The sequence below is a fragment of the Microcebus murinus genome, chromosome 4 (genome assembly GCF_040939455.1).
Source record: "Microcebus murinus isolate Inina chromosome 4, M.murinus_Inina_mat1.0, whole genome shotgun sequence".
NCBI lineage: Eukaryota > Metazoa > Chordata > Mammalia > Primates > Cheirogaleidae > Microcebus > Microcebus murinus.
The window spans coordinates 4941819-5216171 of NC_134107.1; the positions used below are offsets into that span (position 1 = coordinate 4941819).

A 274353-nucleotide genomic window follows, 5' to 3' on the forward strand; every position below is an offset into this window, starting at 1 on the left:
CGGCCCCTCCCTCCCCAGAGCCCCCAGCTCCCCGACGGGGGCACCCTCCTGGCCGTGTACGACAAGTCCGGGCACTCGCACTCGGAGACCTCGCTGGCCGCTGTCATCTACCTGTCCGGACAGGTGAGTCTCCCGCCAGCAGGGCCCCACCGCCTCCACCCCAGGCCTCTTGACTCAGCTAGCCTCCCTCTTCCAGGACAAAATTGTGATCTCTCAGGACGAGCTGATCACCAACCACGGAGACGCCAAGTGGCTGCCCTACAAGACCGGTACGTCCCCGGCCGGCCCTCGGGTGGGCAGCGGCGGGGTGCGGGGTGCAGGGGCAGGCGGCCTGCTGAGAGCTCTGTCCACGCAGGCAACATCACCGTCTTCAGGCAGACCTCCACCCACCTCCAGGTGGCCACCACCTTCGGGCTGGAGCTCGTGGTCCAGCTGCAGCCCATCTTCCAGGTGTACGTCACCGTTGGGCCTCAATTCCGAGGCCAGACCAGAGGTGAGCCCCGGCCCCGCCCCGCCCCACCCGTCAGCCCCAGGCTGGGCCGGGCCACGACCAGGGCAGGAAGAAGGGCCCAGGAGAGGCTCGCGTGGACCCTCCGTGTCCGGGGAGCCCCCGGGGATAAGATGTGGGGCGTGTGGGCCTGGCGAGGTGGTGGCTCAAGTCTGTAATCCCAGCACTCTGGGAGGCCAAGGCGGGAGGATGATTTGAGCTCAAAAGTTGGAGACCAGGCCGGGCGTGGTGGCTCACGCCTGTAATCCTAGCACTTTGGGAGGCCGAGGCGGGCGGATTGCTCAAGGTCAGGAGTTCGAAACCAGCCTGAGCGAGACCCCGTCTCTACCAAAAATAGAAACAAATTAATTGACCAACTAAAAATATATAGAGAAAAAATTAGCCGGGCATGGTGGCGCATGCCTGTAGTCCCAGCTACTCGGGAGGCTGAGGCAGTAGGATCGCTGAGCCCGGGAGATTGAGGTTGCTGTGAGCCAGGCTGACGCCACGGCACTCACTCTAGCCTGGGCAACAAAGTGAGACTCTGTCTCAAAAAAAAAAAAAAAAAAAAAAAAAAAAAAAAAAAAAAAGTTGGAGACCAGCCTGAGCAAGAGCGAGACCCCAGTCTCTACTAAAAATAGAAATTAATTGGCCAACTAAAAATACGTAAAAAAATTAGCCAGGCATGGTGGCTCATGCCTGTAGTCCCAGCTACTCGGGAAGCTAAGGCAGGAGAATCCCTTGAGCCCAGGAGTTGGAGGTTGCTGTGAGCTAGGCTGATGCCACACAGTACTGTAGCCCGGGCAACAGAATGAGACTCTGCCTAAAAAAAAAATATATATATATATATATATATATATATATGTGATGATTGAGGCCTGAGAGAGGATGGGAGCTGCGGGGCAGGTGGGCCCGGGCCGCCCTCACAGCCCTGCTGGCCCAGGGCTCTGCGGCAACTTCAACGGGGACACGACTGACGACTTCACGTCCAGCGTGGGCATCGCCGAGGGCACCGCCTCGCTCTTCGTGGACTCCTGGCGGGCGGGGAACTGCCCGGCCGCGCTGGAGCGCGAGACTGACCCCTGCTCCATGAGCCAGCTCAACAGTGAGTGCCAGGCCCCGGCAGGGGCGCGGGGAAGCCCGGGAGGGGTGCGGCCGATGTGGGAAGGGACGCCGACGGCCGGACTCTCATCCCCAGAGGTGTGTGCGGAGACCCACTGCTCAGTGCTGCTGAAGAAGGGCACGGTGTTCGAGAGGTGCCACGCCCTGGTGAACCCCACGCCCTTCTACAAGGTGGGGCCCGCGCGGGTCTGGGGAGGGCCGGGCTTGGCGCCGACACGTCTCGGGCACCCGAGGACGCCCGGGTCCGGGCGGAAGGTTCCGGGCTCCCGTGCCCCTGGGCGGGCCCACAGCCAGTGCTCTGCCGCAGAGGTGCGTGTACCAGGCCTGCAACTACGAGGACACCTTCCCCCACATCTGCGCCACTCTGGGCAGCTACGCCCACGCGTGTTCCTCGAGGGGCGTCCTTCTCCAGGGCTGGAGGAGCAGCGTGGACAACTGCAGTGAGTGCCGGCGGGGCGTAGGCAGGGTCACGGGGTCACAGGGGCCCGGGGCCCCGCGGCCACTGCCTGGTCCCCCCTCCCTCGCCGTGGCCTGACCCCCGGGTCCCCCACAGCTGTCCCTTGCTCGGGCAACCGCACGTTCAGCTACGACAGCCGGGCCTGCGGCCGCACCTGCCTGTCACTGTCGGACCACGCAGCCGAGTGCCACGCCAGCGCGGTGCCCGTGGACGGCTGCAACTGCCCCGAGGGCACCTACCTGGACCACAGGGGCGAGTGTGTGCGCAAGGCCCAGTGCCCCTGCCTGGAGAGCGGCAAGCTGGTCCTGGCCGAGCAGTCCACCGTGGTCAACGGCGCCGTCTGGTGAGGCCGGGCGAGGGGGCCGGGGAGGGGGCGGGCGAGGGGCCCTGCCAGGGGCCGGGGCTCACGCGGCCTCTCTCTTGCAGCCACTGCGTGAACGGGCGGCTGAGCTGCCCTGCGCGGGCCCAGCTGTTCTCGGGTAGGTACAGCAGCTGCACGGACAGGCGGACCCCGGACCCCGGAGTGCCCGTGGCCGCCTCTGGGCCGTCCTGACGCTCGGCCCCCCGCTTCCCGCAGTTGCCTGCCCGGCCCCCAAGACGTTCAAGTCCTGCAACCAGTCCTCGGAGAACGAGTTCGGGGCGGCGTGCGCCCCCACGTGCCAGATGCTGGCCACTGGCATCGCCTGCGTAAGGGGACACGCCCGGGCCCGCTCGCCGGGCCACACCACCCTCTGGGAGCCACGGCAGGGCGGTGCCCTGGGGCTGTGCCTGGTGGGCGCCGGGTCAGGAGCCGGGCAGCAGGCGGCTGCATGTCGTCCCTGAGGACGGGGCGGGGAGGGCTCTGGTGAGGGAGATGCCGGCTGCCAAGGAGACGCCGGCTGCCAAGGAGACGCGCAGGGCCGGGGGAGGGGGAGACGCCGGGGTCTCGGAAGGGCCCAGGGCTGGGGAAGCGGCAGCTGAGGCCGCCCTCCCTCCAGGTGCCCACCAAGTGTGAGCCCGGCTGCGTCTGCGCCAAGGGCCTCTACGAGGACGCGGACGGGCAGTGCGTGCCCCCCGAGGAGTGCCCCTGCGAGTTCGCGGGCGTCTCCTACCCCGGGGGCGCCGAGCTCCACGCGGACTGCAGGACCTGGTGAGGCTTTCTGGAGCCCCGGAGCCGCCTGTGGGCCATCTGGGCAGGCAGGGCACCTCAAAGTCTGGAAGTGGGGGTGCCCTAAAGTGGGGCACCCTAGAGATATGGTGCCCTGGAGGTGGGGGTGCCCTGAAGCTGGGGTGCCCTACAGATGGGGTTCCATAGAGGTGGGGTGCCCTGGAAGTGGGGTGCCCTGCAGGTGGGGTTCCATAGAGGTGGGGTGCCATGGAGGTGGGGTCCCCTGGAGGTGGAGTACCCTGGAGACGGGGGTGCCACGGAGGTGGGGTGCCCTGGAGGTGGGGTGCCCTGGAAGTGGGGTGCCCTGGAGGTCGAGGTGCCCTGGAGGTGGGGTCCCCTGGAGGTGGAGTACCCTGGAGACGGGGGTGCCATGGAGGTGGGGTGCCCTGGAGGTGGGGTGCCCTGGAAGTGGGGTGCCCTGGAGGTCGAGGTGCCCTGGAGGTGGGGTGTCCTGGAGGTGGGGTGCCCTGGAGGTGGGGTGCCCTGGAGACGGGAGTGCCCTGGAGGTGGGGTGCCCTGGAGGTAGGGTGCCCTGGAGACAGGAGTGCCCTGGAGGTGGGGTGCCCTGGAGACGGGGGTGCCCTGGAAGTGGAGGGTGCCCTGGAGGTGGGGTGCCCTGGAGCAAGAGCCTGGCCTCTGGGAAGCCCAGGGGCAACACCCAGGGTGGAGGAGGGCTGCAGGGCCCCCAACACACCCACTGTCCCCCAGCACCTGGAGGTGGGGGTGCCCTGGAGGTCGAGGTGCCCAGGAGGTGGGGTGCCCTGGAGGTGGGGTGCCCTGGAGACGGGGGTGCCCTGGAGGTAGGGTGCCCTGGAGACGGGGGTGCCCTGGAAGTGGAGGGTGCCCTGGAGGTGGGGTGCCCTGGAGACGGGGGTGCCCTGGAAGTGGAGGGTGCCCTGGAGGTGGGGGTGCCCTGGAGGTAGGGTGCCCTGGAGACGGGGGTGCCCTGGAGACGGGGGTGCCCTGGAGGTGGGGTGCCCTGGAGACGGGGGTGCCCTGGAGGTGGGGGTGCCCTGGAGGTGGGGTGCCCTGGAGACGGGGGTGCCCTGGAGACGGGGGTGCCCTGGAGACAGGGGTGCCCTGGAAGTGGAGGGTGCCCTGGAGGTGGGGTGCCCTGGAGACGGGGGTGCCCTGGAGGTGGGGGTGCCCTGGAGCAAGAGCCTGGTCTCTGGGAAGCCCAGGGACAACACCCAGGGTGGGGGAGGGCTGTGGGCCCCCAACACACCCACTGTCCCCCAGCACCTGGAGGTGGGGGTGCCCTGGAGGTGGGGGTGCCCTGGAGGTGGGGGTGCCCTGGAGGTGGGGGTGCCCTGGAGCAAGAGCCTGGCCTCTGGGAAGCCCAGGGGCAACACCCAGGGTGGGGGAGGGCTGTGGGCCCCCAACACACCCACCGTCCCCCAGCACCTGCTCGAGGGGAAAGTGGACGTGCCAGGACAGCCCGCACTGCCCGTCCACCTGTGCCCTCTACGGGGAGGGCCACGTGGTCACCTTCGACGGCCAGCGCTTCGTGTTCGACGGCAACTGCGAGTACATCCTGGCCACGGTAACCGTCGGGGGCTGGGGGCGGGAGGGGGGAGCCAAGGACAGGGGGAGGGCAGCCCAGGGCCCCTCCTCAGCACCCCCTCCCCGCAGGACGGCTGCGGCGCCAACGCCTCACAGCCCACCTTCAAGATCCTGACAGAGAACGTCGTCTGCGGCAGGTCGGGGGTCACGTGCTCCCGGGCCGTCAAGATCTTGCTGGGGGTGAGCGGGTGGGGCAGGGCCTTTCGGGCAGGCGGGGCGGTGGGGCCCCTGCCACACGCTGGACCCGCACTCTCGCCACCCCACCCCCCCGGCACACGACAGAGCACGGGGCAGGGACACCGCTGCTCGCTGGCTGGGCGCCCGGGACCCGTGGCTGCTGGACCTGCCCCAGGGCTCCGGGCCGAGCCCCAGGAACCCTCTGCCTAGAGCCGGCTCCCAGCAGGTGGCCTGCGCCTTCCTGCATGGGCCCTGAGAGCTCAGCCTGCGGCCCAGGGCACTGGGGGTGCCGGGCAGGCAGCCCCGTGACAGCCCCGCTCCACAGGGCCTGTCCGTCGTGCTGGCCGACGGCAACTACACGGTCACAGGGGACGACCCCCTCGTGCACCTCCGCGTGCAGCCCAGCGCCCTGCACCTCGTCCTGGACATCGGGGTCCCAGGGAGGTACAACCTGACGCTCGTGTGGAACAAGCACATGACCGTCTTCATCAAGATCCTCCGCGCCTCCCAGGTACCCACTGGGGACCCGCTGGCACCCCGCCCGCCACCCCAGGCTGCTCTCGGGTGGGGCAGCCGCCCGGACCCAGCCGGCTCCCTGCCTGAGCCGCCCCCGCCGCCCCCACAGGACGCCCTCTGCGGCTTGTGCGGCAACTACAACGGGAACATGAAGGACGACTTCGAGACGCGCAGCCAGTACGTGGCCTCCAGCGAGCTGGAGTTCGTGAACTCGTGGAAGGAGAGTCCGCTGTGCGGGGACGTGAGCTTCCAGGTGGAGCCCTGCAGCCTCAACGCCTTCCGCCGCTCCTGGGCCGAGCGCAAGTGCAGCCTCATCAACAGCCAGACCTTCGCGGCCTGCCACAGCAAGGTGGGCCCCGGCAGGCACGGGCTCCACACCCGTGGGCCCCCGCGCCGACGTCGGCAGGGCCAGGCCCCGTCCCAGCCCAAGTGGGGAGGCCGGACGAGGGTCTCCCGCTGCGGGGTCACCAGCGGGCCGGGGACCGGGTGGTGGAGAGGTCAGAGCCGCTGCTGGAAAGCGGGGTCCCGCGTAGTAGCGTGACGCGGGCCGCCATGCGCACCGTGGGGTGTGTAGCCGCACCCGGGCCTGCCGTGAGATGCGCCCCAGCGGGGCCGCATTGCCGGGCGGGGACCCTGCTCCGGAGTGAGTGGTGGGGGAGGAGGCGCTGCAGGGTGTGAGACCACCGCACGCGGTGCGGCCCCGGGCTCGGACTGCAAGGAGGGAGGGGGCGCCCCGAGCCGGAACAGCCAGTGCAAAGGCGACGCGTGGCCTGCGCCCACAGAGGCCGCCCACGTGAGCACATGGGCATGTGCGGGGCCAGTGAGCCTAGCAGGCCCTGGCCCCGGTGGGGTCTTGAGGCCGGAGCAGCAGCCCTGGGGGGCAGTCCACGTGCGCACACGCACACGGGGCCAGCCGGGCCCGACTCACGGCACACCGGCTCCATGCCGGCCTCGCCATGTGCCCAGGCCCCAGGGACACAAAGCCTGGCGCCTGGCCGTCACACGGCAGCCAGACACGGACGGGCGCCCGCTCCCACAGGTGTACCACATGCCCTACTACGAGGCGTGTGTGCGGGACACGTGTGCGTGCGACACGGGTGGGGACTGCGAGTGCCTGTGCGACGCTGTGGCTGCCTACGCCAAGGCCTGCCTGGACAAGGGCGTCTGCGTGGACTGGAGGACCCCCACGTTCTGCCGTGAGTGACTGTCCCCCCGCCCTCTCCCCGGAGGGCGCCAACCGCGTCCCTGCCGGGCTGCTCTGGGCCTGCCCTCAGCCCCGGGAGGGAGCCCCGCCACGAGAACATGTCCACGTCCAGGTCCCTGTGCACGGCCCAGTGGCCTCCACTGAGGCTTGGGTCATGGCCAGGGCCCCCCGCTGACGACAGGCACCCTTCCTCCCAGCTATCTACTGTGAGTACTACAACACGCACAGGCAGCTGGGCGGCAGCAGCGAGTACCAGTACACGCAGAAAGCCAAATGCACGTGGCACTACCAGCCCTGCCTCTGCCCCGGCCGGCTAGACGGCATCCCGGGCACCAACGTCGAAGGTACCAGGCGCGGGAGCAGGAGGGGGCTCGTTCAAACATGCACACGTGCATGCATGTGACAACCATCCACACGCGTCCACTTGCACGTTCGTTCATGTGATGCGCAGACACATGCATGCGCCATCACACACATTCGTTTAACACTCATGCACATGCATTCATCTGACATGCACATGCATCCATTCACACACATGTGCATTCATCTGACACACACGCATGCATTCATCTGACACTCATACATAAGCATTCATGCACACTCATACACATTTCTGCACACACGTGCATTCATCTGACACACATGCACACTCATACACACGCATTCGTGCACACACGCGTGCATTCATCTGACACTCATACACATGCATTCCTGCACACACATGTGCATTCATCTGACACACACGAATTCATGCACACACACGCACCGATCTGACACACACATGCATTCATGACACATGTGCATTCATATGACACTCATACACAAGCATTCATGCACACATTCATACACACACTCATCCACACACACGTGCATTCATATGACACACGCATGCATTCATCTGACACTCATACACATGCACACACTCATACACACACATTCATGCACACACACATGCATCATCTGACACACATGCATTCATGCACACCCACATGAACTGATCCGACACACGTGCATTCACATGACATGCATTCATGCACACATGTGCACCCATCCGACACACACACACACGCATTCACACACTCAGCAGATGCGTCCTGAGCACCTCTGTGCTCCGGGCCTGGTTCCATGTTGGGGACATGGCCTCACACACAATAAATGGGGACAGAGGCTTGACAAGCAAATGTGGGAGCAGGAGGCGGCGCCAGGCGGTGTGCACGCCTGCAGGAAACGAGGCTGCAGGGTGCGGAGAGCGAGGGGCTTTGGCGCACAGGGTGAGGCAGCAGGCGGGAGGTGTCCGGGCAGGAACAGCCAGGCCAGGGTCCTGAGGCAGGAGCGGGCCTTGGGCCCGGGGCTGTGGCTGCAGATGCGTGGGCCGTGGCAGGCGGGAGTGAAGGCATGGGGGGACGGTTGGGCAGCGAGACCCTAGTGAGGCCCACGGTGGACCCTGCTCTGAGGCAGGTGCCTTGGTTTGCAGGCGGGTGGTGGTGAGGTGGGGGGCCAGGACGGGTGCAGGGAGGCTGTGAGGTGGCCACACAGAGGCCTGGGGAGGCCCCGGGAGAGGCCAACAGGGCTGGCGTCACAGCCAGCAGGTATGGCAGAGGGTGGCGCGTGTGCCTGGGGTTGGGGTGTGTCTGAGCCGTCTGTAGGGGACAAGGAGGAGGGTCCAGCGTCAGGCCCCGGGCAGAGGAGTGGACAGTCAAGGATGGGGGCCGAGGTCACAGCGGGGCTGGGCTGGGAAGGGGGCCCGTGATGGCCGCAGTGGCCAAGGACCGGGCGCGGGGGCTCCCGCGTGCTGAGCCCGGCTGCTCCCACCCCAGGCTGCTACAACTGCTCCCACGACGAGTACTTCAACCACGAGGACGGGGCGTGTGTGCCCTGCGGTAAGTCCGTCAGCTGGCACCGCCAGGCCCCGAGGCAGCCCGCACGCAGGCAGAAGGCACGTCCACACCCGGGCGCTCCCAGCCCCTGCGCAAGCCTCCGGATGCCCTGGCCCCCTCTCCCCACCGGGCTCCCCCGTTGGGGTGCCGAGGCTCCCAGAGCCCATCACGGCAGAGACAGAAAACACAGCTCCGAGCCCAGGCGGGGCCTCCCCACTCCGGCCCCCAGACCTCCCAGGCCTGCCGGGCCGCACGGGGCACTCAGCGGGAACCTTCCAGAAGGGCAGGGGCCCGGCCCCTCTGCTGGTGGGCTCCACCCCAGGCCCTGCCCACGGCGAGCCTCACTGGCCCAGGCCCAGGGGTGGGAGGGCTGCGTGGTCAGCAGGCGGCTGACGGCCTGCCCCTCCCTTTGCAGCACTGCCCGCCACGCCGCAGCCGCCCTCCACAGGTGATTGCACGCACACTAGGTGCCAAGGTGACGCAGGCCCCTTTTCCCCAGCTCTTCCCTGCTCCACGGGACAGCCCAGAGCAGCCCAGCCCTAGTGTCTGCTGGGAGGCGGTGGGGAAGGGTCTAGAGCCCTGTGCTGTCCCCGGGTCTGACCCAGAAGTCAGAGGGCAAGGACAGGTGCGCCTTGGCCCCGGCCGATGCCCAGCCTGGCCCACCGTGGCCCACGGCCCTTGCTGGACCCGCCATTTTGAGCTCGAAGCGGGGTCTCAACGGAGAGGCCGGCCACGCAGACGGCCCAACCAGGGGCCCACAATGCCCTCTAACGGCCACAGGCCAGCCGCCCCCTCGGGCGCAGCCCCCAGCCCACCCAGCCCAGGGGGCTGCAAGGCTTCAGGGCAGGCGAAGGGGTCCTCCCAGAGGGTGTGCCGGGGCGCCACTGCCCACCCTAACGACACATCTGCCCCTCCCAGGCTCGCCAGCCACAAACGTCCAGCCCACGACGGTAACCCACGGCACCAGTGGGCTCCTCAGCACTCCTGGACCCTCGCCCGGCCCCACCCAGACACCCCACGTTCCGAGCACTCTCCCAACCAGGCCCTCGGGCCCTCCCTCCACGCCCACCACCTCCTCTGCCTCCCAGGAAGGTAACGCACCTCCGGCCCAGCCCCACGCAGGGCCGAGTGGGGAGGGGCGGCTGCTGCTGAGCACCTCAACTCCTCCTGCTCGGAGCCCAGGGGGGGACGTGCCACAAAAAGTTACTAAAAAAACACCTGGCCACTACCGTTGCTGCTCCTCGCCGTCTGAAACTGGCGTTGGAAGACACGTGGGGCTGGGGGGCTTCCTGCCTCCAGCTGCCATGCCCCATGCCTCCGTGGCCAGGGACCCAAGAGGGAACCCAGCAAAGCAAGGGTGGACACAGGGTGGCTGGCAGCCCACGTGAGCATGTGACCACTGCCCCAGGAAAGAAGCCACCACGGCAAGGCAGACGGGGAGGCCATGGGAGAGGCAACAGGCAGCTGTCCCCCAAGGACGGTGAGTCCTGGACAGCCACAAAGGGGTCCCCATATACTGCAGTGGCAGGAGCTCCAGACACAGGCCTGGGAAAGTGCAGACAGGGCCACAAAGTTCCGGGGTTGTCCTCTGCAGAGTCTCCCAGAACCACCATGGCGGTCACCACACGCAGCACGCCAGCGCCAGCCACCACAGCCACAAGACCGACGGTGACTCAGGCCACGAGCCGGGCCACAGCATCCTCCCCAAGTCCAGCCACGAAGTCCACAGATGAGCCCACAGCCCAGACTACAGTGGTACCGGGAACTTCAGCAGAGTCGGGGACCAGCTTGAGTCCGGGTGAGTCATGGCCACAGGGTGTCAGGGATCCCTGGGCACAGGGTCACCACCAGTTATGCCCAGGGAGCAGCCCAGGTGGAGAACCTGTACCTTGCAGACCACCCAGTACCAGCAGCACAAGTGGCAGGAGAGGGCTGGCACGTGTGCACGCATGCGCACACACACACACACACACAAACACATGTAAACACACAAAAACATGCAAACACACATGCACATGCAAACATACACACAAAAACGCACAAGCAGACACGCAATAATGCAAACACGCACACCCACCCGCAAACACACACACGCACGGCCCAGGTGAGCATGGGGCAGGGCAGCATTCCATGCCCCAGGTAGAAGGGATGGCCAAGCACAGCCACCAGCCCCAAGGACACACACCGAAGTGGGGGCAGGAGATTGAGGGAGACAGAGCGGCACTCGGGACCTACAATGGCCACAGCAGATCCCAAAAGGAAAAAGGACAAATGGGAAGAAGCTCGGGACAAAGAAAGACAGGAACACACTGGAGATCAGCTGGGAACACGAAGGGGGACTTGACAATGACAGTTGTCCATCCGAACACAGAATCCACCCATAACGCAGCCCGAGGCACAACCACGACCTGGACACCACAGAACACGGGAACAACACCAACCCCAACCATGACTACCCGCCAGACGACGGCACTTCCCAGCCGGGAGACCAGCCGCCCTGCAACACCGACGATGACTTCACGGACACAAACCTGGAAATCCTCCACGCAATGGACACCCACCGCCACAGTCTCCTCCACTCCACACTCCACGGGGCCTCCCACGGGAACCTCCTTCAAGACCACCAGCTCACACCCCACACCTCCAAACCCCCAGACCACACTCCCCTCTCACACTCCACCTCTGTCCACCTCCTCCGTCACCCCTACGACTCACCAAGGCAGCACCACAGCCCACTCACACACACCCACGTCCACCTCCACCCCAGACTCGACGGCCACCACGCCTCCAACAACATCTCTGGAGGCCCCGGGGCCCACCCACACGCCCACACCATTCACAGGGACCTCCCAGGCCCCGGCCTCCTTCAGCACAGCCAGAAGCTCTACTTCCCAACACTCACAACCTTTCTCCCCAACCCACCACCACGCCAACTCCTCTTCAGGCACCATCACACCAAGAATCACCACCATCACCCCCAGACTTACCACCATCACCCCAAGAATCACCACCATCATGCCCAGACTCACCACACTCCCAACCGGGGACCCCGGGGTCCACACCACCACAGGCACTAACAATGGTCCACAAACACCCCACACTACACTCCCCCTATCCACCACCACAGTCTCCTCCACTCCACACTCCACGGGGCCTCCCACGGGAACATCCTTCATGACCACCAGCTCCCACCCCACACCTCCAAACCCCCAGACCACACTCCCCACTCACACTCCACCTCTGTCCACCTCCTCCGTCACCCCTACGTCTCACCAAGGAAGCACCACAGCCCACTCACACACACCCACGTCCACCTCCACTCCAGGCTCAACGGCCACCACGCCTCCAACTACGTCTCTGGAGGCCACGGGGCCCACCCACACGCCCACACCATTCACAGGGACCTCCCAGGCCCCGGCCTCCTTCAGCACAGCCAGAACCTCCACCTCTCAGCACTCACAACCGTTCTCCCCAACCCACCACCAAGCCACCTCATCTTCGGCCACTACCATCACTCCTAGACTCACCACCATCACCCCGAAACTGACCACACTCCCAACCGGGGTCCCCGGTGTCCACACCACCACAGGCACCAACACCGGAACACAAACACCCCGAACCACACACTCCTCACCCATCGCCACAGTCTCCTCCACTCCACACTCCACGGGGCCTCCCTCGGGAACATCCTTCAAGACCACCAGCTCCCACCCCACACCTCCCAACCCCCAGACCACACTCCCCACTCACACTCCACCTCTGTCCACCTCCTCCGTCACCCCTACGTCTCACCAAGGCAGCCCCACAGCCCACTCACACACACCCACGTCCCCCTCCACCCCAGGCTCAACGGCCACCACGCCTCCAACAACATCTCTGAAGGCCACGGGGCCCATCCACACGCCCACACCATTCACAGGGACCTCCCAAGCCCCGGCCTCCTTCAGCACAGCCAGAACCTCTACTTCCCAACACTCACAACCGTTCTCCCCAACCCACCACCTAGCCAACTCCTCTTCAGGTACCATCACCCCAAGTATCACCACCATCACCCCCAGACTTACCACCATCACCCCAAGAATCACCACCATCACATCCAGACTTACCACCATGACACCAGGAATCACAACCATCACGCCCAGACTAACCACACTCCCAACCGGGGAAGCCGGGGTCCACACCACCACAGGCACAAACAATGGTCCACACACACCCCACACTACACTACCCCTATCCACTGCCACAGTTTCCTTCACTCCACACTCCACGGGGCCTCCAACGGGAACATCCTTCAGGACCACCAGCTCCCACCCTACACATCCAAACCCCGAGACCACACTCCCCACTCACACTCCACCTCTGTCCACCTCCAGTGTCACCACTACATCTCACCAAGGCAGCACCACAGCCCACTCACACACACCCACTTCCACCTCCACCCCAGGATCATCGGCCACCATGCCTCCAACAACATCTCTGAAGGCCACAGGGCCCACCCACACGCCCACACCATTCACAGGGACCTCCCAAGCCCCGGCCTCCTTCAGCACAGCCAGAACCTCTACTTCCCAACACTCACAACCGTTATCCCCAACCCACCACCAAGCCACCTCATCTTTGGCTACCACCATCACCCCCAGACTCACCACCATCACCCCAAAACTGACCACAATACCAACCGGGATCCCCGAGGTCCACACCACCACGGGAACCAACACCGGTCCCCAAACGCCCCGAACCACACACTCACCACCCACCGCCCCAGTCTCCTCCACTCCACACTCCACGGGGCCTCCCACGGGAACATCCTTCAAGACCACCAGCTCCCACCCCACACCTCCCAACCCCCAGACCACACTCCCCACTCACACTCTACCTCTGTCCACCTCATCAGTCACCCCTACATCTCACCAAGGCAGCACCACAGCCCACTCACACACACCCACGTCCACCTCCACCCCAGGCTCAACAGCCACCACGCCTCCAACAACATCTCTGAAGGCCACGGGGCCCACCCACACGCCCACACCATTCACAGGGACCTCCCAAGCCGCAGCCTCCTTCAGCACAGCCAGAACCTCTACTTCCCAACACTCACAACCTTTCTCGCCAACTCACCACCAAGCCACCTCATCTTCGGATACCACCATCACCCCCAGATTCACCACCATCACCCCAAAACTGACCACAATCCCAACAGGGGTCCCCGGTGTCCACACCACCACGAACACGAACACTGGTCCACAAACACCCCGAACCACACACTCACCACCCACCGCCCCAGTCTCCTCCACTTCACACTCCACTGGGCCTCCCTCGGGAACATCCTTCAGGACCACCAGCTCCCACCCCACACCTCCAAACCCCCAGACCACACTCCCCACTCACACTCCACCTCTTTCCACCTCCAGTGTCACCCCTATGTCTCACCAAGGCAGCACCACAGCCCACTCACACACACCCACGTCCACCTCCACCCCAGGCTCAACGGCCACCACACCACCAACTACGTCACTGGAGGCCACGGGGCCCACTCACACGCCCACACCATTTACAGGGACCTCCCAAGCCCCGGCCTCCTTCAGCACAGCCAGAACCACTACGTCCCAACACTCACAACCTTTCTCACCAACTCACCACCAGGACACCTCATCTTCGGCTACCACCATCACCCCCATATTCACCACGATCACCCCGAAACTGACCACACTCCCAACTGGGGAACCTGGGGTCCACACAACGACAGGAAGCAACACCGGTCCACAAACGCCCCGAACCACACACTCACCACCCACTGCCCCAGTCTCCTCCACTTCACACTCCACGGGGCCTCCCTCGGACACATCCTTCAAGACCACCAGCTCCCACCCCACACCTCCAAACCCGCAGACCACACTCCCCTCTCACACTCCACCTCTGTCCACCTCATCAGTCACCCCTACGTCTCACCAAGACAGCCCCACAGCCCACTCACACACACCCACTTCCACCTCCACCCCAGGATCATCGGCCACGACGCCTCCAACAACATCTCTGAAGGCCACGGGGCCGATCCACACGCCCACACCATTCACAGGGACCTCCCAAGCCCTGGCCTCCATCAGCACAGCCAGAACCTCTACTTCCCAACACTCACAACCTTTCTCGCCAACTCACCACCACGCCACCTCATCTTCGGCCACCACCATCACCCCCAGATTCACCACCATCACCCCAAAACTGACCACAGTCCCAACCGGGGTCCCCGGTGACCACACCACCACGGGCACCAACACCGGTCCACAAACGCCCCGAACCACACACTCCCCACTCACCGCCCCAGTCTCCTCCACTCCATACTCCATGGGGCCTCCCACGGGAACCTCCTTCAAGACCACCAGCTCCCACCCCACACCTCCAAACCCCCAGACCACACTCCCCACTCACACTCCACCTCTGTCCACCTCATCAGTCACCGCTACGACTCTCCAAGGCAGCACCACAGCCCACTCACACACACCCACTTCCACCTCTACCCCAGGATCATCGGCCACCACACCTCCAACAACATCTCTGAAGGCCACGGGGCCCACCCACACGCCCACACCATTCACAGGGACCTCCCAAGCCCCGGCCTCCTTCAGCACAGCCAGAACCTCAACCTCTCAGCACTCACAACCATTCTCCCCAACCCATCACCAAGTCACCTCATCTTCAGCCACTACCATCACCCCCAGACTAACAACCATCACCCCGAAACTGACCACACTCCCAACTAGGGAACCTGGGGACCACACCACAATGGGAACCAATACCGGTCCACAAACGCTCCGAACCACACATTCCTCACCCACCGCCACAGTCTCTTCCACTCCACACTCCACTGGGCCTCCCACGGGAAATTCCTTCAAGACCACCAGCTCCCACCCCACACCTCCCAACCCCCAGACCACACTCCCCACTCACACTCCACCTCTGTCCACCTCCTCCGTCACTCCTACGTCTCACCAAGGCAGCACCACAGCCCACTCACACACACCCACGTCCACCTCCACCCCAGGCTCAACGGCCACCACGCCTCCAACAACATCTCTGAAGGCCACGGGGCCCACCCACACGCCCACACCATTCACAGGGACCTCCCAAGCCCCGGCCTCCATCAGCACAGCCAGAACCTCAACTTCCCAACACTCACAACCATTCTCGCCAACTCACCACCAAGCCACCTCATCTTCGGATACCACCATCACCCCCAGATTCACCACCATCACCCCAAAACTGACCACACTCCCAACCGGGGTCCCCGGTGTCCACACCACCACGGGCACGAACACTGGTCCACAAACACCCCGAACAACACACTCACCACCCACCGCCCCAGTCTCCTCCACTTCACACTCCACGGGGCCTCCCTCAGGAACATCCTTCAGGACCACCAGCTCCCACCCCACACCTCCCAACCCCCAGACCACACTCCCCACTCACACTCCACCTCTGTCCACCTCCTCCGTCACTCCTACGTCTCACCAAAGCAGCACCACAGCCCACTCACACACACCCACGTCCACCTCCACCCCAGGCTCAACGGCCACCACGCCTCCAACAACATCTCTGAAGGCCACGGGGCCCACCCACACGCCCACACCATTCACGGGGACCTCCCAGGCCCCGGCCTCCTTCAGCACAGCCAGAACCTCTACTTCCCAACACTCACAACCTTTCTCGCCAACTCACCACCAAGCCACCTCATCTTCGGATACCACCATCACCCCCAGATTCACCACCATCACCCCAAAACTGACCACACTCCCAACCCGGGTCCCCGGGGTCCACACTACCATGGGTACCAACACAGGTCCACAAACGCCCCGAACAACACACTCCCCACCCACCGCCCCAGTCTCCTCCACTCCACACTCCACGGGGCCTCCCATAAACACCTCCTTTAAGACCACCAGCTCCATTCACACACCTCCAAACCCCCAGACCACACTCCCCACTCACACTCCACGCTTGTCCACTCCCTCCGTCACTCCTACGTCTCACCAAGGCAGCCCCACAGCCCACTCACACACACCCACTTCCACCACCACCCCAGGATCATCGGCTACCAGACCTCCAACAACATCTCTGGAGGCCCCGGGGCCCACCCACACGCCCACACCATTCACAGGGACCTCCCAAGCCCCGGCCTCCTTCAGCACAGTCAGAACCTCTACTTCCCAACACTCACAACCTTTCTCGCCAACTCACCACCAAGCCCCCTCATCTTCAGCCACCACCATCACCCCCAGACTCACCACACTCCCAACTGGGGAACACGGGGTCCACACCACCACGGACACCAACAATGGTCCACACACACCCCACACTACACTCCCCCTATCCACTGCCACAGTCTCCTCCACTCCACACTCCACGGGGCCTCCCACGGGAACCTCCTTCAAGACCACCAGCTCCCACCCCACACCTCCAAACCCCCAGACCACACTCCCCACTCACACTCCACCTCTGTCCACCTCCAGTGTCACCCCTATGTCTCACCAAGGCAGCACCACAGCCCACTCACACACACCCACGTCCACCTCCACCCCAGGCTCAACGGCCACCACGCCTCCAACAACATCTCTGAAGGCCACGGGGCCCACCCACACGCCCACACCATTCACAGGGACATCCGAAGTCCCGGCCTCCTTCAGCACAGCCAGAACCTCCACCTCTCAGGACTCACAACCATTCTCCCCAACTCACCACCAAGCCACCTCATCTTCGGCTACCACCATCACCCCCAGATTCACCACCATCACCCCAAAACTGACCACACTCCCAACCGGGGTCCCCGGGGTCCACACCACCACGGGAACCAACACCGGTCCACAAACACCCCGAACAACACACTCACCACCCACCGCCCCAATCTCCTCCACTCCACACTCCACGGGGCCTCCAACGGGAACATCCTTCAGGACCACCAGCTCCCACCCCACACCTCCCAACCCCCAGACCACACTCCCCTCTCACACTCCACCTCTGTCCACCTCCTCCGTCACTCCTACGTCTCACCAAGGCAGCACCACAGCCCACTCACACACACCCACGTCCACCTCCACCCCAGGATCATCGGCCACGACGCCTCCAACAACATCTCTGGAGGCCACGGGGCCCACCCACACGCCCACACCATTCACAGGGACCTCCCAGGCCCCGGCCTCCATCAGCACAGCCAGAACCTCTACCTCTCAGCACTCACAACCATTCTCCCCAACTCACCACCAAGCCACCTCATCTTCAGCCACCACCATCACCCCCAGACTCACCACCATCACCCCCAGACTCACCACACTCCCAACTGGGGAAAACGGGGTCCACACCACCACGGGCACCAACAATGGTCCACACACACCCCACACTACACTCCCCCTATCCACCGCCCCAGTCTCCTCCACTCCACACTCCACGGGGCCTCCAACGGGAACATCCTTCAAAACCACCAGCTCCCACCCCACACCTCCCAACCCCCAGACCACACTCCCCACTCACACTCCACCTCTGTCCACCTCCTCCATCACTCCTACGTCTCACCAAAGCAGCACCACAGCCCACTCACACACACCCACTTCCACCTCCACCCCAGGATCATCGGCTACCAGACCTCCAACAACATCTCTGGAGGCCCCGGGGCCCACCCACATGCCCACACCATTCACAGGGACCTCCCAAGCCCCGGCCTCCTTCAGCACAGCCAGAACCTCTACTTCTCAACACTCACAACCTTTCTCGCCAACTCACCACCAAGCCCCCTCATCTTCAGCCACCACCATCACCCCCAGACTCACCACACTCCCAACTGGGGAACACGGGGTCCACACCACCACGGGCACCAACAATGGTCCACACACACCCCACACTACACTCCCCCTATCCACTGCCACAGTCTCCTCCACTCCACACTCCACTGGGCCTCCCACGGGAACCTCCTTCAAGACCACCAGCTCCCACCCCACACCTCCAAACCCCCAGACCACACTCCCCACTCACACTCCACCTCTGTCCACCTCCAGTGTCACCCCTATGTCTCACCAAGGCAGCACCACAGCCCACTCACACACACCCACGTCCACCTCCACCCCAGGCTCAACGGCCACCACGCCTCCAACAACGTCTCTGAAGGCCACGGGGCCCACCCACACGCCCACACCATTCACAGGGACCTCCCAAGCCCCGGCCTCCTTCAGCACAGCCAGAACGTCCACCTCTCAGGACTCACAACCATTCTCCCCAACTCACCACCAAGCCACCTCATCTTCGGCTACCACCATCACCCCCAGATTCACCACCATCACCCCAAAACTGACCACACTCCCAACCGGGGTCCCCGGGGTCCACACCACCACGGGAACCAACACTGGTCCACAAACGGCCCGAACCACACACTCCCCACCCACCGCCCCAGTCTCCTCCACTCCACACTCCACGGGGCCTCCAATGGGAACATCCTTCAGGACCACCAGCTCCCACCCCACACCTCCCAATCCCCAGACCACACTCCCCTCTCACACTCCACCTCTGTCCACCTCCTCCGTCACCCCTACGTCTCACCAAGGCAGCACCACAGCCCACTCACACACACCCACGTCCACCTCCACCCCAGGCTCAACGGCCACCACGCCACCAACAACATCTCTGAAGTCCACGGGGCCCACCCACACGCCCACACCATTCACAGGGACCTCCCAGGCCCCGGCCTCCTTCAGCACAGCCAGAACCTCTACCTCTCAGCACTCACAACCATTCTCCCCAACTCACCACCAGGACACCTCATCTTCAGCCACCACCATCACCCCCAGACTCACCACACTCCCAACTGGGGAACACGGGGTCCACACCACCACGGGCACCAACAATGGTCCACACACACCCCACACTACACTCCCCCTATCCACCGCCCCAGTCTCCTCCACTCCACACTCCACGGGGCCTCCAACGGGAACATCCTTCAAAACCACCAGCTCCCACCCCACACCTCCCAACCCCCAGACCACACTCCCCACTCACACTCCACCTCTGTCCACCTCCTCCATCACTCCTACGTCTCACCAAAGCAGCACCACAGCCCACTCACACACGCCCACTTCCACCTCCACCCCAGGATCAACGGCCACCACGCCTCCAACAACGTCTCTGAAGGCCACGGGGCCCACCCACACGCCCACACCATTCACAGGGACCTCCCAAGCCCCGGCCTCCTTCAGCACAGCCAGAACCTCAACCTCTCAGCACTCACAACCATTCTCCCCAACTCACCACCAAGCCACCTCATCTTCGGCTACCACCATCACCCCCAGACTCACCACCATCAACCCAAAACTGACCACACTCCCAACCGGGGTCCCCGGGGTCCACACCACCACGGGAACCAACACTGGTCCACAAACGCCCCGAACCACACACTCCCCACCCACCGCCCCAGTCTCCTCCACTCCACACTCCACGGGGCCTCCCACGGGAAATTCCTTCAAGACCACCAGCTCCCACCCCACACCTCCCAACCCCCAGACCACACTCCCCACTCACACTCCACCTCTGTCCACCTCCTCCGTCACTCCTACGTCTCACCAAGGCAGCACCACAGCCCACTCACACACACCCACGTCCACCTCCACCCCAGGCTCAACGGCCACCACGCCTCCAACAACATCTCTGAAGGCCACGGGGCCTACCCACACGCCCACACCATTCACAGGGACCTCCCAAGCCCTGGCCTCCATCAGCACAGCCAGAACCTCTACTTCCCAACACTCACAACCATTCTCGCCAACTCACCACCAAGCCACCTCATCTTCGGCTACCACAATCACCCCCAGATTCACCACCATCACCCCAAAACTGACCACACTCCCAACCGGGGTCCCCGGGGTCCACACCACCACAGGCACCAACACCGGTCCACAAACACCCCGAACAACACACTCACCACCCACCGCCCCAGTCTCCTCCACTCCACACTCCACGGGGCCTCCCATAAACACCTCCTTTATGACCACCAGCTCCATTCACACACCTCCAAACCCCCAGACCACACTCCCCACTCACACTCCACGCTTGTCCACTCCCTCCGTCACTCCTACGTCTCACCAAGGCAGCCCCACAGCCCACTCACACACACCCACTTCCACCTCCACCCCAGGATCATCGGCTACCAGACCTCCAACAACATCTCTGGAGGCCCCGGGGCCCACCCACACGCCCACACCATTCACAGGGACCTCCCAAGCCCCGGCTTCCTTCAGCACAGACAGAACCTCTACTTCCCCGTCTCTCATCTCAATTCCTTCCCCTTCACAGCCACAGAACTCTAGCTGGCACCCTCCCTTTTCACCTTCTCCTTCCCCTGGTGCTCCGCTCCCCAGTGTTGCCACCACTGCTGTTTCCCCAGCAAATCCTTCCCACTCCTCTCCACTGTCTCCCAGGACCAGCGCCCCGACCCTTGTGCCCACCAGCGGCTCGACCCTGTCTTCTGTGTCTCCTCAGGCCTCCTCCCCCCACCTTGCCACCTGGACATCCTCCATGTCTGCTGGCACATCCTCCTCCGCCATGTCTGCTCCTGTGAACACGCTCACTCTGAGCTCCAGCTCCCACGCCCCACTCTCCACCGTGTCCCTTACTACATCTAAATCTACTTCTACTTCCCGCCTCCCTTCCTCCCATTCTGCCTCCACTGCTGCGAGGTCCTCCCCCTTGCCTGCTAGCACCCTCACTTTCACCCCCTCTGCTCCGTCCTTCATGCCCACCCTGCCCGTGTCTCCCACAGAGTCCCACCGCCCAGCTTCCAACATCACTGGTTTTCCTTCCACGCCCGGGACCACGGCCCACACCTTCACTTCCTCCACCCCCTCCTCTCAGGCCACGACCTTGCGTTTCACCTCTCTCTCCACCGAGGTCCCCACGACAGGCTCCCTGTCTTCCACCTTGGGCTTGACCGTAACCCCGAGTCCTCCAGCCACATCCTTCACCACCAGGCACCCCAGCCCCACCCAGCTGCCCACGTCCACGCTCACAACCGGCTCCTTCCCTCCGCAAGGCAGCACATCTGCCCCTGCCTCCTCCTCTCCTGGGGTCACTCCTCCACCCAGCACATCTGGTAAGTGTCATCTCTGCCGCCCATCCCGCGGGTTTGGTGCCTGGCCTCCCCTGGCCTCGGCTCTGCATGCCTCACCTGCAGGTAGGGCCGGCCTCGGCGTGGCCCCCATGATCCCATGCTGCCCACGTCTGCAGGCCCGTCTCGGGCCTCCTTGACGTAGCTGCAGGTCCTTTCTCCTCTGGTCTTCGGGGACCCCTGCAAACAGGCACTGGCCACCCAGCTGAGCTCCTCCCCTTTGGGCCTTGATCTTTTTCCTGCACTGGCTCACTTGTGCCCCCATCCCCACTGCAGTCCTGGCCCCCCCAGGGACCTTCCACAGTCCCCCTTTCAGCACTCAGAGGACGTAAAGGCTGGCGGGGCCCTGGGGCTCCAGCAGTGCAGCCCCCGGGTGCCGAGAGGGGGAGGAGCTTAGTGCACCTGGCGCCTCTCGCAGCTGACCTGCTGCACGCAGGGCTGGGCCTGGTGAGCAGGGCTCGCTCTCTGGGCAGGGGCTGTCTGTCCCCAGGTATCGTGGCCGCAGCTCCTCTCGGCTTCCTTGTGCCCTCCTGCCCGTGAGCAAGTCCACTGCACCCAGGTCATGGGCTCCCTGGAGACAGAGCACAACCTCAGGCCTTGCCTCAGTGGCAGCAGCTGCCCAAAGCCACCCTGTGTTCCTCCCACGGCATCCACTCAGGGACCGGCTCCCCTCGCATGCCTAGGCCTCACCCAGGCAGGACGTCCCTGCAACACCACTGCCAGCTGAGCAGTGTCCCCTGCGGGTGACAGCTCACCTGTGCAGGCTGACGGAGGCTTAGCTTGGGTTCCTCCAAGACAAGGACTTGGGTGTAGGCTGTTTCTGGGGAGGTGGCCCCAGGAAGCAGAGGTGAGGGCACGGGTGGCCAGGAGGAGAGGACCACTGAGGCAACAGGGCCCCACCTTCCAGAGAAACCCTCACAGAGAAGTGGGGTGGGCAACCTCCCTTCTCTGCCACCGAGCAGTGAACTTGGGTACAGCCAGGGAAGGGCAGACCGGCAGAATCTCTCTGTCCAGGCATCTTTCTTAACTTTCTAACACAACTTCTACATTGGCAGTGTTTTTTTTATTTTCTTTTTGTTTTTCTTGGGACAAGGTCTCACTCTGTTGCCCAGGCTGGAGTGCAGTGGTGTCATCACAGCTCACTGCAACCTCCACCTCCTGGCCTAAAGCGATCTTGCCTCAGCCTCCTGAGTAGCTGGGACTGCAGGCGTGTGCCACCACACCTGGCTAATTTTTCTATTTTATGTAGAGACAGGGTCTCACTTTGTTGCCCAGGCTGGTCTTGAACTACTGGGCTCAAGCGATCCTCCTGCTTCACCCTCCCAAAGTGCTGGGATTATAGGCGTGAGCCACCATGCCCAGCCCACACTGGCAGTTTCTAACGCCAGAATTGCCACTGTCTACCCAGCTGCGTACTGCCCACGTAGTACCAACACTGTCTATCGTGGCCATTCTGCACCGCACCCCCCCCCCCCCCGCCTCTTCCCGAGCCTAGACCAAAGGACATGGTCTGCTTCTGTCCTTCCCTGTCTGGGGTACAGGGAGCTCCTGGGGCACCGCCTGCCCCCTTTGGGGACACTGACACCCTGTCCTCACCTCCGTGGGTCCTGGGTCCAGCAGACTGAAGACACCCGTGCCCACGGGGCAGAGTCCAGGCCCAGGAAGGGGCTCAGGGGACCAGGACAGCTCAGCCGGCCCAGCACTCAGCACCTGGCGTCCTCTGAGAGATCCTCAGCCTCAAGGGACTCCAGTGCAGCGACTGTGAGGAAAAAAACACAAACTGAGCAACAGTCAGGCTTTGCTCCTGTGCAGAGCTGAGGACTGAGCTCGGTGGGAAGCCGAAAGGGTAGAAGTCGGGCAGGACAGTGTCCAGAGGCAGGCAGAGACCCCAGTCTCCAGCTCGCCTGTGTGCCCCGGGCACCTCTGACCGGCCTCTCTGCTCCCAGGGGCCTGCAGCGTGCGGGAACACCAGGAGGAGATCACGTACAAGGGGTGCACAGCGAACGTGACCATGACCCGCTGCGAGGGCGTCTGTGCTTCCTCTGCCAGGTGAGCCCACCGGCAGGAGGCCTGCCTGCGTGCGGGCCGGGCCCGAGATAGCGCCCACCGTGGGTCCCCAAGGTGCCCAGTAGTGGAGCCCCCTGCCTCGCTCCCAGCCCAGCATGTGCCGCCCCCCGTCAGGTTGGCCACTCTGCACCCTGTCTGCCACACGCCTGCCGGCTGCGGAGGTCCTCACCTGGGGACCTGGCATCCACCCCCCCCCAAGAGCTGGCCCAGGGAGGGGGCCCTTCCGGGAGCGGGCGCCCCCGAGGCAGCCCTGACCCCAACCCCTGCCCCGCCCTGGCTTCTTGGCAGCTTCAACGTCGACACCCAGCAGGTGGACGTCCAATGCAGCTGCTGTCACCCGCTCGGCTCCTATGAGCGGCAGCTCGAGCTGCCCTGCCCGGACCCCAGCGCACCCGGCCGGCAGCTTGTGCTCACCCTGCAGGTGTTCAGCAGCTGTGGGTGCGGCCCCCAGCGCTGCAGGGACTAGCAGGGACGCCGCTCGCTCTCCTGGGTGTGCAGGGCTGTGGGTTGAAAACAAGGACAAACACCGCCACCTCCCAGGCTTGTGCTGGCAGCCCCTCTCCTGGTCACAAAGTGCAGCCTTGGAAGAAGGGCCCTCGGACACGGCCTGCCTTGGCAGGAGGGTTTCTAGGCAGAGGCTGGAACCAGCCACACTCCTGCAGACTCTGACCCAGCAGGCCAGGACGAGGCACACAGGGCACTCCTGGCCACACCCACCCACCGTCCAATTACCTCCCAGCCTCTGCTGGCAGCCACCCAACCCCACCGGGACCAGCCCCCCTCAAGGAACCCCTGGAGCAGATGCTGGGGCAGATCAGGCGGGTGTGGAGGTGGCCCAGGCAGGGACAGGAGGGGCAAGAGGCTCAGGTACACCCCGCACAGAGAAGAGGGGCTCCTCAGAGCCAGGCAGGGGCTGCTGCAAGCACCCAGGAGGAGACCAGGGCCGCCCACAAAGATTACAAATAAACAGGTTCTCGTCAAGGCAGAGAGGCTGGTCTCTGAGTGCTGCTTTCGCCACCTCCCAAGCCCCTCAGGAGTGAACCCAATTCACATCTGCACCCATCGGCCACCAGGACCTGGGTGGCGGGGCTGGGAAGGGACACCAACCACCTCTGGCCCTGGGCCCCTCCCCTCCCTTGCCCAAGTCTGTCCCGAGAGTCTCCACTGAAGCCCACCGTCCTCTGGGGCCCCGGTGTGCTCCTTGGAGCCCTTCCTGCGCCGCGTGGGGGCAGGGCCAGTCGGAGGCTGCCCAGGCAGGGCCCCTGCACCGTGTGCGACTCCGCAGGTTCCTTCCAGGAGGGGGCCCCGGGTGTTGCTCCCCACACACACTGCGGAGCAGGGCCTGTGGCCCAGACGCCTCAACCACGTGCCCAGAACCAGACAGGTGGAGCAACACCAGGTCTTTCTGTGCCGCCGCCCGGGCAGCCCACATGCTGGCATGTCGCAGGCCGCCTGGGGCAGGCGACACTCTGGGGTCATCAGGACACAGCCCCTCACACGGCCCCTGGGGCCCGAGAGGTTTATGTAGGATGTTTTTTCCCCCAAAGACAACACACACAATCCAGGTCACCGTACTAGCATTTATTTTTCTTTGACAAGGAGCACACTGTACTGACGGGCACCTCCTCTGGAGCGGCGCACAGGGAAGGCCTCTCCTCTGCCTGAGGGAGGGGCTGCCGGCACAGGAGACCGTCCCATGAGCGGCTCGTGGCCTGTGAGCAAACGCCACGTGGGCCTGGCTGTGCCTCAGCCCACACGGTGGTGTGTGAGCACATGCTGGGGACAGAGCACTGTCTGGCAGTGGGGACATCACTCTGGCTGCACGGCCAGGCCCAGGGCTGTGGCAGGCATGGGACATGGACACAGCCACCGACCACAGCCTCCACGCAACACGGAAGGGCCGGCAGGGCCGGTGCTGGTTCCTCTGATACCGTCACCCTCCGACCCACACGCTGGAATATGAGTCACACAGATTACTCGGGGCCACTGGGACCTTAAGTGGGCTATAGCCCCGGCAGCTGACCCAGGACCCTCACCAAGGCAGGCTGACGGCCACGGCGAGGGGCCTCACGCGTGTGGCGATCGCCCTCCGTGTCCCCTGAAGCTGCGCAGCTGTGGGCTCCCCCACGGCAGGCCAGGCGCAGGGAAGCTGCTGTGACGACGCAGGGGCTGACTTCGGTGTCCCCCGCGCCTCCTCAACGTCCTCAGCTCCCGGCGACAGCCACGTGTGTTTTGGACAAACCAGCCCCCCGCGTCTGCGCCAACCCCAGGCACGGGCCTCACTCCTGAGGCCTCTTAACCCTGCTCCACTCTCCTGTCTCAGGCGCCAGACGGGCAGCCCGGGTGCCAGCGCCAGGACAACAGGCAAGAGCTGGGCCGCCGGCGGGCAGCGTGCTCCTCGCGGCTCGCGTCTGGGGCTACCGTCCCTGCACACGGCCTCTTGCTCCCCGACCAAACAGAGGTCCCCTCCTCCACCCTGTAGCCCTGGCAGACCTGCCTGGACAGGCAGGGGACAGCACACCTCCAGGTCCTCGGGCACACCGTGGGGACGGCACACCCATTTGAAGCCAGAAGGGGAACAGCGTGTGCACCCTCCAGAGGCACGCAGCAGGCTCCTGCCCCAAAGCTGCGAAGTTAAGGTCTCAAACGGTGAGAACATCACAAACACCCCAAGAACACTGGTGCTGGGAAAAGGGAACAGAATTAAACCTCGACAGGAAATGGGCTTTCACCAACAGCATCGTTAAAAACCAGTGTTTCCAGGTTCTAGGTTAAAATCCTGCCCCAGAAAAACCGTGCAGCAGGTGTAGCAGCAAACCCACAAGGACAGCTGTGCCCTCCTCCTAGGGCCCCGCCGTGCACGGACGCACCGCCCGGCCCGCGGGGGGCCCCCCAGAGAGGACGGCCAGGTCGCCGAGGGGCAGCCTCACGGCCAGCACGGTGGTGCTGCCGCGCTCAGAAAACCAGATCAGAGATGAGCAACAGAGCAGCGGCATTTCGGTAAAACCTCAACAAAATTTCCACTTCCGATCAAACTTCTAACCTCCCTTTAATTCGCAGATTTAACCACAGAACTGTCTTGATTTCTATAAAAACTGATCCCAGGGTCCACACTCCCTCCTCCGGACTCGGCCCTTGCAGGGCTGAGCCTCTCCTCTTGGGCGGCCCACGAGGGATGGGCCTGGAAGAGCGGCCGGGAGGCCGTGCGCGGCGGGACGCGGACAGGGTGCTTATGTGCAGGATGGTCACCGAGACAAGGGCAGAGACGAAGAAAGCGCACGAGCGCGCGGCCTGGTCTTCCCTCCTCGCCGATCAAAACTGCTGCGACAGCAGCTCGCACAGCCGCTGGGAGACGGTCTCTTTGCTGGTCCGCAGCGTGAGCCGGTACATCTGCAAGAGGGCACGCAGGTCAGCACGGCCGGGGCTCGCAGGCCGCGGCATGGCCTCCCTGGAGACGCCACTTCGCAGAGGCCTGAGCACCGTGCGCTCTCGACACAGGCAATGGGCAGGTCTGACAATGGCAATAATCTGGCAAGTGCAGTGGCTGGAATGTCACGCGGCCCAGAATGGCACAGAGACCCTGGGGGCGGCCTGGCAGCTCCTCACCCCGCTAACCACGCACCTGCCCGGAGCTGGCGGCTGCCCTCCTGGGCATGACCCAAGTGACGTGGAAACAGGTGTCCACCGGGAGAGCTAGACACACGCCAGCACCCCGGGAGAAGGAGCGGTGCTGGGGAAGGGGTGGCGGCTGGCACAGGCAGCAGCACAGGGGTGCGTCCACAGCCACCAGCCACTGCCATGAGCACGCAGGGCCCAGCCCGCTCTGTGCCGGTCGCCACTGGGGGAGGCTGGGACATGAGGGAGCTTTCTGGGGGATGGACACGTAACGTGGTTGACGGGGTGGTGGTGGGACTGATGGGACTATGTTTAGACCCACACACCTCACTGCGTGTGAGTCGCGCCGAGTAAAGAGACGGCGGCTAAGTGCAGCCGCGCCCCCAAGAGGTCTGACCTGGGCTTGCAGGTTTGGCTCCAAGCGCAGCAAGCATCCAATCTGGGTGGTTTTGGTGTGTATGATGCCAGCCCCCACGAAGTTGGCAGGATTAGGGTCGACTTCTTCAAGAAGCGCAGAACCAAATCCAATAATCTGTCCAAAAGAAGCAGGAGACTGAGACGTCGCACTGGGCCGGTCGCAGGCAGGGCCCGCCTGAGGACGCCCCTGCACAGGCCCTCACCTTCGCTTTGGTGATCTCCGTGTCCATCGGATGCTTTGCTTTGAAGATGTTCTGCACCTCCTGCTGTGGACTAGGAGCAGTGACGGCAAAGCTGAGTGTTCTGGGCCGGGCTGGAGATGAGACCACCGTGTGGAGTGGGCCCCTCCCCCCAGCCCCGCGGGACCCAGCCCTCTTACTTGCTTAACTGCTTCCAGCGCTGAAAGAAATCCTGAGAGGACATCTCCGTGGGCTGGAAAAACTTGTTGAGGGTGATGGGCAGCTGGACAGACACATTCTGGAAGGTGCCCCCATACCTGCGAGCAGCAGGGCGCATCGGGGAGGGCAGAGGGCACATCCTCAGGGGCCAGGCAAAGGCCAGGGGTAAAAGGTATCCCCATACACCAAAGGCCACTTGAGGGGGCCAAGCCTCGAGCCCCCACCCTGCCACGTGCAGCCCAGTATCTCCTCCTGGCAGACGGGCCATAGACGCCCTGCGGGACACATGCGTGGCTTCGCCTCTGCCAATAATCTGTTTCCTAGAACCCCAAGTCTGCGTCAATTGTGTGGGTTATTTTTTTCCCATGAAAAGAGTAAAAAAAAAAAGCATTTGTCTACAGAATGAAACAAAAAATTTGCATGTCTGTTTCCCCATATTCTGCAAAGTACAGTCTTAAATTCTGCCTATTTTTAATGTTTCAAAATGTGATTTTCCAAACATTTTTTACCCTGCAAGTACCCGACAGGGAGCTGGCTGACTATGAACACTGTGTTGTTGTCATCTGAGAATAACGAGTGGTCGCAACACAAAACACTTGTGCTTTTGACAAACAGGCAAACGAGCCTACATTTTGAGTACCACCACACAAAAACCCACACCGTGGACCAAGGTCTGGAGGAGACCAGCTGCCACTGTCTTTCCAGGCCGAGCCCAGCGGGTGGCGCAGGGCCTGCTGCCTGCCACGCCAGGGGGGACCCGTTTCTCAGCAGGAAGCACCTGGGCTCAGAAAGGTCCCCAGCTGCCCAGCCACAGGGTGGCACCCGGGCCCTGCCGTGACACCACTGAACTGCCACCCAGAGTCCTGGCTCTCTCCCTCCCCCACTTCCTACGCTCTAGAAAGCCGACACTGCGCCTACGCACAGCCCGTGTTCGGGAGGGATACCGAGGCTCCACGAGGACAGCAGCCCTGGCACAGCTCAGGCGCCCACGCGCTCCATGGCAGCGCTTACCTGAACTGAATGTTGAGGACCGGTGCCTCTGTGAAGTCGGACACGCACTCGATGTTGACCACCTGCTGCACCTGGGCGCCCCCATCCACGGTCGGGTCCACGGGCTTGGTCTGCAGGTTCAGATGTGTGCGCGTCAAGGAGTCCAGGCCACACTGGCACTCGGGGCCGGGCCGAGCAAGCCGCAGTGGCGGAGAGCACCGGGAGTGCTGGCAGTGCCCGCCACAGGTCTAAAGCCGCGCAAGGGAGGAGGCTACCTGCACGCGCCACCCAGCCCTGCCCTCCTCCCCGCTGCATCCCACCACCAGGCAATCTGCGAAGTACCCTTTGCATCTCATCACCACCAAAACGACCTTTCTAAAAAGTTGCTTAGGTTACGTACTGGCTATTTTACTTATTTGTTTCCATTTTACGAACCTCAGCTATGGAACTTACAGATAGATTTTTGTTGCTGTTAGCAGAAACTAGCACTCAGTATTACAGCAAGACAACCTCAAGGATTCCAGAACAGGCTTCCGAGCACCACGTAAATCGGAAGAGAATCTGCCCTACTTTGGCAAACAAAGGGCTTGTCTGCAACACGCCCACCCCTCGAAGAAACGACTGCCAACGCCAGGCTGGACCCAGGAGGCCAGCAAGGAGCGGCCACACAGCTGCTGGGCTTAGCGTCTCCCATGCTCCCGGGGAGCCCTGTGGACCCCGAGGAAGAGACGCTGATGGGGGCTCTGCAGAGTCAGTTCTCCCACTCCTGACCTTGGACAAAGCCTTTCATGAAGCTGACACCACACACATGTATTTTTAATAACGGTTTTGAAACACTCAGCTTTATCAGTCTGCGTTTAAACACGTTCACCGTAATGAACGTGGACTGGCCCATGGTGGGGAGGTCACTGCTCCACACTTGTCTCTGACCATAAACCCAACGGAAGCCGCTGCCTTCCCTGGCCACGCTGGGGTCTTCGTGCCAGTTTTACTAGGGGATCTATTCTCAACGGAAGAGATACCTGGACAGCACCACTGGTACCAGCTTTCTCGTCTTCCAGCTGGGATAGTTCTAACAACATTTCCGTATTTACCAAGAGACAAGTCTGCCGTGAGAATGCAGAGCGCCCGGAAGCAGACACGAGCCGGCCTGGGCGTAGGGGCTCCACCTGACGGCACCGCCACACGCTCTGCGCTCGCTGCCCACCTGCCAGACCTGGCAGAGAAGGAAGCCAAAGTGCCCAAGGGACCTGAGATAAAGTCACAGGAGAACTGAAACGAGCTGATGAAGAAAGTGCCTCCAACCAGCCAACTGGAAGAGGAACACAACACACAATCTTGTTTTCAGACGTGTCATCAAAAACTGACTCTCAAATATGACGATCGCTGCAGCATCTGGGATTGTTCTGCTATTTCGACCAAAGCAAAAACAAAAACAAGAACAAAAGCCTTCCTCAAGAGCCTCCTCTAAACCCCAAATCACTATGTGTCTGTGGGGGCTGGGACCAAGGATATGAGACTGAAGGTCGTCTGGACAGATCAGTGCTGGAGTAAAATTCAAGAACTGCGTGGAGGTCTTATTACCATAAAATATAAACATCCGACCTAGGAGGAAACAGAAACAATTTATTTCACGCACATCGTTTCATACTCACCCTGGAGGATTTATCCTGGACAATGTCATCCTGAGTAACGTTAATATGGAAAACAACGAGCCCCTGCAAGCCCAGCTGAATGTAATCACTGTGATCTACAGCTGCTGTCAGAATTAAGAGCAAGCGTTTTGTGGTCTCAAAAGCAGCATGCCAAACGTGGGAGCGGGGACTCCCCTCGGCACCCTTCTCCTGCGGCCTCCTCCCACGCGCCTGCGCAGGGCGGGGTCCGCGGGGAAGAACCAACGGACGCCCGGGTGGGCGGCTCAGCTACACCTGGCGGGGCCTGCGGGCGCCATCTCTGGGGAGGCCCTGGCCCGAGACCGCAGCGCAGGGACACCCGCATCTGCTCCGGCCGCCTCCTGCCAGGGAGGCCCCGGGGGGCCTGCGCCCACACAGCTCCGCACGGGGGTCTTGCGGCCGGGGACCACCCTTCAAAACCAACGCACGTCAGGCCTCACCGCGCCCGGGTCATCGGCTCTGCACAGGCCCACGCTGAGGATGCGCTGGCAGGTTCAGTGGTTTACGTCACAGTAGAAATCTTTACAAAAGTCTCTGTGAACATTTTCACACCCTTTGAATTCAGAAAGGAAAGTAAACCTCAAATATTCTGGAAAGGACAGTTTGTCATCACTCCTCCCACGATTTAAAAAACAAAAACAGAAACCCAGGTGAAGTCACCATGGCCGAGAGTTCAAAGCCTCAGCACACCAGGAACAGAATGGCATCCTCTGAGAATCACCGTGCTAGCCCTGGGAGGCCCTGGAGGCAGGTGTCTGCTCCTCCCCTTCTCTCACACTCTCGCTGGTTTCCACAGCAGAGAAAAAGGAGCCCTCGGGCCTGGGAGGAGGCAGGGGCCACGGCCCACAGGGGCCTCTGCGGCAGCAGCCCCCCGGGTTCAGTGGGCTGTTTTCCCTCCTCAAAAGTTTTTTTTGTTTCTTTTTTAAAATTGTGGCAAAATATACATAACCTAAAATTTACCATTTTAGCTGTTTTCCAGCATATAGTTCAGTGGCATTAAGCACATTCACTCTGTGAGATTATCACCACTACCCATTTCCAGAACTTTCTCATTTCCCCAAGCTGAAGCTCTGTCCTGATAAAACACTGACTCCCTGTCCCCCTCCCCAGCCCCGGCACACCCCCATCCACCCTGTCTCCACGGACCTGCCTGCTCTGGGGACCTCAGGAGCACACCTCACAGCACTTGTCCCTCTGCGTCTGGCCTGTCTCGCTCGGCAGTGTCCTCAAGGCTCGTCCCCGTGCAGCCTGTGCCAGAACCTCCTGCCCCCCTTCTTGTCCTTCTCTAAGAGGCTCGGGTCTGAACTCCTGGCCTCCAGCAACGTCCTTGCTCTGGCCTCCAGAGTGCTGGAGCTTATAGGCGTGAGCCACGGCCCAGCGAGGAGTTCCTTCTTTTTAAGGCTGAATACTATCCCACTGCATGGACAGCCCACGTTTCGTTCATCTCTCATCTGCACACGGACCGCTGGGCTACCGCCACCCATGGCCACTGTCAACAGGGGTGCGGTGAACAGGGGTGTGCAGACTCCTCTTTAAGACCGTACTTTTGATTCTTTTGAGGATATACCCAGAAGTAGGATTGCTGGACCACATGGTGACTCTATTTTAATTTTCTAAGGAACAGCCACACTGTTTGCACAGCGGCTCTCCATCATACCCACCCCCCGAGCACGGGGCTCCGATGCCCCCACGCCCCATCCGTCCTGCTCCTCTGTGGCCATCCTGACATACGAGGTGGCATCGCCCCTGGTTCTGATTTGCGTTTCCTGCTGACTGGTGACTCTGAGCACCTTGTCATGGGCTTATTGGTCATTTGTATGTCTTTGGAGAAATGTTTTTTCCAATCCTTTGCCAATTTTTAACTGGGTTGATTTCCTGTTGTTTAGCTGGAGGCATTCTTTATGTAATCTGGATACCTGTCTCCTATCAGTACAAGATCTGCAAATACTTTTCTCATAATTTCCTCTAATTTCAAAAACAAGTATTTATTAAGTAATTAAAATACATACCTAAATTCTGCCGAAATTCAGACTTAAGTCCAATTTGAAGCAGCTGGTTTTCAAACAACACACCATTATTTTTACAAACAAACCTGGGGAGAAGAATAGTATGTGTGTCACTCAAAGCTGTCTGCTGAAATTCAAGGGTTGTTTTGGGAAAGCACACTAAGGCTGGGAAAACCTCCATGGGACACAAGGGAATGAAAAAGTAGAAAATTATTCTGAAGACCAGCACCGCAAGCAGCCACCAGCCACAGAACGTGAGCACAGCTGGGGATAGAGGCGACCTGGGAGAGACCTGTGGGGTCCCTGGGTCCAGCTGCTTCTCCTAAAAGTGCTCGTCCACAGTCAGCGCGCCTCACAGACTCGGACAGGACAGGCAGGCCAGGCACCACGCTCCCCTCCAGGTGGGGCCCTCGGCGTCGGGCCCTGGCCACCCCCGCTGACAGGCCACGCGTGACGGGCAGCCTGCCCCGAGCTGGGCCCACTGGGCGCCTCCCCTGGCCTCCTCAGCGCACAGTCAGTCTTGATGCTGCACAGGCTCACTACAAGGATTCTGCTCACTGCAAGGGCATCTGTCTACACTACCCAGAATTAAGGAAAAATAAAATAACATTGGTTGGTTTTTGCTTGTGTTTACCTCAGAAGAACTTAAAGGTTTTCTGGCCTCTTCTAACACAAAGGACAACCACACAGTGAACTGGGTCCAGAGGAGCGGAGGGCTGGGGCGGGCGGTCTGCGTCTCCCACATGCCCTGGGCACTGGGGAACAAGCGCAGCGCGGAGACAGGAGCGCTGCCGGTCAGGGGTAAGGCGAGGGGACCAGCAGTATCCCCCTCCCCCCCCTCCCTCGAGGCAGAGGCCCCGAGGCGGCAGCCCACAGCTGGAAGCCTCCACATCCACTCGCACTCGCTCTGTCTCTGCCCAGCTTCCTGCCGCCGCGCACCCTCCCGACCTCAGCGCTGCTGGCTTGCGGACAGTCTGGAAGCCAGGGCAGGGCGGCCTTGAGCAGCTCAGGAAGACGGCAGGGGACGCAGCAACAGAGACAGCACACAGCGATGGCGGCAGACGCCAGGGGGCCTCGGCGCACCCACGGGGCTCGAGGGGGTGCTGCCCGCTCACCCTGCCCCGCCCCCGCAAGCCCCTTGGAAGGCCACCCTGCCCTGCACGGCTGGCCAGGCCTCCATCCAGCTGCAGCCACGCGTGAAGACTCATGACATGAAACGCAGTCTACCCAACACGCGGAACGACTCTCCATAGTGTGTCTAAGGACACGTGCCGCCACGTCTCCCCGGGACCTCATGGCAACCACTCCCACGCAACAGGAGGAGCAGCGGGCAACAGAGCCGGCGGGAGAGGTCCAAAGCGCTCGCTGCGCCCGGGGGCTCAGCTGCCCCGGAGTCGCTGCCCACCCATGTGACCTGGGCTCCACACAGGGGCCAGTTTACACACCTGGTGTGCACTAAGCCCCTTGAAACTGACATCTGTCCTGGACACGTAAAGGGCATTTGCCCATCACCCGCTACGGGACCGGGAAGCCCTTGCAGTCAATGTCTTTGGCGGCTTGGTCTTTAAAGGCTCTTCTCAACTACATGTGACCCAGAGGAAGTCGGGGTGAATAAGCCCACTGCAGGAGGCCTGTGGGGACGCAGCCTCCTCACACCCACCAGCGTCGGCTGAGCCTGTCCACAGCATCCACACCTCACCTACGCCAAGGGCACCAGCCCCACTGGTCCCGCTGGCCCCACAGCCAGACCAGAGGCAGGATGGCCACACTCCAGCACATGCCGGACGCTGGGGGACCGGGCCAGCCACGGGGGAGAAGCACCTCCAACGTGAGCAGACCACAGACGCCGAGTGTGGCTTCTCGAGCAGCCTCACAGGGACGGCAGGCGCCGGGGCGCGTGTGTCCTGCACGGGAGGACCTCTGGGCAACCCAGACAGCCCCTACTTGTCCCCGCAGGACAGCAGGCAGTGGCCACTGCCAGGGCCTTGGAACCTGGGCTCTGTGTGGCGCTTTTAAATCTCAAACGCAGCCATTCTAACACAAGTAAAAAGTCTGTTTCCAGCCAGAGAGGCAATCTGCACCAAACCTGTCCTTCCTACATCATTGTCAACGGTAGGAAATAATCAGCGGTCAAAATGAATACAAGGAAACTAGGAAAAAAATTAAAACCACAAGAATTCTACTGTGGCCCGCACAACTGGGGGCAGCGGCCGTTGCTCCCGAGCTCCCAGCAGGACGGGGACGGGGCGCGGGGACCCCTCCCACCTCCGGCCTGGCTTAGGGACAAGCAGACAGGTGAGGGCAGACGGCAGGGAGGAGAAACGCACAGGATCAGCCGACAGAGAGAGGGAAGAACAGTCTGGCATTCGTGTTTTGAAAACGGGGCACATAGGGACAAAGAGGCCAGGCAGACCAGAGGTGCCCAGACACCCGCGAGTCTGGCAGGAGGAGAGACGCCCCAGCAGGAAGGCCCAGGCCGTGAGCAGGGCGGGGGCTTTATGGGGGAGGTCCTCGATTGACCAACTAAACAATGTTTCTTTTAAAAAAAACCAAAAGGATGGGAACCCAGAAAGCAAAGACGGAACATTGAAGTCAGGTTGGAAAGGGTGAGGGGAGAAGAAACAGCCACGAACGCCCAAGAGCGGGCGAAGGGCAGGCTCCAACACCACCACACAGACAGGCACTGCCGCCGACCGGCCCATGTGGCTGCTGCTTTTGTGGGTTTTTTTGAGACACAGTCTCGCCCTGTCGCCCAGGCTAGAGTGCTGTGGCTTCGCCATAGCTCACTGCAGCCTCCAGTTTCTGGGCTCAAGCAATCCTCCTGCCTCGGCCTCCAAAAGGCTGAGAGTACAGACATGTGCCACCGTGACTAACTCCATGTGGCTTCTTTCACCTTGTTTTTCCTTCCTGAAATGGTCACTCCGCAATGAACAATGTCAGTCCACTAGCAAGGGCGGGGGTGGGGAGGTACAGAGCAAACCCGCCCACACAACGGCAGCCCCCGTGGTCTCTTCCCAAGCAGTCACCCGGGAGGGGGCAGCACTGCCCACCTCTATCCAGCGGCCGTGGGCCCCACGGAAGTCAGGGAGCTCAGGGCACCAGTCCCACCTCCAGGACCCAGGAAACCCAACTACCTGGCAAAGTTGTCTTCGGAGCCGGGAGCGAGAGGCGCAACCGCAGAGGCAGAGTCCGAGAACACGTCCACGAGCAGCCCACCGCCAGAGGAGGGTGGGGGGCCCGCGGGGGCAGCCCCCAGGCCCAGCAGGTCTGCCGACGGGGAGGGCGTAGACTGGAAAGGAAGGAAGGACAGCGTCAGCACGGAGCACCGGGGCCCGGCTGAGTCCAGGCTGCTCACACACACATGGCCTCCCCCGAGGTGGCCACGGGCCGAGCCACGCCGGGCCAGTCAGTGACGGGCGAGTTAGCACCAATGGCCCTCTCCCCAACCTAAGTGCACCCCAGAGTCGAGCCTAACGATGAATGCACTTAAAAGATTAGTCACGATTTCAAACAACTAGAAAAATAGCCTGCATTTTCCCCAAACGTTATTTGGATGGAAAAAAAGTTATGAAACAATTTTCGCCATGAAAGAGATCAAAAAGAAACGTACAGCTTCAGAAACAAGACCGTGTATGTCTCTGTCACCAGCATAGGTTTTAAAACCTGAAAAAGTAGGCAACTAACTTGTCAGGATGCATTCTTAGTTTAATCATTAAGTTTTATTTAGTTACTGAGAAAAAGTAGGTAAGTCTACAGAACAGACACTTTTTAGAAAACAACTGCGTTCCGGTTCTGGGCAGAGGCACAAGGCGAGAGCCGTGGTGACGTCAGGTTAAGCTCAGCCGACCACAGACCCACGCTCCACACCCAGCAGCCCAGCCGCCTCTGCCCCTGCAAACCTCACTCTGCTCTGCGCTCCACGCGCCCTGCCCGCCGGGCCTGCGCACCACAGGGACCCGTTGCACTCCATGAAACTGACGTAGCCCAATGCCACACATGGGACATTCCCCACCCAGCTACGAGCACTGGGGAGATGTGGGGGGGTCGATCGCCACCATGGTTATGGGGTGCCACTGGCACTTCACAGGCAACAACCAGAGACATGAGGCACCGGCCTCCAAGACTCACCTTGAACGACTATTCAGAGCCCACAGGACATCCACAAAAGCAAAAATTGGGTTTACAATTACCTGAGTCTAGATCCTAAGGCTACTTCACAGAAATGCAAAGTTAGGGTGTCACGCTGCATTTCAAAATGACGACTGTGTAGGGAGGTTAGGAGGAGCCTGAAGTCAGGGACCTGACTGAACTCACCTGGAAGAGGGCCCCGCGGACGCACCTTACTGCCAAGTGGACCCTCGATGCCTGCTCCGAGCACAGACCTCGCTCACACCCTGCTGAGAACTTCCGTGTGACTCCCCCTACGCGACGTGCAAGGGCCAGAGCCGAGCCCACACCCACCGCCACGTCCACCCTGGACCTCCCCAGACAAGAGCGTGCGGCCAAAGGCCTGGGGCCCACGCCCGCTTCACATAAGAAAGACAAGTCAAGAAACCACCCAAGGAAGGGAGACTGATGACAACTGTCAAAGCCCCTTGTGTTCTCGTAAAGTCAGAGCCTCCGAGAGGAGCGAGCGTGCCCGGCACCCTGCCTGGGTCGGCACAAGCAGTCGGGTTTCTGGAAGGCTCCGAGGTGACCTTGCTGAGAGCTGGCTGGCAGGCCGCCCTGCACACCAGCTCGCAGGGTTCGCGTCTTCCTCCACGCAGCCTCTCTGGCCTGGAGCCGGGCAGAGCTGCTGCCCTTTCTCCCCGGCCTGGCCCTCACAGAGGAGCTGCCGCCCTGCGTCCCTGGGAAGGTCCCTGCCCTGGCACAGCGTACGAAAACCTTCGGTGTGCTCTGCCTTCAGAGATCCACGCTGCTTTGCCGACCCAGTCCATCCACAAAACCTCTGAAGCCAGGAAGACCTTCGTGACCTCTTCAAAACCGGAGCGTCACGATGCCCAAAGAGAGGGAGACATGGACTGAGGATGGATGGAGGCTACACCGTGAGGCGCCGGGTCACTGATGTCCCACAGGTCGGGTTCGAGGGTGGGCCGCCGGCTCTACAGAGCACGTGAGGAAACACTAACAGCATCTGCAGAGCGCACCTCCCATGGAACCACTCAGGCACGAAGGGAAGACGACCAGGGAGAGAACGTGCATTCACGGATCACTCCAAAAGCGACTTATCACGGAATTCAAGCTGCCAGAGCCCGGAGCAGATACCAGAAGGCAGACGCACCAGCGCCTCAGGGAGGAGCAGAGCACCACGGGGAGACGGGACGGGCTGGGCACTGCGCCCAGGACCTGAGTGGGGGAGGGGGAAGGGAGAACACAGGCCCAGCACGGCCTGGCCGCTGTCGGCCGGGGGCAGCACTGCGGTCAGCAGGGGCACAAGTCGCCCCCGCCCTGGCAAGGAGCTCCAGGGCTCCGATGGAAACACCCTCCTGACGAGCAACCTGCCCGGCTGCGGTCTCTCTGTGCCTGGCACGCGTCGCCACCGGAGCCTGCCCTGGCGAAGTGCCACCTGCCACTGGTCAGCGGCACTTGCCACCCTCAGTGGGCCGGCATCCTGGGGAGGAAACAAGTCCTTCCAGGGCTCCCTGTAACTGGACGAGCAGAAAGCCCAAACGCAGCCTCCTGGGGAGGCGTCTTGCGCCGCAGCCGGTGCACAGAGTGAAGCTCTGACGGGACGGCTAGACGCCCACTCACCGGGTTCCCACCCCAGCTAGGGAGGAAAAGGAAACAAACTGCAACTCTCAAAACGACACTTCCCACCCAACAAATAACGCAGGGCATTTTCATTAACGTGGATATTTTCATCATGTCACCCACAGAGGGAAAATTAGCTGTAAATCAACTCGCTGCAGAAAACCTCTGGAACGGGGCAAGGCGAGCGCGCTCTGCACCAACAAACCGAGTGGACAGGCCTCCCACATCAGAGGGAGTGACCCCGTCCCCTAAACACGCTGAGAGGCAGAGCATGACGCCTGGAAGACACACCAGGCAGGCAGACACTGGCCTGGGCGCGGCAGCCGGGCTTGGACAGGGAGGGCAGAGCCGAGTGTGGGACAGGGCGCCTGGGCCTGGCGGCCGTGAGAGTGAACGGCTCCCGGAAAGGCTAACGCTCTGCTGCCCGACTTGGGTGGGCCCGAGGGGTCCGGGTGCACAGCGGGGCTAGGGACCCACCGCGGCGCTGGTGCTGGCCGGCACGGGCTCCGGGCCCCCGTTCACGTCCACGCTCCGCTCCCGCTTGGTGTCCTCCAGGTCCGTGACCGTGCTTGGGCCCTTCTTCTTCTTGAGCTTTGCCAGGATGGAGGACTCGCGCTCCGGGAACGGTGGCATCTCCTCCAGGACAGTGGCCTTGTTGGGAAGAACAAGGGGACGGGTGGGTCCAGAGCCCCTTCGCTTCCAACGCCCGGACACTGACGTGGCCCTGCTGCGAGGTAGGCCGGGCGCACACGCAGCGACTCCCAGACACACGCGGCGGGCGCACCCTGCCTACCAGGATGTCAGTGCTGGCCACGGTGCTGAGCCTCAGGTACTCCACGGCCCGCTGCTGCAGCTCCACGTCCGCGTTCTTCAGCTGGCTGTCGCTGCGCAGCACGTCCTGGATGGTGGTCTTCACCTCCGGGAAGAGGTTCACGAACTTGATGTAGGTGGACAGGAGCAGCGCCCGGGTGGGGACGCTGCACAGGTGGAACTTGGAGTGCAGCAGGTTGAACTGGACCAGAGGGCTGGGGGCGGAGGGCACGCGGGGGACAAGACTGTCACCTGGCTGCACTCGCCCACACGCCCTAGCCAGGGAGGGGCGTGGGTGAGGGACTCTCCCCGAACCAGCCCCGTGAGGCCCCACTGCAGGCCCCAGATCTGACAGCAAACGTCCCCCCTCACAACGGTGGCCCTTCAACCATGTCTCTCTACTGCCAACTACAACCCCTGCTCCTGTGTCACCCGCAGGAAAACAAGACGTCGACCCAGAACGGAAGGGGTCTTCCCGGACCCGCCCAGCAGGCCCAGCTGGGACCCCTCCCCAGTCTCTTACCTGGACCTTGGGTCCCCAGCGATCAGGTTTCCAAACTCCCCCAGGATGTAGCCGCCCACTTTGACCAGGTTCTCGTGGCACGCCGGAGCCTGTAGAGCCTGTGAGACCAGGAGCGTGGTGAGGAGGTGGGCACTTCCGTGTGGGGTGTACGGTGCGCCAACGAGCCCCCCAGAGCTTCCTGGAGACTCGGGTCTCAGCCCCGCCCTGCTTCACGCAGCACCGTGGCAGCAGGGACACCGGCCCACGCTGGAGGGGAGCGGAGGCTCAGGCCAGGCACCTGCCCCAGGAGGGGCTGTCGGCACCCAGCACACACGCTCCCTAGCGGGCCACTCCTGTGGCGGAGAAGGCAAGAGGCACCGCACAGACCCATGTGCGCGCACACGGAGCACAGCACGGCCCGAGAGAGCCGGAGTGCGGGGGGCGTGTGAGGAGACGCTGGGCCCCGAGAGGTGCCAGCAGCAGAGCCGGGACCTCCAAGCACAGCGTGAGGGCCCAGCACAGCCTGGAAACCGGTCGGGATTCCCCGCCCGCCCCCGCAGGGCCGCACCTCGAACACGGTCTTGGCGGCGTAGCCCTGCACGTCGTCCCGGTTGATGACGATCTGGATGACGCGGTACCACACCTCTTCGCTCACGTAGTCGCCGGCAATGCGGATCAGGTTCAGGATGGTGTCCACGTACCAGGCGTAGTCCACCGCGTACTTCTCCGCCAGGATGGCGACCTTCAGCACCTGCGGGGGCGGCCGGTCATGGGTGCCCGCGGGCCACCAGCCGCGCAAGCTCGCGCCGTCACCCAGAGTCAGAGCGAGGGCTTCGGAAGGACCAACCGTCGCTGTGGAAGCTCAGGACGCGGGAAGCTCTCCCCGAGCTTCCAACAGAGCCCGAGCCCGGAATGTTTCAGTCGCTGACTTTGCCACACGACTGCGAGAAGAGACGCAGAAAGGCCGAGCCGAGCGCACCGAAGCACACGAGAGCCTCTCACAGGCAGCTGCTCCTCAGACGCCCTCCCCTCCCAAGCCCCCGCCCTCGGGGCAGTGGCTGCTCTGATGCCCGGCGGGGACCCTGGCCACCCTTCTCTGGCCAGCCGTCCTGCTCTGGCCGGCTTTTCTCGAAGACCTCGCCCGCGGGCTGCTTTTTCCCCTCTCCCCTCAAACACTGGTCCCGCTGGGCGCCACACGTCTCCCTTCACTCTCCAGGGAGACCCTCCCCTCCTTTACCCCGCCGCCCCTCCCCCCCCCGTCCCACCCACACCCTCCAGCCGCCCCTCCCAGGCCCTCGACTGTGTCCCCAGGTCCCCTGCCTGGAGCCCAGAACTCCGGGCCCCCAAACCAACCCCGACACTGCCAGAGCATCATTCCGAAAGACACTGCCTTCAAGCCCTGCCCCAGCCCAGGGAGTGCACTCAGGAGTCCTCAGAGCCACACCGGCTGTGTTCCCAGTGGCCTCGGCACCACCATCCTCCCTTGGGCGGCCCTGCCGCCTCCTACAGGAAGTCCTCCAGTCCTGGAGGCCTCCAGGTATGGGGCGTTCCCTCCAGCCATCCCCAGGCTCCACACACGGAGACCCGCAGTCCTGCTCACAGTCTGCCCCTCCGTGGAGGGAGACATACCTGCCCTGTGGGCAGGGACCAAGCCTGGTCCAGGTCTAGAGGCCCAGCACCCAGCACCACACAGACAACACGTTCTAACACGCCTGGCTGGATGGCAGGTGGGCTCGGCATCCTGGGATGAGATAGCGTGTGTCTCGCTCTCCATGTGGGGGAGCGGATGGGGACAGGCCTCATCAGAGGGAACCTGAGCAGACACTGAGCTGACCACTGACTGCACCGGAAACACCCAGACAACGCCCAGGTTCTCGTGAATGCCACCCCCAGGGCCAGCCCACCCACCACAGGTGCCGAGACCAGGAGACGCTGCCCCAGCCAGGCCAGAATCAGGCCACCTGCCCAACCCCTGCCCTACACTGAACCCCGTGGCCTGCCCTTGAGGCTGCCCTCCAGGGTCAGCAGTCCCCTCCAGAGGCACCTCGAGAAGCCCCTGCTCTGCTGGGGCAGGCTGCAGGGCCTCACTGGAGTAGGTCGGTGATGGCCACACCCCTCAGCACAGGAGGGCTGAATAAAGTAAAAGACCACTGAAAACCCACGCACCTCGCCGGGCACGACCACACACACCTGCACAGGGCAAGCCTGTCACCCAGGGCCGGCTCCAACACCAGCACTCTGCAAAGCTCCCAAGGAGGCCCCAAGCTGCATTTGCTCCCCAGAAAGACAAATAAGAAAATGCTCTTCAGACCGGACACAGTAGCTTAGGCCTGTTACCCCAGCACCTTGGGAGGCAGAAGCGGGAGGATTGTTTGGGGCCTGGAGTTTGAGACCAGCCTGGGCAACACAGTGAGACCCCATCTCTACAAAAAAATTTAAAAAATTAGCTGGGCGTGGTGGCATGCTCCTGTAGTCCCAGCTACTCAGGAGACAGAGGGAGGAAGATCGTTTGAGGCCAGGAGTTTGAAGCTGCTGTGAACGGTGATCACCTTACTCTATTCCAGCCTGGGCAACAGAACAAGACCCTGTATCTCCAAAAAAGGAAAATGTGCTGTCTTCATCAAGGAAAAGGGAAAGGGAAGGGAAGGAAAGAAAATGGTTTTCCTAGACCATGTCTCTAAAAAAACAGAAAATGGGCTGTCTCTGCCTTGGAAAGGAAAAGGAAAAGGAAAGGCAATGGTTTTCCTACGATGGAGAGGCTGTGGCCCGGCTAGTGGCAGGACAGCCGGCAGCCACTGCAGACCCGTGGTGGGTGGCCTCCCCATTCACATCCCACAGTCACAGCGGTGATCGCTGAGAGGTCACCAGACCTGGGTGCGCAACAAAGACAGCTCTGGACTCTGCTCTGCGGGCCACGAGGCCACTGAGACGTCTTCCTGCAGACTGGGTTACGCTCCATCTCGCACACGAGAGCCTGCTGAGGCTCCATACCTGGCAGGTGTGTGCACTTACTTTGCAGACGACAAGACTAATACTAGAGCCAAGCTGCGGCTCAGAGGCATCGAGAAATACAGAGAAAACACGCCCTGGAAATAACTCAGCGCAGACCGCTGCAGGCCGGCTCAGGCCTGGCGCGCACAGGGTTATCACACTGAAAGGACAGCAGCTGGGACGGCCACTAACAGTGGGCACCTCTGTCACTATGAAGACGGAAAGCCGAGGCCAAGAGACCCGTGCCTGGCACCCAGGAGGCCCCGGCCCGGCCTGGGGAACACAACCACGACACACGGAGGAGCCCATGGCTGCAGTCACGCTGCAGCAGGAGGGGACTGAGACGAGGCCATCGGGACTCACAATCTCTTCTCGGATGGAGTAGTCGGCTGTCTCCAGGTAGCTCAGCATCTCAGCCACGATCTGCTGGGCGTTGCTGCGGTCACACATGGCGTAGAGGAGGTCCACAGCCCGCTGCCGCACACTCACATCCCGCTCCGTCTGGGGAAGGAGGCGCAGAGTCAAAGACCGCACCGCAGAGCAAGGCTTCGTGGATGTCACCACGTCCACTGCAGCACACGTGGCCTGCAGCACGGGCGTCCACTGCAGCACACGTGGCCTGCAGCACGGGCGTCCACTGCAGCACACGTGGCTTGCAGCACAGGCGTCCACACACTCGAACCCACACGGGCAGGGCAGCCTGTCCCAACGCCCACTCCAACCTCTCTCACTCATCGTGTGTGTCCAGGAAGCCAACGGGCCCCGGCACACTGAGCCCCTCACCCCACTCACTCTCCCCCCTCGATCTCTGCGCTTGGACCAAATGGATCTGGATGGCCCAGAACAGAACTCCATCTGCTCACTCCCCTCTCCTCGTGGCCAGGAGCTTCTCTGAGGCCCGGGCACAGAGCCAGGTGTGGTCGCCAAGGTCCCTCCATTGTGTGGTCACAGACCAGCTCCTCCCAAGTTGCCAGGGAGCTTGTCACATGGCAGGTCTCGCCCCTCGCCCAAGAGTGCACCGAGAGACTGCGGAGGCCGCGTGGCACTGCTGTGCCTGAGAAGCGCCAGTGCAGGTCTGGGAAGCTCCTGCCGGCTGCTACCGCCGTCACGGGGCACTCCCCAGCGAAGGACAGTGTGGGCGTCACTAGCATAGGTGACGCCCACATGCTGGCTAGTGTGGACCGAGCCTCGAGAGGTCAAAGCCCTTCAACAGCCTCCTGTTCGAAACAGGCAGCCAGGCTGGGCGCCGCGGCTCAGGCCTGCAACCCCTGCAACTTGGGAGGCTCTGAGTTGCACGCAGACACCAAGGGGCAGAGTGGGACCTGCGCTGCCACGCTGTGAGGCTGGGGCTAGAACCATGGGCAGGAAGCTCCTCCGCCTTCAGCTTCCACACCGCGCCAACAGCCAGGACCGGGGCAGACGCGCCGTGTGCTGGACCAGGTGCGGCAGGCCCTCAGGGCCGTCCTAGGGACTCCAAGGGCAGACGATGGGAACAGAGAACCTGGACTGGGCTCTTCTAACTCTGGGACCTTAATCCTTTCAAGGATTAAGCGAGTTTTCCTTTACAAGGGGGCGTTTTCTTCAAGATAAAAAGGACAAAATATTCCTTCTACCAGAAAGAATCGTTTCTATTACTGAACTATCTGTCAGGACCACTGTGTGCAAGACACCACCCATGGTGACCTGTCCACAGCAGGGATGGAGCCGCCGCAGAGACTCAGGGGTCAGCCTGACAGGGACAGCCGGGCCGCGCCATCCGTCGTGGGCAGAGTGGCCTTGAGCCGCAGCAGGCCCTCAGGGCAGAGTGGTGACTGACAGCGCCACGCCACACCGACTCAGTCAGGAGGGGGTCTGTGTCGACAGGAAGCACCGCGCCCCGACTGCCACAGGCGTGCCCGAGGCACCTGCTCGGGGAGCGGGCGCGCCCGATGACGAGCACTTACCTTGAGAGCGTTGATGACGGTGTCGATGTGCGTCTTGACGGCCTCGTGGGAGAACTCGGAGCTGGCCAGCGTGCACATGCTCTCTAGCGCCAGGTAGCGCAGGTTTGTCTCCCGGTGCTGCAGGAACTGGCCCAGCTGGTTGCAAGCGCGGACGAGCAGGTTGGGCTCGCTGCGTGGAGGGCAGAAGGGGCTGCAGGTTTCCTCCACGCCACACAGACTGGGTGGGGGCCGAGTGCCAGGCCAGGGTCAGGCCGCAGACGGCAAAGTCACACCTTGCTAAGCGCCACCACGCTACCCGAGATGAGGAAGCCCCAAACGCCGAAGGCAGCTTTACATCCACTCTGCCCATAAACCACCACGAAAACCAGCAGCTCAGGTACCGGCTGGGGCTTTTCTGCACATTTCTGCAGAATTCCACCAACTCCAAAGATCTAAGGATGGGAGGAACCTTCACAGACCAGCAGCCCCTGAGCTCCACCCTGCACCCAGTGCTCCACGCGGCTGGTCATGCTATGACCACAGCTGTGCTCTCAGCTGGGGTGGCCCTCTAGGACAGCCGTGCGAGAGCCCTGGGGAGGGCCTGAGGAAGGTCAGGGAGTGGGCCGTCCAGTCGCCAGAGAACTTGGGTAAGTCTCCGCCTGCTCTGTGCTGCCTCCTGGTGACTGGGTTTCTCCTCCCGTGCGTGTAACAAGGACAAGGTTTCCTCTAATACTGGAAGTTGCATTTTAACAGTTCCCAACCCTCTTGAAATGTGACTCACAGACTATCCTGGGAAACTGTCTTTGTAAAAAACACTATTGTAGAAGATGATTGGTTTTAGCTAGCCGTAGAGAACATCTGCCCACGGCCTGGCGTACTCCTTTGTCACCGGGGGCCTGGTGGGCGTCTCCCACCACCCTGCCCGTGAGCCGTGCCATCACTCTCACGGAACCCACCCTCCCACACGGCACCACATGCAAGAGCACCGGTGGGGAGCGTGGTGCGGGGGCCAAGCAGTGGAGGCAAGGAAGCAGACCCTCGGGCTGAGCCGAATGTCCGCCCACCCCAGCACCTCTCTGTGCTGCGTGGGGACACAGCCACCACCACCACGGCCCTGGATGACCCCGGCCGACTCCGAGTGCAGCTCACACCCCGGGATAGCCCACAGGATGTATGCGCACAGCCCTCTTTCCCTCCTGACGGCCACAGGAGAATCCAGGCAGGAGCTGGTGCTCATGGGAGCGGGAGGAGACCCCGGAAAGACCTTGGCCAGCAAAGCAGTGGGTGGGGACCCCGAGCCCAGAGAGGACAGGCCAGGCTGGAGAAGAGAAGGGGCTCACGGGACCGTGCACGCGGCGGGGAAGGAGGGGAAGGCCGTGGCGCGCTGCAATGTCGCGTCGCCCTTCCTCAGCGGCCACCTCACCTGTCGTGGTGGATGATCAAGCTGATGGCCTCGAAGAGCACGGCGTTCTTGGCGTTTGAGTGCTGGACTTTCTTTGACTTGGGCGGCTCCTGGGCCTTGTTCAGGATGGTCTCCAGGCACTCGGTCAGGCGGCCTCGCACTGCAGGGTCTTCTGGGCGAAACGGGAGATGCTAGCAGGCTCCAGCCCCGGCCGCCCCACCCCACGCCCCGTCCTGGCTGCACGCTCGGGGACGAGGCTCTCCCGACACGGTGCACGTCTTGTGTTTTTTTTTTATTTTATTTTATTTTTACATTCCCAAAAGCACCAGAACGTCTTGTGTTTTTGATAGTTTATTCACATTTGTGTGCACAGAGGAGAGTATTTACAAAACTGTGAGGAAACGGTTGGTGAGTATCCCTATTCAAATGGTATAAATGTTAAAAATAAGAGGATTTAACAGCCACAGTAACTGCACACACATGTCAATGCAAATAACACGGAATACTCTTGCTAAGACACGGATGCGTAAGTCTAGAGAAAATAAAACCTGAGAGACACAGACAAGGCACACGATCAAAGAGCTTGAGGGAAAGGGGACGAAAAGGTCTCTCTACCTGACACTCTAAGAGAAACAGAGAACACGTCAACAGCAATAAAAGAGAAAAAATTTGGGCCAGGCGTGGTGGTTCAGCCTGTATTCCCAGCTCAAGAGTTGGAGGTTGCAGTGAGCTACAATGATGCCACTGCACTCTGCCCAGGGTGACAGAGTGAGACTCTGTCTCAAGAAAAAAAAAAAAAAAAAAATTTAAGATTCTACAAGAACCAGAGAAAATAATGAATCAAAAAATAATGAGGGCCAGGCGCGGTGGCTCACGCCTGTAATCCTAGCACTCTGGGAGGCCGAGGCGGGCGGATTGCTCGAGGTTGGGAGTTCGAAACCATCCTGAGCGAGACCCCGTCTCTACTAAAAATAGAAAGAAATTAATTGACCAACTAAAAATATATATACAAAAAACTAGCCGGGCATGGTGGCACATGCCTGTAGTCCCAGCTACTTGGGAGGCTGAGGCAGGAGGATCGTTTGAGCCCAGGAGTTTGAGGTTGCTGTGAGCTAGGCTGACGCCACGGCACTCACTCTAGCCTGGGCAACAAAAGTGAGACTCTGTCTCAAAAAAAAAAAAAAAAAAGAGAGAAACCAACAAAAACAACAGAACATCAGAAATAACTCACACAACACGACTACTAAAAGAACAACACCCCATCCAGCCACACAGGACAGGGACGGTGTCCTGCTGAACCCCTGGGGACCACTCAGTAAGAGCGAGGAAGGGCTGTCTAAAGCCACGCCACCCTGACCGCACCGGATCCCGTCTGATCTCGGAGCTAAGCAGGGCTGGGCCTGGTCAGTGCTTGGACGGGAGAACTTAGGAGGGTGCGGATTCTGCCAACCACATCACATCAGAAAAGGCTGGAGAGAGTCAGACACTAGCCTGAGAGGGATGAAGGAAGACGAAACGCACACAGTGGGCAAGCGCGAGGGGCCCGAGTCTGCGTTGCCCCAGATCTCAGACCAAGGAAGGCCAGACGTTCTGGGGACACAGCTGCAGCCGGCAGATGGGTGAGCTGCAGGGCAGGGCCGCAGGCAGGCTGGCCGGGCGCTGCCTCGGTGCCGGGGAAGCCCCTACCACGGGGAAGCCCCTCCCACCCACCCCATGGAGGGAGCACCGGCAACGTGGCTGGTGTTTTTGCTTCAGGGTAACAAGATGTTTAACATAGAAAGTTACAAAGAAATATCCTACATGAAAATAAATTAGAGTAAAATATGAAGGTTAGAACAACAAAGCAATATTTGTAAAGGGCAATTTGGAATTTGTAACCAAAACTTTAATGCACATTCTTCCACCAAAAGATTCTATTTCTAGACAGAGAAAGATTGTCTCGGCTGGGCGTGGTGGCTCACGCCTGTAATCCTAGCACTCTGGGAGGCCGAGGCAGGCAGATCACTCAAGGTCAGGAGTTCGAAACCAGCCTGAGCAAGAGAGAGACCCCGTCTCTAGTAAAAATAGAAAGAAATTAATTGGCCAACTAAAAATACATAGAAAAAATTAGTCAGGCATGGTGGCACATGCCTGTAGTCCCAGCTACTAGGGAGGCTGAGGCAGAAGGACTGCTTGTGTTTGAGGTTGCTATGAGCTAGGCTGACACCATGGCACTCCAGCCTGGGCAACAGAGTGAAACTCTGCCTCAAAAAAAAAAAAGGAAAAAAATTGGCCGGGTGTGGTGGCTCATGCCTGTAATCCTAGCACTCTGGGAGGCCGAGGAGGGCGGATTGCTTGAGGTCAGAAGTTCGAAACCAGCCATAGCAAGACCCCGTCTCTACTAAAAATAGAAAGAAATTAATTAGACAACTAAAAATATATACACAAAAAATTAGCCAGGTATACTGGCACATGCCTGTAGTCCTAGCTACTTGGGAGGCTGAGGCAGTAGGATCGCTTGAGCCCAGGGGTTTGAGGTTGCTGTGAGCTAGGCTGACACCACAGCGCTCACTCTAGCCTGGGCAATGAAGTAAGACTCTGTCTCAAAAAAAAAAAAGAAAAAATTGTCTCAAAAAAACTGTACACGCACAACTCAGACACCTCATAAAAGCACAGACAAACCCATACCTTAACAAAACTGTGAGTCCCCCAGTAACTGCTCCATGAAAGCAGACACAGGTGGGGCAGCAGTGGGAGGAGCCACGGAACCAGAACCGGGCTAGTAAAAGACTTCATGTGACAGTAAACAAACGGCTGAGGTCCAAGACATGGAATTAGTGTCTTGGACACTAATTGGTGAGGTGGCTGCAGCCCCGGTGGCGCCGCGGCCGTTACCTGGAGGCGGGTAGCACTGCAGCAGCCTCAGCAGCTTGACTGACAGCCAGGGTGCCGGGACGAAGTAGTAGGTGTAATCCTGGAGGTCCGTCGAGGCCGACGTCACGATCTGCAAGGCAGCAGGGGCAACGAGACACGCTGGGGACGGTTCTGTCCAACATGCTGGGAGTATCTAATGCTGCCTTCCTATCCTTCGGGCCACTTGGAGGGACGGTGCCGGCACCTTCTGCAGGCAGCTCCAAGGGCTGCTGCTGGCCTCCGCAGCACACAATGCAGCCAAACAGCAGCCAGCACTCGGTACCAAGCACCACGGTGTCTGCACGTGGCACTGGTGTGGCAGACCCCGACCGAGCTTCTGAACAAATGACCACTGCCACAGCCCACGTTCCACCAACACCCAGGTAAGTCCCTTCCCCTCCTGCTTCAGGGATGGCAAAGTAGCACCTCCCTCCCTACAAAGCACACCTGTGTGACACCTATAGGCCAGAAGTGAACCCTGACCCCTGCCCTCAGCTGCAAGATACCAACACAGACTCAGGTCATGGTTACCTTCCTGCAGTGAGGTAAGTGCTAAGCTGTCTGTCAAGAAGTCTGAACACACACATACCAAGCAGAAGAGACAGGAACCACGCCTCATCCGAGCAACGCAGAGACACAGCCAATACAAGCTATCTTTGAAACATGCTATGCCGGCCACTAAAGCCATGCTCAGAAATGTATAGCTTTAAATATGCATATCTGAGGCTGGGCACAGTGGCTCAGGCCTGTAATCCCAGCACTCTAGGAGGCCAAGGCGGGCGGATCGTTTGAGCTCAGGAGTTTGAGACCAGCCTGAGTAAGAGCGAGACCCCGTCTCTACTATAAAAATAGAAAGAAATTAATTGGCCAATTAATATATATATAGAAAAAATTAGCCGGGCATGGTGGCGCATGCCTGTAGTCCCAGCTATTTGGGAGGCCGAGACAGGAGGATCGCTTGAGCCCAGGAGCTGGAGGTTGCTGTGAGCTAGGCTGATGCCATGGTACTCTAGCCGGGGCAACAAGAGTGAGATTCTGTCTCCAAAATAAATAAATAAATAAACTCTTAGAAGAAAACATGAGCAAAGGCTTCACAGGACTAGATTTGGGGTGACTTCTTAGATATGACACAAAAGGCACAGGCAACAAAAGAAAAAATAAACAAACAGGACTTCATGAACAATTCCGTACATCCAGACACTCCCAGCAGGGTGAAAGGGCAGCCACAGAACGGGAAGGTCACTTCCAAATTGCATACCTGGTGAGTAATACCCAGAATATACAGAAAACTCTTAAAATTCAGCAATGAAAACCACAAGAACCCAATTCAAAACTGGGAAAAGGATTTGAGCATTTCTCCAAAGAGGACACACAGACGGCCAATCAGCATGTGGAAGGATGTGCCATGTCACCAACCGCTAAGGAAACGCGAACCAAAACCAGCAGGAGACTGCGCCTCACAGCAGACGGAATGGCTGCTGCCGACAGTGGAAAATAACAGGTGCTCACAAGGACGTGGAGAAACCGAAACCCTTGTGCCCCAGTGGTGGGAACGTAAAATGGTGCAGCCACTCGGGAAACAGTGTGTTGGTTCCTCAAAAAACTACAAATGCAACAACCATTTGATCCACCAACCCCACTTCTGGACCCAGACTCCACACCACGGAAAGCAGCTGTACATGCGTGTGCAGAGAAGCACCATTCACGATGGCCACAACACGGGATCAACCCAGGTGGGCACCGAGAGACAGGTGGGCAAGCAAAACCGGCTGCGCACACAGTGAAAAGTTCCTCAGTCTCAGAAAGGAAGGAAATTCCGCCATACGCTACCAACATGGGTGAACCTGGAGGGCGTCACCTGAGTGAGCAAGCCGTCACCATGCCATCCCACGTGAGGCCCAGAGTGCTATCAAATTCACTGAGACAGAAGGTACGACGGTGGTTACCAGGGGCTGCGGATGGGGCTGCAGAGCTGGTGTTCAACGGGAACGGTTTTAGTTCCACAAACTGAAAGAGTTATGCAGACGGATGGTGGTGACAGCTGCACAACATTGCGAATACACTTAAAAATGGTTCAGGTGGGCTAGGCAAGGTGGTGCCTGTGGTCCCAGCTACTCAGGCGGCTGAGGCAGAAGGATGTCTGGAGCCCAGGAGTTGGAGGCTGCTGTGAGATGTGATGATGCCACGGCACTCAAGCCTGGCAGGCAGAGAAAGAGAGATCGATCCTAGCTCCAAAAAACTAAAACCCCCAACACCGTACAGCCGGAGGGGTTAAAACCCCAGAGGAAGCCAGGAAGTGACGGCCAGTGCAGAACAGGAGGAACAGGAGACCACGCGCACGCGGGCGGGGCGCCGACTGCGTGGCCACACGCAAGCTGGTCTGGCCCCGTCCATCTCCTCAGGCCGAAGAGCAGCCGCCCACGTCCCAGCCGGGCCGCACCTACGTGGACACCCACCAGCACCTCCCGTGCGTGGACACCAGGAGGCGCCCACGGCCGCACAAGAGACCATTCACAAGAGCTTCAAAGTGGAAAGGAGCTAAATGTTCAGCAGGACAGTGGATAAATTACATATCCAAACACTCGAAGTCTATGCAGCATCAAAAATGACTGAACAAAAGCTCCATAAAACAAATATGAGATATTCACAAACAATGTTGAGCAAAACAAGTCAAATACAAAAGAAGCTATGCTGTAGGATCCATTCACATGAATTCAAAACACAAAGTTAAAAGACGGGGTTTCAGACGAATGAAAATCATAAAAGAAAGCAAGGAGTGGGCACCACACGGAAGTCATAACCGGGGCTCCCCTCCGTGGGGAACATGGGGCTTCCAGGAGGCGGCAGTCCACGTGGAGGCTGAGCCCTCGCTCACCAGACGGCCCTGTGCGCTGTCCTGCAGTGCCCTCAACAACTAGAAAGCCCGGAGGAAAAGCCAGGCACTACCCAAGACGGTTTTCATTCTTAGATTTCGAACTGGGCCAAATACCTCGTATTCCAAAAGTTAACTGATACACAAATTAAATTACTAGGACAAAAACCCACCCTGACTTCCGCCCCCCATAAGCACTTACTCTGCTTAATCTAGAGACGGCCAGGGATACAGACGTTTTGAACTCTTCCGGGTTCTTCTGTGCCAGCGTGGTGATGAGGCTCGTGGCGGCAGTTACCACACCCTGGCGGAAGAACACACAGGTACCTCGGATTCCAGTCTGAATACTTGAAGCTGACCACTCATCTTAAATTCATTTTCCAAGTAAAACTTTAAGAGCAACAAACTGGCGGCCCACGGGCCACCTCGGCCCTCAGCGGTCAAACCCACTCCGACGGCTCCATGCTGTTGTCAAAACCAACACAGCTCATCTCTGAAAGCCTGGAAACCCAGCGGCGCTCAGCCCAGGCCCTGCCACGGTGAGGGCGGGGCAGCGGGCTAAACCCCCCACCTGCCCTGCTGCCCCTCAGGCCTGGGCACCTGCACCACTGACTTGAATCCTCCCAGCTAACTGTAAAGGGAGGCGGCGCGGTTAGGATACCCCCAGACCCAGCCGACCCTCCACAACCAGAGGCAGCCGCAGGAAATGGCTACTGAAAAGTCTCTTCTCCTTTGGGAAAGGTCCGAGCCGTGTCTCCACCACCCCGTCCCTGACCCACCACAGGCCAGACGAGGGCCACCGGCACCCGCCCTCCACCTGGCCTCGCGGGAACAGACTGAGATCCCAGGGCCCCAGTCACCTTCCACGAAGCACAGGAGAGCCTGCTGGCGTCCCAAGACAGACACGTCATCACAGTAACTTGGATCCCTTGAAAGACCTGGGTTATGTGACAAGCTTTTGGGCTCGCTTCCTCATTCAGGCAAAAATAAATTTTAAAAAGTTCTCTCACAAATATTAACAAAAACACAGGCCAGGCGCGGCAGCTCAAGCCTGTAATCCCAGCACTCTGGGAAGCTGAGGCAGGAGGATCACCTGAGGTCAGGAGTTCGAGACCAGCCTGAATAAGAGTGAGACCCTGTCTCTACTAAAAATAGAAAAAAATCAGTCAGGCAACTAAAACTGGAAACAAAAAACTAGCTGGATAAGGAGGTGTGCTCCTATAGTCCCAACTACCTGGGAGGCTGAGGCAGGAGGATCACTTGAGCTCAGGAGTTTGAGGTTGCTGTGAGCTAGGCTGACGCCACGGCACTCTAGCCCAGGCGACAGAGCAAGGCTCCATCTCAAAAAGAAAAAAAATAAAGACAAAATGAGCAACACTTATTGACTCTGAAGCTGTGAGCAGCTATCTCAGGAATCGTCTACTCGAATCATCTATTTAACTGTGCCTGCTGGGGAGCGGGCGCAGGGCTTCCAGGTGTGCACAGGCAAAGGCGGCCACGCCGGGCGCCACAGCGGTCTCCCAGAGGGCCGTGTGCCCTGCCTTCTCAGCTTCCTGAGGCCAACGTGAAAGCCACACTACAGAAAGGGATCTGGGCTGGTCTTCTTGAATGTTTCCCAGCCGGCACAGTGAGTGCTGACGGGTTTTCCCACATCCCACGGAGAACTCTGAAGAAACTACGTGTAGCAATATGTAGATTCCAGCAGGGCAGATGGAACCCGGCTCCGAAGGACATGGACAGAGGTGGTCTGGAACCAACCTAGCGGCCTGCTGACAGCGACCTGCAGGCGCTGGGGCTGGCCTTCCCGCCCCCGCAGGGAGCCACACTGCAGGGGTCGCACCTGAGCAGGGCCTCATCTCAGCGCCATGCCACCCTCAGGGCCCAGGACCACCTGGCCCAGCGCACGCAGTGCGAAGCTCATGTCACTCCCCACCCCCCCAGCGCAGCACACGGGACTTCCGAGCCTCCTCCACCTGGCCCTGCCTACGCCTCCCCACGCCACTCCCTAGGAGCACGAGTGGGCAGCTGACACCCTTCCTGGGGTTCCTGCCAAGTCTCAGGCCTTCCCCAGCGACAGAGCCAGAACGAGTTCTACAGAAGCCACGGCCACGTGGAACACAGCAGCCTGAGAGACGCAAGAGCAGGCGCTGAGAAGAGCTGAGATCTGGCAAGAGCCTGCAGCAGAGGGGCCTTCCTGGTCTGGCGTTGGCGCCCCTCAACCCCATTGCCTTTAGCCTGTGTTTCCATCACCTATGACTAAGAACATGCCAACCAAGGCACCTGGAAAAAGAAAGCTGCACACATGAAAATGCAAAACCAAATCAAATAGCTGGGGTCACAGGACCACAGTGTCCAAGGAGAGGCACCCTGTGGCCCTGAGGTACAGCCCTGTGGCCACGGGAGCACCCCTGCCTCTGCCAGAATCCCACAAGACGTTCACGGTCCCGTGTGCAGAAAGCACTGAGGGAAGCAGGAAGTTCTGACCCTCCAGCAGCCCAGCGTGCACTGCCCTGTCGGGCAGGAGCACGTGGCCGCCTCGCCCACCAGGCCCGCCTGTGGCCCTCGGGCTGCACGCCCTCCACTTCCCACAGCACTGCGTCTGCGACAGCCCTCTGTAAACTCCTGGCTCGAGCCTGCGTCTGTGAGAAGCTCTTTGATCTTTCTGAGCCTCAACACCCTCATCTGCAAAAACGGGAAAAGCCAACTGCCTTCCAGGGCCTCGTGGTGGCGTGATGCCTTCCGACCTCACTGGCGGGGCCTGAGGTTGGACAGCCCCTGGGGGAGGGCAACATCCTCAGCTCCTCCTCCTCCTCGGGCCCCTCTGCCTCACCCTCCACACGACCTGCGGGTCCCCCAGGACGGGCAAGGACGCAGGGGAAGCTCAGGCAGCCGTGGGGTCACGATGTAACCACCCACACCCTCCCCTGAAACCACATGTAATGATTATTTACTTTCCATTTCCTCTTTGAGGTGGCTTTCTCTTCCAGGAAAAAACGCAGTGGCCAGCTAACACACTCATGCCAGTCGACTCTGCAGCAAAGTATCTGTCTGTGTCACTTTGATTCTCTCCCTGACATGACGGAACCAGGCAGGACACGGCCACCCTGCCCCACATCTGCCCCTGCCAGGCGCGGGGAGCGACTGTGCTCCACACCCTCACGCGGCCCCTGGAGTGAGTCCCCCGAACCCTCCACCCCTGGTCTGTGAGGTGGGGTGGCCGTCGGGCCCGGCCCATGCAGCAGTCATGGAGGCCGGGGAGGCTGCAGGCTGGAGCCTGGTGGGGACCACGGGACTCCCCACCACTGCCCTGAACCTGGCAGAGACAGGGACACCGGGTGGGAGCCGCCGCCTGCTCAGGCTGTCTCCAGGAGACACGGGCCCCGGTTCTGCGCCTGTGCGGCGCCCCTGCCCCTAACCAGGCCGGCACACGGGGCTGGAGGAGACGCCTCGTCACAGGACGGGCCAGAGGGTGTCGCACTCCCCCAGCCCAGGAAGGGAGACGCCTCACGCTCTGCACAGCACCTGCAGGCCCCATGCACCCACGTCCCAGACGTGCAGCCACAGCCACAGCAGTGGCTATGCAGCTTCTCCTCGGCATCCTGAGATCACACCGGGTTGCTCCCACAGCGGCTGTTTCAAAAAGGCTGTTTGGTGGGTGAGGGTGGAATGGAATTCGAGAGCACTCACCAAATGCTGGTCGTTGAGGAGGTGAACCACCCGGGACGTCCAGTCGCCCATGGGAACGAGATCGGGGGACGTTCTGTACAAGCGCAGCAAGCACAGGGCGGCGCTCTGCTTCACGCTGTCCATGGTGTCTCTGAAAGACAGAATCGCCTCACTGAGGACAAGTGGCCCCGCGTGGCCCCGACAAGTCAAGTACAGGACGGCTGCACAGACCTCACGCAGTCACCAGGAGTCCAGGGCCTGGGCGGGTCTGGCATGGCGGCCAGGAAGGCGGGAACAACAGTCACGCCCCTCCTCCCGCCAAGGGTCTGCTCTGAAGGGCAGCACCAGAGCTTGCGGCAGGTGGCAGAGTCCTGCCGCAGAAGGTTGCGTCGTCAGCGGTCCCACCTCCAAGGACAGCAACCGTGACATTTCTCTGGCTGGGCAGGCTGGCCACATTCAACTAATGTTCATGGTTAATTGTTTCAACTACAGCACTTTCCTTACAATTTACGTGATAACTGACAACCGCAACAGAAAAGCATCAGAGGGCCTCGCTACCACGGAATTCCCTTGCCCCTTTGGTGATTTCCTCTCTTGCCTCCCAAGCGACTGGCAGGCCCCCTCCCTGCCCCACCCCAGCTTCCCTTCACCCTGAGCGAGCAGAGGTGGGAGGTCTGGGAGCAGCTCGGCGTGGAGGGCGCCAGCGCTAAGCCTGATGCATTCCCAAGAGTAACAAACTGGGAGTGGTGAGAAAAACCTGTTACACGTACTCTCAGCACCACAGACACCTCCCAAGCCTCACTCAGCCCCTCAGTCACACAGCATGACAGCCCTGGCCCGGTCGGTCTCAAAAGGGATGACTTCTGGGCCAGAGAGCCAGTGCCCAGACGCCGGAGGTTTCCTGCTCTCCCAGAGAGCACCTGGTCAGGGCAGAACCAAGGCCACAGGGAGGCTCCTCAGCATCCGGCCAGCCTGTGGGGGGCACATGTGGTGTCTCTCTCCTCCCTGCCCCAGCCAGGGCTGCTAAGCAGCTGGGACGGCAACAAGCCGGCCAGAAACTCCCAGCAGCAGTCGAAACACACCTGGAGAACCAGCCAGTGTCCTCAACGCAATTCACACAATCACAGGAACAGATGCTCCGCAGGAAGGAAGGAGGGTTTGGGGGGCATCTTTCCATTTACCCCTCGCCTTTCAGCGTCTTTATTCCTCAGTGAGACCAAACCAACCTGAGAAACCCCTCAACCTACCCTACACTACTGCAAAAAGAAATTACTTTCTGGGAGGTCGAGGCAGGCGGATCGCTTGAGGTCAGGAGTTCAAAACCAGCCTGAGCCAAGAGCGAGACCTCGTCTCTACTAAAAATAGAAAGAAATTAATTGACCAACTAAAAAAAAGTATATATATATAAAAATTAGCCGGGCATGGTGGCACATGCCTGTAGTCCCAGCTACTTGGGAGGCTGAGGCAGGAGGATCGCTTGAGCCCAGGAGTCTGAGGTTGCTGTGAGCTGGGCTGATGCCACACCACTCACTCTAGCCTGGGCAACAGAGTGAGACTCTGTCTCAAAAAAAAAGAAAAATTAGTTTGAGTGAAAACTTCTCTTGGATGCAAACACCCCTGGGGAAGAGAGGGTCCCTCTGCCAGTCCTCACCCCGTACTCAGATCAGCTCACGGTAGGAACCAGGCATCCACGCTGGTGGGTGGTCGAGGCCACGTCAGGGTCTGTGCAGGGCACAGCTGGGCCATCACCACCAGACGTCCTGGGCCTCCCCAGGACTGTGCAACACCTGATCCTCCTTCAACAGACGCTGTGGCTCAAAGTAGCCAGCTTGGTTCCACGCTCACAGCCACGAATGCCAGCTCATGAGGGAGGGTCACCGGCCTCCCACTCCCACACGGATGTCCACAGAGACGCCTCCAGGCAAGAACACAAGGGGAGGAGGACTGGGGCACCACCACCCGCCCTGCTTGGCCAGCGTCTCCTGCTGCTCCACCACACGCTTCCACGTGTCCAACATCGCCACTCGGGCTGTGGCCTGTTGTCCCACTTGGCCGAGTGTCCCGGAAGGGCAGACAGAGGGCCCGTTGGATGGCCCAAACTGCTCTAAACTCTTCCAGTACTGGCGGCTCAGCCCCACTGGGCCTCTCTCCAAATGAGGGGTCAGTCAGCCAAGAATTCTCTGGAGTCTGCTGCTTGGCCTCTTCCTCAGTTACGCTTTTGTGACAGAGCAAGACACAAAGCACCGTTCCCTCAGCACCCAGCGAGCCCAGAGCCCTTTCTCAGCGTGGTTGTGGTTGGCGTGGTTGTGGCTGGCAGGGTCTGGGCAGGGCTGGGCTTTCTCCCTTGACCTCTTTTTATTTATTTATTTTTATTTTAGCGTATTATGGGGTACAAGTGATAAGGTTACATATATTGCCCATGCTCCCCTGCCCCCTCAAGTAAGAGCTTTAAGCGTGTCCATCCCCCAAACACTGCACAACCACTCGTTGTGGTTGTATATACCCACCCCTCCTCCCCCCTCCCACCCCCCGATAAATGTTACTCCTATGTGTCCACTTAGGTGTTGATCCGTTAATACCAGTTTGCTGGTGAGTACATGTGGTGCTTGTTTTTCCATTCTTGAGATACTTCACTTAGTAGAATGGGTTCCAGCTCTATCCAGGAATATACAAGAGGTGCTATATCACCATTGTTTCTTAGAGCTGAGTAGTACTCCATGCCTTGACCTCTTTTTAAATCTCTGCAGTGCTGGGGAGGACGCGTCTGACTGGACTCACCTAAGATCTAAACCTGTAACTCCTGGTGCAGCCTTAGGCTGTAGCACATCACCACCACGTGAGAGGGGGAGCGAGCACAACACCGGGCAGACTGAGGACGTACATACTTGATTGTATTTAACACAAGAGGCCAGATACATACCCGGCTACGAGGATTTTAGGAACCTCCCCGGCAAAGGCCTCGGCCATCTCCCGGCTGCCCACGTTGGCGATGCAGTGCAGGGCCAGGCCCATGAAGGTGGGGTTCCGGCTGGCCAGGTCGTTCTTGATGGCGTTGTTGATCAGGCGGATCAGCTCGCTGTTGGAGTTCACCAGCACGGAGATGAAAAGGTAGCCCTGTGTTCCAAGAAGACAAGACAACAAACACAGTGCTCACGACTGTGGCCTAGAAACCTGGCACAAAACGATGCCCGGACGCTGAGCCTTCGGCAAGCCCCTGCCCACGCACGCGGAGATGGGCGAGGCACAGAGGGCTGTCTCCACCTCGAGCAGAGCACAGTGCTAGCGCAGAGCTGCGGGGTGTCTGGGCTCCCGATCCCACTGTGGGACCGCTTTCCAACTCGGCGAAGCTCCCCAGGATGCCGCTAGCCAGACGCCAACAGGAACCAGACCCTCGGGCCTCCCCCGAGTCCCCTCACTCGGCTGCAAGCCCTGCGGCTGAGTATGCTGGACATCACACTCCCTTCAACTCGGGGTGGGAAGGAGTAACCTCACTGAGAGGCTGGTTTCAACTGCACTGACCTCCAGAACCCCACTGACTGCTGCCTCCCCTCCTGAATCTGCCGTGTCCCATGTCACCCCCAACCAACAGGCTGAACCCCAGTCCTGGGTCAGCACCAGCTCCTACAGCCATGCGCGTGGGCCACGGCCTCGCTGGCTAGGAGGGCACAGTGACTGATCACTCACCACGCAGATCAGAGGTGAACCCAGCTTCCTTCCTGTGGCTCTGGGAGGACGGCCCCACGAGGGAGCCCCCTGCAGCTGCCACCACCCTTTCGGCTCTGCCGGGCGCTCCCGGCTCTGCTAACCCCGCTCCGCCCACCCTCAGACTCTCTCGGCACGTCTGACACCTCCCCAGGGTCCCTTCCGGGGCGCTGGCCACAGCTGCGACCCTTCTCGTGGGGCCAAGCAGGGAGGGCCTGACTCCCCACAGACCAGGGCCCGAGTCCCCAAGCCCCCTCCCCCCTACCACCTGGCACACAGCAGACACTCCGTACGTTTTGTTGAACAAAGTCCAACACTCGACAAAAATCCTGAGATACCTGGACTATCTTAATATCTGTAAGTTGAATTTTTTGACAAATGGAGGAAAACGTTACTTTATAACACTGGGGAAAACATGAAAATAATGTTCCCACAAGAGAATGCAGAGCTAAAACCGCAAAGTCTGAGGCGGCTTCAGAAGGGGGGGCCACCTGGGACCGTGCGCCGCTCTGCGAGAGGGCCGGGGAGGCAGAGGGCACGCCCTCCGCGTGCTGACTCCGCGCCTGCTTCAGAAACGAGCCTGCGCGGGGCCACGGACGAACCTGGCCGTGACAGCACAGCAAGGCGGCACGGCGGCCAGGGACGCCGGCCCGTCTCCCACGGCTGGGCGCAGGACACAGTGCAGCGCGATCACCGGGGCGCCGGGCCTCCCGCAGCCCCAATGGACACCGGCAGGGAGATCCCCGGGCTGGTCGGAAGCGGGCGGCACAAAGAGCAGCCCACCAGGCGCTCCCCAGGTGCTGCCTCGGGGCTGACACACGTCCCCAGCCGCACCAGACCACGTGGCTCGTGCCAGACGTGGCGGGAGAGGCGGCGGCGTCCAGGCCAGCGCATGTCTGACACAGCCGGGCTCACGCCGCCATCCCACGCGCCTCCGAGACACTCACGATCTGCTTCTCCGTGTATCTGTTGGAGCTCAGCAGGTTCACGGCCTCCATGTGTCCAAAGTCGATGTCGTGGCCAAGCAGGAAGATGAAGAGCAACTTGCAGACGTATTTTTTTTTGCTATAGCCATCAAGAGCCTTGTCACCTAAAGAAAAGGCGGGGAAAAGGTTTTATTCCAGGTGGCAGATGCGAGGGGAACTGGGAATTCAGCAGCAGGAAAAAGGAAGCGCGCGAACGAACCTTTGAGCGGCCGCACCCAGGTGCAGCGCGGACACTGCTGAGCGTGAATGATGTTGCTAACGGTGGTGCACATCAGGACACAGACTTTTGGCTTCCCTTTTAAAAACAGAAGCCAGAAGACCAGGTTGCAAGAGTTCTGCCTTCCAGGACAGCCCTGGGCAGGCTCGGCTCAGCCAGGCCCTCCTTAAGCCTTGCTCCAGCCACAACCCCCCAAAGGACCCCACCGCGATGGAATTTGCAAGCCTTGCCCGAAACCATCACCTTAATCTTTCAAGTAAGTTTATTAATTTAGGCAGATGAACATACTCTAAATTACCTTCCATTTCACAACGGTTTAGGACAAATCACCTGGTCGTAAAAACAAGGTCTCACACATGCCTGGAAAGGACTTCTTTCCTTTACCTGCATCACGGCATGTGTGGACGCCTCACCAGCGATAACGGCAAGGCAGATTTAAAACATGTAACTGGCAGAATAAGATTCCACTTGATAAAAGGACCACTCATAAAACAGCAACTCAAAGTACTGTTTAAAAAGAAAAGGACCATTCAGCATTGCCGCTTCAAATATCAAAAGTTCTTTTTTCACCTAAGAAGGACAGCCAGACTATGGGTGAAAACAGGAAAAGAGACTTTGGTGTGCTTTTTTTGTTTTTTTTTTGTTTAAAGAGACAGGGTCTCCGAGGCTGCAGTGCAGTGGCACAATCATAGCTCACCACACCCTCCACCTCCTGGGCTCAAGCGATCCTCCCACCTCGGCCTCCCAAAGCGCTGGGGTCACAGGTGTGAGCCGGCATGGCGGGACGAAAGGTGGCCTTGTGATGGGCCGGGTCTCACCGAGACACTGCTGCCACAGCATGAAGGGTGCGTGTGGCCTACAGGGACAGGGCCTGGGAAGAGAACATGAGCAGTGCTCAGCCGCTCTGGCCCCACTTGGGAAAGGATGATGCACTGACACCTCCAAGAACAGGCGACGGCCAACCTTGTGGGCTTGTTCAGAACAAAAGCACGTCTGTCCCCACACTTCCCAGAGTGATGGTGCATCACATGCTCTGACTCCAGAAATCACCGAGACTCGGACCTTTGTGCCAGGTGTAAGCGCTTGCCTTACAGCACCAAACACACCCTCCCTGCGCTCTGGCCCTGGGCGGAGCCCTAGCGCCACCCTCCTCCCCACCTGCCACGCAGAGGGCGCTGGAGGGACACGGCTGGAGGCGGGGAGAGTTGCACTGCCTTGGCTGGGCTGTGACCTTCCCATGACCCTCTCAACACCACCCCAGCGCCCAGAGGGCCTGCTGCCCACACCGGCACCCAGGTTCTCTCCGCAGCCACCACGTGACTTGCCAGGGCACAAGGTTCCCCACTTCCCGCCGCCGCCACTCCCACAAGGGCCTGCTTGGGCGTGGCCAAGCCCACCAACCACTCAGCTCTGGGGACTGAGCCCCCCTCTCTCCACACAGGTCAAGCTCCGGCCCTGGCGAGGGGCCCCTCCAAATCTGCCCTACCCCGGGCGCTGTATATAATCTCCTTCTATTTTAGAGTCGTTCTTTTATCAGAGCTTAATAATTACTGACGACAAAGGCCCCTCTTTGGCTCACCATGAGGGCTCACTCTCCTGAAAGGACCCAGACTGACAGTCTTCAAAATGCTGCTTTCACTACTGGGCTAGATTTGATTTTTGATTCCAGTAATTTCAAAACGTTAGGCTGAACTTTAATTTTCTGAGCTGTGAGATAAGAGGATAACAGCGACACCGACCTCCCTGGCTTCTGCAGATCAAAGGAGAGAGGGTGGACACCTCACCCCAAGCCACAAGTGCGTGGGGACTAGGGTGGGACTCGGTCTGAGGGCTCAGCCACTCTCTAGTCCTGTGATCTCAGGCACCCCTCTGAGCCCCAACTTCCTCGACAGGCCGTTACAAAACTGCAACAGGACTTTGCACACAGAGCTTAGCAGTGTCTGGGATGAGCACCATGCTTCACTGACTCGTGAACTGCTTACTGATGTTGCAGATGTTAAAATGTGAAAAAAAAGTCTATCTCGGAATGACTGAAACTAGTAAATTTTTTACCACAAAATATCAAGCAGGAGGAGACAGGGTGTCACACAGCACCCAGACACCCCTCGTCCCAAGGGGCCAGGAAAGGGGGCAGTGCCCTCAGCAGCGCCAGGCCCTGCCCCCAGGCCGTGGGGCCCAACCCTCAAGGGAGGGCGAGGCGGGGGCTCTGTCCCTGTCACCACCGCTGCACCCAGCCCTGCCCCAGTGCCTGGCACGGGCAGTTGCTCGATTGGTTTATGTTGGTTACATAAATGAATGAATAACCAAATAAACTATAAACTGAAAAACAGGGCTGCCCAAGGAAATGAAAAAATAAAATTAAGTTTTTACATTAATAATTCAATAATTTATTTATAAAAGTTAATTATAAATATATAATTTAATTATGTTAAATTAGGAATAAAATACTTTAAGTGTTCTCATCACAAAAAGAGTATGTGAAGTAATGCATATGTTAGCTTGACTTGGCCATTTCACACCATATCCATATATCAAAACATGTTATGCACATAAATATATACAATTTTTACTTGTCAATTAAAAAAAGATTTAAAGCATTTTTCTTAATCTAAGAATAATAGGCCAGGCACGGTGGCTCACAGGTGTAATCCTACCACTCTGGGAGTCCAAGGCTGGAGGATCACTTCAGGTCAGGAGTTTGAGACCAGCCTGAGCAAGAGCAAGACCCCATCTCTACTAAAAATAGAAAAATTAGCCAGGCATGGTGGCACATGCCTGTAATCCCAGCTACTCCAGCTACTTGGGAGGCTGAGGCAGGAGGATGGCTTACGCCCAGAAGTGTGAGGCTACAGAGAGCTGTGATGATGCCACGGCACTCTGCCCCAGACAACAGAGCAAGACTCCATCTTTAAAAAAAAAAAACCAAACACTTTGGTATTAAGTCAATGAGTCTTCAGTGATAGATAAATGATGAAATTTAAACAAAATCCAACTGAAATGCTTTGAGGTGTTTTCAAGCATTAGTATGTACTACCACTGCCTTTAAGCCATTATTATTTTAAAACCTGTGTCAGCCTCCACAGATTTTACTGATTTGCAGGTGGACCATCTTCTGCACTGGAATTTTAATGATTGCTTCTCTAAAACAAGTAGACAGATTTCTTAAATTTTCCCTATTAAGAAAATCTACCAGCCAGGCGTGGTGGCTCACACCTGTAATCCTAGCAATCTGGGAGGCTGAGGCAGGAGGATCACTCAAGGTCAGGATTTGAGACCATCCTGAGCAAGAGCGAGACCCCAGTCTCTATTGAAAATAGAAAGATTGACTTTTCCCTGGAATTTAAAAAAAAAATAAAAAAAAATAAAAAAGAAAATAGAAAGAAATCAGCCAGACAACTAAAAATATATAGAAAAAATCAGCCGGGCATGGTGGGACCTCCCTGTAGTCCCAGCTACTCGGGAGGCTGAGGCAGGAGGATTGCTTGAGCCCATAAGTCACAGGTTGCTGTGAGCTAGGCTGACGCCACGGCACTCTAGCCAGGGTGACAGAGTGAGACTCTGTCTCAAAAAAAAAAAAAAAAAAAGAAAAGAAAAAAGAAAATCTACCTTAAGTAAATTTATTAAATAGTTTTAAAGAAGTTTGATATCTGGCTACTTCTCACTGTAAATAAATGAGAAACAAACTTCTACGGGTAGGGATAACTAGTTAATCCCTTCAAAAGTAACACCATACACCCTAAAACATTCAAAAGCGAAACGTCGTGACGTCTGGAACGTGCTCTAGAACACTCTGGGTGGGCCGGGGCAGACAGAGCAGGCCGGGGCGCCATGCGGAAGGCGCCTTACGCTCCTGCGTAAGTCGAAATGTCCGTGCGATTTAACAAAAAATGAGGCTGGGGCTTCTACCCTGTTGGCCAACTTTCTTAAAAGAGAACGTGTCCCAGAGTGAGCGCGACGCCTGAATGCACGCGGACTGCGGTCAGCACAGAGGCCGCTGGGGCGGCTCAGCGTGTTCAGGACTCGGCCGCGGGGTGGTCACCGGCTCACTCAAAGGCTCAAGGACAAACACGGTCCCAGGTGGCCACCCTCGCAGGGCCAGAGTCTGACCGGCACCCGTGGTGTGACCGCAGCGGGTCCACTGCCTCGTGCGCACCTAAGCACAGCCTCCTCACAGCCGCAGCGCCCTGCCAGCGAAGCCACAGGCCCCGGGCAGAATGCTCTGGAGCGTGGCCGTCAGCCGCCACGACGCAGAGCATCCGACCTGCAGGCAACATCTTCTGAAGGCCTAAAACGCTTTTTAATCAACTTCTGTCTGGACCTTACATGTTAACACAATATAAGGCTCATGCTGGCTATTTTAACAAGACTGATTTCATATGTTCCTTGCCTGTATAAACTGCCCTTTTAAAGTTTTTTGTATATAGTGCGTGGGATAGAATTTTTTTTAAAAAAAGGCCAAAAAACACAAAGTTTTTTGTGTTCACTGCCTTCTCTACTTAGACTCCGAGGAACACGAAATTAACTAACCCACTGCTCATTCTCAAGCTAGGTCTCAGTCAACACACACAAAATAAGGTGCCTTCAGTGGTTTCTTAGACATCCCACCAAAAGCACAGGCAACAAAAGAAAAAGTAAACTGGACTTAAAATTTAAAATTGTTATGCAACAAAGGACACTATCAACAGTGAAAAGGGAACCCACAGGGCAGGGAAAAGTGTGCAAATCATATATCTGATAAGGGGTTAGTATCTAGAATATACAGAAAACTCCTAAAACTTAACAGCAAAAAAAACAAGCAACCCAATTCAAAAATGGGCAAAGGGTTTCAATAGACATTTCTCCAACAAAGACATACAAGTGGGCAGTGTCACATGGAAAGGCGCCCAGCATCACTCGTTGTCAGGGAAACGCACATTAAATCAGAGCTTGCACCATCAAGGGGCCTTGACCAGCAAACAGAGTGCCAGAGGCAGGCCCCTGGCTCACGCCTGCAGTCCCAGCACTTTGGGACTGAAGCAGGAGGACCACTGGAGCCCAGGAGTTGGAGGCTGCAGTGAGCTATGATTTTGCCACTGCGCTCTAGTCTGGGTGACAAAAGACCTTGTCTCTTAAAAACAAAAAAAAATTAAAGTATACTAATAAAATTATTCCTAAATATCTCATTATCATTTTTTGTTTTCATTTTCTGTAGAGACAGGGTCTTGCTGTGTTGCCCAGGCTGGTCTCAAACTACTGGGCTAAAGCGATCCTCCCACCTCAACCTCCCAAAGTGCTAGGATTACAGGTGTGAGCCACCACACCAGCCCCAGCATCTTTAAATAGAATGAAAACATCACCCCCCTAACCTAGCGGTGGCCCCATTCCTGGTACATGCAGCCCCAGTGATCAACAAGCCCCCAAGCCTGGAGAGCCAGTGAGCATGTTTATATGCTCATCTTGTTCCTAAATATCTCACATACAAGAAAAACACTCCAGCCTCATGGATTTTTCAAAAGGGCCAAAGTCTTGCTCATTTAAACACGTGGTTCTTCTGTTTGTATAAAGCTAAAGAAACATACAATATTCAAAAGTAAACTAAAGCCAATTAGTTTTCAAATCCCACCCTTCCCACAATTGTAAAAACACGTTTAAGCTTTAAGCTATGAAGACAAATTTAAATATTTTATATTCTCATCCTTAACAACTATGAAACAGAAGCCACTTTGGTCTTACGCTCCCCACCCTTTTTAACCTAAAACTCCCTTACGCATGCTCTGGGGCTGCCCTACCCCGGCCCTGTCAACAGTGGCCACGCCACATTAGCACAAAGTGGCTGCTTTGCAGGGTGGGGAAACGCAGCCCGTGCACCTACACGCTTTGCCCGTTGCCACCGCGGGCAGCAGGCTCCACACCCGGACCGTCTGCCAGGGCGCGGTCCCTGCTGGTGCCGTGGGCACGGGAAAGGTGTGCCTTCGGGCAGGAGCCGTCACACAGACACTGCTGTCCACGTGGCGGGGAGACGCGGGCCCCTCCCACGGGCGGGGTCCCCGAGAAGGTGGGGTGCGGGGTCCCGCCGTAGGAGACCTGAGCCTAAGCCCCTGGCAGAGCCTCCCTTACAAAGACAGCCTAAGCCCCTGGCAGAGCCTCCCTTACAAAGACGCCCGTGCCCAGCAACCGAGGTAGCAGGTGTCACTCCGGCCCGCGCAATGGCAGATGCCGCTCACTAGGGAAGGGGTCAGAGCGCGGCAGCCGCGTTCTCCTAGAGGACAGTTAGGTTGTGACCCCTTTGCCCTCTCCCCCCAGTGTTACAATGTCCCAAGGGAGGACGGGAAGCGTCCTGCTCCTCACGCCTACAGCATGCCTGGCCCAGCGACACCTCCCACCTGCACGCGCCCTGCTCTGAAGCGCGTGAGGGCGGCGGCACAGTGAGTGTGACCGTCCCTCCCTAGAACAGGCCATCTTCTATCTTGTCGGTCACCAGGGGGTGGGAGTTAGAGCCACGAGGAGGTGGCACCACACACCACACCCCCGCCGGAGTGGCTGCAGGTGAAAGGTGAGGTAATTCCAGACGGGGCAGCTGCGCCAGGCGGTATGTTTTCCGGGCAGCCACTGGGGCCTCCAGCACCCCACCGGGACTCCCAGGCCAGGCTCCGCTTCTGCAGGCAGCGCCAGGCGCTCCGAGACCTTCTAGCGGTGCTTTGTACGTGCTCTGCTTCTCTGGTGAGTCGGGACTACGTCAACGGCACCGATCAGGACGAAATTCGAACCGGTGTGGATCAGCGTATCCAGAAACTTCTAGATATTGCAAGACAGACAGAATGTTTTTCCTACAAAAACGACTGCAATTATCTGTGCAGAAACCAGAGCAAGTCGGCGAGGAGGCTGTCTGGGGCTAAGGAACAAGTTCCTGCGGAAGGACGCGCTGGCCCTGAAGCCCGTGACAGGGCTGAGGCCCTGGTGGCAGGCGCTGGGACGTCACCTGCAGCACCAATGGCAGCGACACCCGCAGGGCTCCTCAGCCGGCCAGGAACTGAGGCAGCCACCAGCCCGCATCTCAGACGCCGACCCGAGGGAGCGTGGGCTGCGCAGGAGGTGGCCCGGACAGACCGTTCGCCACACAGTTCTCGTGGACGTGGCATCTGGAGGAACTCTTTGCCAGAGAATAAGCTGATTTTAGTTTTATACTCACACCTAAAATTCTTCCACTATTTTTTATACGCTGTCTAATTTCTTGAATACTTTATAAAATGCCTGTAGCTTGGGTAAACCAGGTAAATTTTTGTGTCTTTCGCAAAGTTAGACAGTTAGTGTGACGACACTTATACATTTTTTTTTTATGTTCTTTTGATCTTTTAATTTCAGTACGACTTTCCATCCCTGAGTGTTTCCGGTCGCCGGGCTGGCTGTGAGATCTGCGGGAGAGACGCTGACGGTCTGAGAACAGGGCTGAGGACCTTGCTTGTGGGCCTTTGCGGTGACGCCCCACCACGGCAGCGCAGGACAGGCAAATCCGCCGTGTCCACGCTGGACTGCCTGGGAGCAGGAATCGAGCGACGATTTTATAACATCTCAGAGCTCTCGGAAGGAGGGTGCGCTTGAGAGTCAGTGGGAAGAGGATGAAAATACCCTGGGTCAGTGCAGTAATACCGCAGCAGGTCCCGAGGCTAACGCTGGCTTTTCCTTGGGCAAGTTTCTATTTTGTGTCGTGTTTATTTTCTTTTCTTGATGGGGAGGGATGTGGTGGGGGCAGTGACGTGCTGAGTTTCGTTGTTCTGCGGTGACGAGGCAGTGAGAGTGGCGGGGCAGAGGTCCCAGTGCCAGGCAGTGGCGCAGGTGAAGCACGGGGCGTGGACGCCGGCCTGCTTGCCTCTCAGTCTGGGCCTTTGCTCTTGTCGTCTTTGTTTACGTTTCAGGAGGGGAGATGTTTTCCACGAAGGATGACTGTTGCTAATGGAGTTGATGCCAGGGGACTGGGGTCTCGGGGTGCGGAGGGGCTGCAGGGTGACGCTTCACTACTTAACTTCCACAAAGAGCATTGGTGTCTCTGGCTCTCGTTGGGTGAGGTTCTCCCGAATACAGTCTCTTGTTAAATTATACTCCTTTACCCAAAACAAAGGCCTCACTGTCTTCTCAACAGGCAGCACTTCTGCGGCTCAGTGTCTGGGGTCCTCTCATTTGCCCCAGCCCTGAAGGTCCTGCTCGCACACTGCCGTCCCTCACGTTCCTGGTCTGGCCTGGAGGCCACCTGGTCCCTGAGGCCTCCCAGGGCCCTTTCTGCTGTGTCCACAGGCTCAGGACTACCCCTCTACTGAGCCTTGGCTTGCTTCTCCCTGGCGGGTCAGTGACCGTTCTCTCTCTCCGCCCCTCCAATTAGGCATCGCTGCCCTGACACATACAGGGACCATACATGATCTCTTCCACACACGCCACCTAGAACTCACTTCTGTCTGCGTGCACGTGTGCTGTCTGCGTCTGGCACATCTGGCACATGGAGCTGGGATTACCAGCCTGAGGCCAAGGAATCCTCCAATTAGAATGTACAGGTGAAACAAAACTTTTTTTTTTTTTTTTTTTTTTTGAGACGACTCACTCTCTTGACCAGGCTAGAGAGCCGTGGCGTCAGCCTAGCTCACAACAACCTCAAACTCCCGGGCTCAAGAAATCCTTCTGCCTCAGCCTCCCTCTTGAGTAGCTGGGACTACAGGCATGCACCACCATGCCCAGTTAATTTTTTCTATATATTTTTAGTTGTCCAGATAATTCCTTTCTATTTTTAGCAGAGACGGGGGTCTCACTCTTGCTCAGGCTGGTGTCGAACTCCTGAGCTCAAACGATCCACCCGCCTCGGCCTCCCAGAGTGCTGGGATCACAGGCGTGAGCCAGGGCGCCCGACAAAGACAAAGCATTTTTTCCTTCTTTTTCTGAGATAAGGGCTCGCTCTATTGCCGGCTGGAGTGCAGAGGTGTCGCGTCATCACAGCACTCTGCAGCCTCCAACTCCTGGGCTGGGCTTAAGCAATCCTCCTGCCTCAGCCTCCCCAGGAGCTGGGACCACAGGTACACACCACAACGCCCAGCCAAACAAAGCCTTTAAAAGCTCACATTATATGACCTCAAGGTTGTTAAACTGGTCAACTCATGGTAATTAGAAACTCTGATTGGCAGCTTTAGATTGCTTGATTAAAAACCTAAATAAACTGATTGGATTATAGGCATCTTTTCAAGGTAGTTCTTGGTGAAAAGACTGGGAACTATTCTAGTATTTGGTGCTCAGTGAAGATATTTTTTAATTAATGTGTGTACCAGTTAATACCATTTCTTTATTAAATTCAAAAATTTTTTGTCAAATAAATAGCAATTTTTCGATCTTGAAAAACATAAAGACAAGATGAACCGCGCCAAGTGCTGGCAGGAACGTGGGGAGTGGGCCTCTCGTGCATCGCTGGGGGGTGCAAAATGGTACAGCCACTTTGGAAAATAGTCTGGCAATTCCTCAAAAAGTAAATTGTACACTTTGCACATGCCCTAGGCGTCCCACTCCTAGCTAGCCAGCTACCCGAGGAGAAGGAAAGTGTCCACACAAAGACCTGTGCCTAGGCGCTCCCAGCAGCCAAGAACTGGAAACAGCCCCAACACCCCCACGCTGGTGAGGAGGTGGACGCACCGTGCACAGACAGCAGCAGCTCCAGCAAGGAGCCAACCCTGATAATCTGATAAACAAGACACGCCTGAACCTCCAACGCAACTGAGCTGAAGAAACTTTGACCCCTTTATGATTCCTTCTATGTGAAATTTCTAGAAATAGCAACACTAGAGTAGTAGAGAGTGGATAAATGGCTGCCTGGGCCAGGGGCTGGGCTGGGGGCTGGGACAGAGGCTGGGGGCAGGGGCTGGGCTGGGGGCTGGGACAGAGGCTGGGGGCAGGGGCTGGGCTGGGGGCTGGGACAGAGGCTGGGGGCAATGGCTAGGGGCTGGGGCCGGGGCTAGGGGCTAGGGCAGGGGCAGTGGCTGGGGGCAATGGCTAGGGGCTGGGGCAGGGGATAGGGGCAGTGGCTGGGCTGGGGGCTGGGACAGAGGCTGGGGCAGGGGCTGGGGGCAATGGCTAGGAGCAGGGGCAGGGGCTGGAGGCAGTGGTTAGGTGCAAAGGGCACAACATTCTCTGTTGGGACTGTGGTGGACATCACTTCTCTACCAGCATTTGTCAATATTTAAACTGTATACTTAAAATGGATGAATTTTATTATGAATAAATTATACTTCATAAAGCTGATTTTTAAAACATTACTGTCCAACTACTCCAGGGGGAAAAAAGATGAAAGGACAGGAGCAAAGGACGGAACTGGGAAGCCAGCAACGGCAGCTCTACAGACAGGCTGGCCCGGCCCGGATGGACTCTCTCACTCCTCGGCGGGAAGTCACTTCCTAAGTCGTTCTGCGTCTACAATAACACAAGTTCTTTACAGCAGAGGCTGCGAATTTTTTATTTGTCTTTGTTTCCCTAGTGCCAAGAACCCAGTAAACACCCATGGTTACTCAGCAAATTAACATGTGCTATCTGGCAAGCTCATGTAATCGAATCATGTCTCCGCGTGTGATAACGCAACAGTTGTTGCCTACAGGTTTCAAGATTAAGATACTCCAGCCAACACATGGGGCAGCTACCCCATGCCACCCCAAAACAAGACCTGCACCACTCCTTGCTGATGGGTCGGCAGGTCAGTGGGGCAACCGCTGAGACCCAGCCAGGCCTGGCCAGGCTGCCCCGGTGCCTCACTCCTGGGCCCTGTGGCCACCCAAAGCACATTCTGCTCATGACAGAGGTAGGAGACGACAGAGGTAGGAGACCACAGCGGGTAATGCACCTCAAGCTTCGGTTTAGGACTGGCACACAAACACTTCTGTCCAACACAACAGGACACGTCACGTGGTAAACCCTAACATCATCCCTTAAAGCTGTGGCCCACAACCCCCTGCCACGGACGGGTACCAGCGTGCAGCCTGTTAGGGACCGGGCCACAGAGCTCCGCCCCCACCCCCGACCCCCATCCATGGAAAACTTGTCTTCCATGAAACTTAGGAACGGGGGTGGGGACAGTACAGCAGGAATGAGCCGCAGACAAGCGAAGCTTCATCACTCGAGGCACCAGTTGAGCCCCCCCCAAGCCCCCTGGAAAAACTGTCTCCATGAAACCAGTCCCTGCTGCCAGGGGACCACTGCCTTAAAGGATGAAACATCACAGAGAAACCATCTGGGCCTACAGCATTCCTGATGGCAGATTTTTAAATTACAGGTTCAACGCTCTAAGTTCATGGGGCTACTCAAGCTCTATCGTCTCTTGTTTGCCGCCAAGTATTTTACTTGCAGATCCATTCTGATCTCCACAGGACAGCACCGTCACGCACTGTGACCTGTGGATCACCTGCACGCCTGCCCTTCCTTCTGGTCTTTCTCTGTCTCCACGATTTTATCTGCGGCTTTCCCTTTAGAGTTTCTTTTAGCACAGGCCTTCTGACGGAAACTCCTCTCCATTTTTGTCTTAAAAAGGTCTTTTTTAGCTTCATTCTCAAAAGATATTTTTGCTGGGTATAGACTTTGTACTTGGTTGTCACTTTCTGAGTACTGTGGAGTGGGGTTTGCTGCCAGTTCCTGCCTTCTGTGTTGCTACTGAGGAGTAAGCTGTCGGCCCACACACTCCCGGCTCCTGTATCTGTTTGTCAAATCTTTATTTATTCTGTGTTTCATGAATTTCTTTTTTTAAGAGACGGGGTCTTGCTATGTTGCCCAAGTGAGAACTTGACTCCTGGGCTCCAGCAACCCTGCTGCCTCAGCCTCACGAGCAGCTGGGACTGCAGGCGCACCCAGCTTGCCTCGTGATTTCTTACGAATTCCCTTCCAACAGTGCCTCTGTTCTATCCTCCCCCTTTCCTCCTGGGCACCAGTTACCCTCTCAGACCTTCTTACGCGCCACATCTCCTACCCACCCTCTGCTCTCCATCTTCCCCTCCAGCTGTGCTGCATTCAGGACAGTTTTTCCCGAGCTCTCTTCCGCAACACCAAATCTCTCTTCAACTATGTTAGTCATCACAGCCATCCAATGTGAGTTCTTCATTTCGACTACTGTGTGTTTCAGTTCTAGAATTTCCATTTGGCCTTATTCAAAACCTGCCATGTCGCGTTTTATACCTTCCGAGTTTCCTGCTGAGGTTCTCAAGTTTATTTCTTTGAACACAGGAAGCCGAGTTCTTCATATAACCTGGGTCTGCATCACGGGCCTCTGCAATCCTGTTTCCATTGCCACTGCTGGTTCTCACCCATGGCATCTTACTTCTCTGTCCCTGATTATCTCTGACCATCCAGGGCTGGAAACCTGCAGCCTCAAGGCCACATGTGGCCTCCAGATCCCCAAGTGCAGCCAACAGAAACTAAACTTCACAGAACAAATCCCTTTATTAAGATGATTTCCTCATTTAATATTTGGATTCCGTCAGAAGGCTACGCTCAAGGATCAAGAAGGCCTCCACCCAGGAGACTTCAGTAGCACCCCTCCCCAGCCTCCTGGTCTTGCCAGCATCTCCTGTGGGGCACACTCGCCCTGACTGATGCCCACGTCCTACACCTTCAGGCTCACCAGAAGCACAGCGCCTTTCTGTAGCTGTTTCTCTGGGACTAGCAGGTGCTCTTGAGGCACGACCAGCTGCAGCACTTGCCCACGTGGGTTTTTGCTTCTCCCAGTATGACCCAGTGATTCTTCTTTCTTGTTATTCTTTTTTTTTTTTTTTTTTTTTTGAGACAGAGTCTCACTTTGTTGCCCAGGCTAGAGTGAGTGCCGTGGCGTCAGCCTAGCTCACAGCAACCTCAAACTCCTGGGTTCAAGCAATCCTGCTGCCTCAGCCTCCCAAGTAGCTGGGACTACAGGCATATGCCACTATGCCCGGCTAATTTTTTTTCTATATATATTGGTTGGCCAATTAATTTCCTTTATATTTATAGTAGAGACAGGGTCTCACTCTTGCTCAGGCTGGTTTCAAACTCCTGACCATGAGCAATCTTCCCGCCTCGGCCTCCCAGAGTGCTAGGATTACAGGCGTGAGCCACCGCGCCCAGCCTCTTCTTGTTATTCTTTGATGCTTTTAACATTTTTTTAATGCTCTGTCAATCTTTTTAAATTGTCTCAAATGCAAGGGTTGATCTACATCAGCAGTGTACAATACGATGGCCTCACGCCACATGTGCTTAGCATACACTTGACACACATGCCTAGTCCAAACTGAGACACGCTCCGCTGGATTCGGTGGCCCACGCCTGTAGCCCCAGCTACTCGGGAGGCTGAGATGGGAGGATCGCTTGAGCCCAGGAGCTCTGGGCTGTAGTGCGATATGCCAATCGGGTGTCCGCACTGAGTTCGGCATCAATATGGTGACCTCCCGAGAGCGGGGACCACCAGGTTGCCTAAGGAGGGGTGAACTGGCCCAGGTCGGAAACGGAGCAGGTCAAAACTCCCGTGCTGATCAGTAGTGGGATCGCACCTGTGAATAGCCACTGCACTCCAGCCTGAGCAACATAGCAAGACCCTGTCTCTTTAAATAAATAAATAAATAAATAAATAAATAAATAAATAAATAAATAAATAAATAAATAAAATAAATAAAATAAAACTAAAATAAAATAAAGTAAAATAAAACTGAGATATACTCTAAGTGTACAATGCACACCAGACTTCAGAGACTTGGTACACAAAATTGTAAAATGTTTTAGTGAGGTTTTTTTCTATTGATTACACGTTGCAATGATATTTTACATACATCAGGCTAAATAAAATACGTTATTAAACTTAGTCTGCCTCTTTTCTGCTTTTCTTCAACAAGGCTGCTGGGAAATTGGACCTGTCAGTGTGACCTGCATCCTGTTCTATCGGCACGGCCTGCGCCATCTAATCTGCCACGACTGGGAGCAGAGGCCTCAGACTGCACGTTTCTTCAGGACAGGAGCGACTTTCCCTTGCATCTGCCGCTAGTCCTCAGGGTACAAACGCGCTCGACAAACGCCAACTGGCTGAGAGGTAAGAGACCTCCCTGCGCAGGATGGCTGAGCTCTAGACAGCACGGGGGCAGAGAAGCGACAGACACCTTCTTCAGTCCTGAAACGTTCACACAGACAGTCTGTAAATTTAAGAGCTTAACGAAGTCTTTAAACTTACATCTCAACAAATTAGATTATTATCCTAAAACCTATAAAAATCTCAACATTCAAATTTAATTTTTACCACTCTGAGGGCCGTGAACTCTTTTTACAACAACATACAGACTAACATTTGCAAGTCATTCACTTTCTATCAAGCCACTTGCATGTATTTTCTCATACAATTAGAATAGCAGACATGGACCCTGTTAGAAAAAGCCCGGCAGTGGCCAAGAGCAAGGCTGGCTGATGGGCTGCCTTTGTCAGGACTGCCGAGGGGGCGGTGCTGGGGCTGGCCCTCCCAGCCTAGTGCCAGGCTCCTCCAACAGGCAACCGAGGCCCCAATGCTCCTAGGGGCTGGCGGTAGGGACTCTGTGAGACCCACTCCTCCTACTGCTTCCCTTTCCTTTCCTCTGCTATGGCCTTCTAACAAAGTGTTTGTACTGCAGGGTCTGCACCCTGGAGGAACCCACCTTCATATTATTAGTACCCCCATTTTATAGCTGGGAACAGAGGTACAGGTCAGGTGCGGCGGCTCACACCTGTAACACCAGCATTTTGGAAGGCCAAGGTGGAAAGATCACTTGAACCCAGGAGTCTGAGACCAACCTGGGCAATGGCAAGACACCCAACTCTACATACATATACATAAATAATTAGCCAGGCTCAGTGGCCTGTAGTCCCAGTTACTCGGGAGGCTAAGGTAGGAGGATCGCTGGAGCCCTGGAGTTGGAGGCTGCAGTGAGCTGTGATCACACCGCTGCTCTCCAGCCCAGGAGACAGAGCAAGACCCTGTTTGAAAAGAGAAGGCAGAGGAGCAACCTGCCAAGGCAGTGCAACAGGAGGGGCAGGGACAGGAATCTGGACTGGCTACCTCAAGATATCCCTGCCCTTCATGAAGCAAGGACAGTTACAGGCGCTTCCCCCAAAAATACACACAAGCAAACTATTCCACCAATAATTCCAAGAGTTTCACAGACCTTCCAGAGAATCCTTGGCCCTGGTCATAAAATACTAAAACCTAACTCTTCCTGGGGCCCAACAGGGGATCCACTAATTAGTGACAATTCAAGTTCTACTAGTTTTTCCATCAACTGAAAATAAAAGATGTCCATTCTCAAGCCCCCACAAAGCACCCACCCCAAGAAATTCTAGGGAGTCCCCAGGGCTGTCTTCTGCCTGTCCCTCTGGGTCCCCAGGGTTCCGTCCCAGCCCTCTCCTCTGCTCCCTGTTTCTGGGCAATTCCAGCTACTCTGTGGTTGAAGTACGCTCAGCCAGTTGAGCCAGCTCTCAAACCTGTAAAACTAACCAAAGAACTGAGGCTTGACAGATTAACTGGGCGCTCACAAATGACCTAGGTACTGAAACGTAAACCTATGCCATGCAATTCTTCAAAATGAGGATGTTCGGGGAAGGTACGCACACAAACTGGCCTGCAGGTCTGCGCCCACTGTCACATGCTGAGTCACTCATCAGCACAGCGAGACACACTTTGACTTGGGAGCGCTTAAATGACTTTGTAATACTTCCGAAGTAGCAGCAGCCTTGAGTAGAGCATGTCTTGCATTTAACATTCATGCTTTGAGCTTCTAGCATGTCAGGTCCTGCCCAACGCCACCCGGCACTGAGCAGCACTCGCCAGACGCCAGATAGTGACGTTCCAGCCCAAGAAAAGGTGGGTGCCCGGCAGGGGCCGCCCTCGCCAGCCACCTCAACACATGCCACTCGAATAGCGCAAGAGCAGCCAGGCTCAACGTTGAGCAGCTTTTAATTCTGACAGAGCACAACAGTCACTGCACAAACTGAGAACTTAACTTTGCTTTAGGGGTGAGGAAAGATGGTAATCAAACACCAGGTCCTTATTGTGTAAAATTTAGAACAGAACATTTCACGGAAAGGTTAAACACACTTACCTTTAAATTTCGATCTAATATTCGCCAGTTCCTTGTTTATCCTCTTTATTTCTGCTTCTTTGCTTTTGCCTAGAAGGAGAACACAAAGGCGCTCTTACTCAACTGCTCTCCAAAGCCTCACGCCCCTGCCCGGACCCCACACACAACCACGGGCGGATGCGCCACTTTCAGGAGTGGGCCCTGGAGCCCCCAGTTCCGCCCACCGTCCCCAGACAGGAGAAGGGCCCCAGGGAAGGAGGAGAGAGAAATCTGCCTCCAACCAGGGTCGGCGGGAAGAGGTTGCGGCGGAACCAGGGCCCTGACGTGCCGCGAGCCACGAGCCACGGTCCGGCGCAGTCAGCGGGGAGAACTCAGGTCAGGGCGGAGGGACGGAGCAAATCCACTAACGCTCCACCAGGGGAAGCTTTTTAATTCTACCTTTTTGACCCAGTCTGGAACTGAAAGGCGCTCAAAACACCCACAGGACGTTTTCCACAATAGAGCATTATCAGCCAATAACAGTTCACTCCCGAAATGGACTTTCATGGCCAAAGATAAAAGTACACAGTTTTAACTACCGTAGACCTCCAATTTTCTTTTCTTATGAAATTCACCAGCCTACAAAATCCAGTAAGTCCACTTTTATAATATCCAGTTGTGATATTATATGTATATATTGGTCCACAGTTCCTGACTCATAATTTCCACAGCCACTGTTATTTCTCCCCAGGCCACGGAACCAAAGATATACTCTAATCTCTTCGCTTTCTATCTTGGCCAGAACGAAATTCTCTGCCCCACCTTGTCTGACTGCAGGTCACAAGACCCCCACTGCAGCAGGGTCCTGCCGTACAACCCGGGGGAAGGAATGCTAAGCTGCTAAGCGGGGAGGATGAGAAGAATCTGGACAGACAGGCCTTGCGGGGCTCCCCCCACTCGGCACCAGCCCCACCCTCCCATCCAGTCACATGTCTACGGTTATCAACCACCTGTCCAGTGAAGTCTCCACAAAGGGCCCAAGGGGATGGGTTCAGAGCGCTCTGCAGAGCTGAACGCACAGCGGTCTGGGAGGTGGCGCAGCCTGGGAGGAAGGGAGGCTCCACACCCTTCCCCACACGCATCTCTGCACCCACACCCGTTGTAACATCCTTTATAATCAACTGGAAAGCGTGATTCCCTGAGCTCTGTGAGCTGCTCAAGCAAAGCAACACCACTGAAGGAGGGGGTGGGGGATCCTCTATTTATAGTGGATCAGTCAGAAGCACAGGTGCGGGGACCTGGAGCTGGAGACTGACGCTGGAGGGAGGGCTGCCCTGGGAGCCCCAGCCTGCGGGATCTCCAGGTGGACAGCACCAGGGTTGGGTCTGAGGACACCCAGCTGGTGCCCACGGCAGAACTGCTGCTCACTGGAGGGGAGAAGTCCCCGCGTTAACCGTGGTGTGAGTGGAAACAGTTGGAGCTTGTCTGGGCATTCTCCAGTGTACCCAAAAGAGAAGGTACCTTAGAAAGATGACAAACATTCAACACATGCAAGTTTATTGTCCAAGTGGCCTTCATTCAACAAACATGGGCATGTGTGGGACAGTCAGGCGTGGGACAGGGGAGGAGGCCACATGCAGTCTAACTCCCTGGCCTAAGTGGGGAAACTGAGGCCTGGAAAGCACAGGTGACTATACTAGGGCTACCCATCTTTAAGTAGTACTGAAAAAAATACAATTGTTCATCACACAGGATAAAGCGAGTTGTGTATAAAACAAGTCCATACCAATAAAGCTGACTACTGAAGAGACCCTCTCAGGCAGGTCTTGGTTTAGGAGTCTTTTACTCCCGTGGGGGTAAGAGGCCTCCGCAGCAACCTGCCCACACCAGATTGCGGCACGAGAGCCCTGCCAGGCCAGCGGCTGCAGATCCCCAGAACACGAGCTCACCCTGCCCACCTGGCCCTCACAGCCTCACTCGACCATCGCCACGTCCAAAACTGGCCTCGCCTTCCCCAGTGAGACAACCTGCCTCCCCTAGAGCACTCCCAGGACAGCACTCACCCTGCACTAGCATTTGCTAATACACAGGGCTAAATTTTTACTGAATTAAAGGAGCACTCCTTGGAGACAATCCTACCCTCAAAAACTCCAGATGGAACAGGTGGCCAGGACAGGAAAACCAAAGGCCGGCGCAGAGGCTCCGTCCCCACGCACTGTGCAGGTGCTGGGACGGGAGCCGCAACAGCAGCTCCCGCCCTCGAGACACACAGACGAACCCAACCGCCCGCGCCGGTCACTCTCTGCCCAGCCCTCAAGCGTGCCCGGAAGGCCGTTCGCAGCAGTAACCACGGCCCGTGCCGCCCTGCGTGACGGCTGGCCAGCGGAAGGCTGCGCCAGGAAGCAGGCGGCTGGCTCAGGGCCTGCGTGCTGGGTGGCACCGGCAGCCCGACGCCCCCAGGGAACAAGTTAAGGGCAAACATTTTTTCTGAAATTTTTCTTAAAAAGTAGTATCTTTGTGAAAAAGCAGGCTTTTTGGACCTGGCTGACAGTGCCATGACAGTGCCCCACGCTGCCTGGCCTGGGCAAGGGCAAAGCTCTCTGCACAGGAGGCCGTGTGTGCAGCACAGGTGTGTGCACACGCATGCCCTCACACGGGTCTGTGCTGATGAGCCTTCCGGGGGCCCCTGTGCCTGTTCCCCGGCACACGCACACTCGTCTGCTTGCTGAGCCCCAGGAACACCCCGGGTCGGTACCGGTCCGCTCTGGAGCAGAGAAAATAAAACACCTGGGGCGCAGAGAGACGTCACACTAAATGAGCTACGTCACCTTTCCTCAGTGGCGTCTACAGATTTCGTCTAAGCTTGTTCAGTCACAAAACTAAAAGCACACACAGTTTAGAGCTGCAGAGGTAACCACCGGGAGAAACATAAAGAGTTAAACCACACTCCCGCTATGGAACAAAAACAGAGACAAAAAGCTACAGCTTCTCATCCAGAACTTTTCTTTTAATTGGCCGATTTACAACATGCATACACACACACAACACACACAACACTCGCAAAACATACACACACAACATACACATCTGCCAAACACATACACCACATACACATACAACACACATACATGCCGCGCACAACACAAACACATACATACCACAGACACACAAACCTATACACATATACACTCACATGCACATATAACACACATAACAGAGACATACACACATAACACATACAGAGACATGCACCTAACAGACATACCCACCTACACAAACACATACATTCACACACACAAACACACGCACCACATACACATACATACCACACACAACACATATACATACCACAGACACACAAACCTATACACATACACACTCACATGCACATATAACACACATAACACATACAGAGACATGCACCTAACAGACATACCCACCTACACAAACACATACATTCACACAAACACACGCACCACATACACATACATACATACCACACACAACACATATACATACCACAGACACACAAACCCATATACATACACTCACATACACACGTAACACAGAGAGACATACACTCAGAACACATACACAGAGACATACACACACAAACACATATACAGACATACACACAAACGCGCGCACACACACACACACACACACACTTCTTCAAATCAGGGCAGCTAGGGCTCCACGGAGCAGCACAGAGCATGTGACAAGAGTGCACCTGGGGCAGGCACGGAGGTGGGAGGCCCAGAGCAGCCTCCGATCGCTCTGCAACACCTCCGAGCCGCAGTCCCCTCAAAAGGAAAACCGTGACAAGCCGTGAACCCCCCTGGTAGCATGCCTGCACGAGAGAAGGCAGAGAGAACAGCACACGGCCAGACCTGAGGACAGGAGAGCCCCGAGAGCCCCCGGTGTCCATGGACGCTGCGTGCGACTCGGGAAGGACAGGGCTGGAGCAGCCTGGCCCCAGGCCCCACGGAGCAGGGACTGTGGGCGCAGGGGCCCCCCGTGGACACCTGGGTCTGCTAGAGGCTCTCCTGCCCTCAGCTCTGGCCGACATGCTATTCTTCTCTTGCACAGATGAGATAATAAGAGGTTTTGTGGCTTTTTGTGGCATTTCCTTTTGAGGGAACTGCAGCCAAGAGCCTGGACACGCCTAACCAGGAGCTGGGGAGCTGCCCAAGACCACATGCCACCAGGACCAAGTCAAAAGGACTTAGGAGCCAAATGAAGACACTCCCAGGAGCCCCACACGAAAGGTGAAGCCTCTGCCAGGCAGCCCAGGCCTGACCACCGCAACCTACACAATGTGAAGAAAAGGAACGAGCACAGACTGAAACAGGATTAAGGAACAATTACTGTTTAGAAACGGGTGAGACTAAACCCTAGTGTCCAGAGGTGCCCTTGGGTGAAACCTGCCAAGGGCGCGAGGAACCCAGCAGTGGTGTCACTGGGGCAGGACAGGGCTCAGGAACGAGCTCCCAGGGTAGTGACCTGGGTGTCGCCTTGTAACAACTCATCCATCACTAAAAATGGGTTCTGTGTGATTTACTTTATGGTAAGAAGGAAAAACTATGTGCAGGCTGCCTTGAGAGGCAACGGATTCCCCAACTCCAGAAAGGTCCAGGGTAAAAGAGGACGTTCCTCTGTCCGAAGCCAGGTCCTTCGATCCGTCTTCCCTGCATAAAACCCAAGTCTCTTCCAACACCCACACTCCTCATGCAGTCTGCCTGCAGGACCCCACCTGTCTGGGCCCCCTTAACGGGCGAGCGCCAAGAGATTAATCGGAGCCCCCAAACATGCCCAGCTGCACCCCATCCCTAGTCTTCAGGCATTCACCGCCTCTGCGTGCAGCCTTCTCCTCTACCCCCTTAACTAGCAGCAAGGCTGCCAGCCTTCTAGAAATTGCTCCTCTACCCACGCCTTGTCTGCTGCCAGCCAGCACAGACCAAGGGCTGAGGAGCTGCAGGAGACGGGACGGGATGACCAGGGGCCCCACAGTGAGGAGCAGGCTTGCCCGTCTGGGAACCCCGGCCTGAGGGCACATCACGACACCGGGGTGCACACACACAGACCCCGGAGGGTAGACACACGCCCGGAGCACACAGCGCCGTCGCTCCGAGGGAGACAGGGACTCGTGTATCAAGTGATGACACTCCTGGCTCTGTGGTGCCCCCCAGCCTGGTCTGATGGCAGAGACACCAACGCCAACCCCACACTGGCACAAGGAGTGGAACGTGCGAGCACTCGGCACAGCGTCCGACACACACGCCATGAATACCAGCCTCCACGTGACTGTTCTTACTCAGCTCAGCAAGGCTGTCACTGAGTGTGAGCCCCAGAAGCGCCAAAGAGGAAACGCCACTGGAGCAAACTGCTGCACCGGGTTCAGACACACCTGTCCAAGGTAAGGCTTCAAAGGCATAAGCATGGATGACAGACGACCCATATGCAGGCTGACATATTCAAATCAACAACTACGTCTTAAATTTACCAAAAATGGGCCAGGTGCAGTGGCTCACTCCTGTAATCCCAGCATTTTGGGAGCCCGAGGTGGAAATATTACTTAAGGCCAGGAAGTCGAGATCAGCCTGGGCAACATAGTGAGACCCCGTCCCTACAAAAAATTTAAAAACCAATCAGGCGTGGTGGTGCACACCTCTAGTCCCAGCTACTGGGGAGGCTGAGGCAGGAGAATCGCTTGAGCCCAGGAGTTCCAGACTGCAGTGAGCTGTGATGACAACACCCCTGCACTCCGGCCTAGGCAACAGAGTGAAACCCTGCCCCAAAAAAACTTTTAATTAAAAAAATAAATTTACCAGAAGTGCTCTGGCAGGAGGTGTCTTCCCCAGTGCGTCATCGATGTGTCATCTCCACGGTGGTGATGGGCACAGACAGGTAACAGTCCTGTAAAGTCCCGTCAAGGAGCCCAGCCTCTTCCTGGCCAGGTGCAGGTTCACGCTCACCAAAGCTGCACTTCCATCCACACGCAGAGGCCTCGCGGGAAACCTCAACCGCCCCACCTTGCTGGGGACAGATCTAGCGACCTAGTGTCGGGGTGGGGAGGGGCTTACTGAACTGCCCTGACCTCAGACATCAACCTTAATGGGGAAGGCAGCAGTGCGTAACTGACCTGCAGCCGCAAGCACCCCCACCCAGAGTGTGAGCTCTGTTTCACCCTAAAAAGACTCTGGCCTTGGCTACCCCGCACTGGCTGTCTCTGAGATGCAGCAAGCCCGTCAGCCACTAAGGACACTGCACTGACGACACAACAGGCAGTCCCCCCGTGGACGTGGGAGCTCTGGTGGCTGATGAGTGACAACGCTAGCGATAGCCACTGGCCAAGAGCAAGTGAGGATTTGCACTCAGGACATAGCAAAGCGCATACTCTGGGAACAAGCTTCGATAAAAGCTCTTGGAATTACTGAATTCCACTGTTCGAATTCTTGAATTGTTGCTGGTTACTCTTCAGGAGCAACATGCTGGCTCATGATTTCTTGTCTGCGGGCCAAACTGAACAACTGACAGTACTGGCATTCTGGGAACAGCCCAAGTTCAAACACAAACAGCACAGCAGCCTGTGACAGATTGTTATAAAATACCAAACTACCAAAATCTTAAATCTTTGACATGTACAATAAAACCTGGTCTCAGCAGTCTTAGTCTTTGTATAAAATGATTTCACTGAGAAAGCCAAAAGTGACCAAGCCTAAGTCTGCTGTTGAAGGAAGACACTGCTACAGTCACCCTGGAGGTGGCCGGCACTGTGGCCACCCGAGCAAACTCTGAAATCGAGGCCGACAGAACGCCACTCCATGTCCCGCTGGCTACGTGGCTCTGGGCTATCAACTGAGCCTCCCTCTGCCTCAGCTTCCCCTCTTCAGACAGGAGCACCACCAACCACAGAGCTGAGCTGAGGGCCTCAGGGGTCAAGGAGCAAAAGCCCAGCACTAGCCTGGGCAGCACTGTGGCCACCACCAGGGACAGCTCCATGAGCTCTCCTTACGCACAGAAGGACAAGTCTTGGGAGAGAATCCTCAACGACAGATTGGAGTAAAAGTTCAAAGAAAGTTAAAAACTGTTCTGCTGATGAGCCACAGAACATAAACCCGTGTGTCTTGACAAATGTTAGTTGAGCATATCTGTTTTTAATAGCTTTATTGAGATATAATTCACACACCATTCAATTCACTCATTTAAAGCATGTAATTCAACAACTTTTAGTACATTCACAGACTTGTCCATCCACTACCGCAATCTAATTCAGAAAATTTTACCTCCCCAAACAGAGATCAGTACCCACCAGCAGTCAGTCATCAGCCATGCCCTCCGCCAGCCCAAGGTGACCAAAGGACTTTACGCTGAGTCTGCAGACTCAGTTCTCCCGGACACTTCGTTCAGATAGAACCAAACCATCACGTGGTGTGCTCGACTGGCATCGCTCACTTAGCACAGTGTTTTCAAGGTAGGACTAATCAGCATGCCACCGCTTTTTTTTTTTTTGAGACAGAGTCTCACTTTGTTGCCCAGGCTAGAGTGAGTGCCGTGGCATCAGCCTAGCTCACAGCAACCTCAAACTCCTGGGCTCAAGCAATCCTGCTGCCTCAGCCTCCCGAGTAGCTGGGACTACAGGCACGTGCCACCATGCCCGGCTAATTTTTTCTATATATATATATATATTAGTTGGCCAATTAATTTCTTTCTATTTATAGTAGAGACGTGGTCTCAACTCTTGCTCAGGCTGGTTTTGAACTCCTGACCTTGAGCGATCCGCCCGCCTCGGCCTCCCAGAGTGCTGGGATTATAGGCGTGAGCCACCGCGCCCGGCCAGCCACCGCTTTTTATTGCTTAATAATTTTCCATTGCACGGACATACCATATTTTGTTATCTGTCCATCACTTGACGGACTTTTGGGGTAGCTTCCACTCTTCAGTCATTATGAATAACATCACGATGACCACTCATAGACAAGTTTTTGTATCAATTTATGTTTTCGTTTCTCTTGGTAGATATCGCAGAGTGGAATTCCTGGTCATGTGGTAATTTGATGTTAAACATTTTGAGGCGCTGACACAATCTTTTCCAAAGGGCAACCCCGTCTCACAACCCTACAAGGAAAGATGTGATTTCTTCCAATTTCTCTAAAGCCTTGCAAACTCTTGTTACTGTCCACCTTTTTAATCACAACTGTCCTGGTAGGTGTGAAGTGGGTTTTCACTTGCATTTTCCTGATGGCTTTTAATGTGCTTACTGAACATTTTTATATCTATTTTAGAGAAATACTTTAAATATTGTATCCATTTTTATTTATTTATTTTTTGAGACAGAGTCTTGCTCTGTTGCCCAGGCTAGAGTGAGTGCCGTGGTATCAGCCTCGCTCACAGCAACCTCAATCTCCTGGGCTCAAGCAATCCTCCTGCCTCAGCCTCCCGAGTAGCTGGGACTACAGGCATGCGCCACCATGCCCAGCTAATGTTTTCTATATATTAGTTGGCCAATTAATTTCTTTCTATTTATAGTAGAGACAGGGTCTCGCTCTTGCTCAGGCTGGTTTTGAATTCCAGACCTCAAGCGATCCGCCCGCCTTGGCCTCCCAGAGTGCTGGGATTACGGGCATGAGCCACGAAGCCCGGCCTGTATCCATTTTTAATTAGGTTGTCTTATCACTGAGTTCTTTATTAATACATATTCTGTATACAAGCCCTTTATCAGATAATGATTTTCAAATATTTTCTGTTATTCTTGGGTTGCCCATTCACATTGTTGATAAGACACACATTTATGAGGTCCAAATTATCTTTTTCTAAAATCACTTATATTTTTATTGTCACATCTAAGAATCATTTCCCAAGGTCACAAAGATTTACTCCTGCTTTCTTGTATGAGTTTTATAGCTTTAGCTTTTACATTTGGGTTAATGACACATTTGAGTTAATTTATGCGTATAGAGGGAGACAGGGTCCAACCACATTCTCTCGCCTGTGGCTCCAGTTACCTCAGCACCAACTGTTTAAAGCTGCTCTCCCCCGAAACTGTCCTGGCGCTCCCGCGGAAATCAATCACTCTCCTATTACCTCATTATCTCTACGTTTATCCAATCTACCAATCTCTGCCTTTTATTTTTTTTTTTTTTTTAATTTTTGAGACAGAATCTCGGTCTGTTGCCCCGGCTAGAATGCCATGGTGTCAGCCTACCTCACAGCAACCTCCAATTCCTGGACTCAAGCAATCCTCCTGCCTCAGCCTCCCGAGTAGCTGGGACTACAGGCATGTGCCACCATGCCCGGCTAATTTTTTCTATATATTTTTAGTTGGCCAATTAATTTCTTTCTATTTTTAGTAAAGACGGGGTCTCACTCTTGCTCAGACTGGTTTCGAACTCCTGACCTTGAGCGATCCGCCTGCCTTGGCCTCCCACAGTGCTAGGATTACAGGCATGAGCCACCATGCCCGGCCAATCTCTGGCTTTTAAAATTCAAGCTTTAATACAAGGCCAGGCCCTGTGGCTCACATCTGTAATCTCAGCACTTTGGGAGGCCAAGGCAGAAGGATTGCTTAAGCCCAGGAGCTCAAGACCAGCCTGGGCAATAGCGAGACTCAGTTTCTACAAAAAATTTTAAAGTTTGCCAGCACAGTGGCTCACACCTGCAGTCCCAGCTACTCAGGAGGCTGAGGCAGGAGGATCGGTTGAGTCCAGGACTTTAAGACTGTGGTGAGCTACAATCACGCCACTGCACTCCACCTGGGGCCACAGAGCGAGACCTTGTCTCAAAAAAGATAAGGTAAGATCTGCGTCTGCCATTCTGATGCGCTGCTGTGTGTCCTATGTCTCTGTCCCTCTGTTCCCCCTTCACTATCTGCTTATGGGTTAAGTGGATATTCTTCAGCACACTGTTTTAATTACCTTCTTTCTTTTATTATATTTTTTGAGTTATTTTCTTAATGGTTGTCTGGGGATTATAATTAGCACCTTAACTGAAAATAATCCAGCTTGGAGTAAAATGAACTTGATTTTAACAGCATAGAGAAACTTCGCTCCAGGACAGCTCTGTCCCCCCCCCCATCCTTGGTGCTATTAATATCCTACAAATGATGTATTAATACATCGCAAGCCCATCAACATAGTTTTCTAATTACTGCTCTATGCAGGTTTTAACACCTTGAGGCAGGGGACAGAAAGTTACATAAGTTATTCATGTTGTCCTTGGTATTGACCTGTGCAGATGTCTCCAGCACTGCTCTTCCCTTCCTCCTGCACCCACCACCTGGAGCTCCTGGGACTGACCTGTGCACTGTCTCCCCCACTGCTCTTCCCTTCCTCCTGCACCCACCACCTGGAGCTCCTGGGACTGACCTGTGTGTGCACTGTCTCCCCCACTGCTCTTCCCTTCCTCCTGCACCCACCACCTGGAGCTCCTGGGACTGACCTGTGTGTGCACTGTCTCCCCCACTGCTCTTCCCTTCCTCCTGCACCCACCACCTGGAGCTCCTGGGACTGACCTGTGTGTGCACTGTCTCCCCCACTGCTCTTCCCTTCCTCCTGCACCCACCACCTGGAGCTCCTGGGACTGACCTGTGCACTGTCTCCTCCACTGCTCTTCCCTTCCTCCTGCACCCACCACCTGGAGCTCCTGGGACTGACCTGTGCACTGTCTCCTCCACTGCTCTTCCCTTCCTCCTGCACCCACCACCTGGAGCTCCTGGGACTGACCTGTGCACTGTCTCCTCCACTGCTCTTCCCTTCCTCCTGCACCCACCACCTAGAGCTCCCGGGACTGACCTGTGCACTGTCTCCTCCACTGCTCTTCTCTTCCTCATGCACCCACCACCTGGAGCTCCTGGGACTGACCTGTGCGGCTGTCTCCTCCACTGCTCTTCCCTTCCTCCTGCACCCACCACCTGGAGCTCCTGGGACTGACCTGTGCGGCTGTCTCCTCCACTGCTCTTCCCTTCCTCCTGCACCCACCACCTGGAGCTCCTGGGACTGACCTGTGCGGCTGTCTCCTCCACTGCTCTTCCCTTCCTCATGCACCCACCACCTGGAGTTCCCTCACCCAGCTGGAGCACTGCCTTAGACAGAAAGCAGGTCTGGCACAGCAACAAATTCCCGCTGTTTTTGTTTATCTGGCAGTGTCTTAATTTCTCCATTTTTGAAGGACAGTCTGCTGGACACAGAATTCTCAACTGACAGTCTTTCAGCACTTTGTGTATGTCAGGCCACTGCCTTTCAGCCCCCACAGTCTCAGGTGAGTCATTTTCCTCCTGGTGCTCTGAAGATGCTCCCTGTGTCTTTGCCCTGTGACAGTCTGACCATGATGGTCTGGGTATCAATCTTGAATCTAATCCTACTTGGAGGTCACAGAGCTTGGATGTGTAGACTGATGTTTATCACCAAATTTGAGAAGTTTATGTCTTCAAATATTCTTTCTGCCTCTTTCTCTCCTCTTCTTATAGAATGCCAATGATACTCGTATCTGCATACTTGATGGTGTCCCCACAGGTCTCTCGGGGTCTGTTCATTTTTCTTCATTTTTTTTCTGTTCCTCAGACTGGATTCTTTTAACTGAGGTCAATTATTCTCACTGATTCTTTCTTCTACCAGTTCAAATTTGCTGTCAGCCTCTCTAGTGAATTTTTCATTGCAGTTATTGTATTTTTCAACTCTAGAATTTCCATGTGGATCTTTTTTATAATTTCTACCTCTTTTAATACTCTCTATTTGGTGAGAATATCTCATGCTTTAATTGTTTAAATGTGGTTTCCTTTAGTTCTTGGACCATATTTTTAACAGCCAATTTAAATGCCTGGTCTAGGAAGCCCAAAGTCTGAACCTTTCCTGTGTATGGACCACATTTTCATGTTTGTGTGTCAAATTTCCTTCTTGGAACCTGGATATTTCAGATAATGTAACACGGCCACTCTGGAAATCAGTCTGTCCCTGCCCAAGAATGCTGCTGCTGCTGCTGTCTGTTCAGTGATGTTCCTGGACTGGTTCTATAAATTCTGTATTCCCTGCAGGATTCAGCCACTAAAGTCTTTGCTCAATTAGCTTAGCAGTCAACTAATGATTGGTCAGGGATTTCCTTAAACACTTTGAACCCATAATTCTCTCAGACATTGCTAAGAGAGTACTGAAGGCACCTTTAGCACTCAGGCAGTTACAACTCTGCCCTGGCCTTCACTTCTGATTAGCACAGGGACTCCAGGTGAGCCGGAAGTGAGAAACAAGGGCTCGTTAAGGCCATTCTTAAGCACACACACAGTAGTGCATGTGTGCAGCCCTCTAGATCCCCAGGAAATCAGCAGAGCTTTCCAAAGCCCTCTCTAATGGCATCTCATTCTTCACAACTTCCTTTTGAGTTCCAGCCAGACTCCCGATTGCCCCAGCTGGTATCACAGACTCAAGCAGCCGTGATATTGAGCAACTCCCACTGGTTGTTCTCCAAAAATGCCCTAAGGGGCAGGCCTTTTCCCACTGAGGTAGCTGTGGGTACAGTCAAATGATGACCAGCTCAGTAAGTGGGGCTTTTCCAGAGGGCCACAAGACAGGTCGACAGTAACAATGGTGGCTCACACCTATAATCCCAGCACTTTGGAAGGATGAGGCAGGAGGACTGCTTGAGGCCAGGAGTTTGAGATCAGCCTAGGAAACATAGCAAGACCCTGTCTTTACAAAAAAAAAAATTAAAGATTAGCCAGGTGTGGTGACACATATCTGTAGTCCCAGCTACTTGGCAGGCTGAAGTAGGAGGGTTGCTTGAGCCCAGGAATCAAGGCTGCAGTGAGCTATGACTGAGCCACTGCACTCCAGCCTGGGGGACAGCGTGGGACCCTGTCCCTAAATGAAACACTAAAACAGTGACAATGCTCTGCAGATGGGATCATCTGAGGAGCTCCACACTGGATCTGTCCCCTCCAGTGGACTCAAGGCTGCTGGTGTCCAAGGTTCCCACAGAGCTGGAGAGGAGAACGGGAGGAGGCTAACTTGGAGGTTCAGCAGTTTTTCACAGATAAATGCTCCTGAGATTGCTGCAATCTTTGGTTAATTCCCAGAGTTCTGACAAAGTTGATTTTTACCATTTTTACCAGTGTTTCACTGCCCTTATGGAGGCTGGATTTACAGAGGCCCTCGCCCCAGCATTCCAGCTAAATGGCATTTCTGGCGTAGATGCAAAGCCACTGAGAGTATTCCAGCATCACGCCTCTCATCAATCCCATTTTCTAAGCCCCCAAAATTCACTCCTGCCCTCCCCCCCTTCCTGCCACCTTGGTTCAGACCCTCTCCTCTGGATCACAGAGATCGAGCTTCTCCCGACTGGCTCTCCTGCCTCCAGCCTAGGCTAAAACCCACTCTGCACACCCAAAATGACCATTACACTAATCAAAAAGAAACCACACGGTGTCACCCCCTACTGGAAATCCCCAGATGACCCAGCTCCCTCAGAGAGGCGGCTCCCTTGGTCTGGCCCTGGCCGCCCCCTACCTTGGCCTCCAGCACCCCAGGCCCTACTCACAGTAGGAGTCACCCCAACTCCTTGGGCATGTCCTGCTGCCACTCTGCAGCGGGACACACGGTGCTCCCCCCAAAAAAGCTATCATCACACGAACCACAACTCACCTCACACCATTTACCACTCTGCATTACACAGGCTTGAGCCACTCGAGGACACTCAGTCAGTGTTTGACATTCAAGAAAAAAGTCACAGTCTTCATGATGCTCTACAGGTGGCCCTATGCCACCTGTTCCCCCACCTGTTACCCCCTTGACCTAATCCGCTACCACTTCTATGACAGCCACCCGCGCCTTCTACTGTTTCTCCCACGCGCCTCAAGGCCTCTGCATTTGCCACACCTGCTGTCCCCTCTGTCCAAGAGCCCTCCCCAACCTCTGGGTGGCCCGCTGCTTCACTCACTTCACGGCCTTGCTCAACGGTGACCTTCACAGCAGGGTCAACCCTGGCCCCTGTACTTAAAATTGAACACCCACATCCTCATCTATCCAGTCACCTTCCCTCCTCGATACTCCGCTGTGGGCCGGGCGTGGTGGCACCTGTAATCCCAGCTACCTGGGAGGCTGAGGCAGGAGGATCGCTTCCGAGTCCAAGGCTGCAGCAAGCTGTGATGGCACCACTGCACTCCAGCCTGGGCAACAGAGCAAGATCCTGTCTCTAAAAAAATAAAAATGTTCTCTGTTGTGCTTATCGTTTAACGTACCACAAAATTTTCCTTCTGTTTTCTATTTCCATCCAGTAGAATGCAAGCTTCACGTGTGCATAAAGTTCTGTTACATTCACCGCTACACTCCCAGAGCCCAGAGCAGTGCCTGGCACAGCAGGAGGCACTCCGCCTCCATCCGTGTTTGGTGAGGGTGCATGCCCGGCACACAGAGGGTGCTCAACAATAGTGGCATATGTGTGAGTGCTTATAATGTGCTAGAAACTGTTCCAAGAGCTTCCGTGAGACAGAGCTGAAAAGCACTTTTACTGGGCAATGGAATCACCTCCGATGCAGCCGAAGCCGTGTTTTTCTCTCCGACAGAACCCATCCTATCCGTGAATCTGCCCATTTCTCCCCCAAACGAACGCTCTGTCCTCACACGTCCACTGGCACCATCGTCCCTGGTCTGGACTCCCACCACCCACTCCCGGCCTCCCCAGCACGCTCTCCGCCGGGAGCCGGGCCATCTGCCGACACAGCCGGACCTGTCGCCGCACGCAGCTCCGCAGCTCCCACGGCACCGGGGATGGACGGGGACCCACCGCCGGGCCTTCTCAGCCCAGCTGGTTCCGGCCCCGCCCGGCGACCTGGCTGTGCCCGGCTTGGCCCCAGCTGTGCCACATTTAGGGCCCCCAGGCAGCCGCCAGGCTCCAGGGCCTCAGCCCTTCCCTCCTCCAAGCCCCAGGCAGCCTCACGACCTGTTTAAACGCCTCTTCCTCAGAGACACCTCTTACGAACACTCGACCTAAAGCAGTCGCCCGCATATGTGCCCCCACGATAAAGGATATTCTATAAAATATTCCTATTTTTAAAAGTTTGAGTTCAGGGCTTAAACAAATGTCTGGAAAATTCAGGTATTCAAATCCTCTGGATTGACTCATCACCGATAACAGAACCTACTGACTAAACTACAAAGAGAAATTTCCACTTACTATATTCTGTTACTGGCAAGAAACGGCCTCTGCTGCACGGACCACGGCTGTGACACGGAAGCCTGCCGGCCGCCTGTCTCCCCCGAGCTGGCTCCCGGGTCCAAGCCCCTCAGAAGTCGAATGCAAAGGACGTGCCACGCTGTTTAAAGTAGAACCAGGGCCTCTCTGCTCACTTCAGCCAGAGACGAATGCCACAGAGGCTCACGTTCCACTTAAAATACCAGGCAGCAGCACGTGCCAGACAAGCTTTGTGGCAAGAGCCTCATTTTGTGATGAAAGGACTGGTATTACTACTTCATCTGAGAATAAAAAGGTGAAAGAGCTAACAGTGGCGTTTTCTCTGTAAGGCCGTCTCTCCAGGAGTGTTCGATGAGAAGCACACACAACAGACACCACGGGCATGTCTGTGCACACAACTGCACACAAACAGTCACAAAGACAACCCACAGCCAGCTGTGGACAGCACGAAGCACCGATCAAGGGGTAACTGACCCAGCCTAGGAGAGCAAGCTGGGCCCGGCGGTGTGCAGGAGGGAGGACAAGGAAAAGGCAGGCCGCGGCTGGGTGTGCTGCAGTCCCAGCACCCGGGAGGCTGAGGCAGGAGCATCTGCTTGAGCCCACGAGTTCCAGGTTTCAGTGAGCTGTGATGATGCCGCCGTGCTCCACTCCAAGCAATAAAGGGAGACCAAAAAGAAAAAGAGAAAGAAAAAAACCTTCTCAAAATAGAGAACCTGCAAAGGCTCAGGAATGACAGGTGCCAGGAGCCTCGGAGATGGATGTCAGGAGGAGGGGCGGGAGTCTGTACAAAGGCGCGGCAGACCCTCCACCAGACCCTGCAGCCGGGCAGCCCCCTCTCCCTTCCCCCAGCAGAAGACAAGCGCTCCTCTCTGAAACGTGGGAATGTAGAACCTCTAAGCGCCACTTAGTGGGGGGCAAGAGGCCAAATTGAGAACTGAACAACCGAGAGACAGACTCAAGGAACGTGAGACATCCCACTCCAGAATGATGGCGGCCAGGTTGACAACACCCACCCACCCGCCCAGAGCAAGAGAAGAGACCGGAGTTCTCAGAAGAACCGAATGGCTCCAGGACGATGACCAGCACTTGGGTTCCCTCACCCACCCCCCTGCAGCAAGGCCCCTGACAAAGCCCTGCCCCAAGTTGGCAGGACAGACGCCAGCGCCAGGCATGACGGGACATCTCACAGCACAAGCCAGAGATGGAATCTGACCCCCAGAGAAGAAATTCAAAGCAGAGAGACCATGCAGAGAAGGCAACTCCAAAACAATAAGCATTTTTACACAGATAAGATACAGCTTGAAAAAACAGATGCCACCAAAAAGGAACACTCAGGTCATAAGGAAGCTCTCAAATTATGAGTGACAGCAAAGATAAAAAAACTCAAAAGAAGGGCTATAGGACAAACTTCAGAGTCTCAGAAAACAGAGCACCACAGAAACAAGGAAATGCAAGAGGAGACACAAAGGTAAGAAAATTTAAGCCAGGAGGTAGAAATTTCAACTATCATTAGAATACTGAGAAAAGAGAAAGTGAAATGAAACAAAGAAAACTATCAAAGAAATACAATAGGCCGGGCGAGGTGGCTCACGCCTGTAATCCTAGCTCTCTGGGAGGCCAAGGCGGGGCGGATTGCTCAAGGTCAGGAGTTCAAAACCAGCCTGAGAGGGGGGGCGGAAAAAAAAAAAAAAAAAACCAGCCTGAGCAAGAGCGAGACCCCGTCTCTACTAAAAATAGAAAGAAATTAATTGGCCAACTGATATATATATAAAAATTAGCCGGGCATGGTGGCGCACGCCTGTAGTCCCAGCTACTCGGGAGGCTGAGGCAGAAGGATTGCTTGAGCCCAGGAGTTTGAGGTTGCTGTGAGCTAGGCTGACGCCATGGCACTCACTCTAGCCTGGACAACAAAGCAAGACTCTGTCTCAAAAAAAAAAGACTGTCTCAAAAAAAAAAAAAAAATTGAATGCTATTGAGAAGACCTGCCCAATTACTTACTATAAACTAAAAATAAATCAACATTTTCATGGAACAGACTAGAAAGCACAGACACAGCCTGTAAAACACAAAAACTGAAGAATGCATTAAAGAAGCAGTCCTCAACCTTTTGGGCCCCAGAGACCAGTTTCATGGAAGACAATTTTTCCACAGACGGATGGGAGTGGGGGGAGGGGGTGCTGGTGGGTAGTGTTAGGTCATGGGTGTGGGGGGGTGCAGAGCTTAGGCCCCACTCCCAGCGTGCACCCCATGACCCCAGCAGGCTCCCGCCCACTCCCAGGTGCACTCCATGACACCCCAGGCTGCCGCCTACCTCTCCCCACAGCAGCTCTCATGCCCTCAACTCCCTGCCCAGCTCCTTCCACTCCAGCCATGCTGGCCTCCCGGTGACCTCAGCTATGCCTTCCAGACTGCAACCCCCACCAACTAGTCTTATTCCTTTCCTGCTTTATTTCTCCTTAGCACAGTATTAACATACTATGCCTCACGTCCATCTGGCTATAATGCAAGCCTGGAGGGCAGGTATCCTCACCTGTTTTATTTACGGCACAAAATCAGTGCTCAGTCAATTTGCTGAACAGATAAATTAACCTTAAAAAAAACAAAAACGAGACCTCACTGTGGTAGGCAGAACACCCACACCCCAGTTCCAGGATCCTGCAGGCTGTGTAAGCTGCTAGAGTAAGGCAGGGATCACCTAGCTATCACTGAGCCCTGATAAGCAGGAAGCTTTCCCTGCCTAGAGGCGGGAGAAGGGGAGAAGGAATCAGGCTCCAGGATCAAGGACTGCCAGCAAGAAGAAGGGACCCCAGTCCCTGGTGTGGGAGCTGAATTCAGCCCCAGAGGCTCTGAAAAAGGAGCCAGTGAGACCCCCCACCTGGGGACCTGTGAGACAACAACGGGGTATCCTGGTTCAGAACCCAACACCCCTCCCCGCCTGCCCCCTTCTGGAGAGCCTGTGACCTGCACTTCAGCAGCCTGGGGCTGCACACCCGGCCGACCTCGCCATAGGCAGGCATGGGCTCCCAGCCACTGCGCCTCAGTTTCCTCACCCGTAAGATACGGAGGGTCACAGCACCTACGTAAACGACTCCTGCGAAAGGACAGCCAGTGACGGAGGGGAGTGCCGCGTGCATTCTGATGACTCCATTCACCCTCGGTGGCTGCCCAGCGTGAGGCCTCAGCCACCACCCACCCTCCCTCCAACCCAGACCTCTGCTCTGAAGCCGTCTTACTCATCCAACTCCAAACCCAACATCTCTCCCCCAAAACTACTGGCCACAAACAGGGACCAGATTCACCCTCTCACCTGATACCACTAAAAATCTGAGCAAAAATATATGAAACACTAGTTTTTAGACACTGGGCAGCAGCCTATGAAGAACGGCGGTCACCGAGCCTCACAACCACTCCAGCCTGCTGCAGGGGAGAGGGACCTGACGACCTGTATGTAAGTCTCCCTGCGCTGAGGGGACAGGGCTGAGGCCTCAGAGAGGCACAGGCGGCCAGACCGTCTCCCTCCAACTGCTCGTGGCAGCAGCCACCACGTCTCCCCCACTGTTCACCCGCAAGAGAGAAGCCAGAATGAGCCTGTTAAAGCAAGAATAACCGGGATCAGACCCCTCCTGCACTCAATGCCTCCAAGGAATTCCCACAGGCCACATGAGACCCACTCTCACTGCTACTGGCCACGCTCACTGACGACCTATACCTCACTGTACCTCACACACCTGCACTCTCACCTGCGGCCTCTGCAGCCCACTCCCACGGCCCCCTTCTGTGACGCCTGCGCCTTTCCTCAAAACCCACCTTCTCCAGGCTAACCTGACCACCTTCCTCAAAACTGCAAGCCCCCTGCCCACCGTATTTTTCTGGATGAGAGACAGACGTGCGGACGGAGGTAAAGAGATACACACGACTCTGTCCAGCTGGCTGGGCAGTGAACCAAACCCAGGGCCCACAGGCGTGACCGGCGCACAGCAGGCACCCACAGACCTGCCGCAAGGATGAGCAAACCGCACAGCTGCGTCAGAAGACAGAGCCCAGGGAAGTGAAGAACTAACTTCGAGACATGTCACCTTCGAAACACCCTGCACATTCTCAGGCTGCAGCAGTATCACAGCAAACCAACGAGAACGTCATATGAGGAACTGTGTTTTCTTGGCTACTTAAAAAAACACATTGAAAATAGATCTTTCGCAAATGCTGCATTCGAGAATACACGCCAATCAAAGCCTGATGTGCACTGATTGAGAAAAACACAGTGCACATCAACAAACCCCCACACCAAGAGCACCCTGTGTCCACGCTCAGGGACCCACAGCCACGTTCTGTGAACCATCCCAAGGAGGCGGAACCTCGGGGACTGAACGGCTTAGCACCGACTGACCCATAGACCTCACCCTCACTCTTCCTCCTCCGCGTTCTCAGCTACATGTGCTACTCTGTGCAAGAACAACTCAGATTACAAATAATAAAGCAACAAAAGTTTAAAATAAAAAATTAACTGAGAAGATACAAGTTAATTAAGAGTAACAGACTGTGAGGACTCTACTCAGGGGAGGAAGGTAAGCTGAAGATGACTGGCGGGCTGGGCGCACACCGCCTCTACCCGTAAGATCGGCACAGACTCAATAACCAGATTTTTAATTCCTACAGGCAACATGGGGTTCAAAATAAGGCTCTGGTGTGGCTGCACTACACATGACCAAAAAAAAAACCCAAAAAGGCTATAAAGCCATATTTTTCTTTTTCCTTTTTTTTTAATTATTATTTTTTATTTTAGCGTATTATGGAGGTACAAGTGTTATGGTTACATATATTGCCCATGCCCCCCCCTCCTGCCTCCAAGTAAGAGCTTCAAGTGTGTCCATCCCCCAAACGTTGCACATCTTACTCGTTTGGTTGTATACACCCATCCCCTCCTCCCCCCTCCCACCCTCCCAACACCCGATAAATGTTACTCCTATATGTCCACTTAGGTGTTGATCCGTTAATACCAGTTTGCTGGTGAGTACATGTGGTGCTGGTTTTTCCATTCTTGAGATACTTCACTTAGTAGAATGGGTTCCAGCTCTATCCAGGAATATACAAGAGGTGCTATATCACCATTGTTCCTTAAAGCTGAGTAGTACTCCATGGTATACATGTACCACATTTTTTTTTTTTTTTTTTTTTTTTTTTGAGACAGAGTCTCACTTTTGTTGCCCTGGGTAGAGTGAGTGCCGTGGCGTCAGCCTAGCTCACAGCAACCTCAAACTCCTGGGCTCAAGCGATCCTCCTGCCTCAGCCTCCCGAGTAGCTGGGACTACAGGCATGCGCCACCACGCCCGGCTAATTTTTTGTATATATATATTTTTAGTTGGTCAATTAATTTCTTTCTATTTTTTTAGTAGAGACGGGGTCTCGCTCAGGATGGTTTCGAACTCCCAACCTCGAGCAATCCGCCCGCCTCGGCCTCCCAGAGTGCTAGGATTACAGGCGTGAGCCACCACGCCCGGCCCATGTACCACATTTTATTAATCCACTCATGAATTGATGGGCCCTTGGGTTGTTTCCACAGCTTTGCAATTGTGAATTGTGCTGCTATAAACATTCGAGTGCAGGTGTCTTTTTCATAAAGTGACTTTAAATCTTTTGGGTAGATGCCCAGTAGTGGAATTGTTGGATCCAATGGTAGATCTACTTGTATCGCTTTGAGGTATCTCCATATTGCTTTCCATAGAGGTTGAACTAGAAAAACCGTATTTTTCAATAGCAATAAATGCAATCCAAAAATATTCTGAAATAGTCATGTATATTCTTTGGCAACTTTAAAAGACTATTCAACGTCACTTTAGCGCCCTTTTTCCTATACTTCTTAACTGTGATAGAAACATACACTTGCCATCTCAACAACACTGCATGAAGGCAGGCTGTCCATAGAAAAAGCAAAACACAAATCCTAAAACAGTACCACCTGCCCTAAGGAGCTCAGAGTGCTTTACATAAACTAACTAATCCTCATTACACCCTGCATTGCCATCGGAAGGGATTTTTTTTTTTTTTTTTTTGAGACAGAGTCTCACTCTGCTGCCCCAGGCTAGAGTGCTATGGTGTCAGCCTAGCTCACAGCAACCTCAAACTCCTGGGCTCAAGCAATCCTCCTGCCTCGGCCTCCTGAGTAACTAGAAGTAGAGGTGCACGCCTGGCTAATTTTTTCTATTTTTAGTAGAGACGGGGTCTTGCTCTTGCTCGGAAAGGATTTTAAAGGTAAGAAAAACCCTACAATGCAGGACAAAACCAGGCACTCCAACTCAGATGTGGCCTTTACATGTGTAAGCAATCCTGTACACAGATACCAATCCTCAAGTGGGCAGGAAGAAAGGTAAATGGGAAATACCTTAAATACAAGGACAAGGGAGAATACAAGACCATCACAACCCTGAGTTTAAATTTCAGGCAAAAATTAAGACTCCAGGCTCTCAACAGGGCCACACTCTGCAAAGGCAGAAAGGCAAGCAGAACAGGATCTGACCCAAACTCTGGCTGGTTTTTTTCCTAAACGAACAAACCCGGCCTCTTGAGCCACAGCTCAGTTTCAGAAGGCTACATGAGAACTCAGCAGGGCAGGATAGCCTTCTGGGAAGAACCCCCTCCCCCTCGGGGCCAGGGCAGATGCAGGCACATCACTGCCCAACACCCCAGGCCCCCCTCGCACCCTGAGCTCCTCCCACCTCACCAGCCCACAGAAGCCTGCACAACCCCACGGCCCACAGGCAGATGACCAGCTAAGCGTGGCCCGTCCTGCTCCTCTCTGCCAACAATGTGGAAGGAAAAAGTGTGAGCAGCTGGCCGGAAGTCACGTCCGAAATGCAGGCGGGGGCCAGAGTGTGGTCACAAGCTCACACCGTGTCATACAGCCGTCCCAGCGCCTGCAGCACAGGCATGCCACCCAACCCGCCTCCCCTGCCTGGCACCATGTGCCTCGCTGCCCCTGCTCTTCTTGGTCGTCCTCCCAACTCCAGTCCCCAGGGCACCAGCGCAAAGCGGGCTGCCTCCAGGCCAGACCCGCAGCCCCGTCCTCACCACACGGCCTCAGAAGGCCCTCTGGAACCCGTCCTATCCACCCTGAAATTTCCTCATGATAAACCTGCACGTACGACTTTCTAAGACATTGCAACCTCCTCAGCTTCCGCACCAAAGTCAGGAAGACTCTGAAGCAGGAACATGCTGCCATAATCAGCAAATATGGTTTTATAACCTAAGTCTGAGACATCATGTGGCCTGGTAAAAATTGTTTACTGCTATTTGTTTACGTGAGCGTCATTCAATTTTCTCTTAGCTGGGATAAAAGTTATTTAACTTACTCCATACAGCCTTGGAAGCCACCAGAAGCCATCCAACTTTCTAACTCCCAAATTTATAGTTTCAGTATCAAACTTCAGTGCTGCTTACATCAGGCTAGACTCCGTGCAGACCAATGATGTGAGAGGGTGGGCTGGGAGGGGACACTCCCATTCATGCTACACTCACCTTGTCACACTGGATGGGGAGGAGAGAGACTGGACCAGTCATATTTGACAGAAAAAAGAACGCTTGCTCGGCTGGGCAGGGTGCCTCATGCCTATAATCCTAGCACTCTGGGAGGCTGAGACAGGATAGCTCAAGGTCAGGAATTCGAAACCAGCCTGAGCAAAAGTGAGACCCCAATAGAAAGAAATAATTGGCCAACTAAAAATACATAGAAAAAATTAGCCGGGCATGGTGGCGCGTGCCTGTAGTCCCAGCTATTCAGGAGTCTGAGGCAGTAGGATCCCCTAAGTCCAGGAGTTTGAGGTTGCAGTGAGTTAGGTTGATGCCATGGCATTCGAGCCTGTGCAACAGAATGAGACTCTGACTCAAAAAAAAAAAAAAAAAATGCTTGCTTGACAAGGCCACACACATGAAGTGTTCCAAAGTCCAACCTAGAATTAGCCTCTGCAAATGTCCAAGCACCTGCGTGCCCCATCATTTCCCTCTGCCTCCCTCGGTGACCTCCCTGCCTCCACACGGGGAGCGCCTTCAGGGCAAGGACCTGCCTGTCCACCCGGATGTCCTCCTAGTCCTACGCAGGCAGTCCTAAATGCAGGACACGCTCTGAGGACTCAGCTCCTCAGCGAAGCAGGGATGGCTTCTCTGAACCCCACAGCATCTCAACTTAACAGGTCCTGATCTCTTATCCGAAACCCGAGGCCAAATTTGTTCCAGAATTCAGCACTGCTCGGACACCGGGAAGCACGGTGTGTCCCACGTGCACATCACACCAGCCGGCCGTCACAGTGGGGCAGCGCCCTGTGAGCACACGAGTGGCAGGAGACTCGAGAACACCCACGCAGGAGGCAGGCCACACACGGCCTCCTGGCAGCGTGCGTCCAGCGTTTTTGCCAAACAGGTTTACTACAGACTTACAGAAAGACTTTTGGTTTTTAGAACCATATAATTCTCTTTTTTTGACATTTGAGCTAAGGGACAGTAGCCCCAGGCTCAAAGTGATACAAAGCAGACTCGAGGTTCAGAGGGGCTCACCAAGGGGCTCCCCGCCTTGCCTGCCCAGGAGCTGTGGCATGCGTTCGAACTGTCTGTTAGCATCAGTGCAAAATCTCCCCAGAATATCACTTTCTAGATCAGAATCCAGTCTTCCCCTCTGATCTGACCCTGTTTGATTTTTTCAAAAGCCAAGGAAATGCCATCTAATCCCACAAAGACGGCCTCTCCAATAACTCTTCTACAAAATCCTGACACAGACTGTTGCCAAAAGCAACAGAGTGAAAAATCATTGTAAGAGGAAAGAGAAGTAATGCTAAGTACCTGGCACAGATTATGCTTATGGCAGGGACCTTTCAACTTGTCATAAAAGCAGCAGTGACCCCACCCTTCAGAGGGAGACCACCCACATATTTCCTAGACCCAGCAACTACCACTTGGCAGAAAAATTCAACCTGCAGCAAAGACCTGCTTCCTCCTCTGGCCCAGCAGCCCAACCCTCCGCTAACCCTCCCACCACACTTCCTGAATTGGTTTCTAAGGAATATAAATTATGCATAAGAGTGCAAAAGAAGATATGCAAGAAGAGCATTCTTTTTCTAAAAGTCAGCATTTGCAAAATGTACAATCCAAACGACAAAATGAACTTCTAACTTTTAAGGTTCTTTAAAAAATTTAAAAGCAGACTAGCCGGGCGAGGTGGCTCACGCCTATAATCCTACCACTCTGGGAGGCCAAGGCGGAAGGATCGCTCAAGGTCAGGAGTTCGAGACCAGTCTGAGCAAGAGTGAGACTTCGTCTCTACTAAAAACAGAAAGAAATTAATTGGCAACTAAAAACATATAGAAAAAATTAGGTAGGCATGGTGGCGCACGCCTGTAGTCCCAGCTACTCGGGAAGCTGAGGCAGAAGGATTTCTTGAGCCCAGGAGTTTGAGGTTGCTGAGAGCTAGGCTGATGCCATGGCACTCACTCCAGCCTGGGCAAGAGAGTGAGACCCTGTCTCAAAAAAAAAAAACAAAAAAAAAAAAAACGCAGACTGACCAACTCTGATTCTGATCTTTATGCAGGAAAATCAAGTACAACTTTATGTCCAATTTTTACACTGAAGTTTAAGCAGAATTTAAATTTTTATGTTCAGTTTCTCCATGTCTAATGTATGATTCCATAACAAGGGATTTTATGAACAGATACTTTTTTTTTTATTTACTATAGAAGTAGATCCTGCAGAGATACTTTTTTTTAATTTAGTTATATACCGATAAAGTTAACAGAAATGGAAGAAACCAAGTTTTGTGCCAACCTCAGTGAGCAGAGCACTGACAATTATTCTATAGTTTAGCACCACACCTGCAGAGAAACTGCATTCCTGTCTTGAAAAACATGGAAATTCATCACTGCCAACTGGCCGACACCCGCATCCCTTCCTGGGAGTACCTGGCGAGGTTAAACAAAGGCCACTTATGCGGGATGGAAGTGTGTGTAACAGATGTAACTGCACAGCCCAGCACCACCTGTGGGAATAAGTGGCCGTTTCCTGCCCGAAGTCATGTTCCGGCAGCATGACTGGTCTCACAACAAGACCTGTCACCTCTCCTGATGACCCTGTAGGCAATTCTCAGAGCCTGGCGACATTTTCCACAGGGTTTTATGTTCCCAACGATACTCTGGGCATGTGGACAGCAACGCGTAAAGATGCGACAGTTATGTCAGACAGGACTCCTCTTTGAGCACGCATCACTTATGGAAAAGCACGCAAAAGTTCCAAAATAACTGAGCAAACAGCAAATAATACTTATTCCGTTTCCCCAATCTCAGCAGTTCTTTTGTTTTCTTGGAATCTTTTTCCTTCACTGTGACACCAATCAACACAATGGCCCGGACAGACCTCACTGGGATTGTACTGAGTGAAAACTCTCAAAAGTCACGCAGTATATACCATTCCACTGAAACAGCATCCCTGAGATCACAAAATTGTAGAGACAGAAAGCAGGTAGGTGGCTTCAGAAGGGAGCAGTAGTGTGGCCGTAAGGGGTAGCACCAAGGGGCCTTGTGATGACAGGACGTTCTACATCTTGACCAAGGTGGAGGCTACGGGTGCTAAAACCACATAGAACCCTCACTCTCTCTCTCACACACACACACATACATGTGGGCACATGCAAAACTAAGACATCTGAATACACCCGGGGAGTTGTACCAACGTCAGCTTCCTGATGTTGAAAGCGCCCTGCAGTTACGCCAGAGGTCCGCATTCGGAAAGGTGGGGAGGAGAATGCCAGGGACACCCCCCCTCCGCCCCCGTCCATTTCTTTGCAACTTCCTGTAAATCTGTAATTATTTCAAAATAATTATTTAAAAAACTGAGACTATATAAAAATAAAAAGGCTATAATTGTTTTTAACGACAATTAAAAAGAGAGAAACAGTTTAACAACTCCCATACACTAAACTCGTATTAGCCAAACTCAGAGGCACCTGGGTTGAAGTTAATCAGAGAGGTTCAAGTTAATTTCATGAGACACTAATTAGTTCACTACCCGAGCCACAAAAGACACAGCTCTGAGTGGCAGGGCATGACACGGGGCACCTTTCCAAATCTTGGAGCCTATTGGTTCTTGCCTAGGAGAAGCACCGTTGCCAGCCAGGCAGGAGTGTATGGACTAGCCTGGCTACAGACAGACGCAGAGCACGCTCAGCCGACTTCCACGTGCCTCTCACCCACTGCCCTCAGATTCTCAGCACAGGGTCGACGGGAAACTTAAGAAACTAGTCAGAAAAGTAAAACAGAGCTGCAAATTTAGAGTTGAAACAGACTTCAACAACACTTCAGCTCAAAATCTAACCCCTTCATCTCTTAGTTGGTTTCCAGCCACGGAGCTGGTGAGAGACGTAGCAGGGTCAAGTGCCGTGGCTGCCTGCTCAGTGTCCTCTCCACAAAGCCTGGCTGCTCCTGCCACTCGCCCTCACAATGGCAACACCGCAAGCACCCAAACCAGAGCCGGCCAGGGCAGGGGGAGCAGTGACTCCTCTCCCTGCAACACGGGAGTCCGGCTCAGACCAGCTCTGCCCCGGCCAGCTCTCCAATCCCATCTCCGGGCACCAGCCCACACTCTGTTCACACCATTAATTCCCTGCTGCTCCTCTAACTCCTTGGTCTTCTGCCTGATGTGCCCTTTGGACAAAACCACCCAAGAATCCCGTCCTGGGGGAGGTCTTCTCCAGCTCGCCCATCTATCCGCTCGCTGGGTACACGTCCCGGGTCAGATGCTGTGAGAGGAACGTGGCGTGATGAGCAAGACACGCTCCCACCTGGTGGAGCCTACAGTGCCGTGGGGGACACAGAGCCACAAACTGAAGACACTGCTGAGAAGAACAGCACTGTGGCTCATGAGGTAATGCGGCAGCAAGGCTGGAAAGGTGTTTCTGAGGAAGGGCCACATTAACAGAAACCTGACTCCCCCAAGAAAGACCAGGTGCTCTCTTCTTGTAATAGCTCCTCTATGGGAGCGACTGTCCTATTCATTGGTCTACACCAGTGGTTTTAAACCAGGGACAACTTTGCCCCTCAGAGGACATTTGTCAATGTCTGGAGACATTTTTGGTTGTCACAACTGAAGCATCTAGTGCTGCTGAACCCTACAAGGCACAGGACAGTCCCCACAACAAAAGGATAATCCAGCCCCAAATGTCAGCTGTGCCAAGGTGGAAAAAGTCTGGTCTACACAGAGAGTCAACAAGTAATTACAGAGTATAGTGGTTCCCCCTTTTCCACAGAGGATATGTTCCAAGACCCCCAGTGGGTGCCTGAAACCTCGGATAGTACCAAACCCTATACATACTATGGTATTCCCTACACATGCATACCTATGATAAAGTTTAGTTTATAAACTAGGCTTTATTTAAAAAAAAAAACTCTCAGTAAGAGATTAACAATAACTAGTAACAGAACAACTGTAACAACACATTGTGAGGTCGGGCGCAGCGGCTCACACTGTAATCCTAGCACTCTCGGAGGCTGAGGCGGGAGGATCACCTGAGCTCAGGCATTCGAGAGCAGCCTGAGCAAGATCGAGACTCTGTCTATACTAGAAACAGAAAAAACGAGCCGGACAAGGTGGCGCATGCCTGTAGTCTCAGCTACTCGGGAGGCTGAGGCAGGAGGATGGCTTGAGCCCAGGAGTTTGAGGTTGCTGTGAGCTAGGCTGACGCCATGGTACTCTTGCCTGGCGTAACCGAGTGAGACCCTGTCTCAAAAATAAAAAATTAAAAACTGGCCGGGCGCGGTGGCTCACGCTTGTAATCCTAGCACTCTGGGAGGCCGAGGCGGGCGGATTGCTCAAGGTCAGGAGTTCAAAACCAGCCTGAGCGAGACCCCGTCTCTACTATAAAATAGAAAGAAATTAATTGGCCAACTAATATATATATATAAAAAATTAGCCGGGCATGGTGGCTCATGCCTGTAGTCCCAGCAACTCGGGAGGCTGAGGCAGTAGGATTGCTTAAGCCCAGGAGTTTGAGGTTGCTGTGAGCTAGGCTGACGCCACGGCACTCACTCTAGCCTAGGCAAGAAAGCGAGACTCTGTCTCAAAAAAAAAAAAAAAAAAATTAAAAACTATAAATAAGTTTTGTGAATGTGGTCTCTCTCTCAGAATATTTTGTTGTACTATACTCACCTATTTTCAGCCCACAGTTGACCGTGGGTTACTGAAACCTAGAATAAGGGAGGTCTACTGTACTATGTGGCAGGCACTGTCTTGTCACATGCAGGACCTGGCACAGAACATACGTCCAATAAGTGGGTGACTGAGAAAATGGTTTTCAATCTCAATGTCCTGCCCCATACAATTTTATGCAAAAATGGAAGAACAGATGCCATATCTAATTTAAGGCTGCTAAGTAAGCCTTTGCCCAAGAGGTCCGTTAACAAGTAACATGCACACTTAGTTTTACAAAATGCATTGTGATTATGAATATTGTTGTCTTGCAAATTTCATTATGTAGCAAAGGAAGAGGAAAGGCGCTGATCTGGGTGTGTGTTTCTAGCCTTTTTTTTTTTTTTTTTTTTTGCAGAGTAAGGAAGGGACAGGAAGTCTTCTACCCTTCCACAGAGTCTGTGGCCGAACCAGACTGTCCTCCTGATCCTCCGCCTGGCTAAGGAGGTGAGAGTTTACAGGGAAGGTTCGGTACCATGGCACTGATCGGTATATGAGGTCACAAAAATTCCTCAAAACATACATTAAGACTAAGGTAACAAAATTCACCAAGTCAACCATTGGCTGGATAACAAGGAAAAAATAAACATGCCAGACAGGAAACTGACTTTTTTTCCCCCCTTAAATTAGATAAGAGGATCGTCTCTGCACACCAAAGCCAAAATAATCTGTGGCCTGTGCACCCACCCTGCATGTCCCTCTAACAGGCCAAGCGTCCGGCCCGTGGCCCGTTTCACTTCTGGCGTGGACTCCTGCCCCGGGGACACGCGTGTGGACGAACAGGTTGCGCCCGGAGCCGCGGGCCACGCAGTCCCGGGGCCACCCACACCGGCCTGCTCCCGTCCGGCCCCCTGGGGGAATGAGTCATTGTAATCGCAGCGGGTGAGATCTAATCAGGGCGCAATAAGCCACCTGCCCAGGTCAGAGACTATCCCCGGGGAAGACGCGGATTGCAACGCAAAGCCACGCTGCTTTGGAAAACGCGGGGTTAAACGCTCCGCTACTAGAAAGACCGAGATGACATCATGCTGGGGAGGGGCGTCTTGGCTGGAACCCCCTCGGCGGGGCCACAGCACCCCGCACCCGCTCGGGCCAGCGACCAGGGTGGGGCGCGGGGGAGGACGGCGCCCGCCCGCTCCCCGGGCCCCGCGCCCCGCCAGCGCCAGCGCCCTGGACCCCGCGCCCGCGCGACCCGCCAGCGCCCCAGGCCCCGCACCCCGCCCTAGACCCCGCGCTCCGCACCCCGCGCCCTACCCGAGACCCCGCGCCCCGCTAGCGCCCCAGCCCCCGCACCCTGCACCCTGCCCTAGACCCCTCACCCCGCCCTGGACCCTGCACGCCCGCGCCCCAAACCCCGCACCCCGCCCAGACCCCGCGCCCGCCCCGCCAGGCCGCCCCAGACCCGCACCTGCGGCCCCGCCCGCCAGGCCGCCCCCCGCCCGCAGGCCCGAGCGGCGCGGGCCACTCACAGTTGCGGATGTCCGAGATGAAGACCGCCAGGCCCCGCATCCCGTCCCCCTTGGACACGGCCGGCATCTCCGGGCGCCGGGAGCGGCCCGGCTGGCGGGCCCGGGCGGAGGAGCGCTGGGAGCCGGAGCCGGAGCCGCCGGAGCCTCCGAGGAGCCGCCGAGGAGCCGCGGCGCCGCCGCCTCAGCCGCCTCAGCCTCCTCAGCCTCCGAGCGCCGCTTTCTGCGCCGCCGCGCGCGCGCACGCACGACGCCCGCACCTGCGGGCGCGCGCACGCTCGCGCGCGGCGACGGACGGCGGCCGGGCCGCGGCGCGGGGTGCGAGCACGTCGAGGGCAGGGCCGGGGCGCCCCCTGGAGGTGGCGCGGGCGCGAGGGTCGGGCCGCGCCTGGGGCGCGCTGAAGCCGCAGGTTCGCGTCCCGCGGCCGCTCCCGGCCGGCAGAGCAGCCGGTGTCCCGCGTGGGAGGGGCGAGGGCCCAGGCGGGGACACGCGTACCGAGTGTGGCCGCCTCTCTTGCTACGACTGGCCCCGGCGGCCTCTGCAACGGACGGAGGACACTGCGGCCTCCCAGGCTTAGGGCTAGTGTGGACTTGGCTTCATGTTCTCCTGGTCTCTGATTTTCCACTGGGAAGCAACGGACTCCTACGCGGCCGGCGTCGCCTGGGGTCCACCCCAGGCCACCGAGCCAAACCGAGGACGCGCCGGGAGGAAGCTGGGACGACCTTTTGGCCGTTCCTGGCTCTGATGAGGAAATCCTCCCCCAGCCCAGGACCTGGCACTACCAGACCGCCCACCACCTCCCCGGGCCTTACTCGGCTGGCCCAAGGCTCTTGCAGCCTCTGAGCTGGGGCGAGGGGGCCACATGGCCCTGCCCAAGCCCATGGTCTGTGGAGGGAGCCCAGGCACCTGTCCACCTCCCTGGGGTGGGCAGAGCTAGCCCCTTCTTCTGCAAATGGGAGACCGAGGCCCGAAGAGAAAGGTCCGTCCTGCCCCTCCTGGTGACAGCAGCATGTGGCTGCAATGCCCCAGTGCCCAGCTCGGACGTTTTGCCATTGTTGCCATTGTTGCCACTGCCCCCCTCTGCTCCCCAGAGGGGTGCAGGCATAGGACCAGCCCTGTGGACCCACCAGGAGAGAGGACCTGGCTGGGCCTTGGCCAGGAACAGAGCCCGGGGAGTCCAGAGAGCAGATGGCCCTGCTGGGCTCTCCTTTGGGAAGCCAGATGGCTCTGAAGAGGAACCTCCTGCTCGTCCAGGCCCTGTACCCACCCAGGCTCACTTCCGCCGCCCCCGTTGAGAGGTTAGGCCTGGGTGGAGCCGGCCAGGAAGAGGAAGAGGCAGGATGCCCCCCACACTCCATGAACCAGGCTCCCCACTGAGGCTCTGGACCCCCCAAACAAACCCCTGGAGAAAACCCAGACCTGTGACAGGCCAGATCCTTGTAGGCAGCAAGTCCATCACCTTCAGAGACCGAGGCCAGGAGCCAGGCCAGCAGAGGGCTTCCCAGAGGAGGGGAGACTCCCAGGGCCCCCATGCCCACACCAGCAAGGTGACCCTCCCACTGCCACTCCTGGCAGAGGAAGTGGGCCAGGGGACATCTCTCCTTCAGCTTGTCCCTCCATCTGCGGCCTGCCCTCCCCTGACCCTGAGACACGAAGCGTCAATTTTGGACACAAGCATACTTCTGTGCTGTAAGAGGCCCCCTGGGCTGGGCTGGTGGACAGTCCAGAAATCTACAAGGACCATCCCAGGAGCACGGGCCCACCTGATCCACTTGGACAAGCAGGCCCTGCCAGCCTGGCAGCAGCCGCTACTCATAGAACAGGGCAGTGCAGGCAGGTGGGAGGCTCTGGGGGCTTCTCGCAGGAGGGGCTTGGAGCTGGGCAGGTCCTGCCTCCTCCCCCTCCACAGCTGTCCTCCTGTCCACACGAGTGCGTCCAGTGATCCCGGAGGTCCTGCCAGGCAGCCATACCAAGGACTCCCCCACCGCGTTTCTGCGCCTTCTCCTTGCCAGGTGCCAAGACCGTGCAGGACACTCGTTCCCGTCCCAGACTCAGGTCTGAGTCCACCTGGGCCTCCCCGTCCCAGACTCAGGTCTGAGTCCACCTGGGCCTCCCCGTCCCAGACTCAGGTCTGAGTCCACCTGGGCCTCGCCGACCACGGCCGCTCCTCTGCGAGGGAGAGGCCACTTTCGGGAGAGTGTAGTGCTTGGGAAGATTTTATTTCTTAAGTTGTTTGGCCAGTTGTCACATTTTAGCCACTCATGGTCATGGTTCTGTTCCCAAGGGCAGGGTGGAGCTGGCAGTCTCTTTCCTCAATCCGTGGCCACTGGGGAGGGGAGGGCTCCACAGACACAAGCCTGACACTTGCATCTTTTTTTTCTTTTTTTTTTTTTTTTTTTTGAGACAGAGTCTCACTCTGTTGCCCAGGCTAAAGTGAGTGCCATGGCGTCAGCCTAGCTCACAGCAACCTCAAACTCCTGGGCTCAAGCGATCCTCCTGCCTCAGCCTCCCTAGTAGCTGGGACTACAGGTGTGCACCACCATGCCTGGCTAATTCTTTCTATATATTTTTAGTTGGCCAATTAATTTATTTATTTTTTTAATGTTTTATTTACATTTATTTTATTTTTTATATTTTTTCCTTGTTTTGCTTAAGGCTACCGATGCAGATGGAGAATTAATTTATTTCTATTAATAGTAGAGACAGGGTCTCGCTCTTGCTCAGGCTGGTTTCGAACTCCTGACCTTGAGCAATCCTCCCGCCTCTGCCTCCCAGAATGCTAGGATTACAGGCATGAGCCACCGCGCCCGGCCCAACACTTGCATCTTGAAGGAAAAAGCAAAGTCCGGAGCCCAGAGCCTGCGGTGTGGCCGTGGTGTCCTGGTGCAGCAGGAACGTCCCGCAGTGACACGGCTCCTGCCCAGACCTGAGCCTGAGCCCTGTCAGGGTTACAAGTGACCAGTTTCCTTCCCATACTCTCTGCAGTGAGTTTCAGGCAATGACCCTTCCAGAAAGCTGGGGTTGGTGGCCTGGTCCCAGTGTGGTTGGACCTGTGTGTGTTCAGGGACAGGGATGCAGTGGCCCTCAGACCTGGCGGCTACCCCTGTGTTCATCTGATTCCCCTGTGGTCACCAGGTGTGACATCCTCAGGGAAGGCCAGGCTCTGGGGACTGAGTGTCCCCTGCCATGGATGGGGCGCAGGGTGTGAGGAATGCAAGAATCCTGTGGCAGGCCGGGCGCAGTGGCTCACGCCTGTCATCCCAGCACTCTGGGAGGCCAAGGCAGGAAGATGGCTCAAGGTCAGGAGTTCGAGACCAGCCTGAGCAAGAATGAGACCACCTCTACTAAAAATAGAAAGAAATTGGCCAACTAAAAATATATAGAAAAAAATTAGCCGGGCATGGTGGTGCATTCCTGTAGTCCCAGCACTCTGGGAGGCCGAGGCGGGTGGATTGCTCCAGGTCAGGAGTTCAAAACCAGCCTGAGCAAGAAGAATGAGACCCCGTCTCTACTATAAATAGAAAGAAATTAAATGGCCAACTAATATATAGAGAAAAAATTAGCCGGGCATGGTGGTGCATGTCTGTAGTCCCAGCTACTTGGGAGGCTGAAGCAGGAGGATCGCTTGAGCCCAGGAGTCTGAGGTTGCTGTGAGCTAGGCTGATGCCACGGCACTCACTCACTCTAGCCTGGGCAACAGAGCGAGATTCAAAAAAAAAAAGAAAAGAAAAAAAACCCTATGGCAGGGAGTTGCTGGGAATGCAGCTGGACTGCCTGAAGAAGGCACGTGGTGAGCTCAGACTCCTCACCACGCGTCACAGGGCAGGGTGTAGGCTGTTTGTGATGATGCAAATCTCGTTTCTCAGGGCTACAGAACAGGGAGCCCAAAGCCAGGCACAGCGGGATTCAGACGGCTGTGAAGTAGCCACAGCAGAGGGACGTGCAGCCTGTCCACGTGTCTTATGGGAAAGCTGGAGCACCGTGCGGGGCCAGAGAACAGGAACGGGCGTGTGGGGTAAGCCGGGGACCCCAACCCCACTTCCCAAGAGCCCCTGCCCTGCCCAGCCCTTGAGACCTGGGAGAGTCAGGCCCCAACACATCCACACGCACAAGAAGTCACCCCCGAGGGGGAAGGCTGAGCCCTGAGGACCACGGGAGGTCGATTGTACATCAGCAAAGCCCTGTGGAAAGCGCGCAGGACGGATTCCGAGAGAGCAGGGCTGCCGCCCTCTGGGTCAGCTGAGCCAGCTCAGGCGGCATGGTCCCTCTTGCTGCTGCTGGTGACTCCCAGGACGCTGGACTCAGGACAGCTGTTGTTAAAACACAGTTAAGGCCCGGCGCGGCGGCTCACGCCTGTAATCCTAGCACTCTGGGAGGCCAAGGTGGGCGGATTGCTCGAGCTCAGGAGTTCGAAACCAGCCTGAGCAAGAGCGAGACCCCATCTCTACTATAAATAGAAAGAAATTAATTGCCCAACTAATATATAGAGAAAAAATCAGCCGGGCATGGTGGCACATGCCTGTAGTCCCAGGTACTCGGGAGGCTGAGCAGGAGGATCACTTGAGCCCAGGAGTTTGAGGTTGCTGTGAGCTAGCCTGAGGCCACGGCACTCACTCTAGCCTGGGCAACAAAGTGAGACCCTGTCTCAAACAAACAAACAAACAAACAAACCAAAAACAAAACAAGCCATCTCCTCACACAAATTCGAGCTGCAGGTTGCCCGGTCACTTCTACTCTCAACCCATTGGCCTCAATGCCATCACATGGACAGATCTAGCTGCGTGGGGGGCTGGCAAACGACTGCTGCAGCTGGCAACCATGTGCCCCCTAAAACCCAGGCAGTTCTAACAGTAAAAGGAAGAACGAAAGAATGTAAACTTCAAAACAATCTGCTGCCTCTGCCACACCAAATATTATGTTTTTGAGACAGAGTCTCACTCTGTTGCCCGGGCTAGAGTGCCATGGCTTCAGCCTCACTCACAGCAACCTCAAACTCCTGGGCTCCAGCAATTCTCCTGCCTCACTCAGCCTCCCGCATAGCTGGGACTACAGGCATGCGCCACCATGCCCGGCTAATTTTTTCTATATATATTTTTAGTTGTCCAGCTAATTTCTTTCCATTTTTTTAGTAGAGACGGGGTCTTGCTCTTGCTCAGGCCAGCCTCAAATTCTTGAGCCCAAATGATCCACCCTCTTCAGCCTCCCAGAGTGCTTAGGATTACAGGCGTGAGCCACCACGCCCGGCCTGCCACACCAAATATGCAGAGAACTCCAGGACCCCCACACCAAATATGCAGAGAACTCCAGGACCTCTGAGTGCTGCCACCTGGCAGGGACAGCAGGCCACCTTTACAACATCTCTGCAGAGCTATATGCAAGCACTCGGCCTGGGTACAAGGTTGCCAGGCAGTTCACCACTCAGACGGGCTTCTGACGTGGCCTTGTTCCCAGGGACTTGGTCATTGTGTCATCCTGTAGTCGAGTGCTACCCCTTTACTGGGTACCCAGGAGCAGGAAGCAGCACCTTCCCTAGAGGCCTCAGGGAGACCTCTCCATGCTGGGGAGAGACGCTGGCTGGGCCCCGGCACCGAGCTCCTGATTTAGGGGGTGCGCATTCTCCCAGTCCACGCCGAATAAATACTGCACTTCCCAGCCTCGTTGGCGCTCAGGGTCGCCTGCTGACAACAGGAGGTTGTGCTGGTTTCTGGGTCTGCCGTGACAAAGTGCCACCGACTGGGTGGCTTAAACAACAAAGTTATTTTCTCACAGTTCTGGAGGCTAAAGTCCAGGATCAAGGTGCGGCAGGGCTGGTTCCTTGGCTTGTAGATGGCGTCTTCTGCCTGTGTCCTCACCTCCTCCTCTTACAAGGACACCAATCCTATGGGATTAGGGCCCACCCTACTGACCCCGTCTGAACTAACTACATCTGCCATGACCCTAACCCAGAATTGGGTACTGAGGTATTGGAGTTAAGACTTCAACATACGTGGTTTTTTTTTTTTCTTTTTAACTTTTTGTTTTTTGTTTTTTTTGAGACAGAGTCTCACTCTGTTGCCAGGTTAGAGTGCCGTGGTGTCAGCCTAACTCACAGCAACCTCAAACTCCCGGGCTCAAGTGATCCTCCTGCCTCAGCCTCCCGAGTAGCTGGGACTACAGGCATGTGCCACCATGCCTAGCTAATTTTTTCTATATATGTTTAGTTGTCCAGCTAATTTGTTTCTATTTCTTTTAGTAGAGACGGGGTCTTGCTCCTGCTCAGGCTGGTCTCGAACTCCTGAGCTCAAACGATCCACCTGCCCGACTTCCCAAAATGCTAGGATTACAGGTGAGAGCCACCGCACCCAGCCCAACGTATGTGTTTTTAGGAAACAAGATTCAGCCCATAACAGAGGTGGTGTGTGCACATTTGAGGAGAGGCTTTTGAGTCCCTGCCCCCTCTTCCACCCCCAACTGGAAATGGTTTTGATAGCCGGCGCCCTGTCCTGGACCAGGAGGATGCACCCCATGCTGTGCATGCCCACGCCAGCCCTGAAACAGCCCGGGTTTATGTGCTGGTGTTGGGGCTCTGTTATAATACCCAGCCGAACCTAGATCCGGATCAATACCTAACCCTTACTATACCTGGGGGTGTAAGATGAACCCCCAAAACAATATGAGGGGGTTGTCATTGAAGTTTCTGGGACTCCAAGGGCCCGAGGCATATCAGGGTATCCCCCTATCCTGGCCTATGTCATTGATGCCATCAATGCCACCCCACATCCACTCCCTTCAGTCTTTTTTTCTTTTTTTTTTTTGAGACAGAGTCTCACTCTGTTGCCCGGACTAGAGTGAGTGTCGTGGTATCAGCCTAGCTCACAGCAACCTTAATCTCCTGGGCTCAAGCGATCCTCCTGCCTCCACCTCTTGAGTAGCTGGGACTACACACATGCACCACCATGCCCCACTAGGTTTCTTTTTTTTTTTTTTTTGAGACAGAGTCTCACTTTGTTGCCCAGGCTAGAGTGAGAGCCATGGCGTCAGCCTAGCTCACAGCAACCTCAAACTCCTGGGCTCAAGCGATTCTGCTGCCTCAGCCTCCCGAGTAGCTGGGACTACAGGCATGCACCACCATGCCCGGCTAATTTTTTCTCTATATATATTAGTTGGCCAATTAATTTCTTTCTGTTTATAGTAGAGACAGGGTCTCACTCTTGCTCAGGCTGGTTTCGAACTCCTGACCTTGAGCAATCCGCCCACCTTGGCCTCCCAGAGAGCTAGGATTACAGGCGTGAGCCACTGCGCCCGGCCTGCCCGGCTAGTTTTTTTTCCACATATATGTTTAGTTGGCCAATTAATTTCTTTCTATTTTAGTAGAGACAGGGGTCTCACTGTTGCTGAGGCTGGTCTCAAACTCCTGACCTTGAGCTATCCTCCCGCCTCGGCCTCCCAGAGTGCTAGGATTGCAGGCATGAGCCACCGCCCGGCCCCATTCCCTCAAGTCTTGAAGGGGTTTAACCCGTTTATCATCAGGAAATGTCCACCCCTCTCCTCCCGAATGCTCAAAGCCACAGGAGCAGTTCAGCTGGGGGCACCAGCCAGGGGAGGGGGCTACAGACATCCTGTCCTATTCACCCCCAGGCAGGGACCCAGGACCTCTGGGCTTGGCAGTACCCCTGTGGGCAGACCAGCCCTGCTGACAGCTGCCCATCACTGGTGGGCTCCACATCAGCCATCGTCCACCTGCCCCTCGTCCAGCCCAGGCTCCTCCTCTACGGGCCCAACCAGGGGGAGCCGATGCCATACACGTCAATTTTAAGATTGGCCTGAGCAGAAGAGCTTTAGGTAAGAAAGTGTCTGGCAGGCCGTTCCACACCACAGCACAAGTGTCCCGCAGCTGCCAGAACAGATGACCACGAACCGGAGGCTTCCAAACAGCGGAGGTTTATTCTCATGGCTCTGAGGCCACAAGTCTACACTCTGGAGGCTCTGAGGGAGGCTCCTGGGGGCTGCTGGCATCCTTGGAGTGTGGACTTGGAGCCATGTGACCCCAACCTCTGCTGCCATCCTCACGTGGCCTTCTTATGAAGACCCCAGCCCCCAGTCGTGGGATTTAGGGCCCACCCTGTATCCAGGATGATCCCATCCCAAGCCAGCTCTGCAGACCCCAGGAGGAGGTGGGGAGGAAGGACAGAAACCCAGAGGGAGCTGCCTTTGCAGAGCTTTTTTTTTTTAGCCTGTCAAATTTAGCAGTGGGGGGTTGAATTTTTTTTTTTTTTTTTTTTTTTGAGACAAAGTCTCACTCTCTTGCCCGGGCTAGAGTGCCCTGGCATCAGCCTAGCTCACAGCAACCTCAAACTCCTGGGCTCTAGTGATCCTTCTGCCTCAGCCTCCCAAGTAGCTGGGACTATAGGCACGAGCCACCATGCCCGGCTAATTTTTTCTATATATTTTTAGTTGGCCAATTTATTTCTTTTTTCTTTTTTTTTTTTTTTGAGACAGAGTCTCGCTTTGTCGCCCAGGCTAGAGTGAGTGCCGTGGCGTCAGCCTAGCTCACAGCAACCTCAAACTCCTGGGCTCAAGCAATCCTGCTGCCTCAGCCTCCCAAGTAGCTGGGACTACAGGCATGTGCCACCATGCCCAGCTAATTTTTTCTATATATTAGTTGGACAATTAATTTCTTTCTATTTATAGTAGAGACAGGGTCTCACTCTTGCTCAGGCTGCTTTCGAACTCCGGACCTTGAGCAATCCGCCCGCCTCGGCCTCCCAGAGTGCTAGGATTACAGGCGTGAGCCACCGCGCCCGGCCTATTTCTATTTTTAGTAGAGACCGGGTCTTGCTCTTGCTCAGACTGGTCTTGAACTCCTGACCTTGAGCGATCCGCCGGCCTGGGCCTCCTGGAATTCTAGGATGACAGGTGTGAGCCACTGCACCCGGCCCCATTCCAAGATCCTTAACTTGATTACCTCTGCAGAGACCCTATGTCCAGATTAGGTGACATTCATGGGTACTGGGGGTCAGGACTGAGACAGTCTTTTTGGGGGTCCTCCATTCTACCTGCTGTAACCACAGAGAAGTGCTCCCTCTTGGGCCCTATCAATGCCACACCCACGGCCCCTGCCCTTTGTTTTTGAGTATTTAAGTTGGTTGTGGGACACTGAGAAGCAGGGGACCCATGGATGACGCCCTTTGCAAAGGACAAACGCACCAACTAGGGCCACCCACCATCACAGACACCCACATCTGGGCTCGGCGCCTGCCCAACAGCTGACCAGACACCTACTCAAACCCGTCGAGCTGGCCACAGCCAGCCTGGCCAGCAGGGCCCACATGTGGGACACGGACAGAGACTCCGCTGTGCTCGCTCTAGCGCTGTGTCTGGAAGCTTCCGCTGCACATGAGCATGCTGCTTCCCCTGCTTCTCACCCTGGATTTGCTTATCCCAGCACCCAGAGAGGATGTCTCTGTCTGTGAGTGGGGGAGTGCGTGGCAGCAGGGGGTCCTGGTGTGTGTCCCTCTTCCTGAGCTTCCGGCCTCTAAAGTGGAATGTTTCAAGGCCCAGGAGTGACAGGACACAGTCAGCAATAGTGGCCTTTGTCCTGCCATCTGGGTGACCCAGGCCAAGGCCTCCCGTTTAAAACAGGATGGAGTCACAGGGCTGCTGCTGTCGGGAAAGGCTGTGCCCATGCTGACTCGGCAAATGGGGGGCAGCCCAGGGCCACTGTGAGGCCGGGGACCCCACCTTCACCCCACCCAGGAGCACCGGCCAGCCTGGAGAAGACACTTCCCCAGGCCTCCCAGCCCCCAGGCACCGCTAACAACTCGGTGTAAGTGCTTTTGGGATGTGCTTTTGGGATGTCGGCCGCATGCTGGGGTCCCCGAGGTAACTCAGGGATGCCCTCAAGGCTGTCCCCACAGGGTGTGGCCTGTGGGTGTCCCCAGAGCAGGAACAGGGGTGCAGTTGGCAGCAGAAAGGCTCATCTCTGTAGGGCCCCAGACTTTGGGGGCTGCCCCACCCTTCTCCATGCCCAAGTGCCAAGTGCAGACAGGCAGGGACAGCAGGAGGTCAGTCCCAAGCTCACGGCTCAGAGCCTGGACCTCGACCAGGGCACCCCACACCCTGCCCTGGTAGGGGGAACTGGGAATGGGGGCTGGGAGCTGGCTTAGTGCCTGGGCAAGGAGGTTTTACTTAGGTTTACATTAAATTTCAATAATTAGGATTCGATTTATTGAAGTTATAAATTCAAATTCCAATTTCTTTATTTTCTTTTATCTTTTGTAGAGATGGCGGGGGTCTCACTATGTTGCCCAGGCTGGTCTAGAACTCCTGAATTCAAGTGATCCTCCCTCCTCAGCCTCCCAGAGTGCTGGGGTCACAGGCATGACCACCGTGCCTGGCCTGTGTTCAGGTTTCCCTTAATACAGAAGTGCTAATGCTTTGGTTCTGATTCTCTCTCTCTCTTTTTTTTGAGACAGTCTCACTCTGTGGCCTGAGCTAGAGTGCCGTGGCATCAGCCTAGCTCACAGCAACCTCAAACTCCTGGGCTCAAGCCATCCTCCTGCCTCAGCCTCCCTAGTAGCTGGGACTACAGGCATGCACCACCATGCCTGGCTAATTTTTTGAATATATTTTTAGGTGGCCAATTAATTTCTTTCTATTTTTAGTAGAGACAGGGGTCTCACTCTTGCTCAGGCTGGTTTCGAACTCCTGACCTTGAGCGATCCGCCCGCCTCAGCCTCCCAGAGTGCTAGGATTACAGGTGTGAGCCACCGTGCCCGGCCTGGTTCTGATTCTCTTAAACCTTTCTATGCCTCATTCTACATCTTCCTGCAGGTAAAGGATGGGTACCCCCTTAAAGAGTCACTTTTCAGGCTGGGCGCGGTGGCTCATGCCTGTAATCCTAGCTCTCTGGGAGGCCGAGGGGGGCGAATTGCTCGAGGTCAGGAGTTCGAAACCAGCCTGAGCAAGAGCGAGACCCCGTCTCTACTAAAAATAGAATGAAATTAATTGGCCAACTAAAAATATATATACAGGCCGGGCGCGGTGGCTCATGCCTGTAATCCTAGCTCTCTGGGAGGCCGAGGCGGGCGGATTGCTCAAGGTCAGGAGTTCAAAACCAGCCTGAGCAAGAGCGAGACCCCCTCTCTACTATAAATAGAAAGAAACTAATTGGCCAACTGATATATATATTAAAAATTAGCCGGGCATGGTGGCGCATGCCTGTAGTCCCAGCTACTCGGGAGGCTGAGGCAGAAGGATCACTCGAGCCCAGGAGTTTGAGGTTGCTGTGAGCTAGGCTGACGTCACGGCACTCACACTAGCCTGGGCAACAAAGCGAGACTCTGTCTCAAAAAAAAAAAAAAAAAAAAATATATATATATATATATATATATATATATATACAAAAAATTAGCCGGGCATGGTGGTGCATGCCTGTAGTCCCAGCTATTCAGGAGGCTGAGGCAGGAGGATCACTTGAGCCCAGGAGATTGAGGTTGCTGTGAGCTAGGCTGACGCCATGGCACTCACTCCAGCCTGGGCAACAAAGTGAGACTCTGTCTCAAAAAAAAAAAAAAAAAAAAAATAGAGTCACTTTTCAATCCAGGCACCAGGGCCCATGGCGACAAGCTACGCAGGGTGGGAGGCCACCAACTCAGCAGAACCCACTGGAGGCCTGCCCAGCCGGAGCTCTGCAAAGGCAGCTCCCTCTGGGTTCCTGTCCTTCCTCCCCACCTCCTCCTGGGGTCTGCAGAGCTGGCTTGGAGTGAACTCAGAGTGGATTTTGCAATTTTTTAGCTTTAATGACCTCTGACCTCGGCCGGGTGCGGTGACTCACGCCTGTAATCCTAGCACTCTGGGAGTCCGAGGCGGGTGGATCACTCAAGGACAGGAGTTCAAAACCAGCCTGAGCAAGAGCGAGACCCTGTCTGTACTAAAAATAGAAAGAAATTAATTGGCCAAGTAAAAATATACAGAAAAAAGTAATCAGGCATGGTGGCACATGCCTGCAGTCCCAGCTACTAGGGAGGCTGAGGCAGGAGGATCGCTTGAGCCTAGGGATTTGAGTTTGCTGTGAGCCAGGCTGTCGCCACCGCACTCTAGCCTGGGCAGCAGAGTGAGACTCTGGTCTTAAAAAAACAAAACAAAACAAAACAAAAAAAACTCTGACCTCAATGGCATCCTAAGGTGGCCAAGTGCCTTTTCCTACTTCAGTGACTTTTGATCTTGCCCTGACCTCCTTGGCTTTGCTCAGACTGGGTAACTCTTCAGGACATGGTCACAGCTCGCTCACTGGGGCCCTCCAGAGCCCGGCCTAAGGACAGGCCACAGACCGCCACCCAGGCCAAGTTCTGGGAACGTGGTGCTAAGCCGGTGCCGGGAGAGCAGGCGGCCAGCGTGTGAGGTTCCTGGGCCTCAGCACCCGTACCCAGCCCTCAGCCCCTCTGGAAGGGCGTGGGGGCAGCCGGCAGGAAATGCGGGAAGAGAAAGAAGGAAACGTGACTGGAAAGAAAGAGAACAAAGTTCAGTCCCCAGAGGAGCCTCTCGAGCAGCAGAAAAGGGGAAACAGGCCGGGCGGGGTGGCTCACGCCTATAATCCTAGCACTCTGGGAGGCTGAGGCGGGCGGATTGCTCCAGGTCAGGAGTTCGAAACCAGCCTTAGCAAGAGCGAGACCCCGTCTCCACTATAAATAGAAAGAAATTAATTGGCCAACTAATATATATATAGAAAAAATTAGCCGGGCATGGTGGCGCATGCCTGTAGTCCCAGCTACTCGGGAGGCTGAGGCAGGAGGATTGCTTGAGCCCAGGAGTTTGAGGTTGCTGTGAGCTAGGCTGATGCCACGGCACTCGCTCTAGCCTGGACAACAAAGTGAGACTCTGTCTCAAAAAAAAAAGAAAGAAAGAAAAGGGGAAACCCCCGCCCAGCGGGCCCCGGAGCTGACCAGCGCCCGTGGGGAGGCAGCAGGGCAGGGCAGAGTGGGGACGCCCTGCTGCTCTCGGCAGGAAACTGCTGGCTGGAAACAGCTAGGGATGGGCGTGGGGACCTGTCGCTTGGGCGGAGCAGAAGGTGCCCCCCCACTGAGTGTGCGCCCCGTCTCTCCTGCTGGGCCGGGACGGGGTTCCGTCTGCCTCTGGGGCTCCAGCGGTGACATGTGCAAGATGGGGCTGTGGACAGCGGGCTTTTCCCGGTGCAGGGCCACCCACGGCCCGGCGGCACACCGGCCTGTGCGCGGTGCCCACAGCCGGACCCGGGTGGGAGCCGGAGGGCAGCCTGGACGCCACGGCCGAGGCCCGGAGAGAAGGCAGGGAGCGGACGCCAGCGGCGCAGCTGCCCCGACGTCCCCGCGGGCGCGAGGCCTCCAGGAGTCCTGTGCTGGGGCACGCGGCGACGGCCCGGCACCCAGACCCCGGGCCCGCGCGGCACCGGGCGCTCGCCGCGGGAGTACGCTGGGCCGGCAGTCCGCGGAGTCTGGCCTCTGCGCCCACTCAGCCCGCGCCAGGCCCCGCCCCCGGCCCGCCTGGCCCCGCCCCGGGCCCGCTTTGCCCCGCCCCAGCCCGCCTGGCCCCGCCCCCGGGCCCGGCCCAGCTTGCCGTGCGCGGCGGCGGCGCGGAAGCTGGCGTGGCGCGGGAGGCGGGGCACGGGCGGCCCGTGGGCGGGACTTCCGGCGTGCTGGAGCGGCTTCCGGCCGCGCGAGGGTGGTGCGGCCGGCTTCCCTGACATGAAGGTGAGCCCCGCGGTGGCTGACGCCTACTCCTCCTTCTCGCACGGCCTCAGTTTCACCTCCGCGAAGTGGGCGCGCCGGGCAGCGAGGCTCCGCCCCAGACGGAACGGGCGTGGCGGGCGCGGGCGACGCCGGGCGGGCGCGAGTGGGAGCAGGAGGGATGCGCGAGAGCTAGTGTGAGTGTGTGAGGGCGGGTGTGAGCGTGTGAGGATGAGTGTGAGCGTGTGAGGGCGGGTGTGCGCGTGTGAGAGCGAGAGTGTGTGAGGGTGAGTGTGTGAGAGTGAGCGTATGAGGGTGTCAGCGTGTGAGGATGAGTGTAAGTGTGTGAGGGCGGGTGTGCGTGTGTGAGAGCGGGTGTGAGCGTGTGAGGGCGGGTGTGAGCGTGTGAGGGCGGGTGTGCGTGTGTGAGGGTGAGTGGGAGTGTGTGAGGGTGAGTGTGTGAGAGTGAGCATATGAGGGTGTCAGCGAGTGAGGATGAGTGTAAGTGTGTGAGGGCGGGTGTGCGTGTGTGAGAGCGGGTGTGCGTGTGTGAGGGTGAGTGTGTGAGAGTGAGCGTATGAGGGTGTCAGCGTGTGAGGATGAGTGTAAGTGTGTGAGGGCGGGTGTGCGTGTGTGAGAGCGAGAGTGTGTGAGGGTGAGTGTGTGAGAGTGAGCAGTATGAGGGTGTCAGCGTGTGAGGATGAGTGTGAGTGTGTGAGGGCGGGTGTGCGTGTGTGAGAGCGAGAGTGTGTGAGGGTGAGTGGGAGTGTGTGAGGGTGAGTGTGTGAGAGTGAGCGTATGAGGGTAAGTGTCAGCGTGTGAGGATGAGTGTAAGTGTGTGAGGGCGGGTGTGTAAAGGTGAGTGTGAGTGTGTGAGGGCGGGTGTGAGCGTGTGAGGATGAGTGTAAGTGTGTGAGGGCGGGTGTGTGAAGGTGAGTGTGAGTGTGTGAGGGCGGGTGTGAGCGTGTGAGGATGAGTGTGAGCGTGTGAGGGCGGGTATGCGTGTGTGAGAGCGAGAGTGTGTGAGGGTGAATGTGTGAGAGTGAGCATATGAGGGTGTCAGCGAGTGAGGATGAGTGTAAGTGTGTGAGGGCGGGTGTGCGTGTGTGAGGGTGAGTGGGAGTGTGTGAGGGTGAGTGTGTGAGAGTGAGCGTATGAGGGTGTCAGCGTGTGAGGATGAGTGTAAGTGTGTGAGGGCGGGTGTGCGTGTGTGAGAGCGAGAGTGTGTGAGGGTGAGTGTGTGAGAGTGAGCATATGAGGGTGTCAGCGAGTGAGGATGAGTGTAAGTGTGTGAGGGCGGGTGTGCGTGTGTGAGGGTGAGTGGGAGTGTGTGAGGGTGAATGAGAGTGAGTGTATGAGGGCGTCAGCGTGTGAGGATGAGTGTAAGTGTGTGAGGGCGGGTGTGAGCATGAGAGGGCGGGTGTGCATGTGTGAGGGTGAGTGTGTGAGAGTGAGTGTATGAGGGTAAGTGTCAGCGTGTGAGGATGAGTGTAAGTGTGTGAGGGCGGGTGTGCGTGTGTGAGGGTGAGTGGGAGTGTGTGAGGGTGAGTGGGAGTGTGTGAGGGTGAATGTGTGAGAGTGAGTGAGTGTGTGAGGGTGAGCGTGTGAGAGTGAGTGAGTGTGTGAGGGTGAGTGGAAGTGTGTGCTGGTGAATGTGTGAGGGCGAGTGTGAGGGTGAGCATGTGAGGGCAAGTGTTAGTGTGCGGGTGGGTGGGAGTGGGAGTGTGTGAGGGTGAGCGTGTGAGGGAAGGTGTGAGCATGTGGGGGCAGGTGCAAGTGTGAGGGTGAGTGAGGACTGTGAGGGCGAGTGTGAGTATGTGAAGGTGAGTGAGGGTGGGAGGTGTGTGAGGGTGGGAGTGCGTGTGTGAGAGCAGGTGTGAGAGGGCAAGTGTGGGTGTAAGGGTGAGTATGTGAAGGTGTGTGGGTGAGAGTGTGAGCAGGCGTGAGAGGGCGAGTGTGGGTGTGAGGGTGAGTATGTGAAGGTGTGTGAGAGTGAGAGGGCGAGTGTGGGTGAGAGTGTGAGGGCGGCCGTATTGGAGGGTGAGGTATGAGAGGGCAAGCGTGTCCGGGTGAGTGTGTGGGAAAGGGAGTGTGAGAGAGCAAGTGAGTGTGTGAAGGCGAGCGTGGCAGAGCGTGTAGGCCGGCGTGGCGGGAGTGTGTACGAGGGCAAGCGTGTGAGAGAGTGCGTGGAGACAGGTGGATGGGACTGTGGAGGGGTGCCAGTGAGCGTGCACGACAGCGAGCGCACGCGTGCGGCGCCCTGAGCGGAAGGCAGTGCGAGTGTACAAACACGTTAGTGTGGCTGAGGTGGCAGCAGGTGTGCAGCGCATGCTCGCACGGCTCTGTGGCGGGGTGGTGGCCGTCAGTTCCCCAGGATCCGCAGACCGTGTCGGGTGGGAGAGCGCCCGGCCGGGTGGGTGGCATGTCCTCCAGGTGCCTCGTGGGTGCAGCTGGCCGGAGCCCACCCTCAGCTACACCCCAAGCCTTGAACGCCCCAGGACTGTAGACTTCCCAAACTGGAGGGTGACTCGCCTGCCCCTCGCTACACAGGTCACTAGACTGGAGCCCACGGAGGCCAAGGAACAGTGGGTTGGTGACAAAACCAGGCCTTGAGCCATCTCGTGGCAGTCCTGTGTCCGTTGCGCTGCTGAAGTGGAGTAGCACGGTGGCGCTTGCCCCAGCCCTGGGCAGGCTGCCCCTGGTGGTCTCCTCATCTGTGGAGGGGGTAACAGTGCCCGCGCCCTGGGGTGACGGAGAGAACTTGTGGGAAACACACAGGGCTCAGCACGCAGCATGTGGTCAATAAAGGTCACCCGGGGCTGTGAGTGTCCTGTCTCTTACACCACCTTCATTTCTGAGCTTACACTCTCTCCTCGCCGTAGGAACACAGTCGGCTCCAAAACTGGTACCCAAAGGTGAAAGCCCGTTGTGACCACTGTTCTTGCTGTGAGAACAGCATTTGTTGATGAGAAAGTCAGCTAAGGGAGCCAGCCGGTGTCCTCGGACAGACGCTTAGCTCGTCAGTCGGCATTCAAATTGTGAGTTCCTGAAGCATGAGATCAGTCTGAGGGGTAAAAACCCAGCTGGTAAAAACAAGGTAGACGTTGTCAGAGTCCCTCCATCGCAGCGTAGCGTTGGCTCTCATCAGCTGCTTCCACTCCACGCATGCACGTGTGTGCTGGGCCGTGATGTAAAGTGCGTGTCTTTATGTGGGTCACCGTGAAAGACATCTGCCCTGACTCTCCATCTGCACCGCAGAGACGGTCCTCAGGGAGCTGTGGGACCGGGAGCGCTGGAGTAGTGGGAACACTCGGCTCTCAGCCAGGAGCTTGTTACAGAGCAGGTTCTGAGACCCCTCCAGGTGACCGGGGTCGGGCCGTGCCCTGTCATCACACACCCCATCCCTCTGTTTGGGACTGTTTGCTGATGCTTGGGGAAGAAACCTGTTCTGACGCAAGGACACGGTGCGCGTGAGCCTGGGCGTCTGTGCTGTGTGAGTAGCATGGCAGGGGGGCTGCGCTCAAGGGCCTGAGAGCAGAGTGGGCAGTGGAGGGCCATGGCGGCGCTGAAGCGCAGACAAGCGTCTGGCAGCGTGAGAGCCCCATGTGCATACTCGCACCATCTCCCCGGGGCTTTTGTCTGGCAGTTCCTTGGTGAGTGAGGAACAGCCCTGTATCCAAGCGCTTCCTCCCAGAGCCGGCCTGCCGGGTGCCCTGGCTCTGTGCTCAGTCTGGTTCTGCTTCAGTGCCCTTTCTGCCAGAAGCAGAAGCTGACAGGACCGTCTTCCTCTTCCACATGTCCAGATCAGCCCCATCACTCCACCCTTGCCTCCTTCCTTCCCTGAGGTGTGAGATCAGGGGCCAGGGAGGTCATAGGCAGATGGGCCTTTAGGTGGATGGACAGTGGCCACGTGTCAAGTGTGCAGGATGCAGGTGGTGGTGGAGACCCAACCCTGCGGCTGGTGGTTGGACACCCAGATGCCCCTCAGGGTACTCCTAGACCACTTCCCGGGAAGACCACCCTCCTGTTTTGTTTCTCATCCTCTTTCCTCTGTGACCTAGCTCTCCACCCAGAAGAGAGAAGGAGATTGTGGTCATGGAAGGGGAAGGGGCTGAAGTCAAAGATGGGGTTCCTGGGAGCTGAGGCAGCTGCAACCTCAGCCTGGCCAGGCAAGATCTGGGTCGATTCTGGGCCTCCTGCCCTGTGCCATGGCTAGAATTTCCCCAACTTCCCCTGGGCTGTTGCTGACCAAGCCTCACAGTTGCAGCAGAAAGATGGTAGGGCTGGGGTGAGGTGGCAGGAGGCGGCTTCCCTTGATTTTGATGACTGCCCCGTCCCAGCATTTGCTGCCTTTACCTGTGGCTCCACGTACTGGGTGCTGTTCTACTTGCCCTGCTGTCCTGTGGCTCCTGCCTTCTAGATGGGGGAGCTTGCAGGTAAACCTCCCTTCAGGGCTGTATTTTTTTTTTTTTTTTTTTTTTGCGACAGTCTCACTCTGTTGCCCAGGCTACAGTGCTGTGGCGTCAGCTTAGCTCATAGCAACCTTGAACTCCTGGGCTCAAGTGATCCTCCTGCCTCAGCCTCTGGAATAGCTGGGGCTATAGGCATGCACCACCATGTCTGGCTAAATTGTTATTGTTGTTGTTGCTTTACTTTTAATTGCCCAGCTAATTTCTTTCTATTTTTTTTAGTAGAGACAGGAGGGGGGGCGGCAGGTGTCTCCTCTTGCTGAGGCTTGTCTCTAGAACTCCTGACCTCAGGCAGTGCTCCCATCTTGGCCTCCCAGAGTGCTAGGATTACAGGCGTGAGCCACCGTGCCTAGCCCCAGGGCTGTGTTCTTTCCGCTGCTCCAGGAAGGTGTGGAAACTTGCTGCCCAGGGGAGTCTGCACTGGGAGTACCTGTCTCACCCAGAGAGGTGACAGGGCAAAGGGAGGCAGGTTGAGAGGATGGGAAAACGAGCTCCTGGCCAGGAGGTCATTGGGGTGGGAGGGTGGGCACCATGATGGGCCTGGCTCTGACAGCCCCTTCTCACGGGGCACACCTGTCTGGCTTGGTTTTCTAGAGCCTCTTGAGCCTAAGCTCGTCTGCCTGTGCAGTGTGGGCTTCTCCGCTGGTCTGGAGGGGTGCATGCCGCCAAGGTGCAAGACTGTAGGTGGAGGCTGGGCACAGTGGCTTATGACTTAATCCTAGCACTCTGGGAGGCTGTGGCGGGAGGATGGCTCAAGGTCAGGAGTTCAAAACCAGCCTGAGCAAGAGCAAGACCCCGTCTCTACTATAAATAAAAAGAAATTAATTGGCCAACTAATATATATATATATAAAATTAGTGGGGCATGGTGGCACATGCCTGTAGTCCTAGCCACTCAGGAGGCTGAGGCAGGAAGATTGCTTGAGCCCAGGAGATTGAGGTTGCTGTGAGCTAGGCTGACGCCAAGGCACTCACTCTAGCCTGGGCAACAAAGCGAGACTCTGTCTCAAAAAAATAAGACTATAGGTGGACATTCTTCACACCTGATGTATTGAAGCCTCCTGAGGGCCTGACAGCTCTGCTGGGTTGTGCTTGTTGCTCAGCTGCCCCCGAGTGAAAGGCAAGGCAGAATTGCCAGGCATGGGGAGGGTGGGGAGGTCTCTAGAGCCTAAAAATGAATTGTGTAATAAAAGTTCAGTGCAGGAAAATCAGAAAATACAGAAAGCAAAAGAAAAGAAATAAAATGATTATGTGGGCTGCTCATTCACTTTTTAGCATGCTTCCTCCTATACTTTATTCTGTGGGACTGGACTGCATAAATACCAATTTTTAATGTCTTTGCGTCAACCCAAGTCCCCTAAGACGAAGTAAAGGAAATATTTATGACCAGGTTTTTTTTTGTTTTTTTTTTTTTGAGACAAAGTCTCGCTTTGTTGCCCAAGCTAGAGTGAGTGCCGTGGCGTCAGCCTAGCTCACAGCAACCTCAAACTCCTGGGCTCAAGCCATCCTCCTACCTCAGCCTCCCGAGTAGCTGGGACTACAGGCATGTGCCACCATGCCCGGCTAATTTTTTCTATATATATTAGTTGGCCAATTAATTTCTTTCTATTTATAGTAGAGACGGGGTCTCCCTCTTGCTCAGGCTGGTTTCGAACTCCTGACCTTGAGCAATCCGCCCGCCTTGGCCTCCCAGAGTGCTAGGATTACAGGCTTGAGCCACCGTGCCCGGCCTGACCAGGTTTTTATCCAAAAAGGTTTTCCCAACTTGGATCCCCACAAACAGCTGTGGAGAGGTGCTTTGCCCCGGTCCTCACGATGTCCTCATTCTCTTGAATCCTAACCCTCCGGAGGGGACGCCATCTTGTTCCCGCGTTAACGTCTCTCATCGCTGGTGAAGTTGGTTTAGCTGCTCGTTTCTGGGGCTCTGACACCTCTTCTCATCTCTTTTTTTCTTTTTAGAGTTTGTGTCTCACTCTGTCACCCAGTACAGTGATCACTGCTCACTGTAACCTCAAATTCCTGGGCTTAAGTGATCCTCCTGCCTCAGCCTCCCAAGTAGCTAGGACTATAAGCATGCACTACCACACTGAGCTAATTTTTAAATATTTTGTAGAGATGGATTCTTGCTATGTTGCCTAGGCTGGTCTCAAACTCTTGGCCTCAGGCAATCATCCTACCTCTGCCTCCCTCCACCACACCTGACCTCATCCCTTTTTTATTTTTGTAGTGGGGTGTCTGTCACTCTTTTTATTGGAGTGTCTGTCTCTTATTCTTTCATTTGTTGGTTTTGTTTTTTTGTTTTTTTTTTTTTTTCTTTCTTTGGAATGGTCCTGCTCCGTTGCCCAGGCTAGAATGCCGTGGTGCAGTCATAGTTCACTGCAGCCTCAAACTCCTGGCTTCAAGTGATCCTCCTGCCTCAGCCTCCCAAGCTAGGATTACAGGCACATGCCGCCACACCCAGAGAATGTGTTAATTTTTTGTAGAGACAGCATCTCGCTGTGTTACCCAGTCTGGTTTCAAACTCCCAGCCTCAAGAGATCCTCCCACCTCAGCCCTGTCTTTTATGCTTGCTTTGTAAGATGTCTTTGCATGTTATAGATAGATTATGGGTAGAAATCCACTGTCAAGTATGTTCCAAATGTTTTGGGGGGTTTATTTTCTTTAAGTTTGATTTTTTTGTTTCGTAAATGAAAGTTTTACATTTTTATGTAGTAAACTGTAGGAGTATTTTCTTTTATCATCTCTCCTGTTGCTGATATAGTTGGAAAAGCCTCTACCTTGAGATTACATAGATAGATATCCACATTTTCTTATAGTGCTTTCTGTGGCTCCATTGTTTACACTTAAGCCCTGCCATGGCCAGGATTTCTTTGGGTTTGAGAGGAGATGGGAACCCATGTTTTCCCGGATGGCCAGCAGTGATAGGGGCAGCGTTTGGCAGTGGGGACGAGGCTCTGTGGCCGGCGGTGAGGAAACTCCTTTCTTGGTGTCCGAGGAGCTGGTGGTCCGGCTGTAGGGCAGGGAGGGCAGAAGTTCTGAAGAAGGGACTCCAGCTGCAGGGCCCGGGCCCTGTGGCCAAGGCCCATCCCAGAGCCACGGGGACCCAGGCCCTATTGGGAGAAAGTGCTCCCACCAGCAGAGGGGTTGCCCACGCCGGGTTTCCCTGCTGGGTGTCTCCATGTGCTCTGCTCTCCCTGCAGCCCCCTGGACCCAGAGGTTGGACCCTGCTGTGATACACGCACCATGCAGAAACCGCTCAACCTCCTGTGGCTCGTTCTGGCCTGTGGCTCTGTCCACGGCACCCTGTCAAAGTCAGATGCCAAAAAAGCTGCCTCGAAGACACTGCTGGAGAAGGTAGGGCTGGCCTGGGGACTTGAGGTGACCACACTGGCCAAGGGGTGACCCATCACGCTCTTCTCCTTCCTGCCTGCTGGGGGCTGGGAGGCTGGGGGACTTGGTTCGTCACACAGAGGACTGTGGAGCCAGCAGTGGGCAGGTGGACAGGGGGCCTGTGTGTCCCTGAGTGAGCAGCTTCTGGAGCCGGGCTCTGAGGGTTGGTGGCTTGTTCCTTGGCAACCCCACCTGCCCCCCCCCCCCCGCAGGGCCCGTCTCTGTGCTGATTCCACCTTCCACCTGCTTCCAACACCTGCGCCCTCATCCCGCCATCATCATCACATCTTTTAATATTCATGGCTGTGAGCGGTGTTTGCATTGTGGTCTTCCTGCTGTTCTGGGGTGCTCCCCATTGAACCTACCCCTCAGCCCCAGTGGTCACCATGCCACTGGCCAGAGCTGTCACAGGAACCTGGTCCTAGACTTGCGGACACTCTCTCTGTCCCACCTCAGGTCAGAGAACACCAGCAGTGGCCATTTCTGTCCTTCATGAGGCCCTGTGGGGCCAGGCCAGGAAGTGGGTGGGGTCGAGGGGAAGGTCAGCCAGGCCCTGGGTGTAGACAGAACAGGCAAGTCGGGAACAGGGTGGAGAGCTTGAAAGAGCAGAGGCGGGGTACAGGGTGCTGTGTTCACAGGGCATGCAGAGACTCACTCTGGGAAAGAGGTGGCGGGGGGCAGTTGGCCAGTGAGGTGGCACGTACCTGGCATGTTCTTATCTGACCGACACTGGGTGTGGTCCTGGGGTGCCCACATGAGCTCCAAGTGGCCAGAGCTGGTGCTGACTGTCCATCCTCACATGAGTGGAGGGAGCCACCGCAGGCCCTTACCTGCCTTCCAGCCCAGAGCAAGGGTGGGAACGGCCCCTCAAGTCGGCCACTGTCTGCCCTCTGATGGCCGGAGCCTTCTGAACGCCAGTGCCTGCCGTGTCTGCAGGTCAGCAGCCCCGTCGACGCGGAGACACAGTCGCCGGCCAAATGGAAAGGCCTTTTTTTGTTGTTGTTTTACTTCAAGTGCCCTGGAATGGAAAGGACTTCTTGCTGCTGCTTAGGGTGCTGTGTTCTGCGCTGAGGACAGGTGGCTGATGGCTTTCCCCATTCTTTCGTTTCAGAGTCAGTTCTCAGACAGGCCCGTCCAAGAGCGGGGTCTGGTGGTGACGGACCTCAAAGCCGAGGACGTGGTTCTCGAGCATCGCAGCTACTGCTCAGCGAGGGCCCGAGACAGACACTTCGCTGGAGACGTGCTGGGCTACGTCACTCCAGTAGGTCGGGGCCCTCGAGGTGCACAGGGAGGTCCTGAGGCTCGGACGCCGCCCCAGCCTCTGTGACAAGCTGGCCAGGCGGTGATGGGGTCTGGGTTCTGATCTCCCCGGCGGCGGCTGCAGTGGTGAAGCCACAGCAGGAGGGACACCGTCCTAGAGACGTCAGAGTGAAGGGCACTGGGGGTTTCTCCAGGGGCTCACTGCTCACGGCAGCAGGTGACTGCTGCAGGTGACCCTGTTGGTGCCCTAAGTCCAGAGGTCAGCCGTCAGGGCATCTGGCCTCAGCGGCCAGTGGCAGCAGCTTGTGCACTGGCTCAGAGGGGGCTCGTCAAGAGGAGCTCCCATCACTTCTTTTTTTTTTTTTTTTTTTGAGACAGAGTCTTGCTTTGTTGCCCAGGCTAGAGTGAGTGCCGTGGCGTCAGCCTAGCTCACAGCAACCTCAAACTCCTGGGCTCAAGCAATCCTCCTGCCTCAGCCTCCCGAGTAGCTGGGACTACAGGCATGTGCCACCATGCCCGGCTAATTTTTTCTATATATATTAGTTGGCCAATTAATTTCTTTCTATTTATGGTAGAGATGGGGTCTCCCTCTTGCTCAGGTTGGTTTCGAACTCCTGACCTGGAGCAATCCACCCGCCTCGGCCTCCTAGAGTGCTAGGATTACAGGCGTGAGCCACCGTGCCCGGCCCCATCACTTCTGGTGAAGGGGACTTTGTGGCCTGGATCCCGGGCTGTGGGTGGTGGTTCAGAGTGGGAGAAGGGCACCCCAGGCAGGGGGCTGATGGCAGCCCAGGCTGTACTGGCCAGCTGGTCCTGGGTACGTCCAGAGCAGGCGGAGTGGTGGCACCGTGGTGAGGTAGGTACGTGCTCACCTGTTCTCTGACTGCCATCTCCTTCCTCTGCCAGTGGAACAGCCATGGCTATGATGTCACCAAGGTGTTTGGGAGCAAGTTCACGCATATCTCGCCCGTCTGGCTACAGCTAAAGAGACGCGGCCGTGAAATGTTCGAGGTCACCGGCCTCCACGACGTGGACCAAGGTTCTCGTCCTTCCTGCTTGTCTGTGCTTGTCCTAAGGGCTGTGAAGCGTGTGAGTGTGAGAGTAGGTATGTGTGTGGCTGTGAGTGACAGCATGTGTGTTGAATGTGATTCTGAGTGTGGGTGTGATGTAAGCGTGACAACCAAGGCCCTAGCTCTCACCACGCATGGCCGAGTGCAGAGAGTCGTCCCATGGTGCGAGCTGGTACGCAGGATGGGAGGGCAAATAGGGCCGGGAGAGGTGGTTCCCACCATGGGACCCTCTGCAGCGCCAGGTCGATGCCTCAGAATGATCCAGCCAGTGTTTTGGGAAAATCCCAGGATGGAATAGAAAAACTGCTCGTCAAGCTGAGGAGCAGAGAGGCCGTGGAATGACTCAGACAAGTCCAGCCTGAGAAGTTGGATGTGATGTTGCCGGCAGTCCTTTCCCAGTGAGCGCCGTGTCATCACCTGTTCACAGTGAAACAAATCACATACATGCCATCATCATGCGCCATCATACAACCTGTCATGTTACTGGCATTTTAGTTCTCCACTAGGTGGGGATTTTAGTATCACCGTTAGCTAAAGGGCACTATATAGCTGTAGTTCCCAGCTGGTGGGGTGTGGACCAGTCCTGGGCAGTGGCCTGTTAGGAACTGGGCCGCACAGCAGGAGGTGAACAGTGGGTGAGCGAGGGAAGCTTCATCTGTATTCACAGCCGCTCCCCATCTCCGGCATCACCGCCTGAGCTCCGCCTCCTGTCAGATCAGCGGTGGCGTTAGATTCTCACAGGAGCGCGAACCCTACTGCAAACTGTGCGTGTGAGGGATCTAGGTTGTGGCTCCTTATGAGACTAATGCCTGATGAGTTGAGGTGGTGATGCTAGCGCTGGGGAGCAGATATGAATACAGATCGTCATTAGCAGAGAGGTCTGACTGCACAGAGACCATAATGAATCCATTGCTTGCAGACTCACATCAAAACCCTATCAGTGGCCGGGTGCGTTGGGTCACGCCTGTAATCCTAGCACTCTGGGAGGCCGAGGTGAGCAGATCGCTCAATGCCAGGAGTTCGAAACCAGCCTGAGCAAGAGTGAGACTCCATCTCTACTAAAAATAGAAATTAATTAGCCAACTAATATATATAGAAAAAATTAGCCGGGCATGGTGGCGCATGCCTGTAGTCCCAGCCACTCAGGAGGCTGAGGCAGGAGGATCGCTTGAGCCCAGGAGTTTGAGGTTGCTGTGAGCTAGGCTGATGTCACGGCACTCACTCTAGTCTGGGCAACAGAGTGAGACTCTGTCTCAAAAAAAAAAAAAAAAAAAAAAAAAAAAAAAAAAATTAATTGGCCAACTAAAAATATATAGAAAAAATTAGCTGTGCATGGTGGCGCATGCCTGTAGTCCCAGCTACTAGGGAGGCTGAGGCAGGAGGATCCCTTGAGCCCAGAGGTTTGAGGTTGCTGTGAGCCAGGCTGACGCCACGGCACTCTAGTCCTGGTAACAGAGTGAGACTCTGTCCTCCACAAAAAAGAGAAAGAGGGAGGGCGGGGGCGAAAAAAAAAAAAAAAAAAAAAAGAGAAAGAAACAAAGTACACAATAAACATAAGGCACTTGAATCATCCCCCAACCAACCCACCCTGCTCCCCCATCCATGGAAAAATTGTCTTCTATGAAACTGGTCCCTGGTGCCAAAAAGCTTGGGGACTGCTGTACTGGAGGACAGCTAAAGCAGTCAGGACTGGTCAGAGCCAGCTGCTTCAAGGCAAGAAAGCACTGGGCTCCCCGCTCCCAGTTGCTATCTTAATCTACTTTGTAGCAGTTTTGCTGAGCACTCCAGGCTGGCACGGTTTTCTGTTAAGTGGTGGGGAACCTACATTTTCCCCACACCCAGCTCCGGCCCAGTGGTCCGGGTGGCCATGAGGTGGGCCTTCCCTTACACACCCAAACCATGCACAGATGTGTGCAGGGCTGGCTCCAAGGTGACTCCAGCAGCCTCTGGGCAGTGCAGGGCACAGGCCTCTGGCCCACCTCTGTTCCTCCCCTGGTGATGTTCAGGAGGGTGGGGCCCAGGGCGGGAGAGCTGCATCCCAAGTTCACACAGCTGAGCCTCACTCTGGGTCTCCCACAGAGAGAGTAGCGGGGAAGTATCAGCCAGATTGCGAGCTGTAAGACCAGGAGTGATTTTCCCTGGTGTCGATGTTGAAAGAACTGTGTGGAGACAAGTGTGTTGGCAAATGTCAGGGCCTGGTGGGTTCTGACTGCCCAGAGAAACACCCTGACATTCCCCAGGCCCCTGGTGTGACCTGTCCCTCAGGCCAGCCATAGACTCTGAGGTGGCCTAGCCCAGGGAGGGCAAGCTCAGAGCTGCTTTGCGGGCCAGGAGAAGCAGAGCTGCGGGGGCCAGGATGAGGAGGGGTGGGGGCCAGGACAAGGAAGGATGCAGGGGCCAAGACAAGGAGGGGTGCAGGGCCTGGAGGGAGGGTGTGGAGCCAGGAGGGGTGGGGTGCAGGGCCAGGAGATGGCGTTTAGGGCTGCCCCAGGGCCAGGGGAGGGCTGGGTTCTCATAGCCAGCCTCCCCTCCCCTTCCCTACTGCCACGTGTTCCTCCATGGGCCCGAGTCTTCTGGCAGAACACATGCCCCTGTGCTAACTGTGCCCTGCATGTCCCACAGGGTGGATGCGAGCTGTCAGGAAGCACACCAAGGGCCTGCGCATAGGTAAGTCCAGTAGGCCTGGGAGGTGGGAGCGGCCCCAGTCACAGGGGATGGAGGCCTGGATGGCATGACCTCCGACCTCCCTGTGGCTGGGCAGGTGGGCCAGGGTCTCCCCGTGTTCCTGGCCGTCCAAGTTGTGCTGCTCAAGCACAGGTCATTCCTCCAGCTGCTCCGAGGCAAGGCAGCCCCTGACCTGCATTCCTGGGCTCTCCTTGCCACCCAGGCCGTGGCCCACGAAGGCTAGCACCGCGTTGGCCAGTGGTTCTGCCTCCCATTTTTCCCTTCCTTTACCCAAGAGTGTTATCCAAGCAGCTGGGGCCGGGCTCTGAGCTCAACCTGAAGGTGGCGCTGACCCTGCTCCATCCGTGGCCCCATAGCTCGTGGCTGGCTGGCAAGGTGGGAACACATGTCCCCAAGTCCAGGAGCAGCCTTGGGCAGTGGGTTAGGAAGTGGGGAACAGGCTGAAGGAGAGGCAGGGCCACCTGGGGGAAGGTGGCAGGCCGAAGCTGGGCCTGGGGCAGGCAGGTGGGTGTGGGGCAGAGGGCAACCATCACCACCTCACTCCGTCCCCAACCCTTCCTTCCCTCACTAGCCACCAGGCCACAGGGTCCCCCAGCCTCCCTGCCTGTCACTCGGTGGTCTCGCTCCACTCTGGGGCCAAGGGGATGCCCTCTGGGGAGGGCAAGTAGGGGAGGGTCCCTCGGTGTTCCCAGCCACAGCTTCTGTGCGTTTTGTTCCCCACCCAGTGCCCCGGCTTCTGTTTGAGGACTGGACGTATGAGGATTTCCGGAGCGTCCTAGACAGCGAGGATGAGATAGAGGAGCTCGGCAGGACCATGGTGCAGGTGGCAAAGGTGAGACCTGTGCACTGCCCCAGGCCTCTGAGCACAGGCAGGACTCTGTTGTCTACCCCCACCAACCCCCTGCAGGGGCTCCTGCAGGGCCTGCACTCAGCTTCTCTGGCCTGGCTTCATCCTTGGGCCTTTCTGGTGCAGCCCACGCTTCCAAGCAGGACAGCATCAGCCCAGCTCAGGCCACTATTCTCGCCCTTTGGCCCCTGCAGCTCCCAGGGGAGGGAGACTTATGTGCTGGGCGTTTCCCGGGGCAAAGCCCAGCTGCCTGCTGCCCTCCTGGGAGGGACCCGTTCCTGCGGCTGCTGGGCCATAGAAGAGGAGAGCCCTCGGGCCCCTAGGGGTGGGGTGGGGGAGGCCCCAGGGTGTCCCCTGCTCCTGGACCCTGTGGGGACCCCCCTATGCTGCCTCCTGCAGGCAGGGACTTCTGGGTGTACTGGGTCTTGCCTCGTGAGGGAAGGGGTGGACTGGTCCCTGACCTGGCCAGGTGGGCAGAGGTGGAACGCTCCGTGTCTGTCTTCCCACCACCCTCCTGTGCCTCCAGGTCCTCTTCACCTGCTCCCGTTTCTTTCAGAACCAGCATTTTGATGGCTTCGTGGTGGAGGTCTGGAGCCAGCTGCTTAGTCAGAAGCACGTGTGAGTGGGTAGGGCTGCTCGCTGCTGTCCTGGTCCTTGGCCCCGGTATTTGGAGGAGTCTGGAGAAAGGACCACGGCACAGGGGGCCTCGTTTGGGGGGCCTTCCTCCCATAGCCCTGCACCTGGGGTGGGGATGGAGACCTGCTCAGAGAATCGAGGGTGGCTGTGTGGCAGCGGCTGGCCCCTGACGCTTCCTGTGGGTGGTGAAGGGAGGTGAGGAGCCTCGCCACGAGGACTCAGCAAGAGGGAGCTACCTGGACGGTGGCAGCAGAGGCCGGGCTTGGGCAGAGGCAGAAACCTCCTCAGCAAGCGTGAAGGAGCCTTCTAGGGATATTGAGAAGGTGCCAGCCTGGTGCAGTCAGGGCCTGTGACGTGGACCGCCATGGCATCCTCTGGGCGAGGTTGTTGCAGCCCATAGGGAAGTGGCCGCATGCTCCCTCAGGCCTCCTCACTGACACATGGGCGCCCAGCCCAGCACGGCACTCGTGGGTTCCCACTTTCCTCGGCCAGAGTGGCCAGGAAAGGAGGGAGTGAGGTCAGTACCAGCAGCCCGTCCAGCCCAGCTTAGGCCTGGCCTCGGCCCCGAGAGACGCCTTTCCTGCGTCCTGGTCAAGCAGCCCGGCCGATTGACCTCCTCCAACTCTGCCAAAGTGAGGTGTCTGCCCAGCAAGAGGGGACAGAGGGGCCATTCTCCTGCCCAGGGTGGGGCCTGGTACCCTCCCAGGCATCCAGGTAGGGGAAAGTGGCGCAGCCCAGAGGCCCGCAGCCAATGCCCGGCTCCTCAGCCCTGCATGAGCCGAGAGTTCTGGAATCAGCTGCCCTGCCCTTCCCCACCTGAAGGAGTTCCCATGTGCTCTGAGGCCCATGCCTGCCCCACAGGGGAGGGCGAGGCTCCCTGTGTCCCCGGTGCCCCACTGGCAGCACCTCCTCTGTCACTGACCGTGCTGAGGCTGCCATAGGCAGAGGAGCTGCAGGTCTTGGCTCTGCCCACGTGGAGGCAGCATCCCCACATGGATCCCGTGTCACTGAGGGAGGGAGGGAGGTGTGTGTCATTGGAGGTGGGCAGGGGAACAGGATCCCTTGGGGCCAGTGGAGGGTGTGCCAGGCTGGAGGTAGCCTCCAGCTGCCAGCCCCAGGGGTTCTCCTGGCCAAGGCTGCTGCGGCTTCTGGCCCCGCTGGGCCAGCTCAGCTTGGCTCTGCGGTGGCCTCAGACCAGCCTCACCGTGAGGCTTCAGCCTGCGGCTCTGCCCAGAATTGCTCCCACCCCCAGGGCTAGAGTCCTGCTTCCCAGGGCCCAGCCCCTGCACCGCTGTCAGCCAGGCCCACGTGATGCACCCCTGCAGGCTGTTAGTGAGGTGTGTCCTATGCCCACCTGCACCCCAGGAGGGCTCAGCAGTGGGGAGTGTGGAAGGGGTAACCTCAGTGGGGTGAGGGTGTCCCCAGGCTTATGGGGAGTCTTTTGCCTACACAGCACCAAGGGGCCCTAGCTCTGGCCTGACAGGTGCCCTGCCCTTTTGGCCATGATACAAACCCAGGCAGGCCCTGACTTGGGACGGTGGGGGTGGGTCCTGCTGGGGCTGACCTTTTGGTACCCTCTGAGGAGACAGGCTCCACCAGGTCCCATCTTTCCCACCAGTCCTGGGAGAACAGATCTATTAATCAGAGATTTGCTATAATTCGTTTTCGTTTCACAGCATTAAGTAGGCAGTGAGAGAGCACCAAAGGGCCACCCTCCTGAGACACAGCCTCCTTGTCTGGGTGGGACGGCTGGGGGTGCAGTGAGACACACTCTCATGTCTGGGCGGGAGGACTGCAGGTGCAGTGAGACACAGCTTCATTGCCTCTGACTCCCGAGGGTCATTAATGTGGGGTGGCAGAAGGAGGTAGCAGCTGCTTGCAGGGCCCCTCAAGTCCAGGTCCTAGAGAGGAGATGGGGAACTGCCGGTGGGGCAGTCACAGGGCTGGTGGGGCAGGCAGCATCTGGGTCTTGAGCAGCAGAGACCCGCTGGTCTGCCAGATCCTTTGGATGTTCTGCTGCCTGCTAGCCTCCCCGTGTGCCAGGCTGAGGCTGGACGTGGGCAGGTGTTCCTGCAGGGACATTGCCACCTCTGGTCCCTCCTGAGCTTGGGGGCAACCCCTTAGGGTTGTCCTCGTACCCAGAGCAGTTGTGATGTGGGTCCTCGGGAGCCACCAGTGGCAGCTGCTAGGGGATTGGAGGGGCCCGTCTCAAGTGCACTCTGGATGACACCAGCACCCACCACAGCTGGGAGCCCACAAACCCACCCCTGGGGCCCTCACAGAGTGGCCGTGGGAACCTTCTGGCCCTCAGGTCTAATGTGGTCCTCAGGACAGTCGTGGGAGCCCACAGCCTAGATGGGAGGGTCCCCCAGGTGGCATCAGCTTCCTGAGCTCCTCAGCACCTGGCTGTGCCTCGCTCTGCTCCAGTGTTTGGGAACATGGGCAGCACCCCTCCTGGCCACCACCTCTAAGTGGAGTCCTGGTACATGACAGCCTCTTGCACCCAGAGAGTTCTGGATGCAGGTGCCAGCCGCCAAGACACGAGGACAGGCTGCCCCGAGGCTCTGCCACCTGCCGAGGGCTGTGCCCACGTTGCCACCTGCAGAGCCGATGCCGAGCCTGGGGAGGACGGTGCCTCAAATGCCCGGGGTCGCTGGGTCCTTCCTCACCTGCTGTGCTCAGGGGTCTGGAGCATGACGTGGCCGTGCTGGGCTGTCTCTGGTCATTTGGGGCTCTCTTTCTAGAAGCCCATAGGATATAGTACTGATTCCTGACCTAGGGGGACCTCGGAGCGTGGGGAGGGCAGGCTCAGCTAGGTTGTGGTGGGCCCTGCAGGGCAGAGGGCGTCCTTTGTCCCCAGCCCCCTTCACGGGGTCTGCAGGGCTGCGTGTGCATGGGCATGTATCGTTTGGGACCACACCCAGAATGGGGTGGGGGAGCTTCTAGAGGGGCTGTCACCTTCCCTGTGTCAGGCTGAGGACTGGCCTCACCCTGTCCCGTGGGTGTCAAGGGGCCCCACCGGGCTCTGGGTGGTGCCCTGGTGCCGGCGCTGCTGACCTGTGTCTCATTCTTCCAGGGGCCTCATCCACATGCTCACCCACCTGGCTGAGGCGCTGCACCAGGCCCGGCTGCTGGTCATCCTGGCCATCCCACCTGCCGTCACGCCCGAGTAAGTGCCACACGGTCGTTCTCTCTCTCTTTCTCAGGAGTGTCAAGGGCTTCGAGGTTGATGCCACTTAGAGGTGGTGTCTGGTGCATGGCGTCGGCTCGAGGCCCAGGCCCTCTCTGCTCATCTGGCCCACACAAACTGCACCCGCCCTGTTGTGTAGACGCCGTGGCCGCTGCGCACAGAGAGTGTGTGACCTGGAGGCTGGGGGTCTCTTTGCAACCAGCCTCACACGTTCTTGCTGGTCAGTGGTCAAAGACTGTCCCTCAGCCCAAACATGTTTGAAGACCATGCTGAGACATCTTTTTCTTGGAGAATTGAAGTTAGTTAGTTATTCATTCATACATATATACATACATACAGAGTCTCACTCTGTTGCCCTGGTAGAGTGCTGTGGTGTCAGCCTGGCTCACAGCAACCTCAAACTCCTAGGCTCAAGTGATCCTCCTGCCTCAGCCTCCCGAGTAGCTGGGACTACAGGCATGCGCCAGCATACCCGGCTAATTTTTTCTATCATTTTAGTTGGCCAATTAATTTTTCTCTATTTTTAGTAGAGGTGGGGTCTCGCTCTTGCTCAGGCTGGTTTTGAACTCCTGACCTTGAGCGATCCTCCTGCCTTGGCCTCCCAGAGTGCCAGGATTACAGGTGTGAGCTACCGCACCCAGCCAAGAATTGAAGTCTTTTAAACTCACTGTCAGCATGACTCTGCAGAGGCCCTGAAGCTCAAAGGCATTTGTTGCTTCCAGCCGAATCTACACCCCCTGTACCTGCAGGATCTTAGGCCATGGTGGGGAATGGCTGCCACCATCCAGGGGTCACTGGCCAGGCCTTTCCTGTGTGTGGGCTCCTTTGGCCCTCCCAGCCCTGCAGGGCAGCTCTTCTGGGCCCCACAACAGGGAGACAGAGTGACAAGGCACAGGAGCCAGGAGGGTCTCAGCTGTGCTGGGCACAAAGACGGCTCCAAGTCACATCCTGAGAACCCAGAACAGACCTGGGGGCCGAGTGGACAGGAGCAGACCAGGTAGGAGGGCTGGCTGGGGGCATCCCAGGGCATGGAGGGGAGTCTGAGGGCTCTGCCCAGTGTCCACCAGCTTCTGAAGGGCAGTTCTCACCCCTCAGGTGGACGCTGGGCTCCCGGCCTCCCACTTAGGAAGGGAGCAGCCAGCCCTCCCTCACCTCTGTGGCCTTCAGCCTATTCCCAGTGGCAGCGGCAGGTGGTGACTATGGGTGTGAGCAGCAGGTGGCTGGCCACACCTCAGGGTCCCAAGGGTGCAGACAGACAGACTTGCACAAAAGGGCACACACACCTGGCTGGCCACCTACCCTGGGCCCTCAGCCTTGGGCTGTGCAGGCAGCTGGTGGTTTTCTGTTCCAGCCTCTGGGATGCCGAGGGCCATTTGCACAACCCGGGTGTTGGCCTCTCACCCCAGCTTTCTCCCCAGACTTCCCAGGGCTCTCAGCCCTTCAGTGGGGGTGCAGCTGGGCGAGGCTGACAGGCTGCCTGCTCTGCAGATGGGATTCCAGGCCTGTGTCTGCAGCGCCACTGTGGGTGGGTGGCCCCTCTCCTGGAGCTGGGGGCTGGGTGTGCGGATCCTCCAGGCGCTGGGCAGAAAAGGGTTACCTGTGTGTGGCTCTGCCCCCAGTGTGAGCCATTTCCCGCATAGCCTGAGCTTCCTCTCACACTAGCAGCATTGTGTGGAGATGCCACTCCCTACGCCCAGTACTGCTAGGTCGGGGGTGCTGCCCCAGACTGAGCCCTGGGGAGAGCCCCTCCTGTCTGTGGGCCAGGCCCTGCTCTGCAGCCTCTGGCTCCCTCTCCTTCATGTCGCCAACTGGGCTGACCTGTGTGTGGGGCTGGGCAGGAGGTGACCAACTCTGCCTCGGCATGCTGTTCCTGAGGTCAAGGTGGGAGCGGCTTCAGGGGGCACCCCTCTGCAGGAACTGGGCCGTGGGAGCTTGGCCCACCCCACTCCCAACCCCCAGCAACCGAGGCTCACAGCTCCCTTTGCGTGGCTCCAGAGGGCGGCTCTGGGGAGGGGGCCGTGGGCAGCGTGGACAGGCTGGGTGCAGGGCCAAGGCCTGCGGGTGGGGACTGGCGGGGGAGCAGTTCCGAGCTGGGCAAGGGACCGGGCACTGCTGCTGTGTGCATGCTCATCCTGTGCAGGTGGGCTGAGCCCTCAGCTGGCCGGCGAGGAGGCCATGTGGCCTGGGGAAAGGGCAGGTGGTTTTGTCATCTATATTTTTCCTCCTCCCACCTTGGCTGATGAGCAGCAGCTGCACAGAGCCTGATACTCGCCACTCACTGGCGTTTGATGCTATGGGACATCCCTCCTCACCTGCCGAAGGCCGCCTCTTCCAGGGTGGCACCGGCAGCGGGACAGTAGCCTCTGGAGGGAGGTCTGTGTGCAGCTGCAGCAGGGAGGGCGTCTCAGTCACCAAGGGCAAATTCACTGCGTCCCTTGTCAGCAAACGGGCAGCCCTAACTCAGCTGCTGGGGAGGGGCTCAGCCCCCACCGGTCTGCCACAACACTGCACACCCCGTGGCTTGTCCTGGAGCGGGTGGCTGGCAGTTGAGGGGCTATGCTGACCTTGAGCCCTGCGCACGAGGTCACAGCCTCAGCAGTGGACCCAGGGCAGAGCCACAGGGTAAACCCCCACGGCCTACAGGTGTTACAGCAAGTGTTACAGTGAGTGGTCCTGAGGACAAACCTAGCGGAGTTTATCCCTAAGCAGTTTTTCCCTGGCTGACTCAGGGGGGCGGCTCAGAGGGGGCGGGCTCAGGGAGTCTCACCACCAAATTCTGAGCCCCATCTACCCAATTTTTCCCACTTTTATTAAGTTGGAGTGGTCCGAGGGGTGGGATATCAGGTGACTAATGCCTGCCAGGTAATAGGTTAGTGTTATGTTGATGCATCAGGTAATTGGGTAGTTGATGCACTAGGTAATAAGTAGTGTTGTGTTGACGCACCAGGTAATAGGTTAGTATTATGTTGGTGCACCAGGTAACAGTGTTATGCTGATGCTCCAGATAATAAATTAGTTGCTGGGCCAAGTAATAGGTTAGTATTATGTTGGTGCACCAGGTAACAGTGTTATGCTGATGCTCCAGATAATAAATTAGTTGCTGGGCCAAGTAATAGGTTAGTATTATGTTGGTGCACGAGGTAACAGTGTTATGCTGATGCTCCAGGTAATAAATTAGTTGCTGGGCCAGGTAATAGGTTAGTATTATGCTGATGTGGGTCTTCCGTGAGGGGTGGAGGTCTCAGGTGGCTGATGCGCTGCCAAGTAATGGATGGGAGTTTTCTTTATTGCAGGGCCAGTAGGCTGTGCCTGGGGCTGTCTGCAAGGTGTGTGGGGCTGTTGTACCCCAGCTCATGGGAGCAGAGCTCAGAGTCAGTCTCCAGTCAGCCGTTGGTGTTTTCTGGGCATCCTTAGCTACTGGGTCCCCCTCGGGATCAGGGGTGTGATCACAGGAACCAAAGAAGGGCTGGTTTCCTGTCCAGGCCCTGCTGACCCTCATTGCTGGGCTGGCATTGTCTTGGGTGGCGGTCCATCCTGAAGTGGGCTGGCTACGTCTCTGGCCATCTCCAACCTCCCTGGCTTAGGGGCGGCCCAACAGTGGTGCGTAGGCAGGCGCCAGCAGGCTGCAGCCCCTCCACTCGGAGGCCCCTGCCCGTCTGTCTTGCCTGCAGCCTGGGGCTGGCCAGCCAGCGTGCCAGCAATGTGTGCGGCTAGCCTCCATGGGGGTGATGGGCCTGGTGCAGGGTGGATGGGCCGGTGTCAGGCTCTGGAGGGCTGAAGGGCACAGCCCAGTGGCCAGAGTGGAGCCGCTGTGGGACAGGAGACTGGGGTTTTGGAGACCCTGCAGCTGCCACACCCAGCAGCCAGTCATCACGGTGAGTAGGGGAGCAGGCCGCCAGGGCTGAGCAGGCGAGGGGCAGCAGTAGCAGGCGGGGCCCGGGCGACCTGGGGCCTTGGGGAGCAGGTTCAGAAGCCTCTGATAGGTCAGTGTGGAGGGGGAGGGGAGCTGTCTAGATGCCCCCCCGATAGTGGGGCCGTCCTTGGCAGGGGCACTGCCTGAGGCCACAGGGCAGGGGGAGCAGGTGTGGGCACTGGCTGCTGGGGGTGGGACCCTGGGGTGGGCACATCGTGTGGACAGTGACGCCACATCTCTGTTAGGGATGGGGACTGAGGTTCGTGCGGGGCCTGGTGGTGTGGCTGGCAGAGACTGGTCACTGGGGGCCAAGCCTCAGCCATCTCTGCAAAGTCCGCAGGGAGGACAGCTGGTCAGAGATGGGCTTGGGCTCCACCGCTGGTCAGCAGCAGGGAGATGAGTCTGGGGCAGATGGAGACTGAGACACCAGTGACATGACCTAAGGGGTTACGGGACAGGGAGGAGGTGACATCGAGCCTGTGTCCTTCTGCCTGGTGTTGACCCTTCAATGATGCAGATGCTACACAGAGATGGGTGGCCAGTCAGGCGATGGGAGAGGGAGGTGTCCCCATGTAGAGCGGGGGGAGTCCGAAATAGAACGTAGCAGGAGCGGTCGGGTGGGAGGAGGCAGGGGGCCCTGTGGTGTCTGGGAGGAGACTGTTCTGGAGTCTGCCTAGGCACCTCTCCCAGCTTCTGGCAGCTGCAGGGTCTTGGGGTGAAGAGGCCCACACGGCTGGAGAGACCTGGCCAGGCCCCTGCCCAGTGTATCGTTCCAGTCCCATTTTCTGGAGGGAAGAGGGGGCTCGGGGCGGAGGGTGTGTGGCAGCTGGCTGGGCAGCAGTCACAGCGCTTAGCAACGCAGAAGCCGGGTGTGGAGCCAGGGGTCAGAGGCTGAGTGGACACTTCCTCTCCTTGCTGCCACCTGCCCGGGGCCATCTGAGACGCGGGGGAGTGCCATGTGTGATTTCCTTTTCTCCTTCCTCCTTGGGTTTCTTTCCTCAGAAGTGAATTCCGAGCATGAGGTTTTCAGCGTGAGCAGCGATGCTTGTTCATCGGAAGTCACGCTGTGCCTAATCCGTGACAAGCTGTTCTCGCGTCTCTCGACTGTGTAGAACTCCCTCTTGTCCAGGTCCCACGGGTCAGAGACAAACAGCTTGGCTGCCGGGCTCTCTGGGTGTCTGGGGAGGGGTAGTCTTCCTTGCAAGTAGGAGAAGGGGCACCACATTCCCAGGGGGTCCCCAGGGCCAGAGCCAGGTGGACCAGGCCAGGTAGAGCCGTGGGGACAGGCCTGGTAGTAGCCCTCTCTCCCACTGATGAGCACCGCTCTGGGAGGCGCCTGCTGTCTCTGGGCAGCGTCTGCCGTGGTGTTATGTTACAACCCTTTAAAAATGTGCAGGCCTGGAGCCTTTGCCGGCCTCACACTTGTAATCCCAGCACACTGGGAGGCTGAGATGGAAGGATCACTTGAACTGAGGAGTTTGAGACCAGCCTGAGCAAGAGCGAGACCCCGTCTCTACTAAAAATAGAAAAATTAGCCGGGCGTTGTGGTGCAAGCCTGTAGTCCCAGCTACTCGGAAGGCTGAGGCAGGAGGATCGCTTGAGCCCAGGAGTTGAGGCTGCAGTGAGCTGTGATGGCACCACTGTACTCCAGCCTGGGCAACAGAGTGAAATTCTGTCTCAAAAAATAAATAAATAAAAAACTTGGCCAGGCGCGGTGGCTCACGCCTATAATCCTAGCACTCTGGGAGGCTGAGGTGGGCGGATTGCTTGAGGTTGGGAGTTCGAAACCAGCCTGAGCGAGACCCTGTCTCTACTAAAAATAGAAAGAAATTAATTGACCAACTAAAAGTATATATACAAAAAATTAGCCGGGCATGGTGGTGCATGCCTGTAGTCCCAGCTACTCGGGAGGCTGAGACAGGAGGATCACTTGAGCCCAGGAGTCTGAGGTTGCTGTGAGCTAGGCTGACGCCACGGCACTCACTCTAGCCTGGGCAACAAAAGTGAGACTCTGTCTCAAAAAAAAAAAATAAAAATAAAAATAAAAAATAAAAAAAAATAAAAAATAAAAAACTTGAAGACTATTCCAGTCTTTGGGCCACAGCTGGTGCTCCTGGCCTGGAGCAGTGGTTTTGAGGTCAGTGAGCAGCGACGTGAGACCTGAGAGGAAGGGTGCAGGCTGTGCTTGTCACACGTGGACGTGCTGCTGCACTGAGGGCACAGGGTGAAGCCACGGACGCCAGCAGAGCAGCCTCTTCCTGATTGGGGACTCGGCGGAGGTGTGGGGGACGTCCCACGGTTTCTGTGCCACGCTCTGTGGCTGGTGGGAGTCAGATTCTGGACGTGTGGCCACACCTGCCTGAGCCTTGCAGGTGAAGCCGTCTCTGCCAGGAGTGCCTGGCGTGAGTGAGGCCACGAAACCGTGGAAAACGGGTGAGCAGTGCTGTGTGCCCAGGAGGGGCCAGGGCGTGGCAGTGCCACGGACATAGGCTTGGAGACAGCTGCATGTCTGACATCAGTATTTGAAGCACAGGCTCAGAGGGCTGGACACCCTGGAAAGCGCATTGTGGGCTCGGGGGTGGGGTTGGGCCGGGGGACAGGCCCCCCGCCCCAGAGTGGAAACTGCTCCTGATGGGTGAAGAGGAGGCAGAAGAGTCGGGGAGCAGCGGCTGCCTGCCTGGGTGCAGCGAAGACTGAGCTAGCAAGCAGAAGCCCACTGCATGTAGCAGGGACGGTGGCTCCGACGGGCGGGACTCTGACCGAAATGTCGATGCGTCAGAAGTCACCACAAAGGAGTGGAAAGATGGGCCTCCCGCTGGGAGAGACTCCGAGCCCACGTCCCTGGGCAAGAGCCAGCGTCTGGCTGAGGAAGGAGAGGAGGAGGGAGAGATGCGCAGTGGTGAGACCGCGGTGACCCTGGAGAGAGTGGGGCAGAAGACCCGGACCCCGAGAGACAGACGCGGCAGACACGCGCACGTATCCAGGGGACAGCGGAGAGAGGCTTGACCTCGTTAGTGCTGAGGGAAACACGAGTGAAAGCCGCGGGGAGGTAGCGGCTCGTGCGCAGCCAGGCTGGGAGAGAATCGACGCGAGGCTATGAAGGGCTGACTGCCCGGATGGCACGTGCCGTGGAGTGTGGACGAGGGCCCGGCACCCATGGCAGTGGCCCTCAGCCCCTCGCCATCATTGAAGGAGCCTGCTGCCTCACGTTCACAGGCACACAGAGCCCGCGCGGTGCGACACGGACGGTCCGCTCAGAGAGGGACTCGTGGGCATGTCGTCACCCGTGTGTCGGATCACGTGGGCCCTGCTAACCCCTGCAGAACTTGATACACGTTCTCTGGCGTCCACCCACTTTTTACCTCAGCTTGGGCTGCCCTGACAAAATGCCACGGACTGAGCAGCTTCAGCACCAGAAGTTCATTCTCTCACGGCTTGGGGGCTTCAGTGTAAGAATTTGGGGGGACACAAGCGTCCGTCCTTGTGTTCATGCAGTAGGTGCCCCTCCCCTTGCTGGGGCGGCAGGTCCCCTCGCAGCCCGGCACTGTCCCTGGTGCCCAGTGCTCGCTTGTCCTTCCTGTCCCTGCTGAGGTCCACACAGGCCTTGGACGGAGTTGGCTTGGGGGCCGGGGCCCAGGGTCTGGCTCCGCTTTCCTGGGGGGCTTCCTGCAGGCCCCTGGAAGGGCGTTCCTGGGGTCTGGCTCTGTGGCCTCTGTCTGGGTGGTCCCGGCTCTGCAGTGGCCCATCCTCAGCCACTTCGTGCTGCTCTTGCCACTCGGGGGGGTCTCCTCCCACGTCTCCCCACTGTTCCTCCTTTGCACCTCTTGCTCTTTGTGCCTCTCCAGGCCTCATGACTGTGTCCCTGTCACCCCTTGCCATGATCTGAGTGCTTGTGTCCCCCAAAACTCATGTTGAACCTTCACTCCTAAGGGGATGGTGTTAGGAGGTGGGGCCTTTGGGAGGTAAAGAGGCCGTGAGGATGGGACCTCAGCAACGTGATTAGCGCCTCATAAAAGAGGCCCCAGAGGGCTCCCTCGCCTCTTCCACCCTGTGTAGACGGTGGAGGCTGTGAGCCAGGAAGCAGGCCGTTCAGTATTCTCTGGACACTGAACCGTGAGGCTTGAACACCTGTTTGTAAGCCACCCCGTCTGTGGGACTTCATCACAGCATCCCAAGCTGAGACACCCCTCACTCCCATGTCCCGTGTCCGGTGTCTCCCTGAGGCCGCGGCCTACCTGGGTGACCACTCCACATGTCACATCAGCATCCTGTCTGCGTGAAGAACTTGGGTGTGGGTGCCAAGTGGGCAGGAGGAAGAGCAGTCACCGGCTAGTTTGCGACTGATGTTGGTCCCCAAGGGGGCTCTGGCCAGCCAGGCACAGCTATGAGCCAGACAAGTTCAGGTAGAGCAGGTGGTGACGTCCTCTAAGGTGCTGTGTCCCAGAGAAGGGACACAGCTGCGACTGCCCTTCCTGGAGAGTGGGCCTGGGCCAGGCAGCAGGGTGCCCAGGCCACAGGAGCCCCCAGGGCCACAGGGCTGATGGGAGGGCAAGCTCCGCCTTCTGTCCCCCCACCCGCCCTGGCCCCTGTGGTGGAGGGCATCAGGCAGCACCTGCTACGGGTACGTAGCCATGACCAAGCTGCAGCCTGTCCCCATCCCAGGGGAAGGTGACCCAAGGCGTTCCCAGAGGGGAGGGAGTGAGGGGTGTGGGCCGGGAGCCCCCACAGCCAGCTTGCTCTGACCCTTGCCGGGCTTAGCAGGCGGCTGGATTGGAGCAGCTGGGGAAGGGCATGGCTGGGCCACGTGTGACACCCCGACGTGGCCACACTTATGTTGTTGCAGGACGGACCAGGCGGGCATGTTCACACACAGAGAGTTCGAGCAGCTGGCCCCCGTGCTGGACGGCTTCAGCCTCATGACCTACGACTACTCCACGGCACAGCAGTGAGTGTGGGCGCCGCGGGGCCTGGCTGTGGCCTCTGACAGGCAGACGCCCCCTCCCGTGGGCTCTGTGGCCTAACATCTGCCGGAGAGAGCTGGCGGGCATATGCCTGCCTGTGCCTGGGCAGAGGTGGTCCTCTGGGGAGGGCCCCTGCCTGGGTGGAGCAATGTCCCCGGGGGCATGGGCAAAGTCACACTGCTGCCTGCTGCTCCTCCCTGGGCCTCGGCCTGAGCCGCGCTGCTTCCGGAGGGCCGTGCGAAGCAGGCAGGCAGGTGCACAGCAGGAAGGCCCCGGAAGGCTGTGTGTCTGCCAACTACCCCTGTCTGCCCTGTGTCACAGACTCCCATCTGCCGCTCTGGGGACACGAGTGCCTTGCCCCAAGTGTGGGACACCCTGTGGGAGGTGCCAGGGGCCTGCCCCCCTTGCTGACAGCCAGTTATAACTGGCTGTTTCTCATCCTTCCCAACTCCTGAGAGGTGTTGCCCACGGCACAGAGGATACACCTGTGGCGGACGTCCCCGAGGACAACGGTCAGCTGCCAGGCTTCCTGCTGGCTGCTGAAACCCTCTCCCTCCCTTGCAGGCCTGGCCCTAACGCTCCGCTGTCCTGGGTTCGAGCCTGCGTCCAGCTCCTGGACCCCAAGTCCAAGTGGCGGAGCAAAATCCTCCTGGGGCTCAACTTCTACGGCGTAGACTACTCGGCCTCCAAGGGCGCCCGAGAGCCCGTCGTCGGGGCCAGGTGAGCCCAGGGCTCCTGCCGCCCTGCTCAGCGTGTCGCCGGTGGAGGCTGGGTGTGGGTGTGGGGAGAAGAGATGAGGCTGGGGTCTGGGGAGAGCAGGGCCCTCTCAGCCTCGGGGGCTGCAGGGTCAGAGGTGTGGGCTGTCTGGGGAGCCCTGGGGCCCCTGTCAGTCCCCACGTGGGGCCACCCCTCCCTGTAGCTCCAGTGCTTCAGCAGAGGGCACAGCCGTGGAGCTGTGTCCCTGGTCTTGGCAGTGGGTGCATGAGAGCTGGACGCAGCTGCTGGGTTTGGGGAGACCCAGCCCCACCTCTGCGCCCAGCTGGGGCTTGCGTTTCCCTGCCTGTCAGCCCCACCTGCAGCACATGGGCCTGGACCAGGGGCCTCCTCATGGCCGCCATTTGGGGTGTTGCTCCTTCCTCTGGTGTCTTTCCATCTGCCAACGAGCTTCCTATAATGTTCCTTGCTGTGTGGTTCTGCGGTGTGTGGTTTCTTTTTTTGTTGTTGTTTTGAGACAGGGTCTCGCTTTGTTGGCCAGGCTAGAGTGAGTGCCGTGGCGTCAGCCTAGTTCACAGCAACCTCAGACTCCTGGGCTCAAGTGATCCTCCTACCTCAGCCTCCTGAGTAGCTGGGACTACAGGCATGTGCCACCATGCCCGGCTAATTTTTTATATATATATTTTTAGTTGTCCAATTAATTTTTTTCTGTTTTTAGTAGAGACAGGGTCTCGCTCTTGCTCAGGCTGGTTTCGAACTCCTGACCTTGAGCGATCCTCCCGCCTCGGCCTCCCAGAGTGCCAGGATTACAGGCGTGGGTCTTTTTATATCTTCCATGTCTCTACTAAACTTTCACACGCAGGGAATCCGGTTATGATAGCTGATGACCGTCCTTGTCGCTGGTTGTAACACTTGGGCCTGTCCTGGGTCGGTTTCAACAGGCTGAGTTTTCTCTTCCTTGGGCTCCCATCGTGCCGCCTCTGTGAGGCCGGTGCTCTCGGGCTGGGCGCCGGACGTTGCACGTCTGCTTTGTTGGGTGCTGGGCATTCGGCATTCCTCCAGACCGCCTTGACCTCTGTGCTGGGTGCAGTTCAGTGACTTGGAACAGTTCTGACGGCTCACCTTTCTGCAGAACCCAGTCCTTTGTGGGGAGGACCGTGCCCTCTGAGAGGGACGCAGGGCGCGTCAGCCCCGGGCACGTGAGCAAAGACCAGGCCCCACAGCGGAGCTTCCCGCAGGTTGGCCCTGGGGGCGGGGCAGCGATGACTTGGTTTGCGCTTGGCTGGACCCTAGGTTCTAGGGCGTGGTGGTCAGTAAAAGAGTGTGTTGGGCCATCTGTCTCCATTGCCCGTGGCTCCTCCTGCTCTGAGGGCTCAGAAGGCCTGAGACCCCTCTCTTGGCTACCCTCCAGCGGTCCCCCTGTGGTGGGATGTCACAGGGCCACCGGGCTCCAGGGTAGGGAGTGGTGGTCCTGCTGGGGGCTTTCTCCCCCTCCGTGTCCACACTCCTCTGTGTCCACATGGCTGGTCCTCAGACCCAGCACAGTCCTGGGCTGCCTGTTGTTCTCCTGGCCCCTGGCACTAGGTGTGCTGTGTCACTGAACTAGGCGTGACTCTGCCATGGGGGAGGGGTGAGGACACCGGCTGAGAAGGGCCTGGGTATGGCCTGGGCAGCAGGCAGGCCAGGGAGCACCCAGGCCTCGGTGGCCAGCACCTGCCGTCCTCCAGAGGGCTGGTGAGAGGGCAGCCACAGGGCTGTGCCGCTGTGCATGGGTGAGGGCTCCGCCCAGGCCCAGGCTCCTTCAGGTCCCCTGCTCCTTGGGGGCAGTCCAGCGCCGAGAGGGAGCGCAGATCAGTCCCTGGGGCATTAACCCCCATGCTCACGCAGTGCAGAGTGAGGTACCCAGTTCCTGTCTGTCCTGGTCAGGGCTGCTCTGTGCTGCACCCCCGCCTCACCACAGCCATCCTCTGACTCTGAGAGTCCCAGAAAGGCTCTGGAAGCATGGCTGGCGTCCCCTCTGTGCCCCACTCCCCACGACGTCCCTGACATAGTGTTGGGTGGAGGCACATCCGGAGCTTGGGCTCCCAGACTAGGCCCTGGCATCTCCAGGCAGCCCGGCCAAGGCACCTGCTAGCTGGTCAGCCAGGAGCAGGAGGTCACTTTCAATAACACAACAGAGGAAGTGTACTCTGTCCAGGGCTTCCTGTGCCCAGCGAGAAATGGGCCCCCCTGTGTGCCCGGCCCCAACTCCACTCTGGTGGTGGGCTCTGCCCACCCAGAACTGCCAGTAGGCCTCGCCTCAGTCAGGCCTTTGAAAGGGAGACAAGGTGTTAGCCTCAAGTCACCATCCGTGTCAGCCTGTGATGGCCGTGGTGGGCGGGGGTGGGGCACCCACAGGGCACAGAGCAGCCAGCTGGGACAGGAGGCTCCTGGAGGCCGGAGGTCTGAGGTCAGGGGTCGGCAGTGCTGGTTTCTCCCTGGCCTCTCTCTCCGTGGCTCGCAGACGGACACCTCCCTGTGTGCTCACATGGTCGTCCTTCTATGTGTGTCTGTCCCAGCCGCCTGTTCACATACAGACACCGATCCTATTGGATTAGGGTCAATCTCATAGCCTCATTTTAACATAATCACCTCTTTTTTTTTTTGAGACAGAATCTCACTCTGTTGCCCAGGCTAGAGTGCCATGGCATCAGCCTCGCTCACAGCAACCTCAGACTCCTGGGCTCAAGCAATCCTTCTGCCTCAGCCTCCCGAGTAGCTGGGAGTACAGGCATGCACCACCATGCCCGGCTCATTTTTTCTATGTATTTTTAGTTGGCCAATTAATTTCTTTCTATTTTTAGTAGAGATGGGGTCTCACTCTTGCTCAGGCTGGTCTTGAACTCCTGACCTTAAGCAATCCTCCCACTTCTGCCTCCCAGAGTGCTAGGATTATAGGCGTGAGCCACCCATAATCACCTCTTTGAAGACATTTTTCCCCAAATTCAGCCATGCTCTGAGTTAGTGGGGGTTTGGTCTTTGTGTTAATCTGTGTTCTGTTGCTTTGGCAGAGTACCTGAAAATGAGTGATTTATTAACATAGAGAAAAGACGCTCATGTCTCACAGTTGTGGGGGCTAAGGAATCCGAGGCCGAGGCTGCATCTGGTGGGAGGTGTCTCGCTGGGGGGACTGTGAGTAGTCCCAGGCAGCTTGGGGCTAGCCCCGTCCTACTCCCTCAGCTCCACACCGTGAGGGCCCCTGACCCACAGGCGGGCTCATCCCTTCCTGAGGCACAGCCCTCAGGACCCAGTCACATCCTGAGGGCCCCACTTCTCAACACTGCCACACTGGGGACTAAGTTTCAACATGAGTTTCAGAGGGGACGTTCAAACCATAGCAGAGTTTGGAGTGCGGGGGTTGCAGCTCAGCCCGTAGCCCCAACTGAGAGGTGAAGAGCTATTGTTCTCTCAGTCAGCACCCACCCTGGAGAGTGCTGAGAAAGGGCTGGGGGCGTTGGGGACCAAGGAATTCCGATCGCAAAGGCGCATGCATGAGTGGGGGTGGGCACATGCGCAATCTGCCCTCAGACTTCCTGGTTTTGCGTGTGTTGGGGTCTGGGTGTGCCTCAGCCGGGGAAGAAAGGTGCTGCCTCCAAGTCCTCGCCCTGGCTAAGCAGTCTCCCTGCTGACCTGCCCTCCTCGCCCGCCCACGATGCCCTTGCTAACGCCCCTAGGCTTAGGTGGCACAGCGGAGGGGTGTGGGTACCCGCAGGCTCCCGCCTGGACTCGAGCCCACACGAGGGAAGCAGGGGTATGGAGACGAGCTGGGTCCTGCAGGACCCTGGGGTGCTCACCCCTAGGTCCCAGCCTGGATGGCCAGTAGCTCCTGCCCTGCCTGGCCCTGCCGGACAACGCCACCCGGCCTCGCCTTGGCCGCGCAGCAGCACAGATGCCGGCTCAGCAGGGCCACCTCTCACGAGGCTGGAATAAATAACCGCTGTCTAGACTCACTCTCACGTGCGTCCTTGCAGCAGCACAGCCGGCCAGAGCGAGCGCTGACGCAGCACGGCCGTGGCTCCCACCTCAAGGGCGTGTGGCAGGGAGGGCACCCCCACTTTCGTCCTGGCTGGTAGGCCCTGAAGTGACAGGGACAGAAGGGGATGGGCAGGGATCACAGTCACAGGCTCCCCTGCCACTGGAAGCTGGGTGTCTGATGACTGCCAGTGCCTTTTGGGTAGGCTCCTGGCTCAGAGGATGCCAGAGTCCCCTCCGAGAGTGGACGGCGGCCCTGCCTCCCACCGAGTGTCTGAGGTGGGAAGGGGTGCTGCCAGCCAGGGCCAAGGCCGCAGCTCCCTAGAACATCCCTCCTGGTCCATCTCTGCCCCCGTGAGTCTGGACCTGCCCCCTGGACCTGCCGCCTTTGCAGGCCCAGCCCCCCTGCCCACCCCAGGACATTACCCTCAGCCCCTCCGGTCCATCCCGTCCCCCATGGCCATGCCCCAGCCAGGTAGCGTCCACTCTGGACACAGAGTTCAGCCCAAGGGCCCCCAGTGTGCACAGGGTCGGGCAGGCTGCCGGTTTGGGGTTTTCCTCTGGGGTCCTCCCCACCCAGCCTGGAAGCTGGGGTTCATCGTCGCCAGGTCTCTTGGGAGGTGTGTCTGTCCTCGTGCCTGTGCCATCCTCCCAAGCTCTGGCGACCAAAGCGGTGTCCGTGTCGGCGCACACGCCTCTCCTCGCCCTCTGCTCACTCCTTCTGCTGCTGGCACCAAGTTTTTCTGGCTGGAATTTCACTTATTAGTTGCAGCCCAGAACAGCTAGACGGCTCGCAGCTAGACGGCTCCCACCCCAGCGCACACCCCACCACACGTACCGCCCGTCGACACTCCGCTGGGTCCTCTCCCCACAGGACACCTGCTGCCCACACTGGTTGCCTTCCAGCCCATGCTGTGTCTTCCCCAGAGTGGAGGGCCCCCGTCCTTTTGTCCTGGGTCTGTCACCTGCCAGCACTGAGTGACAGGTGGGCAGCAGGAGGGGATGAATCTAGAGTGCATAGCCCTCGTCACCGTTGCTGTGTGACTCGGTAGTACCAGGTGTTTTCCTCCTCTTTTTCTGGGAGGTGGTTTACTGTGAGAATCTTCAAGCATAGAAGTTGATAGAAGGGCGTGGCAAGTCCCTTCCCACCACCCAGGACTCGGCCCCCAGGTGGCACTGAAGGGCTCCACCCTTGCCCTTCCCACATTCCCCCAACATGGCAGCACCTTCCGACAGACACGAACGTGGACTTAGGTGTCCTTCATCCCCATGTCCCCTCCATGGGAGCCCAGGGCTCAGTGTGCGCCTGTGGGACCCCTGGCCTTCCCGTCTCCATGGGAGGGGACAGCGAAGTGAGAGTTTCGGTTGTGACATGGCTGGATCCTACACCTCAGGTGGGGGACACCTGCTGAGCAGGATGAGCCAGTCTGCTGACCTCCAGCTTCGAGAGATGGCTAACCCTGAGAAGTCTTTTGCACCTGACCCGGGGCTTCTCCATCTTCAGGGCAGCTTGGGGAGGTGGCCCTCCAGCTGTCTGTCTCCCCCACCAGGGGGGAAGGCCTGGGCCTGAGAGCAGGAGGAGGGTCTCGCCAGTGCCCACCCGCAGCCCTCACGCAGGGCAGAGCCGGAAGCCACCGCTTCACACTGGCCAGACCCAGCTTTGCCCTCCTGGGCCCTGGCCTTGGGGCTGCTTCAGAGCCCTGAGGGGAGGACCTGGGGGCAGGGGCAGGCTTCCTCTCCTGCGTGCTCCTGAGTCTAGAACCTCCGTGCAGCTGAATTCTCGCCAGGCGCGTGAGCAGAGCGCCAGTCCAGCTGCAGGTCCTCGTGTAGCCCAGGGCTCTGCGGTGCTGCCCAAGGTGCGTCCGCTGCGATGGCTGGGTGCACTTAACCCCGGCTGTCAGTGCAGCAGGTTGGGTCTGTCCGTCCTACTGGGGTGGGGACAACAGTCTCTCAGGGGGAGCCAAGCAGAGTGGTGGGAACAGAGGCACCAAGCACACGGCGAGAGCTCCTGCCACTTGGCACCACGGTGGCTTTGCTTTGGCGCTGGCAGACCCGCTCTTGTCTGACACCCTCCCAGAGCCACTACGACTCTCCTCCTTTCCCCCAGGCCCAGTTCTTGCCCCCGGTCCACCCCTGGCTCCCCAGTGGGACTTGTGCGTGAGGTGGGGGCCCCTCCCAGGCAGGTGCCCGCTGGCCCCGTGCTTCCCAGTGACTTTGTTTGCTCACAGCCTGACCTGTCCGGGGCCGTCCTCCTGGCATGCAGGGCGACGGGTCAACTTGAGGGCTCAGCAGAGCACTCTGGGTCACGGGTTGGGTCCTCCCCGACACCAGGCAGCAGCCCTGTCCCCAAAGCAGATCCCCTGCTGGACGTGGGTCCAGAGTCCAGGAGAGAAGTCAGCAAGGGGATGAGCGGACCATGCTGTCTGCCGTGGGGCCAGCCATGGCAGGCAGCGGCAGAGGGGAGGCCTGCCTCTCGGGGGGCAGAGCAGGAAACAAGAACACGTTGTTCAGGGCCCAGAACCTAGAAGTACGGCTCTGTCTGGCCAGTTGCCCTGAGTACCACTATCGGTGCTTGCTTCCTGCAGGGGACCAGCCAGGCGTGAGGCCCAGGGAGCCCCTGGGCTCCCTCCAGCTCCTTCAGAATGACATTGCTTTCTTGGTGACAGAGCCCAGGCAGCCTCTGCCAGGGCACCCCCACCTCTGCCTCCAGCACAGGGCCCAGCCCTGCGAGGGCGACACAGGGACCAGCCGCCTCGCCATCTGCTTGGCGGTAGGCAGAGCCAGGACCTGGGGTGCGGGCAGTTAGCCAGTGACTCAGGCCAGTAGCGTGTTGTGTTCTGCTTCTGTCGGCCGAGCTGGCCGTCTGTACCTGCCCCAGGGACCTCGGTGGGGGCCGAGTCTGCGGAACCTGTTAGTTGTGACCACAGTAGGAGCTCCAGAGGGCATGGCCTGGGACGCTCCCCCATCTTCCAGGGAGCTTGGGTGGTGTGGGACATCCCAGGAGAGGCCCAAGCCCAGCCCAGACAGTGGCCAGTTCCCTCCTCCCCCAGGATGCGTGTGGGTCTCGGCAGGTCTAGTGTACTCACCCGAGGGTCCGTGTGGCTGCCAGGCCCCCACCCAGAAAGTCTGCTGGAGACCCTGGTGGGCTGGGATGTTTCCTGCTGCCCAGAGGCTCTGCCCCGGCCTCAGCACGCACCCAGGCAGAGAGCAAAGGCCGCGGGCACAGCTGGCCACAAAAGCCTACAGGGTTGGGGCCAGGTGAGCACCTTTCTCCTGCATCTCTGGGGCCTGCTGCTCCACAGGCACCCCCACCCTGCTGGGCCTCTCCTACCCCTGTCCTGGGGGAACCTGCTGGGGACGCCACTGAGAGCCAGCCCAGGGGCACGGCCAGTTGGGTCCCCAGATGGCAAGCTGCAGCAGCTCTGCTGGGATGAGGGTGAAGAGAGCAGCTCCCCAGCCAGCCCTGCACCCCTGGCTCGGCAGTGTCCTCCAGGGACACGTGAGGGCTGGAGCAGGGGTGCCTAGTGGCCTGCAGTGGCCAAGTCCCCATGAACTGGTCCCCAGAGACAGTGGTGCTCCGTGACCAGGGCCTCACCCCTCCAGGACGGTGGGTCTGTGCTGAAGCCCCACTGGGCAGGGGATCCATGTGCACCCGGGTGGGTTGATGGGCAGTGGTGTGGCTGACCCCTCCCACCCTCCATCCTCCATCTCCTGGGCCTGTGGCGTGTTTCCCCAGCCAGGGTCAAGGTCCCATGCTGGCCTAAAGGTGGTCTCTAACGAGGCCTGGTTGGGGGTCGAGGTTGCCCTGGAGGAATGGTGGTGGGTGAGGCCCGGCATGGGGCAGAGAGCTGGGTACCAGCAGCCAGTCTCTTTTTGTGCAGGGACCAAGCAAAAGGAAAGTGTGGGCGGTACTTGTCCCTGGAATCACATCTCAGAAATTAATCATCCAGTGTGTGCAGCTAAACTTGATTTTCTCTCTCTTGTCTGCATTTGGGATGGGGGGTCCTTTGGGATAGAATTTCAGAAACTGCGTTAACAGATGCGGGTCTCTCACGCAGGCCGGTGTGACCAGGGAGCGCCTCCCGAGCCGGTGTGTCCTTTCTGGTGGCACGCCACGTAGCGCTCCTCAGGGTCGGCCTCCTCAGGCCTGCGAGTTCCTGCCACCGGCCACACAGACGGAGCCGACTTCACCTGGCACCCCAGCGTGGCCTCCTGGGCAGGAGTCGTGATGTGGTCACGTGGTCTGTTGGAGAGTGACATCCTGGTCACAGGTGGACCTGGTGTGCGGTGCTGCCAGGTGCTCAGTCAGCGAAGAGAGGGCCCACACTCAGCCACTAGGGGGGCCGAGGGAGCCGCTCAGGCAGGAGAGTCAGGGAAGCGCAGAGACGTGGGCTTCGCATCAGACATCATCACCTTGCAGACAGGATCGGGAGTGCCGGCTACAGGGAGGGTGCTGGCAGTCAGGCGTGCTAGAAAGGGAGGGGCGGGGGCAGCCTCCGCAGTGCTCCAACAGGGCCCCAGCTCTCTGTGGGCCACCGAGCCCTTCCCACCGCAGGAGCAGCCCATGCCAGATAGAGCCGCCCTGACTGCTCTGCCGAGACGCAGCTGTCCATCTTCCGTCCTGCGTCTACCCCTCCGCCTCCCCTGCAGCTCTGCGGAGACGCCGGGCCTGTGGCCCGAGACACAGGCCAAGGGGACCGTTTCGAGGAAGCCCCCAGTTGCTCTGGCCATGGGGAGGGGCCCGGGTCTGTCCCCAGAGGCGGCCTGTCACCACAGACACCCTGCATCCAAACCCATTTTATGGGTCAGCTCCCTGCACGGCCTCTGCCCGCTGCTGCCTGGTCTCCCAGCTCAGCCTCAGCGGAGACCACCGGCCCCTCCTCTCGGGGCTTTCTGGGTTCGTCGGGGCTTCCAGTTGCCTCCTCTCCTGCTGGCTGCGCCCCCTCGGCTGGTGTCTTAGATGGGGACAGAGTAGAAGTGGAAGGCGCTGTCCCTAAGAACTGCGGATGCCACAGAGCACCGTGGCCTCGTCCCCACCTGCAGCCTTTGGGCCCTCTCTCCACGTCCCTGGTCTTGGTCTTTCTGTCCCTTCCCGGGTGTGGTGTGTCCGGTTTCTCGTCCTTTCCTGCCGTGGGATGTTGTGTTTCTGTCCCGATTTCAGTTCTTCCTGCTCTCGTTGCGCAGCCTGGCGTTGTCGTGCGCCCAGAAGTCTCCTGAGAGGGCTTTGGCTTCACTGGGGCTTTTAGCTTTCTTCTGCTCCTGTGCTTTCTCCGGGGTGTGTTTATTTAGGTCTATCCCTTGTGTTGGAGGCCGTTCTCAAATCGCAACTCTGAAAGAAGGGTCAGGATGAATTCTCCTATGAGCCAGAGGCGGGATGTGGTCCCCTGACCCCACGCCCCACGTCACTCCAGGAGAATCATCCTGCTGAACTCGTGTTGTGGTGTTGTGGGGAGCCAGCTCACGGAGGCCTTGAGCGAGGCGTGTGTCAGGCTGCCCCAGTGGGGCCAGGCCAGCAGGCACCTCTCTCCTGGGATCTGCCCAGCCAGGCTTCTGAGGAGTGGGCGGAATAAGACGGCTTGTCCGGAATGTTCCAGATATCTGGACTCATGTGCAGAGCTGCCGTGGGCTGAGCAAGGAGGGTCTCTGGGGGACAAGGTTTGCAGACTTTCCTGGGCAGTTGGGACCCAAGGGGACCACATGGGAGGGACAGGGTGTGACAGTGGCACCGAGGTGCCCCCCAGACCCTGTCCCAGGCAGTGCAGTGGCACAAGCAAGGGTGGCCACAGCCCCCAAACCTGACTGACTGCCTGCCTCGGCTGCACTGGCTTCCAGACGTGTCACAGTGTGATCATGAGATCGCCACCTACACTGAGCCACCCCGCGTCATTGGGAAATGATCCCACGTCTCCAAGGCAGTGCAGGGGAGACGCGGCCACTAGGGTGCGGCTTTCCTGGGGGAGGACTTTTCTGTCACCCCAGAAGGAAGCCCTGTACCCTTTTAGTAGTCTCACCCCAGCCCCTGAAGGCCTCGTCACTTTCTGTCTGTGGGTTTGACTGTTTGGGACATTTCACGTAAACCAAACGTATAGCATGTGGCCAATTAGGGGAAATAGTCCTCATTTTTTTTTTGAGACAGAGTCTCACTCTGTTGCCCAGGCTAGAGTGAGTGCAGTGATGTTAGCCTCGCTTACAGCAACCTCCAACTCCTGGGCTCAAGTGATCCTCCTGCCTCAGCCTCCCGAGTAGCTGGGACTGCAGGCATGTGCCACCATGCCCAGCTAATTTTTATTCTATATATTTTCAGTTGGCCAATTAATTTCTTTCTATTTATAGTACAGACGGGGTCTCGCTCTTGCTCTGGCTGGTTTCGAACTCCTGGCGTTGAGTGATCCTCCCGCCTCAGCCTCCCAGAGTGCTAGAATTACAGGCGTGAGCCACCGCACCCAGCCAATAGTCCTCATTTCTTAGTCCCCTGTGTGCTGATTTTTCTTTCCTCCAGGCTTCCCACGATGCCAGTGTCGACAGTTCTCCCACCCCAGCCTCTGGGCTTTCCTTTGCCCTTTGCCCTCTGTGTCCCTTCCTTCCTCCTAGACAGACTCCTGGCCCATCCCCTACTCGCTGTGGCTGGCGCCTGGTTCCCACAAAGACCCGTGTGGTCCTTCCTACACCTGCTGGGCGCCTGGCCCGCCTGTGGCTTGTCTTGCACACTGGCCATGCCCCTCACGTGCCCTAGAGGAGGGTCCAGGCTGGGTGGCCCCTCTGGGCGTCCGCATCCGTGCCTGTGGCTGCCCCCGCTCCCTGGCTGTACCCTCCCTCCTGGGCTCAGCCCCACCGAGCACCTGGCTCTCACTTCTCTGTGTGCCCCAGGCCTGCGCTCAGGAGAGGCCGGAGGTCCTTGTCAGTGCCCCATCCTGGCTGCCCCCAGCATGGTGCCTTCCTGCCCTCCTCCCTCCTCTGGGCTGGTGCCTCCTGAGAGGGAGGGTCCAGGACTCTCGGGGCCCTGGCTGAGACCCCAGCCTCACCCTGCTGTGGGCAGCAGATTTTGAGGGGCAGCCACAGAGGCCCCAGGAGGAGGAGTGTTTGGCCGGAACTCCCCCCGGGCCCTCAGCATCGGCCCACGACCCACGCAGCCCAGATTCTCCCCACGGAGAGGCACTCCGCAGACTCTGGGTTGAAAGCCACAGATGACACCCACATCTGGAGTGGTGTTTGAATGAAGGGTGATCCAGTAATTTAGACCATTGGAGCTGTGTGACAGGGTCGCGGCTGCACCTGCAGTAGACGCAGGTAACTCTCAGGGTGTGGGGTTCCCAAGTCAGCCAGGGCTGCAGGGCAGCTGTCGTGTCCTGAGTTAAGTCCCCGGGGCAAGGGTGTGCTGCCACCCTTCCCCAGGGCTCCCAGTCCCCCTCCAGCCCCCGCACTCAGCAGGCCTGCCACAGCCCACGAGTGTCCGTGAGCTCTGTTGGCATGGCTTGCACGCAGCATTGAGGAGCCCAGACCAGGTTGGGGAGGGCAGTACCTGCTGGGATGTCCTGGGGGCCAGCAGTGCTTTCCCGGGCTGGGGCAGCTGGGGTCGCCTCCGGTACAGTCTCATTACAGCATCTGGAGGAAGCTCAGGTTAGGGAGGCTGCCGTGACCTGCGCTGTTTAGTTAGGGGTTTGCGCCCCACCCTCCCTCTCCTGCTCGTCCTGGTGTCTTGTGGGGTCCGGGAGGCCCCCATGCCTGTGGAGCAGCCCCCTCCCCACACCCAGGCCCAGGGTTGAGGGTCCAGCGTTCTCTTGCGCACTGCTGGACAGGGTGACAGGTGCTGTGGTCTGGGGGAGACCCCAGGCGTCGGGGTGCCTCTGTCAGTGCCCCAGCCTGAGACATTCCACACCTTGGGGTCAGGAGCCAGGGAAGGCAGCCCTGTTGGACACCGCTTCTTCCTTGGATGACCCACTGCGCTGCCCAGCCCCGTTTCCCTCAGGCCATGCAGCTGCCCTGCCTGTCCTCCTTTCTCGGAGCCCCGGCTGCAGGCCCAGGTACCCTGTGGGCGCTGTCCGTGTGTGGCAGGTACTGCTCACGTCCAGCTGTCAGCTGCTTGAGGGAGCCCTCCACTCCTACCTACAGAGACAAGAAGCTTCCAGAACCATGTGTTTGCACTGCTGGGGGCTGTGGCTCATAGGGTCCTGGGACCACCAGCCCCAGTCTCAAATATTCAGTGGGAGATGGTGGCATGCATGTGGGGCACTCCACGAGTTCTGGAAACCCCAGTCGTGGCCCCAGCACCTTGGGACTGAGCCTGTCCTCTGTGTGGGTGGAGGGGTGGCTCCCAAATCCAGCTTCTGGTGCCCAGGAAGGGCCTGCGGCAGCCCTGAATGTAAGCAGCCATTTTCAACAGTGGAGGAAGGAGGCCAAGGGAGACCCAGGCCCCTGGACAGGCCCAGGAACCAATGCCCTGGGCTGCTGTCCCCAGTAGGAGGCACAGCCCCTGACCCCAGGGCCTGCGGCCAGGCTGGGGCCGCCTGAGGTCATCTGGTCACCCTTGCACCGGGGCTCCGGGCACAGCGAGGAGCCCACATCCAGCAGCTACTTCGAAGGACAAGCAGCACCCCAGGGTCAGGTGACCCCAAGCGCGAGCACCCATTGTTCTCCAGAGCAGAGTATCAAGGAGACCCAGTGGATGGCTGCCCCCAAGGAGGCTCTTGGAAAGAGGTGTTTTCTGATATTTCCTTGAATACAGGATTCACACATGCGGTAGAGTCTGGGGCTTTGGCCACCCCGCCAGCCTTCCCACAGATCACAGGGCGTCGCTGCCATCCCTAGACCACTGGGGACAGTGGCTCCCGCGACCTGCTGCCCTCGCCCCTCCTGAGATAGCCACGGCCTCCGGAGGGGCTGGGTGCAGCAGGCTCCCACACCCACACCTGCTTTCCCTAGGTACATCCAGGTCCTGAAGGACCACAGGCCCCGGATTGTGTGGGACAGCCAGGCCTCAGAGCACTTCTTCGAGTACAAGAAGTGAGTGTTGGGATGTGGATGACCCAGCCCATCCGTAGGGATGCAGCCCCGGGGTGAGGGTGGAGCAGCGAGCCTGGGGGCCGGGCACCAGGGTCCCCAGCTCTACAAGCTCAGTTGTCACCCCTGCCCCTGAGCACAGCCAGGCAGCAGGTGGCACAGGAGAACAATGGGAGGAGCCCAGGCCCCTGACCCAGCCAGGGTGGGGAGGGTCCGGGACACCCAGAGACGACAGGCAGCCCCCCTTGTCTCGCAGGAGCCGTGGCTGGAAGCACGTCGTCTTCTACCCCACTCTGAAGGTACGTGCTCTGCCCTTTCCCCCGAGGTGGGCAGTGTCAGTCAGTGAGTCTGGCCATGCCGCCCTTGGCCTCCGGATGGTCCCTGGGTGCGTTGGGGGGCGGGGGCCCTGGCGGGCGCCCACACCTCTATCTGCCCACAGTCTCTGCAGGTGAGGCTGGACCTGGCCAGGGAGCTGGGCGTCGGGATCTCCATCTGGGAGCTGGGCCAGGGCCTGGACTACTTCTACGACCTGCTCTAGACTGGGCAGCACGGCTCTGAGCCACGCGGGACTGACTGTACGAAATACAGGCTCTGCTCTGTTGCCGAGACATGTCTGCCGGGGTCCTCAGTGGGGGGCCAGGTGCCACGTGACGCCGCATCCGCACACGGAGGGGCCCTGTGCTGGGTGCAAGTGTTGGGAGGAGTCCTGGCTGCGGGGGCACCCAGTCGGCAAGAGCGCAGGACCCACAGCCCCCACCCCACGGGCCTGTCCCAGCTGCTCCCTGAGGCGGCCTCGGGGTTGGATGTGGGTTTGGAAGCTCCGGAGCAATCCCAGACCCACCCACGCCTGGAGCCCGGGGCCTGGCAACGGCAGAGCTGAGGGCTCTGCCCCACGTACCACAGTCACACCTGGCCTGCCACGGGCACGTGTGCACCTGCAGCTGTCATGCCAACGTCCCCACTGAGCCCAGCACAGCTAAGGCATGGGGGCCACCTCGGAAACGGGGGCTCAGAGGAGCCAGCCCCACCCCCTGGAAACTCTGGCCCTGGACCCCAGGCCAGCTCTGCCACCTCCGATGGCATGACCCCCGTGCTGGCCTGGCCACAGCCTGGAACATAGTGAGGGGACATGCCTGTGTCGGGGAAGACGGCGTGACTGGTAAAATGTGGCTTGAGCTGGTGGCTGGCCAGCTCCCCCTGCCCTGTGGTGCAGCCACGGCCAGGCCCAGCCCAGGTGTCAGGGAGGTGTCTGGGCATTTGGAGGCACCACCTGCCCCGGTGTGGCCGCCCCCGCCCCCACGGGCTGTGAGGCTCCTCGGCCTTCCTGGACATCAGTGTCGGTGGAGTTTTCTTCTCCGCTGGCTCCGCACAGGTGGGTCCTCTGTGATCACTGACCAAGGGCCTGTAGCCCACCCTGGTCATCCGGCCAGACCCTCTAACCAGGACCGGGCCTGAGCTTTGTAGCTTCCACGAAGCCCTTGGGGTCTGGGGCACAGGAATCATGCCCCCCCCCCATGGGTTTGGGAATGGGGGAGGGTTTGAAGGGGGCAGATGTTTGTCCTTGGGATCAGGGCCTGGCCCAACTCACAGGCCTGGCTGGGCCCCTTGTTGGGGTCGCTTGGCCGAGGGAGATGCTCTTGGTGTGGATGGGAGGTCTGGCCTGGCCAGGTGGGCCGTGGTGGGAACCAGCTTCAGGACACTGCCCGGCTCTGGCTGGGGCAGCCCCCGGCCACCCAGCTCCACCAGTGTGACCACAGGCCAGGGGCTCAGGATGGTCAGGGGAGCTGTAGGATGGACAGACTCAGCCAGCCACCCCATCCCAACCCCCAAGAGTGCCTCAGGGGCTGCCCTGCCCCTGCAGATCTGGGTGGTGGGGCTGGCCTGAGCAGGTGGAGGGAGCAGTGGGCAGCCTCGTGCTGCCCAGTGTGTCAGAAGTCACTGTGCACAGGTGCTGCGGCTGCATGTACGGCGCTCATGGGGAGTAGGCGTGTGGTGTGTCCTGCCCACCAGGGCATGGGGCTGGGCCCAGAGCACCAGCAGCTCTGGGGACCACAGGGGCTTGTTGGGCTGAGCCCTGTCCCTCCCTGACCAACTAGTGGGTCTGGCTGGAAGCAGAGCCACCCCTGCTCCCTCCCTAGCATCAAAGACCCAGGCAAGCAGGGAGGGCGGGGGTCTGGGAGCCCTGGGCCCACTACCCACAGCACCACGTCAACACCCACACGTGGGCTGGCGGCAGTGCTCCCTCAGAGAGCCTGGGCACAGGTGGCTCAGTGTCCCAGGCAGGGGTCCTGGGTGGGGAGAGACTACACGGGGTGGGCAGGACCAGGCCACAAGTGTCCCTCTGGCCACTGAGGATGCCATAGGGGCTGACAGAGGGGCCATGCACCTGGGGTGTGGGGCTGAGGCCAGTCTAGCCACAAGGGTTTGTGACAAAGTGAGCTGAGAGCCGGGATGTGGGCCAGACCCTCTAACTGGGAGGGCAGAGCTGGGGTGGCCCCAGCTTTGGGCCAGGCACTCAGGCACCCTGCTCATGTCCCCCAAGGTCAGCGCTTGGTGCAGAGAGGTGGATGTGCCACACAGGATGGGGACTGCCAGCGGGACTGAGTGTGCCCCAAGGGGTGATGGGGAGCAGGAGGTGGCAGGAGTGAGCTGGAACTGGAGATTGTGGGGTGCAGTTTGGGGGATCAGATGCCTCAGAGCTAGTGAGGCTCCTGGGAGGTGCCCATGCCCCACCCTGGACCCCCAGCTGTCATCCCTGTGCTGGCTGTCCCCCCACAACCCTACTCACTCTCTGGTTGTAAGAACCCCGTCTTTGAGGTGGTTTGATACATTGTGCCCATTTCTCTAATTCTGCACCTGACAACTGCTTTGCTTCCGCCAGCCCACTCATAAGGGCTCCTAGGAACAGAACGGATATGGGGACCATGGGGAGAGCAGAGCCCCACTAGGAGCACACCCCAGGGGAGGGGCTGAGACAGGGAGTCCGCTGGTGAGGGGCTCAGGAATCTCCCCTGGGGCCTCTGGGCCACTTCCTGCGTCCTGCGGCTCTGTCCTCTGCAGCAGCTCACCCAGACTGCCCTGGTGGGAGTGTCCATGCCACGTGGCAGCTGCGGAGTCTGCCTGGTGCCAGTGGGGAGAGCGGATGGGGCCAGACCAGTGACACACACAGACGGGGCTGCTGCTCACACTCTTTATTGAGATGCACCTGGAGCCCGGGCACCACCGGAATGTGGACGACGGGGCCTGCGCCCCGCCTGGAGCACCAGGACCAGTGGGCAGCCTCGGGGCAGCTGAGACTCAGCCCCTGCACCCCACCCAAAGTCTGTGGGAGGCTGGGGACCCCAGCTTGGCCGCCTCCACCCCGTGTGAACACTGCTCTGGAGAAGATGTAGATATAAAAAGTGCTGGTGGCCCCTCCCGCCCCCAGCCTTGGGTACCACAGCCAACTTGGCCGCCCCTCCCACCAGGTGCAGAGACCCCAGGGCCTTCCAGGGACAGGATTCCTGGGGGCTGCAGGCACCTGCTCACAGCAGGTGCACAGAGAGCCCAGCCAGAGCGTAGCACCGAGTCCTGTGGCAGGAAAGGTGGGTGTGTGGCCCTCTCCCGGGGGTGGCGGCCTTTGGTAGAGAAGCGAGGTGGCAGGCAGCCTACGCACAGGAGGTGTCCGCCTTGACCACCTGGCAGTACATGGTCATGGCAAAGGTCAGGCCCAAAATCTGTGGGGACAGGAGGGTGGGGCTGCTCAGAGAGCCACAGGCCACTGCCCAGAGGGTGCCCCACCCCCAGCAGGAGCCCTGGCCCTGATGTGCCCAAGCATAGGACGCAGTGGGCAGAGTCCTGCACACCCCCACCCCCAGCTCCTTGATCTGGGTCATCACAGAGACGCCAGGGCTGAGAACACACCCCGAGAACTGCCAGTGGAGCCCAGAGTGGCCAAACTGCGCGAAAGGGGGACCTAAGGGCTGAGCCCTGAACCCCCCCAGGCTTCCCCTTGCCTGGGTGAGCAGGCCCTGCCCTTTGAGGTTCAGACCCTCCCAGGCCTAGAGCTGCAGGAACTTGGCTGTCCCCCCACCCCCCGCCTCTGCTGGGAGATGGCCATACTCAGCCCTCAGAGCTCAGGGCAGCCTGTCCTACCCCCCCCCCCCACAGCCCTGCCTCTATCCAGGACACTGGCTCCTTGCAGGGGAGTGCTCAGTACCAGGCCCACCCGGTCACGGGACCTGCAGGGGAACAGGCCCTCACAGCCCAGGCTGCGGTACCTGCACCAGCGCCGTGCACAGCCCAAAGACGCCCACGGCCAGCAGGTTCTCCTGGAGCCACATCTTCACAGTCTCGTAGCAGGGCTGCAGGAGAGCACATCACCCAGGCTAGAGCCCTCCTGGCTCACAGCCCCAACCTCCAGGTCCCCACAAGCCCCCAGGGGGCGGGGTCTTGCTCACCGCTTTCCACCAGGTGCCGGGCGCGTGCAGCCCGCAGCTCTCGCTGAACTCCAGGCAGCAGGAGTCAGGCACACGCGTGGCGTTGTACACCTCGAACCAGTCAGTGTAGTTGGAGACGCCGCAGCAGCGGAACTGGGGGGCAAGCACAGGCCTGGCGCTGGGGCTTGAGGGGGAGAGCAGACCATCCCGCGGTGGGGGTGCACCTGCTGACCCCGTCCACCCCCCAGCCCCCCCCCGCCTCACATCTGTCTGGATGATGCTCCAGGCGTTGGTCAGGCCCACGTTGCCCTGCGTGCCATACAGGTGCAGGCCCTTCTTCAGGTCTCGCTGGGCATACCTGTCGATCTGGGGGTGCGGCGGGGTCAGCAGGGCCCCTCGCTGTGCCCTCTCTTCTCCAGCCCCCATCCACCCATGAAGTCACTCCCTGGCACCACCCATCAAACTGAGGACTCAGTCTAGGATCTCATGACTGCTCAGGCCCTTCCCTGGCTTCCTCCTCGGGCTGTGGGAGGACCGTGGGGTCCTGGGGTACAGGGACAGGGCGAGCAGACACGTGTGCGTCCACTTGTTAGCACAAACACACATCCCTGCTGTGAGCTGAGGACCAGAAGCTGAGGCCCCGAGAGCAGCGAGCTCGCCCGGCCAGACCTTGGTCTGTGGCTCCCCTCCAGCAGAGACCAGGCTCCCTGGAGAGGTGGCTGATCTGGGGCCGGGGCAGGGATGGCACAAGGAGCCTGGAGCACCCCACGTGCCAGAAGGTCCAGAAACGCCCCAACAGGGCACCTCGGAGGGATGCGGGAGCCAGCGGAGGAGCTCCCCCGTGGCCACAGACGGAACAACGTGAGCAAAACCTAACCGCCGGATCGTGACCAAAGTGTGCAACACACATAAACAGGCCCGTCCTGATGTACGCAAGGGAGGACAGGAGAGGAACCTCCCGTCGGAAGCCGGACAACACGCGGGGGAGGGCAGTGCGAGCGCAGAGCAGCGACTGGGACCCCTCGGGCTCTGTAAGGTGCTCGCTGGAGGGCTCGCGGTCGGCCTGGCTGAGTGCCCCTGGGTATGGAGAGCCACAAACACACCCACAGCGCTGCCAGCGAGCCCTCGAGCCCGTGGGCAGGCGCAAGCCCACCGCGCCCAGGCCAGCAGCTGTACCTTGTCAGTGTAGGCGAAGAAGAGCACGGCGATGGTGGCCTCCAGCAGGAACACGAGCAGCAGCATCACGAAGAACTGCCGGAGGGGATGGGCCTCGGTGACCTGGACCCTGGTCCCCCCAGACCCCGCCACCCCCGAGCCTGCCGGCATGCCAGGGGCCACGTGGTGCTGCCAGATCCCTGCTCCTGGAGATGCCCCAGTGCCACCCCACCCTGCCTGGAACCCTCAGTCCCAGGTTTGGGGACAGTGGGCATCGTATCTTGCTCAGCCTCTCAGCCTTGTGGCCTTGGGCCGGCCTGGGCTCCCTCCGCCCCATCAGAGTGACCCAGACGCCCCCAAGTAAGGACGAGCCCCCCGCCCATCAGCTGCACTGAGGGTGCCTCGCCTGGGAGGTTTGAGATGGATCCCAAACAGCGCTCGGCCTGGGAGGTGGAGCACTCCTGCCTATCTGTGTGGCGGGGGCAGGGCTGCAGCACAGTGCTCCCCCGACTCCCACGTCACACCCCTCAGGGCAGCCGGGTGGCCAGCGCCCCTCAGGCGAGACCAAGGTGCCTGGACAGCTGCAGGAGCCTCCACCTCTGACCGCACACACACCTCGCCCTCCAGGCAGCACCCACACGGCCCCAGACCTGCCTGGGGTGGCCCTGGCCAGGTAAGCGGGTAGAGGCAGCCTTCCCAGCCTGTCCCTCCGTGTGGGTCATTGACACTGCAAAGAGGTAGGGGGGTGTGGACAAGGTGGGCATGAGTGGGGACAGCCGGGGGCCGGGGGGCAGGCATCATCATCTCCTGCCCCCATCCAGTCTCTGCTCCGACTGGGCTCCAAATGCCAAGTCAGCCCCTGGGCCCAGGGTGCCGGGCTCCTTTGGAGGCCACTCACTGCGGCCTCCTCCACTGTCCGAGGGGCCCTGAGCCCCAGCAGGGCTTCTGCAGACCCCGCTGTGCCCTGTGTCCTCCCCCACTGCCCCCACGGGGTCCCCAGCCCCAGCTGGGAACATCTTCCCGAACATGCTGGATTCCCGTGAAAGCTGACACAGGTGGGGATGTGGGGGGTATGGGTTGGCTCTACCAGGGCCGGGGACCTGAGGAAGCTCCACAGACAAAGGGACCCCTTGCGGCTCACGACTGAGGACGTGAGCAGGCATCCACCCCGCCCAACGCCTCGGCTGGGCTCACTCAGGAATCCTTTCCCTTTGTAATTATCCATGATGAGCGTTTCTGAGGAGGGGAAACACATCCCTGCCCACAGATCCATCCCTGAAGCACAGCTGGGCTGCCAGGCTCTCAGCAGAGGGTCCTGGGGGGCCGAGGGGTCAGGCCCAGGCGGGGCTGGGGTGGTCAGGGATGAGACTTGGAGAGAACAAGCCCAGTAGTGGCTGCACACGTGTGTGCACACATGCAGGGGGTGTGTCTCAGTTCACGTGTGCCCATGCCCTGTCCATGCCCCCACCAAGCTGCAGCATGTGCTCTTGGGTGAGCAGCCCCCTCAGCCCAGCCTGGCCTGGAGGACCCAGCGAAGGCCCCCCCCAGGGCTGCTCCAGACCCCTGGCCCTCCACCCCAGCCTTGCCCTCCCGTCCCTCCAGGCCAGGCATCCAAGGGGGGCCTGCATGTCAGGTGGACCTCAGCAGCCACGGCCTGGGGGAGCCCCTGGAGCCCCACCTGGCGCTGCCCCCGTGACGCCTGCAGACCCCGGCGGCACTCACCGTGAGCAGGAGGCACTTGTTCTCCTTGATGGCCCCGATGCAGCCCACGAAGCCTATGGCCATGACGAAGGCGCCAGTGACAATGAGCAGGTTGGCGGCCGACAGGGAGGGGAAGGAGGAGGACAGGGTGGCGAAGTTCCCCTGCGTGGCGGCCAGCCAGATGCCAACGCCCAGCACACCGCAGCCTCCCAGCTGGAACCGCAGCAGGCGTGAGGCAGCGTGAGGCAGGGTCCCAGGCTCCCCACGCCGCACAGCCCAGCCCACCCCAGGCCGTGCCCTCCCTCGGCCTGAGCCCCAACCATCCGGAGTCCCACTAAATCCCTGCAATAGGCCGGGTGCGGTGGCTCACGCCTGTAATCCTAGCACTCTGGGAGGCCGAGGTGGGCAGATTGCTCGAGGTCAGGAGTTCGAAACCAGCCTGAGCAAGAGCCAGACCCTGTCTCTACTATAAATGGAAAGAAATTAATTGGCCAACTAATATATAGAAAAAATTAGCCGGGCATGGTGGCGCATGCCTGTAGTCCCAGCTACTAGGGAGGCTGAGGCAGGAGGATTGCTTGAGCCCAGGAGTTTGAGGTTGCTGTGAGCTAGGCTGACGCCACGCACTCACTCTAGCCTGGGCAACAAAGCGAGACTCTGTCTCAAAAAAAAAAAAAAAAAATCCCTGCAATAGCCCTGGGGGTGTCCAGAGCAGGCCTCCAGCCCATCCTCACTTGCCCTGCGGGTTTCCCAGGACAAGAATCCTGTGGGGTCACTGGGGCTGGGCGCCCCTCCCCAGTCTTACACAACACCCTGGGCAGGTGCCCCCGACCCACAGTGCTGGGGTGCTGGCCCCTACCTGAGACAGCCAGCAGGGGGCCCAGGGCCTCCCCAGAATGCCACTCCCCCCAGGAAGTATCCGCCCACCCCCTTGCCTAGAACAGAGGGTCTGGGTCTCCTCTGGCCCCAGGACCCAGCCTGTACCCCCCACGCTGCCTCCCAGGTCTGCCCCCTGGACAGAGGCCTCAGACCATGCAGTTTGCTGCCCCTGCTCCCTCACTCCCAAACCAGGATTCTTGGCGGGTGGTCCCGGGGATTCCAAACACCAGACCCCGAGTGTCTGCCATCCGTGCTGTGGCGTCCCTGGCTGTCCCTCTGTCACCCTAGGCAAGGGAGCCCTGATGCCCTCACACTTCTGCTCATCATTAATTAGGGTTCATCACAGCCACATGGGCACTGGTGGGGCAGGAGGGTCTCAAGGGAGCACATGCTCACAGCCTCCTCCCCACGGGGCCTTCCACCATGTTTCACTACTGCTCATTGCGGTGAGAACCAGTAGAAATGGGTGTGGAGGGGAGGGGAAAGGGGCAGGGATCTGAGAGCTCACGGCCTCTCGGGACAGGATGCCCAGTCTGGGGAGCAGGGCTCGGCCTGGCTGGCTGGTGGGGCTGTGGCTTTGGCCCCCTGTTCCTCAGACTCTGAGCCTACTGGCTCAGGGTCACTCCAGGATGAAACGGGAGGGTGTGTCCCTGCCCTGGGGTGGGGGCTGGCAGCCCCTGGGGGCCCTGCCCTACTCAGGGGGAGTGGACAGGACATGAATGTGGACTGGTAAAGCTGCCCCTCGACTCCGTGGAGCCCCCTAGACTTGAGGAAACGGCGTCCACCCTCATCACCCCACAACAGCTTGCTGAGCCCCAATGGCCAAACTCATACCCGTTTTCCAAAGAAACTAGGACTGGGAGAGGGGCCACCATGGGTAGCCCCTATCCCACCACCCCAGCTGCCCAGCCAGACCAGGCCCAGGGCCTCGGCCCACACAGGGACCTCTCAGACTCAGGCAGGCCCGAGACCCCTGCCCCAGGAAACCTGGAGCATACACCCCAGGTACACAGACCTCAGGTACACAGGTGTATAGTCCTCCCCAGCACAGGGAGGTGCAGCAGCTGCTGCGTTCTCATTCTCTCACTTAGTGGCTGGGGAGAGCCAGCCGGCAGGACCCCCATGGCCAAGCTCCTAGCCAAGGACAGGAGCAGCCACAGGTGCCCAGGGGTGCAGGCCTAGGCCTCTGCTGGTGTCGGGGGTCCTCCGAGGCCCCTCAGAGTCTAACCCTGCAGAGCAGGAAAATCCCCCCTGCCAGCACACCTGAGAGCCCCCACCTGCCTTATCCATCCTGGGGGGCATGCGGGCTCTGTCATGTGGGGGCTTCCCATGGAAGGCTGGCACCTCTGCTTAACAGGTAGAAGCAAGATGTTTCTGGAGCTTGGGGCTCAGGACCCGCCCTGGGATGCTTTGCCGAGCCAAGACACCCAGAGCCCAGGGCTTGTCCCAGGGCATAGGGAATGGGGGTGGCGAGAAATGGACAGACTGAGCACAGGAGGGGTCAGCCCCTGTGCTCTGGGCACCAGGATGGGGGCATCCTGACGCAGGGCTGACGTGCCCACACTCCGACCGCCTGGCCCTGCGGTTCCCCAAGAGGCTGCCGTGGAGCCAACAGAAGCCTCAGCCCAGTGCCCAGCCTGGGGTGGCTTCTGAGCAACCCGGCCCAGAGGCAAGGAGCACACCTAGGAGCCTGGAAAGGACTTGGAGGTGGGAGCGAGCACAGCCCGAGGAGGGCAGCCTGGGACTCGCCAGGGCAGGGGAGAGCCCAGGGTGTGGAGAGCTGGGGCATGATGTGCCCATGTGTGCAGAACCGGGGTCTGTCCTCCCCGGAGAGCTGGGCTTGGGGCACAGCTGCAGAGTAGGGCAGGGGTCTGCCAGTGCCACAGAGATGCCCTCCTCCTTCCTGTGCGGCCAGGACCCTGCCGTGGGACGTACACGGTGCTGACGGCAGCCAGGGTCGCTAGGAGGGGTGAGGCTGGGCCTGGCAGCACCTCTGGGCATCCCTCACCCGTCTTGGGGAGGTGACACTTGTAACCATTGAACACAGGAGAGGCCTGGACAGACGATGGCTCAGTCCTCCCACCAGACATGTCCTGACATAGAGAGACAAGGCCATGGGGAGCTGAGGGGAACCTTCCAGAGCCCAGGGGGTGACTCAGCGGGAGTGGAGGAGCAGAAGGACACACGTGGCCCTGCCCTGTTGCTGCCCCTAGGACTGGGGACGTGAGGCCCTGGGTCCCAATCACTGTGGGGGGCGGCTCCTTCCCAGCTCTGTGCCTGCCCCACAGAAGAGGCCCCGGGAAATGGCCACCTGCCGGGCTGACCCCAGTGACCCCAGGCACAATGCCCAGCAAACAACATGTCCTGCCCTTGAGGAACAAGGCAGCCCCCTGCGGGTCACACCTGGGAGCTGAGCGCTCAGGCCAGGTGATGGCAGGTCCCTGAGCAGAGAGGAGGTGCTGGTTCAACAGGGAAGACTGTCATTTAAAACCCAGACTGCCCGAGCTGTCCACCTCTGCCTTCCAAGGACAGCGGACCGCTCAAGTCAGCAGGAAAATGAGCCGTTCTGAGCTCCCCTCGCCCCACAGGGACTCGGGAAGGGCTCGGGGAGGATACCATGCAAAGTGGCTGGCGCCAGCCCTGGGTTGGGGAATGAACACCCTGTTCCATGGGGGCCTGGGCAGGAAGCAGCTCTACACCCCAACCCCAAGCCCCATCCCCTTCCACGACTGCCCCAGCCCTGGCGGGAACCTACTGCCTTGATAAACTCTCCAGAGAACATCCTCACCTGCTCACTGCCACCAGCCAGGCACCACCAGCCCACACCACCCCAGATGCCCGGCACAGTCACAGGCAGCCCCATGCTCAAGGCCTCGCCTTGTGACCCGGGGCACTCCCCTCGAGCCCTAAGGCCACCCCGTCCCTGCAGACCCCTTGGACCCATCCCCGTACACCCTCAGACGCGCCAGCACTAAAGAATGCATGCACGTGGTTAATAAAATGACCTGTAATTTTGAAAATGTTTCTAGGTATGCAGCTTTTAAAACATTTTGGCAGGAAAATTACAGCCTCAAAGTGCAAGAGGAAATGGGCCCCATTAGACAGAAGATCCAGAGGCAGAAGTCCCCGGGGTGGGGGTGGGGGGGGAGAACCAGGTCCCTCCCCAGCCAAATGCAGCCCAGGCAGCAACACCTGGGGGGCGGGCAGGCCCCATCAGTGTTCCGCTGGCATCCGGGCCCAGCACCGAGTGGGACCGTCCTCTGGCTGGTGTCAGCCCAGCCCTACTCAGCACCGGCCCACCTTGACCTTCAGCAGCGACTGTGGACTCTGCCCAAGACTGAGCCAACGATGGCCAAGAGGCTCGGTCACCGCCAGCAACCAGCCCTGGCATGTGGCAGGTGCTGCCGAGGTCCTTTCACCTCCCCTCCTCTGCCCTTGCAGTTCCTGTCTGTGGGTTTGGGGGATGGCCTCAGGCTGGGTGTGGGAACCACGGCATGTGCTCCCCTCCCAGACGGGGGGAGGGGCAGTGCTGGCTGGCCCTCTGCCCATTGCCCCTCCAGTCACAGGCCAGTGTGGCAGATGGCCAGGCAGCCGGCCCAGCCCTGGGAACAGGGTGGAGGGCTGGGTTCCCGCAGAGACCAAGGCTGTGTGCAGAGGAAATGTCCCCGCCTTGGCTGGGATGTTGGTTACCAGGTATGAAGAGCCTGTCCACTTAAAATCTGTGCAATTGGTTGTCATCTATCGTTCGTTCGTTCTTTCTCTCTCTCTCTTTCTTTCTTTCTTTCTTTCTTTCTTTCTTTCTTTCTTTCTTTCTTTCTTTCTTTCTTTTTCTTTCTTTTTTGTCTTTTTTTAAGAGACAGGGTCTCACTCTGTCATCTAGGCTGGACTACAGTGGCACAATCAGTTCACAGCAGCCTCCACTCCCGGGCTCAAGGGATCCTCCTGCCTCAGCTATCCAAGTAGCAGGGGGTACAGGTACGCACTACCATGCCTGGCTAATTTTATTCTCACTTTTTGTAGAATTGGGTCTCACTATGTTGCTCAGGCTGGTCTTGGACTCCTGGCCTTAAGTGACCCTCCCGCCTCAGCCTCCCAAAGTGCTAGGATTACAGGCGTGAGCCACCGCGCCCAGCCTGATTTGTTTTCTTAGCCAGCCCTGAGCAACTGCACGTGCAGGAAGTGCTCAAGATACCAGATCCCTACATCACGCTCCTTGTCCACTCACCCCGACCCTGGAGCCTCTCCAGGTGCCCCCCAGGCCCGCAGATGAGGAGACTGGCCACGCCCACTGACCAAGGACCCACTGAGGCCAGAGTCCAAGGCAGGGAGAGCAGAGCAGCCCTCACCAGCAGGTCACCCCTCCCAGCGCAGCAGAACTGGGTCTTGCAGGGTGAGTAGGAGTTTGTGGGCGGGGCGAGGGGCATCCAGAGGAGACACTGTGACCCCAGCAGGGCTGCTTGGGAGAGGAGAGGAAGACCGACTGGCAGGGCCAGGGCCTCACCTTGGGCAGGTGCAGCTGAGACCCCACACCTACCACACGCATTCCCCCTTCCCGAGCACGGGCCTCCCGGCCTCTCTGCCTGTCCCCTGCTGCCCTTAGCGGCTAAGGCCATGTCTCTGCCCCAGACAGAGCCCTCCACTTTTGCTCTATGTCTAAAAGGTTCCGTCCACACAGAGGCTCGCTTGGCCTGCCACCAGGCTGGACTCTGGGGACCCGCAGAGGCCCCATGGAGCCACATCTGAGTCACCAGGTAGACAGAGCCAGCTGGGGCCCACGGCTGGATAGGCAGGGGCCCCCGACTAACCGCTGCGACCCCCAACCCATCAGAGGAGCCACGAACTCCCCAAAGGGCAGACACACAGTGGCTTATGCAGAAAGGGACTTATGTGTTTGCTGCCGTCCCCACCGAGAACACCAGGATGCTAAAGTGAGTAAAGGAGGCCCCGGCAGCTGGATGCAGGGCTCACCTCCTGTGCCAGCCCAGTGTCAGGGGACCCTGACCCAGCACAGTGCCCTGTGGTGCAGACCAGGAAACCGAGGCCTGGGAAGGGCAGGGCTTGCCCCGGGTCCCATCCCGGCCACTCAGACCACACATTCAAGGAGCGGCCCAAGGCTCCCACTGAGCTCCTGGTGTTGGGTGGGCAGGAGACGGGTGGCGTGGAGGGCTTGCCTGGCCAGGACCCAGCCTGGGAGGAGCCAGGCTGCTGGCTGGGGCCCAGGCGGGACGGTGGGCGGCCGGTACATGGCCCAAAGATGGCCACGCAGGAGCCATAGAAACAGCCTCCTCCCAGATGCCCGTGGGGCAGGGGAGGGGAGGGCAGGAAGAGCAGGCCTGTCCTCTGCGTCCACCCCCGGGACCTCGATTCCATTAATGGGAAGAGCTTTGCTAGCACAGGCTGAGAGCAAAGGGGCGGGGACCCCTCCCCCCTCCCCACCACTGGCCGTCCTCATTCACGGGCCCTATGCAGGCCTCTCCCATGAGGACAGGGCTCCCAGGAGATACCTGGCCCCACCACAGGGACCCTGTCTGTAACCTGGCCACCCCACCTGTGCGCACCTCAAGGAGCATCAGCGCCTGCCCAGGGGAGCTGTGGCCACTTAGTGAGGACGCCGCTTGCAGAAGGAGGGCAGGCGTCTTGGGGTCTGGGGGTTGGGGCCCCACCAGGTCTGCACGTCTATCTGGGTTCCCCAGCACCGGGACCACAGCACCTGCTACCTACCTGTCCTGGCTGCCTCAGGACCCCTCCCCCTCAACCCCAGGCTGGAGGCTTTGTGCAGACCCTCCCTGGCAGCCCCACCCTCCAGGGGACCTCAAATTTGGCACATAAACAAGAGTCAGCTGACCTGTGGAGCTACCCCACCCTCCCTCCCCCTTTCCCCAAGTAGGACCCCAAGGCTACCCTAGGCCTGGTCAAGGACTGTGGTCTCCGCCAGGGGCCCAGCCCTACAGTGAGGGGAGCTGGGGGGGGTCTGGTCTCAGCCCAGAAAGAGGTCTCAGGAAGCCAGGTGTCAGTGGAGGCCTTGGGGAGGGTCTGCCTTTCAGAGAATGGGGGCTCTGAGGTGAGTCCCGAGGCACAGGCAGGAGAGAGGGGTGCCAGGCTGGAGCTGGGAGACAGAGAGCAAAACCGAGGGGCAGCCTGACCAGGCAGGTGGGCAGAAGGGAGCTACAGAAAGACCACTGCACCCACCTATGAGCAGGTGCATGGCATGGGCCTCCCCCTTCCCACACCCCAACTCCTCCACCTGCCTGCAGGCTCACGTCCTGGCCACCTACCTACTCCCTGGGCCCTCCAGCCCCAACCCCTCTCCGGAAGCCACACCAGCCCTCCACCCGGCTCCCACCAATGCCCTCCCCGGAACCTCTAGCAGAGAACAGACCCTTGGGCGGCCTCTTCTGGAGGTGGACATTTGGGGCAGGAACCTCCTGGGTTGTACCCCACAGGCAGCCCAGGCTGGCTGTCCCTCCCAGGGACCCACACCCCCCACCCAAGCTGGAGAGAGAAGAGCCAGGGCCCAGCAGGGAAGGAAAGAGCAGGAAAGTGGCCCCGGGTTTGTGGGCTTCTGGCCTTGACTAGACCACAGGCAAGTGAGCACCCCCGAAGTCCACTGCCCAGGCAGGAGCCGAAGCCACGCCCCTGTGCGCCCAGTTGCAGGAGAGTTCGCTGGGCAACCAAGACCAGAGACGGAATGACCTTGGCATCATTTCTCCACCAAGCCTCCCCTAGCCCAGCCGGTGAAGCCCAGGGCGGCCCAGGTAATCAGAGGTCACCCCCAACTCCAGCCCAGCCCCCCCCCTCAGGGTCCAGGGGCAAGACAGGGTCCAGGTGGCAGCAGGCTTGCTCCACCTTGACCAGGTGTGAGACCTACTGTTGTGGGGTGGGGTGGAGTGGACACTCAGCTCTGCTACACCCAGCACACAAGCCACCCCGGACAGACACCCCTGCAGCACGGCCAAGCAGACCCGAATCCACCTCCGCAGAAGTTAGGGGAGCTCTGGTAGGAGCAGGAGGCGGGAAAGCCAGGCGCCTCCCTGCAGGCACTCGTCCCCCCAGTGTCGGGCCCCACCCCGATCCCACAGGGGCCCAGCAGCCCGCTCCCCGGCAGCCCCCGAGGTGGGTCCCTGGGTCGGTGCTGGGAGGGGCGCGGCGGGGGGCGGGGCAAGGACGCAGGCTGCGCTGGGGAGCGGGCGCGGGGCGGGGGCCACCCCTGGGGCTCGACCCCAACCGCAGGTGCAGCGCCTGGGGTGTCCTGGGCAGCCCTGTACCGAGCGCACATGCGCAAGAGAGGGGAGCCGGCCTGGCCGGGCAGTCCCGGGGCAGAGGCCCGGCCGGGCACCTGCGGTAGCGGAAACCTCAGCCGCCGGCTCCGGCCCAAGCAGCGACCCTGGGCTCTCCGCAGCCCCCTCGACCCAACGCCCTGCAGGAGCGGTGACACCGACGCCCCCAGCCCCCGCTGCGACTCACCCAGAAGAGCAGGTTGAAGGCGAACATGAGGTACTTGACGCCCTGGAGGCAGCCGCGCGCCATGCTGCAGCGCTTCAGCTCTAGGAGGAAGATGAAGGAGAGGTCCAGGTAGAAGACCACGTACTTGTTGCCCTTGGGCGACGTGTAGCGCGCCTGGGCCGCCTTGGGGCCGGGGGTCGCGTGCAGGCCGCAGGAGGGACCCCCGCCGTCGCCCGAGCGCCCGCACAAGCTGCTGCAGCGGCGGAACGGGCCGCCGCGCGCGAAGCCCGGGCCCCTGCCCTCCGGCGACGGGCTGCGCCGGTACGTGGACTCGTCGGTGCTCGAGCGCCGCATCGCGCCAGCCAGCCGCTCAGCGCCCTGCGCCCGCCGTCCCGGCCCGCGCCATCCCGCCGGCCCCTCCGGCCCCGCGCCCGCCCGCCGACCCCGCGCCCGCCCGCCGACCCCGCGCCCGCCCGCTCCCGCCCCGCAGTGGCAGCGGGCGCGGCTCCGCTCGGACCCGGCCGCGGGCCCCGGACACCTGCCCGCGGACCCGCGGCTCCGCGGCTGCCCCCGCCCCGCCCAGCCCCTGCCCGACCAATGCGAGGAGGTCCCGCCCCCGCGCGGACCCCCGCAAATGGCTCCGCTCCGCCCCGGCCGACCAATCGCAGCCCCGCGGCGACGCCCCCGCCCCGCCCCGGCCCCTCCGCCGGCGCTCGCCCGCCCCCCGCCACTGTCGCGGGCTGGGAGGGAAGACGCTCGTGGAGGGCAGGGGCTGGGGCCAGCGCGGGGGCTGAGGCTTGGGCAGCTCCAGCCCGGGGACCTGCGCCCACGGTGCCTGGCCTGGACCCAGCCATCCGGGGAGCCTGGACCTCCGAGCACGCAAACGATATGCAAAGCGCTAAGCAAAGGAAGGGGTGACCCAGTTGCTGTCGGTGGCAACTGGAGGCGGTTCTGGCTTGGGGTGCTTTGGGGAACCCTCTGTGCCCAGGATGTGGGGTCACTCTTCAGGACATGGAGGGGGTGTCCACAAGGCTTCCTGACTTTACAGGAGGATCCAGAGCACACAGAGGAGGGCAGGAGTGGTCCCAAGGGACCCCCAGAGCCCCGTGGGAGGCTGACAGCCCCACTCGGGCACACAGAGCGCCCAGTGCCCAAGCCAGCCTCCTGCCCCCGTGTGGCCTTCCTGTAGCAAGTCAAGGGCAGTCACATGCACCTGGCTGGTTAGATGCTCTACTGTCACCCTCTTGAACTTCTCAGTTTTTTTTTTGTTTGTTTGTTGTTTTTTTTTTGAGACAGAGTCTTGCTCTGTCACCCAGGCTAGAGTGTAGTGGCGTGATGATAGCTCACTGCAGCCACCAACTCCTGGGCTCCATCAATTCCCCTGCCTCAGCCTCCTGAGTAGATGGGGCTACAGGTGCACGCTATGCCCGTCTAGTTTTTCTATATTTTTTAGAGATGAGGTGTCACTCTTGCTCAGGATGGTCTCAAACTCCTGAGCTCAAGCGATCCTCCCGCCTCGGCCTCCAAGAGTGCCAGGATTACTGGCGTGAGCCACCGCACCCGGCCGGAATTATTGGTAATTCTTAAAGGAGAGGCCTAGAGTTTCATTGTGGTCCAGCCCACACTGGAAGTCAACCTTTGAGAGACCTCACCTCCATCCCAAAGACACACAAACACAGCGATGCACCGTGCACTCAGGCATGTGCACACAGACACTAGCAGACACACTAGCCCATCACCCTGGGTGTGCACAAGATGGCCACAACCAAAGCCAGGGGACAGGCCAGGTGCGGTGGCTCATGCCTGTAATCCTAGCACTCTGGGAGGCCGAGGCAGGCGGATTGCTCGAGGTCGGGAGTTCAAAACCAGCCTGAGCAAGAGCCAGACCCCGTCTCTACTATAAATAGAAAGAAATTAATTGGCCAACTAATATATATAGAAAAAAAAATTAGCTGGGCATGGTGGCGCATGCCTGTAGTCCCAGCTACTCAGGAGGCTGAAGCAGGAGGATTGCTTGAGCCCAGGAGATTAAGGTTCCTGTGAGCTAGGCTGATGCCACGGCACTCACTCTATCCTGGGCAACAAAGTGAGACTCTGTCTTTAAAAAAAAAAAAACAAAAAAAGCCAGGGGACAGATGCCTGTCAGTGGCCCCCATAGCCCACCCCATATCTCTGAAACTCCAGCCCTACCAAAGGGCTCAGGGTATAAGTGCCCCCAGTGTAGGGGGCAGCAGCAGGTGGTCCAGATCCCCCCACTCGGTCTGCAGCCTAGAGGTAGAGGGGAGCCCCAGGCCTGGAGAGAAGGGCCTTGGCAGGCACAGACATGCCCTGCACCCTGTGCTCGAGGCTGTGGCAAAACCTCCCTGGTCACTAGAGCCATCAAGTGGACATGTCCACACATGGGATAGTCCCAGGAACTGAAGTCCAGAAGAAGAGGAGGGGTAATGGAGGGGAGCGGAAGGGGGAGGTGGAGGGACAAGAAGGGGAGGGATGAGGAAGGGCCGGAGGAGGGCAGGAAGGGGCGGGGTGCCACCGGCAGGCTGTCCCCCGCTGGGGGCCGGGCCCTCCCTAGGGCCAGGCTGAGCGCCCAGAGCTGGCAGGTCCTGGGCCTGAGACCCGGGCTCAGGGTGGTGGCCCTCTGCCTCCCCTAGTGGCGATGAGGAGAACTGCAGCCACGGCCCTCGCTGGGCGGGGGTGCAACCTGTGGGAGCCCCCCAGTGCAGGAAGCATGGGAGACCCCCTGCTACTCGAGGCCAGCCTGAGATTTCCCAGGGCACCCTACCTTGTCCTTTCCCTGAGGGCTCTTTGGCGGGTCTGGGCCCCAGGAAAGGGTCAAAACAGTTTCTGCACACCAGGGGCCCAGAGGAGAAGCAGAGAGCCCCCACCCAGGCCCCAACAGAGACCACCCCACAGCTCTGCCAAGACAGCCTGTGGTGCCAACGGCCCTGGGAAACTTTTGGCACCCCTCCCCAATAAGCCCTTGGGCTGACTCAGCTGCCTGGCATGCCGAAGCAGAGGGCAGACCCTCAGGCACACACAGGAGAGGGCGAGCAGGGAGCAGGCACTCTGGACACAGGCAGGGGAGGAGCCACAGGGGCCCAGGGAGGACCAGGGCTGATGGCAGAAGCCCCACCCTGCCCTCCCCCAGAGAGGCCAGACTTGGAACCAAAAACAGCACCCTGGCCGGACGCGGTGGCTCACGCCTGTAATCCTAGCACTCTAGGAGGCTGAGGCGGGTGGATTGCTCGAGGTCAGGAGTTCGAAACCAGCCTGAGCAAGAGCGAGACCCTGTCTCTACTATAAATAGAAAGAAATTAATTGGCCAACTGAAAATATATATATAAAAAGAAAAATTGGCCGGGCGCGGTGGCTCACGCCTGTAATCCTAGCACTCTGGGAGGCCGAGGCGGGCGGATTGCTCGAGGTCAGGAGTTCAAAACCAGCCTGAGCAAGACCCCGTCTCTACCAAAATATAGAAAGAAATTAATTGACTAACTAAAAATATATATATACAAAAAAAATTAGCCGGGCATGGTGGTGCATGCCTGTAGTCCCAGCTACTAGGGAGGCTGAGGCAGTAGGATCGCTGAGCCCAGGAGATTGAGGTTGCTGTGAGCCAGGCTGACGCCACGGCACTCACTCTAGCCTGGGCAAGAAAGTGAGACTCTGTCTCAAAAAAAAAAAAAAAAAAAAAAAAAGAAAAATTAGCAGGGCATGGTGGTGCATGCCTGCAGTCCCAGCTACTCGGGAGGCTGAGGCAGCAGGATTGCTTGAGCCCAGGAGTCTGAGGTTGCTGTGAACTAGGCTGATGCCACGGCACTCACTCTAGCCTGGGCAACAAAGCGAGACTCTGTCTCAAAAATAAAAAATAAAATAAAATAAAACAAAACAAAAACAGCACCCTGCCACCTCACCCCATTGGTGGGGTCAGAGGTCAGAGGTCAGGCAGACTCCCCGCAGGAAGTGGGCCTCCAGTGGTGCCTAAGTAAGCCTGCCAGCCACTGTGTCGTCCCTGCCCTCCCTGCAGACACGCTGGGCTGGGGAGCAGACCTGCTGGGCCGGGGCTGGAGGAGGCTCCCCTAGGTGGGGGCTCCCAGGGCAGGAGCAGAGGGGTCATGCTGCCCGGGGTAGCCATGCATCCTGAGCCTCATCTCTCCCGCATCCCAGGCAGGTGAGGCCGGGAGGGGCAGGGGCAGCCCAGGGCTCCCCCGGAGGTGCTCATGGGTCTCAAGGCAGGTCTGGGTTCCTGCCCTGAGCCCAGCGCCCAGATGCAGTCTGTGTCCCCCAAACCCCTGCACCCCTCCTGCCTACAAAGCCTGCACACATCACCCCACGAGCAGATGGTGAGCCTACCTGGGATGAACCAGAAAACTCATCCAAGGGAACGGGGCCGGTCAGGGTGAGCACTGGGCTCGCTTTGAGTCTGGACTTGGCAAGTCCAGAATTCACACCAGGCTGTCCAGACCCACCGAGGGGCCAGGCAAGGCCAGGCTGGCAGAGCTCGGCAGGGGGAAGGTCTTTCCCCAACCCTGTGGCCCCAGAGTCCAGCCCCTTGCCCACAGGAGTCCCAGTGCTCCCCCAGCTGGGGCCCCAACGAGACATGCTCAGCGTCCAGTTGGCACGGCCCCTGGGCCGGGCACAGGTGGGACCCAGAGGCAGCCCCAGTGCCGTCCCCACCACACCACCCAACCAGGCCATGACATACCTGGGCTTGCCACAGGAAGGAGGCCACGTGGTGTTCGGTGCCCCTGCAGGCTGGCCAGGGGCTGGACGAGTGGTCAACGTGGCCAAGGCAGGCCCGAGCTCTGTGGAGGGAAGGACAGAAGCCCTGGCTTCCACCTTCAGCCGCACAGCTGCACAGGGACAGGTGTGGGGGCTGGTGCCCAGGGGACAGGGAACCCCCACTGGGTCCCACAGGGAACCCCCTACAGGGCAGAAGGGCAGCAGGGGCGGAGAGCACCTATGTTCGGAGATGTGTACCCACAGCCCAGGGACACGCAGAGACGCACAGACACATGCAGACATGTGGCACACCGAGACACGCAGTGGTGTCTCCCCCAGGCGCCCCAGCCCCTGAGCCCAGCCTGTGTGTCCACTTCCCACAGGGCGCCCTGCAGCCCGCCTCACCCCTCTCTTCCGCCCAAGCTCAGGAAGATGGCCCTCCCTAGGGAGCCATCGGTGCTGATCCACAAGGCCCACCACCCATCTGTCCTGTCTCACCACCCAGGAACTGCGGTGGGGAGGGGCGGGGTGAGCTCACCTGGTGGGGGAGCTCAACTGGGGGCCGAAGGGCGCCCTACCAGCTCAACCCCCAAGGTCTCCCAACTGCCTGGCCTCCCAGACCAAGCCTGGGGTGGTGGGGCAAGTGGCCCTCTGGCAGCCCCCCAGGCCAGGAGGGGACCCAGAGGTTCCGTACCCCACCCTGGCTCCAAGACACTTGGGCTGCTGGGGGAGTGTGAGCCGCAAGGAGGCCACGGACACCCACCTGGCTGGACCAAGGTCCCACTCAAAAAGGGACCTCCCCAGACGCTGCGACAGCTTGCCCAGGGCGGCTAGTGGCTGCCATCGCAGCCTGTTGCGAGGCAGGCAGGGGCAGCCGGGGTGGAGAGAGGCTTGGAGACCGCCCACCACGGTCCCCCAGGCCCCAGGCTGGGAGGCGGATCTGAGGAGGCAGGGAGGCCGCCAACACAAACAGGCCCTCCCCCGCTCACTCTAGGAGAGGGGCGTGGCAGACACCCAGGCCCCAGGCAGCCGGCACCCCCCTGCCCCTGGGCGGGGGACTGCCCCTCCCACCCAAGCCTGAGCCTCTGGAGGCTGGAGCCACCCGTCCAGCCCCCTCCCACTCCAGGGAAGGGAGAGACGCCCCTCCCACCTCTCCTCTTGGGCCAATGAAGGCCAGCCCCGACTGAAGCAGATGTCCCTCCCTGTCCCTCCCCAGCACCCTCAGGTCTTTCTCCGTGAGGGTTGTGGGGGTGCAGGGGACACAAGTCAGACCTTGGGAGGGGCCCTTCCACCCCACCCCACCCCCGGTTCCAGGAGCAGCCCAGCCTCAGTTGTCCATCCCACCGCACCCCTGGCCCTGACCCATGTCACCTGGACCCTACTGAACAGTCTCAGGGGCATGGCAGCCCAGGCAAAGGGATGGCAGATGGTGACGTTCCCAAATGCCACCAGAGGTGTGGGTCACTAGGTTGGGGCCAGGTCAGCCTCAACCACAGCTGCAAACACCACTGCCCACACTGCCAGGTCTGGAGGGCCACTGGGACAGTGCTGAGCGAGTGTTATCCGGGGTACAGCAGGGTGTGTGCGCACCACAGCGGTGTCCGGCACACATGTCCACGGCCCCCCGTGGCATGCGATCCTCAGAGTGAACACACGTCTGCCCCTGCCCAGCCAGAGGCACAGGCATGAGGGGAGGCTGGGGAGAGGGGCTGTCACCACACCCCCTAGCCGAAGGTCACATCTAACCTCACTGAGGTTGCAGACCCTCCTGGTGGGCGGCTTCTGGTCCCACCAGAGGTTTAAGATAGGGAAACTGAGGCTGTGATCCAAGACCACGGTGCAAGTTCTGCCCAATCCCAGCCCAGTGCCCTCCCCTCCCCCACGGCTGGCCTATTTCCATGGCAACGCCCAGGGTGGGAGGGGCTGGGCAGCTGAAACTTCAGTCACGAGTTTCCCATGTCCCCTTCCCTGAAGTGACCCCTTCAAGCGGGTTCCAAACCACATGTAAGAAAACCCTCCCTCTCTTTGTGCCCCTCGACCCCAACCATAGGGGGCTGGATGCCCCATTCTTGTGAGACCCCACCCTACCGACGCTTGCAGAGGCTGGGCCAGGCCTTGCAGACACTGCACACCCACCTACCCCTGCTCATCAAACACACTTGCAGGGAGCACGGGCCACCCAGGGCTGAGGCAGGGCTGACCTCTGAGGCTGCCCAGGGTCCTGGGGTCTAGCCTGGTCGGAGCAAAGGACAGGCCTGAGTCACAGCAGAGCCAGGGAGGAGCCCGGGGGCCTCGGTGCTCACGTGGGGGGCTCTGTGGACATGCTGGCGGAGGAGGGGAGTAGCGGTCCACAGGGGCAGCCTCAAGTTCCCAGGACCCTCAGGGAAATCAGGGAGCACACACAGCTCGGCTCGGAATTCCAGGAATGTCAACTTGGCTCAGCCAGGTTTTGGGAGGGAGGCTCCCTGCCCCAAGTCTCCCAGAGTAAACAACTCCTCCTGGCAGGAACAGGGGGGGACAGGCCCAGGGTCCCTCTTCCAGGAAGCCTTCAGCCCCCACCCGCTCCCGAGGGCCCACCCTCCTGACATCCTGGATCCCATACCCCGCCCCCTCACCTCCACAGCCACCAGCAGCCTGGGCAGCCAAGCCAGGTCTGACCCCAGGCCACTGGCCAGGCCAGGGCAGGATGTGCGTCCACTCAGCATGAGGGGAGGGGGCAGGGAAGGGAAGTGGCCTGGTGTCTCGTGGCTCTGCACGTGGCTGGGTGGGGTACGGCTAATCCCCATGAGGAAGCTGTACAGGGTCCAGGCCAGGGTGGGGCCACAAACCCCAGGTGGACAGTGGCTCTGGCCAGCCCCATGAGACCCTTCATCCCCCTCCCCTGCAACTAGGGCAAAAGTCCAGCATTTGCCCTGAGAGAGCAGTTAAGCTGATGCCCGGGACACGACAGGCCCACTCCCACCAGATGGCCCACAGCCCCAACCTGCCCTGAGCCCCCACAGGTACCACTGTGCAACACACCAGCCCCCACAGCTCACCTCCTCCAAGGAGCCTTCCCTGCCTCTCCCTGCACTCACCCCACCTCTCCCGTCTCCAGGGGCGCCCACCAGCACAGCCAGAAGAGCGCCGGTGCCAGGCTCCCCACACCCCATCCCAGGGACACAACCACCCCGTCCCTGAAGCCCCTGGAGACCCCATCACCTCCAGGGTCAGCTGGCCTTGCAGGCACAGCTCCCAGGACTGTGCCCAAGGGTGCCCTTTGCCAAGATCACGCCCTCCCGGACCTCCCTCACCCGGCCCTCTCCCCGTGCTCAGAGGTGCGTCTGCGCGCCCATGCCCAGATCATGGGGCCGGGATGGCGCAGACCCCCCTCCCCTTCCCGGAAGGAGCCGGAAGATCGCGGACAGGGGCGCAGCGAGGCGGTGCAGGGGGAGCAGCCGCCGCCCCCATCCGTCCCTGCCGTCGGGGCTACAGGTAAGTACACGGCGGGGGCCGTTTCTGCGCGGCCCGAGCGCGGCGGGGGCCGAGGCGGCGCCCCGAGGGTACCGGCCGCGGCAAGCATGAAACGCCCCAAACTCGGCGGCAGAGCCCCCGGCACCCCGCGGTAGGGGGCTCCAGGCGGAGACATCGCGTTCCCTGCAGGGCCAGCAGGGGCGGCGGGAAGTCCCCCCACGCGGCCGCCGGACTTCCTACAGCCCCTCCGTCCCGGCCCCGCGGGCATCGCCGCGCCCCCCGCCCGGCCCCCCCACTTGTTGCTGCGTCTTGTCTCGGGGCTCGAACTCGCGCGCCCCAGCTAGCGTCCTGGTGCGGCCGTGCCGGGCTCGGGCGGGGGCGCCGCAGGACCCCGGCCGCCCCCCAGCGCGGCACCTACCTGCGCGCCGCCCGCAGCCCGCGCCGTCCGCTCCACCGAGCGCTCCCGCCGCGCAGCTGTCAGTCAAGCGGACACGAGAATCGCGAACCGCCGCCGCCGCACTCTTGCGGCCCCGCTCGGACGCCGTCGCGCCGGGTCGTACCAAAGCGGCGAGCGGGGGGCGCCGTCTGTTCCTCCCGCGGCGCGTGGGCCCCGGGAGCCGGCCGCGCGAAGCAGGCCGGTCGCGGCGGGGCTGGAACGTCCGCGGCGCCGAGGCCGGCGGGGACGGGCCGAGCCGGGCCGGGCCGGGCAGAACCGGGCCCCCGCGCCGGTGGACGCGCCCGGGCGGGGCCTGCAGCGCCGCTGCGCCGGGCTCGCAGTGCGGAGACAGACCGCCGCGCTGCCGCCATGATCATCCCCGTGCGCTGCTTCACCTGCGGCAAGATCGTCGGCAACAAGTGGGAGGCCTACCTGGGGCTGCTGCAGGCCGAGTACACCGAGGGGTGAGGCTCCGGCCGCGGCGGGGAGACCCGGCCTGCGGGGCGGGCGGGGGTCGTGAGGTGGGGAGTCCCGGGGTGCGGGGCGGGCGGGGGTCGTGAGGTGGGGGTCCCGGGGTGCGGGACGGGCGGGGGTCATGAGGTGGGGGTCCCGGGGTGCGGGGCGGGCAGGGGTCATGAGGTGGGGGTCCTGGGGTGCGGGGCGGGCAGGGGTCATGAGGTGGGGGTCCTGGGGTGCGGGGCGAGCCACGGCGCGGGCCGGGGTCGTGAGGTGGGGGGTCCCGGCCTGCGGGGCGGGCGGGGGTCGTCAGGTGGGGGGTCCCGGGGTGCGGGGCAGGCCACGGCACGGGCTGGGGTCGTGGGGAGGGGGGCTCCGGGCCTGGGGGTCGTGGGGATGGGGGGTCCCAGCCTGCCAGTAGGGCCGGGGTCGTGGGGTGGGGGGTCCCGGGGTGCGGGGCAGGCCACGGCACAGGCTGGGGTCGTGGGGAGGGGGGCTCCGGGCCTGGGGGTCGTGGGGATGGGGGGTCCCAGCCTGCCAGTAGGGCCGGGGTCGTGGGGTGGGGGTCCCAGCCTGTGGGGTGGGCCGGGGTCCTGGGGATGGGGGAGGTCCCAGCATACCCGGCGGGCAGGGGTCTTGGGGATGGTCCCGGCCTGGGGGGCTGGGGCACTCATGTCAGGATTTTCAGGCCTGAGGTCTCCTCCTCCCAAGATCCGACCTATTCAGGAGAGCATTGTCCCCCAAAGTTTAGGGAGATGAGCGGAGTGGGCATCAAACTACTGGTGTCTTGGGGCCTTATAGGTGTCCTGTCGGGTTACAGGCGCCACGTGACCCACAGTATAGCCCTCAGCCTCCTCCCTGTTCACTCGCTCCCTAACTTGCTATCCCTGCTCCAGGGCCTATCCCTGTGTCCTGCAAACTTAGGCTGGTCGTTTTAAGATGCAGGACAAACTTCCCGACCGTCATCATCGGGCTTTTCCTGTTCTTGTCCTTGAGTACTCCAGTTAACCACCGTGCCTGTCTGAGCCTCTGCCCCCACTGTGGAAGGCTGTGTCGGGTTTTTTGTTTTTTGAGACAGAATCTCTGTTGCCCGGGCTAGAGTGCCGTGGCATCAGCGTAGCTCGCAGCAACCTCCAACTCCTGGGCTCAGGCGATCCTCCTGCCTCAGCCTCCCGAGTAGCTGGGACTACAGGCATTCGCCAGTATGCCCGGCTAATTTTTTTATATGTATTTTTAGTTGTCTAGCTAATTTCGTTCTGTTGTTACTACTTTTTAGTAGATATGGGGTCCCACTCTTGCTCAGGCTGGTCTCGAATTTCTGAGCTCAAATGATCTGCCCACCTTGGCCTCCCAGAGTGCTAAGATTACGGGCATGAGCTACCATGCCTGGCCAGCTGTGTGTCTTGGTCTCTTTTTTTTCTTTTTTTGAGACAGTCTCACTTTATTGCCCAAGCTAGAGGGAGTGCTGTGGCGTCAGCCTAGCGATCCTTCTGCCTCAGCCTCCTGAGTAGCTGGGACTACAGGCATGCGCCACTGTACCCGGCTCATTTTTTTCTCTATATATTTTTAGTTGTCTGGCTAATTTCTTTCTATTTTTTTTAGTAGAGACGGGGTCTTGCTCTTGCTCAAGCTGGTCTCGAACTCCTGAGCTCAAACGACCCTCCCACCTCAGCCTCCCAGAGTGCTAGGATTACAGGCGTGAGCCACCACGCCCGGCCTGTCTTGGTCACATTTGAAGCCCTGGGGCTGTCGTGTGCCAGCAGTGAACCATAGGCTCATAGGCTTTCTCTGTGAGTGTGTCACAGGAGTAAGGGAAGCAAATAGTGGGCTGGGCAGGCTGCAGGAATGGCCAGGTTAGGAGTGAGGCTGGCAGCCGGTCCCGGCCCCTCTCCCAGGGACGCATGGGCAGGGGGCCCCCGTCTGGCCTTCCCTTTCCCAAGCTGCCGTCTCCACACTGGAACCATCGGTATGGGAAAGTTCTGAAGGCCTTCAGGGCGACTGGGACCAGGTCCCAGGGAAATGGAGGCTTCCGACGGACTTGGGACTTGGGAGCGATGGCTCGCTGGAAAGACAGTCTCTTGCCATGATTTGGGGGAGCAGAGGTAAGGGGAGAGCCTGTAGCAGCTGAGCGGGGCTGGCTCTGGCCAGGGCACAGTGACTGCCAGGGTGAAGCACACTGGTGTACTTTGTCAGGTGCCAAGGGGAACTGAGGCATGGCCCTTGGAGAGCCGCCCATGGGTGGCCTGCGCTGAATGAGGGGCTCAGGGAATTGGCAGCTTGGTGGCCCTGGCTTCTAAGTTCCCTCTGATGACACACAAATATGGCCAGAGTGGAGGGTCACCAGGCTCAACCCCAGGTGTCTGGGTACCCTTTTCGGTGTTTCCAGGTTACTCCACCTGGGACCGTGCGTTGGGCCTTAGTCCCAGGTCCCGGTGGATCTGTCCACCCTGCGGTGAGCAGGCAGGAGTGGCAGAGGTGGCCGGGACCTGGGCTCCAGGCCCGCGCAGAGCTGACGCCACAGCTGTTCTCACTGTCCCACCCCTGATGCAGGGACGCCCTGGACGCCCTGGGCCTGAAGCGCTACTGCTGCCGCCGCATGCTGCTGGCCCACGTGGACCTGATCGAGAAGCTGCTCAACTACGCGCCCCTGGAGAAGTGACCGGCCGGAGCCCCTGCCCCGCTCCCCCCACCCCGCCTGCTGCGCTGACAGCGGCAGTCAGTGTCCTGCCCAGAGCTCATTAAAGCGAGGTGTCGGGAGCTGGGAGCAATGCCTGACCACAGCACGGGGGCGTGTACCCCCCACTCTGGAAGGAGTGCCCAGTAAAGGTCTTTCAGAACCACCGAGAGGTCCTGCTGGTTGGCCTGGCTTTGTGGGGCTCCCTGTGTCCACGTTCCTCTGCCACCTGGCTGCTCCCTCCCCAAGGCTGGTCCTGCCTGGCCTGTCCTGGGGGCTTTTGTTTCTGCTTCCCTGGTCCCAGCCCTGGCGTTGTCACAGAGCCTGCGGCAGTAGGCAGAACACCGGCTGGCCAGTCCTGGCCCCTCCGGGCTCTGGGGCTAGTCCGTTCCAAGGTCCCGCTGTGGGCAGCATTGCCGAGTGCCTCCCACCCTCAGCCTCTCCACACCTGCTCCTCAGGCCGGCCGTCGGGTGGGCACTGGGGGGCTGGACGCTCCCCAGAGGAGGCAGCACCATCTGCGCCAGCCCTGGGGGGGGGTCGTCTCCCTTTGCAGCATGCTCACTCTGGCCCAAGCAAGGCACAGACAGCCGGGCGCGTTTGAGGGTTAGGGTTATTGGGGGTGTCCCTTGCATCCCCACCCTGCTACACTGGTGCTCTTCAGGCTGAACAGAGGCTACCACGTCTTAGACTCTAACAAACCAGATCTGGGGCCTGAGCAGCCACGGCTGCCCATGCCCACGGCTGCCCATGCCTGCGGGCTTCCTGCCCACCTGCTGCCACTCCTGAGGTCCTGTTCCCAGAGCCCTGCCAGGCCCTGCCCCTGGCAGGATTCCTGCGGAGAGCCTGGACAGTGTCCAGCTTCCACAGCCAGCCCCGAGACCCCCATAGCCGGGCTTCCAGGGCCCTACTGTCCTGTTCCAACTCGGGCTTAGCCGTAGAGAGGTGGGAGTTGTCACCCAAGGTGGTGGGGGGGGAGGGGGTCCTCCAGCTGGCAGAGGCAGGAGGCCACCAGTTGGGAGTTGGGGAGCAGCTCCTCTCAGGGCACCTTCGGTGCTGGCCATCGGCTGCCCGGATATAAGGTTCTCTGGGGGGATGATGGTGGCTGAGCCCTGGCTCCCATCTCCACCCCACATCCTGCTGGACACCAGCCCTGGGGCCTCCATGCAGCCCCAACTCTGTGCTGTCTCTTGGCAGGTCCAAGGCCACTCTTCCTGTCCTGGGGGCTGTGACCACACCACCACCTTTGTGCTGCCCCTGCCATGGGGCCTCCCCTCCCTGCAGCTCACACTGGACCCTGGGACATGCCCCCTGGCTCCCACCCTGCTGGCCATGAGTGCCCCAAGGACAAAACGTGTCAGCAACACAGCAGGCGCCCGTCCACGCCACGACAGCTTTATTGAGCACTGTCGTGTGGCAGAGGCAGTTCTAGGCACCTAGGGTACAGTAGTGAACAAACCAGTAACACCTGCCCCACTCGGGGACGTGGCAATCCACAAATGAACACGTGGCATTTTACAGGGTAGTGACAGCAACGGGAAAAAGCAGGGGCTCTGGCTGTTAGGGGTGTGGCTGAGCGTGTGGGGACGGGGGAGGCACAGGCCCAAGGGTCGGGGAGCACTCAGCTTCCCCCGAGTGCCCGGGGGGGCCACGTAGCTCCAGGAAGAGGCACCAGCAGCTGAAGGGCCTGTGCGAGTGTGGCCAGTGGCACAGAGGGCCTGGCCCTGCCCAGCACCCACCCTGCAAGGCCCTTCCGAGCTGCCTCTGACCACCAGGCAGGGAGTGTGTCCGGGGAGCCCGCCTCAAGCCACTCCCCTGGGCTGAACCAGGCATGGAGTGCCCCTAAGACCCCAAGAGGCCACCCCAAAAGAAGTGGCCTGTGGGACAGGGTGCTTCACTGTCAAAACCCACCCCCCCTGGGCCCCAACAGACAGGACGGCCACCCCTTCCCCCTTCTTCAGGCCTCAGGACTTTGGAGTGCAGAGAAAGGCACTTGCAGCCGCCTCTGGGGTTGGGGTCCCCAGAGGTCAGAGTGATGGCACAGGGGTGGGTGGGATCCTAGGACCCCAGCCACCCGGAGCTCAGTAGTTGGGTACGAAGCCACAGCAGGACGTGGGGAGCCTTGGGGCCGAGCCCCAGGCAGGTCAGTAGTGCTCCAGCTTCAGGCTCCGGTACAGGCAGCACGTGAAGACCATGCCAAAGACCTGCGTGAGAAGCCGGGCACAGGGTGAGCAGGCACCGTGGGGCCCCCGGCCCCCTGTCGCCTCAGAGGCCCCCCACGAGCCCGCACCTGCACGCAGGCCACGCCAGTGCCCACAGCTCCAATGACCCTCAGGTGCTCCTGGACGAAGGTCTCCAGCTTGGTGATGCAGCCGCCCTAGTGGGGTTTGGGGTGGGGTACTGAAGGGGGCCCAGGTGCCTCCTCCCATGTACGTGGCAGCACCTGGCCCCCCTGGTCTCAGCCATCTGGGGTGTGGCCACGCCCACGCCGAGCACCCAGGCACAGGCCCCAGCCAGCCCAGCCCCTCCCTGGGGTGCCCACCTACCTCCACCTTGTAGATGTTGGAGGCGTGGTCCCGCTGCCCGCAGCCAGCCACCACGGTCTTGCAGCAGCTGTCAGGGACCACCCGGCCACCTGCCTCCCCCGAGTGGATCCACTCGCTGTCGCGCCAGTCCTTGGAGTTGTTGCTGCCACAGCAGTGGAACTGGCGGCAGGGGTGGCGGGTGAGCCCTGAGGCCTCCCCCCACACACACTGCGCTCCGCTGAGCCGTGGGGGGGCCCTGGCGGCACCTGCCCCTCCAGGCGCCACCCACTCACCTCTTGCTGCAGCTTGTCCACGGCATTTGTCACGCCCTCATGGCCTGGCTGCTGGTACCGCTTGGTCATGGTGTCCTTCAGGTTCTCCTTGAGCTCCGTGTTCAGCTGGGGGGGTGCGGGGAACCTCAGCCTCAAAGTCTGAAGCCCTCCAAGGTGGGACGGGGAAGCTCCAGGATTGTGGGGGAGCAGCCCAGGGAGGGCGAAGAGGGGAAGGGCTGGGGTCAGAGAGCAGCTCGAGGGGGTTGAGTGGGACCAGGAGTGTCACCAGGGTGACTGTGGGGAGAGGCCTGCAGACCCCTCCACACAGACACCTGTGCCCTCCCTGGGTCCCATGGCGGCTTGGCTGCTGCAGGCAGGTCATCTGGCCCTGCAGGCCCCATGGGCGGCTCTGGAACAGTGGGGGTGGGGTGCAGGGTGTACAGGTGGGTGGCCCCTCACCTGCTGGTAGTACACGTAGGCCAGGACCCCTGCAACGATCTCCAGGAGGAAGATGAGCAGGAGCAGCATGAAGTACTGGGGAGCAGAGACAGTCTGTTTGAGGACTCCCCATGCCCAGGCACTTCGGGGCACAGCCCCGGCCCCAGCTCCCAAGTGGCCGCCCCTGAGGGCTCCAGGCAGCAGGTGGGGGCTGGGAGCCGCCACACTCCCTGATACTTTCTCACAGAGCAGGTGTCTCCCCTCGGCTGGCGCAGCTGGGATGTGGGGACTCACAGGACTGGGCAGGCGGGGGAGGACCTGGCCCCCTGGTGCACACAGCGAGGCATGTGTCCACAGCCCGCAGGGGACCCTCAACCCCACCAGGGCCCCGGATCAGCCCAGGCAGCTAGTGAGGGGCCCCTGCCCAGGCACCCGGTCCGTTACCCCCCACCCAGGGCCGCCACAGCCTCTGACCAGGCGCAGCAGGTTCCGCCGCTCCTTGAAGGTGGCGCAGCAGCCCAGGACACCGGTCACCATGACGACGACGCCAGCCACCACCAGGATGTAGGCTGTGGCCAGGTAGGTGCTGGAGGCCAACAGGCTGATGTAGTCACTCTTGAAAGCCAGCGTCCAGATGCCCACCGCCATGACGGCCAGGCCTGCCAGCTGCAAGCAGAGCACGCCAGTCACCACGTCTGGCCCGGGGACGGGAGGGGCCCGTGGGCAGGGCGTCCCCTTCTCACCCAGAAGCAGCAGTTGTAGGTGAAGAGCAGGTACTTGAGGCAGACGGTGCCGCATGTTTCCTTCTTCTCGCTGAACTCGCCCATCCTGGGGCTGGGGAGTCAGACAGCCCACAGCAGCAGGCCCCTGACTGGGAGGACAGCTAGACCTAGACACCAGTGGGGACAGGGGGGGGGACACAGAGATGCCCAGGCCGGCCTGGGGCTGGGGGCTGAGCCGACCACTTGTCCCGGGAGAAGCCAGGGCAGGAGTCACTTCCTAGGATGGCCTGCGCAGGAGCCCTGACCTCCAGCAGCCAGGGCGGACCCCTGGTGTCCACAGACAGGAAAGGGTCATGGAGGACCCCCAGCCGTCACCAGCTGACTCACCCCTGCTGGCAGCCAGGGGAGGAGGCTGCAGTGGACACCTTGGGGTGAGCTCACTGGGCCCCGCCCGCCCTGCAGCGTTCCCTGGGCCCCACATTGGGCAGGCAGGACCCTACAGGCCTGCAGAGGGGGAGGGGGAGGGGGCCACTCAGAGACACGTCCCCCAGAGGCAGCAGAGGGGCGGGGAGCTCGGACAGGCCCCAGCCCAGCCCTTACTCAGGCTCTCCGGGGCTGCCTGCTTCCTGTCTGTTAAAGGGCAGCCCTTCCTGCCAGGCAGAGAAGAATGGAGGCTCTGGCAGGTGGAGCCTGGCAGACCCGAGCTCCTCCAGACCCAGGGGGGAGGTTCTTCCCGGAAAGGCGGGAGCCACAGCAGCCAGAGGCCCCCAGGTACACCCCGCGTCTGGGCGGGGGAGGAGGAGCTCAGACAGCAGCTGAGAGCCCCAGGCCACGTTCCCAGACGCTGTGCCACGGGGCTGGACTTTCACCGCCCCACCCAGCACTCACCCAGCACTCACCAGGCTGGCTGGGCCCGGCTCCTGTAGGACAGGTAGACAGACGTTCCCAGGACAGTTGGCTAGAGGAGCAAGGACAGGTCACAGGTCACCAGTCTGGCCTGTGGGCCAGAGCCACTTCCAGAGCAGGCAGGGTTTACTCCAGAGGCAGCGAGAGGAGCGGCCAGGCCCAGTGTTTTGGTCTGGCTCAGGGTGGGGCAGGGCAGAGGACATTCTGGACAGTCTGATCCTGGGAGGGACCTCAGGCCTTCCCCAGGTGTCCCACCCTTGGCCTCAGGCCCCCAGCTCCCAACAGCAGCTGCTGTGAAACCAGGCAGGGAGCTGGGCCCCTGAGCAGGGTGTCTGGGGCCCAGACTCCGGCCCCTGAGCTGGGCGGGACCGGTGCCCTCCATGACTCAGCTGGGGCCTGAACACTCCCATCCGGAGGGGAACACCGGCAGACCCCTGCCACGGAGCCAGAGGGACGCGTAAGCGCCGCCCACTCAGATGTGCCGGCCGGCTCTGATGTCCCAGGCCTCCGGGGCTGCTGGTTCTGAGCACAGATCCAGCCCCCACAGCCGGGACACAGGCGACCCGCAGAGTGGCCGCCCCTCTTCCCAGGAATGCCTGGTGGACGTGAACCCCCTGGGAAAGGGCCGGCGTGGGAGCCTGGCCCGGCCAGAAATAGCTCCTGCGGCCCCACCCCCCGTCCCCTGGACCCGCACCAGGGCCCTGGGTGGCCCGCGCCCCAAACCGGGACTCTGCTTTTGCCAGGCGCGGCGAGGAATCCCGGGTTACCGCGATGAAGTCACCGCCGCCCCCGCCCACTCGCACCCGGGCACTGGCGGGCCTGCAGGCGGAGGGAGGGGGCTGGCGTCCAGGGACAATGAGTGGGGCGTCCAGCCTGCGCAGGGGGGTCCCCTGGATCTAAGGGGGCCGTCAGGCCTGTCCGAGGACTCGGGAGGCGCCTCTCCCTCGCGGCCCCCACCCGGCGCCGGCCAGGCGCTCGTCTCCCTCCCGGAAGGGGCGGCGAGGGGGCTGGGCCGGGTCGGCGGCAGCGGCCTCTCGTGCCCTCCCGGCGCCTGCGACCGGGGCGCGCAGGGCCTTCGGGGCGCTCGGTCCCTTCGGCCTGGCCGCCCTGGCGGCGCACTCACCCACCACGCGTCGGAGTCCGGGCGGGGGCGGCTGCGGCTGCGGCTGCAGCTGCGGGGGCGGTGGCTCGGCGCGCAGAGAACGCACCGCCAGGACCTGCGAGGGGACGCGCGGCCCCGCCCCGGCCCGCAGGCCCCGCCCACACCGAGCCCGCCCATGCCGCACCGCCCCTCCCATGGCCCCGCCCCGCCGGCGCAGGCGGGCCTAGACCTGGGACCGCGGGCAGTGCGCGCCACAGCCCCGCGCCGCCAGCGCGCAGTGGGTCCCTCCAGGGCTGCCCCGCCACCTTCCCTCTCCGCAGGGCCCGCCGGAGGGCGGCGCGGCGGATGAGGACGGGGCTTCTCTGGCGCGGCCTGCGGACCCGCGCGGGCGCCGGCAGCGGTGCGGAGCGAGGGGCGAACAGGGTCGAGGCTTCGGGGACCCGCAGCCTCGAGACCACCGGTGGCTCCGGATCCCCCAGTTGTGTGAAGTGGGAGTTCGGTCCTGACCCGGGACTGCCCCGGCCCAGCAGGGCCTGTGTCAGGCGAGCGCCTGCCACGCGTCACCCGTGTGCCACAGACCGTAGCCCAGACTTGGAGAGGCAGGCACGACGCGATGCATCCAGGGGACTTTATTTGGCGGTGGTGGGGTTGGAGTCGGGTTCTTCCGCTGAACGGAAAGGGAGTGATGGGTGGGGGCAGGGTGGAGGTCAGCGGGGCCACGAGAACCGACCACCGGCCACTGAAGTTGGGTCCCTCCCGTCTTCAGTCGGAAGGCCCGGGTCACACCGGGTGCAGCCCACACCCGGATGGGCAACCCCGCTCCACTGCAGGTCGCCCTCGAGCGGCGCTTCCAGGTGACACCCGTGGTCCCCCATCACCGGGCACTTGGAAGGTGGCCGGAGCCGCGTCTGGCGGGGCGGGCCCAGCAGCAGCAGCAGCAGCAGCAGGTGGGCCCAGGCAGGCGCGCGGTGGCCAGAGCCTTCCTGCGGCTGCCGCCCAGCCTCTTGGCCTCGCAGGCGTCCCTGTCGTCTCGCAGCCGTGTGTTCAGCTCCCTGGGGAGGGAGTGCGGGCCCTGAGAGATCGAGGTCTCAAGAGGCAGCAATCTGGGGTGCGGAAGGCGGGCCCTGGCTCCCCTCAGGCCAGAGAGAGGTGTCTGGCTGGGGCCGCAGCATGAGGGATGGAAGGCAGACACAAGAAGGGACCTCCACCGTGGGACAGGGCAGCGGCCAAGAGTGTTGGGAGCTTGGGCGCCCCCAAGCTGCGCTGAGCCCCTTCCCTTGCACCGCCTGGGCCTGACGCACCTAAGCAGCTCCAGCTGCCTCAGGAGGCTCAGTTTCTCCTTTTGCATGTTCCGGGAGACCGTGACCACGTCTCTGCGGGGAGGAGGTGGTCACTAGCCGCAGGCAGGCTTCTGGGGGCGGGGCTGGGACTTGGGGTGGAGATGGAAGTGTCCGCGGTCCGATCGCCGGAGGGCCCGGCCCCGCCCCCGGGACACGCCCCCGCACCGTTGAGTCTGCTCCCGGCGGCCCCGCGCGTCGCCCTCCAGCCTGCGGAGCTGCTCCTGCGCCCCCTCCAGCTGCGCCCGCAGCGCCTCGTGGGCCCGCCACAGCTGCGCGTGCTGAGCCTGCGCCTCCAGCTGCTCCGCGGCGCGGGCCTGCAGCTGCTGTTCCAACTGCGGGGCGGGGGAGGCTGGCGAGGAACGGCCCTCTCCCCGGCTCCCGACGGTCCCGGGGCGGGGACACTGAGGCGCGGAGGGCCTCCAGGACACCGGGAGCGCGAGGGTGTCGCCGGGGACGGGGCTCGGGCGGGGCGCCGCCGCTCACCTCCCGCTGCCGCAGGCCCGCGCGCTCTAGCTCCTGCTCGCGGCTCTGCAGCTCCAGCTCCAAGCGGCCTCTCCGCTCCTCCCGGGGGAGGTTCTGGGACGCACCGGGCCCCTGAGCCTCCGCCGGCTGCAGACCGTGCAGAGGAGGCTCCCGGCGGGGCGGGGGCGGGGTGGGGGCGACGCGAGAGGCCCGGCACTGTCCCCCTGGGCTGGGGGCGGTCACCCGGGGTCGGGGGCCTATCCGGAGGGGGCGGGGCCTATCCGGAGGGGCGGGCCCTATCCGGAGGGGCGGGCCCTATCCGGAGGGGCGGGGCTTGGGCCCACCTGACTCCGCAGGCGCTGCCGCTGCTCTTGGAGCTGCTGCTCTATGTCCTCGTACAGGCAGCGCACCTCCCTCTCGTGCTCGCTCTCGCGCCTCCGAGGGACAGGGCGGACGGCGGGTGAAGACTCGCCAGCACTGCAGCCCCAGCGCCGCCTCTAGAGCCCCCCAGGCCCCGCCCGGCCCGCAGCCCTCACCTCCGCAGCGCCTGCTCCAGGCCGTCCCGCTCCCGGGCCGCCTCCTCCAGGCAGGCCGTCGCGCGCATCAGAACGTCCTCGAAAGAGCCCAGCAGCTCGGGCCGCTCGCGCTGCAGCCGGACCCAGAGCGTCCTCACAGCCCGCTGCCTGGGGCGAGGGGGGGGCGGAGGCCTGAGCTGGAGCTGGCGGGCTCCCCTCCGCCAAGGGCAATCCCCCAGGAGGCGCCTGCGTCCCCGCACAGCCCGACGGGCGTGCCGCGTGCGGGGCATTCCTCTCGCGAGTGCCGTCGCCCCTGACCAGCGTCGGTGCGTGCCCCGCGCGGTGGGTGTGTGCGTGCACGGGCCGTGCCAGCGTGTGTGCGGCCCCGTGCCCCGCGCCGCCCCTCCTCCCCGCGGCCGCAGCTGCCGCCTCCCGAAATGCAAATTCCGCGGGAAATCACGGCAGGCACCTCCCTGGCAGTCTCAGCTGACAGAACCGCTGGGCCCGACCGGCCCCAGGACCTGCGCAGGAGCAGGCACGCGGGCGACGGGGACAGAATGTGCAGAACAAGAGAGCGCGCCAGAGGGAACCGGGCAGCGCGGCCAGCACCGACTCACTCGCCCAGCACCGGGGCCACCCCCAGCTGCTCCAGCGCAGCGTAGAATCGCTCCTCCTCCTCCTCTTCCTCCTCCAGAGAGTCCCCAAAGGGGCCCTGCGCAGCCGACCAGCCCGACTCAAAGGTTTCTTCAGGAGTCCGGGAGGGCGTCGCGCCCTGGGCCGACTCCGCCCCCACAAACCTCCCTGCGGGCGGGAAGGAGCGACGCGGTGACCAAGGCTGAGTTACCACCCTGGCTGGGTCCCGCTGGCCCCCAACACATATCCTGTCCTGTCTCAGGGCCCGGCTTCCTGTTTTTCTTCCTTGTTCTGGTCCTACTGGCCTGGCAATGAGAGGTGACAGCCACGCTCCCAGCCCCAGCGGGGACTGGCTCAGGAGAGGGAGTGCGGGGCAGGAAGGCCACCCCGCAGGCTGCACGGCAGCGGCGGCTGCCGGTGGCACCTGCGCGCACAGACACCTGCGTGTGCCCTGCAGGGAGGCGCGGGAGAGGCACAGGCTGCCCCACACACACACAGGGCCACAGGTGCCGGCCCGCCGAGGGAGGGCCTCCGGATCCCTGGGCAGATCCCTGGGCAGCTGGGGTGGGCAGGGCTCTGAGCTCACCCAGGCCAAGGCAGAACTCGCGGGCAGTGAGGAAGCCCGTGTGGGCCTGGTCTAGGCTCTCAAATACGGCCTCCAGCTGCTCGGGTGTGAGGGGCAGGTCGCTCTGCAGGCCCTGGTCAGGTGAGAATGGCAGAGATGAGCGGCCAGCGGAGGTGAGCTCTGGGCCTGGCCAGTCCCTTGGGGCTGGGGACTCACCTGCAGGTCGTGCCGGGTGATGAAGCCCTTGGCCTCCTTGTCGCACAGCAGAAAGAGCTCCTGGGCCTGCTCCAGCACAGGCCCTCGGGGCCCAGAGGAGCCCCCTGCCTTCTCCCCATCCTCCTCCTGGGCCTCTCGGGCCCCAGGGTTCCCAGCACTGGCCATGGGAGCAGGGGGTCTCTGGCTTGTGAGCTGTTAAATGAGGGAGGCGAGGGGGCAGAAGGCTCAGCCAGGTAGGTGGGAAGGTGGGGGGAAGGCCAGGCAGACCTGGGGGGTCACTCACTGGTGGGGAGACCAGACTCAGGGCTGTAGCATGACAGGGGGCTGGAGAGTTGGGGTGCAGCAGTCTGGGGAGCTCCCTGCAGGAGACCCTGTGATGAGGGGGGGTGGGCTCTGGCAGCAGAGGGGAGGCGGAGAGTGGTCTGCCCGGGAGGACCCCGCCACATCTCCAGCTGGGGCGGACACGGCGGGAGGACTCCGCCAGCCCTAGCCACGTCCCTAGTGCCTGGCCAGGCCTGTGCACCCTGTCCGTCCCCTGACAGCTGGCAGGCAGAGGAAACTCCTCCCTTCCCCCACACTGGGTCCCGGCTGCAGATTCAAGGTCCCAACGTTGGGTTCCCTGTGCCTTTCCTTGTCAGGAGCACCCCAGATTCTGGGCCTAGCACCCCTTCTGCCTCCCACTGGGGCCCGCCCCCTCCCCATCCCAGAACCTTCTGGGGCTTCCCTCCCCACCCCCTTGCAGGGATGATCCGCCCCCTAATTGGAACCACCTGTTGTTCCCACAACGTCCTGAGCCGGGACTTCCCTAAGTTACTGCCTAGCTTGGCAGCACCTCCCCGCCCCCCTCCAGACCTGGGACGCTGGGATCCTCCCCCACCCATATTCCTTGGAGGGGGGAGATCTCCAGAGATGGCAGGTCCGAGGAAGCGGCGGGTGAGAGGAGGGGACACGGGGGACCAGGGCCATTGCCCCCCAGGCCGCTTAGTCGCCTCACCGGGGCAGGGTCGTCACCCCGCCGGCGGCTCCAGGGCTGGACCGGCGGTCCCTCCAGCCGGAAACTGCGTTGCAGCCGGGCTCCAGCGAGCGAGAAGGAAGGGCTGGCCGGGTGGGGCCCGCGAGCAGCTCGCGCTCCCCGCACCTCTGGGGGCCAAGCCCGCCGCTGCCACCGCGCGCCCTGCCACCGCGCGCCCCGAGGGGCAACCAAAGTCCCCGATCGCCACGCGCAGGGTCCGCGCCCCCCGCCCCCACGGCGGCCGGGAGGGGCGTTGCGGGCTGGCGGGCGTGGCGGTGGGACCTCAGCGGCCAGACTCGTGAGCTCCTACCTGCGAGCTGAGCCGCCGCCGCACCTGCCGCGCGCCCGGACCTCTCCTCCCGGAAACGCGCAGCGCGCCCCGCCCCGCTCGGACCCGGGCTGCGCGCCTGGGGCTCCCGCGGGGCGCGGCCCCCGCTGCCTGCAGGCGCCGAGACCCCTGCGCGGGCTGGCTCGAGGCGAAGCGGCCGCCCTGTGCTGCGGTCGCCGCGTCCCCTCCTCTCGTAAGGACGAAGTCCGGACCCCCAGCGGGCCCGAGCGTCTGTCCCAGCAGAGCAGTGGGGCAGCGCAGTCCCCTGGAGACCTGGGGACCCACCCCGGAGCAGGGGCAAGGCTGGCGGGGACGGGGAGCTGACACCAGCGACAGCTGACCCCTCGCCCCTGTCCGGAGGAGCCCAAGTAAGGCGCCAAAAAAGTGTGTGTAGGAAAAGCCAGGGCAGGAAATAGACCAAATGCCTTCAGTGGTTATCTCTAGGGGTGGGTGGGGAGGCTTTACTTTTTCTCGGTACTCTCTCAATTTTGGTTTTTCATATTCGTAAGCAATGTACACATATACTAGAAAACAGCATTTAACTTGCCAGTGTTGAGTGCATATGAGGGGGGGCTGGGGGAGACCCCACCTTCCCAGGTAGCACAGCACCCCTGTAGGGGCACAGCCCTGCCTGGAGTTCTCCTTGTGGGAGGACTGGAAGGGGAGCTGGGTGAGGCCCGAGTGCCGCCCTCCTGCCGGGGGAGGAAGCCCCATCCACTTCCGAGGGTCCCCTCCCAGCCCCAGCCCAGCCCCTGCACCCACCTGGAGGGCCCGCCTGGCTGTCCTGCCCGGCAGTGCTGGGGTGGGGGTGACGGTTCGGCCTGTGCTTCTGCAGGGAAAAGGCCCGGACACAGCTGAACCACCACAGGTTGTGCCTACAGGACAGGACCTTGAGACCGAGGGGGGTGGCCCCTGGCACGGGCTCACCAGGGACCTGCCTGGCCGGCTCGCCCGGTCCCAGGTCCCACAACCAACCGTTATTGTTGGCTGGGGTCTGTCGCCACAGCTGCCCCACGCCTTCTGGGAGGGGCAGGTGGGGGCTGGGCCTGGCAGGGCTAAGAGGTCTGGGTAGCCAGCCAAGCCTGCACCTGCACCCCTCACCCCATGGGTCTTTTTTTGGTTAGGAGTGGGGGGGAGTTGGCCTTATTCTACCCGCTGCCCCACTCCCCACAGAGGATGCTTTCAGGGAACCGTGTGTCCTCCTGAGCAAGGTGGAGCGCCCTTCAGCTAGGACCTGCCTGAATACGGTAGACCCCTCCTACCGTGTTTCCTGAGAATAAGACCTGCCCATAAAATAAGCCCTAGCAGGGTTTCTAAGCACCTGCGCAATAGAAGCCCTACCCCGAAAATAAGCCCTAGTGACAGGCGTGGCTACGCAGCGCATCTGCACAACCCGTGCATTTCGTCATGGAGCGGGAAAGAAGACGGGCAGCCCTTCTCATCTGCCCCGTGAGAGCTCTGTGGCTCGACAGGAGAGATGGGGGCCAGTGGTTCTAAAGGAAATAGAGTCACAAGAAATTCAGGGTGGAATTCGGGGTTTGGAGAGTGATGATGATGTTCCAGAAGACGACGACTTAACTGCATTTGAATAAATGTAGATTGTTGTGCCATACTTAAATAAATAGCACATCCCCTGAAAATAAGCCCTAGGGTGTCTTCTTGAGGAAAACCAAATATAACACCCTGTCTTATTTTCGGGGAAACACGGTATATACTGGCAGGAGACAGTACGTGGGGCCAGGGGAACAGGAAGGCATGTGCACCTGGCCGGGGAGGCTTGCAATGATGGGAGAGGAACACAGAGCTTTGGGCCAAACGCCCAAGGTGGAGCAGGGGCCCAGCACTCCCAGGACCCTGGCATTCAGCTCCAGGAGCCTCACCCTCCACTGCCATCCAGCCCCAGAAGCAGCCCCACGCCCCAGCCATATCGCCGTGTGGAGTGGACGTGCGGACTCCACCTTTTGCAAACATTTTAGTCGTCCTTTATCGAGGATCTTGGTGCCAGATATTTCCACTGGCTCTCACGAAGCTGGGCCCCAAGGTCAGCCAGGGGGCCTCGGGGGGCAGAGGGAGGGGCCTGCGGTCCCAGCTAGAGGGGTGGGCGGGAACCCCTCGGACTCCAGGCCCCCAGTGCCCGCAGAGAGTGCGACCTAGGAGACGTGCCCTGCGGCTGTGGAGACCCTGGTCAGCGGGGGCAGGGGGCAGCCCCTGTCTGCCACGCCTCCCGGTGGGTGAGGGAAGCGGAGTCACACGCAAGTGAAGTAGGCAGAGGCTGAGCTGTGGCATTTATTACATCTGCTTCGGCGAAAATAAATAAATCTTAACAGTCTGCAGCAAAACGTGGAAAAGGGGGAGGGAGGCGCAGGTGCGAGGTTCTCAGGAGTAGCGCTGGAAGGTTAAGGCACAGGTGAGGCCTCCGTGGCGGAGGGGGAGGTACTCCGAGCGCGCCCCCCCCCCAGCACCGCTGCTGCTAGTGAGTGGCTGCGGAGGCTCGAGGCAAAGCCCCCCCTTGGCAGCTGCAAGGGGGGACCGTCGCCTCACTCCGCAGAGGGTCGGGGAGAGGGCTGGGATCGGGTCTGGGCCAGCCCCCTCCCCCGACTCACAGGGCAGGAAGGTTGCTGCGGGGGCCGGGTGCTCAGCCCGCGGACCCCAGGGGGCCCCGGGGGCCCGCCCGGAGCCGCTCAGCAGGGGGGCAGGCCCGGCCCGGGCGCGGGGTCCGCGGGGGCGGGGCCGGCGGGCGCGCGCATGCGCAGGGCGTCCGGCGGGAAGGCCATGTTGGTGCAGAAGAGGCCCAGCAGCAGCTGGCGCTGGCACTCCTCCCACTTGGCCAGCGCGTCCCCCAGCGAGAGGTTGTTGCGCATCCAGCTGGGGAGCACCTCGCTGTAGGCGGCGCACGACAGCGGCACGGAGGGCAGCGACTGGGCGCGGCGCAGCTCCACCTGCCCCGACAGCCTGCGGGAGGGGCGGGACCACGGGGGGGGGGGGGTGGTGCTTCAATGGGAGGCCCCCCGCCCCCCCCCCAGACGCGCTGGCCGCAGGGGTTGGGGGCGCAGGGCGGGCGGCGGGCGGGCTCACCTGGCGGACAGGCGGCTGCGCAGGTTCCTCTTGGCGCGCATGACCAGGTACTGGCAGATGCTGCCGGTCTGCTCCTTCACCCACCGGATGTCCTCAGGAACGTCGGGCAGCCACTCCAGCAAGCTGCCGAGGGGGGTGAAGGGCACGGCGTCAGGGCCACGGCCGGGCCCTCGCGCCCACCCGCGGCACCTGCGCCCCCCGCCTTCCCCGAGCGGCAGGCCGCTGCTAGTGGACAATCCCGAAGCTCAGGCCCCAGCACCCCTCTCGCGACCCCCGCGGCGCACACCGGATGGTGAAGGACACGGCGCTCTCCAGGGGCAAAGTGTAGGGCACCATCATGGCCGTGGCCAGGCGCACGGGCAGCATGTTGGAGAGCGTGGTCATCAGGTCCTTGGGCTCCACGCAGGCCTCCAGCAGGGCTGCGGGCGGACACGGATGGCAGGTTGGCGGCTGGCAGGGGACCCCAGGGCCACTCGGGCCTCAATTTCTCCCAGGGTCTCCGCCCCTTCCCCCGGTGTGCACCCTCATTGAGCCGGGCCGGCAGGTGCTCCAGGATGTGATCTTCCCTGGGCGGCTGCAGGGGATCCTCCACTTGGGCCCTCTCTGCGGCCTCTTCCTCGGCCTCCTCCTCAGGGGCACCGGGGTGGGCGGGGGGCAGTGCCAGCAAGGGGTTGGGCTGGTTCAGGAGGCCTGGGGCGAGGTAAGAAGGCAGAGGGATAGGCGATCAGCGTGGCCATCGCACCTGCCGCCTGAGCAGGACAGGGCTGCAGAGCGTGCCTGGCCCACCCCGCCCGCCAGCCCGCCCGCCAGCCCGCCCCGCCAGCCCACGCACCGTTCCGCCGCAGGAAGCGCAGGCCGTCCCGGTAGCCTTGTTTGCACATCTCCCGAAGCACCTGCGGCGGGGACGGGTAGATGTGAGCAGAGGGGGTCAGGCACGCCCCGTTCTGCCCCCTTAGAGTCCCCGGGCTCCCTTCGGCAGCCACCTCCAACCCCAACCCCCAACGACCTACCGTGTTTCCCCCAGAATAAGACAGGGCCTTATATTTATTTTTCCTTAAGAAGACGCCCTAGGGCTTATTTTCAGGGGATGTATTATTTTTTTTTAACCACTTCAGTACCAGCGTCGAATATAGTTGATAGCCACAGATGAACACCCATGTTGATTTTTAGCCGAGAGCCGTGATATGACTTTTCTCATTTTTCATTTATCAAAATAAAATTGTGGCAAAAAAAAGAAAAAAAAATAAAAAAAAAAGAGAAGTTCGTAGTCCATTTCTGACGAAAAAGCAAAAAAAATAAAAAAAAAATAAATAAAATTGTGAGGCCGGGCGCGGTGGCTCACGCCTGTCATCCTAGCACTCTGGGAGGCCCAGGCGGGCGGATTGCTGGAGGTCAGGAGTTCGAAACCAGCCTGAGCAAGAGCGAGACCCTGCCTCTACTATAAATAGAAATAAATTAATTGGCCAACTAATATATATAGAAAAAATTAGCCGTGCATGGTGGCACGTGCCTGTAGTCCCAGCTACTCGGGAGGCTGAGGCAGGAGGATTGCTTGAGCCCAGGAGTTTGAGGTTGCTGTGAGCCACGCTGATGCCATGGCACTCACTCTAGCCTGGGCAACAAAGCGAGACTCTGTCTCAAAAAAATAAAATAAATAAACAAATAAAAATAACATTGTGGCCCGGACGTGGTAGCTCATGCCTGTAATCCTAGCACTCTGGGAGGCTGAGGCAGGCGGATTGCTCAAAGTCAGGAGTTCGAAACCAGCCTGAGCAAGAGTGAGACCCCATCTCTACTAAAAATAGAAAGAAATTAATTGGCGAACTAAAAATATATAGAAAAAATTTAGTTGGGCATGATGGCGCATGCCTGTAGTCCCAGTTACTCGGGAGGCTGAGGCAGGAGGATCACTTGAGCCCAGGAGTTTGAGGTTGCCGTGAGCTAGGCTGATGCCACAGCACTCTACTTCGGGCAAAAGAGTGAGACTCTGTCTCAAAATAAAATAATAAAATTGTGAACATTTAAAAATAACGTAATAAAAACATATATGTGTATGTTACCTATTCTGATTTACACTACAAGTAAAGCTGCCTATAAAGTAAAACAAGCTTTTAGTGCTTTAAAGCTTTCCTCATCACACAAGAGCAAAACAGATTGGTCGTCAATGCACAGCACAGACTACTGTGCAGACTGTGAGTGCCGGCTGTGGGCAAGGTTTTGTGGCCAGTGAGTGTTGTACCAAAGTGGTTAAGTACAGTACAACAATCTACATTTATTCAAATACAGTTAAGTCGTCTTCTTCTGGAACATCATCATCACTCTCCAAACCCCGAATTCCATCCTGAATTTCTTGCGACTCTATTTCCTTTAGAACCATCGGCCCCCATCTCTCATGTCGGGCAATGGAGCTCTCACGGGGCAGATGAGAAGGGCTGATCCTCCTCTTTCGCGCTCCGCCACGAAAATGCATGGGTTGTGCAGATAAGCTGTGTAGCCACGCCCGTCACTAGGTCTTATTTTCGGGGTGGGGCTTCTATTGCGCAAATGCTTGGAAATCCTGCCAGGGCTTATTTTATGGGTAGCTCTTGTTTTCGGGGAAACACGGGGTATGTTGGATCCAGAACAAGATCCAGGCTGAACAGAGGCTGGACAGACTGCCCCTAGAGAGGCTGTGCGGGCCACAGCACAACGGAAGAGGCTGCACATGTCCCCAAGCCACCCCGCCCCACGGGGGCACTGGGGATATAAGTGGAAGGGGCAGCTGTCTCCCCTGGAGCTCAGTGAGACGCCGGCTGTGCAGGCCACAGTCACACCAGCGCGGGCTCACCATGGGCTCGGGTGGGAAGAGGGCCTTGGAGAGGCGGTACAGGTTGCGCAGGTTGAACTGGATGCTGGTGTTGGTGACCCGGAGCTCGTGGATATTGGTAGAGCTGTCCTGCGGGCAAATGTCACTCTCGCCCGAGAAAGGGGACACTGTGATGGTGTTCTTCAGCTCGTAGAGTGGCAAGTTGTCCGAAATGCCGCCGTCCACGTAGCGCTTCAGCACGACACAGACACAGGGTCACGTGGTGCAGGGCCTGCGGGCCACCCCACTCAGCCCACTGGCAGGAGGGCCCTACCCGGTGGCTATCATTTCATCCGAGCCCTTTCCCCACTGGGCGCTGACCACAGGCCAGCCGGGACACTGAGCAGATGGCCGGACAGTGGGGGCAGGGGGTGGACAGCCACAGGAAGTGTGCGTCTCCACCGGGCTGGCCTGCCTCTTGAGTAACACGGGGAAGTGAGGCAACAGGCGGTGGCACGGTGCGGGGTAGGGGACAGGGCTCTGATGGCCTCCTTCTTTGCTCCCTTGTCCCACAGCCCAGACAGTAGCTGGCTCTCATCATCCCACACAAGGTGCCCAGGGCCAGGCCAGGCGGGAATACTCACCACCCCCTGGAGGGAGGGAGGGATGAGGCCGCAGTACACAGGGATGAAGGTGCTGCAGACATTGGCCTTCGGGGCAGGGACAGAGAGGGAGGTGGTGAGCAGGGGCCTTGGGGTTCACTCTGCACCCCCAACTGGCCCCACCGGGCCTCACCTGGATGAGCTCCTCCTTGGAGTTGAAGTGGGATATAATGACATTCTCACCATCCGAGACGCGGGTCAGGGAGATGCCCAGGCGCCCATTGGCACGCTCGTGGCTGTCGGCAGGCAGGGTCTTCAGCAGGCAGCCACGGATGGTCTTCACCAGGTTGAAGGAGGGGTGCAGGGGGCCCAGGAACCGCTTCCGGGCCTCCTTAGACACCTCGATGATGTTGGCACCAGACTCACCTGGAATAGCAGGGTCAAGCTCAGAGGGCAGCACTCCTGGCTTAGCGACCCACCTTCCCCCCAACGCTCCACGCCCAGGCGCCCACGGCACACAGACGTGGGGCCCCTCCCTTGAACCCGGTGGGCTCCCAGTGTCCACGATGGGGCCCCGCCCACAGTTGAGATTTGTCACCTGTCCCTGGGGAAAGACAGGCAGGCCAGCCACCACTTCCGGAGTAGCAGACAGCAGGGGCTGGCCAACTGGGACCAGGACCTGCCCTCTGCCCTGTATTTCCCAACTGCCTGTCCCCATGAGTCACTGGGCCTGGCGTGGCATCCAGCCGAGGAGGGGGTAGGCAGAGGCTCAACTCTGACTGGCCTCAGCTTTCACCCACTTGGCGAGATCCGGGGGTGGGACCAGGTTTGTTTCCCTCGGAGGGTGCCCAGGGATTGGGGTCCGGCCCAGCCCAGCCGCACAGGTGGGAGCACTGAGCCGGAAGCAGTGGGGGCCACCACCTGGGAGACACACCTGGGTCCCACTGCAGCCCAGAGCCAGCTCCCACAACCCTCCTCTTGGGGACCCACGGGTGCTGCCCAGGACAACACCAGAGCAGAGCCACCCCCAGGAGCGGTCATGGCACCCAGGAGAGGAGCTAAGGACCACGCCCTCCTCTGGGACCACCACCCTGGCCCCGAGTGGGGCAATGTTGGGCGAGGGGCTCTCCTCAGCCAACACCTGCCAACGTGGGCGCTCCAGCTGCCCGAGACCCCTGGAGAAGGAGCCTTGCTGGGAGTGGAGTCAGGGAGGCCCCATGGGAGTAGTGCCTTCCACGCAGGTGCCAGGGACCTAGGTATGTCCTGAGGCCAGCAGGTGGGTGAGAGGCACCGGCCAAGGCCTCTGTGAGGGAAGGGGTGAGCCACAGGCGTGAACCCTCCCCGCCGCCCCCTCCAGGTCCTGACACTTAGAGCTGCACTCCTTGCACCCCCACCTGGAACAAAGGTCGTGGGAAGGGGGCTGGGGTGAACCCTGGACAGGCTCCTGCTGAGCAGGACACCGCTGTCACCCTGGCTGCCCTCAGGGCAGAGGGCTGGGCAGCAGTTCCCAGGACGCCGCGAGCGCTCTGTGTGCTGTAAACATCTCCCCCACGTGGCAGCTGGGGGTGTGTGAACGGGGAGGCCCGGCCCAGCGCACAGGCCCAGGAACCCCAGCTGCAGAGTCCTGACGCTCCCTACCCCATCATGGCCCACGGCTGGGGAGCCAGGCCCTTCTCCAGGGCCCCTGGGCGGGGGGACTAAGCCACAGTGCCCACGCGCCCCTCGGAGGCCACCCCCATACCAGGGCCCCTGGGATGGCCGCCCGGGACGCGGAGCCCCGGGACACAGTGACCGCTGGCACCCAGTCGGATGTCGAGGGTGACAGGGGCGGCCTAGGTCCCTCCTCCGACTCTCACGGTCCCGCCCATGAGCGACTTTCGCTTTCCAATGAAACAGCTTCTGCCGCACCTGCCCGCCCCCCGACCTCTGCGCCCAAGAGGCGGGCCCTGGGCGGCAGCCGCGGCCTCTGCAGCGCGCCGGGCCCGACCCCGTGGGCACTCTCGGAGCAAAACAAACCTGGTCCCGCCCCCGGGCCAGCGCGCCGGCCCGGAGCCTCGGCCGGGGTCCCGGGGCAGACGCAGACCCGTCCCCACGGCGCCCCGCACCCCACGGCGCCCCGCACTCCCCGCCCGCCCGGCCCCCGGCCCGCTCACCCAGGCAGGCCCCGGTGACCAGCGCCGTGGCCGTGAGCGCCCCGGCCGAGGCGCCGTAGATGTGCGTGGCGTTGGCCACCAGGAAGGGCGCGTGCTCGCGGAGGCAGGAGGCCACGCCGATGTGGTACACGCCGAGGAAGCCGCAGCCCGCGAACGAGATGTTCCACGTCGTCTCCCGGGGGAACATCGCGGCGGCGGCGCCGGGGTCCGTTCCGGCTCTGCGAGCCGCGGGTCCTGCGCGAGTCTAGCTCCGAGTCCCCGCCGGCTGGGCGGAGACGCTGCGGGGCCGCGGCGGAGGCGGCGCCTTTAGTGTGGGGCGAGCGGCGGGGCGGGGCCGGGCCGGGCCGCGAGGACCAATCGGGGCGCGCGGGGAACGGCCGCGCCCTTGGGGCCCCGCCCCGCTGGCCCCGCCCCTCACGGGCCCCGCCCGCCCGCCCCTTCCGCCCGGGGGCCGCGACACCTGCCGCCCCGCCGCCGCGCGCCCCACCCCCCGGCCTCCCCGCGGCGGCCTGGGGTGCGGAGGGACGACCCTGGCCCGGAGCCTGGGGTGCCTCGTACGGATTGGGGCACCCGCTGTCCCTCCCTCTGGGGTGCCCGCCGCACCCACCGGTCCGGGGTCCGGAGGAGATGGCCCGGGGCAGGTACACAGCGACAGCGCGGATCAGGACCCGACAACAGCCACTCGGTCTCGGGCCGCCAGGACCCGCTGGTTCACCTGCGGGCTCTGGAAACACCCAAGGCCGATGCGAGTCACACAAACCCTTCCCAGGGGGACCCCAGCTTCACTGACCCGCGCCCCAAGGTCCAGGCGTCGGCCCGCTCCCACCACCCCTCCCCCCGCAGCCCTTGGGGACCTCTCTGCCTGTCACCTAGGTCTGTGGTGGGTCTGACCCTGGCCCCTCGCGCTGCGGGGTCTATCTGGGTCGACTGGGGCGCCCCGCCCCCGCTAATTGCCCCGGGAGGTGGAGCGCGCTCGGGTGATGTCACCCTCCTCCCCTTTTCCGCATTTTTCGCCTACTGTGGAGCAGGCCAGGCTTGGTTTGGATCCAGGATCTAGCCCTGTACCTCACTGCACCCCTCCAACGAGGGGTCTGCCCAGGTCGGGGTGGCGGGAGGCAGCGTGTCCCAGGCGGGAGGTGAGTTCAGGCCCCAGCTGGTGTGAGCGCAGCAAAGGGTCTAGGGCTTGGGGCTGTCCCCCACCCAGGCTCAGTCCAAGAAGTCAGGCCAGGACCTCCCCAGGACAGGGCCCTCTGGGGTCATGCTATCCAGTCCTCCCCACCCCCACCCCGTGCTCCCAGCCATCCCACAGAGTGGATTAAGGTCAACCCAGACCTGCCCTACTAGGGGCCGGCGGGCATTGTCTACACAAGCTCAAAATGAGGAGTGAGAGGAGGAGGTAACCGAGTGTATGGGCACCGCAGAGATTCTGGGGGGCTTCCCTGGGGAGCTGCCGCTGAATTGAGCTCTGACAAGGTCATAGGGCTGCCCAGGCAGCCAACAGCACATGGAAGTCCCCAGGGTGGGGGACCAAGGGGAGGGGAGCTGGGGCCAGGTCAGAGGGAGAGGGTGGAGCTGGGCAGTGGGACTGAATTTACTTAGACTCCTTCTCTGTGCCCGTGGGACACGGCAAAATGCTCTGGATGCAGGTACAGTGCAGCAAATTCACTGGGCAGCAGGGAAGGAGGGCTGGGGTGGCACGGAGGGTACAGCTGGATTGGCGTGATTGGGGTGTCAGGAGACCCTGGTGACTAGACTCTTGGGTGCTGCACAGTGGGCGTGGGGCAGACCCCCTAGGCCATCCTGGGAAGTCCAGGGGCTCAACGGAGTGAGCACTGAGGGGGAAGCCAGCGACTCAGGAAGGTCCTCGTGCACCCTGCCCCAAGGAGAGGTCCAGGAAGGGCCAGGGTGCAGGCCCTCCCCCCATCTGAGGGACTGTTGTGCCTTGGCTGGTGGCTGCCCCAGTGCAAAGAAACCTCTGCCCCCATTTCCACAGCTGTTTTGGGTACATATTAGTCCCTCCAGGCCCCTGGGAGGCTGGGGTGCCAGGAACAAAGCTCTCCTTCCTGGAATCCTGGCTGGGGCTGGGCCTCCCCCCATAAGCAGGAAGGCCACTGGCAGCCCAAGAAGTCCTCCCCTCCCCCACAGCATCAGGCCCCTCCCTTTAGGGTCTCAGCCTGGAATTGTGAGCTCTACTCTGAAGCCTGGGTCCACCCTTCTGAGGGCCCCTGCCCAAGCCTGGGGTGTCAACAGCCCGCCTTACCCCAGCCCTGAGGCACACACTGCATGCAGAGCTGGGGCCCTGCCTTGGTCTTTTCTCTTCTCCCCCATTCCCAGCAACCTCCCCCCAACACACACACCCTGGCTCTAGTCTCCTCCACACCTCACCTGGCTTTCCTCCCACCCTTCTCTCTGCTCCTGTGGACAACCAGGGTCTCCCTGTCACCCAGGCTAGAGTGCAGTGGCGTCATCATAGCTTGCTGAAACCTCAAACTTCTGGGCTTCCTGGGCTCAAGTGATCCCCCTAACTGCAGGTGCCACCACACCTGGCTAATATCTGGCCAAAGGCTAATCTCGCTCATTCAGGCTGCTCTTTAACTCCTGGCCTCAAGTGATCCTCCTGCCTCGACCTCTAAAATTGCTAGGATTACAGGTGTGAGCCACTATGCCCCGCCCAGAGGCTTAACAGTCCAGATGCCCCTCATCTCAGGACTGTGTGGCTCCCCGCTGCTCTCCAATACCCCATGAGCACTTTCTTCCAAGGCTTCTGCCCCCTCCAGGCCTTGGCTGTGGCCTGAGGTCTGCCTGGAGCCACCCTGCTATCTTCAGCGCTTCTCATCACCTAACCATCTCCCAGCAACTATGGCAAGCCACCGCAACGCCCCCAGCTCCCAGCAGGCCTGGCACAACTCACACAGCCAGACAACAGGATGCTGAGCAAAGGGAGAGGCAGATCATCTCCTGGGGGTGGAGGCAGCCTCTGCCCTCAGCACATTCCAGGCCACCCAGGGCCCATAGCCCCATCCACATGTGCCCAACAAGGAAGGGGCTGGCTCATGGACTGCAGGGAATACAGGCCCTAGAAGTGACGGCCCACGTAGCTCAAGGCGTTAAGATGGAGTTGTGAGCACTGCAGAGAAACCCAGGGACACACCCCAATCCCCAAGCTAGGCCCAGGGCCTGCCTCCATCTGCAAAACCAAGAGGCCACCAGCCCTGGCCTTGGCCAGGCACCAAGACCCTCACAGCAGAGCCCTGGACATCACCCAGATACTCCACTCCACATCAGCTTCTCTGCTGTCCACACTTTTGAAGAAAGTTTTCCTGGGTGTCCCCCCAACCCAGGAAACTGCTCAAGACCCAAGGAAGTGGCCTCAGGCAGCTGTGAGACCAGACTCCCTGATTCATGCTCACTCTGCCTAGTAACCCCTTCCCCACCGACCTCGCAGCCCACTGCAGCCCCACACCTGCCCCGTGACGGAACCTGGGCTGTGGCAGTGGCAGAGGCCAGACTCTGACAAAATGCTCTCGTGACACTCAAGGGATACATAAAAAGGCTTTATTTGCAGGGGAGCAGGAATTTAATCAAATAGGCCAAATCCCATGTCGTCATCTGATTCTTCGGACTCCTCCTTCTTCTCGTCTTTCTTTTCCTCTGCTGTGGAAAAGTGGAGAGCACAGTGAGCACAGCCCACGGCCAGGGACAGCCTCCCAGGGACACCGCAGTGGGGACCTGGTCTGAGCCTCAGGCCCTTCACAGGCCTCCACTCACCTGCAGCGGGGGCGGAACCAGCAGCAGGAGCTGCAGCACCTGGGGCAGCAGAGACGGCCACAGCCCCACCAGCGGGCACGCTGGCAAGCTTGCCAATACCTGCGTAAGGAGGGGGAAGGTGAGAGCAGAGCAGGTGCCCGGTCTGGAAGGTTGCTCCAAAGGCTGCAGAGACCTGGGGAAACCAGACTGCACCAGGCACGGCACAGTGAAGCCAACACATCCGGGCCCCGTCATACAGTGCCACTGAGAGCTCCCTTCTTCCAGAACTCAGGATGTCACTCCCCATGCCCCACACCCAGAGCCCTCTTCACACTCACAGCCTGACAATTCTCTATGCCCCTACCCTGTCTAGCCAAAGCAATTTTTCTACCTAAAACTTGCCTTCTAGGAATTCTGCTCCCTTACCCTGGAGGTAAGGGGACACAAACATGTTTCTAACCAGGCAGGGCACCAGTCTGCTGCCCCAGCACCCAGATCTCTGGCCATAGCGATGAGCTCATGGAACGGGCTGTTTGCTGAGTTGGCCTTGCCAGGTCACATGCACAGGGACAGGAGTGGCGTCCCAAACAGCTCAACTTACAAACAAGTCCCATCAGCTCCAGCCTGATGCCAACAGAAAACCATCTGCCCAGTGAAGGGAGCAGAAGCCTGTGGCCATCCCTGACACCCTCAGTCCCGCCCCTTCACGGAAACACCGTGGTGAGAATTGTTGACAAAAGCCCAGTTGTACAGATGCCAAGTTTCAGAGAAATCCTGGGGGAAAGGACTCAGGGCTAGGAGCAGTCAGGCACAAGAGGTAGGGCCGCCAGCAGGTGGAGTCAAAGTGCAAGGCACCCCCTGCTGTCCTGCTCCTAATGTCTAGAAGCATCCGTGACATGAGCTAGCTGAAGCTCTGCTCACTCTCTGGGTGAAGCTTCTAGGGTGCTCTAGTCCACAAGCGAAACCTGGCAGGCCACAGGGGGCCAGCAGGGATTAGGATGGACCATGAAAATGAACATCCTCTCCGAATAAACTCACCCTGGGCAATGACATCTTCAATGTTTTTCCCATTCAGCTCACTGATGACCTGGAAGACACAACCACAGCCAGCAGTTACCAGAGATATGCAACTGCATCCCTGGCCATGACCCGTCTTCTAGAGCTAGGGTAGGAGTACTACATGGAAAAATGCTCTGGGTTTCTTTTTTTTTTTTTTTGAGACAGAGTCTCACTTTGTTGCCCAGGCTAGAGTGAGTGCCGTGGCGTCAGCCTAGCTCACAGCAACCTCAGACTCCAGGGTCTAGCAATCCTCCTGCCTCAGCCTCCCGAGTAGCTGGGACTACAGGTATGCGCCACTATGCCTGGCTAATTTTCTATGTATATATATTAGTTGACCAAATAATTTCTTTCTATTTATAGTAGAGATGGGGTCTCGCTCTTGCTCAGGCTGGTTTCAAACTCCTGATCTGGAGCAATCCGCCCGCCTCGGCCTCCCAGAGTGCTAGGATTACAGGCGTGAGCCACGGCGCCCAGCCTTAAACCAACAGGTAACTACTGTGTTTCCCGGGAAATAAAACCTACCCATAAAATAAGCCCTAATAGGATTTCTAAACATTTGCGAAATAGAAGCCCTACTCCAAAAATAAGACTCAGTGATGGATGTGGCTACATAGCGTATGTGCACAACCCATGCATTTCGTCAAGGAGCGGAAAAGACGACCAGCAGCCCTTCTCATCTGCCCCATGAGAGCTCTATTGCTCGATATGAGAGATTGGGGCCAATGGTTCTAAAGGAAATAGAGTCGCAAGAAATTCAGGAATGAATTCAGGGTTTGGAAAGTTATGATGATATTCCAGAAGAAGATAACTTAACTGAATTTGAATAAATGTAGATTGTTGTACTGTACTAAAAAAAATAGCACATCCCCTGAAAATAAGCCCTAGGGTGTCTTTTTTTTTTTTTTTTTTGAGACAGAGTCTTGCTTTGTTGCACAGGCTAGAGTGAGTGCCGTGGCGTCAGCCTAGCTCACAGCAACCTCAAACTCCTGGGCTCAAGCAATCCTCCTGCCTGAGCCTCCCAAGTAGCTGGGACTACAGGCATGTATCACCATGCCCGGCTAATTCTTTTCTATATATATTAGTTGGCCAATTAATTTCTTTCTATTTATAGTAGAGACGGGGTCTCGCTCTTGCTCAGGCTGGTTTCAAACTCCTGATCTGGAGCAATCCGCCCGCCTCGGCCTCCCAAAGTGCTAGGATTACAGGCGTGAGCCACTGCGCCCGGCCTAGGGTGTCTTCTTGAGGAAAAATATAACACCCTGTATTATTATCGGGGAAACATGGTATTAGCTGCATGTGACTCTTTTCAGGTAATATATGCTGTAGGTGCAAACTAGACACTAGAATTCTAAGACACAATACTAACAAAAAAAATACAAAACATTTTGTTACTTATATTGACCAGACACTAAAACAGCATTTTAGTGACCAGCCTGCGCAAGCATAGTTGGATCCCGTATCTAACGACAACAAAGACTTAGCTGGGCGTAGTGGCATAGGCCTTGTAATCCCAGCTACTCGGAAGGCTGAGGTAGGAGGATCGCCTAAGTCCAGGAGTTTAAGGCTGCAGTGAGATGTGATGAGGCCACTGCACTCTAGCCTGGCAGACAAAACCAGATCTTGACTCAAGAAACAAACACACAAAAAAAGTTGTTTCATACAAGCTGCATGAAGTTGAAGCAGACTTTGCCTTTTCTTACTTGTTTTATGTTATACAACCCGCCTCCATTAAGCTTCTCAACTGTGCTGGTCCGGGCTTTGCCTCCCCCGTGCCCTTCTCCTTTCTTGGCTACCCAGACGGACACAAGCCGCTTCCCAAACTCTGCAGCACGTTCACTGCGCTGCCCGGGCGGAAAACCGGATCAGGCAGCAGCCAGGCCCCCGGGCCCGCGGGGGCAGCTACCTTGTTGAGCCGGTCGTCGTCCGCCTCGATGCCGACGCTGTCCAGGATCTTCTTGATGTCCTTGGCGCTGGGGGAGGAGTTGCCCCCGAGGGCAGCCAGCAGGTAGGAAGCCACGTAGCGCATCCTGCGGCGGGCGGAGAGCGCGCGGCGGCGGCGTTACCCCCGCGGCCTCCCGCCACCCGACCCCGGGGTCGCCGCGCCGGCCGAACGAGGCCGCGCGAGGCTCACCCCGGAGGCCCCCGCCCTGGCGAGGCCACCCGCCCCGCGGACCGTTCCCACCCCCACGGCCCCGGCACCCACGGCCCGGCCGCCCCACTCACTCGGCGGCGGAGAGGCCTCACGCGTGCGACCTCGGCGGCGGCAGGGAGGGAAAGGAAGGCGCAGACGCAGGGGGCGGGGGTAAACCGCTACCCAGAAGCCTCTGGGACTCGGGCGCGGCGGCGCACGGGGGCGCCTCCGAGTGACGCAACGGGACGCTCAGCCAATGAGGACGCGGGGAAGCCATTGTCCTGTCTAAGTCCGGGGGTCGCCCAGTAAAGGCGAAGGGCGGTTCCGGGACCGTTTTCTCCTACAGCACGGGGCTAATGTCCTCCAGAACCTGTCGGGCGACGGACGTAGCGAGCCCAGGGGGACTTCATCTCCCTTCAGCGCCTAGCGCCCCCAGCATGACTCGCGGCGCCTATAGCTCCCAACATGCAGCGCGGCCGCCACGCCCAGGACGCATCCTTTTACCGCGAACTGCAAGTCCCATGGTGCACCGCTGCCGGAAGTGCATGTGCGCCGCGGCTTGCGCTGGGCTGCACGTGGGCCTGGGGTAAGCAGCAGACAGCTGGGCAGGTCTCTCTGCCCGGCTGGTGGTTTCCGGGCTGACGTCGGGCCACGTGTCCGGCCGGGGTCCTAGGTGGGCGAGCCTCCTCAAGCTTAGTGACTGCGGCCCTAGCTAGGAGGCTGACCTTGTCATGCCGTGGCCTGTGGGTCAGGGCGGCGGGGCAGATGAGGAGCCCCAGCTTAGGAGGCCGGGGCAAAGTGGTGCGGCAGCGTCACCCACTCCCAGAGGAGCGGCTCACCCCTGCAGCCCTGGGAGGGATGAGGCCCGAGGGACCCGCTTGGGAGCTGGCCGGGTCGGCCCAGAACTGACCTCAGTGCCCGTGTGGACATTGCATATCACTAATTACCCCTTCGTGTCAGGGACCTTGCCGCACCCTGGGGTCCCCAGAGGGAACAGGTTCAGCCCTGCCTTCGCAGGACTTAAGGCTCTTGTGCTAGGACACGCAAAGTAAAGAAAGGAGGCAATCCGAGAGAGAGGGAGGAGGAGGCCTTGGTCTGGGCAGCCTGGGAAAACTTCCTTCAGGCAGCGACACTGAGCTGAAAGATGAGGAAGATGAGGGCCCTGCAAAGATCTAGGGCCAGCACCAGGCAGAGGCAGCCCCAGCCCACGTGGGGCTCGAATGACACTGCAGATCCTCGTGTGTAGTGCATCCAGCACTGGTGTGTGAACTCCAATTTGGATAATCTCTCTTAGCGACCTCTCTTCATTGCCCCCAGTTTATAGATGGGGCAGTTGGGCACAGACAGGTTTTTTTGCCCAAGGCCACCTATCTGGGGTAAAGTGGCAAGGATGGGACTTTATTGCAGTCACAAAGTGAAGCCATTCAATGTGTTAAGCAGCTGTGTCGTGTGCTTGGATGCTTTTTATAAGAGTTGTCAATGTTGGAAATTCTTAAATAAAACTGATTTAAATAAAAAAAATGTGTTAAGCAGGAATGTGGCAGGTTGTGATTTTCTTTAATGGTAAAATAACACATAACAACGTTTACCATTTTAACTACTTTTTTTTTTTTTTGAGACAGAGTCTCACTTTGTTGCCCAGGCTAGAATGAGTGCCGTGGTGTCAGCCTAGCTCACAGCAACCTCAAACTCCTGGGCTTGAGTGATCCTTCTGCCTCAGCCTCCCGAGTAGCTGGGACTACAGGCATGCGCCACCATGCCCGGCTAATTTTTTATATATATATCAGTTGGCCAATTAATTTCTTTCTATTTATAGTAGAGACGGGGTCTCGCTCTTGCTCAGGCTGGTTTTGAACTCCTGACCTTGAGCAATCCGCCCGCCTCGGCCTCCCAAGAGCTAGGATTACAGGCGTGAGCCACAGCGCCCGGCCTCATTTTAACTACTTTTAAAGGTATACAATAGCACTAAGTGCATTCACATTGTTGTGCAGCCATCACCGTAAACATCTCAGAAACCTTTTCATCATCCCAAAGTGAAACTATACCCATTAAATTCCCCATTCCCCCTCTCCCAGCCCCTGGTAACCACCATTCCACTTTCTGTTTCTATGATTTTGACTACTCTGAGGACCTAATAGGAGTGAAATCATACAGCATTTGTTCTTTTGTGCCTGACTTCGTTCATTCAGCATGTTTTCAATTATCAAGGCTCATCTATTTTGTATAGCATGTACCAGGATTTATTTATTTATTTTTTTAAGAGATGGGTCTGAATGTGTTGCATAGGCTGGAGTGCAGTGTCTACTTCCCGGCACAATCATAGCGCATTACAGCCTCAAACTCCTGGACTTAAGTGATCCTCCTGCCTCAGCCTCCCTAATAGCTCAGCCTACAGGTACTAGACAGTGTGCCTGGCTTCCTTCCTTTTTAAGGCTGAATAATATTCCTGTGATTGTTTTTTTTGTTTTGTTTTGTTTTTTAATATTTTTGTGGACGAGGTTCTGGGGCCCCAAGAGAGGGGGTCCCCAGAAGTCACCCTTAGCCGGGCGGGGTGGCTCACGCCTGTAATCCTAGCTCACTGGGAGGCTGAGGCGGGAGGATCGCTCAAGGTCAAGAGTTCGAAACCAGCCTGAGCAAGAGCGAGACTCTGTCTCTACTATAAATAGAAAGAAATTAATTGGCCAACTAATATATAAAGAAAAAATTAGCCGGGCATGGTGGCACATGCCTGTAGTCCCAGCTACTCAGGAGGCTGAGGTAGGAGGATGGCTTGAGCCCAGGAGTTTGAGGTTGCTGTGAGCTAGGCTGACGCCACGGCACTCACTCTAGCCTGGGCAACAAAGTGAGAGACTCTGTCTCAAAAAAAAAAAAAAAAAAGAGAAGTCGCCCTTGATTGGGTTTTTGAAAAGATTCCTCTGGCAGCTACGTGGAGACTGAATGAAAGGAAGGACTGGAGGAAATGGAAGTGGGGAGGCCTGGCAGGGACCTGCCCACCCTGGTGGCGGTAAGAGGGAGCACACAATATAATCTGGAGTAAAACCGACAGAACTCTGGGGCATCAGGAGGCCGGTGAATGAAGCACAGGCCCCGAGCTTAGCAGGTCGGTCACGTTTGGTGGGGAAAGCACACAGATGGGGTGAGGTTCTTGGCTTTGGCCCTCACCAGCTACAGGGTCTTGGGCAAAATCTGATCTCTCAGAGCCTCCTTTGGGAAATTCAGACGAGGATTCCAGGAGGCCGCGCCAGGAAGCTCCCTGCCTTGGCACCTGGCCCAGGGCGATGGCCAATAAAGGAGGGTCTTTGGAGCCGTGGGCAGGTTGGGTAGCTCTGCGAGGCTCCGGGAGGCTTCCCAGGGAGGGAGGCCGTTGGCGCTGACTGTGGAAGGGCACTCTTAGGGTTCTGGCTTCCGGGGCTGGGGGGCGGCGGTGGCGACCGGCCAGCAAAGCCCGCCCCCACGGCCTGGGATCGAACCTGGGCCGGGACTGCACAGCCTGGGAGCCCGGGGCGGGATTCTCCGAAAGGCGGGACTCGGGGCGCGCCGCCGGCCCTCCCGGCGCGGGTGCTGCACGGCACAGAGTTACGCGGGCTGACGGGGAGCGGAGTGCAGGAGCGCGGGCGGCGCGACACACGGACCGGCCGGTGTCCGCGTCCCGGGGCCGCAGGCTGGCGGAGGGCAGGCGGGGCGGGACCGCCGACGGGGCGGGGCCTGGGGTCTGGGGGCGGGGCCCGGGACCTGGGGGCGGGGCCTAGAGCAGCCCGCCCGGAACCGCGCCGGCGGGAACACGGGCGCGGAGCGCGCGGACCGGCGCCGGCGTTTGCGCCCCGCCTGGAGGCAGGTACGCGCCGGCCGCGGGCGCGGAGGGGACGGCGGGGACGTTCGCTGCGAGAGGGCGGGGCTGCCCCAGGCGCTGCACCCCGGCCTCCCCAGCCGGCCTCCACGGTCGAGGGCGCGCGCTCGGGGTCGGGGCCCGCCCCCACGCCGTCTGAGCCCTCCCTAGCGGACGGAGGTGGGAACTGGAAAGGGCAGGCGAGCTCTCCCCCAGGGATCAACGGATTGGGGTCCCGCCCCCAAGACCCCGAAGCCGTGGTGCAGTGGCTCACGCCTCAGGTCCCTCCTCTTAAACACTGGCTTCTCTGACATGCGGGCCACAGTCACCCCCCGCGGCCTCAGAGCTGATTGCTATGAAGGTCGAAGGTCGACTCATTCCCCAGAGCAAGCAAGGGCTGCAGCCTGATGGCCTGACAGGTCTGGGAGTCACTTGCCCCCGATTTCCAGAACTTGAAGCCTCACTCCTGGCCCCTACCTGGAGCAGGGTTCCCCAGGCTCTGCGGTGTACACAGTCTCCCTGCCTGGTTCCCTTCCCAGCCAGGGGGGGGAATCCCATTCCCCACCCCCCTTTCCAGCAATGGCCCAGGCTCCAGGGCTGCGAGTGACCACAGGGTCTCCCCCGCTCTGTGGACCAGATGGCCTGGCTCCAGGGCTCCCCCGCTGCAGCCAGAGTCCCTGTTCCCCTGGTAGGAGGAGGGAACCAGCCCCCACTCCTACCCACTCTTCCCCCTTCCTCTGCAGCCTCCCTGGGCCCTGCCTGATCAGGCCTGCCTACGTGCCAGGACATGTCTGGCCCCCGAGGACACTTGGTGGGTGATGGCTGCAGTGGTGGAGGGGCTGGAGCCCGAGGCAGCTGCTGCAGAAGATGCTGTAGAGACGACCGTGGATGCAGGGCCTCTCCTGGTCGGGGGGAACCGGCTGAGCTTCGACCTGCACCCTGGGGGCTGCCGCCGGCTGCTGCACCTGTGTGCCCAGCAGCTCCCTCAGCTGCTCCAGGTGGAGTTCTTGCGGCTGAGCACCCACGAGGACCCCCAGCTGCTGGAGGCCACCCTGGCCCGGGTGCCTTGGTGCCTGCCCCGACTCCGCTCCCTGGTCCTCAAAGGTGAGCCTGGCCCTCTCCCTATCTCTAGCTCTGCCCTGCCACTGCTTGATTCTCAAAGGCAAACCTTAGCCCCAGCCCCAGCCCCAGGCCCCACCTCCCCCGGGGGCTCCCCAGGTGTGAACTCCTGTCCTACTCCTGGTCCCTGTCCTCAGCTCCTTCACCCTCCTCACCCAAGGTGAGGCTGGCTGCGTCCAAGCTCCCAGACCCTGAAGCTGCCCTGTGGGGTCTCTCAGCAGACCCCAGTGTGGATGTTGCTCCTGGGGTAGGTCATGGGTGACAGCTGTCAGCTGAGATGGACCAGTGGTCTCCGTCCCTGCCTCCCTCCGTTTCTAGCGTCTGTCTGTCCCTGTCTGGGGGGGGGGGCAGTGGGAGGTCTGTGCCTCTCGGGCAGCTCTTTCTCTGGCTGGCAGGGCCAAGCTGGGACCTGGGACCCTGGTTCTGAGGGCCACATCTTCCTCCCCTTCTTCCCAGGGGGGCAGTGCCGGGATGCACTGGGAGCCTGCCTCCGGGGCGCCCTGACCACCCTGCCCGCTGGCCTGAGCGGCCTGGCCCGCCTGGCCCACCTGGACCTGAGCTTCAACAGCCTGGAGACGCTGCCGGGCTGTGTCCCGCAGATGCGTGGCCTGGACGCGCTCCTGCTCTCGCACAACTGCCTCTCCGAGCTGCCGGAGGCCCTGGGGGCCCTCCCTGGCCTCACCTTCCTCGCCGTGACACACAACCGCCTGCAAACGCTGCCCACAGCTCTTGGGGCCCTGTCCACCCTACAGCGCCTCGATCTCTCCAAGAACCTCCTGGACACTCTGCCCCCGGAGATTGGAGGCCTGGGCAGCCTCAGTGAGCTCAATCTGGCCTCCAACCGGCTGCAGAGCCTCCCAGCCTCTCTTGGTGAGTAGCAGCTGCAGCCCCCTGTGCTCACGGGGCCTGCTGGGCAGCACCCCGCGGCCACTGGCCGGGCTCCGCCCTCACCTGGGCCCCGAGCTACCAGCTTGGCCCACGGCGGCTTCATTGGTGGCCCTTGGGGGCCTTTGAGGCTCCCTGTGCAGCTTTGTCAGAGCGCTCGGAGGAGTTGAGCCTGAGACAGCCTCTCTGGGAGGCTGCGGCAGGAGCATCCTGGTGGTCCCCTGCCGGCCCTGATCCCGCCCCTGCCCCCAGCGGGGCTGCGGTCCTTGCGGCTCCTGCTCCTGCACAGCAACCTCCTGGCCTCGGTGCCCGCCGGCCTGGCCCGCCTCCCGCTGCTCACCCGGCTCGACCTGAGGGACAACCAGCTCCGGGAGGTGCCCCCCGAGCTACTGGACGCCCCCTTCGTGCGCCTGCAGGGGAACCCCCTGGGCGAGGTCTCGGCAGACCCTCCGAGTCCCCCAGGTAGGCTTTGTGCGAGGGAGGGGCAGCCCGTGCTAGGACGTGGGCACCCCCCAGTGTCCTGACGCCAGGTCTGTCCCTTCCGCAGGGACACCCCCAGTTCTGGAAATGCCCAGGCTGTTCCTGACCTCATATTTGGACAGGTACCGGGGTGGGGGGTGGGCAGGAGGAGGGAGAGCAGGAGTGTCTGTTGACCAGTCCCCTGGCCCGGGGGGCCTCAGTGGTCTTTTGGAGCCCCTGGGCACCGGGTTCTGCCACACGGGCCCCTCTGAGTCTGACCCGACGCCCCCGTTTCCTCCTCAGCTTCCCTGTGACCCCCCGAGGCTGCTCTGTGACCCTGGCCTGTGGCGCCCGCCTGCAGTTCCCGGCAGGGGCCACCGCCACCCCCATCACCATCCGCTACCGGCTGCTGCCGCCGGAGCCAGGCCTCGTCCCCCTGGGCCCCCACGACGCCCTGCTCAGTGGTGTCCTGGAGCTGCAGCCCCACGGTGTGGCCTTCCAGCAGGCATGGCCAGCGCGGGGCGGCGGGCAGGGGTGGAGGCCCAGGGCTGGCCCTAGCCTCACACCACCCTTGCTCGGCAGGACGTGGGCCTGTGGCTGCTGTTTGTGCCCCCGCGGGCCCGGCGTTTTCGCGAGGTGGTGGTCAGGACCCGCACTGACGACAGCTGGGGTGACCTGGAGACCCACCTGGAGGAAGAGGCGCCCACGGTGAGGGCCGCCCAGGCCTGCAGGGGGCCCACCCTGTCCACCGCCCTCCCCTCCCCTGCCCCACCCCTGCCCATCCTGCCTCTGCCTCTAGCTTGGTCCTGCTCCCTCTGTCCGGCAGCTCCGCCCTGACCCCTCTCCTGTCTGACCCCCCAGCACCCGTTCCAGCGGCTCTGGGCTCACTGCCAGGTGCCCCACTTCTCCTGGTTCCTTGTGGTTTCTCGCCCCGTGTCCAATGCCTGTCTGGTGACACCAGAGGGGACACTGCTGTGCTCCTCTGGTCATCCGGGGGTCAAGGTCACCTTCCCCCCTGGGGCTACCGAAGAGCCTCGTCGAGTCTCCATGCAGGTATGGCCGGGGTAGCCCCGAGGACAGCAGGTGGAGCCTCAGCCCACAGGTGGGTGCTCAGGTGGCCTGTCTGCCCCAGGTGGTGCACATGGCCAGCAGGGAGCTGCGAGCTCTCCTGGGGGAGCCAGGGGCCGCAGTGAGCCCCCTGCTGTGCCTCTCGCAGAGCGGCCCCCCCAGCTTCCTCCGCCCAGTCACTGTGCAGCTGCCTCTGCCCTCTGGCACCACAGGTAAGAGGTGACCACGTGCTGTATCTAGAACTATGGCCACAGTGCAGAGGGGGCAGTGCTTGCAGGGGGGGAGCCCTTGGCTGGGGGGGCCTTAGCCTACTGCCCCGTCCTGTCCCCAGGCCTCAGTCTGGACCGCGCCTGCCTGCACCTGTTGTACTGGGCCCCTCCTGCAGCCACCTGGGATGACATCACGGCTCAGGTGGTACTGGAGCTCACCCACCTGTACGCCCGCTTCCAGGTCACACACTTCTCCTGGTCAGTGTCCACCCAGCCTCCTCAGTCCCCCGACACCCACCCAGTCTGCATAGTCCCCTCACCCCCAGCCCTCCCAGGTACTGGCTCTGGTACACCACCAAGACCTGCGTGGGGGGCCTGGCGCGGAAGGCCTGGGAGCGGCTGCGGCTGCACCGCGTGAACCTCATCGCCCTGCAGCGGCGGCGGGACCCCGAGCAAGTCCTGCTGCAGTGCCTGCCCCGCAACAAGGTGGGGGTGGGGCAGGGGGGCGGCCAGCGGGCAGGGGTGGGGCTCGGAGCTTTGGGCTCTGAGCCACGTGGGGGCCTCTTAGGTGGACGGCACGCTTCAGCGGCTGCTAGAGAGGTACCGGGGCCCTGAGCCCTCCGACACCGTGGAGATGTTTGAGGGTGAGAAGTTCTTTGCGGCCTTCGAGCGGGGCATCGATGTGGATGCTGGTAGGCCCCCTTGGCCCTGGAGGGGGAGCTGGTGGCCTGTCCCCCCCCACGCCCCCCTGCTGAGCCCCACCCCACCCCCGCCCCATCCCCCAGATCGCCCCGACTGCGTGGATGGCAGAGTCTGCTTTGTCTTCTACTCACACCTGAAGAACGTGAAGGAGGTTTACGTGACCACCACTCTGGACCGGGAGGCTCAGGCTGTGCGGGGCCAGGTGGGCCGGTGGGGCAGGGCCTCCCCAGGTTGCCTGGGCGGGGGCCAGAGCTCTGAACCCTACCCGATCCCCCTCAGGTGTCCTTCTACCGGGGCACGGTGCCCGTGGAAGTGCCCGAGGAGGCGGAGGCTGCCCGTCGGAGGAAGGGCGCAGATGCCCTGTGGATGGCCACTCTGCCCATCAAGTTGCCGGTGGGGCTGGGGGCGGTGTGAAGGGGTGTGGATGGGACAGAGACCCAGGGGCGACTCGGGCAGGGTCTGGGGCCCACTACAGTTCCTCCTCCCCCCGACAGAGGCTACGGGGGTCCGAGGGGCAAGGGCGGCGGGCTAGCCTCTCCCTGGCACCTCTGAACCTGGGCGACGCTGAGACCGGCTTCCTGACCCAGAGCAACCTGCTGAGTGTGGCCGGGCGCCTGGGCCCTGACTGGCCGGCCGTGGCCCTGCACCTGGGCATGCCCTACCGTGAGCTGCAGCGCATCCGGCATGAGTTCCGGTGAGCCGCCTGCTGCCAGCCTGAGGGCTGGGCCCTGGCTACCCAGAGGACCCCATTTGATGCTGGCAAAAGTTTTCTTCTGGGGGAGGTGGGGGGTGGGAGCAGGGCAACCAGGCTGGAAAGGGAAGGTCTGGCAACAGCAGGCACCAGGCCCAAGGAGGTCCAGGGGGAGTGAGACCCTGAATGTGGTGAGTGGGCCCTGGGCAGGTGGGCAGCACCGCTCCCTCTGCAATTCCTCTCCCAGGGACGACCTGGACGGGCAGATACGCCATATGCTCTTTTCCTGGGCTGAGCGCCAGGCTGGGCAGCCAGGGGCCGTGGGGCTCCTGGTGCAGGCCCTGGAGCAGAGTGACCGGCAGGACGTGGCTGAAGAGGTTCGGGCAGTCTTGGAGCTCGGCCGCCACAAGTACCAGGACGGGATCCGGCGCACAGGCCTGGCTTCCGAGGACCCTGCTGTGCCCGGCCCGTCGCCTCCACAGTCCCAAGAGCCTGCCCAGGCCTAGGCCCCACAGCCTCTGGGCTGGCCTGACTCGCCCCTGCCGATGGCCAGAATCCCCCGCCTCAAGCCTCTCGGAGTGTCTCCCGTGGGCAACAAACCTGTACTGTTTCCTCTGTGGTCTCAGAGCTTGTTTATTTACGGCTAGAGATGCTGGAGGGAGGCGGGTGATGGAGGCCCAGCCCTGCTGGGAGGGCCTGTGCAGGCCGACTGCCCGGAGCCCTTGCTCCTGCCGCTCTTCCCACCATGCCTGGCCCTCCTCTTGGTCCTGATCTTCCCGCGGACTGGGAGGAGCTGGTGCTACAAAGTAGCAGCGCTGGTGGATGGATACAAAGTCGCTTGTGTGGCAGGAGCGTGCTTCCGCCTTGCCACACCGGCGCTTGGCGAGCTGTGTCCACTGAGCGCCTACTGTTTGCCCTGGAGATCCACTGCTCCCTCAGGGCACCCACATCCTCTCGCGCTCCCTGCCACCTGCCCGCCCCCCACGGCTCCGGCCCCTACAGGGGCGTGAGGTCGGAGACCGAAGAAGAGCCCCGGGGACGAAGGCCCGGCTCTCCACGCTCCTAGCCGCCCTACCAGCCCGGACGTCCCCGTGCGCCCAGCGCCTGGTGCGGGTGGGCCATGCGCAGCGGCCTGGCCGGTGCAGTAGCCGCGGCGGCCGGGAGGGGGAGCCGAAGCCCGCCCGGGCCGGGGGCGGAGCGCGCGCGGCGCCGAGCGACGCGTCTCCCCGCCTAGGTGCTGGCCGGGCGCGCGGCACGGCGGGGAGGCGAGCGCGGCGCGGCGGCGGCAGAGCGCGGTGAGTGCCCGCCTGGAGGCTCCCTTCTGCGGCGCCCACCCGAGCGGCCGGGCTGCGGGGCCCAGGGGTGCCACGGCGGCCGGGAGAGGTGACAGCTGCCCGGGGAGGGCGGCCTCGGCGGCGCCTGGACCGGCAGATGCTGCGACCCGCCGCCGCCCGGGTGTGGGAGGCCGTGCTCGGCCCCGGCGGTGCCGGGCGCGCTCCCCACGCACACGTGTCCCGGGGGGTGGGGGCCCGGGGCCGGGGCCCAGGGAGGAGAGGCCTTGGGGGGCGCACACGTGGGGCCTCCCCGGACACGGGGGACACGTGCGTGAGCGGAGTCGCGGTCTCCAGGCGGGGACTGCGAGGCTGGCTGAGCCCTAACCGCAGCGGAGGGAGCGGCTCCCAGCCGGCTTCCCCTTTGTTCCGCCGGTCGCGGCACTGCGGAGTCGGAGACCCCGGGACGCTCCGCCCCGAGGACTGAAAGCGCCTCTCCAAGAGGAAGGGAGTGGGGGGACTGGATGGGGCGCGGGTAGCCGGTTCCAGACTCTGAGCCTCACCCCCATCGCCTTTCTTGCAGGTAGGGGGAGCTGGGCAGCTTCGTTTGCAGGAGATTTTAGCCGGGCAGGTCAGGAAGCCGCAGGATGGCCCAGCGGGGTGGTCTCTGTAGGCTGCCCTGCCTTCTCCCCAGCCTGCCTGTGGCCTCAGTTTCCCTGAGCGCCAGGCTGAGGCTGCGGGTTTCTACGACAACACCAGCGCAGGGGAGGGCCCTGGCCAGCTGTCTCGTAGGCAAGGGGTGGGCGCTGCCAGTTGAGGACAGAGAAAGGGGGTTCAGGGTCCGGAGGGCCGTGCCCGTTGTTCCCCAGGTAGAGCCTCACTGTCTGTTCTCAGCCCACCAGCGTCCTCTCTGCTGCTGTGGCCTGCGGTGCGGCCACAGCCATGGCATCTCTGGGCCTGCGTCTCTCTGGGAGACCAGCGACCCTCCCCACCCTGGGTGGTCTGTGTGACTGCAGGGCCAGGGCTGTCCCTGTCACCAGGTGTCCCTCACCCTGCACAGGGAGCACGGGGGTTGCCCAGGCAGGCAGGACTCAGTCCCCGGAGGGCAGGGTCAGACCCCAGTGCACTGCACCTGGAGAGCCAGGTGGTAGTGGCGGTGAGAGATAGATGAGGTTGAAGTTCAGAGGTCAGTCCTTCACCCCCCGGGGCACAGAGCTGCAAAGCCCTGTGTGTGGCGGCTGGTGGTGGGACGTAGGGCTCTGGCAGTTTCTGGGCCCTCCGGACCTGCCAGGTGAGCAGGGCCTGAGGGTGGTAACCGGTGCCCTGTGGGACCCAGCCCTTCCCGGTGGACACAACGTGCCTTTCTGTGTCCCAGCCGGAGGTTCCTTTGGTAAGTACCTGCCGGTAATGCGCGCACAGGTCCCGCAGTCACGAGTGGGTGCCAGCCCATCTCCGCCCCGCAGCAGGTACACACAGGGTGCCTGGGCGCAGAAAGAGTCCCGTCCGCAAGGTACCAGCGCCCTGGACGTCGGGCTGCTGCTGCTGGACTCGGCCCACAGGCTGCAGACAGGAATCCACCAGGTGGCTGCGGTCAGACCCGTCCCCAAGCCCCTTCCCTGGGGCTCCAAGGCTGGACTGTGCCCCCCTGGAGTTGTCTCACCCCTTCTCCCAGAGCTGCAGGAAGCCCCAGCTTGCCCAAAGAGAAAGAGAAAGTTGCCGCCCCTCAGGCCCGCCCCGCCCCGCCCCGCCCCGCCCCGCGGCCAATCCCGGGTGTCTGGCCTCCTCCAGAGCCAGCTTCCCCTGCCCGGTGAGCCGGCTTGCTGGAGTCCCGGAGGAGCCGGGTCCTGAGAACCTCGGGCTGAGCAGGGGTGAGCAGGACCAGGGAGGGGAGCAGAGCGGGCTTTGGGAGGGTCGGGGCCTGCAAAGCCAGGTGAAGGTCACGGGTCCCCTGAGAGACCACAGGCGTGAGCCAGCCGTGTGACCCTGGCAGCGGCGCTGCTGGTGTGAGCCTGTGACTGCTGGCCTCTGGGGGGTACGGGGGCGCCAGGACTCCGGGAGCGCCCCCCCCCCAGCTCAGTTTGTATGGCTGCGCCCATGGGGGGCCCCCAGGGTGGTGGTGGTGGCTCAGTCTGCTCAGCGCTGCCCCTGGCGGGAGAGGCCTCTTCCCCCTCAGCCTGTAGTGGATGGGGGCGTCAACCACAGGGGCCCTAGAAGGTCAGCCGTCCCCTCCGCCACACAGGCCTGAGGCTCCCGCTGGGTCTCTGCGTCTCTGTGGGTGAGGCTTGGGGAGATGGAGAGGGCAAAGGGCAGAGGGCAAAGGTGGGTGGTTTCCTGCTTCTGTGTGGGGAGGGGGCTCTGTGGGCCCAGAGCGGGGCTGGACCTGGGGTGGCCGAGTCCATCCGGGCAGACGAGAGCCGGGCCCAGGACAGGGGGGACTTGGAGCACCAGGGAGGAGCCAGCTGGGAGACCCCAGGTCCCGTCCAGAGAGGGCATGTGTCCTGCCTCTGCCCCAGGAAGGGGCATGGTCAGCCCAGCCCGGGTTGAAGTTCTCCAGCAGGCAGGCGGGGCCCCGGCTGCTGTCCCCTAGCGGCGCCTGGCCCTTTAAAAAAGCCTGGGCTCGCTGGGTGCATGTGAGCATGAGCAAGTGTGAGCTGGGAGGAGCCGGCAGGGGATGCTTGAGGGGAAACCGGGTGGTCCCAGGGACAAGGCTGGGTGGCAGGTGCCTCCCCTGTGCACCCCCAGGACTTGGTGGTGGCTGCAGCCCAGCCAGGGTGGGAGGCTTATTCCTCTGGCTTGTCCCACCCTCCACTGATCGCTGGCCCCGCTTCCTTCCAGAACAGAGTGGGGGCTGAGCCTTGAAATTCCTCCAGAGGTGGAGGACCGCCCTCCCCCCTGGGTCCCACCCTCCCTCCCTCCGTGTGGCCTCCTCCCCAGCACCAAGTCCACCTCCGTCTGGCTCCTACCTGGCGCGATCCTGATCGGAGTTAAATGGCTGATAAGCAGATCAGGTTAGACTTCAGTCCCGGCCGGCCACGTGCCCCGCGCCCCACCCCTGACCCGTGGTCCAGGAAGCAGGTCCTGACCTCTCCCCCACCTGCCCACACAGCCTGCCAGCCAAGCTCATCAATGGTGGCATCGCCGGGTTGATCGGGGTCACCTGCGTGTTCCCCATCGACCTGGCTAAGACGAGGCTGCAGAACCAGCAGAACGGCCAGCGCATGTACAGCAGCATGTGAGTGTGCCCGGGGGCAGGCTGGGGTTCGCACCTCTGAGCTATGCTCCCGCGCCCCCCCACCATGTGACAAAAGGAGAAGGTGAAGGCAGGGCAGGTGGCAGCGATGGGGAGGGGGGTTCCATCCTGGTCACAGCTGGGTTCATTGCTGGGCTCAGGGCTTGGCCTCTTCCGTCAGCCCTGGGCAGCCCAGAGGCCCCAGTCCCTGGGCAGGGAAGGAGCTGACCTCCATCTGCGCTTGGGAAGGGGGACCGTCCTCGCCAGCCCCCAGCTCACCCCGTCCCCTTGGCCGCAGGTCCGACTGTCTCATCAAGACCATCCGCTCCGAGGGCTACTTCGGCATGTACCGGGGTGAGCGCGGAGCACGGCAGGCCCGTGTGGCACCCTCCTGAGGCCCGGGGGGGGTGGGGGCGGCCAGTCCGAGGGGGTCTGTGGGGGCTGGTGGAACCTGTGCTGGGGCGGGGTTGGTTGGCTCTCCGGTGGGTGGAGGTGCTCCGGCCTCCCCGGCACCTCCCCTGCTCCCCATGTGACGCCAGTGCTTGGTGTGGCAGGACACTGCAGAGGATGACCCACCACACCTCTGTCCCTGCCTTCTGGGACAGGCAGGCCCATCTGTGCCTGGAGATGGGAGGGCGTGGGGGGGGGCGTCCCCGCAAAGCAGCTTAGGAAACAATCCGCAGCCGGGAGGGATCTGGCTGGAAGCCCTGAGCCCTGGGAACCGAGGTGGAGGCTCTCCACCGCCTCCCCCTGAGTCCGACCCCTGTGTCCCCTCATCCCTGCCCCCTGCCAGGGCAAGCGCCTTCCGTCCCCCAGGGAGGGAGGCCGCCAGGGCTCGGGGTCTGACCCCCACTGCCCGGCAGTCCCGGCGGCAGCGGCAGCAGCAGCAGCGTGAGGCTGTGTCTCTAGACGCAGGGACAGATGGAGGGAGTGGGAGGACTGTGGGGGGGGGCTGGAAGAGGCGGAGGCGTGTCCCCTATCTCCGCCTGGTGCCCGCCCCGCCTGGCACAAGCCGGGGCCCAAATGTGGGTGAGAGGGCAGGAGGCGGCGGCCAGGGAGTGACAGGGAGGACTTTGCCAGCGGGAAGCGAGTGCTGGCCGGGAGCCTCCCAAGCCCGGGCCGAGGAACGTGTGTGCCCCCCACCCCCCTGACCTGCCTGTGTCCCCCCAGGCCCCACCTGACCCCCGTGTGCCCCACAGGAGCCGCTGTGAACCTGACCCTGGTCACCCCGGAGAAGGCCATCAAGCTAGCAGCCAACGACTTCTTCCGCCATCAGCTGTCTAAGGATGGGTGAGGGGCTGGCCCTGCCTGGTGTCTGGGGCCAAGGTCATGAGGGGTGTTGTGGTAAACATCTGGAGGGGGGGTCCTTTGGCCCCAGACAAGGACAGAAGTCAGCCCGGCCAGCTGGACCCTACGTTGGGGCTCCTGGGGGCTCTACCCACCTTCAGGTCCCCGGCACGGGCTTCCTTCCCCCTTCTCCTCCCGGGGGTGGGGAACAGGGCAGGTGCTGAGTTGGGGCTCTGGCGCCCGTAGTCCTTGGCCCCCATCCACTTCCCACTGTCCGTCCATTTGTAGGCCAGGATTTGGGGGGCCCCTACCAACTCCCCCATCACTGGAGAGCAGGGCACTCAAGACCCCACAATTCGGCCGGGCGCAGTGGCTCACACCTGTAATCCTAGCACTCTGGGAGGCCGAGGCGGGCGGATTGCTCGAGGTCAGGAGTTCAAAACCAGCCTGAGCAAGAGCGAGACCCCCGTCTCTACTATAAATAGAAATTAATTGGCCAACTAATATATATAGAAAAAAATTAGCCGGGCATGGTGGCGCATGCCTGTAGTCTCAGCTACTCGGGAGGCTGAGGCAGGAGGATCGCTTGAGCCCAGGAGATTGAGGTTGCTGTGAGCTAGGCTGACACCACGGCACTCACTCTAGCCTGGGCAACAAAGCGAGACTCTGTCTCAAAAAAAAAAAAAAAAGACCCCACAATTCCCCCTTTTTCTTAGTGGGAAGATGGCCTCACTTCCCAGGCCCCTGCCTGTGGGGCCATCTGTCCCCGTTGGGCTGGTCGCTGCCCGTTTCTGGGGGGGCCTGAGCTGGGGAGCCCGCTGCACCCCACATGGCCCTGTATGCCTCCACCCTCCCACCCCACTCTGCACCCAGCCTCGCAGGCGGCCCCCCCCCCGCATGTGGTTCCCGTCCCTCCCCACCCCTCACCGCGGCCCCCGCTCCCCCCACAGGCAGAAGCTGACCCTGCCCAAGGAGATGCTGGCGGGCTGCGGGGCTGGCACCTGCCAGGTGATCGTGACCACCCCCATGGAGATGCTGAAGATCCAGCTGCAGGATGCAGGACGCATTGGTGAGGGCGCTCTCGGGCCGGAGGGGGCCGCGGTGAGACCCGAACCCGTCCCCTGCCCTGTCCCGCCCGGCCCGGAGGAAGAGACAGCGCCCACCCGTCTCTCCACAGCTGCCCAGAGGAAGATCCTGGCTGCCCAGAGCGGCGCCCCGGCCTCCGTGGAGGCTCCGGCCGCTCCCCGGCCCACGGCCACCCAGCTGACCAGGGACCTGCTGCGCAGCCGGGGCATCGCCGGCCTCTACAAGGGACTCGGGGCCACGCTGCTCAGGTGGGAGGGACGGGGAGGGCGGGAGGAGGCCGCTTGCCCGCCTGCCCGCCCGCCCCAGCACCCCCGGGGGTCACCAGGGCCGTACCCCTTCGCGCAGGGACGTGCCCTTCTCCATCGTCTACTTCCCGCTCTTCGCCAACCTGAACCAGCTGGGCCGCCCGGCGTCCGAGGAGAAGTCGCCCTTCTACGTGTCCTTCCTGGCCGGCTGTGCGGCCGGGAGCGCAGCCGCCGTGGCCGTCAACCCCTGTGACGGTCAGTCAGTGCCCGGGCTGGACCCGGGGCGGGGCTGGGGCCGAGGGGACGGGCGGCGAGCGGGGCTCACACACCGGCCTGCGCCCCCCTCCCCACCGCAGTGGTGAAGACGCGGCTCCAGTCGCTGCAGCGAGGCGTGAACGAGGACACCTACTCCGGGTTTCTGGACTGTGCCAGGTGGGCGCGGCGCCCTGTGGGGCGAGGGAGTGTGGGGGACTCGGGCCCCAGCTCTTTTTTTTTTTTTTCCGAGACAGAGCCTTGGTCTGTTGCCCGGGCTAGAGTGAGTGCCGTGGCGTCAGCCTCGCTCACAGCAACCTCAAACTCCTGGGCTCAAGCGATCCTCCTGCCTCAGCCTCCCGAGTAGCTGGGACTACAGGCATGTGCCACCATGCCTGGCTAATTTTTTCTATATGTTTTTAGTTGGTCAATTAATTTCTTTCTTTTTTTTTTTTGAGACAGTCTCGCTGTGTTGCCCAGGCTAGAGTGAGTGCTGTGGCGTCAGCCTAGCTCACAGCAACCTCAAACTCCTGGGCTCAAGCGATCCTCCTGCCTCAGCCTCCCGAGTAGCTGGGACTACAGGCATGCGCCACCATGCCCGGCTGATTTTTTTCTATATATATATTAGTTGGCCAATTAATTTCTTTCTATTTATAGTAGAAACGGGGGTCTCGCTCTTGCTCAGGCTGGTTTCGAACTCCTGACCTCGAGCGATCCGCCCGCCTCGGCCTCCCAGAGTGCTAGGATGACAGGCGTGAGCCACCTCGCCCGGCCCAATTAATTTCTTTCTTTGTATAGTAGAGACGGGGAGTCGTTCTTGCTCAGGCTGGTCTCTAACTCCTGAGCTCAAATGATCCGCCCGCCTCGGCCTCCCGGAGTGCTGGGATGACAGGCGTGGGCCTCTGCACCCCGGTTCTGACCCTCCCTTCTCCACAGGAAGATCCTGCGGCACGAAGGCCCCTCGGCCTTCCTGAAGGGCGCCTACTGCCGCGCCCTGGTCATCGCACCGCTCTTCGGCATTGCGCAGGTGGTCTACTTCCTGGGCATCGCGGAGTCCCTGCTGGGGCTGCTGCAGGGTCCCCGGGCCTGAGCCTGCGCGGGCTCCTGCTCCGCCCCGGCCAGCCGGGCAGGGCCGGCGTGGGGCCGGGCAGGGCCGCCAGCCCCGGACTTAGCGAGGCGAGACCTCCCCAGCCCGCCCCCCTCGGCAGGGGAGGGTGGCAGGGTCCATGTGGGTGGTGGGCACATGGCCCCGCCGGGTCCTGCCTGCACTGTTGGGATCAACGTCTTATTTATGTAGAAAATGCAGAAACCTTCACATTCCTCAAGCCAGCCCCTGCCCCGTGCCTGCCTGGGCCTGAACACCCCCAGGGACAGAGCTGGTCTCTGGGCTGGGGGCCCCAGGGCCTGGGCTGGGCAGGCTGGACCCTACCCCCGAGGCCACCAGCTCCTGTCCCCGAGGCTGTCCTGGGGACCCTGCACAAACCTATTTATTGATTCTGTGAGCCCAAGTGGCTCTCCAGTCCTTCCGTCCGTCCTTGCAGCCACTCTGCCCATGCAAGGCACGACCGACCGCCTCCCCAGCCAGCCTCGCAGGAAACCTGAGCTCTCCCGCCCCCGTGTTGCTCAAGGCTTGCACAGACGTGTGAGTCTGTGTGTGCGCGTGTGTGTGTGTGTGTGTGTGCGTGTCGTAGGGAGCAGGGTGTGGCCTCCTGCCCTCTGCCGGCCCAGCCCCCCTGGGATGGGGTTGTGGGGGCTCTGCCCTCCCCACGTGGCGGGCCTCTGCGCTGGGTCACCCCAGGCTCTCTGCTGACCCCGTCCAGGAACTTACTGCTCCAGCCCGGCCCCTCTTGCTGCACCTTCTGAGACTCTCTTCTGAGGCCCCCACCCCTTGTCCGGGGTCGGCGGGGGCGAAGGGCAGGCATAGGGACCAATATGGAGTCTGGGGGCACCTGCCCTGCTGGTGGGGGGGCAGGAACTTCCCCCAGTCCCGCCAGCCCCCACCCTACTCTCTGAGCCTCTCTGCATGAGGCCCCTGACCACGGTCCAAAGCTCCGTCCTACCAGCGCCCCCCTGGCTCTCCCCGCCCCGCCCGGCCATGTGATCGTGTTGGTAACTGGTCCTGACGTGCTGGTGCTGTGACTCCGAAACCGGGCGCCCCCGGAGGCCCCTTCCCAGCGACACTACCTGGGGCTCAGGCCTGGGCCCCCCAGTTCACGGTTGTTCCTGGGAGCTGCCCCTCCCATCACATCTGAACCTTGGAAGCTGCTGCTCTGCTTACAGAATTATATTTTTTTCTTTTGAAGAGTTTTAAGAGTTGTAATTTTTTGTGTCTTGTCATGTAAGAGGATTAATAAATATTCTAAGTAGATGCCTCGTCGTCTGCGACTCTGTTTGGGGGTGAGGGGGGGCTGGTGGCCCATCTCCCTGCCCGCGGCTCCCCTCCCCCTGCGGACCTGCCCAGAGGGGCAGCCCAGCCACGCCCAGCTCCAGGGGGCGGGGCCGGGCGGGGCGTGATGCTCCCTGCGCCTGGGCGGTGCATTGTGGGAAACTCCGGGCTCCGCGTCGGTCCGCAGCCGCCGCCCGCTGTCGTCCGTCCGGCGGAGGGAGCGCGCAGCACCGAGGCGGGAGGCCCAGAGGACAGCGGCGTAAGGCGGCGGGCCCTGCTGGCGGGGGCGGGGGGCGGGGGGCGGCGAGGAAGCGGGGGTCCCAGCCCTGAAGGTCACCGGGATGCCCGGCCCCCCGGCCTCCCAGGACGGCGGAGGAGGAGCGTGCGGAGGGGGGAGGGAGGAGGTCGATCTAGTGTCAGCCAGAAATAGAGGAGGGGGAGGACGCCACCTGCACTTTGCAAACTGGGCCAGCAGCTGAGACCCCTCTGGAACCGCAGGGGTGAAGAGGCCCCGGGTGCCCTGGGAATGGGGGCAGCGGGGGGGCCTCCCACCAGACAACCCTCCTCTCGCGGTGACCTTCAGGTGACCTTCAGGGCTGTCAGTGCACCTGGCCAGGGTTTGGGGACCTAGGCTGTGGCCACTCAAACTGGCTTCCTCTCCCTGCAGGGGGAGGTGGGGGGGTGTCCCATCCTTCCCTTCCCAGGATGCCGGTGGCATCCTGGTCATCGGTCACCCTGGGACTCAGGGTCAGGGTTCGTTCCTCAGCATCTCCCCACCCCCACCTGGCAGGCCGGGAGTCAGGCACAGCCTCTGCTACATAGGGCCCAGCCAGGCACGCTGTGTGCCCGTCCAGGCCCACGGATGGGAGCACAGCGCTGGGCTGGGCAAGGACTGCCTGCCCTTGTGCCGGACCCAGGGGCGGCCTGTGCTGGGGGGTGGGCGCCAGAGGCTGGGGAGGGGCAGATAGCCCCCCGGGTGGCCCAGGCCTGCCTGGCCTCTGCAGCCTCCTGGGAGACGCCCATGTGATCACATCTGGGTCCTCGTGGTCCTGGTGTCCTTGGGCCCACGCCCACCCCCCACAAGCCAGCTGAGAGCCCCTACCCTGGCTTCCCACCCTGCCCTGCCCCTCCTGCACTCGGGCTCTGGCCAGGTCACAGCCCCGGGAGTCTGTGTGACCTCTGTGAAGCAGGAACTGTCCTGAGAAGCGTGCATGGTCACTTCTGCCCACCGTGGCTCTGGTCACCTCCCTGTGACCTAATACTCCCCCTCCAGTCCTCAGGGCCCACGAGGCGGCTTCTGGCGGGTCCCATCGGCCCGCAGCCCCGCCTCTGTGGCTGGAGGGGCTTCCCGGGCAGTGGCTGCCAAATGTAGGCGGGACGCTGGGACAGAAGGGTCTGAGGCCCCCAAGAGGCTCCTGGGAGTCCAGAGACCTGGGCATGGTCTCCCTGGGGACACGGTAGTTGGGGCTGGACAGGAGAGGACCTCACCCCTTTCCACAGCCTCCCTTGTGTCTCCCTCTAGGCGCATGTAATGCCCAGGGCTGAGTCTCCCTGAGCCTCTGTGGTCCAGCCACCGGCCTGTCCCGCACGCCCCCACCCCGCCCGCCAGCACCACCCGCCATGGAGTCCAGAGGAAAGTCCGCCAGCAGCCCCAAGCCTGACACCAAGGTGCCCCAGGCCCCCGCCGAGGCCAAGGCCCCTCCGGCTGCCGACGGGAAAGCCCCTTCCACCAAGCCTGCGAAAAAGGAGCCCCCAGCAGAGAAGCAGGAGCAGACGGCAGCCCCCAACCCGGCCCCTGCCAAGAAGACCCCCGCCAAGGCAGACCCTGCCCTCCTCAACAACCACAGCAACCTGAAGCCGGCCCCCTCGGCCCCCAGCGGTCCGGACGCGGCCGCAGAGCCCAAGCGCCCTGGCGATGGGGCTGAGCAGGACGAGGCTGCCAACGGGGGCCCCGGGGGGTCCGGGGGCCGCGGCCCCTGGCCCTGTGAGAACTTGAACCTCCTGCTGGTGGCTGGGGGGGTGGCCGTGGCAGCCGTGGCCCTGATTCTTGGTGTGGCCTTCCTGACCCGGAAAAAGTAATGCCCGGAGGCCAGGCGGGGGCACGGGGCCACATCTGTGCAGACCTGAGGAAGCTAGTGCATGCAGCGTTCACACCTACCCACCTACCCACACACACGCGCACTCGTATACAGACACACTCGCCCCGCGTACCGCGGAGGGGGACGCACAGCCCCCTGAGCGGGGCACGGAGCCCCCCTCTGCCTCCCCCAACCCCCGGGGCTCCAGGGCAGGACAGGGCGAGCTCCAGTGTTGGGCAGGGCCTGTGTGTGGCCCCCGCCCAGCTGGATGGGTCCCCGTGTGCCAGGCCTGAGACGCCCCAGTGATCCTGGGGGGCTTCCCGGCAGCAACATCCAGAGGAGCCCCCACTGGTCTCTGCAGTATGGCAGGGGTCCAGGATGGGTTCTGCTTAGCCCTACCCTTGTGGGACATTAAAGGGCGTGGTCACTCCACTCTCCCCACTTCTGCTCCGTCTGTGTCCCCAGGGGGCTGCCGGCCAGTGCAGTGGGGCTGGCAGGGGGCGGGTGGTCACCCAGGGCCCCGGTGCCCCTCCACCCACTGCCATGCCCTGGCTGGTCTTGGTGCCCCCCAGAGTTCTCCTTTTCCCGCTTGTGTCCCAGGACAGCAGCCGAGGCCGGGACCCCGCACTTCTCAGAGCCACTACCATGGGGGGGGGCATCTAGGGGCCTGGCAGGGAGGCAGGGGCAGGGGTTTGAGGGCCCCACCCAATGGCTGTGCCTGCCCAGCAGCACCAGACTGTCCTGTCCTGCCTGTCCCCAACACCCTCTGAGTCCAACAAGCGTATAAATGCAATAACAGGTAGAGTAGAACCGCTTGGGGGTGACCGCCTCACACCGCCCACTGCCCCGTAGCGCCTGTAGGGAGACTCCTGCCAGCCCTCCTCTGGTCCCAGCCTGGCCCTGGGCATGGTGGCAGCAGGCAGGCTCCTGGGAGGTGGTGGTGGTGGGCACTGTGGGGGCAGGACCTGCCCTCACCTGGCCAGTGGCCGCAGGAACCCGGGGCCTGAGTGGAGGCTGAGTCTGAAATAAACTCTGTTGTCTAAAGGCTGGGCTCGCGTCCTCACCGGCACCTGGCAGGGAGCGGAAGGGGCTGCTCACCTGGGCATGGGGGGGTCCAAGATCCACACCCCCAGGATTTCGAGGGAGGGGGTCCCCCCTGGCCGGCCTCCCCACCCCTGCCACCTCCATGCCCTGGGTCCCGGTGGGCTCTGCCCACAGCCCCCCGCCTGGGGCCTGCCCCATCCCAGATGCCCCTCCCTGGCCTTGCTGGGCACGGTGACCCTGGATGGACAGCCAGGTGCTGCAGGACCAATGCCTGGCCGGGGCTGCCGACCACGTGCACAAGGCGGGGGACTGGGGTGAGAGAAGATGTTCCCCCCATGACCACCCAGCCACGAGGGGGCCCTTCTCAGTGCTCTCTGCACTGAGTCCCCCATTCCTGGAGGGGTGCACTGAGTACCAAATTCCTGGAGGGGTGCACTGAGTACCCCATTCCTGGAGGGGTGCAGATGAGACTGTCTGGGCCGGGCACGGTGGCTCATGCCTGTAATCCGAGCACTCTGGGAGGCCGAGGTGGGCGGATTGCTTGAGGTCAGGGGTTCGAAACCAGCCTGAGCAAGAGCGAGACTCCGTCTCTACTATAAATAGAAAGAAATTGGCCAACTAATATATATATATAGAAAAAATTAGCCAGGTATGGTGGTGCATGCCTGTAGTCCCAGCTACTCGGGAGGCTGAGGCAGGAGGATTGCTTGAGCCCAGGAGATTGAGGTTGCTGTGAGCTAGGCTGACGCCACGGCACTCACTCTAGCCTGGACAACAAAGTGAGACTCTGTCTCAAAAAAAAAAAAAAAAGAAGAGACTGTCTAGTCAGCTCTCATCCACACCTCCCGAGCTGTGGGTGAGGCTGTCGAGAGGGGCTGGGAGGAACAAGGCCTGGGGAGCCCAGAAGTGCTCCTCTGGGCTCTGTCACCCTGGGCCCTTGTCGGCCGCCCACCCCAGGGGCAGCTGAGCTTGGCAGGCAGGCGCTCCATGCACCCCCCCCCAGCCTTCTGGCCGGCAGGGGGATGCAGCCCCCCTGCATCCCACCCCCTACCCCAGAGCTGCAGTCCCAGGTCACGCACCCACCTCTCAGGTCCTGACCGACCACCGGTATGGACAGTCCCATGCTGTGTAGACGATGTCTTGGATGGCCCCCACTGCGCCGGCCCAGACCGGCCTCCTGGCCGCACACGGGGGAAGTGCAGAGCTGCCCACACCTGCAGCTCCCTCCCACGCACCTGCCCCCCAGGTGCCAGGCCCACCCCTCTGCTGCCCTCCTGTGCCCTCTCCCCTTCTCTCCACTCTGTGGCTTAAAGGAAATAAGCAAAGATCCCCTTCCTGGCATTTTCCTGGACCTGGGAGGGAGCGAGCTGACCACAGAGGGGTCTGCTGTCTGGATCCACCGCGAGGACATGGCCTTTGGACGCTGTGACAGACGGGCCGCCGACAAGGCCACCTCATTTCATTTATCCATCAAGGGGCATTTAGGGCCAGGCGAGGTGGCTCACGCCTGTAATCCTAGCACTCTGGGTGGCCGAGGCAGGCGGATTGCTTGAGGTCAGGAGTTCAGAACCAGCCTGAGCAAGAGCAAGACCCCGTCTCTACTATAAATAGAAAGAAATTAATTGGCCAACTAATATATATAGAAAAAATTAGCTGGGCATGGTGGCGCATGCCTGTAGTCCCAGCTACTCGGGAGGCTGAGGCAGGAGGATCGCTTGAGCCCAGGAGTTTGAGGTTGCTGTGAGCTGGGCTGACGCCACAGCACTCACTCTAGCCTGGGCAACAAAGCGAGACTCTGTCTCAAAAAAAAAAAAAAAATAGGGGGGCATTTAGGTTGTTGCACGATGTTTGCAGCTTTAAACAAAATCGGGCACGGAAGTGCTTGGAAAAGCCTCTTCTGGATTTGTGGGCGCAGCATGCTTATCTTTTCTGTCTGGTTCACTGTGGGAAACATAACACGAAAGTTGCCGTCTGAACCGTCCCGAAGTGCACAGTTCAGGGGCCTTAAGCATGTTCACAATAAGCACGTTCACAATGTCCTGCAGCCATCACCACCGTCCACTTCCAGACCTTGCTCATCTTCCCAAACTGAAACTCCGCCCCATTAAACACCAGCTCCCTTCTCCCTCCTCCAGTCCCCGGCCATCCACGGTGTGTGCCCCTAGGAGTGAGGACTCCAGGAACCACCTGTCAGTGGGAGCACAGGGTGTCTGTCCTTTGACTCACGGAACGTAATGTCCTCAGGGTTCATCCGTGCTGTAGTACACATCGTAATCTCTTTTGTTTTTAGAGACGGGATCTCAGGGGTCTCACTCTGTTCCCCAGGCTAGAGTGCCGTGGCATCATCACAGCTCACAGCAACCTCAAACTCCTGGGCTCTAGCAATCCAATCCTCCTGCCTCAGCCTCCCGAGTAGCTGGGACTACAGGCGCCACCACCGCATGGGCTGATTTTTTTAGAGAAATTTTTGTAGAGATGGGGTCTCGCGATGTTGCCCAGGCTGGAACTCCTGGCCTTGAGTGATCCTCCCACCTCGGCCTCCCAAGGTGCTGGGATTGCAGGTGTGAGCCACCGTGCTGGGCCCCTATCAAATGTTTCCGCATTTGTCAGCCTCTATCTTCAGCCTCTCAGCTTCCTGGGACCTTGCGGTGGGTCTGTTTCGCCCTGCCCACCACGGAGCACTTGGTGAGTCAGCCAAGCGCGGAGACGGGAGAAAAGGAGGAATGGAATGAGGGAATCCCTGGGGGTGAGGGGGCCCAGGGTGGAGTGGTGTGGCTCACATTGCAGACACCCGGGTTTCCAGGACAACCCAAAGGGCCGGCGAGCCTAGAGCAATTGCTGAGCCAGGGCCATCTGTCACATGGCGGGGAGCAAGGCCCCAGGGGCACCAAGCAACGGGGCTTGACTAGGAACCGCAGTGAGGAAAACGCTGCTCTTGCTCTTACTGCTGTTGCAAAGAGCCCTGTCGCCAAAGTTGATCCAATCAGGCTACGTGCACACACGTCTCTGTTGTCCTAAGGCCTCTGTCCTCGCTCGCTAAAACCTTCCCTGTAGACTAAATTCTGTCTCTTTCCCCATTTACTTCTGCCTGTCCTTCCTTCCTCCTGCCACCCCTGATGCCACGCGGGGGGAGAACGTTTCTAACAGCCTGGGATCCCTTACGCAAAACAGAAAAGGCGGCACAGACTCCTCTTTCTGGGAGGAACCCCAAGAGCTGTAAATAGATTCCTTGCTGGTCTAAAAGCGCTGCTCTCTCTTACATGGCGTTGCCCGATCTTTTTGGTTTTGGGGGTGGGGGGTAGCAGAGGTTACTCTGTAGTGTGAGGACGGGACCGTGGTGTGCGCACTGGCTGGTGGTCACCATCAGAGCTGCAGTGGTGGGGCACTGACGGCAGGTGTTCCCAGTAAATGGCAGGTGTTCCCAGTAAATGGCAGGCGGGCCCAGTAAATGGCAGGTGTTCCCAGTAAATGGCAGGTGTTCCCAGTAAATGGCAGGTGTTCCCAGTAAATGGCAGGTGTTCCCAGTAAATGGCAGGTGTTCCCAGTAAATGGCAGGTGTTCCCAGTAAATGGCAGGTGTTCCCAGTAAGTGGCAGGTGTTCCCAGTAAATGGCAGGTGTTCCCAGCAAATGGCTGGTGTTCACAGTAAATGGCAGGTGTTCACAGTAAATGGCTATTACTATGGGGGCTACCGTTTGCACGTGGTCTGAGCTCCTGGAGGCTACGGAAACACTCAGGGGATGAGCTCAGCACAGGCGGGTGGGCTGGGGTGATTGGCGATCGGTTGCCCGCCAGCCTCCCTGCACTATCTGGCTGCCTGGAGTTAGCCTCTCCTGGGGGCCCAGTGCAAGGATGGTGGCGGGGCCCCTCCCTTCCCTTGGTCAAAAAAATAGGGCTCGTGAGACCAGACCCACCAAGGACAAACTGCCAGGCCCCGCTGAGGATAAGCACACCCAGATGTCCACCCCGATAAGAAAGTTTCAGCTCCTGGATTCCGCAAATACCGCCAGCCCCTCCTATTTCTCCACGACCACCCAAGGGCACCCTGGCTCTTCCCACCAAAAGTCCCTAGCCCACCCCAAACAGTATAAAGGCTCGCACACCCTCCAAACGGAGTCCTCGGGTCCCCTCTCTTGGGACCCCAGAACCTCGTCTGGGAGTGCACAATAAAGCCACACTCTTTGGCCTCAGTCTCTCTGTGTCTGTTTCTTTCGTTGCCAGAAAACTTTACACCCAGGACTCTGTGTAAATGTGGGATCCTTGATTTGGGGGGATCTAGGTGTTCTGCCTTCCAGCTGCGCCTGCTTTTCACAAGTTTAAATGGTATGCCCCCAAAACTGCCGAAATTCTTTGCTATATTTATTAAAGGGCTCCGCCAGGCAGCCAGTAAACTAATTAAGAAATAAGCTAGGGTAAAAAGAACAGCTATACTCTTTGTTAAAGAAATTTACCTCAGTAGTGAAGGAGTAATTAAAAAGAAAAAATATAAAAAAAAAAAAGAAAGAAATTTACAGCTATACCAAAGTTCTTTTATTTATTTATTTGTTTGTTTTTTGGGGTATAAAGTCTCTGTTACAACTACTCAACTCTGATATTATAGTGCAAAAGCAGACATGGGTAATATGTCAACAAATGGGCTTGTCTGTGTTCCAATAAAACTTTATAAAAACAGACGGTGGGCCATATTTGGCCAATGCCTGTGCTGTATCAGTGTTGCCTAACATCAAAGCATAACCAGGACTGTGACAAATAGAAACCCATCTGCACAGAGAGGGAGGATACTGATTAGAATTCCTGTGAGGCATATCATTTCTGAATATTTATATTAAAAACACTTCTTCTATGTAAATTTTAATACCAAGAAAGCTGAACAACTCTTTTTTTTTTTTTTTTTTTGAGACAGAGACTCACTCTGTTGCCCAGGCTAGAGTGAGTGCCGTGGCGTCAGCCTAACTCACAGAAACCTCAATCTCCTGGGCTCAAGCAATCCTCCTGCCTCAGCCTCCCGAGTAGCTGGGACTACAGGCATGCGCCACCATGCCCGGCTAATTTTTTCTAGATATATTAGTTGGCCAATTGATTTCTTTCTATTTATAATAGAGATGGGGTCTCGCTCTTGCTCAGGCTGGTTTTGAACTCCTGACATTGAGCAATCCGCCCGCCTCGGCCTCCCAGAGAGCTAGGATTACAGGCGTGAGCCACCGCGACCGGCCTGAACAACTTTTCTTATTGGACTTTTCCCATGCAACTCATAAACGGTAACACAGCGAGTGAACCAAGTTACTTCTAACTCTTCTTTCTTTTTATTTCGGCATATGATGGGGGTACAGATTTTAAGGTTTCAATAAATGCCCTTTCCCCCCTATTTACTAATTTATTTAGAGACAGAGACTCACTCTGTTGCCCCGGGCTAGAGTTCTGTGGCGTCAGCCTAACTCACAGCAACCTCAAACTCCTGGGCTCAAGCGATCCTTCTGCCTCAGCCTCCCGAGTAGCTGGGACTACAGGCATGCGCCACCATGCCCGGCTAATTTTTTCTATATATTTTTAGTTGGCCAATTAATTTCTTTCTATTTTTAGTAGAGACGGGGTCTGGCTCTTGTTCAGGGTGGTTTTGAACTGCTGATCTCGAGCAATCCTCCCACCTCGGCCTCCCAGAGTGCAAGGATTACAGGCGTGAGCCACGGCACCCGGCCTAAGATATAAATTTTCTGCCTTTTTTCACTTAAGCGACTTGGCCCAGGGAAATGATCAATAGTGTAAAGTAGGAGAGAGAAACTATTTGAAAGTTGAGGCTGGGTGTGGCACTTTGGGAGGGCCTGGAGGAAGGGTCCCTAGAGCCCAGGAGTTAGAGGTCACAGTGAGCTATGATCATACCACTGCACTCCAGCCTGGGTGACAAAGAGAGACCAGACCCTGTCACTAAAAATATAAAAGAAGATCTGCTTCTGTCTGCATGTCTATGTGTTTATATGTCATATGTATGTGATATTTCCCCTACCAAAAATATTAAATAAGGCCAGGCGCGGTGGCTCACGCCTGTAATTCTAGCACTCTGGGAGGCTGAGCCGGGCGGATTACTCGAGGTCAGGGGTTCGAAACCAGCCTGAGCAAGAGCAAGACCCCGTCTTTACTAAAAATAGAAATAAATTAATTGGACAACTAAAAATATATATACAAAAAATTAGCCGGGCATGGTGGTGCATGCCTGTAGTCCCAGCTACTTGGGAGGCTGAGACAGGAGGATCGCCTGAGCCCAGGAGTTTGAGGTTGCTGTGAGCTAGGCTGACGCCACGGCACTCACTCTAGCCTGGGCAACAAAGTGAGACTCTGTCTCAAAAAAAAAAAAAAAAAAAGATATTAAATAGCTCTAATTAATTGGCTTAAAGAAACAATAAGCACTTCAATCAAATATTTTATCAGAAAACTAGAAACTGGGCTGGACACGGTGTCTCCCACCTGTAATGGTAGCACTCTGGGAGGCCGAGGCAGGAGGATTGCTTGGGATCAGGAGTTCGAGATCAGCCTGAGCAAGAGAAAGACCCTGCCTCTACTAAAAATAGAAAGAAATTAGCCAGGCACAGTGGCGCCTGTCTGTAGTCCCAGCTACTCAGGAGGCTGAGGCAGGAGGATCACTTGAGCCCAGGAATTTGAGGCTGCAGTGAGCTAGGCTGACGCTATGGTGCTCTAGCCTGAGGGACAGAGTGAGACCCTGTCTCAAAAATAATAATAATAGGCTGGGCGCAGTGGCTCACGCCTGTAATCCTAGCACTCTGGGAGGCCGAGGCAAGAGGATCGCTCAAGGTCAGGAGTTTGAAACCAGCCTGAGCAAGACCCCGTTTCTACCAAAAATAGAAAGAAATTAATTGACCAACTAAAAATATATATACCAAAAAAAATTAGCCAGACATGGTGGCGCATGCCTGTAGTCCCAGCTACTCGGGAGGCTGAGGCAGGAGGATCACTTGAGCCCAGGAGTTTGAGGTTGCTGTGATCTAGGCTGACGCCACGGCACTCACTCTAACCTGGGCAACAAAGTGAGACTCTGTCTCAAAAATAAATAAATAAATAAATAAATAAAATAATAATAATAATGATGATAAAGGTAAAATGTTATCTTCAGAATTAAATATAATTCAGCCATTTTTGCCTGGGTCTATTGGTCAGGCAGGTTTATTTGGCCTCTGGTAGATGTTTTAAGGTCATGAACCTGCTGCTTCTGCATTATTTTTGGTAACTGTTTGACTTGTCTGTGAGCTAATGTCCTATAGCCATTCTAGGCTGCCCGGGGAGGGTCAGGGTCACCCTCCCGGCTCTGTCCTCAGGTCTGAGCTCCACCCATGGTATGAGGAGGTATGAGGAGTCGGAACCCGGACGGGCTGGCCCTACAGAGCACTCTTGGGTGCCACTTGGGAGGTATCCTGTCTCACAGTTTCAAAATTCTTATCAGTGGCCGGGCACGGTGGCTTACGCCTGTAATCCTAGCACTCTGGGAGGCTGAGGCAGGCAGATCACTCAAGGTCAGGAGTTCGAAACCAGCCTGAGCAAGAGCAAGACTCTGTCTCTACTAAAAATAGAAACAAATTAATTGGCCAACTAATATATATATATATAAAATTACCCTGGCATGGTGGCGCATGCCTGTAGTCCCAGCCACTTGGGAGGCTGAGGCAGTAGGATTGCTTGAGCCCAGGAGTTTGAGGTTGCTGTGAGTTAGGCTAATGCCACGGCACTCACTTAAGCTAGGGCAACAAAGGAAGACTCTGTCTCAAAAAAAATAAATAAATAAAAATAGGAAGAAATTAGCCAGACAACTAAAAATATATAGAAAAAATTAGCCTGGCATGGTGGCGCATGCCTATAGTTCCAGCTACTCAGGGAGGCTGAGGCAGAAGGATCGCTTTAACCCAGGAGTTGGAGGTTGCTGTGAGCTAGATTGATGCCACAGCACTATAGCCCGGGGAACAGTGAGACTCTGTCTTTAAAAAAAAGAAAAACAAAAGAAATATTGTTGAAATTCTTATAAGTGATTTAAAATCTTAAAGTCATGTTATGTTAAACTAACGAATAGATAAGTATAAAATGTCAGAGTCATTTCTAGGTAAGTTAAAATATTGAAACAATTATCAGACATAAGCTTAAGTTTATGTACTTTCTCATATTAATTTTTTTTTTTTTTTTTTTTTTGAGACAGAGTCTCGCTTTGTTGCCCAGGCTAGAGTGAGTGCCATGGCGTCAGCCTAGCTCACAGCAACCTCAGACTCCTGGGCTCAAGCGATCCTCCTGCCTCAGCCTCCCGAGTAGCTGGGACTACAGGCATGCGCCACCATGCCCGGCTAATTTTTTCTATATATATTAGTTGTCCAATTAATTTCTTTCTATTTATAGTAGAGACGGGGTCTCGCTCTTGCTCAGGCTGGTTTTGAACTCCTGACCTCGAGCTATCCGCCCGCCTCGGCCTCCCAGAGAGCTAGGATTACAAGCGTGAGCCACCGTGCCGGGCCTCATATTAATTTTTATATGCTTAGAAAGCTACATATATTTAGAGCTGTTAATAAAAGAATTGAGGATGGATATAAAGCAATTCAAAATACTTTTGTTTCCTAGATTTTTCACTGGGAATTAGCGTCTTGAAGAGTTAACACTGCAACTCATATCTGTAATCAGAACCACCAGATAAAAGAATCGGTTCTATACGGTTCTGTACTGGGGTGTGAGGATGTGTAAGGCAGGCAAAGGTGGTTACAAAACCATTAGGATGTGAATTTCGCTAAAGGAAAAGTAATTTTGTCTAGTTTAGGGCACTTAAAGGTTGTTTCTAAATGAAGGAAAAAATGACACAGAAAACTAATTGGGGGTGGGCGTGGTGGCTCATTCCTGTAATCCTAGCACTCTGGGAGGCCTAGGCAGGCAAATTGCTCAAGGTCAGGAGTTCGCAACCAGCCTGAGCAAGAGCGAGACCCCGTCTCTACTATACTTAGAAACAAATTAACTGTCCAACTAACATGTAAATAGAAAAAATCAGCCGGGCATGGTGGCACATGCCTATAGTCCCAGCTACTCAGGAGGCTGAGGCAGGAGGATCGCTTGAGCCCAGGAGATTGAGGTTGCTGTGAGCTAGGCTGACGCCACAGCACTCACTCTAGCCTGGGCAACAGAGTGAGACTCTGTCTCAAAAAAAAAAAACAAAAATTATTTTACAGAGTTTGGCTTTTTTCTGTTGACACTGTGAAAAGCCATAAACCTAGTTGGTGAGCGCAGGGGCCTCCTCCCTTCACTGGGACAGCCCTGGGTCACTGTGGTCACTGTTGCCTGCAACAGCTACAGTAACAGTTTGAGGGTGCCGGGCCAGGCCTCGAGGGCCAAGCGCAAATGCCGGCCTGTCTGAGCTCAGGACACCACTTTACAAACTTGTTCCATTTTGCGGTTCCGTGTTACAAAAAAGGATTATGGGGAGCAACGAATTTAGGGCCAGTGTCCTGGGTTTTACACGCTGCAGAGTGGAGAGGCGTGTGTGGGTTGGTGCAGGACTCAGCTCAGCGCTGGACAACCGCAGCTGGACAGGTGTATGTGACAGACACACAGCAGGTCACTGCAGGGGGGACAGCCAGGGGGGCTGGCCTGGATATTTTATTTATTTATGTATTTATTTTTTGAGACAGAGTCTCAGTCTGTTGCCCGGGCTAGAGTGCCGTGGCGTCAGCCTCGCTCACAGCAACCTTCAACTCCCAGGCTCAAGCGATCCTCCTGCCTCAGCCTCCCAAGTAGCTGGGACTACAGGCACGCGCCACCATGCCCGGCTAATTTTTTCTCTATATGTTTTCAGTTGCCCAATTAATTTCTTTCTATTTTTAGTAGAGATGGGGGTCTCGCTCTTGTTCAGGCTGGTTTTGAACTCCTGACCTTGAGCGATCCACCCGCCTCGGCCTCCCAGAGTGCTAGCATTACAGGTGTGAGCCACGGCAGCGGGCCACACTGGCCTGGGTGAAAGCCACTTGAAGGTCTGCTGACCCTGGGAAGGAGGACTGCCCCACTCCCCCATAAATGTCAGGTGGAGCATCCCGGGCCCAGCTTCCTACGAGTGGCTTTGCGAGACCCAGAGACCCAGCTGCTGACCGTGCCAGTCACCCGGGTGGCAACTTCTGGGGACAAGGGGCCCTTCGAAGTGGGCGCCCCATGTCCAATGGGAAAAGCCTCCTCAGCTTTGCTGCCTCAGCTCCCTGCATGGGCCTTACAGGTGGGGAGAAGGCATGCAGGTAGCCAGCAAGAACATGGTGGGGAAGGGGGTCTCAGGACTGGAGTTCAAAACCAGCCGGGGGAGGTGGAGATGTTTAAAGTGTTATCAACAAACAGGTGATGGCCCAGTGCCGTGGCTCACACCTGTAATCCTAGCACTCTGGGAGGCCGAGGCAGGCAGATTGCTCAAGGTCAGGAGTTCGAAACCAGCCTGAGCGAGAGCGAGACCCTGTCTCTACTATAAAAAAATAGAAAGAAATTAATTGGCCAACTACTATATATATAGAAAAAATTAGCCGGGCGTGGTGGCGTGTGCCTGTAGTCCCAGCTACTCAGGAGGCTGAGGCAGGAGGATTGCTTGAGCCCAGGAGTCTGAGGTTGCTGTGAGCTAGGCTGATGCCACGGCACTCACTCTAGCCTGGGCAACAAAGGGAGACTCTGTCTCAAAAAAAAAAAAAGAAACAGGTGAATAAAGAAGAGATTCACAGAGGTGAAACTCAGAGAAACAGGGAGAGCTGTGGGACTCGTCCTAGCAAGGCGGAAACCTTCGGATGGTTTTTACAAAATGCAGAGACTATTTTTAATTAAAAAAAATTTTATGAATACTATTTTACAAATGTCAACAGAAAAAAAGCCAAACTCCGTAAAATAATTTTTTTTTTTTGAGACAGAGTCACCCTTTGTTGCCCATGCTAGAGTGAGTGCCGTGGTGTCAGCCTAGCTCACAGCAACCTCAATCTCCTGGGCTCAAGGGATCCTCCTGCCTCAGCCTCCCAAGGAGCTGGGACTACAGGCATGCGCCACCACGCCCGGCTGATTTTTTCTATATATATTAGTTGGCCAATTAATTTCTTTCTATTTATAGTAGAGACGGGGTCTCGCTCTTGCTCAGGCTGGTTTCAAACTTCTGACCTCGAGCGATCCGCCTGCCTTGGCCTCCCAGAGTGAGTAAAATAATTTTAAAGAGATTTATTTTGACATAAATTTGAGGACCACTACCCAGAGCCACTCCCAAGAGGCCTTGAGCAAGTGGACTCGCTGTGGCTGGGTCACAGTTTGGTTTTAGACATTTCAGAGAGACAGGGGTTACAGGCAAAGGCATCCATCAATAAGTGGGAGGCGTACATTGCTTTGGCTCAAAAAGGTGGGCCATCTCAAAGTGGGGGGCTTACAGGTTATAGGTGGCTTTAAAGATTCTTTGGCTTGTAATTGGTTAAAGACATGAAGCCTTGTCTAAAGGCTTGGAATATTTTAACATAAGGAGCTGTTATCAGAGATGAGCCACCAGACATAGATTCCCTGTGTAAATTGAGGACCTGCAGGTCTGTCTTGCATACCCTTAGGCCTATTAATGGGCTACAAAGGATGTTTCCAGGGAGGGGGGCATAGGGTATGTCTGACCCCTACCCTCCTGGCAGACAATTTAATTTTAGGATATTCCTTTGGCCTCGAGAAGATCCATTCAGTCAGCTGGTGGGAGGTGAGACTTAAAATTTTAGTTTACACAAATATGTTATTTATTTATTTCAGGGACAGAGTCTCTCTCTCTTTCTGTTGCCTGGGCTAGAGTACAGTGCGTCAGCCTAGTTCACTGCAACCTCCAATTCCTGGGCTCAAGCAATCCTCCTGCCTCAGCCTCTCAGGTAGCTGGGACTATAGGCATGCGCCACCAGTCCCGGCTAATTTTTCTATTTTTTCGTAGAGACATAGAGACAGGGTCTTGCTCTAGGTCAGGCTGGTTTTGAACTCCTGACCTTGAGCAATCCTCCTACCTTGGCCTCCCAGAGTGCTAGGATTACAGGCGTGAGCCACCACGCCTGGCCTATTTTTTCAGTATCTTTTCTTGTTTTCATTAGCATGAAAGGACAAGTAAAATGTAAATGCAGAGATGGTACACTAACTTCCAGGGGTGGATTATTATCCACTAACTTAGAGCAACGTTTAGATGGAAAGCTCCATATAATCACACCTCACCCTGACAAAAAACACAAAGATTGCGTTGTTTGTTCTAACAGAAAAATCAAAGGAGGAAGAAGAGAGACGATGTATATTTGCAAAACACGTGAATGCAAACCAGGTCTTCATGTGGGCGGATGTTTAAAAAAATATATCACGCCATGAAAAATTATAGAGATTAAAATTACTCTTTGAATGTATCAACAATTTGAAATATTAAAAAATCCAAATAAATAAGTTTGTGTGAAAAGAAACTCCAGTTTTTTATTCTACTGCCGTGCTTTGTAAAATCTGGGGTATCTAAAAAATTAAATCCCGGCCGGGCGCGGTGGCTCACGCCTGTAATCCTAGCTCTCTGGGAGGCCGAGGCGGGCAGATTGCTCGAGGTCAGGAGTTCAAAACCAGCCTGAGCAAGAGCAAGACCCTGTCTCTGCTAATCAGGAGGCTGAGGCAGAAGGATTGCTTGAGCCCAGGAGTTTGAGGTTGCTGTGAGCCAGGCTGACGCCATGGCACTCACTCTAGCCTGGGCAACAAAGCGAGACTCTGTCTCAAAAAAAAAAAATTAAATCCTGAGTAGAATAAAGGAATGGAGAAAAAAAGCAAAAGCAAAAGGTCACAGTGGGAAAGCAGAAAGCTGATGTCAGTTGCCAGGGGCAATGTGGACAGGGGCTTATCTGGGTAAGATGACAAAAGGGCCCAGTGCTGGGCTCAAGCCCCTGGTGGGAACCCAAATTCTTTTCCAGGAGAAAGGGTAAAGTGGCCGGGGGTGGAGAGGAGAAGTTCCTGGAATTTAGACAGAAGATGTAAAGGCTGATAAGATTAAGACAGTCAAAGTGTTTAAGCAGGATTTATGTAAAGTCATCGTGTGTGTGTGTGTCTCGAGTTTCCCTACGTGTTTTATAAAAATGGGACGTTTCTCTCCTGGCTAGTTTTATAAAACACAGCCCAGAAAGCAGAGTCACAGCCGGAGTGCCCCAGGGACGTTCTGTGCCCCTGGCAGCCCTCTGTGCGGCTTTACTGGGGCTTACGGCAAAAGCCTGTGACCACTTCCCAAGGACAGCACCCGGGACCTTGAGTATAGAATTTCCACTCGAGTACGAGACGAATTTATCGCCTTGCTAAGGCACGTTAACTGAAGAGACCCCTGCCACTGAAGGACACAAAATGATTCTGACACCTATCAACGTAAAAAAGCCAAACTCTGTCAATTTTTTTTTTTATACTCCAAAGGACTTCCATTTTAATATGCTCTGATGATGTACTCTAGACTGCCACCTCCTCTGGTTTACAGAATAATCCAGAATTTTCCATAGACAATCTTTTTTTTTTTTTTTTTGAGACAGAGTCTCGCTTGTTGCCCAGGCTAGAGTGAGTGCCGTGGCGTCAGCCTAGCTCACAGCAACCTCAAACTCCTGGGCTCAAGCAATCCTTCTGCCTCAGCCTCTCGAGTAGCTGGGACTACAGGCATGCACCACCATACCCAGCTAATTTTTTATATATATATTAGTTGGCCAATTAATTTCTTTCTATTTATAGTAGAGACGAGGTCTTGCTCTTGCTCAGGCTGGTTTTGAACTCCTGACCTCGAGCAATCCGCCCGCCTCGGCCTCCCAGAGTGCTAGGATTACAGGCTTGAGCCACCGCGCCCGGCTGTAGACAATCTTGCTTAACAAAGGCTGTTTACCTATTATACACACACACATTTTTTTTTTTTTTGAGACAGAGTCTCACTTTGTTGCCCAGGCTAGAGTGAGTGCCATGGCGTCAGCCTCGCTCACAGCAACCTCAATCTCCGGGGCTCAAGCAATCCTCCTGCCTCAGCCTCCCGAGTAGCTGGGACTACAGGCATGCGCCACCATGCCCAGCTAATTTTTTCTATATATATAGTAGTTGGCCAATTAATTTCTTTCTATTTTTTTATAGTAGAGACGGGGTCTCGCTCTCGCTCAGGCTGGTTTCGACCTCCTGACCTGGAGCAATCCGCCCGCCTCGGCCTCCCAGAGTGCTAGGATTACAGGCGTGAGCCACCACGCCCGGCCACACACACATTTTTTTTTTTTTTTTTTTTTTTTTTTTTTGAGACAGAGTCTCACTTTGTTGTCCAGGCTAGAGTGAGTGCCGTGGCGTCAGCCTAGCTCACAGCAACCTCAAACTCCTGGGCTCAAGCAATCCTCCTGCCTCAGCCTCCCGAGTAGCTGGGACTACAGGCATGCGCCACCATGCCCGGCTAATTTTATATATATATATCAGTTGGCCAATTAATTTCTTTCTATTTATAGTAGAGACGGGGTCTCGCTCTTGCTCAGGCTGGTTTTGAACTCCTGACCTTGAGCAATCCGCCCGCCTCGGCCTCCCAAGAGCTAGGATTACAGGCGTGAGCCACAGCGCCCGGCCCACACACACATTTTTTAGGGAAATACATGTATATAGCTTTATCTATACACACACATATACATATGTGTATATATAGATTTATACAAATGTATAAATAAACATGATACTTTTCAATCTTTCCATTAACAATGGCAAGTTCACATTCAGCAAAGTGCCACCACATCCCACATACACATCTCTATACAGATATACACAAAAGGGTCTGTTTCCTGCAGGGCGCGGTGGCTCACGCCTGTAATCCCAGCACTCTGGGAGGCCGAGGCGGGCGGATTGCTCCAGGTCAGGAGTTCAAAACCAGCCTGAGCAAGAGCGAGACCCCGTCTCTACTATAAATAGAAAGAAATTAATTGGCCAACTGATATATATAGAAAAAATTAGCCGGGCATGGTGGCGCACACCTGTAGTCCCAGCTACTCGGGAGGCTGAGGCAGGAGGATTGCTTGAGCCCAGGAATTTGAGGTTGCTGTGAGCTGGGCTGACACCACGGCACTCACTCTAGCCTGGGCAACAGAGTGAGACTCTGTCTCAAAAAAAAAAAAAAAGGGTCTGCTTTCACTCTTCAATCAGGGGAATTTATTCTAGCAAATCCCATTAACCAGCAACCGAGGGGAGAAATGGCACCAATACAAACTCCCCTCTTTCATTTGCATTCAAATAATTTTTTTTTTTTTTTACTTGAGATCACAGCTTCAGAACATTCAAATAATTTTAAAGAGGTTTATTCTGAGCCAGATTTGAGGACCATGACCCAGAGCCACACCCAAGAGGCCTTGAGCAAGTGGACTTGCTGTGGCTGGGTCACAGTTTGGTTTTAGACATTTCAGGGAGACAGGGGTTACAGGCAAAGTCATCAATCAATACATGGGAGGCGTTCATTGGCTTGGCCCGGAAAGGTGGTCCCCTACGAGCAGGGGCTTATAGGTTATAGGTGGGTTTCAAGATTTTCTGGCTTGTAATTGGTTAAAGACATGAAGTTCTGTCTAGAGGCTTGGAATGTTTCAATATGAGGAGCTGTTTACCAGAGAGAAGCCACCAGACATAGATTTGTTGTGTAAACCGAGGACCTGTAGGCCTGTTAATGGGTTACTAAGGATGTTTCCAAAAAGGGTGAGGGGTGTAAGGCATTTCTGACCTTCCTCCTCCTGGCAGACAAAAATTTTTTTTTTTCTTTTTGAGACCGAGTCTCACTTTGTTGCCTGGGCTATAGTGAGTGCCGTGGCGTCAGCCTAGCTCACAGCAACCTCAAACTCCTGGGCTCAAGCAATCCTCCTGCCTCAGCCTCCCGAGTAGCTGGGACTACAGGCATGTGCCACCATGCCCGGCTAATTCTTTATATACATTTTTAGTTGTCCAGTTAATTTCTTTGTATTTTTTTTAGTAAAGATGGGGTCTCGCTCTTGCTCAGGCAGGTTTCGAACTCCTGACCTCGAGTGATCTTCCTGCCTCGGCCTCCCAGAGTGCTAGGATTACAGGTGTGAGCCCCCATGCCTCTCCTGTCCCTGGCAGAGAATTTTGCAATATTCCTTTGGCCACGATGGGGCCCATTCAGTCAGCCGATGGGGGGGGGGCGTGAGCTTTAAAATTTTATTTTATTTCACACACCTGAAACACCTTGAGGTCTTGGTGATGTCAGAGCAACACCGATGGGGATTACGGTGCCTGTCCCACAGTCCAGCAGAAGTGGTTTGTGCAGGATCCTGCTACCTGGGGAGTGCAAAGGGGTGACACTAACAAGCAGGGGGCCCTTCCGGCCCCCAGGGCTGACTCTGGAGCCCTGGGAGGAGCTGCTGGAGACCCCACAGAGAGCTCTCGCCTGCCAGCAGGGTCGCTTGGTTTGCGGATGGCAGATAGAAGTTGAACAGACATCTGGTATGGCGGCTCTGTAGAAAACCTGTTTCCTTCTCAGCTAGTTATGGCTTAGAGAAACTGGGTAAAGTATACTTTCATGAGCAAAATTTACTTCTCTGGTTGCTCCAGCTCTGGGTCTGGCGGGGGTGGGTGGCACAGGGACCCACTGTCTTCTCTCCCGGCCAGAAGGGACATGCCTTCTATTCTTAAGTCCCTATTAAATGTTTCTTTCTTTCTTTTTTCTTTTTTTTTTTTTTGAGACAGAGTCTCACTCTGTTGCCAGGGCTAGAGTGAGTGCCCTGGCGTCAGCCTAGCTCACAGCAACCTCAAACTCCTGGGCTCAAGCGATCCTCCTGCCTCAGCCTCCCGAGTAGCTGGGACTACAGGCATGTGCCACCATGCCCGGCTAATTCTTTTTTCTCTCTCTCTCTCTATATATATATTAGTTGGCTAATTAATTTCTTTCTATTTTTAGTAGAGATGGAGTCTCGCTCTTGCTCAGGCTGGTCTCCAACCCCTGACCTTGAGCGACCTGCCCTCTCAAGGCCTCCCAGAGTGTTAGGATTACAGGCGTGAGCCACTTGGCCTGGCCCCTACCCCTTGGCTCTTGTGACTATCTCTGTTGTGAAATGGATGTGCAGGAACTGCCATTGTCTGGGGCACTGCAGGGCCTCATGCAGTGAGTGCATCTTAAGCACCGCTGCATGTGGCCTCCTATCTTGTACCGGGTGGGGCCTGAGAGCCAGGTGCCTTGCCTGGTGGGCACTTGAGGTCTGGCCAGTGCCTCTTCTAGGCGCTTCCCTCTGTCCACACTGACCCACCCTGCCCCTGAGGCTCAGCTTCTCCTTCTTGTGGTCCCTAAATATGAGTAACGCACGAACTTCTTCCAGAAGCAATAAAGAAATTCTCTGGAGGCCGGGCACGTTGGCTCATGCCTGTAATCCCAGCACTCTGGGAGGCCGAGGCGGGAGGATCACTTGAGCTCAGAAGTTCAAGACCAGCCTGAGAAGAATGAGACCTGTCTCCACTTAAAAAAAAAAAAAAAGAAAGAAAGAAATAGAAAAATTTAGCTAGGCAACTAAAAATAGAAAAAGTCAGACGGGCATGGTGGCGCATGCCTGTAGTCCCATCTATTTGGGAGGCTGAGGCAGGAGGATCACTGGAGCCCAGGAGTTTGAGGTTGCAGTAAGCTATGATGATGCCATTGCACTCTAGCAGGGGTGACTGAGTAGGAGTAAAACTGTCTCAAAAAAAAAAAAAATTATCTGGGATGCCCAGGGCTAGTTTAATTTTTAGTACAGAACTGTTTTTTTTTTGTTTTTGTTTTTTTTTTATTTTTCTACATTCATGTTCTTTGGATACAGAACTGTTTTTAAGGTCTAAACAAATACCAGATGTTTTAAGCAGTCGTGTATAGAAAATTCATGATGTGAAACAAACTTGCAAGCAAATCTGGAAAATAGGAAAATTCAGATGCGTAGCATGATCTCCAGGGACAGAGGTGTCGGAGGGAGCCCTGGCCCCCGGACTCTACGTGAACTGCCCCGAGACCCTGAGTCTTGCTCTCTGCGCTCCTAGGCTAGCACCTTAGGTCCCTTGTCCTCACACTACATGGGCTTCTAGGGCCCCGTGGCTGTGATACACGACTGCAGACACGAGTGGGCTGGGAACGTTCCGGCCTGTTCCCCTCCCTCCAGCACCTCCACATGGAGGTTCCCACCCTGGGGTGCATCCTGGGTGCCTGTTGGACACCTCCCAGCCTGTGCCACATATGGGACACTGTCACCAAGGCCCGAGAAAGGGCAGGTGTGGCAGCCCTCACTGCTCCAGGCTCCCTTCCTGGATGCTGCAGGTCTCGGCCTCTGACACCCGGGTCTTCAGCGTTCCTCTGGGCCCAGGCCTGCCCACTCTCACACCTGGTCCCAGGCTGCACGGGCAGAGACCTGGCTCCCTGCATGGCAGAGACCAGTCCTGGGTGCCTGGTCTGACTCTTGCCTGGTGTCTTTGGGCCCAGGCAGAGCTTGTGTTCGTGGACCAGCGTGAGGAGCTATGCTGCCTGCTTGCCCCAGCTTGGGAACCTGTCCTGGCAGGAGAAAAGTGTGTGCATCTTGTAGGGGTGCAGTGAGGGCTCAGGTGTCATTCCGGGGGCGCAGCCCTGACACGTGGGCAGAGGCGAGAGTGAGTAGGGGGGTCTCCCCCAAGCCCATCGGAACCAACGTGTCTGAGAGGAGCCTGTCTGACCAACCCCTCGGCATCTTCCTGGGTCCTGGCTGCTCCCCATCCACCTGCTGTCCTGGGCCACCTGGAATAGGCCTGCCCCCTTGTCACAGCATTCTCTCCAGGGCACAGGCCACCACCTGCTCCCATGTCTGACGTCTTCTGACCAGCTGGCCAGGGGCAGATGCTGGAGCCCACTGCCCTGGCACTTGTGGTACTGCCAATGGCCCTCCCTGGGTGAAGCAGCCACTGCCCTGGGGCTATCACTTACTGCCCTCTGCTCCACACTCTGGTCTGTGTGACTCACAGGTGTTAAGTCTCAGACTCCACCAGCCCAGCCTTCGTCAGAGAGAGCCCGGCCTGCACCTACTGGGGACAGAGATGCATCTGGGCCCTGGGGCATGGGCCACTCAAGGCATTTGGAATCTGCAGGTGTCCTGGAACCAATCTCTCTCAGACACTGAAGGAGTACTGTACTGGCCAGACAATGCCTCTGGTGCCCACAGGCTTTGAGGGATGCTGAGGATGATGAGCAGAGAGGAGCTATAGCATTTCAGGTGGAGGGAGAAGTGGCAAGTGCAAACGCACCCAGGGAAACGCTCAGGCATGCTCCAAAAAGGGGGAGTTCACCAAGAAGGACAGCAGGGGTGACTGGAGATCCAGGGCTGTGGGCCAGCTCTGCAGGGCAGAAGTCCCCCCCGGAACAGATCCCAACATGTGCAAGTTCTAGAGAAAGGAACAACAAAACCCTTCACTGCTGCACGGCAACACGGCCTGGGATCCTCCCACACCTGCCATCTCAGGGTTTCCAAAGGCGGGCATCACCACCTGCTGGGCAGAGCCCCTGGTGCCTGGTCCCCAGGCCTCCCTCTGCCCCACCGGGGCACCAGGTATAGTAACAGCACACAGAACTCCACGCTCAGGGAGGTGTGCAAGCCCCACCATCAGGATCTCAAAATTTGACCCTGGGGTGGGGAGGCTCACCCGGGCAGGCTGACCAACCCCACGGACACCTGCAACCAACTGCACTCCAGGAACAACTGCTCCAAATGCAACTTGGCCCAACAGCGCCCTGGATTTTGCTCACCAAACTCATTATTCCTGGGGTGCCCCCATCTCGAGAAGTGGCACCCTCATTTTCCCAGGAGTTCAGCCCAAACCCGAGTGACCCTGGACACCTGTCACCCCCCAACTGCCCTGGCCAGGCGGAACCCATCCACCCCACGGCGCCTCCCTGGATGCCTGAGAGCCCCCGCAGGTGCACCTGAGCAGGGACGGCCACTCGGGCCCCCAGCCTGCACGCACGTGGCCTGTCGCCCTCGCCTCCCCGTTGTCCTCTCAGCTAACGGCCGGCCGCTGCTAGCTTCCCCTGCGCCCTCGGACGGGCTCCCACCCCCGGCCGTGCGCCCAGGGCAGGGCGCTGTGCCCGGTAGCGCGGGTGTCGCGTCCCCGGCGCCTGGGGGCTGGCACAGGTGGCCCTCCGTGACCGGACGCCGGCGTCCCGGGGCAGGGGCTGCTCTCCGCCCCCTCTCGCCCGGGCCGGCGCTGGCTGCAGGCGCCCCCTGCCTAGCGAAGGTGCCCAGGCTGCGACACAGCCGGCCGGGTCCGCTCGGGGTCTGAGGCGCACGCGCAGGAGACCCGCTCGGAACTCAGCGCACAAGCTGACGCCGCCGGAGAGACATGCGCATGCGCATGCCCCGCCCCGGCACGTGACCCGCGGCCTCCCGGACGTGCGCGCCCACGCCCCGCGCACGCACGCACGCCCCGCGCACGCGCAGGCTGGGCGGTGTCCCCGCGCCATGGCGTCCGAGCGGCTCCCGAGCCGGCCCGCCTGCCTGCTGGTGGCCAGCGGCGCCGCCGAAGGTGAGGGGGCGAGGTCCGCGGGGACGCTGCCGGGCGGGCTCCGGGGTCGTCGGCCTGGGGACCGCGGGCGGGAGTCACGGCGGTGCCGGGAAGAAGCGCGGCCGGGGGCGCGGGCCGGCCGGGGGCCTGCCTCTGGGGCGCTGCCGTCGCGGAGACCGCGCTCGGGCCGGCGGCGGCAGCCCCTGGGGGCGGAGGGAGCGGCGAGGCGGCTCCGAGGAGCTGACCGCTGCTCCGGGCTCGGGCGGAGGGTCCGGGAAGGGGCTGTCGGTGTGACGAGACGGCCAGGCCGCGCGCCCCTGGGCACCAGGGTCAGCTGGCCTGGGGCTCACGCGGGATGGGGTGGCTGGTGGGGGTCCCTGTCGCGGGCACCGATGCCGCTGGGGCTCGGGGGGGCCCAGGCGCTCGGCGGGGGAGGGGGAGGATGAGAGCTGAGCCCTTTGCAGAGCCTCACCTGTGTTCTCCCTGTCGGAGGGGGACATACCGCAGGTGGGGACCCAGGAGGTGGGGACCCAGGAGTCTTAGGGAGTCTATGCTCCTCAGTGTGGGCAGGGGACAGGTGACGACGGAGTTGAGGCCACGGCCTGCGGAGCGTCAGTGGCCCCGAGTGGTGGGCCCCAGACTGGGCGGGAGGAGCCATGAGTGGGGTTTATTTCTGGAAAAGGGGGTTGGGGCTTATCTCCAGGGGAGGCAGGTGGGAGCAGGTGGGTGAGGAGGGGTCACGGCAAGTGGGCTGTGCCCCAGGGTAGGCACGTTCAGGACATTGGATCTGAAAAGGCCAGTAGTCTTGGTGGGCAGCACTTCAGGAAGTGCCAGCAAGTAAGAGTTGGAGAAAATGCCCATGGGGCAGAGTCTGGGGGATATTTGGGGGAGACTTTGTTTTTCCTTGATATACAAACATTTTGCAACGAGTTTGTGTTAATTTATGGAAAATTCGGTTTAGGGAATTGGATCCCAGGATTAGAAAAAATGTAGAAAGAAGTTGACCATGCCACTTAAGAAATATACTTGTGGGGCCTGTAATCCTCGCATTCTGGGATGACGGAGCAGGAGGATTGCTTGGGGTCAGGAGTTTGTGACCAGCCTGAGTCAAGAGCAAGACCTGATCTCTACCAAAAAAAAAAAAAAAGAAAAGAAAGGAAGAAAAAATCAGCTGGGCATCCTGACATGGTCCTGTAGTCCCAGCTACTTGGGAGGCTGAGCCAGGAGGATCGCTTGAGCCCAGGAGTTTGAGGTTGCCATGAGCTAGGCTGACGCCACGCCAGTGTAGCTGGGGCAACGGGGTGAGACTCTGTCTCAAAGAAAAGAAAAGAAACACACCTGTGGTTTGTGCTCTCTGACAGTGCGAGTGGGCAGGGCTTGCCTTTTCCCCGGTGGGCTGCAGCCCCCAGAGCCTATGCGATTGCCTTCAGAACTGGGTGTGATGTTGGCTTATTTATTTATTTATTAAGAGTCCTTTGATGGGCAGAAGGGGGCTGAGTACATCGGGAGGGCAGAATCCCAGAGCTCAGTTGAGGCAAGGAGTCCTGAGTGTTCTTCCTGGAGGGAGTGGGGAGGAGTCAGGACACACCTGCACTCTATGGGACAGTCTGCTCACTGCTGCCATTCCCTGGTCCAGCTTGGGGACTGGGGGCCTCAGTCCCTGGTGGTTCAGTGAGTGCATGAGCAGAATGTAATTGAATCTCACCCTCTGGTTTGTTTCCCTGCAGAGGCCTTCCCTTGGGGCCAACCTTGGTGGGTTGAGGCCAGGAGTTGGGGTGTGAGGGGTGTGTGTGTGATGGACACTTGAGATGGGCTGGGTCCTGTCCCTAGTTGTCACTAGGGACTGGAAGGTAGAGCTGCCAGGCTGGGAGGACAGCCCACCCTGGGGCATGCCGGGCCCCTGGTTGGCTTGAGTGTCTGTCGGGGGCCAATGGGCTGGAGCTGGCAGAGCACAGACCTGGCTGTGCCCCTCTGCCCCAGGGTTTTGAGAGATGGGCCCCTGGAGTGAGGGGATCTGGGGGAGGGTCTTGGAGCAGGCTGGCCCTGTCATGTGTGTACCTACCTGGAACCCTTCTGCAGGTGTGTCAGCCCAGTCCTTCCTCCATTGCTTCACAATGGCCAGCGCCGCCTTCAACCTGCAGGTGGCCACCCCTGGGGTAAGTCCAGCCGCTGCCCCCTCCTTGGATACTTGGAGAGGTCCGGCACTCTGTGGGAGGAGTGGGAACTCTCCGCTCTTCCTGGGCTCTGAGCCACTTGTCAGAATGGGGGCGTTTCTGTACAGGTGTGCGCATGTGTGTGCTGAGATGAGGCTCAGCCCCCTGTGGGGAGGTGCAGATGTTTCCACTGGGGGATTCTCGGCCCTGTGGTGCCAGGAGACCCAGGGGTATCAGATAGAGCTGGGTCATAGTGAGGATGCAGTACGTATTTGTCACTGCACATTTGAGTCACCTCCAAGGTGGGTGGGACAGTTGCTGCCACTGCATAGGCAGGAGACTGAGGGCCAAGAGGGAGCAAGGGGTGGGGAGCTGTGGTGAGAGCCTGGGTGAGAGCCCTCAGATGGGGGACTGTGCTCGGCCACCATGCATGGAGGTCCTACTCATTGGGCCTTCCTTGGCCACTGCCAGCTGCTGCTGGGACAGGCTCAGTGGCCACAGAAGCCCCCCACCTTGGAAGCCCGGCGAAGGTGGCTAAGCCATCAGGTGCCTTTGAGCCCCGAGGGGATGCTGCTGGGTCACAGCCCTGCATCAGTGTTGCCAGGCTCCCGCTGATGCCTCTGTGGGGTGGCCCTGCTCACCCTCCACGCTTGCTCCTGCAGGGCAAGGCCATGGACTTCGTGGGTGTGACGGAGAGCAATGCCCGCTGGGTGCAGGACTTCCGCCTGAAGGCCTACGCCAGCCCTGCGAAGCTAGAGTCCATTGACGGTGAGTCCAGGACCCCTCCTTGCTGGGTAGGCCGTATTCCTCCCCCGCCCCTGAGGTTCCAGATGGCTTCGGGGTTTCAGCAAGTTCCCCGCTCTGCCCCAGAAGCCATGGAGTGCTGTGACCATCTGGGGTGGTCTCCAGCCCCTGTCCTGGGTTCCTGGGCTCCCCTGGGGGAAACTTGTGGGTACATGGAGACGGGAAGTCAGAATGGCCCACGGGAATGTGGTGTGGCCCTTCGGATCCATAGCCCATGCAGGAAAAGCAACCAGTGGTGTCACCTGGCCAGCTGGTCCCTGTGGAGGGTCTGCCCTGGCCTTGCAGCCTCTTTCTGCAACTGACGTGTGGCCTCCCCCCAGGTGCCCGGTACCACGCCCTCCTGATCCCCAGCTGTCCTGGGGCCCTGGTCGACCTGGCCAACAGCGGGTCCCTGGCGCGCATCCTGCAGCACTTCCACTCTGAGAGCAGTAGGTGGCCCCGGGGGCTTGGGGGCCGGGTGGAGGAACTGGTCTGCTAGCAGAAGAGGCAGGAAGATATCTGGGGGGTGGGGGCGCTTGTGGGTCTCTGGTCAGGCCACCCAACAGCTGGGGGTGGGTGGCAGTGACCACTGAGGGTGTAGGGTGGTCAGGTTTGGATCTGGAAATGCTCGGTGCAGAGAGCCTCAGTGGTTCTGACCCAGGTGGCCGAGTTTGCTCTGCTGTCCACACAGGCACTGTCTCCTTCCCGTCACCCCTGTGAGCCTGCCAGCTCCTAAGAGGGTGGTGGCCATGCCCTCCCGGCCCCCCAGGAGTGAGGCGGGATGCTGGCCTGGTTCCTGGGGGAAAGCGTGGCATCCGGGCTGGGGTTTGGGGTTCCAGGCCAGCGGGGCCTGGGCGGAAGGCTGCTCTGAGGAGCCCTGGCAGCTGCCATGGCCAGGCTGGCTGTGAGGAGCTTGTCTGCCGGGGGTGGGTGTTCCCTGGGGGCCGGTGTGCAGGCGGGCTGGGGTTCTGTGCAGCACCCCCATCAGCGGGAGCGGGGCCTCCGTCCCCAGCAGCGCCTGGACAGGCGGCGATTGTTCCTGGCCGCTCAGCCGTGGGGACGCACTAGTTCCAGGCAGCCTTTGGGGAGGCGTCAGAGTGGTCCCACTGCAGGGCACGGGCACCACCGCCACCCACACAGGGGCCTTTCCCAGGGCGCTGCCACCGTAGCAGCCCGGGATGGCTGTGCACTTGGAGTTGGCCTGGAGCACCCGGCAGTGGAGCTTGGGCGCTCAGCCAGAGCCTGGTCCTGAAGCAGCAGCTTGCGGTGGTTCCCAGGGGGAGGGTGCTGCCCGGCGCTGGTGTCAGGCCTCAGCCCTGCCATGCCTGCTGCTTCCAGAGCCCATCTGTGCCGTCGGTCACGGCGTCGCCGCCCTGTGCTGTGCCACCAATGAGGACAGGTCCTGGGTGTTCCACGGCTATAGCCTGACAGGGGTGAGTGCCTTGAGGCGCAGGCCGCCGTCCTGGGTCGGCCCCCCCGGCAGATTCCTGCTGGCCCCAGGTCCCTGTTGTCCCCGCTTGGCTGGGGCTGCTCTCTCTTCTTGAATTGAGAACACGTGTTCTCCCACCTGGCTTGGGATGATTGGGACCTTGGCTGTCGATGGCAGGAGACAGGCTGGGGGCCCTCTGGGATGGGGTGTGGGGCGTCATGGGAGAGTCTCTGTGTCACCTACTCTGCCTGCCTCCAGCCTGGGATGAGGGTTGAGACTCCAGAGCCCCTCCCCCAGCTGCGGCCTGGGGCTCCCACAGCCCAGGGCACACGACAGTGGACGCTGGGAGGGGTGTGGGCGGCAGCTGCATGTGGGCCCAGTCAGGGTGCTCAGAGCCCTGTGGGGCATGTCCCGGAGACGCAGAGATCTGGTGGTCAGTCTGAGACCCTCGGCAGTGACGTGGGCTCAGGACACCTGGGGCAGCAGGACTAGCTGGTGCAGAGGTCCTGAGTCGCTGGCCCCCCTTGCCCCACCCAGCTGGGATGTCACCTTCCCTGCTGAGGGGCTCCTCAGTGGGTGCTCAGAGCTGCCCTCTGAGGGGAGACACCCATGGTCTCGGGTCCAAGTGGCCGTGACCCCCTCTTGTGAGCCTGGGGTCGGACTGGCGCCTACGGACACTGCGTCTACCCTGCCCCAGCCCTCTGCCCACCGCGGGGCTCACCCCTGAGGCCTAGGCCTCCAGCCCGTGTCGTTCTGGTCAGCTGTGCGCTCCAATGCTGGGGGAGCCAGTCCCTGTCCTGAGGACACCCCACGGGGGAGACGGCCAGCCTTTGACTCCAGCCCCTGCAGCCTTGTATCTGCTATGAGCAGGGACACCCCCACCCTGCCCCCATGTGGTAGCTGAAGCTCCCTGAGGACTTGACCTCCTGACACCTGGGGTCAGCCTCAGGGGCAGGGGTGGTGCTGGGGGCGGCTGTCCTGGCTCAGGGTGCCCCATGTCCTCCCCCCAGCCCCCGGTGTGTGAGCTTGTCAGGGCCCCCGGCTTCGCCCACCTGCCGCTCATCGTGGAGGACTTCGTGAAGGACTCGGGTGCCAGCTTCAGTGGTGAGCCCCCAAGGGCGCCCCCCGCACTCACAGGGGAGGGGGTGGGGGCTTCCTGCTGCAGCCTGCAGACACCCAGCCGGGCCACCTCCTCGCTGGGCCACCTCCTCACCGTGCCTCCTGTGTGCCCTGTGGCGGGTGGCGGGTGACCTGGGCAGGCTGACCCACTGGCGCCCGCCTGGAGCCAGCAGAGTAGGAGGGGGTGCATCGTGGCGGCTCTCCTGAGGCCAGTGTCCTTGGTCCTGCTCAGCTAGCGAGCCTGATGCCACACACGTCGTGCTGGACCGCCACCTCGTCACCGGCCAGAACGCCAGCTCCACCGTCCCTGCCGTGCAGAATCTGATCTTCCTCTGCGGCAGCCGGTGAGGGGACCAGGGGCAGGCGGGTTCCTGCTCGACCAGCTTCTTTACGGGGCCACGGCCACATGGGCGGTGACGAGCTGCGTGCTGGTGACCGAGCCCTGACCACGTGTCCATCCTACAGGAAATGAGGCTGCTGGGTGGCCGCCACCACCTGCAGATAGCCCAAGTGTCCGCCGCCATGGGCCTCCAGGGACCCTGCCTCTTCCCTCCCAGCGAGAGACCCTCGGCCCTCCATGACAGGGCGGTCTGGTCCCAACGGGATCGTCAGGACTCCTGGAATGAGCTGTAGGGGTGTCAGCTCTCAGGTGGAGGGACTGAGCCCCCAGCCCCCTGCATGTTTCCTCAGGTAGGAGGCAGAGACGAGACCCAGGCCCTGCAGGCGCTGTGCTGGCGGCAGGAGTCCTGGGTGGGGGCTTGCTCTGGTGCCCACCACCATTTAGCTGCCAGGGCCTTGGGGGACCCGGCTCAGAACTCATCTTGGCCAGAGGTGGACAGGGAAGCTTCTGGTAGGTGCGGCCTCCTGTCTCCAGATAGGCTGGTGCTGGCAGCACTTTTCTGCAGAAGAAACCGCCCTAACTTGAACTCCTGCCTGGTGTGTGGTTTCAGAATGTAACGGGAACCCCATCTGAGCTCTGGGATGGTACCCGGGCACCTCAGGGTGGATGCAGTGGTGTTGCCTGTCCCATGCAAGCACTGTGGGGAAGCTAGTTTGGCTGTGAACATACCGCCATGAGGTTCTCCGCGAGCAGGTTGCCGCTCCCCACAGCCCTGGCCGGAGTGGACGGCCGCCAGCCCCGCCTCCCAGACCCTGGACAGGCCTTCACTGGGAACCCGCTTCCCTCCTGGGCCTGCTCACTCAGCCCCCGGGGCTGCCCCTTGGTCCCAGAGTAGGGCCTCTGCGAGTGGCTCAGGCCCCCTCGTCCTCCGACCCTGAGTTGGTCCCTTCACCTCCCGCCCACCTCCCCGGCTCAGCTTGTCTGACGGCATGGCTGTCCTGCAGTGACCTGGAAGGAAGGAGGTCCCTGGCGATCATAAAGCTGCTGATAAGGAAAATTCAGCACAAAGTGGAAGAAGGAAGCCAGGCACGTCCCTGTGCTCGGAGGCCGTGGCCCCCCGCCCTCCAGCGTCTCCCGGGCGTGCTCAGAAAGATGCTCTTGCGCACTTGGCCATGGGGCTTGGTCCATCCCACGTCTGCTCCACCCCCACCCCGTGTGGTCGATGTCTCTGGACACAGACTTCTTATTTAGACCAAATTTAAGATCATGCCTTAATGTCTTAGTCCATTTAGGCTGTTATAACAAAATACCATAAATTAGGTGGCTCACAAAACAACAGAAATCTATTTCTCCTAGTTCTCGAGGTGGGAAGCCCAAGATCAAGTTACCTCCACTAATCCCATTGCTGAGGGCTCAACCCCATGACCTAATGGCCTCCCAATACCAGCACCTTAGGGGTGGGGATTCCAACATGTAAGTTTTGGGGAGACACATGCAGACTATAGCCGGATGTATTATAGAGGTGACAGGTGCAGAGTGCCACTGATGGAGGTCACCCTCCAGGCCAAGGAGCGCATGTGTGGAGAGGTGAGCTGGGCTCTGCCGCCCTGCAGGTCCCTTCTGCAGCCACGTGCGAGGGCTGGGCCTGCTCCAGGGGCCTCCCCACTGCACTTTGTCCTCTCCAGGTGGCCAGGCAGGGCCTGGAGTGGCCCACCAGGCTGGAGAAGAGAATAGAAAAGGGGTAAAACCCTAATAGTGGCAGCTGGGTGGGGGAGGGTTTCCCCACATGCCCAGTGTGTGTTAACAGACCCCCCTCATCTACCTGAGAGAAATAAAAGCCCCATAAAGACGGTAGGTGAATGTTTGTACAGGATTCACAGCGAGTGGGTGAATTGTTTCATACGGTGGGTGTCGGTGTAAGTGTTCCTTAATGCTGATGTCTGCGCAGTATGAAAAAGGGACGAACGGCCATGCCAGGTGGCTCGTGCCTGTGGCTCTGGCGCTTGTGGGAGGCCTGCAGGAGCTCAGGGATGCAGTAAGCTGTGATTCTGCACTGCACTTCAGCCTGGGTGACAGTGAGACCACGTCTAAAAATTAATTAACTTTTTGAGAAGATTTTAATTTTTTTAAGTGAGGTCTCTGTTGCCCAGGCTGGAGTGCAGTGGCTGTTCACAGGCAGGGCCATACTCACCATAGTTTAACTCCCAGGTTCCCACCATCCTCCCGCCTCAGCCTCCCCAGTAGCTGAGACCACAGACACCACCACACCCAGCAAAGAGTGAGCTTCTGATTGCTCTGTATCGTGGGGGGACCTTGAAAACAGTGCCGAGTGATAGCCTGTCACAAAAGGCCTCGTGTCTGATCCCATGTGTGTGCCACAGCCAGAAGATGCAGGTCAGGGTCACGAAGTAGATTGGTGGCCACCTGTGGGTGACGTATATGAGGTTTCTTTTTGGGGTGATGGAAATGTTCTAAATTTAGAAAGTGGTGGGCCAGGCACGGTGGCTCACACCTACAATCCCAGCACTTTGGGAGGTTGAGGTAGGAGGATCATTTGAGGCCTGGAGTTCAAGACCAGCCTGCGTCACATGGCCAGACCTTGTCTCTATGAAGATGAAAATAAACAGAAGAGGCCGGGTGTGGTGGTTCACACCTGCAATCATAGCACTCTGGGAGGCTGAAGCAGGTGGATCACTCAAGGTCAGGAGTTTAAAACCAGCCTGAGCAAGACCCAGTCTCTACTAAAAGTAATTAATTGGCCAGCTAAAAATATGTGGAAAAAATAAGCTGGGCATGGTGGCACATGCCTGTAGTCCCAGCTACTTGGGAGACCAAGGCAGGAGGATCGCTTGAACCCAGGAGTTTGATGTGAGCTAGGCTGACGCCATGGCACTCTGGCCTGGGCAACAGAGTAAGACTCTGTCTCAAAAAAACAAAGATCAATAGTGTTACTGAAAGTTCAGCACTTGTCCCTGAGGCCACGTCAGAAGAATGAGGACAAGTGTTTTGAAGAGGAAAGAGAAATTTATTTCTGCGCTGTGGTCTCCAAGTTGGCCGCTGGCACGCACCGTGCAGCCCCTGGTGCATCCACATCCGCCCACCTCGGAAGTCTGATGGGCTCCAAAGGTCTGGCAGCGATGTGCCTGGGCGGGGTTCTGGGAGCCCCTGTCATCAGAGGCCCACCCTCTGCACCCCATAGGCCTGGGCACACAGAGGAAGCACTCAGTCAGGTCCCTGCCCAGGGAGGCCCCCAGACTTGCAGCCCGGCAGCACAGCGGGCAGTGCTCTGTGGCCCTGACCCAGCCCAGTCTCCCTGTGTCGCCCAGGTCGCAGCCAACAGCGGGGCAGTTGGTGCGGAGGGGACGAGGGGGACGGCAAAATGAAACAGCACAGGAAAAGTGACTGCTTTAATGCATTAGCCAGAATCTTACATAAAATCAGAAATCTATGATCCATCCCTGCTCCAAATTGTAAAAAATGAGATTCATCGCCAAGCCAGGTGCAATCAGACCCCGATTCGCAGATGGCGCAGATCTGGGCTCCGGGTCGGGTGTGCTCTACTTCCCGTTCTCTGCGTTGAACATCCGTTCCTGGAGATGAGCCTGGCGTGAGTCGCACTCGGCCCTCACCGGCCCTGCCGTCTGCACTTGCAGCCCAACGAGGCCCCAAGTGGAAGGAGGGAGGCCCACCGGGACTGCGCTATGTGTGGACCACAAACGTCACCACACAGGAGCCAGGACCCACCAAGAGTCGCTGGAACATCCCTAAATGCCAGCCACCCTCAGCCAAGGACGGCCTCGGCAGGCCTCTTGCTGGGTGGCACGTGACCAAGACCAGGGTCCCCAGAGAAAGTTTCGAGTCTGCCCGACTCACACGCCCAGGCCTGGAGTCTCACAAGCCCATGGCACCCTCAAGGGACACTCACCCTCAGCATCTGCTCTAGCTTCACCGCGTCGGCAGCGAACTTGCGGATGCCGTCCGAGAGCTTCTCCACGGCCATCTGGTCCTCGTTGTGCAGCCAGCGGAAGGTCTTCTCATCCAGGTGGATCTTCTCCAGGTTGCTGGCCTGGGCTGCGGGGACACGAGCCACAACCTTGCATGCCCACCCTGCATCCCCGCCCACCTCGGGCCGCTGTCCCTGAGCCCTCGCTGCCTGGCGTCTCCCGCCAGGGCCAGCCCTCGGCCACCTGCTAAGGGTTGTGCTAGAGGTGAGTCTTGGGCCCGCAGCGCCTTAGCCAAGGACCTGGTAAAATGTGTGAGGAAAACCAAGCCTTGCGCTGAGCCTCACTCCACCCTCCTGTCTCCCCGCTGTGCTCCCCCTGCGGGAGGGTCGGTCCTCGGCACACCCACAGGACAGCGGCAGGGCCGCGCCAGCCTCGCCACAGCTGGCACTGGGGCCTCACCCGCCTTGGCTGAGAGCACAGGCGCCAGCTTGGTGTTGTCTTTGAGCAGCTCCCCCAGGAGCTTGGGCGAGATGGTGAGGAAGTCACAGCCGGCCAGCGCCTTGATCTCGCCCGTGTTGCGGAAGGAGGCGCCCATGACGATGGTCTTGTAGCCGAACTTCTTGTAGTAGTTGTAGATTTTGGTGACGCTCTTTACTCCTGGGAGGAGACGAAGCTGTGTCCAGGAGGGCTCAGGCAGAGCCACCTGCCCTCCCGGTGCATGGCCTTCAGCCACCACCCCGCCCAACCCCGCATCCCGGGGCGGGGACAAACCACAGCTCGCACACCACCCGGACCCCATGCCACCCTGACCCGACCCTGCACTGCCCCCACCCGTCGTCGTGGCAGCTCCCATCTGTGGCTCTTCCTGCCTGAGGCTGTCTTCTCCCCCACTGCCTCAAAGGGCCTCTCACCAGGGTCCTCCAGGGGCTCGTAGGATTTCTTGTCTGTGTTCGCCACGTGCCAGTCGAGGATCCGCCCCACGAACGGGGAGATGAGCGTCACGCCCGCCTCGGCGCAGGCCACAGCCTGAGCGAAGGAGAAGAGCAGTGTCATGTTGCAGTGGATGCCGTGCTGCTCCTCCAGCTCCCTGTGGGGACAGGCCAGTCAGTGCAGGCCGGGGGCCCACCCAGGGTGACCGGCCAGCCGTGGGCACCCGAGTTTTCACAAGGAAAAATGTTCATGGGGTCCCTCGACTGAAAAGGCAGTCGCTGTCAGGGACACAGCCGGAACGCCCAACAGGGCTTTATCTGGACAGTGGGTGACTGGAGCCTTCTTCACACCATTATGAAACAGGGACAAAGGCAAGAGATCTCTGGTGCCCACACTCTGCCATGTGGCCACAACGTGGGCTCAGACAGCCAAGCCTCTGCTCAGGGCCCTCCAGCCACAAGTTCCCTGCCCAACCACCAGCTTCAGAGGTGCCACTGCCACATGGCCACCCTGGGTGGGGATGTCCAGGGCAGCTACAGCACACATCAAGCTGGGGAATGGCAGATAGCGCAGCCACGCTGGGAACCAGTCCAAGGTTCCTCAAGCGGTCAAACAGTTACCACGTGACCCAGCGACTCCACTCCTGCGTCCACAGCGAAACGTGCACACCCGTGCTCACAGCAGGGCTGCTCACTGCAACTCTGAAGGTGGACACCGGCCAAGTGCCCATCCACAGATGAATGTCAGCGTGGTCTGTCCGTATGAGGGACAGCACCCACCCACGGAGAGGGACACAGCACTGACACCCGCCACAGCATGCACGCAGCTTGACACGTGGAGTGAGAGAAGCCAGAGACAAAAGCCATGTTTGTGAGCAATGTCTGAAACCGGCAGAGCCAGAGAGAAAGCAGACCGGTGGCTGTGGCTGGGGTGTGCTGGCGGAACATGAAACACGTGGACACGCGTGGAAACACCACGCCTCGAGCTCTCCAAGCACAGCAGCGTTGCTACTGCTGGCAGGAACGGCACAGAGCAGCTTTACTTTTTTTCGCTGTTTTCTGTCTCTTCAGTTCTGAGCATGCACTCTGTATAGCAGTTTACTATTTAAACACTATGTAAATTTAAGCTTGCGTGGCTCAGGACGGAGGAACAGAAGACGAAATCTGCACGTGTTCACGGGAGGCTTTGCTGTTCTGCTGGATGGGGCGAAACGGCATTTCCCGGGAAAGCCCTCGTGCGCAAACACCAACGGGCACGGGAGCTGGCGCAGCTGCAGCCCCTGGGGGCTGTGCCCCCGCTCCGGCCCCCCAAGGCTGAGAGGTGAAATGCGCCTGACGCCATGTGCCGCCCCCGGGACACTTACTTTCCAGCCTGAATCCCTTCCCAGGTTGATGACAGCTTGATAAGAATTCTGTCCTTGCTGACCCCAGCTTCCTTGTAGAGCTCTATGAGGCGCTTGGCTCGGGCCACCATGGCGTCCTTATCGAAGGAGAGCCTGAGAGAGCAAGGGGACCCCATCCGCTCAGATCATGTGGACGCCCGCCAGGCAGCGCCAGCTGGCAGCGGCTGTCTGTCCGCCCGAGCCGCCCCTCCCCACTCGCCTGCCCCTTGAGCTTGCGCAGCGCGGCTCTGAGAGCCAGCTCTAAACCCAACCTCAACGTTCCTTGTTTTCTTTTTTTTTTCCAAATTATTTTGTTTTCAGCTGGGCGCGGTGGCTCACGCCTATCATCCTGGCACTCTGGGAGGCCGAGGCAGGCGGATCGCTCAAGGTCAGGAGTTCGAAACCAGCCTGAGCAAGAGTGAGACCCCTGTCTCTACTAAAAATAGAAATAAATTAGCTGGACAACTAAAAACATATATAGAAAAAATCAGCCGGGTGTGGTGGCGCATGCCTGTAGTCCCAGCTACTCGGGAGACTGAGGCAGGAGGATCGCTTGAGCCCAGGAGTTTGAGGTTGCTGTGAGCTAGGCTGACACCACGGCACTCCAGCCCAGGCAACAGAGTGAGACTCTGTCTCAAAAAAATAAATTATTTTGTTTTCTTTCCATTCCTTACAGACATCTCGAAAGTCTCAAAGGTCTCTAGTGCGAGCCGTAGGCTGGGATTTTATTCAAAATCAGACTAGAGATCAAGTGGTAAGAGCTCCCGGTGTTGGCACTGACTGGGGGAGCTCGGGAGGAGCAAACCCCTGAGCACTTTGACGCTCGGCAGGAAACAGCCTCACCTGGCGTCTACTTCTGTGGATACCCGGCCTGGAATCTTCTTCAGTATTTCTGCTCCAAACAGCACAAAAAGTTTATCAATAGCGTTTTTAATCTGGTCGTCTTGTGAGCTGAAATTCAAAGGAAAAAAATTAGTTTGTGATGTTCAAGTACACAAGATTCTGCAAAACAAATTCAGTTATTACTTTGCCAAATCTCTTCCCATCTCTTTTCTTTATAAACATTTTTTAATTATGAAATGCAAGATAAGATTTGCCATCTCACCCATTTTTTAGTGTGGTGGTGTTAAGTGTATTCCTAATGTCTCTCCACCATCACCACCACCCACCTCCACAACTGTTTTCATCGCACGCCTAAGCTGAATCCATCTCTTGGCACTTGCAAAAAATTATCTTTCTGATCTCTCTGAAGTGGCCTGGTCAGACCGCGGGGGAAGTGTGCGTGTTGTCCCAGAATGAATCCCTCTCTGAGGGGCCTCGCCAGCCCCTGCCCACCGATGGAGCTTCAGCCCGAGGGTGAGGGGTCAGAACTCGTGGCTGGCTGGGTCACCCGGCCCAGCAAAGGCACCACAGGCTGTCACAACACCAGGAGCACCATGGCCTATCAAGTGCCATGTGGGGTGCACCACCACCAAGAGAGGAAAAAAAGGAAAGGGGGCTAAGATGGGGCAGGCAGGGGCCAGATTCGGCGTCCAAGTGTCCAGAGCAGCTGTCCCATGTAGCTGAGGACGGTAGCCTGCAGGCCACGTGGACATAGCCAGAGCAGGCATCAGGAAGGGACCTTCCTGCCTGAGTGAGGCCCAACTACCTGCTCAGCACCACTCTCAAGCTGGGTGTCATTACTCTGAAAAAAATTTACATATAGAAAATGCAAATCTCACTGGGCGTAGTGGTGTGAGCCTGTAATCCCAGCACTGTGGGAGGCCAAGGCGGAGCGTCGCTGGAGCCTGGGAGTGTGAGGCTGCAGTGAGCTATGACGACTCCTCTGCACTCCAGCCTAGGCAATAGAGTGAGACCCTGTCTCCAAAAGCAAAACAAAACAAAAAGAAAATGCAAATCTGCGGGCATGAAGAGCAGTCTGTGGTTGCCTGGGTGAGGGAGTGGGGACCTACTGCACCCAAGTACCAGGGAACATTCTAGGAGGTAACATGTTGCAAAACTGGACCGTGGTGACAGCTACATCACGGCAAAAACTGACCAGACTCACTGGCCTACCCACATAGACGGTGAATTTCACTCCATTGAGGCTGTTAAAAATTAATAAAATGACAGCCCGTAGACAGACCAGCGCTGCGGGGGCCGACTACAAAAGAGGAGAGACTTTGGGGTCTGCGGATGTTCTGCGTCTTGGCTGGGGAGCTTACGGGGGTGGGCACAACGGGGAGACCGGCTGAACTGCACACTGCAGTTCACTCTCTGCAAACAGACAACAAACAAAAACTTAAACAAAACAGGCAAAAAAGATGGATTTCTTTCCTTGAGTTCATAATATTTGGGAACTAAAATTCAGTTAGGGAGGGGAACAAGGCCAACTAGACTCGTGTTGGGGGCCACGATGGGTCCCCCAAACCCAAGGACTCACCCGCCCAGCTTCCTGCCATAGGCAATGGCCTCCCCGACCAGCTCCTGGTAGGTGGGCATCCGCGCCGCGGCCAGGATCAGGGACGGGTTGGTGGTGGCATCCTGGGGCTTGTACTCGTCGATGGCTAGGGAAGTGATGTTAAAACAGGAAAGTAAGCGGGGTGTTTGCTTCCACCCCAAAGTCCACGACAGGTCCCCTGTGAACCCCACAGGCGTGCCCCAAAGCAGGCGTGCACACTTCTCACACCCCCTTGCCCACCGCTGGGGCTGGCCAAGAGGCAGCTCTTTGCACAGTGATAACGCCACCACCTTAATGAAGTCATACTTGGGGGAGAAACGAGAACAAGAAAGAAGCCACGGTCAAGACGAAGCACCTGCAGGCCCAGCACAGCCCTGCGAGGGTGAGGGCGAGACGGCGGAGGACACCGGCCCCACGAAGGCACTCGCCCCGCTGCCACACCACCCAAGGAGGCACGCTGGGCCCCGGTCAGCGGCACAAATGTGAAAGTTGAATCGGGTCACTCTTGTCACGCCCAACTAAAACAGAGTTGAGAAGCCAGGGGGAAAGCACTCAGGAAACATAAGGTTGCTCCAAAAATGTAATTCTCCACAAGCCCAGTTGCTGAAACTCCTGCTGTAACCTGAAACCAGTCTTACCTAACAGTTGCTGAAACAACCCTCCGCAACTCTAGCACTAACTGTGCCCGTGGCCATCGCTCACCGACCCAAAGTTCATTCTGGGCCACTTAGGCTTTATAAAAAGACTAAATATTGAGGTCTGTTAATCAATATATAAATGTAAGATAAATCAATTTTACAGTAAAAAATCTTTTTTTTTTTTTGAGACAGAGTCTCACTCTGTTGCCCAGGCTAGAGTGAGTGCCATGGCGTCAACCTCGCTCGCAGCAACCTCAAACTCCTGGGCTCAAGCAATCCTCCTGCCTCAGCCTCCCGAGTAACTGGGACTACAGGCATGCACCACCACGTCCGGCTAATTTTTTCTATATATATTAGTTGGCCAATTAATTTCTTTCTATTTATAGTAGAGATGGGGTCTCGCTCTTGCTCAGGCTGGTTTTGAACTCCTGACCTCGAGCAATCCGCCCGCCTCAGCCTCCCAGAGTGCTAGGATTACAGGCGTGAGCCACCGCGCCCGGCCCACAGTAAAAAATCTCATACAGTGATTTTTTTGTCATAAAAAATTTTTGGTTGTTCCAAAATTTAGAAGTTATCAGACTAAGACTGGGGATTTAGGAGAGACACAGAAGGCGTGAGCAGGAAGGTCTATGAACGGTGAGCCCTGAAGCCAGCTTCGTGTGTGGTCAGGTTGGCGGGCTGGAAGGAAACTGTGGTTTAAAGGCCCTCTCTACACACAAGGTTTTCTTAAAGTAGTGACATGTTCTTAATAAAACTGCAAGAGGTTTTTCTAATTTTACAATCTGTTTAATAGCCATCTTCTTCCTGAGATCTATTTACTTTCCCCAGTTTCAGCTTTAAAATGGTAATTTCATTTCTTGAGGCAGAGTTTTGCTTTCGAAGCGTCTCCTTCACATCTCAGAAGTTCAGCTGTTGCTGTTCCCGGCCACGTGCAGGTCACGCGTCCTGCCTTCGGTTTTCGCCCCTTGAGAAGGGGGGAGGTAGCCGCCTGGGATGTAGCCACCTTGGCGTTCTCATCGGCTCTGGCAACTTTCTGAAATATTCACTTTGGAGGCCTAGAAAAGTCATGTTTTTCTTCAGCGTGACTTGGTTCTGTGCTCTTGGCTTTTCCTGACGTGCAGAATTGCTCCACGTAATCAGGACGCTTCCCTGCTGTCACTGAGTCACCTACTCCCTTGCTCAAGACACCAGTTAGTTCTCTTGTTTACATTCCTTTCCTGTGTTGCTTTAATTAGGCTTCTAATTATTTAGGAAAACTAAGCTTTAAAAGGGTTAAAGTTTTTACATCCGTGTAACTTTCCGTATTGTTTTTAAAAAAATAATTTATAGAGACAGGGTCTCGGTCTCACTCTTGCTCAGGCTGGTCTCTAACTCCTGACCTCAACAGTCATCCACCTCGCCCTCCCAGAGTGCTGGGATTACAGGCATGGGCCTCCGTGCCCAGTATCTGTATGGCTTCTGAAGTCCGTTGATAATCACTCTGGTTATTTTTAATTTAAAAAAAAAATTAATTTTTTTGTAGTGGGGTGGGGTGTCATGGGGAGGGGTGTGTAGTTGCCTTGTTTGTTTGTTTTTGTTGAGACAGGGTCTCCCTGTGTCACCCTTGGTAGAGTGCATGCCGTCACTGTAGTTCACTGCAACCTCCAATTCCTGGAGTCCAGCAATCCTCCCGCCTCAGCCTCCCAGGGTGCTAGGGTTGCAGGTGGGAACCACTGCGCCAGGCCAACTCTGGTTAAATGAATGACTCTGATTTTACAGTGTACTGTGATTCTGTTTTTTTTTTTGTTTTTTTTTTTGAGACAGAGTCTCGCTTGTTGCCCAGGCTAGAGTGAGTGCCGTGGCGTCAGCCTAGCTCACAGCGACCTCAAACTCCTGGGCTCAAGTAATCCTTCTGCCTCAGCCTCCCGAGTAGCTGGGACTACAGGCATGCGCCACCATGCCCGGCTAATTTTTATATATATATTAGTTGGCCAATTAATTTCTTTCTATTTATAGTAGAGATGGGGTCTCACTCTTGCTCAGGCTGGTTTTGAACTCCTGACCTCGAGCAATCCGCCCGCCTCGGCCTCCCAGAGTGCTAGGATTACAGGCGTGAGCCACCGCGCCCGGCCTGTGATTCTGTTTTGATCAAGTGTTTTGAGCCTTTTGATATCTTTGAAAAACTTCCCCGAAAATCAACTTTTTTTTTTTTTTTTTTTGAGACAGAGTCTCTCTTTGTTGCCCAGGCTAGAGTGAGTGCCGTGGTGTCAGCCTAGCTCACAGCAATCTCCAATTCCTGGGCTAAAGCAATCTTTCTGCCTCAGCCTCCCGAGGAACTGGGACTACAGGCATGCACCACCATGCCCGGATAATTTTTTCTATATATATTAGTTGGCCAATTAATTTCTTTCTATTTGTAGTAGAGACGGGGTCTCACTCTTGCTCAGGCTGGTTTTGAACTCCTGACCTCGAGCAATCCGCCCGCCTCGGCCTCCCAGAGTGCTAGGATTACAGGCGTGAGCCACTGCGCCCTGCCCGAAAATCAACTTTTAATTTAGGTCTCTTTAACTTAGAATTAACTTTGGGATTTTCCACTTAGAGCCCTGGAAAGCCTCAAATGATCTATCTCTCTTCTCAGAGCTATTAAATGGTTAGACTTGGCCGGGCGTGGTGGCTCACGCCTGTAATCC

At 59.1% G+C, this 274353-nt stretch overlaps 13 protein-coding genes and 1 non-coding gene across 37 annotated transcripts in view; 6 read left to right on the plus strand and 8 right to left on the minus strand.

Annotated features, from left to right (window-relative positions):
- Positions 1-25318: 25318 nt before the first annotated feature.
- On the minus strand, positions 25319-106699 carry AP2A2 (adaptor related protein complex 2 subunit alpha 2). Its single transcript, XM_076001595.1, has 22 exons — positions 106454-106699; positions 76635-76703; positions 60309-60451; positions 58580-58773; positions 55681-55810; positions 52196-52297; positions 49104-49212; positions 46251-46398; positions 44849-45017; positions 43269-43406; positions 40483-40665; positions 39936-40033; positions 39396-39627; positions 39080-39253; positions 35986-36140; positions 32855-32937; positions 30686-30777; positions 29194-29315; positions 28164-28280; positions 27988-28057; positions 27765-27899; positions 25319-27142 (listed from the first exon to the last, which is right to left on the minus strand). Exons 1-22 carry the CDS (start codon positions 106518-106520, stop codon positions 27065-27067), a joined length of 2808 nt encoding a protein of 935 aa, XP_075857710.1. The 5' UTR covers positions 106521-106699; the 3' UTR covers positions 25319-27064.
- A 13374-nt stretch (positions 106700-120073) lies between these two features.
- On the plus strand, positions 120074-160881 carry CHID1 (chitinase domain containing 1). 2 transcript variants are annotated; one of them, XM_012769532.2, is made up of 14 exons: positions 120080-120157; positions 123016-123171; positions 127802-127955; positions 129103-129252; positions 130158-130290; positions 132944-132988; positions 133732-133838; positions 134410-134471; positions 137566-137658; positions 146436-146537; positions 147118-147273; positions 160198-160278; positions 160532-160574; positions 160715-160881. In XM_012769532.2, the coding sequence occupies exons 3-14, from the start codon at positions 127845-127847 to the stop codon at positions 160811-160813; spliced, it is 1182 nt and encodes a 393-aa protein (XP_012624986.1). In that variant the 5' UTR covers positions 120080-120157; positions 123016-123171; positions 127802-127844; the 3' UTR covers positions 160814-160881. The 2 variants fall into 2 exon arrangements, with proteins under 2 accessions (XP_012624987.1, XP_012624986.1); XM_012769533.2 differs by lacking the exon at positions 123016-123171 and having other exon boundaries at positions 120074-120157.
- Positions 160882-163451: 2570 nt separating this feature from the next.
- On the minus strand, positions 163452-184598 carry TSPAN4 (tetraspanin 4). 6 transcript variants are annotated; one of them, XM_012769539.2, is made up of 9 exons: positions 184465-184598; positions 180577-180676; positions 175893-175972; positions 167571-167762; positions 165870-165944; positions 164958-165059; positions 164715-164846; positions 164535-164618; positions 163452-163991 (listed from the first exon to the last, which is right to left on the minus strand). In XM_012769539.2, exons 3-9 carry the CDS (start codon positions 175953-175955, stop codon positions 163923-163925), a joined length of 717 nt encoding a protein of 238 aa, XP_012624993.1. In that variant the 5' UTR covers positions 175956-175972; positions 180577-180676; positions 184465-184598; the 3' UTR covers positions 163452-163922. The 6 variants fall into 6 exon arrangements, with proteins under 6 accessions (XP_012624993.1, XP_012624994.1, XP_075857714.1 ...); XM_012769540.3 differs by lacking the exon at positions 184465-184598 and adding an exon at positions 183209-183307; XM_076001599.1 differs by lacking the exon at positions 184465-184598 and adding an exon at positions 182795-182819.
- On the plus strand, positions 183471-187782 carry POLR2L (RNA polymerase II, I and III subunit L). 2 transcript variants are annotated; one of them, XM_020286428.2, is made up of 3 exons: positions 183471-183595; positions 183691-184067; positions 187489-187782. In XM_020286428.2, exons 2-3 carry the CDS (start codon positions 183949-183951, stop codon positions 187595-187597), a joined length of 228 nt encoding a protein of 75 aa, XP_020142017.1. In that variant the 5' UTR covers positions 183471-183595; positions 183691-183948; the 3' UTR covers positions 187598-187782. The 2 variants fall into 2 exon arrangements, with proteins under 2 accessions (XP_020142017.1, XP_020142018.1); XM_020286429.2 differs by lacking the exons at positions 183471-183595; positions 183691-184067 and adding an exon at positions 184712-184946.
- A 1202-nt stretch (positions 187783-188984) lies between these two features.
- Positions 188985-193734, minus strand: CD151 (CD151 molecule (Raph blood group)). Of its 8 annotated transcripts, none has more exons than XM_076001603.1 (9): positions 193601-193734; positions 192467-192525; positions 191589-191716; positions 191320-191511; positions 190867-190941; positions 190429-190533; positions 190157-190315; positions 189901-189987; positions 188985-189814 (listed from the first exon to the last, which is right to left on the minus strand). In XM_076001603.1, the coding sequence occupies exons 3-9, from the start codon at positions 191670-191672 to the stop codon at positions 189755-189757; spliced, it is 762 nt and encodes a 253-aa protein (XP_075857718.1). In that variant the 5' UTR covers positions 191673-191716; positions 192467-192525; positions 193601-193734; the 3' UTR covers positions 188985-189754. The 8 variants fall into 8 exon arrangements, with proteins under 8 accessions (XP_075857718.1, XP_012624982.1, XP_012624981.1 ...); XM_012769528.3 differs by having other exon boundaries at positions 191589-191734; XM_012769527.3 differs by having other exon boundaries at positions 191589-191734; positions 192456-192525.
- Positions 193735-194189: 455 nt separating this feature from the next.
- On the minus strand, positions 194190-199533 carry CRACR2B (calcium release activated channel regulator 2B). 5 transcript variants are annotated; one of them, XM_012769520.2, is made up of 10 exons: positions 199409-199533; positions 197307-197498; positions 197112-197223; positions 196510-196693; positions 195914-196060; positions 195722-195812; positions 195399-195491; positions 195081-195247; positions 194877-194948; positions 194190-194627 (listed from the first exon to the last, which is right to left on the minus strand). In XM_012769520.2, exons 2-10 carry the CDS (start codon positions 197469-197471, stop codon positions 194450-194452), a joined length of 1209 nt encoding a protein of 402 aa, XP_012624974.1. In that variant the 5' UTR covers positions 197472-197498; positions 199409-199533; the 3' UTR covers positions 194190-194449. The 5 variants fall into 5 exon arrangements, with proteins under 5 accessions (XP_012624974.1, XP_012624973.1, XP_012624972.1 ...); XM_012769519.3 differs by lacking the exon at positions 199409-199533 and adding an exon at positions 198629-199306; XM_012769518.3 differs by lacking the exon at positions 199409-199533 and adding an exon at positions 198301-198393.
- Positions 199534-200919: 1386 nt separating this feature from the next.
- PNPLA2 (patatin like domain 2, triacylglycerol lipase) lies at positions 200920-208181 on the minus strand. Its single transcript, XM_012769514.3, is given in 12 exon segments — positions 200920-201351; positions 201354-201598; positions 201722-201844; positions 202008-202140; positions 202244-202411; positions 202554-202614; positions 204549-204758; positions 205151-205216; positions 205302-205534; positions 207262-207539; positions 207869-207985; positions 208131-208181. Coding segments are annotated over 10 exon segments (1755 nt in total). The 5' UTR covers positions 207449-207539; positions 207869-207985; positions 208131-208181; the 3' UTR covers positions 200920-201022.
- A 2621-nt stretch (positions 208182-210802) lies between these two features.
- RPLP2 (ribosomal protein lateral stalk subunit P2) lies at positions 210803-214434 on the minus strand. The gene is made up of 5 exons (XM_012769512.3): positions 214291-214434; positions 213971-214094; positions 212047-212095; positions 211030-211128; positions 210803-210915 (listed from the first exon to the last, which is right to left on the minus strand). Exons 2-5 carry the CDS (start codon positions 214091-214093, stop codon positions 210839-210841), a joined length of 348 nt encoding a protein of 115 aa, XP_012624966.1. The 5' UTR covers position 214094; positions 214291-214434; the 3' UTR covers positions 210803-210838.
- On the minus strand, positions 211882-212014 carry LOC142870825 (small nucleolar RNA SNORA52). The gene has a single exon (XR_012919155.1). It is a non-coding gene; the product is annotated as a small nucleolar RNA SNORA52 (small nucleolar RNA).
- Positions 214435-217964: 3530 nt separating the features above from the next.
- On the plus strand, positions 217965-223769 carry PIDD1 (p53-induced death domain protein 1). Its single transcript, XM_012769507.3, has 16 exons — positions 217965-218033; positions 218768-219128; positions 219600-220013; positions 220281-220490; positions 220576-220630; positions 220791-220992; positions 221070-221195; positions 221349-221540; positions 221620-221767; positions 221887-222022; positions 222100-222250; positions 222333-222456; positions 222550-222668; positions 222746-222859; positions 222961-223160; positions 223405-223769. The coding sequence occupies exons 2-16, from the start codon at positions 218843-218845 to the stop codon at positions 223661-223663; spliced, it is 2736 nt and encodes a 911-aa protein (XP_012624961.2). The 5' UTR covers positions 217965-218033; positions 218768-218842; the 3' UTR covers positions 223664-223769.
- Positions 223770-224374: 605 nt separating this feature from the next.
- Positions 224375-232895, plus strand: SLC25A22 (solute carrier family 25 member 22). Of its 2 annotated transcripts, none has more exons than XM_012769510.2 (10): positions 224375-224452; positions 227264-227436; positions 227535-227660; positions 227956-228011; positions 228857-228947; positions 229895-230013; positions 230122-230278; positions 230376-230530; positions 230632-230707; positions 231464-232895. In XM_012769510.2, the coding sequence occupies exons 2-10, from the start codon at positions 227417-227419 to the stop codon at positions 231615-231617; spliced, it is 954 nt and encodes a 317-aa protein (XP_012624964.1). In that variant the 5' UTR covers positions 224375-224452; positions 227264-227416; the 3' UTR covers positions 231618-232895. The 2 variants fall into 2 exon arrangements, with proteins under 2 accessions (XP_012624964.1, XP_012624963.1); XM_012769509.2 differs by lacking the exon at positions 224375-224452 and adding an exon at positions 226110-226296.
- A 182-nt stretch (positions 232896-233077) lies between these two features.
- On the plus strand, positions 233078-236035 carry CEND1 (cell cycle exit and neuronal differentiation 1). The gene is made up of 2 exons (XM_012769504.3): positions 233078-233172; positions 234436-236035. Exon 2 carries the CDS (start codon positions 234534-234536, stop codon positions 234990-234992), a length of 459 nt encoding a protein of 152 aa, XP_012624958.1. The 5' UTR covers positions 233078-233172; positions 234436-234533; the 3' UTR covers positions 234993-236035.
- Positions 236036-256438: 20403 nt separating this feature from the next.
- On the plus strand, positions 256439-269451 carry GATD1 (glutamine amidotransferase class 1 domain containing 1). 5 transcript variants are annotated; one of them, XR_012918885.1, is made up of 9 exons: positions 256439-256548; positions 258607-258683; positions 259343-259448; positions 259805-259912; positions 260802-260896; positions 261903-261996; positions 262244-262355; positions 262477-262701; positions 269283-269451. XR_012918885.1 is itself a non-coding variant. In XM_012769502.3 (8 exons), the coding sequence occupies exons 1-8, from the start codon at positions 256485-256487 to the stop codon at positions 262481-262483; spliced, it is 663 nt and encodes a 220-aa protein (XP_012624956.1). In that variant the 5' UTR covers positions 256439-256484; the 3' UTR covers positions 262484-264200. The 5 variants fall into 5 exon arrangements, 2 of the variants coding, with proteins under 2 accessions (XP_012624956.1, XP_012624957.1); XR_001155329.2 differs by lacking the exon at positions 269283-269451 and adding an exon at positions 263328-264200; XR_001155330.2 differs by lacking the exon at positions 269283-269451 and adding an exon at positions 263356-264200.
- The window catches only part of TALDO1 (transaldolase 1), a 17361-nt gene continuing 8753 nt past the window's right edge, over positions 265746-274353 (minus strand). The window contains exons 2-8 of the mRNA XM_012769501.2: positions 271029-271152; positions 269450-269557; positions 268589-268720; positions 267207-267382; positions 266755-266952; positions 266277-266422; positions 265746-265941 (exon numbers count right to left, since the gene is read on the minus strand). Of these exons, the coding sequence (XP_012624955.1) occupies positions 265909-265941; positions 266277-266422; positions 266755-266952; positions 267207-267382; positions 268589-268720; positions 269450-269557; positions 271029-271152 (917 nt within the window). The 3' untranslated portion in view covers positions 265746-265908. The remainder of the gene's footprint in view (positions 265942-266276; positions 266423-266754; positions 266953-267206; positions 267383-268588; positions 268721-269449; positions 269558-271028; positions 271153-274353) is intronic.

Excerpts from the sequence above, each read along its gene's own strand:
- AP2A2 (XM_076001595.1), bottom strand. The coding sequence starts at position 106,520 with ATGCCGGCCGTGTCCAAGGGGGACGGGATGCGGGGCCTGGCGGTCTTC. Across the intron at positions 76,704-106,453 it reads CATCTCGGACATCCGCAACT|GCAAAAGCAAAGAAGCAGAA; the intron begins GTGAGTGGCCCG and ends TTCTCCTTCTAG. Across the intron at positions 29,316-30,685 it reads CAGACGACCTTCAGTCTCAT|CTGAACCTGCAGACCAAGCC; the intron begins ATCCTTGGTCCC and ends ACGCGCACACAT.
- CHID1 (XM_012769533.2), top strand. The coding sequence starts at position 127,845 with ATGCAGAAACCGCTCAACCTCCTGTGGCTCGTTCTGGCCTGTGGCTCT. Across the intron at positions 137,659-146,435 it reads CCACCTGCCGTCACGCCCGA|GACGGACCAGGCGGGCATGT; the intron begins GTAAGTGCCACA and ends ATGTTGTTGCAG. Across the intron at positions 160,575-160,714 it reads TCTTCTACCCCACTCTGAAG|TCTCTGCAGGTGAGGCTGGA; the intron begins GTACGTGCTCTG and ends ATCTGCCCACAG.
- TSPAN4 (XM_076001597.1), bottom strand. The coding sequence starts at position 176,225 with ATGCGGCGCTCGAGCACCGACGAGTCCACGTACCGGCGCAGCCCGTCG. Across the intron at positions 165,060-165,869 it reads TCTTCGCCTACACTGACAAG|ATCGACAGGTATGCCCAGCG; the intron begins GTACAGCTGCTG and ends CCGCACCCCCAG. Across the intron at positions 164,619-164,714 it reads CCGGCACCTGGTGGAAAGCG|CCCTGCTACGAGACTGTGAA; the intron begins GTGAGCAAGACC and ends GCTCTCCTGCAG.
- POLR2L (XM_020286428.2), top strand. The coding sequence starts at position 183,949 with ATGGCGCAGACCCCCCTCCCCTTCCCGGAAGGAGCCGGAAGATCGCGG. Across the intron at positions 184,068-187,488 it reads CCCTGCCGTCGGGGCTACAG|GGACGCCCTGGACGCCCTGG; the intron begins GTAAGTACACGG and ends CCCCTGATGCAG.
- CD151 (XM_076001603.1), bottom strand. The coding sequence starts at position 191,672 with ATGGGCGAGTTCAGCGAGAAGAAGGAAACATGCGGCACCGTCTGCCTC. Across the intron at positions 190,942-191,319 it reads GGCGGAACCTGCTGCGCCTG|TACTTCATGCTGCTCCTGCT; the intron begins GTCAGAGGCTGT and ends TCTGCTCCCCAG. Across the intron at positions 190,316-190,428 it reads TGGACAAGCTGCAGCAAGAG|TTCCACTGCTGTGGCAGCAA; the intron begins GTGAGTGGGTGG and ends CCCTGCCGCCAG.
- CRACR2B (XM_012769520.2), bottom strand. The coding sequence starts at position 197,471 with ATGGCCAGTGCTGGGAACCCTGGGGCCCGAGAGGCCCAGGAGGAGGAT. Across the intron at positions 196,061-196,509 it reads GTGGCCCCGGTGCTGGGCGA|GCAGCGGGCTGTGAGGACGC; the intron begins GTGAGTCGGTGC and ends CCCTCGCCCCAG. Across the intron at positions 194,628-194,876 it reads AGGCAGCTGGAGCTGCTTAG|GGAGCTGAACACACGGCTGC; the intron begins GTGCGTCAGGCC and ends CTCCCTCCCCAG.
- RPLP2 (XM_012769512.3), bottom strand. The coding sequence starts at position 214,093 with ATGCGCTACGTGGCTTCCTACCTGCTGGCTGCCCTCGGGGGCAACTCC. Across the intron at positions 212,096-213,970 it reads ACGACGACCGGCTCAACAAG|GTCATCAGTGAGCTGAATGG; the intron begins GTAGCTGCCCCC and ends TGTGTCTTCCAG. Across the intron at positions 210,916-211,029 it reads TGGTTCCGCCCCCGCTGCAG|CAGAGGAAAAGAAAGACGAG; the intron begins GTGAGTGGAGGC and ends ACTTTTCCACAG.
- PIDD1 (XM_012769507.3), top strand. The coding sequence starts at position 218,843 with ATGGCTGCAGTGGTGGAGGGGCTGGAGCCCGAGGCAGCTGCTGCAGAA. Across the intron at positions 221,196-221,348 it reads TGGAGGAAGAGGCGCCCACG|CACCCGTTCCAGCGGCTCTG; the intron begins GTGAGGGCCGCC and ends CTGACCCCCCAG. Across the intron at positions 222,457-222,549 it reads GGGCATCGATGTGGATGCTG|ATCGCCCCGACTGCGTGGAT; the intron begins GTAGGCCCCCTT and ends CCCATCCCCCAG.
- SLC25A22 (XM_012769510.2), top strand. The coding sequence starts at position 227,417 with ATGGCTGATAAGCAGATCAG. Across the intron at positions 230,279-230,375 it reads CTCGGGGCCACGCTGCTCAG|GGACGTGCCCTTCTCCATCG; the intron begins GTGGGAGGGACG and ends CCCTTCGCGCAG. Across the intron at positions 230,531-230,631 it reads GGCCGTCAACCCCTGTGACG|TGGTGAAGACGCGGCTCCAG; the intron begins GTCAGTCAGTGC and ends TCCCCACCGCAG.
- CEND1 (XM_012769504.3), top strand. The coding sequence starts at position 234,534 with ATGGAGTCCAGAGGAAAGTCCGCCAGCAGCCCCAAGCCTGACACCAAG.
- GATD1 (XM_012769502.3), top strand. The coding sequence starts at position 256,485 with ATGGCGTCCGAGCGGCTCCCGAGCCGGCCCGCCTGCCTGCTGGTGGCC. Across the intron at positions 260,897-261,902 it reads ACGGCTATAGCCTGACAGGG|CCCCCGGTGTGTGAGCTTGT; the intron begins GTGAGTGCCTTG and ends TCCTCCCCCCAG. Across the intron at positions 261,997-262,243 it reads CTCGGGTGCCAGCTTCAGTG|CTAGCGAGCCTGATGCCACA; the intron begins GTGAGCCCCCAA and ends GGTCCTGCTCAG.